The 288,358-nt window shown below is 33.4% G+C and overlaps 5 protein-coding genes across 14 annotated transcripts in view; 4 read left to right on the top strand and 1 right to left on the bottom strand.

Moving 5' to 3' along the window:
• LOC127702080 (uncharacterized) overlaps positions 1-13,499 on the top strand; it is an 18,139-nt gene extending 4,640 nt beyond the window's left edge. Inside the window, exons 2-6 of one of the 2 annotated variants that reach the window (XM_052206096.1) lie at positions 6,495-6,696; positions 7,812-8,255; positions 8,685-9,128; positions 10,045-10,488; positions 13,361-13,499. In XM_052206096.1, the coding sequence (XP_052062056.1) occupies positions 6,501-6,696; positions 7,812-8,255; positions 8,685-9,128; positions 10,045-10,488; positions 13,361-13,374 (1,542 nt within the window). In that variant the 5' untranslated portion in view covers positions 6,495-6,500 and the 3' untranslated portion in view covers positions 13,375-13,499. The remainder of the gene's footprint in view (positions 1-6,494; positions 6,697-7,811; positions 8,256-8,684; positions 9,129-10,044; positions 10,489-13,360) is intronic. The other variant, XM_052206097.1, reaches the window with a different exon arrangement.
• Positions 13,500-33,488: 19,989 nt separating this feature from the next.
• Positions 33,489-34,780, top strand: LOC127702086 (beta-1,3-galactosyltransferase 1-like). The gene has a single exon (XM_052206104.1). The coding sequence runs from the start codon at positions 33,501-33,503 to the stop codon at positions 34,530-34,532; it is 1,032 nt and encodes a 343-aa protein (XP_052062064.1). The 5' UTR covers positions 33,489-33,500; the 3' UTR covers positions 34,533-34,780.
• Positions 34,781-38,207: 3,427 nt separating this feature from the next.
• LOC127701972 (beta-1,3-galactosyltransferase 1-like) lies at positions 38,208-45,508 on the bottom strand. The gene is made up of 3 exons (XM_052205945.1): positions 45,502-45,508; positions 41,590-42,165; positions 38,208-38,224 (listed from the first exon to the last, which is right to left on the bottom strand). The coding sequence occupies exons 1-3, from the start codon at positions 45,506-45,508 to the stop codon at positions 38,208-38,210; spliced, it is 600 nt and encodes a 199-aa protein (XP_052061905.1).
• A 22,988-nt stretch (positions 45,509-68,496) lies between these two features.
• On the top strand, positions 68,497-245,596 carry LOC127702076 (transient receptor potential cation channel subfamily M member-like 2). Of its 8 annotated transcripts, XM_052206083.1 has the most exons (28): positions 68,497-68,642; positions 75,260-75,537; positions 79,031-79,332; positions 81,259-81,631; positions 83,250-83,415; positions 85,924-86,041; positions 101,213-101,315; positions 103,122-103,172; positions 104,514-104,561; positions 105,531-105,563; positions 108,065-108,139; positions 110,037-110,149; positions 113,274-113,390; positions 113,620-113,679; positions 116,330-116,612; positions 120,244-120,306; positions 120,669-120,725; positions 125,003-125,092; positions 127,055-127,154; positions 131,737-131,891; positions 224,903-225,009; positions 225,730-225,807; positions 227,814-227,960; positions 231,634-231,912; positions 234,641-234,836; positions 237,606-237,774; positions 239,561-239,730; positions 242,977-245,596. In XM_052206083.1, exons 1-28 carry the CDS (start codon positions 68,608-68,610, stop codon positions 243,054-243,056), a joined length of 3,846 nt encoding a protein of 1,281 aa, XP_052062043.1. In that variant the 5' UTR covers positions 68,497-68,607; the 3' UTR covers positions 243,057-245,596. The 8 variants fall into 8 exon arrangements, with proteins under 8 accessions (XP_052062043.1, XP_052062042.1, XP_052062045.1 ...); XM_052206082.1 differs by lacking the exons at positions 224,903-225,009; positions 225,730-225,807; positions 227,814-227,960; positions 231,634-231,912 and adding exons at positions 132,235-132,318; positions 135,271-135,417; positions 140,876-141,148 and having other exon boundaries at positions 131,737-131,998; XM_052206085.1 differs by lacking the exons at positions 224,903-225,009; positions 225,730-225,807; positions 227,814-227,960; ... (3 more) ...; positions 239,561-239,730; positions 242,977-245,596 and adding exons at positions 132,235-132,318; positions 135,271-135,417; positions 140,876-141,148; ... (2 more) ...; positions 161,813-161,976; positions 165,271-168,014 and having other exon boundaries at positions 131,737-131,998.
• Positions 181,269-224,896, top strand: LOC127702078 (transient receptor potential cation channel subfamily M member 1-like). 2 transcript variants are annotated; one of them, XM_052206092.1, is made up of 18 exons: positions 181,269-181,354; positions 183,721-184,085; positions 186,132-186,304; positions 189,597-189,795; positions 190,782-190,947; positions 191,690-191,807; positions 192,528-192,630; positions 195,652-195,702; positions 201,011-201,046; positions 205,616-205,723; positions 207,356-207,471; positions 210,441-210,557; positions 211,689-211,748; positions 212,563-212,728; positions 215,897-215,950; positions 217,451-217,540; positions 220,698-220,796; positions 224,748-224,896. In XM_052206092.1, exons 1-17 carry the CDS (start codon positions 181,338-181,340, stop codon positions 220,784-220,786), a joined length of 2,028 nt encoding a protein of 675 aa, XP_052062052.1. In that variant the 5' UTR covers positions 181,269-181,337; the 3' UTR covers positions 220,787-220,796; positions 224,748-224,896. The 2 variants fall into 2 exon arrangements, with proteins under 2 accessions (XP_052062052.1, XP_052062053.1); XM_052206093.1 differs by lacking the exon at positions 201,011-201,046 and adding an exon at positions 196,964-196,999.
• Positions 245,597-288,358: the final 42,762 nt, after the last annotated feature.

The following is a 288,358-nucleotide window of genomic DNA, read 5'->3' as shown; positions in this document are numbered from 1 at the left end:
GACAACAGTAGAGTAATTAAAACAGAGGCTGCGTATTTAAACTTCCCAAATAGATAGCAGTTTGATAATGATTAAAAAAATAATAATAAATTTTGACTTAGGTTAAATAATTGAACGTGACTGCGTACTTATACATCCCTACCAAATGAATAGAACCCTGTAACTTGAACTAGTATAATTAAAAAATTCCTTAAAACAGTAAAAGTCCAGTACGGAAGCCTGAGTTACTAGAAACAAGTGATGGTAGGAAAATGAGTGATAGTAGGGAAAATGAGTGACTCATTCTATGTTTTTTTCATTTATGCCCTCTGGGGAAACTGTCCTTAGCTTACTTATCCAAAACCTTTCCCGAGCGAGTCTGTCGGCCCTTGACCAACCCTCGTTGTGGTCTATGATTGTGATGGTAAGGTTTTTGAGATCAGATTGGGCGTGCCCAGGTGATCTCAAATGACGACTTACGGGGAGGTCGGGCTTGCAGGTGTAGTCACTTCGATGGCCATTCATGCGTTTGTTGAATGGCTGTTCTGTCTCACCAACGTACTACATTGACACATTGAAACATTCTGGGTTTTGCAAGTTACATTGCAAAATATAGTGTACACAGACCAGTGGAGTGGCAATTAAATGTTTGAGTACAGTATTTGTTGGCAAGTCAGACATCGTCTGTTACTACACGCAATATACACACTCTCAGCAGAATTGGTAAGTTCTGATTAATTTGTTACCATTCGGCTGAGATAAAATCACAGTGTATACTTTTTTCTTAAAGTAAATCAACCTTATATATATAGTTGATAGTGTGTGGGTTTTTCAGATGACCATTAAACCACCGATTTATTTTCGGGTTAATGAATGTTAGCAAAGCACACAATGTATCAGTTGCTCAGAATATTTTCTGGTCTCTCTGGTACGTCCCTGAAACATTTTGGGAAGGTAGTCTTCGAATAATAAAGACTTTTGATTCATTGAACACTTCCCCCGTAGTTTATTGACTGTTCGAAAACTAAATATCACATTTTCTGAATTCTCCATCTACAAAACTAATACAAGTACTAAAATCCATTATAATATAATCATGTTAATAGTCGACATTGAAACTGAACAGCAACATAATTCTCGTCAACTTAACTGGAAATGATATTTTACTGAATTGGTGTTGCTTGTATGTCACCAGGTAACAAATATTTTCGGCATACTCAGGACGATACTGAAGTGTACAAAGGGAGCGTTTTAAATCCAGTGGCGTCCTTGACATCATGTTACATGTCAAACCTACTTGTTAGTTTCTATTAAATACTAGTGCACATCCTATACACACTTTTATACATGTAGTATAACAGGTGCAAAATTCGTCACATCCGAAATAATAGCAACCAAACTGATCTCAACCTGCATCTTCTGACTTTAAAGAACAAACTTATACATGTTATAGATGAAGTTTATGATAAGTTACAAACTGCAAAAAAAACATAAAAGATGTAAAACACAAGGTTGAAAGATGCAGTATCCTGTCAGATAATTTCAGAAAAAGGGAAATTCCACTTTCACTGGTAACTAAATATTACTGTATAATGTAAGAATTTTTGTAATTGTATAGGGTCGTAAAAGCGTTGAATGATCGTATGCACATTCTTAAAGGACAAAATGTGCTTCGGTCAAAGCTTTTACACTCCAATAACATTATAAAAGAATCAAGAAATTCTTGAATAATATAGTAAGTTCTAAAATCAAGATGGATAAAATAAAAATGCACTGGTCTTATATAATCCATACACTGATCGGGTGTGGTACAGGTGAAAAGTAATAAGTATGGTTAAGATGGGGTTGAAGTAATTTCCAGTACATTTTTGTCTTATTCAGAATGGTCGAGTAAAAGGTGTCTTCCCAAATGTCCCACTTTTAAAATTAACAGATAAAAAAGAAAAGAAATTATGTGAGACAATCGGAAAGATGTACAAAATGTATGTGGGACAATTGGGAAGTATAAATGTTGGACAATTGGGAATTGTTTTGATAGTAAAATATTTGTGTAAGTGTATGCCTTAAACAATTTAAAAATAAACATAAACAAGTTGGTATTTACATATTTTATTTTGTTTGGGACATTTTGTTAAACTACTTTTAAAATTAGAAACAATATGATACAAAAAAAAAAAAATAGATGAGAAAAATTTCACATGTTACAGCATTTTGGTCACTCGTTCTCGGTCTAACCAATATGCGCTGATAATGAATGTATTCATAAAATGAAAAAGAAATAAACATTACACTCTTCCTACTAAAGTTAATCTAAAGAAATGAAATTATAATATTTTCTCCACTGAATGCTTTTTTGTCATTCCAAAAAACCGTTTACTGTTACTTTCTCAACAACGATTCTTTAGAGAATATATGCATGCATTCATTATAACAATAATGAAATATCAAAACTCATTTGTAAGAGAAATAATATGTCGGTTTTTTAAAACACCTTGTGACTTTTTCCCTGCCATCTATTCATATGCATATTTAGTTTGGCAGCTAAGTAAAATATTAATTCCATTCGTTTGAGGCCTCGCCCTTTTATTATTTAGATTATGTAAATTCTAATGAATCTTCTTTCTTTTTTTTTTTTTAAAGTAAACAAAATAGCTTATGCTTATGTTTATTTTCAATCTGTTTTACAACAGTATGTAGCTCTTAATATCGCGCAAATTACTAACAGAGAAAGACCACATACTATAAATGACAATAAAACACTAGAGAACTGTGTATAAAATGGAAGAAAAAACCATGTTACTGATATCCGTGTATTGGCATACTTTTTTGTAATAGCGTCATTTAGTAGGCTCAAAGATTAAAGTATTAAAAATCAAAATGTGTAAACGTTGGCTATCATCATCAAATCCTAAAATAATTGAGATAAACGTTTTTCCTTGGGGAATTGTAAGTTTAGTTTGAACATGATAAAGTTATTTAAGATTTGCATGCTTCTTTTTATAATTTTATTGGGGTTAAAAGCGTTGACCGAAACATATTTTAAAAGCATTAGCACGATGAACGCTTTTAAAACCCTATTAAATTATAAAAAGAAGCATTCAATTATAATAATTGCATTTGTATGCTACAACCATGAAATTAAGTCTTAGATTTATATCAACCTTTTCGCTTGTTTTTCAATGCATTATTTGAACTTTGTCACGGATAGCACGTGAAGTAAGAGCTGTTGTATTTTATACAGAAATGAAATTTGATATTAGTGTGCCCAAATTGTTGTCAGCAAATCAAAATTACGGATTTCAATGAAACATATACATGTACATGTCATATAATTTTACGGAAATGAAATATGATATTGGAGTGTTTTGTCGTTGTTGTCAGGTAATCAAAATAACGGATTCTAATGAAACATACATGTAATGGAATTATTCATTTGTTTTGTGTTTAATTTTATTTGAGAATGTAACTTTTAGTTTGATACAGTAGAAGTCTGGATATTCGCACATATTAAATATGTTTTCACACGTGTTAATTTTAATAATTTCTTTTTATTGATGCGTAAAGTAGTTTCTCATGACTGAAATGACTTCATCGGCCGTTCTGTATGTACCACAGCTGTTTAATTCTGTAGCAAGGACATATACAGTTATCATTGCTAGTAAATTTAAAACTAGAAAGAGCTAGAGGTCATTGCTTGTTCAATTCTTATTAATATAAAATCGACACATAAAATATCAATTATAATTATTGGTGAAGACCGTATTTTTACCGTTCCTATAAATGAGTATTCTAGTTTTATTAACCACGTGTTGTTTTTGTAACAGTGTTCTTGTACACAAAAAGCAAAACATAAATACATAGACAATACGGTGTACAAAGGGATATAACTTTAATTAGTTAAACGGAAAGTACATGTATAAAATACGATAAACTGGCTCTGTTCTATTAGAATACAACCAATACTACTAAAGTGTATACATTTGAAATGTATAAATCCAATTCAACTCAAAAATATACCAAGTCAGGATTCATTCTGCCCAACAATATTACGTTAATCATTCATAGATTTATGAATGAACTATTTGTTACTTTAATGTTTACGTTATAGATAATGCATATTTTAAGGTTTTTCTTGTCGTAGAACACACCGAGGGGGTGTCAGGATTGATCAAATGAAAGACCGACCGTATGTGTGAATCAATAAGATTTTCAAAATCTTACACACGAATATGTTAAATCTGGCTTTATTTTAAAGTGTTATGAAAGTTTTACAATAAAATTCATCTCGCATATATGATAATGTCTCTGTATTGTAGCGATAAATTAACAAAACTTCACATTATTTGTTTCTAAAATTAAAATTCGGGCAATGACGATTTTGTTTACACCTATCATAGATTGAACTTTAAAAAATAAATGCCCAAATCGGCAACAGAAACTATCAGACGAATATAATTTTGAAGTAAATTATAGTTTGCATTTTTATCAAGGAAAATAATGACCTCACACAGGTCATTATTTTATGCCTTGGAGCATATTTCATTGAAACATGGTATCGTCCGGGTTGATTCTTCGAAAGAATGACCTATCGTTCTGAAAGAAAATAACTCCATATAGGTATATAAGTGTAATTATTGACGTACAGGTAACTACTATTCACAAGAGACAAGCAGTACATAAACTGAACTAAAATTAAATAGACAAACACACACAATACAGTAAACTAAAAATACATTGAATACACCGATCTTACTATGTATGAAACATAGGTCCATCTCCTGTTTGTAACATCACCAGACTATTAAAACATCAAGATATTCTGATCCTGTACAAAATATAAATATAACCAACATAAGTCTTATGAACTAAGTTATATCTGCATAGCATTTATAAACAATAAGTATAATGTTCACAGGTAGGTTACTTTGGAACTTTTATAATAATAATACAACTGTGCCAATACATGTATCATCTATATATCTATGATGCATTATTTTTCTGAGTTCATGAAAATACTTCCTTAAATGAAAATATCTATCATTCATGTACAATCATTCTGACTTATTCAAAAATACATTTTCTCTCAGATTAAAAGTTAAAGGAAAATGTGCAAATATTAAAAAAATATAAGTAACAAACCTGATTAATTTGGAATAATTATACAGAATATGTAAGATATATGACTGCTGTATATGCATTCTTCCTGCATAGCACTTGTCACTGTCTCCTGAAGTGTCTTTGACTTAGTGCATCTTATTGCCAAATCTTCTGATTCTCCACAAGCATCAAGAAATTGTCGGATGCTGTTTTCCTGCACAATTTAGGGGCTAGAAGGATATGCACGTCTATACAAATCTTGCATTGCTTGCCCCAAATATCTGAACGATTCTCCTGCTTTTCTTAACCTTGATTCAGCGAGGTGACTTTCTTTAATGTCCAAATCGTTATTCCATACAATTAATTGAACGATCTCAATTTCTTTTTAACTCTTTTGAGAGACCATACATAAATGTCTCTGCGTGACCTCTTAGTGTTGTCATGAACACCAGTCGTTTCCTGTTAACATTCCAATCATTTAATTTTGCAATGTTTTCAAACTGCCAAAATGTCTTTTCTTGTTGGCGTCTTTGTCAACTTTACTATCAGCCACAACAATTTTTGTCGGGGTCTTTGTCAGATTTATTTGTATGTCTGTTTGAATTGTCTGGTCAGTTGTGTAGTATGTCTGTGATGTGGGGTTCTGACTATACGTTGGTTCTCTCTTCTGACGGACTACTGTCAGGAATCTTCTGTTGAGGATGAAGATTTCCTGCATAATCTTCGGTATAACTCTTGGAATAATAATTATGATGTTTTGAATCATTTGTTCCAACGTTAGTTTAATTTATTGAATATGTTTAATAATTGGTTGTATTTGAATCCATGTCTTCAACTATTTGAAATCAATGTGTAAGTACCTATTAGCACACTCGTTTCCAAATTTCATTTTTAATGTAGCTATCCCTTCGCTGCTACCATTTGTAACGTGTCCATTTTTATAGGGTTTGCTAGTGGCTATGCCATTATGGTTAATTGGGAGCGTGTCTATGGAAAGTCAATAAAAACCATAAACAACTAAGACAATTTTAAATTCTAATGATATAATTATTTTATAACTTCTACTTGTTTAACAATATGTGAATATATTCATATAATTTCGTTCACATTTGCAAATAAAAGACATAAATAGTCCTTTCTACACTCTTATGCACCTATTTACTAACGACAAACTAAGCTAAAGCTAAACTAACTCTCCAACACTCTCACTCTCTTATATACTAACTCTTGATGGTTCCGTGGCGGTTCTCGAAAGTACCGTTCTCTCAAATAGACACCTGGCGGTACATGTATCTAAACCCATATTATTATTTTTTCGAAAACAACATAGTAATGAAAGTACTTCAGTTTTTATACATGTTTCATGTGCTTTTCTCTTCTACACTCTTTTATAAAATAACTGATTTATAATATTCTAGGAAATAATGAGTACAATATTGATGATTGCCCTGCTCGGTTTGTTCGGTGTTGTGCTTGGTTTACCTGGTCCTACCAACGTTTCTAAGAAAGATTTTGATAAAACAAGGACTGTCAGCACACTTAAAGGTCAAATCAACACCATACACGGCAATTTGAAACAACTTGATGAAGATATACTTACAATGAAAGATGATTCTAAAGGTGAGAGTTTTCGTTGATACTAGAGATATGCAAATAAATATTGCGTCAAAGATGACTGTTAAAAGTCCCATAATTCTGGAAAAACAAAACATATTTTTTTATAATCAACAGCGAGTCTAGTTTCACCAATACCAAAAACAGTGTACAGTTTGTAGTAAATTAAACTATGCATACTAAATTAAGTGCATGACATGTAGAATATTACCTTTTATAAATCTGACCGTTTAAGACCCATAACTGTGAAATGACAAATCTTCATGAATTTTCAAAATCAAACGATATCTCTGGAATGACGCCACCAAAGAATTTTAAAAGCAAAAGAAGGCTTTCTTCTATCAATCCTAGTGTTCTGGTCACGTTTTGAGGGAATTGGTTAATTAGATTTGAGTTTTATAGGAAGTATTCATGGGCAAACCACGTCTAAGACGGGTTTATAATGCCACACTTATGAGTATATGCTCAAAGAAGATAAATAACACATTTCCCATACTTAAAAAAACCACGTAAAAAGTAAAATAACAAAAATATCGAACTCCGTGGAAAACTAAATCGAAAAGTCCCTAATCAAATGGCAAAATCAAAAGTTCAAACACATCAAACGAATGGATAACAACTCTCATATTCCTGACTTGGTACAGGCATTTCTTGTGTAGAAAATGGTGGATTAAACCTAGTTTTATAAACCACCTCTTACTTAAAAGTATGATACAACAAAGCACTCCAAAGCTTGTAAGAAAGCTAAAACTTGTTACAGTTAAACACCTATTGAGGAGACGAGACACCCGGGCACCATGACCAAAAGAAAAATGACAAAAAGGAAAAACAAGTCCATAAAACCAGAAGATAACAGCAATAGTGGCATTGTAGACGTTTAAATGGATTGTCATTATTCATTGTTTAAAAACAAATTATGATATTGTCATCATTAGAAAGCCCATTGATGGGTTATTTTAAATCATTTATTTAAAGAAGGTTACTAATATTGATAAAATTTATTTTTAATTTCGCAGGTGCTATAGGTACGTGCAAAATAATTTTGAGTCCAGTAAACTCAAAACTGCTCATGCGATCCACAACTATTTTAAAAACTTTCTTTTGTCTTTTTATATTTACAGATTGTCAGGAGCTAAGAATCAAAACCCCGAACCTTTATAAATATAAACTTTTGTCAAACAATGGAATTGTTATTGGAAATCCAGTTCGTGATAGTATTACGTTCAAAGTGAAAGCCGACAACGATGCACACATTGCTTTGATGTCTTCAAATAATGAAAACGATCCTCTTTATGAGATAGTATTGGGTGGTTGGGGTAACACACAGTCGGTCATCCGTGACAGGAAACAGGGCGGTCATTTGGCATTGCATCGTGGACGAGTGCTCAATTCAAATGAATATAGGACATTTACCATTAAATGGAACAATGGACGTATTAGAGTAGAAAACGAATTGAAAAAGAAACTCATGGAATGGACTGATACCACAAACCCATATAAAATCAGAAATGTTGGAGTTTCTACAGGATGGGGTTCGACTGGTTATTGGTCATTTCCATGTCCAGGTACATACTGTCTTTTTATTTTTCCCATGGAAAAAGTTGTGGTCATATTCTTTGTGTCTGTATTCCATGTCGTATGTCTGTACGTCAGTCAGTTTTATTTTTTTCATAAAAAGGAAATCAAAGCACTACAATGAAGTAAAATCATTTAAAAATATTGTACAATTGAATTGGCGATAAAATAAAATTTCGTTTTGATATTTCTAAAAATTGAGTTATACCGTAGTTTGCCATGCAGATGAAATTCCGTTTATTACTTTTTTAAAGTAAACAATTATCATGATTATTAAGACTGTTTATTGTAAATATTTACAATGTATACATTGAATTATGCAAATGTGCTTAATAATTTCCAGTTCTGTTAATTCACAACTAATCATGCGATCCACAACCCATACTTTAATTATTTATATTGCCATTTTATATTTACAGATTGTCAGGGACCAATAATAAAAACCCCGAACCTTTATAAATACATACTTCTGTCAGACAATGGCATTGATATGGGAAATCCAGTTCGCGAAAGTATTAGGTTCAAAGTTAAAGCCCACAACGATGCACACGTTGCTTTGATGTCTTCAGATAATGAAAACGATCCTCTTTATGAGATAGTATTGGGTGGTTGGGGTAACTCACAGTCGGTCATCCGTGACAGGAAACAGGGTGATCATTTGGCATTGCATCGTGGACGAGTGCTCAATTCAAATGAATATAGGACATTTACCATTACATGGAACAATGGACGTATTAGAGTAGAAGACGAATTGGAAAAGAAACTCATGGAATGCACTGATACCACAAACCCATATACAATCAGGAATGTTGGAGTTTCTACAGGATGGGGTTCGATTGGATTGTGGTCATTCCCATGTCCAGGTACATACTGTCTTTTTATATTTCCCGTGGAGAAAGTTGTGGTAATATTCATTGTTTCTGTATTCATTGTCGTATGTCTGTATGTCAGTCACTTTTTTTCATAAAAAAGAAACCAAAGCACTTTAATGAAGTAAAATCATTTAAAAGTATTGTACAATTGAATTGGCGGTAAAGTAAAATTTCGTTTTAATATTTCAAAAAATTGAGTTATACCGTTGTGCCATGCGGATGAAATTCCGTTTGGTACGTTCTTACAGTAAACAATTATTAATTAGATATAAGAAGATGTGGTATGAGTACCAAGGAGACAACTCTCCATCCAAGTCACAATTTGTAAAAGAAAACCATTATAGGTCAAAGTATGGCCTTCAACAAGGAGCCTTGGCTCACACCGAACAACAAGCTATAAAGGGCCCCAAAAATGACTAGTGTAAAACCTTTTCAAACAGGAAAACCAACGGTCTAATCTATAACAAGTGAGAAACGAGAAACACTTTTGAACCACATCAACAACCGACAACCACTGAACATCAGGTTCCTGACTTATGACTGGTGCAAACAAATGCAGCGGGTTTAAACGTTTTAATAGGCGCCAACCTTCACTAAACCTGAAACAATAGTGTTACATCACAACATAGAAAGACACACTATAAAATATCAATTGAAATGGCTTAAGTCAATCTAAAGACATATTAACAAAAACAAGTGAACAGACACTGAACTGATATATTTGATTATGACACAATGTAATTAAAAAATTAATAAAACATAAAAACTGTTTATTCTGAATATTTACAATGTAAACATTGAATTATGCAAACGTGCTTAATAATTTCCAGTTCTGTTAATTCACAACTAATCATGCGATCCACAACTCCTACTTTAATAAATTTTTATTGCCATTTTATATTTACAGATTGTCAGGGACCAATAATAAAAACCCCGAACCTTTATAAATACATACTTCTGGCAGACAATGGCATTGATATGGGAAATCCAGTTCGCGAAAGTATTAGGTTCAAAGTTAAAGCCCACAACGATGCACACGTTGCTTTGATGTCTTCAAATAATGAAAACGATCCTCTTTATGAGATAGTATTGGGTGGTTGGGGTAACTCACAGTCGGTTATCCGTGACAGGAAACAGGGTGGTCATTTGGCATTGCATCGTGGACGAGTGCTCAATTCAAATGAATATAGGACATTTACGATTAAATGGAGCAATGGACGTATTAGAGTAGAAGACGAATTGGAAAAGAAACTCATGGAATGGACTGATACAACAAACCCATATAAAATCATGAATGTTGGAGTTTCTACAGGATGGGGTTCGATTGGATTATGGTCATTCCCATGTCCAGGTACATAATTTTTATATATACTGTCTTTTTATATTCCCGTATTGAAAGTTGTGGTCATATTCATTATGTTTGTATTCTTTGTCATTCGACCTTAGGTCAGTCAGTTATTTCATCAAAGGGATATTAAAGCACTATAACGAAGTAAAATCATTTGTTATTATCGTTTATTGCATTGACGGTAAAGTTGAATTTCTTTTTCTGATATTTCTCAAAATTGAGTTATACCGTAGTTTTCCACGAGAAGGGAAATCAGTTTGATACGATTTTAAACTGGTATTAAAACTGTTTATTTTAAATATAATACTTTGAATTGTACAAATTTCTTTGATAATCAGGTAATTTCAGAAGTATATTTTGTGTCATTTTTCTCAAGTCCCATCCACATAAACACAGAGTGGAATTGCGTTTACAAGAACGATATAAGACAAGTAAATATATCTGACTCTTTTCATTCATTGTAATAAAAACTATGAGGGTGGTATTTTTCCATCGAGCGCTAATACACAATAACACACTTTACAAAAGGCATTGTGTTTATAATGTAACACATAGCCTATAACAAAAAAAGACGTTTCCTGTGACGTTAACTTTAAAAAAAAAAACAATAGCTTGACTTGCAAAAAGAGGGACGATAGATACCAGTGGGACAGTCAAACTCATAGATCGAAAACAAATTGACAACGCCATGGCCAAAAATAAAAAAACAAATAGACAAATAATAGTACAGATGACACAACATAGAAAAATAAAGACTAAGAAACACGAACCCCACCAAAACTGGGGGTGATCTCAGGTGCTCCGGAAGGGTAAGCAGATCCTGCTCCACATGTGGCACCCGTCGCGTTGCTTATGTTATTACAAACCCAGTAAATAGTCTAATTCGGTAGGTCACATTCGTAAAAAGGGAAGGGTATTGTAGTTACGACATAAGGAACATATCCGATATCATCTGTGAAACGGTTATTCCATAACGGTCAACCAACTCGTGATGGCGTCCGTAAAATTTACGAAGGGATGATTTCAACTTCACCATTTGGAACTCTTGGTTTAATAGCTTCCTTGTGAGCAGTAATCATCTATCAAGGAAATCATGATAGAAAATACAAGCCAGGGAATATCGTATCAATTGGGAGGTATATACTCCGTATGCAGGCGCTGCTGGAATGTTGCTACATAGAAATGGAAAGTTAACAATTGGGAAGCTGAAATCATCTCTTTTGTCAGAAAAGTTTTGTTTTCAACCGACCCTCATTGTCAATTTCTAGATGTAAGTCAAGATATGAGGCAGACTTAACTGTATCTGTAGTATCCTTTATCTCTAGTACGATGGGATAGATTCGTTCAACATAGTCACCAAATTTTGTATTATTTAGAGAGAGAACATCATCTATATAGCGAAACGTAAAGTTAAAGGATATTGCTTACTTCTTATCTTTCTTCCTAAGAAGTTCCTGTATGAAGTCAGCCTCATAATAATAAAGAAACAAGTCGGCAAGAAGAGGGCACAATTGGTTCCCATTGGAATTCCGACAGTCTGTTGAAAAACACGTCCTCCAAACGTAACAAATATGTTGTCAATCAAGAAATCAAGCATCTTGATAATGTCAGTTTCAGAGAATTTTTTGTTTGAATCAGAGTGATTCTTTACAAAGTAGGATTTATCCCTCCCCAAGACAAGATACTTGTTTCTACGTTCGCCATTCTTTTTAATGAAACAAAGTAATACCAACTCTTTCAATTTGTCTTTTAGTTTGGAATGGGGAATACTTGTGTAAAGTGTAGAAAAGTCAAATGCGAGTTTGTCAAATAAAATTGAGAACGGAAATGGGGAATGTGTCAAAGAGACAACAACCCGACCATAGAGCAGACAACAGCTGAAGGCCACCAATGGGTCTTCAATGCAGCGAGAAACTCCCGCACCCTGAGGCGTCCTTCAGCTGGACCCTAAATAAATATGTATACTAGTTCAGTGATAATGGACGTCATACTAAACTCCAAATTATACACAAGAAACTAAAATTAAAAATGATACAAGACTAACAAAGGCCAGAGGCTCCTGACTTGGGACAGGCGCAAAAATGCGGCGGGGTTAAACATATTTTTTGAGATCTCAACCCTCCCCCTATACCTCTAGCCAATGTAGAAAAAACAAACGTACAACAGTACGCATAGTAAAAATCAGTTTAAGAGAAGTCCGAGTCCGATGTCAGAATAGGAAACAAAAGAAAATAAACAAAATAACAATAATACATAAATAACAACAGACTACTAGTAGTTACTGACATGCCAGCTCCAGACATCAATTAAACTGATTGAAAGATAATGTCTTCATCATATGAATATCAGGCACAATCCCTCCTGTTAGGGGTTTAGTATTATACCGTCCTATTAGGCTATTAGACAATACTAAAGGGCAATATTATTAGTTAAGTCTCAGTGTACTAGTGACCTAATACGATATATATGGGGTCAGTAAATTCCATATAGGGTTCGAGCGATGTGTTTTTCATTAGTGCGTGCCGATTTGTACTTAATAATACTAAACCACACATTTATCATTACATAAGATTGAACAATGTCATGAAAACTCGAGTGTAAAAGCACTCCCCGAGATAATGACATGGTCCTTTAGAACTGTTCTACCCTAGATCTGATTCTGACAGTTATATCCTAGAACAGATTTGAACAGTTGTATTCTTGAACTAATTTTGACAGCACTATCATCATGATCATAGAACAGGTCTATGGTAAAACTTTTCTAGAACTGTTAAGACTAAAAAGAGGTTAAAACTAATCCAAACTGCACGACATCTATATGGTGCACTAACACAGGTTCAACATGAGTATTTTTATTTTTATATTTATTTTGTAGCTACTGAAACATAGTAAGAAGAACCGGTATGACACGACCACGAAAACTACTGTAGAAGAACTTTGATATCAGGATCATTTTTCACCGAACATAATCAGATGTACAAATTTGTTGAAGAATAATTTCTTTTGCAACAGTATATATTCTTGTTTGTTCTACGTCCGCTATATTGCATTCACCTTGTTCGTCCTTCCGTCGGTTCGTTCGTTCGTTCGTCCAACAAATATTTCCGTCACAATTTTCTTGTCTGCTACAACACAAATTTACTTTAATTAATTTGAGCAGCTTGACAGTGATTATTTGTAAAGTGAGAGACCTTTTTTGATCCGTCGGACGCCTGCTTCCTATTTGCCGATACTTTCCATTCTGTGTTGAGTCATCAGCTTCACAGTGAGAAAGTACAATGTACAAAATGTATAAGTGTGAGCTCTACTATTTGACGCCTGCTTCCTGTTTGTCGTTACTTTGAACTTTCATCATGCTTTATTAACTTTAAATTGTTCGTCAGTCACACATTTCTCTACTACTACCAAGTACAATGACTTCATGTTCGGTCCGCAGCTTGAAAGTGATGAGTCATAATTTTATTGGCAAATATCGGGTCCGTCAGAGCCGTTCTTCCTGTTTGCCATTAGACTAAAGTTTGATTATTTTAACATGTTTAATAAACTTGAAATTTCTCCACTATTACCGAAAATAATGTGTTCATGTTATTTTATAGGTCCGCAGGTTGTCAATGATTTGCTGTAATGTTTTTCACTTTTCGGATTTGTCAGACACCCACTTCAAGATATTGATATTTTGAATTACGAATGGGTGTATAGTGCATAGCATGACAACCCATGCTTTTTTGTTTTCTTTTCAACTGCATGTCCCATATAAGAAGGTTTATAATTTACTATAACTCTTTATGACGATTAATGAAATTCTAACACAAAATTGCGTGCCATAATGTAAAAATATCTCTTAACCATAAGGTGGTGCGTTCAAAGCGTTATTCTAGAGCTGAAATGAAATCCAAGAAAATATAAATACTTATACACATGAGGGGCTTAATTGCCAAAAGTAATCTAACAAGAATAAGCAAATCCACCTAAGGCGAACATTGTCTGGGGGAATTGGAACCTTATTTCTGAATATTTTCTGAATTTATCAATGGCAAGTTTAAAAAGCTATGTGATAAATCTGAACCGACTACTTAGCTGATAAATCCCTTGGGAACTAGTCTGGTGTATTATTTCATTTTGAAATAAAAAATACATTTCTTTTTCTGATTACTGATATACGGATGTAACATATGTATGGTGATTTGTTTTCTTAAAAACTCTTCAAGAGTTTGTGTTGATTTCCATTGACAAACACTAAAGAGGGTGAGTGTCTAATATGCCAGTATACATATACCGAAAATTATTGACTATGGATACGGTGTTTTTCCACTAGTACTGTTTGCGAATGAATATACTTCATGACACTTGTCTAGTTAATTTATGTATCTACCTACTTATCTATTTATCTATATATTCGTATCCGAAACTTCGTATTCAGGACAATATTTACATAAACAATAAATTACTTCTTATATACCAATACAGCTATAGGTATCTTCTTCTTTTGTCAGAATAATACATGTTTTATTTTCCTTCTGACATGGTTACTTCAATATAAAAATAAGGAGATGAGGTATGACTTCCTATGAGACAACTATCCACCAAAGTACAAATGAAGTGGATGTAAGCAAATATAGGCAACCGTACGGCCTTCAAGAATGAGAAAACCCATACCGTATAGTCGGCTATAAAAGGCCCCGATATAAAAAATATGAAAAAATTCAATTGAGGAAACTAACGGCCTAATTTATAACAAAACAATTTACGAAAAAAAATGTGACAGACATGAACGAACGACAACCACTGAACTATATGCTCCTGACTAGCTATAGTGACAGGCACATACAGAATGTGGCGGAGTTAAACATGTTTATGAGCGCTCAAACCTCTCCTAATCTGGTACAGTGGTGTAACAGCACAACATAAGAACAAACTATAAAAATCAGTTGAAAAAAGCTTTACTCATCAGATCGATACAAAGCAGAAAAAACATCAAATAAAAACACAGACCGGACGTGGCAGGGTATTTATCTATCCCTCGTCCCTAACAACAAAAGAGACACCAAGTACAGATCTGAGAGTATTCGCAGTTATTGACAGCTAGATCAAAGCCAATAACAACTAATAAAAAAAATCATGTATCTAAGACTAAAATGTCAATCAGGACACATCAAACATCCAACGGATTTAGTGTAAAGACGTCTTTAACAGTCAGAGTAAAACATGACCTTGTGCAATGCCACAATATAGGTATCGACATATTGTAGTACCGTGAAAGTACATATGTGTATATCAATAATATTTAGTATGGTTTTAATCTACTGATAACAAAATCAATATTTATACCAATAAAACAATATTCAAAGATTTAATTGCAGTGTTGAATTGGTAACCTTTTAGAATAAATTTATTTAAAGGATTGATAAGTTTACCCGAATCATATCTAAGTTTCTGAGCTCCGTTAACAACATCACCGTAAAATTTGGGATATGCTATTCCGTTTGAAATATGTTTTATAGCCAAACTTGCAAACCAAATCTTTGTACCTATGGAAGAATTTGGTAAAGGTTTTTAGTAATTTGTAGTAACGACTTAATAATTTACTAGTAATACATCGAGATTACGCTCATTGAAATCCAAAACGTCACAACAGACACGGGCATAGGGAACGAGTTGGGATATATTTCATGTATAAACAACGTAATACGTAACCAAAAGAACATCACCTTCCAGAAAAGAAAAATTAACAATAGGGAAAGAACATCACTGTAATCGTAATTTTTTGTTTAGAGTTTCTAGTATAACACTGAAATATCCAAATCTAGGAAAGAACAGTTATTGCTGTTAATATTTGATTTATTTAAAGTAAGTTCATTTTGGTAAATTTCAGCTGTATATTCAGAGAATTCTTGATTATTTAACGATAAGATATCATCAAGATAACGGTAAGTGTTGTTGCATTTAGCAATTCAATGGAATTTATACGGTTCTTAACTGAGTTTGGCCATAAACTGTGATTCATAACAGAATATGAACAATTCTACTATTAAAGGGGCACATTTGGTGCCCATAGGAATACCTACAACCTGTCGATAAACTGTATTGCCGAAACGTACATAAATGTTATAAAGGAGAAAAATTACAGCTTAAGTCATTTCATCACACCTTCAGAAAATACATCTAGCATATGTACCTTTCTAATTTGAGAAAAAGGCTTTATATTAATTGCAGCAAATTAATTTGCCGTCAGATTAATCAAACGATTATTTAATTAAATAGAAAAACTTTTGTTTGATAATATTGTGTGGAAGTGTAATATAAAGAGTGGAAAAGTAAAAACCTGTCAACCGAATCAAAAAGACCACCATAAGCACGTAATTTATCTAAAACATCCAAAGAATATTTGACTCCAAAAGTAGTTAATTCCACTATTTTCATGTTTCATTACAAAAAATAATGATAAGTTCTTTGATGGTAGTTGTTAATGAACTTGTTAAAAGCACCGAAAGATTAGTAGTAGAACACTTACTAGAGGCCGAGATGAAACGATATTTTACGGGTTTTTTGTGTAGTTAAGGTAACCAATACATAGTGGGGACCTTCAAATGTTCAGAGGAGGCCTTAATCTGAGCTGTGGTTGTGACATGATTATTTAATATATGACTATCTGTGGCGCGTACGGCCTTGAATTTGGATGAATGTATAATTTCATTCTTAAGGACTTTCGTGGAGTATTAACGTCACACCACCACCACATTGTTTGCTGCTTTGGCGGCCGATACAAACACAAAATGCTTTGCGAGTACTTGAATTTTGTTTATAATCCTAGAAATGGGCGTCTTACTTACTGTTTTATTTTTCTCTAAATTGTTTTCGAAATGTGATATGCGAATATCAACAATATTCACACATTTATTTAAGATGATTAATTTTACTCAAGTACACAAATGTGACCACCCTGACCTATATAGAAGAACAGTTAGACCAGAGCTATACGAGGGCGTTCGTTTAGCAGCGGGATAGTTTTAAATATTTAGATTTTTTTGGCCTAAACGTGGACCAGAAATACAATCTGATTGAAATTCAGACCTATATTAACTCGCCTGCTCGTACTCTTATGAGGATAAAGAAATCAGAGGTCTATATTCTAATTAGATTGCCAGAAATATGGATAGGAGAGTAATCTACCTTCTGAACACTCATGACAATTTTGCCATTGGCCGTTAAACAAAAAACAATCAATCAAACTTATCTTTTATCAATAAACACTTGATACATACAACGTAACCTAATTCACCGTGTAGAACGCCACATGCGGGGTGTTGACTATGTTTGACACGGGGTGGCGGTTTTGAAGCGGAGAAAAAGCGATCAAGGTATGTAAAAGTTTAAAAATTTCTTTTTTGAGAATTGTTAGCACCAAATAATATATTGCACGGAAGGAACCGAACCATATTCTATTACCACCAAGCAAAATCAGACGTTTCCAGTGCCTCGTTTTCTCAAACACCTCTCCCTAGTTTTCCATGTTGCAGATTTTGAGACTGCATATGCAAGTTTTAGAATAAAAAACTTTTGTTTTAAACACGATTTGATGAAATGAAATATGCTGATTATAGAACTTGACTTTTTAAAAATATTTTGAATATAAAATATTTACACAAGTTGATTGGTTTTGTCTTATTCCTTTACATGTTTATAATTCATTTAGGGTTGCTTTTTGTTCAAAACAATACACAATTGATTTCGCCCAAACACAAAATATGTCAGTTTTTTTATAGAACATCACTTCATTATCATTTATCTTGGTTTAAGAGTTGTTAAATGACATTGATCGTTTATTTAGCCTGACCATGGAAGTATAGCCAGACGGTCTGGATTTATTAGTTGCATCAAATTTAACTGGTGTCGAACAAGTCACAAACTATAATTGGATTGTACAAATATATAGAATAAAGAATGGAAACGGGAATGTGTCACAGAGACAACAACCAGACAAAAAAGTACAAAAGATACCAGAGGGACAGTCAAACTCACAGATCGAAAACAAACTGACAACGCCATGGCCAAAAATAAAAAGACAAACAGACAAATAATAGTACAGATGACAAAACATAGAAAACTAAAGACTAAGCAACACCAACCCCATCAAAAACTGGGGGTGATCTCAGGTGCTCCGGAAGGGTAAGCAGATCCTGCTCCACATGTGGCACCCGTCGTGTTGCTTATGTTATTACAAATCCGGGAAATAGTCTAATTCGGTAAGTCACATTCGTGAAAAGGGAAGGGTATTGTAGTTACGACATAAGGAACATATCCGATATCATCTGTGAAACGGTTATTCCATAACGGTCAACCAACTCGTGATGGCGTCCGTAAAATTTACGAAGGGATGATTTCAACTTCACCATTTGGAACTCTTGGTTTGATAGCTTCCTTGTGAGCAGCAATCCTCTATCAAGGAAATCATGATAAGAAACACAAGCCCGGGAATATCGTATCAATTGGGAGATATATAATCCGTATGCAGGCGCTGCTGGAATTTTGCTACATAGAAATGGAAAGTTCACAATTGGGAAGCTGAAATCATCTCTTTTGTCGTAAAGTTTTGTTTTCAACCGACCCTCATTGTCAATTTCTAGTTACAAAATAACCCATCGGGCAAGGTCACAAATGGGCCTTCAACACATATTTACAAGTTAAAGTAGACCGTAAATACACTTTTCATAATAAAACAAAGAAATGATTCGAATAAATTACAACAACAGAAAAAAAAAAGAAAAAAAAAGGATGTCACAGAGAAACCACAACGAGAATTGGTTCGCCAGGGTGTGCATCTCCTGGTAAACATTATGCCGTCACGGAATCATACATAAATACCAAAACTAGATGAGACAGTCAAATTTTACCCATCTTTCATATTACGTGCATTGTTTTATGCCCGAATAAAGTAAGAAACATATCACTTTCCTGCGTAAGATATATGCACTTCATGTTTTCGGCTCAAAGTCAGTTCCTGTCGTATGGTGTACATCTTGGATTCAGATTTGCGTTTTCCCTTTCCAGTTTAGTTTGTGTGGAGTGTACTTCATTTTAAGGGTTCTTTATAACATATTCAAATAATAAATCAAAATCCATTGCAGGCTCAGAATATTGATTTTGAAATCTAGTATCCATTCTGTTCTTTTTCTTTAATTTTCTTAAATTTTGGACGGACCGAAAATGTTTAGCCTGGAGTCCTGAGATTGTGCCGGGGCCATGGCTAGGAGATGACCAGGTCAGTCATTTTAAATCAAAACAATCATAGTGTGTTGTTTGTGAAAAGGAAATATTGATTTTAAGAGACTTGTTAATTACACGAAAATAATTAAATCCGAGATAAGAGTGGTCAGTCCACAGCATGATACAGTAACAAAGTAGACATGGAGATTTAAGTAATCAAATTACACTAAGATTGATAACGTTTTCTGTCAAAACATGGAAGTATTATATATGGAAGTATTTTTATATATATAATACTTCCATGGTCAAAAGAAAGTGAAACTTAATCTTAAAATACAAATAGATTGTACAGTTATTTTTTAATTCTTTCTCTAGTATTTGATGAAAATAATGCGAATAAAATGTACTCAAGCACATATTAGTAGGTTTCTACAATTTTATTAGAAGTGTTTTGAACAATATGTATTGTGAAATAATAGCGTAATTTTACCTAAATTACGAAAAGAAAACTAAAGTTTACTCAATTACAATGTAAATATATTGTGCTTCTGTTGTATTTTATTTGTTTTCATTTCGCTTTTACGAGAGAAAAAAAAACATTATTTTGAAAATCAAAGATCATACAAACACGGTCCTGTCTATTTTTTTTCTAAAAAAAAATAAAAAAAAGATACTTTTTCGAAAGTAGAATAAAAAAAAAAACACCATATAGTTATAAATCACTTTGTGATTATAACATTTATTCTCACAAATTAATAACAGGGTCGTAACGTAATTAACCCCAAAATCTGTCAGTTGACAATACACTTCCATGTTTTAAAAACTCTAAAAATACACAAGATAACTTTTGTTTAAAATTATTATTTTTACATCAATGGAATCGTAAATTAATTGAGAACTCGACACAAACCGGGCGAATTATGTGTTTAGAGAAATAAGAAGTGTATGATTTTTTGGCGAAGTTATGTAGAATAAATATATAGCGGTTTCCTATACAAACCAACGGGAAAAAAAGAGTTATCACTGTTGTCCATTTTCACAACGAAATACACACAAGAAATATCTGACATATAGTGTTTTATTTTTAAACAAATGGACTTGGAAAATATTTAAGATATATAACGTCAGGGGAAATATTTTTGCAATTTTGTTATAAGTTTTTAAATTAAATATATCTAACAGTGGCTGAATTTTCTCCATATAAATCAAGATAATCGATTCGTAAGGGAAAATTCTGACCCAGCATTTGGGCTGATAAAGTTATGAATGAAAGTGTCCGCTATTCTGGCGTATGGTCAATAAGCACCAATGTGTTTTAATTACATGTTATATCATATCCAGGATGTAAAAGTACAGATCCCTTATATCAACAAGAATAAACGGGGAAATTTGTAATACTGCCTAAGTGACAAGTATGATAAAATGTATGTAGAAACGCTGAAATGGTCTCAAATGATTATATATTAAACATAATGATTCTAACTTGATATGTCAACAATAAAATATAACAACAACCAATTGTGCACTTTTTTTCTCTCTCCCGAATTCCGTCCTACTATGGATACTTCGCCTTTAAAGGTTAATGTTTATTTTGCACATACATTTTTCAGTCCCGTACAGTAAAAAGCTATTATTTTTTTTTACGATAAGGAGCTTTTATATTCAATACTATCAGAATTCCATTACTAGAGCCCTAGGACTGCTGATACTATGTAAAATATTGACTTGATTATGTTTGACCATATCTGTTTTTAGGCAAATCAAATTTTCAAAATCTACCTGCCAGACAGAAGAAAATCGCACACAAAAAGTTAAAAACAAACACATAAACTCAAGCATGCCATACAGTTTGATGCAATGTTTTATCATAAAGAGTATACTTGTTTAATAATTAATATTGTTTTATCTAGCCAAATACAGATCAGTGTAGACTTTGGTTTTAGTATTTTGAACTTAATCATGAATAAGGACATGCATTATACATTGTATGACAACAGTTATAATGTCTCCTTCAAATATTTTCATCTCTTTAAAAAAAAACAAATTCGTGAATTGTTTTAATTTTTAATTTTTTTTTAATCTAAGACCATCTGAAACCTAAACAGGCAAGACGAAGCAATTGGAAAATACAGAAGAAAAAAAGGTTTTGGCTTAATAGCCTGGTGACCAGAGTAAACATTTTCAAAATTCAAACGTCAAATTTACTACACAGCTGTACCATATATCATCCGATTCGAAAATGTGTGTACTTTAAGATTAAACTGGTCGTAAAAAACAAAAATATGATGCCGTTTTAACAAAAAATAAGATCAAAGGTCAACAATAATTTTCAATTCAAAATGTCAAGAATATTTATATTTCAACAACTACAATACCTTTATCTCTACAAAAGATTGTAAATTTGATAATAAAGTTTTCTTTTCTTCTTCAATTTTTCATCCAAAATTTGAAAATCATCAGAAAATAATTTGTACCGAAGAAGGCTGCGATATTATAAAAAAGGGTGTTTTTCATTAGAAAATTAGAAAAAAGATATAACCGTAACAAATGTATCCTTATTCCAGTGTTGAAAGCAGGGTGATTTTAGTAGACAGGAATAAAATTGAGAAAGGAAACAGCCCAAGGCACTAATGGGTCTTCAACACAGCGAGAAAATCCCCCACCCGGAGTCGGGCTTCAGCTGGCCCCTAAACAATAGTAGTATACTAGTTTAGCGAAAATGGACGTCACACTAAACTGCAAAACATATAAATGAACCAAAATTAAAAAAAAACATAAAAGACTAACAAAGGCCAGAGGTTCCTCACTTTCGCAAATATGACCGGACTTGCATTCCTTCTAGTAGCAAGTTTTACGCGAAGTTCGTCAAGTATTCAGATTCAGATCAACCGGAGACCGGACACGACTTTCTGGAAATTGTTTAAGGATTCTTATATGAAGAAAGTTGTTTATCTGAAAAGAATAAAGACTTAGTGTTGTATTATCACGTTGTAGAAGTTACTTTGCAGCGTATTAAATGGTGCTTTCTTATATAGTATTAAAATCCGGTAAAACAACAACATGTCTCAAGTTATATAGATTCTACCACTGCATCGAGTGTGATACGATATTTATCCACTCGAGACAGTTAAATTTTCAAATTTAAAACGCGAGGCTCGCCGAGCGTTTTAAATGTTTAAAATTTAACTGTCGAGAGTGGATAAATATCGTATTACACGAGATTTGGTGGTGGAATCTGTTTCTCTAATGATTTTCAAACAATATGCAGGCAAACTTGTTCCTTCTTTTTGCATGATCTGCAAAAAGATGTGTTCTTTCTATGTGACGTCATCAGGCATGGTCGCCTTTTTTCATGCCGTCACAATAGGAAATTCAGAGGAAAGCAAGAAAATTCGACGTCATAATCGGATTTTAACCAATGAAGAACTGAGATCAAACGTACCACACGTTGATTAATTTTTTTTTATACAATGGGTGCAGAAAGGGATAAATTGACGAAGAATTAGAGAAATAATGTTATCTGTCTTCAAATTTTTTAACAATAGTTTAAGATATAACTAGCTCTATTGGCCTTCATTATTATCAATTCGAACATTTGAACAGTATTTACAAGTACACAACAACTATGAAATCATCCACACAATACTCAAACCTTACATTTTACATTTTAGGTATTGACATCAACTGAATGTAAACGCTGTCTAGTAACTTGCTGTGTCTTTCAAAATGTTTTGTTACAGTAACCATGGTAACTATGTTTAAAACCTAGCACATGCATATTTATGTAAGTTAATAAGCGAAACACGTGTTGAACCAACTAAATTCTGGATTTTGTTAACACAATTAAAATCAAAATGTACTGTCAAACAAAATCTATATTCCAATTTTTTTTTTTGCATTTCCAGTTAATTGTATCCGGTATCATGAACTATCACCGTTATAAGCACATGTATATATTTCATAGAAGAGTATATATAAAAGTATGGACCTAGAAGGATTTTGTATAGGTTATTAATAACCTAGGTTGTCGGAATCTTCCTCGGGTTGTGGACTTACTATGCAATCTTGGATAGGCCCTAGCTATAGTCTATTTACTGACATAACAAAGTTATTTATTTGCAGTTTTAATGTTAATATAACTGGAACATAATTTCCCAACACAAATACCACTAAGCCTAAGATTTGTACAGGAAATAACTTGCACATTCTATACTGAGATAGTGGTTTTGTTGATCGATCAGCACTGTTCCTTTTCTTCAACTTAAGATATATAAATAAAAGGGGATAAGGTGTATATATACATCAATTATTCAGTAACAAAACAACACGTGATTAATAAACAAGAATAGTCATTTAGAGAATATGTAAACATACGGTCTTCATCAATAATTATAAATTGATATTTTATGTGTCGTGTTTATATAAACAAAGAATTAAACGAGCAATGACCTCTCTTTCTAGTAATATTAAGTTAAATATCAATGATAACGGTATTCCCTTGATACAGAATTAAACAGCTGCGGTACATACAGAACGGCAGGTGAAGTTTTTTCAATTTTGAGAAACTACTTGACGTCTAAATAAAGATAAATTAATAAAATTAACCTGTGTGACAACTTATTTATTATGTGCAAACATCCGGACTTCTACTGTATCAAACAATCCTGTAGTGTAAAAGTTACATCTTCAAATAAAATAAAACACATTACAAATAAATAATTCCATTACATGTATGTTTCATTAGACATCAATCGGGAGGCACTCCAGTTTCATATTTCATTTCCGTATTATTACATTACATGTATGTTTCATTGGAATCCGTAACTTTGATTGGCTAACAACAACTGTGAGGCACTCCAATATCAAAGTTTATTTCCGTATAATTACCATTGCTATGACTGCACATACTATCTGTGACAATGTTCAAACAATGTATAGAAAAATAAACTAAAAGCTTAACAATAGTATAGTAAATTTATAGTAAATGTTTTAGCATTAAAATGTAATTATAAGAATTGAATGCTTAGAACTTATTACATATCTATAGGGTCGTAGAAGCGTTGATCGTGCGCACTTTTTTTTAATTTTTAGAATTCCGTCAACGTTTTTAAATCCCACATTGTGAAAGGAGCATTTAATTCTTAAATAAAACACAACAGGTATGACTGCACGTGCTATTTATGACAATGTTAAAACAAAACATTGAAAAACAAACGAACAGCGCTAGCTTGATATAACTCTTAATTTCATGGTTTTAGCATAGAATCAATGTAATTATAAGAATTGAACGATTCTTTTCATACTTTTATAGTGTTGTAAAAACATTCATCGTGCGCACATATTTAATATGAACAAAATGTATTTCTGTACACAGAAACATAACGCCTTGAGTATAAAATGAAACCTCAAACAATGCGAATTTAATGGCAAAGAAAGCATTTTGAAAGAGAGCATAATATATTTATTCAAGATAAAAGGCCTGAATTTGACAGACACAATAAATTAAAATGACACACAGATATAGCACTAGACATAAAATAGTTACAGACACTTAAATGGTTTACATGTGTTCTAAATATTATAATTAAAAAAAATAAAATTATGAAAATTGTCATGATATCTTGATAATACTAATAGACTAAATTATAATGAGTGAAATTTATATAGACTAGATTATCACTGTCGCCTAATACCTTAGGATGACCCACAAAAGTTGTTGAAACTTATTTCCAGTGGGGTCCTTTTTTGAAGAGACTTCCAGTTCACATCAAAGGTTGACACATAAAAATAACAAAAATCATTAAAATTTATCACAGATAAATGGTCAAAGCTTCAGTAAAATTAATAAAAAAATAAATTAACTATTAAAGATGGATTTAAATTTATCCACCAAAGACTTTTTCACTTATACTTTAAAATTATATTTCTTAGAGCAACTTTTAACTATCTGTTAACCATTATAAAAGAAAGCGGTAGATTCACACTCTTTAATTCCTGGTATATAAAAGTTTTTACTACTAGATCTTGTATTGAATGATGTTTCATTTTTAATTAAATTAGTATGCAAATAATTTGGGCATATATTGTTAAAAATGTTGAAAACATGATTGAGTCTTAGTTGTTTGACTCTATTACTAATATTAAAAAAAAACCAATTTCTCAAATTCAATATATGTCACACTCTTTCTAGGATGTAATTGCAGATTAAATCTCGCAATTTTATTTTGAGCCACTTGAAGTTTATTCTTCATTTGTTTTAATATACCTTCATACCAGCATGCATATGCATAATTAAAATGACATTGAATCAGAGAAAAGCACAATGTTTTCCTAGTTTGAAAATTTAGACACTCTTTGTTTCTATATATAAACTTAAGCCTTTGATTGACTTTTTCACTATAGAGTTGACAATAAAATCACCAGTCAAAAACTGATCAATTATTATTCCCAAATATTTTACAAAAGTTTTGGATTCAATATTAATACCATGACAGGAGATAGCAAAATCACCCGGTATTAAAGACCGAAGTTTTCGACCAGGACCAAAAATTATACTCTCCGTCTTTCTCAAATGTAGGAGTAAACCAATCACAAGAGTTCGAAGCATGATTTGAAGAACAATGTATGAAATACCTCTCTTTATGTGAGATGTGAAGCACTGGTCCAGCTCATGCTTACAGTGTGCTCACTTCGCAATCTGAGTCGGCTAACCTCGAGCGAAAAAAACATTTTCACACTAAACGTGTATCCAACAAGAACTTTCAACTAGATAAACAAATGAATCGTTCACCAGACAAGAGGGTTACCTAGTTACCCGTTTTATTCAGTGCCTATTTATAGTTTGAAGGAATCCTAAGTATTTTATTTTGTATCTTTTGATTCTTTACTTTTGTTTTGGTCATTGCACAATATATTGTATTTCTGTATTGTTTAAGTATTTTTTAACGGATATGTTAAAGCGGAATTCTGTGTTACATGTCGATCACTAGATGCATATGTATAGGACGGATGGATGCATACGGAGGGACGGAGGGTGATTAGACGGATGGATGGAGAAATTGATGTTTAATGTTTAGTGGAAATTAAGTGCATATTATATGTTAGACCGTCACGCTGAGCAGAATTTTAAACGTGCTAGTTCACAAGGCCACATTCCGCTAGAAGACATGTCACCCTACCCGTACACAATATTCTGACTCCAAGCTAACCAGTCTCTGCTCTTACTCCTTGGTCTTTGGTTTGACCCGGCAGGGGTTCGAACCCACGACCTCCCGCACTCGAGGGGAGCACGCTACCACGACATCACCGAGGTAGTCTATCTTTGTATAAAAGAACACACCTGGTTTGAAAAAAACCTTACCTTTATTGCTCCAGTAATCAAGATTTTTTTAAAATAGTAAAGTGTTCCACAGAGTTAGCCTAGGTCCAATGTTCTAGCTCAACTGGTAATAATCTAGGTCCACTGTAGACCTAGACTCACTTTTTTTGGTCTACAACTTAATTAACTTACTAGACATGTGGTTGAGCCAGGTCAAACCGAAGACTGTATTGGTATTTTCTGCTTCTCCGCTAAGCAAGCGACATCAAAGTAGTTCGATTTCGAGTCAGAATAATTTGTCCGGGTAGGATGACCTGTCTTCATGTGGGCTGATGTCGTGTTAACTAGTATGTACAAAATTCGGCTCAGCGTGTCAGTTTAGTATCAATCAGTGTTCTTTTTATATAGCATTTAATGTTCCTTATACATGTAAGATGTGTTGCCGAGCGTAAAGAATTCATCCTACAATGAATTTACACAAACTAACAAAGTCAAATTATAGAGTAATCATGAGCTATAATTTATGACTGTGCAGTGAAAATTTATTATATATGGTACCTATGCTAACAAAAATCCAAAATATAACCAGTAATATGAAAATATACACATTACCAATGTTATAATAGTACATTATTTATCTGTTAAGATAAAATTAACTTTTACTAATCAATGAAATTTAAAAGCGGATGGTTTTTTTTTTCAAACTATAATGCAGTTTTACTATTTTTAGACAACATTTTGATTAATTGAACCTTAATCTTCAATTAGATAATGGATTTGAACAAAATGGTAAAAATCGTACTTGCCGAACCTAGTTTTATTTTCAATGCATACAGATTGGGAACGTTTTATTTGCCCGAATAAGAATACAAATAATGATAAGCTTATCAAAAATGTTCTAAATCAGGATACAAAGGGTTATAATATATAAGAGGTAACAAACCTGACCACTCACACACATCGAAGGAGTACAATTTTTCTTGATAACACATACAACAAAAATTCTATATTTAGTAGCTTCTCCGACTATTTTCTTTACAATAATAAGTAAGTGCAAAGATTTGTTAATGGCCTATATATAAAAGGAAATTTTTGCACCTGAATATAAAATACGAATATCCGAATATCGTGGAAAAAGGTTCATATGTATAGATTTGAAATTTTAAAAAGGTGAGTGATCGATAATATAAGCTAAACCATAAAAGAAAATAGTGTATAATTATCAAATATTTATATACATATTTGTATATCTATTAATTACAATAACTAAATATCTAATTTTTGGACAAACGATTATTTAATTTTGTCATAGAAAACACAAAAAGAGACGATTTCTTACATTTCCGATCCCCAAAAACTTTTAATTTTGAAACGAACCTAAAATATGAAAAATGTGCAAGTGTGTGTATGGTGCACAACCAAACTCTTGTAATTGTAAAAATATGGTGTATTAAAAAAAAATCTTCGTGCAGAAATTATACTAACAACGCAAAACGCTAATGAATATAGCATATATACTGCATTCGTTATGAGATTCCGAATAAGTGTACTTTTGAGAAGATATATTTTGAAAGTACTGAAAAGTTTACGTGTTGGAACAAGAACTTATCTTAGTTTGGTCTGCAACTTTTTCAATATTGCTGAATAAATATGTTCAAGTATAATATTTGCATCCAAGGTCATCTTTAAACAATATCTCGAATACAATATCATTATTTCCCGTCAATAATTTTATTGTATTCATTTTTTTGTCTGCAAATGGTTTGCTATCGATTTGTTTAAAACAGCAGTAGATTTGAAACACGTTAAAATACTTATCTTTCTCTTGTCCTTTAGAGCCAAGGTTCGGCTGGGAGTCAGAATAATTATGCTAAGTAGGATAACTTCCCATGCGGACTGTTACCTTTAAACTATCTCCAACTTGTTCTCTAGGTTCTAGGTTCGGCACGGAATCAGACTAATTTGTCCGAGACGCTGAATTTTCTTTTTTGCGAACTTGTGAACTATCTCAAACTTGTCCCCTAGATCAACTTAATGCGGCAGGGTTTGGCGATTATTTTGATTTGTTGTTGTTTTTGGTGATAATATGACACATATTTGTTTCCTTGGAAATAACATTCTGGACTTAGACAGAGAGAAAATTAAAGACTAACAAAATGGTCCACTTTCTTGCAATTTTATATTTGTATAACTCAACATCCTGTAGCTATAAAGTAATCACAGTATTTATAATGATCTTAATATATTTCACTCTAAATATTTAGCTACATCCCGCCGTACTTCATAAGTCATAAATAGTGTCTGAAGTAGTGTAACCATAACTCTGAAGTAATGTAACATGTGTAATCCCTATACCAGGTTATCAGGTTTGTATGAACGATGCGTTCTAAACAGCTTGTTTTTATTTATTCATTGTTGTGGGGATAGTTGGGGTATACTGGTGGAGTTGAAAACTGATGGTAAATATATATCAACATCGCTACTTTTTCTATGATTTAGTAAGTATAAACTTTCTTTCATAAAACCGACAAAAGATTCAGGTTTTGTTTATCAAACTGTTCAGAAATGATTTAATAAGCAACAAATAAAAAGTTCCTTTTAAAAGATAAGAGTAGATTTCAATTAAGACAACCTTAAAATATACATGTTCTCTCTGAATAATTGGTAAAAATACTTTTGAAGACAGTTTTCTCTTGAAGAAACTTGTTTACAAATGACCTGATTTAATCATTATGCCAGACAACAAAATGTTTGAAATTCTAACAAGTTCAAACTTTGTCATTGCAAATAAAATTAAATTGTGGTAACTTGAAAGATTTCAACAAATAATTTAGATGACGTTTGGTTATTTGGTGTCGACGAGTTGCTGTTTCATTGACATATATATCTCATATCTATTCTAACAATGTAATTTTAACACACTATTGAGTAATTTAAATATTAGAATGTTTAGAATATTTACAACGCGATAAAAAATAAACGCAATATTTAGCTAGACAAACTAGCTTCATCAAGCGTGCATCTATCCAGGTGAAATCGGATGTAGATAAGAAACTTTTGCAGTACACTGTACATAAAAGTAGCTGTCTTGTAAAGAATTCAAAATTTGGATGAAGTTCAAGATTATTTATAAAATTGGTGGTTGAAGTTTGCAACGTCCATTGGCCAATATCACAGGATAAAAAGGACGATGCTGTGTACTAAATTATTCTTTATCTTTCCTGTATCTTTTCGTGTCTTTTTCATTAAGACCATCAGGTTCTAAAGTGTGGAGCTGGTGGATCCAAAAGTTTTCTCTTCTCCTTCTTGCCGTGGTGTCTCACTCGGTGTTTACTTCTATGATTTGGAAAGTAACATTATCAAAAGGATGTTTCTTTGAGCGAAGATGTCTTGTGAGAGGACAGTTTTTGTTAGTTTTGTACCATGAACGATGGTTATTAAGCCGAATATTAAATTTATCCATTGTTTCTCCCACATACTGAATGCCACAAGTGTTACATGTTAGTACATAAATTTAGTTCTCCGTTTTACAGTTGGAATTTGAGTAGATGGTATAACTTTGTTTTGTAATGGAGCTGATGAAAGAACTGCTTGTATTGGCATAAGCAATTCCTTCTGCCACATTGTTTGTAGCAACCGGGAGGTGGAGTAGGTTGCTTTGTTAATACAGCTGTCACTAATTTGTCACGGATTTTTTTACATTCCATTAATTAATCCATAAATTTATTACATGTCAAAAAGATATGTAGACATGATGACCACCGATTTACCCAATATTATCCTTATAATTCAAAAGACAATTACTAACATAAAACCAATATCCGTGACAAATGGACGTTGCAAACTTCAACCACCAATTTTATAAATAATCTTGAACTTCATCCAAATTTTGATTTCTTTACAAGACAGCTAAATTTATGTACAGTGAGCTGCAAAAATTTCTTATCTACATCAGATTTCACCTGGATAGATGCACGCTTGATGAAGCTAGTTTGTCTAGCGAAATATTGCGTTTATTTTTTATCGCGTTGTAAATATTTTAAACATTCTAATATTTACATACTCAATAGTGTGTTAAAATTACATTGCTAGGCAATTGATAATTTTATTTGTGTAATTGAAGTAATCTTTGTACTGATTAATCTACACTCAAATAGATTCGTATGTTATGTGTTGCTATTTATAGGCACTTATATATATATATATATATATATAAACAAGTCTAAGTTCAAACCTATGATTGCGTTGGATAAAAACCGCAATTTTTATACGTGTGCATGCAAAACAAATTTCTTGGTAGAGGGGTCTAAATACAGCACAAACAACATTTTCCAAAAGATATATATCAATAAATTTCCAACAAATAATTGCAGCGACTTCAGGAAAAAAGTGGTTCCGTTCTTTTACGAATATTTCAATTTAATTTGGTACTACACATTCAACGCTATGTCATGTACGTTAAGGTTTTTGTGGTTTGGTCATTCAACAGTTACTTTGAATGTTAGGGCAATACTTTTTTGAATATATTGGTGGTTCTGCAGAAAAAAAATGTCTGTCTTAATATTAGGTGTTACCTGGTCATGTTCTGTGGCTATGTTATTGGTTTTATGTAGGTTATTGTCTTTTGAATTATAAGGATAAAATTGGGTAAATCGGTGGTCATCATGTCTAAATATCTGTTTGACATGTAATACATTTTTGGATTAATTAATGGAATTAAGTGCCAATCTGCCAAAGAATCAGGCAGTGGTGAAAACATGACAAACAACAACCCACTCAAGTTTACATTGATTTAAGTTTAAAATGTATATTGTTTTTTTTTTTGTATGAATAAAACATTCGTTTCCTTTTCCTGTTTTGTTATTTTAAGATATAATTTGGTTGAAATGCACTAGAAATTATCAATTAAGGGGAGCTGACTCCGTAATTTGCTATCATTCTAACCAAAAGTTCTCTAGAGATTTCTCGAATTACCAGACGCGCAGAAACAAAATACCTACCATTTCTAACTCAGGACAAGGGTTACTTCAAAATAGAATGCTTAGCTCAGTATTGTTTTTTTTTTTTTTACCATGTTTGAAATTCTTCTAAATTGTCTGATTCTAACAAAGACTGGCATTTAATTACTTAATCACAATTTGTATTCAGGTGTAGATAAACTCATCATTGAAACCAGGAATAACATTTTGTTCGCCAGACGCGCATTTCGTCTACGTAAGACCCATCAGTGACGCTCTTATCAAATAAAATATAAATGCAAAATAAAGTATGAAGTTCAAGAGCATTGATGACCGAAAATTCCGAAAGGTTTACCAAATACAGCTAAAAAAAATTGAAAACAACACGTTTAATAATTTCATGCGTCCGAAGCGCTTTTCTGGATTTACCTTCATCAGGAACGCTCAAAGCCAAACATTTGAAATCCGAGTATGTATAAGTACCGACACAGTTGAAGAGCTATATGACAAAAATACCTAAAAAAAATAGCCAAATTCATCTAAGGTCAACTTACCCTGAGGGAGTTGAAACCTTAGTTTCTTATAATTTTGCAATTTTTAAACGGACAATTTTAGAAAGGTTTGTTATAAATCATGCTAAGGTACATGTAATCTATTCCTGGGGTATCTAGCTTGAGAGAAGGTTTATGGCCTCGACATCATTTCCTGGGTCCATATTCTAAACCAAAGACACGTGTGCCAGACACAAGATTACAACCTGTAAGGTGACTCTTTCCTAATTTAAATAGCTACATTTTGAATTTGCGCCTAAATTTTATTTTTTATTTCAAGTCCCATCCGGCAGTAAAATTCTTTCTGTAAAGGGCTTCGCTTGGGTGTATATGATGTATAAATGCACAGCCATGTCCGGTCGAACTAGAATTAGAATTCGTTTTGAGTTGCACAGAAAAAGCAAGGTATTTATTGTGAAAGAATTATTTAAACGAGGAGGAGGTATTGATAAGCGTTACATTTGGCCATTGAAATTGCAAAATAGTAAACTTGTACAAATCTTTTAAGATTATGTTGTTTAATTGATATATTAGTAGACTAATATATTCTGGACACTATAATGCAGAAAGGTCACTTGTGATGTCACTTTACAATAAACGGTTAACTTTGCTTACAATAATAAATGCAGACGATTGAATGTGTACCTATGCACGACATAGTGCCTTCTGTTTTCCACATGTCTCCTATTTTAATGTAACATTTTTAAAATTACGACGAAAACTATTTAATTCCTTACATGTAGTTTGAAACAGATTATCCAGAAAGGGTTTATGATGATTCTGGTTTCATTGGATATTAAGATAAGGTCATTCGATATGCAAAATATGAACTTTGCACTTCAGTGGTACATGTGTTTCGACAAATTACATTAAAATATCAATATAACTTTACTATAACTTGTTTTTCAGATCTAGATATGTAAATAGATCTTGATTACTGGGTTGTGGAAACTACGTATAACTATAATAGATAATTAGGCTAGGATGTTAAAAAACTTAAAGCATAAAACATTGATGCTTGGTGTTAATATGGTGTGTATAACTGGTTTTCTACTGACATTGATGAATACCCAAGCAAACCAAAGCTACAGTGAAACTAGAAAAGACAGAACACTTTTGTCATTGACAAAACGAACCATCAACAAATCCAAATCCACACAACTGGCTTACACACGTAATATTCTTATGGAAACGTCATACCCGATAGTACTAACACAACCGTACAAAATAAACAATGAAGCTATCTGCCGACGTGTACCAAAGATTACATGTATTGTGATGGTTCATACATCTCTCAACCATTTTGAAAGAAGGCGCAATATACGAAAAACGTTTAACTCAACTTATTACAGTCCTAATATTATCCGTGTCGTTTTCTTATTGGGACTGACAAATAACTCAACTCTTCAGACTATCATTGAATACGAAAGCTTAGTACATCAAGATATTGTTCAGGGATATTTCATGGACACCTACCATAATTTAACTAATAAAGGAGTCATGGGTCTTAAATGGATTACAGAACATTGCAGAAACGCCAAATTTGTCGCAAAAATAGACGATGACGTATTTATTAATTTTTACAAAATTTTTGAAAGTTTAGAATTTATAAAAGAGGTGAAAAAGTATTTGGCTTGTAATAGATTGGAAGCAGATACAAATCCCATAGAACGTGGTATCAACGATAAATGGTACGTACACAGTGATGTATTCAAAGGATTTAATTTTTATCCATACACCTCATGTAGTGGGTTGGCCGTGTTTATTTCAATTGACTTAGTTCCTTTGTTATACAAAGCTGCATTAATATCGCCATTTTTCTGGGTGGATGATTTTTATTTATTTGGTATTTTACCTGCAAAGATTCACGGTGTTGTGCATTATGAAATTAATGCACATATTTCCTTCAATCATCGAAGAACATTCAACTGCTTCTCAAAGTATGGAGATAAATGTAAGTTACTTGCGGGTATTACAGATACAGATATCAATCCTACTAAAATTAGGATTTGGTGATGAAATTGGAAAATAAATAAAAAGAACAATTTTAATACAATCTTATTTTAGCATTTATTTACGACATATGGTCTAGATAGGTCAATCGTGAAATTGGTACTCATGTTGAAATTACTTAACCCCACTGAACATCTGCATGATCCAAGTCAGTCTATCCGGACCGTGTGTTGTTTGTTGGTGTTTGATTTTGTTTGTCTGTTACTTTATTTGGTAAGTTGGGTACTGTTGTTGTTCTTGGTCTTATAGACTTGCCGATATTTTGTTTCCCTGATTATCATTTTCATGTATTACATACTGTAGAGAAGTAATGTATTGTTATATATTGTTGATATCAATAAATGATTTTAGCGCATGACTGTATCAAATTTGCATTTAGTGGAAATGTTGATTAACAATATGTTAGAAAATGATAATTCCTTTCTTCGTGATTAAGAACGAGCGTTAGCGAGTACTAATCGCGAAGAAAAGGATTATTTTTCTTTTGCAATCTTAGAATATTTTAAAGGTTTCAAGGCTCAATGTCCTATTCTTTAGTTTTGATTAATGATTCGAACGAACACAAGAACATCTATACCGCTTCCGTAGACCTAAGAAATTCAAATTTAATTTACCAACATTTAGAAAAACACAAAGTAACACAATATTAAATTTATAAAATTCCAACTATTTCAAACCGTCCATAAGCAAGCAGGACAATCACATAAATAGTTTGAAGATTCCCGTAAAATTTGCAACTGTCTTGGATTAAACAACTACATACAACGTATCTCTTAAATCTAAATGACAATATCATGGGCTAAAGGAACACATCTAAAATTTCCTCTTTTGATATCACGACTATTATTAATAAAAGACAACGCAATCACAGGTCACCTGGCAATCGCATTAACCGCAATCAACATCGTTCTAGTTTTACACTGATTTTACATGATTTTTTTATCGACTCTCCTTTTCTCAAAGTCAGCCGGACAAGAGAAATATTTCGAGATACCCGTATTTCGACTCAAACGAAAACCGGACGTTTGACAGACCAAGGGACACAACTCTTGCTTAGATTGTCAAGGCTAAAATCAATCCAGATAATTGTTAACTTTTTATACATTGTGACTTGGATGGAGAGTTGTCTCATTGGCACTCATACAACTTCTTCTTATTTATAAGGGATCGATATGCTGGTCTAAGATCGATGTACTGTACTTAACGGTCTTTTATTATTAGTTATTTTATCCTTTAGTTATTTCTTTGTACTGTGTGTTTTAGTCAAATAAAAAAATTCCAGTCGATCTAAGCGTGAATAAGTTGATAAGTCGTTCATTCTCGTATACAAGAGATTTGAGAAAATTATGATTTTTTTCATTTTAGTTTATTTCAATCTTTTCCGGCATGAGAAAATACAAAACGACAATTGAGTTGTTTTGATCACTTAATCCTCACTTTATGCACAACCAAGCTCGCGTTTATTGTATATAAAAAATAGGAAATATCTAATTTCAGGTAACAATTGCATTTTCAGCTTTTCTGAAGGTAGAAATATTACCTTCATCCTTTGATAGGAGTGTTTCTTAACGTCGAGTTGCAAGTTGCGAGTTGAAAAGGCCGAGTTGCGAGTTACAAAAGTCGAGTTGCGTGTTAAGAAAGTCGAGTTGCGAGTTACGAAGGTCGAGTTGCGAGTTACGAAAATATCTACCAGAAAATATACTGAAGATGATATTATAAAAATGCTTGACTTTTTGATCGACAATATATTTGTTGAGTTTGGAGGATTGCTATTTCAACAGACAGTCGGTATTCCAATGGGTACTAATTGTGCACCCCTACTGGCCGATTTGTTTTAGTACTCGTATGTAGCAGAATTCATTCAGAACCTTCTAAAAGACAAAAAGAAACATCACCTTGCGAAATTCTTTAATTTTACTTTCAGATATATTGATGATGTCCTATCATTGAATAACCCATATTTCAGCCAATACTTACATCTCATATATCCCAGTGAACTTGAAATTAAGGATACTACTGATACTAAAAGGACTGCTTCATACCTTGATCTTTTCCTCAATATTGACACAGATGGACGACTTCACACGAAAATTTATGATAAACGGGACGATTTCAACTTCCCAATTATCAATTTCCTATTTCTCAGCAGTAGCATACCCGCTGCCCCTTCGTATGGTGTTTACATATCTCAGTTGATACGTTATGATCGTGCATGTTCACACTATACGGACTTCATATACAGGAGTGTGTTCCTAACGCAGAAACTGCTCCAACAAAGTTATGAGGAGGACAGATTAAAAATGACACTCCGTAAATTTTATGGACAATATCAAGAATTGGTTGATTGATACGATGTGTCTTTGTCCAAACTAACAAAGGACATTTTTACCACGTATTAGATTTTGTTATGCCATTACGTCGTCTGATCTTTTATACCCCCCTTTTAAGTACCGAACGTGACTTATTCCCGATTGTGACTGTTTTGCTGAGTGTGAATTCGCATTGCTATAAGACGTGTCACGGTATATTTCTATCCAAAATCCATGTATTTAGTTTTGATGTTATATTTGTTATTTTCATCGGATTTTGTCAAATGTCTTATCGTTTGTAGTTGTAAATCTTATTTTTTTCTGTTCTATTTGTATGTTACGGTAAAGATAATTAATCACCCAGTTCATTTATAAGATTTTAGTTTGGGCCAACTAAATTTATATGATGTATTTGGTTTACAGTTTGATTAAGAAGAAATACCGACATAGCTTGATAATACAATTAATTATCTAATTACTACCACAATTGTATATTAATAAGTATTGTAATTTTCATTGTTATTAATACATGTTATATCAGTTTTACAAACCTAATCTTGAACTATATCCTATTTTTTGGAAATTTATAGAAATTTATATGTGACGTCACATTGTGCGTCGATCTCTTCGGCTAACATATAATACGTTATTCGGCTGTGCCTTTTTTATGTGCTGATTTAGGTTGTTTTACGTATTCGTTGTTATTCTGTAGTTAGTCACCACTTCGGTGTTAACATGTATATCTATTATATAGTCATTTTTGTAAATTTACTGCTTGCAAAAGTATGCATTATTCTAAATACTAAGGATTTTCTTATCCCAGGCATATAACCTTAGCCGTATTTGGCACAACTTTTTGAAATTTTTGGTCCTCAATGCTCCTCAACTTTGTACTTGTTTTGGCTTTCGAACTTTTTTGATCTGAGCGTCACTGATGGGTCTTATGTAGACGAAACGAGCGTCTGGCGTATTAAATTATAAACCTGGTACCTTTTGATAGCTATTATTTGTGTGTGTCTCGGTCCTGTATGTTCTCCCATTTATTTTTATTGTAGTCCTGTCATGTTATCTTGTCATTTTAATGTTATATTTAACATTACCATAAAAGCGGGAGGTTTGGCTAGCCACAAAACCAGGTTCAACCCACCATTTTTTTCTTAAAATGTCCTGTACCAAGTCAGGAAAATGGTTATTGTTATATTATAGTTCGCTTCTGTGTGTGTTGCATTTTTGTGTTGTGTTTCTGTTGTGTCGTTGTTCTCCTCTTATATTTGATGTGTTTCCCTCAGTTTTAGTTTATAACCCGGATTTGTTTTTTTCTTAATCGATTTATGAATTTCGAATAGCGGTATACTACTGTTGCCTTTATTTATGTTTCTCTAATTTCTGAAGAATTATAGATATATAAACTGTCGTGTCGTCTAAGTTTTGAAACAGAAATTTAAGGTTTACTTCGCATTTAATCAACTAAGCATACATCTATCCGAACTTAGTTATACACTGCATGAGGAAGGGTCCCGGTATTTTGATTGCAGGATTTGAAAGAGTTATATGATACTGCTTTATAGAAAATAAAAAGTAAAATCACAAAAATACTGAACTCCGTGGAAATACAAAAAGGAAAGTCCCTAATCAAATGGCAAAATCAAAAGTTCAAACACATCAAACGAATGGATAACAACTGTCATATTCCTGACTTGGTACAGGCATTTTCTTATGTAGAAAATGGTGGATTGAACCTATAAGTGTCTATATGTTGCAAAGTCACGCACGCTTAAATTTCTTTCATGAGAGCGACATTGTTCATTTTCTAAAATAAAACAGGATATACTGTAGATATAAGACAAAATGTAAACCGTACTCAACAAACAAGCATAAGAAATAAATCATGTAGACAAATGACATGTACTTGCAAATTATCGACATCTCACAGAATATGGCACTGTGTTAGGCCTAAAATAAATACTTATCAAATGTACCAGGCTTATAATATTTTCTACGCCAGACGCGCATTTCGTCTATACAAGACAAATCAGTGACGCTTGGATAACGGATATTCATTAGCATACTAAAAGAGGGACGAAAGATACCAGAGGGACAGTCAAACTCGTAGATCGAAAACAAATTGACAACGCCATGGCCAAAAATAAAAAGACAAACAGACAAATAATAGTACAGATGACACAACATAGAAAACTAAAGACTAAGCAACACGAACCCCACCAAAAACTGGGGGTGATCTCAGGTGCTCCGGAAAGGTAAGCAGATCCTGCTCCACATGTGGCACCCGTCGTGTTGCTAAGTACTAACTCTTCTTCTTTCGCAAAGGTTTAGAGTGATATAGGCACAATTTCACATTTAACTTAGGAAAATATCTCATGAATTAGTCAGAAATGTGATATGCTATGTGTTTTATGTGATACATTAAATAATTTTGAACTTTGTTAACTTTGTGATTCAACCCCAAGCGGAGAGTGTATATATATACCAAATAGTTAATAATCGAGTTGTTCAATGTATGTATATCTGAACACTACAACGCAAAAATAAGCATGCTATAGATGTCTTTTTATGGCATTATGGTAACTTCCTGGCATAGGAGATCATAATATGGATTTTTTTATTATTTGGAAAGACGTTATTCTACAATAAGCTATACCGCTGTTACAAAAAATAAAGGAACAGTTTTAAGGAATGTTATGGCGTGTGTTTTTACGGTATGAGCACGGAAGCCTTGTCTGTCACAAGTTAACTTTTTTACCTGCATGCAGCCTTGATACAAATTGTGTAGTTTCAGATATCAGCTGGGTATTGTACATTTTTGTATGATTAACCCGTTTTTTAGAAAGAAGTTATATATTCAAAAACTGCGTCTTTTGTCTCTTTTACAAAAGTATCTTTGACAGCTACATGTATAGAATAAAGAATGGAAACGGGGAATTGTAAAGAGACAACAACCAAACCAAAATATACAAGTCAACCCAAGCCCACCAATGGGTCTTCAACACAGTGAGAAATCCCACACCCAGAGGCAGCCCCGAGCAGGCCCCGAAACACAATGTACACTAGATCAAGAACATGGACGCCATTCTATGCTCCAAAACATATAGATGAACCAAAATTAAAAAATATACAAGAACAACAAAGGCTAGAGGTTCCTGACTTAGGACAGACGCAAAAATGCGGCAGGGTTAATCAGGTTTTATAAGCGCTCAACCATCCCCCTTCACCTCTAGCCAATGTAAACATATATAACTTACACGTCTACAATTTTGAGTGTCACTGCCAAAGAATTAATTTTAGGGTCCCTAACAAATATTACCTCTGCAGCTACCCCAAAGAGCCCACTCTAAACAAAATCTGCAGAAGGGGTCTTTTACATATATGTTCTATACTTTAGTTGCTATCTCCCTTTACGTTTAATATGACGGTGCTAGCTATGCAATTCAATGATAATTAAACTAAAAGGCTTCCGCTGTATTTCAAAAGGCTATCTGTTTCTTCAGAAAATAACCATACTTTGCGTAGTGTTTATGTAAGCAATCCATTCATATTTTTTTTACACGCGACTCAGATGAAGTCCAAACAACAAAAAGAATCAACAATACTGTATACAATTCTATAAGCAATCATCATTCAAAAATGTTAAAGAGGTACACCAAAAAATTTAAATAGTTTTCCCCATTTTCACGCAAATCTAATTTCGTAACTCGCAAATCGACTTTCGTAACTAGCAAATCGACCTTCGTAACTCGCTACTCGACCTTCGTAACTCGCAATTCGACTTTCGTAACTAGCAACTCGATACTCGACATCAGGTGAATCTCCTTTGATAGAGGCAGACATGTTTTCACTTACATATATACACACCGCGTCCTCGATTTCTTATGGAAAGTTGTATCATTTACAAGCGTACCATATCTCTTTATACAAACATAGATATCATCTTTAAATGATGCTCCTATATATACCTTAGGTTATTGTTCTCCGTCTGAGGGTACGACTCTACCAAAGGGAGAATGGGTGCCTGAAATCTGAAACTCCGTGTCGATAATCTTCCACGTGAATAGCCCTTCCAACATTTATGTAATATGGTTCCGTAGGTCGCCTGTTGCAAGTTAAAATGTCTGCCTCTCTGAACATCTTTTTGTTTCTCCAACAGTAGTCAAAAGTTCCTTTTTAACCTAGTCAAACTACCTTTCAGAACATAACTATTATATTAACGCAATGCATTTACATGAAATAATTCGTTTAACAACAAAGAAGAGTCAATCCTTCTTATTAAAACGTCTACAACAAGAGACATCTCGGTGACATTTAATGTGACCTATCATTGGTATACAAGTGACTAGTCTTTAAGTATTTTAGAAAGTAATTGACAGAGAATCATAAGGAACACGGGATTGATCAGATGGAGAGCAGGCTCTGGTAGATATAAACATATCGATATGTTTTAAATCATTCAAAACTGCATTATGATAGAAAATCAGACATAAAACATATCAAATCCCATCTTGAAAATTGTCATTCTAAAACTCAAAATAAAACTAAAAAAGGAAAGAAAAAAGCACAATGGTTACTCTCATTCTATCTAAGTAAAGGAATGATAAAATTTCTTAATTGATTCAGATTGATTGAATCACAACTAATACAAGATATAATGTATTACTTTTTAATGTATAATATGTACAAATGTAGCAAAGAGTTCCAGATTTTGACCGTTGCAATATTGTCTCGAGGGTCCGGCATACCCACTATCAAATCACATTCTTTTTTTTGCTTTCCAAAACAGTCTGCTGTGTATTGGTAAGTATATGAAACATTCTGATTGATCCTGTGGTAAACTAAACCTGGAATCTTTGAGGGAAGTATTCCGAACAGATAAATATCTACTATCCAGAAAAATTGCGACATTGATGCAGTCGTATATACAATCGGAATCAGATCTTTAGATATAAATACTGCCGGACCTAAACAAGAAGTATATGGATAACGTATCATCCTTTTAAACTCATCGCTGAACACATTCCATTTATCACTTGCATTACGCTGTATCGGAAATACGTTTGATTTCACCTTATTACACATCAAATATCTCCTTAATTTAATGAACGAAAAATATCGCAAAAGTTTAAAGAAGTTGACAATCACATCATCATCTATTTTGGCAACAAATTCAGCATTTCGACAATTTTCGGAAATCCTTTTGAATCCCAACACTCCTTTAAGAGTCAAATTACGATAGGAATCTATAAATTTCCCCTCTATGATATCGTGAAAAACTAGATTTTCCTGTTCAATTGCGTGCTGTAGTGAAGAATTATAAACTTCCCAATGTAGAAAGATCACTCTTATAGTTTTTTGCATGTAAAACGTCGTGTTCGAAAACGTTTTCCTCAATACTTCCCTCCTTTCATACTGCTTGGGAGACGAGTAAACCATTACAATACACGAAAGTTTGGAAATATATTTACAAATGTCCTTATTATTTATTTTATAAGATTGTGTCAAAGCTGTCGGGTATTTTGGTTGTATGATAATATACCGTTTATACTGCATCGTTTGTATCTTAACTGTTATCTGCATCGTTAAATATGCGCAATTATCTTTATAGGAGTTCGTATGTAGAATGTTTTTACCGTATATACAATTATAAAAAGTAAAAAAAACTGATTGCCATTACTTTGAATTGTCGACACTTGTTCGTATTGGTTGCAATTTTGAATATTTCCTTTGGTTATATCTCATACAGCATCTGAAAATGATTATTTAAACAATAAGCATCATGATTACAAGAGTTATGAGAAAGAATGTTATCCCTTTATGTAAAATAAGGACTTATAACTTTTAGTAATTATTTTGAAATATAGAACGGAACCCAGGAATTGATTATTTAATTGTTGCTTGCTGAACGTCCAATGGCAACTATTTCATACATATTCAGAAATGGCCACTAACGGAACAATAAAAATCGTTTAAACAAATTAAAGATTTGGGGTCACCGTTTTTTTTTTAATTAATTTGTTTACCAATATAGCAATACGGAGTACGGAATGCTTACCAACAAATAAGACAACTACAACTACATGTATCTACAAGAGACCAAAAGATGTGCATTTTGGTTACTATAGGTCACCATACGGCCTTCAACAATGAGCAACCCATACAGTATTAAAGTTATAACAATAATACCGATCTCTAGCGTAAATTCAAAAAGGGGGCGTCCATAAACTGACCAACTCAAACGTTTTCAACCAATGGACGAGCAAAAAGCAACTGTCATATTCTTGACTTGGTACTGGCATTTGTTGGCGAAAATGGTGGTTTAAACCTGGTTTTATAGCAAGCTAAACCTCCCACTTGCAAGACAGTTGTTTACAGTAAGTTACGAAAAGTCCGGCATGACAAAATGTGCATTTCAAACGAGAAAAACAACGGGGCAATTTGTTTATGCTAAAACAATAAAGAAAAACAAATATCGCAATTGGCAACAAAAGGCAACCTTCAAATTACAATCTCATGATTCGGGACAGGCGTATAAGCCATTTGATGGAGTATTAACACAGCATTAAATCATATCCTTACCTGGGACAGTATTTTGACATAACAACATACGTCTATAAGAACACACTGTAAACAATCGATTGAAAACGGCTTGACTCATCAGATTGGCACAAAGCACAAATAACAACTAACAAAGGACACAAATTACCAATCTTAGAGTACTTCGAAGTTACATTATTTCCTTTCCGCTGTACCTGAGATCACCCTTGATTTTCGGTGGGGTTCGTGTTGCTCAGTCGTTATTTTTTTATGTTGCGTTTTGTATATGTTCACAAATGTTTACAAAATGCCTTAATTAAGAAAATGCCTGTACCATACACATCTCATTCTAGTGATTTCCCATTTCTATTACTTTAACACTTTGATAACAATAGATAATGATGAAATATTTACAAATAAAAACTTTGAACGCTATTCGTTTACTCAAATGTTTAAGAAATAAACCTCAATGCACAGAAATGAAAACTTGTAAAACCAAAACCAAACTTACGTAATTATTTAGATATTGTTTGACTGTAATCAAAATTTGAAATATTACAGCATGTCAGATCCAATCAATTCCATTTGCATGTATCACTTATGATTTCTACGGAAGAATATTTGGAAGTTCTAGTATTGGACATTTTTTCAAAGCCAACTTTTTTGAATGAAAAAAACAATGTTGAATCATTAAGTCTTAAAATTTCAATGATTTTTAAAGTCAAAATTTCAAGTCATAAATTGTTATTTTGAACTTTAACATTTGCATGTCGAAAGTTAGACTTTGAGAAATTTTCTAAAGACAAATTTATTTTGACTTTGTCACTTCAAGTATTTCCGTAGATTTCACATATATTGTAAGGACAAAAAGTTGAATGGAAAATTTTGATTATTTGTATCCTGTGTTTCCATATTTATATTGACTGATAAGCTTTCAAAACATGACATCAGCTTTAATTATTACACCCGTTTTTCGTGGTTCATTTCCATTAAAGCCTAATTTATTTAACCCTGTCGGATTAGCTTTGACAGTTAACATGAACTGACAACAAATTGTAACAATATATTACAAGTTGTATAATTTAATAATCTATTATCAATGGAATTTAATAGTTTCGGTATTGTTCAGTACAGTAATATAATGTATAGATTAGATAGTTTATCCATATGAATCATTTAGAATACTTTATATAGTACCATAAAATCCAAACATCAGACTTATGTATCTGAATCATACGACATGTCTTAAGCAAACTGTCACGGCGCGGGACAACACGTTAAAAATCCGGCTCGGCAAATTGTTTTTGTAATATCAAAACTGCGTATCGTAAAAACTGTTCTCGTCCTGAAAATGCAACTCTATATCACATGACGCATATATATAGAATTTAATGTAATAGCCATTTGCTTATTGCACAGTGCTTACCTTATTAAGAACGATAACTATAAAACTTTATTATGAAACAAAATTGTCATTGATAGGAAGAGTACTGTTTGCTGTTCGTGTATATTCGTAACAGAAAAGAAAGGACATGGGGTATCCATTCATGACACAAAATCAGAACATACACAGCAAAAACACAAGAAGCAAAAGAACCTCGCTTTTATTGCCGTTTTTCATCTCAAAGTCACAGTGAGGCCTTCAACTTTGCCGTAACATCCAATGATTTTTTTATGAGTGTTTCTTACGATCATCATCATAGTTATATAGAAATATTAAACATTGTTACGTTTGACTTTGGTTCGACAAGACAAAGATGGACTGTTTATAATGCACGAAGGATCGTTTTGGCTATATAGGTAGAAAAGTATTTTGCTTGAACAACTTTTGTCTGACTCGTGTTCATCACGTTTGTTAATTCAGAAATATGAAATGAATTATGAACGTTCTTTAATGTATAACTTATCCTGGGTATGAGTTAAATTTGCATCTCCATTTGAAATAGATGTTTTTAGTTGTTATGAGTAAAGGATCAAAATATGTTCTTCATTTATGAAGTAGAAGTACTGGTTTTGTTGTTGTTTTCGTTGTTTTATAATTGGAATTTCCAATTTCCCTTTATTCCACGTTTCTGTACGATCGAGCAGAAACAGTCTGTTTATATTCGAATTACATGTACCTCTCATGACGAGTTGGCAGTTAATGCCTTAGTTTTGTGATTGGATATTAGCAATATATACAGTAAAGACCAAACTGACGTAACAGGAATAATTTATTCGAAACCAAAAAAAAAAAAAAAAAATCACACATACTCCAGAAAACAATTTCCCACAAACAATAGAAAAAAATATGCAAATTTAAGCGGTGATGCTGCTTCATATCTTATTTGAAATGCAGGTAATTCCATTGAATTCTAAACGAATATATATTTATATGACCTAAATTTTTGTGACAATAAGTATTTTTAAAATCTTCCATCGATACCAGTTCCCAATTGATAATTGGGAACTGGTATTCATGGAAGATTTTAGATACACAATAAAACAACAATGGCAAGGAACAGCGTTACTATATAATTTTCACAGATCTCAATTGTAACTGATATCAATCGATTGAAAAACAGTAAGAACATGCAATACAAATCCGGAAAGGAAAATGTATTGACTCCGAAATACAGGCATTACTTGAAAAAAAAACCCCATAAACCTTAAGCTTAATACAATAAAAAAAAAAACCTTTAGTAATAGTACCGTATTACACAGATTGTTTGCAATATTAAAAGCACGCTAGCATTACTAAACTTGTACTACACTAATATGGAATTTTACGAAGAATTGACCAAAAAAAATATAGGCGCAAAATAAGACCAATAAACTATATGTTGATGTTTTTTTATGTTATTTTCATGTCGTATGGATATTATCGAAATGGTGTATACCCCGCGTCTCCTTTTATTTATAACTTACTAGAACAAGCGGGTCCGTGACTGAATTAAAGTACCAATGCTTTATTTGTAGCCTAGATTTTTAGTATTCGTATTGTCATCTGATAAAATCATGACGATGCTGATTGTGGGGTGCACAGTTTTCTCTGCTTTCAAAATCTTTCTGTTTGAACCCGTCCTGGTTTTCATACTACAATTAACTTACAATAAACTAAATTTATTTTTTTAACCCGTTTACCAAAATTAAAAAGGGTATTGAGGTGAAAGAAAATAGACTTGTTAAACAGTGTACTTCAGTGTAACATAGATAAAAAAAACAGCTACTGAAAGAATTCCAGGCTTTCCTAATGATTAGAATAAGGATTTGGTGATGAAATTGGAAAATAAATAAAACCACAATTTTAATACAATCTTATTTTAGCATTAATTTTCAACATATGGTCTAGATAGGTCAATGGTGAAATTGGTACACATGTTAAATTGACTTAGCCCCACTGCATATCTGCATGATCAAAGTCAGTCTATCCGGAGAGTGTGTTGTTCGTTGGTGTTTGATTTTGTGTGTCTGTTACTTTAGTTGGTGAGTTTGGTGTTGTTGTTGTTCTTGGTCTAATGGACTGGCCGGTATTTTGTTTCCCTGATTATCATTTTCGTGTATTACATACTGTAAAGAAGTAATGTATTGTTATATATTGTTGAAGTCAATAAATTACTTTATCGTATGACTGTATCAAATTTGCATTTAATGCAAATGTTAATTAGCAATATGTAAGAAAATGATAATTTTTTTCTTCATGATTAAGAACGAGCGTTAGCGCTCTAAACCTCCCACTTGCAAGACAGTTGTTTACAGTAAGTTACGAAAAGTCCGGCATGACAAAATGTTTATGTTTATGCTAAAACAATAAAGAAAAAACAAATATCGCAATTGGCAACAAAAGACAACCTTCAAATTACAATCTCATGATTCGGGACAGGCGTATAAGCCATGTGATGGAGTATTAACACAGCATTAAACCTTATCCTTACCTGGGACAGTATTTTGACATAACAACATACGTCTATAAGAACACACAAACTTAGAATATTTTAAAGGTATCAATGCTCAATGTCCTTTTCTTTAGTTTTGAATAGTGATTCAAACGAACACAAGAACTTCTATACCTCTTCCATAGACCTAAGAAATTCAAAAGTTTAATTTACCAACATTTAGAAAAACACAAACACAAAATTAAATTTATAGAATTCCAACTATTTCATTGTATCAATAAAAAAGGAAATAACTTAATTCAGCTTTTCTAGTAGAGGTAGAAATATTACCTGTATTCTTTGATAGAGGCAGACATTTTATCTCTTACATATATGCATCCGCGTCCTTGATCTCTTATGGAGATTTGTATCATTTACAAACGTACCATATCTCCTTATACAATCATATATGTAATCGTTAAATCACGCTCCTATATATACCTTAGGTTATTGTTCTCAGTCTGAGGGGTACGACTCTACCAAAAGGAGAATTGGTGCCTGAAATCTGAAACACCGTGTCGAGAAGCTTCCACGTGAATAGACCTTCCAACATTTATGTAATATGGTTCCGTAGGTCGTCTGTTGCAAGGTAAAATGTCTGCCTCTTTCGCATATCTTTTTTTCTCCAACTGTAGTCAAAATTTCATTTTTAACCTAGTCAAACTACTTTTCAGAACTTAACTATTATATTTACGTAATAAATTTAAATGAAATAGTTTGTTTAAGAACACAGAAAAGTCAACCCTTATTTGTCTACAAAAGATTGATTGATTGATAGTTGGTTCCTTAACGTCCGATGGCAAATATTTCATGCATGTTCAGGACGAGAACAAATTAATAATAAATACAATAGGTATGTCCTTTATAGAGGCCGGCGGGATAAAGGTCGGGAAAATTTAGACTACCACTGAAAAATGAGGGTAAATTGGATAGGAATAGAAATTTAACCTTGTAACAGGCCACCTACGGACCCCTCAAAGAGTTGTTTCAATGGTTCCTAACGTGCAGAGAGCGAGGCAACGGATTTAACGTTCCCATTCTGACCGGACGTGACTGCGTACTTGATACATCTCGCACAGCCAAACGGACGCCCCACTTTGCAAGGGTTTTACTGCCGGTCGGAAGAAGACCTGTAGTGACCATACTTCTATTCCCCGGTCACCCTTGGGGGTTCTACAAAAAGAGACATCTGAGTAACATTTAATGTGACCTATCATTGCTATACTAGTGACTAGTCTCAAGTATTTTAGAAAGTAATTGACAGAGAACATAAAGAACACGGGAGCAGATTGAGACCAGGCTATGGCAGATATAAACATATCGATATGTTTTATATCATTCAAAACTGCATTATAGAAAATCAAACATTTGAAATCTAAATGTGCATATATATCATATCCTATCCTGAAAATTGTCATTCGAAAATTTGAACTCAAAATGAATTAAAAGGGAAAGAAAAAAGCACAATGGTTACTCTCATTCTATCTAAGTAAAGGACATAAACGTTGTAATAAATTTCATAATTGATTCAGATTGATTGAATCGCAACTTATACAAGATATAATGTATTACTTTTTAATGTATATTATTTACAAATGTATCAAAGAGTTCCAGATTTTGACCGTTGCAGTAGTATCTCGAGGGTCTGGCATACCCACTATCAAACCACATTCTTTTCGCTGCTTTCCAAAACAGTCTGCTGTGTATTGGTAATTATATGAAACATTCTGATTGATCCCGTGGTGAACTAAACCTGGAATCTTTGAGGGAAGTATTCCGAACAGATAAACATCATCTATCCAGAAAAATGGCGACATTGATGCAGTCGTATATAAAATCGGAATCAGATCTCTAGATATAAATACTGCCGGACCTAAACAAGAAGTATAAGGATAACGCATCATCCTTTTAAACTCATCGCTGTGCACATTCCATTTATCACTTGCTTTACGTTGTATCGGATATACGTTTGGTTTCACCTTGTCACACATCAAATATCTCCTTTTTAATCTAATGAATGAAAAATATCGAAAGATTTTAAAGAAGTTGACTATCACATCATCATCTATTTTGGCAGCAAATTCAGCATTTCGACAATTTTCGGAAATCCATTTGAATCCCAACACTCCTTTAAGAGTCAAATTACGATAGGAATCTATAAATTTCCCCTGTATGATGTCGTTGAAAACAAGATTTTCCTGTTCAATTGCGTGCTGTAGTGAAGAATTATAAACTTCCCCAAGTAGAAAGATCACTCTTATAGTTTCTTGCATGTAAAATGTCGAGTTCAAAAAAGTTTTTCTCAATACTTCCCTCCTTTCATAATGATTCGGAGACGAGTATACCATTACAATACACGAAAGCTTGGAAATATTTTTACAAATGTCCTTATTATTTATTTTATAAGATTGTGTAAAAACCGTTGGATATTTTGATTGTATGATAATATTCCTTTTATATTGCAGCATTTGTGTCGTAACTGTTCTCTGCGGCGTCAAGTATGCGCAGTTTTCTTTACAAAAGTTCTTATGTAAAATAGTTTTTACCATACATACAATTATAACACATAAAGTAAATATAATGATTGCCATTATTTTGAATTGTCGAGAGTTGTTCATATTGGTTGTAGTTTTGACTATTTCTTTTTGTTATATCTCATTACAGCATCTGAAAATGATTATAAAAATAATTGGTATCATGATTACAAAACTTATGAGAAAGTAGGTTATCCAATTATTCAATATAAGATCTAATAACTTCCGGTAATTATTTCGACATCTAGAGAGGAACCAAGGAATGGATTATTTAAATGTTGCTTGTTGAAAGTCCAATGGCAGTTATTTCATGCATATTCAGAACGAACCACTAACGGAACAATAAAAAATGTTTAAACAAATTAAAGACTAGGACACCGTTTTTTTTAATCAATTTGTTTACCAATATAGCAATACGGAGTATGGTATGCTTGCCAAATAAGACAACTACAACAACATGTATCTACAAAAGACCAAAAGACGTGGATGTTAGTAACTAGGGGTCACCATACGGCCTTCAACAATGAGCAAACCCCAGACCGTACAGTATTAAAGGTATAACAGAAATACCGAACTCTAGTGTAAATTCAAAAAGAGGGGCGTCCATAAAAACTGACAAAATCAAACGTTTTTAACCAATGGAACGAGCGAAAAGCAACTGTTATATTCCTGACTTGGTACTGGCATTTTTTGACGAAAACGGTGGTTTAAACTTTGGTTTGTAGCAAGCTAAACATCCCACTTGTAAGACAGTTGTTTACAGTATGTTATGCATATTACAAATTGTGCAATATAACGACAAAAACAACGGCATTATTTATGCTAAAACAATAAACAAACACAAATATCGCAATTGGCAACCAACGGCAACTATCAAATTACAATCTCCTGATTTGGAACAGGCGCATACGCCATGTAGAGGAGTTTTAACACGTTTGTGAGCACAAAATCCTTATCCTTACCTGAGACAGTATTTTGACATAACAACATACGTCAATGAGAACAAACTGTAAACAATCAATTAGAAACGGCTTGACTCATCAGATTGGCATGAAGCACAAATAACAAATAACAAAGGACACAATGTACCAATCTAAAAGTACTTCGCTGTTACTTCCTTACATTTCCGCTGCACCTGAGATCACCCTGGGATTTTGGTGGGGTTCGTGTTGCTCAGTCGTTCGTTTTTCATATTGTATATGTTTACAAAATGCCTAAATTAAGAAAATGCCTGTACCATAATTATACATAATTATCATTCTAGTAATATCCCATATCCCCAAGCATAATAGTATCCATTAATGCAACTATTACGTTTAACTCTTTGATAACAACAAATAATGACGAAATATTTACAAATAAAAACTTCGTTTTGAACGCTCAGCATTAATTCTGAGTTGATAAAAAAATAAACCTTAATACAAAAAGTTAAAAAGTATATAAAACCGAAACAAAACTTACGTAATTATTTGGATATTGTTTGTCATATATTACAGCATGTCAGATCCAATCAATTCCATTTGCATGTATCACTTATGATTCTTCGGAAGCGTATTTAGAAGTTCTAGTATTAGACATGTTTTCAAAGTTAACATTTCTAAATAAAAAATGGAAAGAGTTGAGTCTTTAAGTAATAAAATTTCAATTGTTTTAAAAGTCAAAATTTCAGGTCATAAGTTGCCATTTTGAGCTTTAACAGTTGGCATGTCAAAAGTATCCTGTGTTTGCATATTTTAATTGACTGATAAGCTTTAAATACATGACATCAGATATAATTATTACACCCGATTTTCGTGGTTCATTTCAGTTAAAACCCAATTTATTTATTAACCCTGTTGTATTAGCTTTGACAGTTAACAGAACTAGTTGTATGATCAAATAATCTATTATCAATGGAATTTGATAGATTCGGTATTTTTAAAGTAATAAAATGTATAGATTAGATAATTTGTCCATATTAATCATTCAGAATACTATATATAGTTCCATAAAATCCAAACATCATGCCATACGATATGTCTTTAAGCAAACCGTCTCGGCGTGGGACATCACGTTAAAAATCCGGCTTGGCAATTTGTTCTTGTAATACCGAAACTGCGGTTAGTCAAAATTTTCTCGTCCTGAAAATGCAACTCATATCACATGACACATATATATATATATAGAATTGAATGTAACAGTCACTTGCTGATTGCACAGTACTTACCTTTTTAATAACAATAACATTAATACTTTATTATGAAACAAAATTATCAATGATAGGAAGAGATCTTTTTGCTGTTCGTGTATATTCATAATAGAAAGAATATGGGGTATCCATTCATGACACAAAATCAGTACATACATTTTGTACACAGCAAACACAAAAGAAACAAAAGAACAGCGCTTTTATTGCTGCTTTTCATCTCAAAGCAAGTGAGGCCTTCAACTTTGCCGTTACATCCAATGATTTTTTATGAACGTTTAAGATGATCAACATACATGTCGTTATATTGAAAATATTAAACATTGTTACGTTTGACTTTGGTTCGACAAGACGAAGGTGAACTGATAAACTGAGCTCTCGTGTTTATAAACCACGTAGGACCGTTTTGGCTACATAGTTAAAAAGTATTTTGCTTGAACAACTTTTGTCTGACTCGTGTTCATTACGTTTGTTAATTCAGAAATATGAAATGAATTATGAACGTTCTTTAATGTATAACTTATCCTGGGTATGAGTTAAATTTGCATCTCCATTTGAAATAGATGTTTTTAGTTGTTATGAGTAAAGGATCAAAATATGTTCTTCATTTATGAAGTAGAAGTACTGGCTTTATTGTTGTTTTCGTTGTTTTATAATTGGAATTTCCATTGCCCCTTAATTCCACGTTTCTGTACGAACAGAAACAGTCTTTTTTAATTCGAATTACATGTACCTCTCATGACAAGTTGGCACTTAATGCCTGAGTGTTATGATTAGATATTAGCAATATATACAATAAAGACCAAACTGACGTAAAAGGAAGAAGTTATTGATGAAATATAAAAACAACAACAAAATAAAACACACATACTCCAGAAAACAATTTCCCACAGACAATAGCAAAAATATGTAAATTAAAGCGGTTTTGTCGTTCCGTTTAAAAGAGCATGGGGATGCTGCTTCATATCTTATTTGAAATGCAGATAATTCCATTGGATTCTAAACGATTATATATTTATGTGGCCTAAATTTTTGTGACAATAAGTATTTTTATTAGTATAAAAGTATAAAATTAAAAGTGTTTTTATCTATTGGGAACGAGTATTGATAGAAGATTTAAGTTACACACAAAAAAACAACAGTGGCAAGGAACAGCGTTACTAAATAATTTTCACAGATCTCAATTGTAACTAATATCAATCGATTGAAAAACTGTAAGAACATGCAATACAAATCCGGAAAGGAAAATGTATTAACTCCGAAATACAGTCATTACTTGATTAAGAAAAACCACAAGCCTTGATACAATAAGAAAAAAACCTATTATTAACAGTACCGTATTACACAGATTGTTTGCAATATTGAAAGCACGCTAGCATTACTAAACTTGTACTACACTAATATTGAATTTTACGAAGAATTGACCAAAAAAATATACGCGCATGTACAAAGTAAGACCAATAAACTATATGTTGATCTCCAAATTTTAGATGTTTTTTATGTTATTTTCATGTCGTATGGATATTATCGAAATGGTGTATACCCTGCGTCTCCTGTTATCTATAACTTACTAGAACACGCGGGTCCGTGACTGAATTAAAGTACCTATGCTTTATTTTAGCCTAGATTTTTAGTATTCGTATTGTCATCTGATAAAGTCATGATGATGCTGATGGAAGGTGCACAGTTTTCTCTGCTTTCAAAATCTTTCTGTTTGAACCCGTTCTGGTTTTCATACTACAAAAAAACTTACAATAAACTAAATTTTTTTTTTTTTTACGAATCAACCAAAATTAATAGTGGTATTGAGGTGGAAGAAAACACATTTGTTAAACAGTGTACTACAGTGTAACATAGATGTAAAACAACTACTGGAAGAATTCCAGGTTTTCCTGATAAAGGAGGGATTATGTGGAAAATAAAAGGGCCTGGAATGGTGTTCTTTTTAAACAACACCATTGTCATATATTAGTTATATATCAATTATATTCTTTGAATCGTCGTTTTTACGTCATGCCGGCTAAAAAAGTTGACTTTGTTTTTTTAGTACTGTAGTATAGATATCGATGACTGTATTTCTGGGTAGACTTCATGAAGCAATGGCATACATAGAACAAGAGAAAATAACTTTAAAGAAGTGATTATTAATTTCCTGTGGGGGACATAATATGTGTTTTTTCGAACAAACATTTTGTTTCACGTTAATAAAAAAAATAAAAGTATGTTTTAAACATAATGGAAGAAGAATATTTTTTAAAACATCAATGCTGTTTCCATTTTTATACTAACTTTTCCAAAGAAAACAATACTAGACCTTTCTTCTGAAAAAATTGTTTTTACATTGATCATTTACCGTATGAAAGCTAAACAGAGAAAATATTATTAGAAATACTTTCAGGCTTTATTTTCGATGTTTTTTTTAGAAATCTCTTTTTCATTTTTGCATTTCAAGTATTTGCCTGTTTAAATTTTTTATATCAACTTTAAATGCAATTTGCAGACATCATTAGCAAAATCATTATATATACAGATTAAATGTATTTATCAAAATTGTACAAAATTCGAACATGTAAAATGTTGTTTATTTATAGTTAACACGTGTTTGGTTATTTTTAGTAAGGTTGGTCCGATTGGGTTATTGTGTTTCATGCATGAGTGCACTTAGGCGATTAAAATCATTTGAGCCATTGCAGTCAAAGTGTATTATTCCACTGCATGTTAATATTGATAGCGAAATCCGCATTTGATTGGTTGGGACTATCACACGTGACGTCGAACAAAACTTCATATTCCATCTGAACGTCGGGACTTCCATTTGCGACGTTACGCGCGGTTAATGTTTATAACTATTTGAACGGGGTTTTTTTTTTTAGAGATCTACGTATTTCGTTTTCAAAAAAAATAAGATCTAAAAAGGAAACAAAATTAAATTTTGATCGGTACTGATTATCATTGTTAATATCGTGTTTGGTTATAAAAACAAGCGGATAAGAAAAAGAAATATGTAATTAAATATTTATGCTCAGGAAATAAAAAAGTATATGTAGTGGAATAAAACATTAATTTCCCTTGGCTTAGGGAGATATGAAGATTTGTTCACCCTCGAAAAGTTATATTTCCCTCGGGCGATGCCCTCGTGAAATATAAATTTTCTTTGGTGAACAAATCTTCATATATCCCTCAGACACGGGAAATAAATGTATACAGTATCATTTTACCAAATGAATAGATAATATACTAATTTCCATTATATAATTATAAAAGTTCTCTTTTCTCATTGGCTAAAAACGAATGGAATCTTCTTTGATAAAACGAGAAAAATCACAAGAGGTTTATAAAGATTTGGTACAGCTAAGGTGTACCTATAAATAGTTAAACCTCCCTCACACTAAACCAAGACCATGAAGATCCCACTATGATCTATAAAAAAAATAAGATCGCTGTGAGATCGTGGTATGATCGGCTTGAATATTGAATATTTTATAGTTTTCACGTTCATACCACGACCTTGCAATTATCCTGATAAGATCATGCTACGATTCTGCTACGATGGTAAAATGTTCTTCTTACGATCTTGTCACGCTTTTGCTACGTCTAATAAGACCTCACTACGACTTACACGATCTCTATACGCTTCTACCAAGACCTTCCCGATCGCATTACGATCTCGATACCAGTCAACTACGACCGATCGAACCACGACTCCACTACGTTGTCACTGCGCTCTTCGTCACTATAAATATCTTGACTTTCCCATTGTTCACACCAGTTTTCTTGAGAAAACATGCCTCTTAAGGTATCAAAAACATATTGGAACAGGAACCTGTTGTTCAGTGGTTGTCGTTTTGTGGTGTGGTTCATAGATTTGTTATAATATAGATTAGACCGTTGGTTTTCCTGTTTGAATGGTTTTACTCTAGTCATTTTTGGGACCCTTTATAGCTTGCTGTTCGGTGTGAGCCAAGGCTCCGTGTTGAATGCCATGCTTTGACCAATAATGGTTTACTTTTGCAAATTGTGACTTGGATGGAGAGTTGTCTCATTAGCACTCATACCACATCTTCTTATATCTATGCATCCGTTTTTTTTTTTATATCAACAGAATGAGTTCGTGCAATTATCGTGGCTAGGACGTAGTAGTATCGTAGTATGGTCGTACTAAAGCCGGCAAGCGTGTAGTAGCAGCGTACTATTGTTTTTCTCATCGATGCATAATCGTATCAATATCATAGTAGAAGCGTAATAAAGACGTAGTGAAATCGGGAAAGTCGCAGTGAAATCGTAGTAAGGTCACAGCGAAATCTTTTCCATTTGGCTTCCCGATTGCACTACGTTTCCAATACGATGCTTCCACGCTAATCCCGATCTTACTACGTCCTTACTACTACATTCCTCCGCTTCTACTACGACTAGTTTTGGCCACGACTACACTACGAATGTTTTGAGCATGTTCAAAGTTGGTCGTAGACCCCCACGATCATGAAGACCTTGGCACGTCCTTACTACGACCACCACGATCTTACAACGACTTCCACAATTTTTCATAATTTCTGAGATCGTAGCGGGATCGTGGTCCTAGTGTGATGGGGGTATTACCTAGGCAACGTCAATAACGTAGACTAATACCGTCATGCTTTCTCATTCTTCTTCTTTTCTTCAAAGCAGATAATATATTTTGTATGAAAGGGGAAGTTATCTTGAGCAATTACTATAAATTGGTGATGGATACAGAATTAAAATAATATAACAATTTTTGACTTTGACAATGATTTATCAACCCCATAGATAAGACATTCACCTACGGGGTTGATAAATCATTGTAACAACCTCATCAAAAGTCAATAATTAAGGTCTTTCCTTTTCCGAAAAGGACTTACTGTATTTCTTCTGATTATTATTCTTTTTCCGCCAAACTTTGACGAAGTTAGCAGCCTTAACCGTAAGACATGTCGCTTTAAGGTTCGCACTTTGTATCGATTTCACAAATACCTATCCGGAACTCATCCTGTGAGTCGTAAAATTTTGTCGGTCCGGAGTTATCTGCCTTAAACCTAAAAGCCTTGTTATCATTCAAACACCGTAACCGTAATAGGTAGAAAAAAAAACCAAAGGGTGGATTTGTTCAGGAACAGACCATGGTTCTTCGCTGCATTTAGATCGAAAAGATTCCAAGACTCATTGATAGGATTATGCCCCTTTGAAAATTAACCGAAGTCGGTCGGCCATTTCAACTCAGAAACCGTAAGTCGTAGCCACCTAGGATCTTCACCAATCATCATTAATTCATAATGCCTCAAGCTCAAATTTGTACACTGACCTTGACCTTTGACCATGGACCTTGTCATGGGATAATCTCAGAAACCATTATACTTACAGACGTCTTGAATAGTGGAAAATGTTTGGGTTATTAAGGCGCAACTTTGTTACAGTTTGACCGAAAAGATTTGACCTTGCCGTAAGGGGCATAACCCCCGTTAACGCTATCTGAATAACAAAGTACAAATGTAAGCTTTAACTATTAAACGAAACGTCCTAGACCCATTGGGTCTTCAGCAATGACATTAGGGACTAATGCCCTTGACAAAGGTCACAAAGTCAAAGGTCAAGGTCATGTTCCGGATAGCAAATTATGTGGTGTTGACCTTATTTAAAGGGTTTTAAAGCTTTTTTACATTGACCTTGACCTTTGACCTTACTACTTGTTTTGGGATATCTAAGAAAACCTTGTACGTATAGAAATCGTCAACAGTGAAAAATGTTTGGGTCATCAAGGCGCAACTTTGGTACATTTTGACCGCAGAGATTTGACCTTTCCGTAAGGGAATAACCCCATTAACGGTTTCTGAAAAGTCAAAATTAGCTTTAACTCCTAAACCAAAGTTCCAAGACCCATGGTATCTTTAATAAGGACACCGGGGACCAATGAACTTGCCAAAGGTCATAAGGTCAAAGGTCCAAGTCATGACCTAGATCACCAATTTTATGTTTTGGCCATATATTAAGGGTTTTATGTGTGTTTAATGCTTTTCAATGCATTTGACATCTATCTAAACTTATATTTTGCATTACGAAAAGGAAACACCTCTCAATTTTTAATTAAGGTCTTTCCTTTTCCAAAAGGGAAAGACCTTACTGTATTTCTTCTGATTATTATTATTATTATTAAGGTCTTTCCTTTTTCAAAAGGGAAAGACCTTACTGTATTTCTTCTGTTTATTATTTTTATTCTTTTTCCGCCAAACTTTGACGAAGTTAGCAGCCTTAACCGTAAGACGTGTCGCTTTCATGTTCATACTTTGTATCGGTGTCATGAATACCTATCCGGAACTCACCCTGTGAGTCAAAATATTTTGTCGGTTCGGAGTAATCCCTCCGAAACCGAAAAACCTTGTTATCATTTAAACACCGTAACCGTAATAGGTAGAAAAAAACCGAAGGGTGAAATTTGTTCAGGACCAGACCCCGGTTCTTCGTTACATTTGGATTGAAAAGATTCAACGACTCATTGGTAGGGTTATGCCCCTATGAAAATTAACCGCAGTCGGTTGGCCCCCAAAACTCAGAAACCGTAAGTCGTAGACACCTAGGATCTTCAACAATCATCATCCATTGATGTGACTCTGAAAAATATATCAAGGTCAAATTTGTATGTTGACCTTGACCTTTGACCTAACACCTTGTTATGGGATAATCTCAGAAACCATTATACTTACAGAAGTTTTGAATAGTGGGAAATGTTTGAGTCATTAAGGCGCAACTTCGTTACATTTTGACCGAAAAGATTTGACCTTTCTATAAGGGGCATAACCCCTAGTCTAGGTTTTTAAAAAGACAAAATCAGGTTTTACTGTTAAACCAAAGGTCCTAGACCCATGGGGTCTTCAGCAATGACATTGGGGACTAATGACCTTGACAAAGGTCAAAAGGTCAAAGGTCAAGGTCATGTCCCAGATAGCGAAATATGTGTTTTCGACCTTATTTAAAGGATTTATTAGTGTGTTTTAAAGCTTTTTGTGGTTGACCTTGACCTTTGACCCTAAAACTTATTTATTCGATATCTCCAAAACGATAATACTTACAGAAATAGTAAATAGTGAAAAATAATTGGGACATAAAGGCGCAACTTTTTTATATTTTGACCGAAGAGATTTGACCTATCCGTAAGGAGTATAACCCCTGTTAACTATTTTAGAAAAGACAAAATAAGCTTTTACTCATGAACCAAAGGTCCTAGACTTATGGGGTCTTTTGTTATGACATTGTGGACAAATGACCTTGACAAAGGTCATAAGGTCAAAAGTCAAGGTCATGTCCCAAATTCCGAATTATGTGTTTTTGACCATATTTTAAGGGTTTTGTGTGTGTTTTAGAGCTTTTCAATACATTATACGCTTATTTAAACATATATTTTACATAATGAAAAGGAAAGACCTCTCAATTGTTCAAGAACAATTGACATTTTAATTATTATTATTATTATTCTTTTTCCGCCAAACTTTGACAAAGTTAGCAGCCTTAACCGTAAGACGTGTCGCTTTCATGTTCACACTTTGTATCGGTGTCATGAATACCTATCCGGAACTCACCCTGTGAGTCGAAAAATTTTGTCGGTTCGGAGTAATCCCTCCGAAACCAAAAAACCTTGTCATCATTCAAACACCGTAACCGTAATAGGAAGAAAAAAACCGAAGGGTGAAATTTGTTCAGGATCAGACCCCGGTTCTTTGTTACATTTGAATTGAAAAGATTCAACGACTCATTGGTAGGGTTATGCCCCTATGAAAATTAACCGGTGTCGGTTGGCCACCAAAACTCAAAAACCTTAAGTCGTAAACACCTAGGATCTTCACCAATGATCATCAATTCATGTAACTTTAAAAAATGCCTCAAGGTCAAATTTGTATGTTGACCTTGACCTTTGACCTTACACCTTGTTATGGGATAATCTCAGAAAGCATTATACTTACAGAAGTTTTGGATAGTGGAAAATGTTTGGGTCATTACGGCGCAACTTTGTTACATTTTTACCGAAAGAGTTGACCTTTCTGTAAGGGGCATAACCCCTGTTTTAGGTTTCTGAAAAGACAAAATCAGCTTTTACTATATAACCAAAGGTCCTAGATCCATGGGGTCTTCAACAATGACATTTGAGACCAATGACCTTGAGAAAGGTCACAAGGTCAAAGGTCAAGGTCATGTCCCAGAAAGCGAATTAAGTGTTTTTAACCTTATATAAAGAATTTTTAGTGTGTTTTCAAACTTTTTAATGTTGACCTTGACCTTTGACCTTACAACGTTTTATTTGATATCTCAAAAACGATTATACTTACAAAAATAGTAAATAGTGCAAAATGGTTTGGTGACTAAGGCGCAACTTTTTTTATATTTGGACCGAAGAGATTTGACATATCATTAAGTGGCATAACCCCCGTTAACAGTCTCTGAAAAGATAAAATTAGCTTTAACTCTTGAAACAAAGGTCCTAGACCCATGGGGTCTTTCATAATGATATCGTGGACCAGTGACCTTGACAAAGGTCACCAGGTCAATAGTCAAGGTCATGTCCAAAATAGCGAATTTGTTGTTTTTTGTCATATTTTAACGGTTTTATGTGTGTTTAAGAGCTTTTCAGTGCATTCTACGCCTATTGGAACATGTATTTTACAGTTCGAAAAGGTAAGACCTCTCAATTGTTCAAGAACAATTGACATTTTAATTGTATACCATATTTCTTTTCAGATTTGTTGACCATCATCATGTGGCGACTAGTTACAGCTGCTAGTTTTCGGTATATTTACACAAAAACTTTCCATGCATATTATCATACAAATGTGAATAATAAAATATGCACTTTTCTCTGCAAGTTGCGTCTCCCATGTAAGAGTTTGTGGTTATTTGATAAATATTTTATTTTGGTTTGAGTTTACGAATTAGAATTTAATATATGACTTTTTCCTATATAGGCGGGGGTATCATCCCGAGATACATATCAACCTGAGGGCATGATATGGATCGATAGTAATTATAAAGACCATGTATTTATCAGTTTGCCATGTACCTCATATTCTAGATTCCACGTTAGTAGAACAGCAAAACACTGATATCTAATCTGTTTCATGTAATAACCAGACGAATAATGGAAATTTCAGTGTGCAAGTTAACATATTATATATTTGAAATTAGGACTTTTCAGTATATATTTGACAGAAAAAGCAGGTATAAATTAGACCGTAAGTTTTCTCAATTGAATTGTTTCATATTTTTCATGTCGGGGCCTTTTATAGCCGACAATACGGTAAGGAGTTTTCTCATTGTTTAAGGCCGTACGGTTGCCTATGATTGTTTACATCCACTTTATTTGAACTTTGGTGAATAGTTGTCTCATTGGCAATCATACCTCATCTCCTTATTTTTATATTGCTAATTTTTGTGACCATACATACTATGTTTTTATGACTTGGATATATAAATACGCAGCTACAATGTAGCTCACGTCTGGTCGGGATGGGGACAATCAAGCGGATGATCGGCGTTAAGAAAGTGTCACGCTCTTGCCCTTTTCCCAAAATCCCACCCGCCCGCCCGCTCGTCAACACCAACATCAGCATACCATACGCCTGTTTTGGACTTCATCCAAACCTGCAAAAATTGAACTTGCGATTATCGCAGTGTCCGGTGTGTGTGGAACACGCCATTAATTAGGCGCTTAGAAACTTTCAAAGTCATTGGAAGCCTAAATATCAATGGAGACATCCAAGAGAAACATTTTCCGACTTTCATTCCGGACTGCCTCTTCTACAGGACCTACCTATTGTATTTTGTTCATTTGTTCTCGTTCTGAATATGCATGAAATATTTACCACTGGACGTTAAGCAACCAACAATAAATCAATCATATAATTAAAATCATTGATATTAGAAAATGATTTACATAATCAATGTTAATCTAAGACGTTCCAAATTAAAAAAAAATAATGAACCAAGACGCGCGTTTCATAGCTAACTGGTCAACATCACGCATAGGATTTAAATTTTGAATCGATAATCAATGTTTTGAAACAGTCCCTGCATTTTAAGTCAAATGTGTCAACCTCAGCGTAGACTATATATTTTTTCGTAACATGTCTAATGAAACATATCCAGAGTATCACACCTTCTGTACATATATTATGAATAGAAATATAATAAAAACAGTGTTCCTGATGATGGTTAATCCAGAAAATGGCTTGTCTTAATTAATCTTCATCAGGTATGCTGAAATGGATTAATGATGTATAATAATTATGTTCTTGAAAACATGAGGAGCTTTGTGTCAGTAGACGTGTTAGGAAAGTCAATACGATACGGTGACCTATATTTGCAAACATTTACGTCATTTGGTCTCTGGTAGATAGTTGTCCTCTTTGGCAATCATACCACATCTCCTTATTTTATATCATTTTCTATAATAGAGAAATGTGTAGCTTAAAATTCTAATGAAAAAAAAAATAGAAATTTGTGTACTTGACAATTAAAAAAAATAAAAGAATGAAACAAAAGCTTTTTCAATTTGATTATCTTTTATCTTTTTATTTTATCTAGAAAGGTCACTCTGGCATTTCAATGTAATGCTGAAAAGGGACAATACCTAAAAAATTATTCTAATTCACATTTTAACTGACAGTTTCTGTCTATCAACTTTAGTGAGTTAGTTTTTCGGACAAAAAAGGTTATCGAAATAAGTTTTTAAAGATTACCACATTTGGGCATTATTCAAGCATGTTAAATTTACGTTTCGGTGAAGGGTCGGAATTTTTTGTGTTTTGGTATCACGGCTTCCTCCACCAACAAAACAGAACACCACGATTTAATTGAGATACTGTTGAAAGTGGCGTTTGACTTTCATATGGAGAAGTTGATTTTATTATCTTTGGGTCAGAAGGATATTTTGAAAATGGAATGTTCATTTTCACCTCTTGCAAAGCCTGCTTAATTATATGTCGGGCAATTTTTTTTCGATTTCCTTCATTTTGTTTTGCCTAATATTCACTATACTCTCCGCTTTCTAAATTGGACGGTATATAGTGATGGGTGGATGGATCCATCTGTCCGTTCTTTCGTCCTTCTGTCCATTCATTGCATTGATACCCAGATAGTAGTAGACAATACGAATCACATACGGCACGTGGAAAGTGTTTTTCTTGAACATTATAACGATGCGCAGCAAGACAACCTTCTTCCAAGAATTGGCACCAACTTTGAATTGAATTTTCCTCCAAACTGAGTTAATTTTTGTGATAAGATTTATGCGAACCTTCCAACAATTGTTACGCCACATAGGAGATACCAAATAAGACAAAACCGCAAAGGGAAAACAGACAATGCAAAAAACTAAATAAATTTCAGAATGTCAAGTCTATGTCGAACACGCCATCAGATGTCTAAAAACATTAAGGGTTGTCGGAACTTTGTGGAGTCATCCAAGACACGAATCAAATCAAATTGTTGAATTGTGTACTGGACTTGTGGAGAGGCAAACTGGGTTATTTGACTATTAAACATATTATACTCATATCATTTAATGTATATATTTGAACTTCTGGCCGTAAAATCCGCCATTCCCATTCTTGACCCTTACATATATTTTTTTTAAGTTTTGTTTTGCACTCCTAAATCAAACAAATACAAATGGATGTATGGATCTATTAAAAAGGGTATTATATGCCAACAAATTTATTGTAGTAAAAATGTAGAGCTGATTGCAGCACAAATAGATATAACAGATTCAAAGTCCTTGATAATTGTTTCAGTTTATAGACCACCAAGTAAATCTGACATAAACTATTTTAAACAGATGTTATTAGAATTAAATGATTTAAAATTAAAGTTTAAAAATTCAACCTTCTGGATAAGTGGAGACCTTAATCTTCCTGATATAGATTGGCCATCAATGACAATAGAGGGCAAAATGTACCCGAAGGAAATGAATGAAATCTTTTTAGATTTATTAAACAATCTAGGTATGGATCAGTTAGTAAATTTTCCTACCAGGAAAGATAATATTTTAGACATCTTTTGTACCAACCAACCAAATCTTATAACCAAAATTAAATCAATACCCGGTATATCGGATCACAACATAGTTTTGGTTAATGCCATTTGTAAGCTTAAAAGAGCTACGCAATGCCCCCCATAACATTTTCTTATGGAAGAAGGTAGATTTAGAAAAAATTAAAAACATTACCAAATCATTTATATATGATCTGCTAAGCCAGACCACATTAGAACTTACTATAGATCAGTGGTGGATTAAGTTTAGAGATGGTATAATAAAAATCATCAATGAAAATATACCAAGTAAAATGACAAAATCTAAATATACAAATCCCTGGGCAAATAAAGAAATTAATAGTTTATGTAAAAAACAAAGACGAGCATTTAATAAAGCTAAAAAAAACTGGGAAACAAATCCACAAAGATAAATACAAAAAGCTTAAAGCAATAGCTCAAAGATAAATTAGGAAAGCCCAAAGTAAATAAATGGAAGAAATCATAAGTCCACAACTTAAGGAAAAACCAAAATCATTTTGGCAATACATAAAAGGGAAAAAGACTGAAACATCAGGAGTCTCACCTTTGAGAGGTAAAGATGGATTACTTTATAGTGATTCACAAACACAATCAAATATTTTAAATGAACAATTTAAAAGTGCATTTACTACAGAAGATAAAACTTCAATGCCACATAAACCTCAAAGTCCCTACCCCACCATGCCAGATATAACCATTAATATCAATGGCATAATTAAACTCCTTAAAAATATAAACCTCCATAAAGCTAGTGGGCCTGATAATATCCCTGCAATTTTCCTTAATAAACTCTCGGAAGAGATATCCCCCGTCCTTGTATTCTTTTTTCAAAAATCCATAAATGATGGAAAAATCCCAGAAGAGTGGAAACAGGCAAATTTTGTGCCAATTTTTAAAAAGGGAGATAAGCATAATGCAATTATCTATAGACCGGTTTCTTTAACGGCTATAATATGTTGTAAGGTTTTAGAACACGTCTTAACAAGTAATATTAGAAAACATTTAGATTTAAATAATATTTTAAATGATTGCCAACATGGCTTTAGGAGTAAACGTTCCTGTGAAGCACAACTTGTTATCAGCATCCAGGACATAGCCAAATACTTGGCAGAAGGTAATCAAGTTGATGCAATACTTTTAGATTTTTCTAAAGCTTTTGATAAGGTCCCCCATGAAAGATTAATAACAAAACTTAATTATTATGGTATACGTGAAAATAACTTACTTTGGATAAAAGATTTTTTGTCAAACAGGCAACAGCAAGTCCTGCTTAACGGTGTTCAATCTTCCAAATTAGCTGTTGACTCTGGTGTTCCTCAGGGCACAGTATTAGGCCCAACTTTATTTTTGTTATTCATAAACGACCTACCTGAGCATGTCTCCTGTAAGGTTCGTCTTTTTGCTGACGACTGTTTACTTTATGAAACATCAAATAATATAAATGAGTGTCAAGCACTCCAAAAAAATATATCAAGCCTTGAAAATTGGGAATCTGAATGGCAAATGAAATTTAATCCTGAAAAATGGTATGTCATAAATATTTCTAAAAAGTCGATAACTAATTTATGTCAATATAAATTACATAACCATGTACTTGAATCTGTCAAAGACAGCAAGTATCTAGGAGTTACAATAAGCAATGATCTTGATTGGGGGCCCCATATTAATAATATAATTTCAAAGGCAAATAAAACACTAGGTTTTTTACGTAGAAACATGAAAAACTGTACACGTAAGGTTAAAAACCTTACGTACACATCACTTGTGCGTCCGACCGTCGAGTACTCCTCACCAGTTTGGGATCCGTACAAACAAAGCCAAATAAACCAAATTGAGCAGATACAGCGTAAGGCAGCAAGATATGTTTTTAATGACTATAACGATAGATCACCAGGCGCTGTCACTGGTATGTTAAACAAACTAAAATGGGAAAACTTGCAATCCCGTAGAACAAAAGCTAAGCTTGTCTTGATTTATAAGATTAATTGGGGGTTGGTCGAAGTCACTAATGACGTCCTGACACAATCTGACAGGCGAACTAGAGGCCTACATAAATTTCGACATATATATACAAATAAAGACAAAGTACTATTGCTGTCTGGAACGATCTCCCAAAAACAATTTGCATGTCACCCTCCCTAGAATCCTTCAAAGGTGGTATCTCCACCTTAACATTTGGAGGTTCTAGTCTGACTAAATAATCAGTGTATTTAAGCCACTGTACATAATGTGAATATGTTTAACATTAAGCTACAACTAATGTTATTTTAAATTGTAATTGAAATGTGGCAAATATTTTATTTTATTATAACAAAATTTTCGACATCCATTTGCATGTACATAGCGCCACAATTCCGGGATATTCCACACTCCGGCACCGGAGTCTTTCCCGTACCAGGAAGAAGAAGAAGATCTACATAAGGCCAATGCGCGTCTTAAAAAAATTGGAGTCGACGTTTAACCGTTCGCTTCATATTGTATCAAACACCACAGAGCTAAACTATACTACGCCGGGATACTTTTCAATGCAATTGCATTTTGAGAAAGTCCACATTTAAATCTTGTATCGGTATTGGTATTTAACATCAGCACAGTATTTAAATCCCTTTCCTAACACGTCTATTAGGATATAAAATGAATAGTAAAATTATTATAATGGCAACTTTGGTTAAGGTAGTTTATGTGTTTGAGCTTTTGATTTTGCCATTTTATAAAGGACTTTCCGTTTTGAATTTCCCTTGGAGTTCGGAATTTTTGTTTTACATTTTACATCGCGATGACCATGAGGTCATTTCGATGTATTGCTATCGCCTAAATTTCCATTATGCAAATTAGTTTTGGGTTTTCAACCGATCTATAAAAATTATAGATCCGCGGTCATTATCTAGTGCAAAATAACATTACTTATCGCTTGTTTCAAATTCATTTTTTCTATGGATACTCCTATACATATTTTTATTAAAACACAAACTAATAATATGAAAATGTGTTGTCGTTAGTTATATATATAAAAGTAAATAATCATTGATGATATCTATGCACACGTACCGAAAAATTGTGTTAAAGCTTACGGAAAAATATCTCAAGAACGTTTTGCGACACTCCCTGCAAGGACCGATAACTCTGTTATTGTTTTGCGGGAAAATATGAATGGCTTCTCATATCCAATCTTTTAGAAAAATAGATTTTTTTACAGAAGAGTGTCCACCATGCACTTGCACTGCACTATAATTAGAATAGTAGAATAGAATGATATACAAATAGATGAAAATTATATATACATGCAACCGTAATATTAAATATAATATATAACAACAAACCAGTGTATACTCTGGGACTATTATTATATTAGTATTATAGTCCCAGGTATACTGATTTGTATCACTACAATATAATAGTTATTACGGTGCGGTTGAATTTCCTGTCATTTATTCATCATCCATGTACGAACTTGTATCAGAAAAAAATATTTCTCTGTAAAGTAACCTCAGTTTCAGGTATAGAGATGTGATCTATTTCTGTGACATGTGCTTTTGACCATCCACAAGAAGCTGCGGTCATCCGATGTTCAGTACTTCAGTACTTTGATTATTTTCTTTATAGTATAAATTATACCAAGCATGCTAATAATGTGATGTAAAAATTACAAGGTAGTGTTGTGAAGTACAATACTCTAATTTTTATTCTCTTAAACAATTTATCAAAGGAATTCAAATGACAAAGTTTATTCTATCTCATTGGTGTTCATTGGTATATCTAGGTTTTTATATGATTGATTACTACTACTTTTGTGCCACTTAATTTTTCTGTCCAATTTAAACAAATGTTGAAATAGTATGTAATGTATGCATGCTCTTATATATTGTATTGTTAAATATGTTAAATGGAGAAGACTTCATAAGTCTGATTGACTTGTGTCTCATCCAATTTGTGTTTATGCAAATAAAATATGTTTAAACTAAACTATATGATCATTGATTGATTGTTGTTTATTCAGCGTCATGTGGAAATCGGTGTTCATTATGGTTTGCTGTATTTTGTCTCAAAAAGAAGATCTGTAAAGAAGTACACACAAATCTGTAAAACAATATAGACTGGGTAATTGGTTCAATAGTATTGAATAATAAAATACGGATTCTGTTTCGGTCGTTTGTCGCGATACGCTTGTTCGGCTATAATCTGCATATCTCTAGTTATTCTCTTAAAATATTGTATCATCTTTATCAATTACCTACTATTGAATATGAAGTCAACACATGCATCAAAATAATTAAAACACTTTATCAAATGACAAAAATCTGAATTTTAAATGGCCACATATCAATTATAGTTCACAAAAACCTCAGTATACATGACATACATTATACGTAAACGTAATTTTCTGTAAATCTTAATAACTGCGCATTAAATAATTTGTACAAGTTCGGTATTGGTAATAACTGCGCATTAAATAATCTGTACAAGCTAGGTATTAGTCATACTTTGAGTTTTGGACAATGCTACAAATATTTAGACGGTAAAAATATGGGAGATATTTCAAGAGTCCAACATCATGAAATGTAAGTTAAATTTTAAAACAAGTATAAAGTATCGATTTCAGTTCGCATAATACACTTGATATTATTACATTATAATCTTACATTTGAATTGGTTTTTTTAATGTTTTGTTTTGTAGCGGCCTTCTATAGCTTGCAGTGAGTCAAACTATTTTTTTGTCTGATTGCTTATATTCACGTCACTTGGTCTCTAATGGATAGTTGTCTGAAAATCATACCACATCTCCTTATTTATATTAATTCGAAGTTTTTAAGTTTAAGTCATAAACGTCTATGTCACAGATTTTGGTAAAACTTTGCGTAAAACTCTGGCTCATTGAACTATAACTGAAAATGCGAAAAATAATACATTATAAGTGCGTGATAAGTAAACATTGTGTGAGGGAATTCGATGTTTTCTACACAACGGTTTATTTCAACGCACTTTATCACAATACCACTATACCAATCAGAATGAAATTTTTTGCAGTATTTTACGAAATGAGTTTACTTTGTATTCATGTATAATTATTTGTGAAAAAATAAATGATTAAAAAGGGCGAATTTTCTGTATAAAGTTAATAATTATGTTTATTTTTTCTTAAAACTGAATTATAATTGCTTTTTTTTGCATATTTTGGCGTTAATATTGATTCACTTATAGGGTCTTTGCATCGGCACTAAACACATTTATTTAAAAACCAGTTGTTGGCATGACACGGGTTATGTTCTTCTCATATATGTTATGATGGTATGATACTAAACCCCTAACGGGAAGGATTGTGCCTGATATTCATATGATGAAGACATAATCTTTCAATCAGTTTAATTGAAGTCTGGAGCTGGCATGTCAGTTAACTGCTAGTAGTCTGTTGTTATTTATGTATTATTGTCATTTTATTTATTTTCTTTGGTTACATCTTCTGACATCAGACTCGGACTTCTCTTGAACTGAATTTTAATGTGCGTATTGTTATGCGTTTACTTTTCTACATTGGCTAGAGGTATAGGGGGAGGGTTGAGATCTCATAAACATGTTTAACCCCGCCGCATTTTTGCGCCTGTCCCAAGTCAGGAGCCTCTAGCCTTTGTTAGTCTTGTATTATTTTTAATTTTAGTTTCTTGTGTACAATTTGGAGTTTAGTATGGCGTTCATTATCACTGAACTAGTATATATATTTGTTTAGGGGCCAGCTGAAGGACGCCTCCGGGTGCGGGAATTTCTCGCTGCATTGAAGACCTGTTGGTGACCTTCTGCTGTTGTCTGTTCTATGGTCGGGTTGTTGTCTCTTTGACACATTCCCCATTTCCATTCTCAATTTTATTCCTTTTTACATGTACACACAAGTGTACATTATCTTAAATGAGACGAGTCTATATTATATTTTATCAATGAAACTAAAGGTATGAATTGCGACTTATTATATTTTTACAAAATTTTCCACATATACATGTAGATTAGATAAATTATTTTTAATAGCCTATTCCCGAGAAAAAAAGAGTAAATTAACAAATCATATGTTTTATTCCATCAAACAAGTCATTTTTCGAAGAGAAATACCGAAATATGTGCTACGTCAGATAAAATTATTATTTATCTTAACAAAAAGACATTTTTCAGTGTCATTAAAATTTAATAATTACAATTAAACCCAAATAAAAGTAGTCAGTATATAAAGTCATAATATGTCCGATCTGCCTAACTTTTGGACATCAAAGTTAAATACGATCGTTTTAGGGTCAATTTCGTGTACCTTACAAAATCTTGTTAGGCACTATGATCTCTTTTATCATCTGAAATATTACTTATTGAATTCTGTCAAAATATGTGAAAAATTGTATAGAAAGCACATGAAATGCATTATTTTTTCCATTTGCAGTTATTATAATTCAACAAGCAGAGGTTGTTGCCAAATTTTAGCAAAATCTGTGACATAGCCCATTAACTGTTCCTTGACCTGAACACAAAATTGTCTTTTTTTTACTTTACTATATTCCATTAAAAAAGGGTTTGATTTATTCTGGTGCTAAATTTACACCCTGTTTTTTAAATTTTATTAATAAGGTTAAAAATGCAATAACCATAAAACCTTTGAATGAAGGCAAAAGTCGACTTGACCTTGGTCCTCCTTCTAGTACTTTCAACTTTATATGACTAAAATAACATTAACATACCAACTGTAATCCTAAATCTCAGTCTTATAATCAAAATGTGTAATTTCATTAACTGTAACGTAGTCAAATATGATTGCTCAGTACTATCCAAATATTGACAAACATGCATGTTAGGGAGAGGGTTGATCGCTCATGAATATGATAAACCCCGCCACATTCTTTATATGCCTGTCCCAAGTCAGGAGCCTGTTGTTCAGTTGTTGTCGTTGGTTCATGTCTGTCATATTTGTTTTTCGTTAATTTTTTTGTCATAGGCGGGGTTATCATCCCGAGATACATATCAACCCGAGGGCATGATATGGGTCGAGAGTAATTACAAAGACCATGTATTAATCAGTTTGCCATGTACTTCCGATTCAAGGTTCCACGTTAGTAGAACAGCAAAACACTGATATCTAATCTGTTATTTTTCATGTAATAACCAGACGAATAATGGAAAGGAATACCAGTGTGCAAGTTAACGTATATATTTGAAATTAGGACTTTCCAGATTCATATTTGACAGAAAAACCAGGTATAAATTAGGCCGTTAGTTTTCTCAATTGAATTATTTCATATTTTTCATGTCGGGGCCTTTTATAGCCGACGATACGGTATGGGTTTTCCTCATTGTTGACGGCCGTACGGTTGCTTATAATTGCTTACATCCACTTTATTTGAACTTTGGTGGATAGTTGTCTCATTGGCAATCATAACTCATCATCTTATTTCATAAAGATACCATGTCCCGATTGTTCTGTCACATTTTGAATGTTCATAAGAATAAGAAATATCCGTAAAAATTCTAATTTTGGCACATATTTTAAAGTTCATATCAAAATAAACAGGACAAAGTTCAAAAAGAGGGACGAAAGATACCAGAGGGACATTCAAACTGATAAATCGAAAATAAGCTGACAACGCCATGGCTAAAAAAGAAAAAAACAAACAGACAAACAATTGCACACAAAACACAACATAGAAAACTAAAGACTAAGCAACACGAACCCAACCGAAAACTGAGGGTGATCTCAGGTGTTCCGGAAGGGTAAGCAGATCCTGCTCCACATGTGGCAACCGTCGTGTTGCTCATATTAGTACAAACCCGGTAAATAGTCTAATTCGGTGAAAAGGGAACGGGATTGTAGTTACGACATTAGGAACATATCCGCTATCATCTATGAAACGGATATTCCATAACGGTCAACCAACTCGTGATGGCGTCCGTAAAATTTACGAAGGGATGATTTCAACCTCACCATTTGGAACTCTTGGTTTAATAGCTTCCTTGTGAGCAGCAACCCTCTATCAAGGACATCATGATAGGAAATACAAGCCCGGGAATATCGTATCAATTGGGAGATATATACTCCGTATGCAGGCGCTGCTGGAATGTTGCTACACAGAAATGGAAAGTTCACAATTGGAAAGCTGAAATCATCTCTTTTGTCGTAAAGTTTTGTTTTCAACCGACCCTCATTGTCAATTTCTAGATGTAGGTTAAGATATGAGGCAGACTTAACTGTATCTGTTGTATCCTTTATCTTTAGTTCGATTGGATAGATGCGTTCAACATAGTCACCAATATTATTTAGTGAGAGAACATCATTTATATAGCGGAAAGAAAAGTAAAAGGATACTGCTTACTTTTTTTCTTTCTTCCTAAGAAGCTCCTGTATGAAGTCAGCCTCATAAGAATAAAGGAACAAGTCGGCAAGAAGAGGGGCACAGTTGGTTCCCATGGGTATGCTTATAGGTTGTTGAAAAACACGTCCTCCAATTAAACGTAACAAATATGTAGTCAATAAAGAAATCAAGCATCTTGATAATGTCAGTTTCAGAGAATTTTTTGTTTGAATCAGTGTGATTTTTTACGAAGTAGGATTTATCCCTCCCTAGGACAAGATACTTGTATCTACGTTGGCCTTTCATTTTTATGAAACAAAGTAATACCAACTCTTTCAATTTGTCTTTTAGTTTGGAATGGAGAATACTTGTGTAAAGTGTAGAAAAGTCAAATGTTTTAATACTATTGCAAGATGAAAGAGTCTTAGATTGTATATACTCTAAAAGATCTTTGGATTTTTTTTGTATCCACATCTAATTCACGCCACATCTGGAATAGGCAGTCTCACAATAAATTTGAAGCCCGGCTTTGATTGCTGATAAAATTAATGTTGATAATTTAGAAAGAGGTTTCGTGGAGCAATTGGAAGACCTAGCAATTTACCGTTGTTTGTAAGGACACTTAAGTAGTTTAGGTATCCAATACAGTGATGGAAGATCCAGTTCGTCATCTTTGGTAAAAACTCCAAAGGAACATAGAACAGACCTATGATTATCCAGGATTTCCTCTTTAGTAAGTGTCGTGGGGGTATATGTTGAGTTTCCAAGTGAATTGTCAATACCTAATTCATTTATCAAGCAGTTTATGTAATGTGATTTACACACAAAACGATGTTGTTGGGGCTTTATCTGCGGGGACAACAAAATATTTGTCATAGAGGTAGGACAAGTGTTTTACAACAATTGGTTCTTGAAAGATTGACGTAGCATGGGTATTGATAGACCCATTCAGTTCTTAGTTCTGATTTGTATCAACGACCTAACAGGCTTAATCCATTCGGACAGAGTATCTACGTATTCTTTTGCGCGTTTAACCCATTGCCTGGCATAATTCTCTACTGAATCCATCAGTATTTTGAAGTTGTGTTTCCAATTGATGGATTTAGGCTCACGATATTTCGGACCTTTGTATAACACATTTCGCAGAGAAGTGTTATTGAAAATGTTGAGGTCACCGGTAATAACGTGGCCAACCGGATTATAAATGAATAGGGAACTAGCACAGGTGCAATCAGGAGGTTTAGACTTGAAGTAGTCAATGTTGAGATCCTACAACACGTGTTTGTAATTGAAAATTTTAGTTGCAATTGGCTTGGTATAGGTATAAGAAATGATTGGTACAGACTGATCTTTAAAATAGGGAGGTATTTTCGATTGAACTAATTTATGATGAAGGATATTGCCCAAAGTTGATGTGACCACAACTTCATTGATAACTTTCGTATACAAAACTTTAACCTAAAACTTATATGTGCATGTCCCGCAAAATGTAGGTCAAAACGTCATTGCAAACTATCTAGTAAAAGACAAATTTCTAATCTGATATGGGACTTACAAACGGACGGACAGACGTACAGACAAATAACAAAGCTCCTACTATTGTAGGCGTAGTATCATATAATTTTGCTAGATTTATGATCTTTTGATGCAGTGTAATCTTCTTTCCATATTTAATTAACCTAAAGGCCACGAGGAGCAAAATCGATCAACTGATATATTTGCATATTGTTTTTCATAATTCATTCAGGCAAAAAAGGAAAAGATATAAGTTTCATGTATATAATGAATATTTTTTAAATAAACCTTCTGTTCGTGATATTAAGTGAAATATAAAAATACAAAACATTTCAAATGATAAGATACATAATATACTTGTAATGTAAAAATTGTTTTTATTGGGTTTTTAATCAATTGTATTTTGAAATTATTATTTAGGCCCTATCATTTGTGTATTATATACCACAGTTTATTAACGATGATTCCTAAACAGAACAATTTTAGATTTTTTTATTTGACTCTTTGTTTATCACGAGTGCATAATTGTTTAAGCAAGGAACAATTCTCAAGGCAGATCACAAAATCAAACAATAACACTAAGTGTGATACCAATTGTTACGGTACCTTTACAAATCTTTCTTAATACGTTTCAATTAAATTTGCAAGTTGTGTAATCATGACTGACCTGTAGAAAGTCTGTTGATTGTGGTAGAAAATTTTTCAATTTGAGGAATCGTAGAAGCCATGTGCTTGAAAAAGGTTAGAGTAATGAACCATAACCTCTTATTTTTATTTTAAATGTACCATTTTCCTAAAGCAAAATTTCAATTGTAACAAAACAATTACAATGTATGTTTAATGTTTTATATACAAATAATGAGATGTGGTATGATTGCCATAGCGATAACTATACGCTAGAGTTCAAATGACGTTTTCTATACGTTTTCATTTTAATTAACAATGGTTTGTATATTTGAAGACAGTTTGGGTCATGGAACGTAATTCAAAATAACAAATTGAAGATGTGAGATAAGCGTCCACGGGACAGCAACAAAATGACGCACACACACACAAAAAATAAAAACATCTAAAGGTCAACATACGGTCTTTATGAAAAGACTATCGTGTCAAGTGAACTGTGCCAAGATATCGAACTCCTGGTTTTTACAATTAAAAAAAAAACTGCAATTGTACCGTGTCTCATTTAAAAATAGCAGTTAACAATCATGAGGGTGCTAGTTATATGAGATACTGTATGAACTAGGATACACAGTATTTGTGCAAATATAAAAGCTGTGGGGTGCATGTGTGTTTTTTATCAGTGATATTTGGCCATTTTTAAAGCTATTCTTTTTTAAATTTAGAATAGACATAACAGTAACTGTGGAGACGGGATTTAAACTTGAGAACACTGGAATTGACGGAGAAAGTGCTGTAAATTACAACACAGGACCGCTGAAAGTATATGATAAGGGAAGACCACAAAAGACAGAAATAATATGGGAAGAGTTGACCAAAAATAAATATGAAACCCCCGGGCTTGTTCTAGCAGTAGTTGGAGACTGTGATAGCTATGTTCCTAAGCCATGGAATACTACTGCATTCACAACTGGTTTAGTCAATACTGTAAATGGAGTTGAAAGTAAGATTTTATCATCATTATGATAATATAACATTATGATACAATACCATTATGACATTTATTTTACACTCGTCGCAATGTAGCCTCTTTGAGCTGTAGTCATTTCGCAACTTTTCTACGTCTGCTCCTGAACCGCTTGGCAGAATTTTGTTAAACTTCGCAGAATCTTACTCAAATGATATACTTTTGCTCCACTGATTTGAGTTTTTCATCTTAACAAGTTTTACGGTTTATTTGTGAATGACATGGAAACGGACTTCACACTATTATAGTACACGTGTGTATCCTCCTTTCCCTCTAAACCCATAATTATTATTTTTATAAACTTTCTCCAAATCTTTACATTATAGGACCATAGACATTGTGCACCTCTTATTTAATTTATTTTGGTCCGAACTATTTTAGATTGCCCCTTGCAATTCATGACTTTGCAGGACAGGGGCATCATTTTGTGAGCTATCCTCCTAGTACCTTTAGTTCAAACTTACATGTTTTTGTAATTAAAATTGAATCGTCTCCCTTTCACTGAAACTGATATAATTTTTAGACACAACTATTATGGCACAATCAGGAAATTTGTAAATATTTGAATATGCTTTTTTAATGTATATAGCTGGCTGTTTAGGTCAACATTGATATCTTATAGACCTGTTTTTGTTTGTAGTTTCTCCGACTTCCAGATCAAAGCACTCAATATGATTGTCTACCCTAAATTGTAGTTTGTTATACTTCCTAATAATTATTCATGTTTGGCTTGGTTGGCGAATAAATCGAAAACAAAATGAATTCCGGAAGTACTTTCTGTCTTAACCATCAGTTTCGGACTTTGTGCTAACTTCTAGATACATGTTGTCAGTGTTGTCTTCCTTCTTATCTAACCAGTTTTACCTTAGAGGAGTGAGCAAATCTAATTTTTTTTTCAACTCCCAATCACAGGCGTGATAACCCCGCCACAATTTTTCTTTGTCTTTCTCAGGTCATGAACATGCCATTCAGTGATTTTCGTTGGTTGTTCTCTCGTTGTATTGTATGGTGTACCTGATTACATCATCGTCCTTTTTATTCATTTAATAAAATTAACATGTTTTAGTTGAAGCCTTGACACGCAGCAAAATAAAGTTTTCCTTTAAAAGAATATCAGATATAGCTTTTTTTTTATTATAAATTTCTACTTCCTGACAATCGTTTTTGGTTATCTATCGAATTTTGCTAACAATATAAAAATAAGGAGATGTGTTATGATAAAAGGTGAGACAACTATCCACCAGAGTTTAAATGAAGTGAATGTACGCAATTTTAGGCAACCATACGGTATTCAACGATGAGAAAAAACCCATACCGTATAGTCGGCTATACAAGGTCCCGACATGAAAAATGTGAAACAATTCAAACGAGAAACTAATTTATAACAACACAATTTACAAAAACAAATACAACAGACACGAACCAAAGTTAACCACTGAACTACAGGCTCCTGATTAGGGACAAACACATAAAGAATGTGCGCTCATCCCTCCCCTAACCTTGCACAGTGGTGTAACAGCACAACATAAAAAAAACTGCAAAAATCAGTAGCAATATCTTATGGCATAACTAAAAAAATTGGTACTAGGCACAAAACAATTAACATAAAAACAGTAGACACAAAGCACCGAAATAAGAGTACTCGCAGTAACTGAAAGCTAGTTTAAAGCCGATTACAGCTAATCAAAAAATCATGTTCTCCCAGACTTAAGTATCAGTCAGTACACATCTGACGGATTTAGCGTAAAGACGCCATTAATAATCTGAGGAACGCGTGACCTTGTGAAATGCCAAAATATAAGTAAACAGTATCGACAGGATACAGGATAATGAGTTCCCATATCTGTACATATATTGCAATTTATATCTAGTTAATTGTTTTGATTTTTCAAAAACAAAACTAATGTTAGTACCAATAAAAACAATATCTAAAGATGTTACTACTGTGTTAAATCGATAACCTATAAGAATAAGTCTATTCAGAGGATCAATTGATTTTCATGGTTCGTTTCTAAATTTACGGGCTTTATATATAACATCACCGTAACAATTAGGATGTGAAATCACATTTTTCATTAGAACTCTACTGGTACAGCCAAATTTCGCAACCCAATCATTATATCTATGAAAGAATATGGTAAATGTTTTAAAATATAATTAATTTGCGGTAACGAAATCATAATTTATCAGTTATACATAAATCACTTGCATAGAAATATAAAATGAGTAATTTACCGATGTTTATATATCATTAATCGATAATTGAAGATCCGAAAAAAAAAACTAAAATAACAAAAATACCGAACGCAAAGGAAAATTCAAAACGGAAAGTCCCTCAACAAATGGCAAAATCAAAAGCTCAAACAGATAAAACAAATCGAAAACATGTTCCTGGCTTGGTACAGGCATTATTTCCTTATGTAGAAAATGTTGGAATAAACCTGGTTTTATAGCTAGCTAAACCTTTCACTTGTACGACATTCGCATAAAATTCCATTATATCGACAACAATGTGTAAGCAAAACAAAAAGACATAATAGGTAAAAATGTCAAAAATTGGGGTACAGCAGTCAAAATTGTGTTATAATCTTAATCATTATAAAACAAACAACTACGTCAACAAAGAAAAACAAAATGGCATGAAGACACTCTATAGACAAAGCACATAAGCAAAAATGAAAGGCAGGAATACAAAAAAAATTACCATAGCACAATAACACAATGTTACAAATCATGGTAACAGACCAAAACTGAGATAATCAAATGAACCCCAAATGGAGCGTGGGGGTGCCATAATGGTTAACGTTTTAAGTTAATCACTTAGTTCTTTGATTTCAAAGCAAAACCATCAGAATCTTTTTTTGAAAATATCAACATATCAAACCTTTATATCTCATTCGAATAATCATTGGCTTAAATATATTTTGCTTAGTATTCAATGTAACATAAATCCATAATGTGTAATAAGTCGCATGTAAAATGATGTTTTCTCTTCAATCGACATGCGTTGGTAGGAAACCATTAAATGAATGCATGACAATCTTCCACTAATTTCTTATGAACTGGAACGTTCCATTGAAGTTTCAATTGCTGTGATGCTTAAAAAATGATAATGACAATTTCATATTTGCATGACATTGTTGCAGCAAATGTTCATAACTAATGCATGGCACGCCTTATTCAAAGTAAGATTGATTTTGACAAGTTGCTTTGTAACTAATTATATTTACACAAAAATGATAACCCTAAAACTGCACAAGTACCTGCAATGATAAAACTGTCGAAGTAAACTATTTTCAAACAACATCTCACGGTAGCTTTACGTGTTTAGAATCTGAACCAAACTTAATGTCTGCACAAAATGATCAACTTGATTGGATCTATAACCTTATATGACCTGAGATTCTTATTTGGTCAGCTGATCATTACTTGTTGCTCTTTGTTTGTTGTTATTGTTTTTATTTTTTAGAAAGTTGGATAATCTATAGAGGTAAAACTAGCGGAGTTAGTGCGTACATAGACAAAACATTTAAAAAGGAAACCAGAAAAAATGGGAACATTTTAATTGCTGTACAGCCAATAAAAAATCATAATGATAAAGGAAACAAACAGACAACGGAAAATTTGGAGACGGACCAGCAAAAGGAAAATATTGACAAAGGGGAACAATCAAAAGATAATGATAAGGGAAGAGAACATCAAATTCAAAATGATAAAGAAGAGAAACAGCCAAAGAAAAAAGAAATACAAAACACAAACACAAATGATCCGGTAAGAGAATAAAACAGTTTATGGAGCATTATCATGTTCCGTTAATGAATGTTTACGCATTTTATACTTTCCAATTGGCTGATTTGTTTTATTTGTTCGTTTGATCTTAGTTCTTCATTGGTCAAAATTCAATTATGTGACATGTTGCATTTTTCTAAACAGCATTTTTGCAAATTACATGGACTTGTTTGCTTTATACTCTAACTACCGTCAGTGTATAATTGAATTCTTCTTATATAATTTCATTGAGGTGTAAAAGCGTTGACCGAATCACATACCAAAAATGTGTGCATTATCAAAGTTTTTACAACCCTAGAAAATTAGAAAAAGAAGCATTCAATTCTCAGAATTATATTTTTTGCTACAACCATGAAATAAGACTTATATAAAGATGTCCGTTTGTTTTTCAACTCATTGTTTTAACATTGTCACTGATAGCGCATGCCATCATAGCTGTTGTATTTTATACGAAAACATATCTATTGGAATGCATCTCAATTGTGGCCAGCCACTCCAAGAAACATAAAAGTAATGTAATTATTCTTTAATATGAAATACACGGTGCTTCTCGCAAAGTAGAAGATGTATTTAATATATTAGGAAGGAGTTCCTGTATTTAAGGAAAAATCTTATCTGTTCAATGAAACGACATTATCCTAAACAAGTAATCATCATTGTCAGATTTTAATAAAGTTTTATTTTACTTCTTTCGTAGGTCAATAGAACATACACATGCACATTTAATTGAAGATTCAAATGTGTGTAACGATTTTGGAAAACATTATATTTTGATACAACGCAAAGTATAGTTTTCATGAATTTTGTAAAAAAATAAATAAAAAAGATACTATTTAACCCACCGTTTTCCTCGGAAAATGTCCTACCATGTCAGGAATATGACAGTTGTTTTCCGTTCGTTAATATAGTTGTGCATTTGGATTTGTCAGTTTTAATAGAATTCCTCTTTTTGTAATTACTTTGATATTTTTGGTATTGCATTGTTTAAAGGTTACTTTTAACGATATAGTGTTAAAATTAAGAGATGTGTTATGTTTGACAAAGAGACAAATACCAACCAGAAACTGGGACTGGGATGTAAACAACTATAGGTCACAGTTGAATACTGTCTTCAGTAAACAAACAACCCCATACCGTAAGCTAGAAAAGGCTCCGGTATGACAAAATGTAAAACAATTCATCGGAGAAAACCAACAGCTCAATTAATGCTAAAATTAACTAACAAAAATCTTATATGGTACAAGCAACCAATGACAACCACCGAATTACAGGTTCTGCTTTTTGCTGAAATATTGGCCTAAAATTTTGCATATCCTTGTGTTTTGACCTTTTTGTGTGTACATGTCATTGACAATAACAAGTCCTATCATAATTTTTCTTATTAGCCGGATTAAACAATTGCAACATGACATATTATTGAAGTGAACTAATCTAAAGTATTTATTTACCTCGGATACTTTATCTTTGTTAATGTTAAAGTATCTGAATTACATTCGTTAGAGTTAGAAGACATGTATATAAAAGGTAAAAAAAAAAAAAAAATATCAAACTGTAAGGAAAATTCAAATCAGAAAGTCCCTTATCGAATGGCAAAATCAAAAGCTCAAACACATCAAACGAATGAAAAACAATTGTCATATTCCTGACTTGGTACAGGCATTTCCTTACGTAGAAAATGGTGGATTAAACCTCTTTTTATAGCTAGCTTAACCTCGCACTTGCATGACAGTCGCATACAATTCCATTATATTGACAACAATGTGTCAGCAAACCAAACAGACATAATAGGTAAAAATGTCAAAAATAGGGGTACAGCAGTCACCATTGCGTTATAATCTTAATCACTATAAAAACAAACAAATATATATGTTCAACACCGGAACAATTGGATCATCATTTCGTTTCTAGATAACAGCTTCATTGGAGGAAAAACTAAAGATATTTCAAATTCACCCGGAAAACGAAAAATTAGATGAAGAATACCTGTGGTTTAATACGTATATGAGTAATCTTTTGGCACAAATTTCAAAAAGATGGACTCCTCTACTGTCATTCGAAGACAAAGACAAAAAGAAGGACATAGACAAGGACAAAACGACGGACACAGACAAGAACAAAAAGGACAAAGAGAAAGAAGAGGCCAAAGACAAAGGGAATGACAAGGACAAGGACAAAGAAAAAGACGAGGGCAAAGACAGAGGGAAGGACAAAGAGAAAGACGAGGACAAAGACAAAGGGAAGGACAAAGACAAGAACAAAGACAGTACAGCATCAAAACAAGGTAATATTTTTTTATCTTTTTTTTCAAAAATGTCTGTATAAGTTAATTTATCTTCCCAAATAATGTCAATGGATCTTCTATGTAATAAAACTTATCTGGTGATATTTTTGCCTCATATAGATTTGATTAATTTACTATGCTGAATTACCAAGGTAAGATAATGTCTTGCTATTGATTTTCACACATAAATTAGAACATGAAAATAGAAAGATATGATATAATTGCCGTTGGGACACCTATTCCTCAAAGATCAATGGACAAAAATGTGAACAATTGCAGGTCACCAGATGACATTTGACCATGATTATTATTTACAATACTACCTTTTCAATTGATTTTTATAATACGATTTATTAATTCTTGTTTGGTTTTACGTCCAGTGGCAAATATTTCATAAAATATTCCTACAATTTCACTTGGAGAAAATCCTATGTCTGAGTAGAAAGTTGATGAACCAGGGGTATGTCAAAGAACGTCTCGTCCTTTTTCTAAAAAAGGTTCATCGGAAGGTACTTATACCTTGTTGATAAATATTCCGTATCAACTTCACAAATAATACATGATGGTCTTGATGTATAGATTTTGCGTACTGATGTTGTTTATCATCTTAATAACGTGTTATATTGTTCTTTTATTTGTCTTTGTTCTATTATTAATATTACTTTTACTGTTTGGTCTGTTTTCTGTGATATCCATTTGACGTGGCTCGGTACTTATACATCCCGTCAATGTGTTTGTATTATCTTTCATTTTTACTGGTGGGTGACTTTGTGTGTTTCTTTGGTACATATGACGTGGCTCTGTACTTTTAAAGATCCCACCAATTTGTTATTGTTCTATTATAATACCATTATGTTATTGTTCTATTACATTTTTGAAAATACTTTGAACGACAAAATTATTTTACTCGCGTAGTGGTATTAACCATACGTGGATTCTTAAAAATTCTAAAGAACTTCTGGATAATTTTAAATCTCGGTCTTTTTCTGAAATTAGTTCTAACAATAACTTTTGATTTTTCAACCCTGTATACCACCTTTCCCCATGTGAAATCATAATTATGAAAATACTTTGGACGACAAAATTATTTTATATTTCTTCCAGTGTGACATTTACATTTTCTGGCGTCAAACACGACTCTACACTAAGAGTAGATGTGAATGCAGTCACAGGACTTTAAATATTTCAATCCTTTATAGGTTGATTTATAATACATATATAAGTAAGCAATGAATGTGGTTGTTATATTTGATAGATGCTTTTTGTGCTTCTTTGTTAAATGTTTGTTTGTTTTGAGATTGTGACACAGTGATGACTGCTGTACCCATATTTTGACAATGTTACCTATTATGTCTGTTTTGTTCACGCATCGTTGTAAATATAATGGAATTTGATGCGACTGTCATACAAGTGAGAGGTCTAGCGCTATAAAACCAGGTTTATTCACCATTTTCTACATTTGAAAATGCCTGTACCAAGTCAGGAATATGACAGTTGTTGTCCATTCGTTTGATGTGTATTATTATTTGATTTTGCCATTTGATTAGGGACTTTCCGTTTTGAATTTTCCTCGGAGTTCAGTATTTTTGTGATTTTACTTTTTCCTGTATATTTTCAGATTTGGAAATGAAAGTTCCTGTTTTGTTAGTTGTAGTGGAAGGTGATACGCGTACTATCCATCAGGTTAAAGCTGCAGTAAAGAAAAACATACCAGTCCTTTTGATCAAAGGTTCTGGAAATGCTGCAGATTTGATTTCGGATTACTTAAATGAACCAATTCATAGGTAAACAATCTTTCAGCAAAGTCGACACGTAAATGTACGTTATAGTTCTAAAGGTAATCAACAGCCTTTTAAGACCGATTTGAATGCTTTCTATATTCAAAAATAAATATATTATATCATACTTTCCTAATCCAGATTGCCTAGGTTTAATCATCAGTATTGATTTGATAAGTTTGTCAATGGGTCCTATATAAAGAAATGACAAATCATCATTACGAAATAACAAAACTACACCATGTAATGAAACAACTACATTACGTTAAGTCACATACACATCAAGTAATGTTAAAACCACATTGCCTAATGACACAACCACATTAAATAATGGTGAAACCACATCGAGTAATGACAAAACCATATTAAGTAATTAAGTAATGACAAAACTATATCAAGTCAATACGAAACCATATCATGTAATATCGGAATATCATTAATATCTATGAACAACAACTAGAAACTTTAATTTGAACTTTAACTTAATGGATAGCGGTACTCATCCAAAGCGCATTACACAAACGACATATGGAAATCGGTCTAAAAATAGAACATATTTTTTTCGAAAATGGTCACGTGGTTTTACCTCGTAGTAGTAATGGGATAACCACATCAAAGAATGACATGACCACATCAAAAACTGAAACAAACACATCATGTAGTGTAAAATCGTCAAATTTTGAAACATCATTACGTAATGTTAAAGCCATATAAAGAATTGACAAATCATCATTACGAAATAACAAAACCACATCATGTAATGAAACAACTACATTACGTTAAGTCACATACATATCAAGTTATGTTAAAACCACATTGCCTAATGACACAACCACATTAAATAATGGTGAAACCACATCGAGTAATGACAAACCCATCTTAAGTAATGACAAAACTATATCAAGTCAATACGAAACCATATCATGTAAAATCGGAATATCATTAAGTAATGACTATTCCATATTGAGTTATATCAAAACATCATTACGTAATGTCAAAACCATATTATGTAAAGACAAACTATCATCAAGTAATAATAGAACAACATAACGTAATATCAGAGTTCCACATAAGACAGCTGTGGCGTTCCATACATAGCCGTGACTTCTTCGTGACCGTGATAGTAACTGAAAAAGAAAACAAATGATGTTCAGGTATAAAACAAAATACTTTGATGCTTTTTCTCTATTTCTTACATTAAAAATGAACATTACTTAAAAAACTAAGATATGGGCCAATTAAATACCTTAAGTTTGTAATGAGTCATCATAACAAAGTAAGCTTGTTTGAATAACAAACGATCAGACAAAGACCAAATTATAGGCAAATCTATCCTTGTTTAAAAAAATGCTTCACCCCCTTGAGACGTAAAATCTGACACCCCGAGCGACACATTACATTTCGATGAAGAATTAACTAGAAAACCAATAAATTTTGAACTAGGAGCTGTTATTTGGTTCAAATCTATGTTAGGATTTCATTTTTATATCAATCATACGGCAAAAAACCGACAAAAGTAGTTTTTTATCCTGAAACTTACATATGAAGTCTCAAAATCTGCAACACGAAAATTTGGGGAGAGTGTTTGAGAAAATGGAACACTGGACACGTTTGCTTCTACCTCCTGGAAATAAATTATGATTTGGTTCTTTCCTTGCAATACATTATTTGGTGCTAACAATTCTCAAAAAAGAAATTGTGATACTTTTACTTCCCTTGGTCTCTTTTTCTCCACTTCAAAACCGCCATCCCGTTTCATACATAGCCAACACCCCGCATGTGGTTTTCTACACAGTGAACTATTGGGATTTTGTATTCATATAATAGCTTCTCAAGGCCAAAAACATCTTGTTAAATTCTTTAAATTTTCGTTCAAATACACTAATGATGTTCGTTTGCCTACTGATATTTTAGCGAGTATTTGCATTTCATATATCACAGTGGACTATACATTTAGGATGCTACTAAAACGAAAAAGATTATTTCGTAAATAGATCATTGTCTTCAGATTGACACAGATGAACGACTTCGAAATATGATTTTTGACATTTCAGACGATTCCAGTTTCAGCAACGTTTACTCCCCTTTTCGGTAGGTAGATACGCTCTGCCACATCATATATGGCATTTGACGTTCATATTGTAAAAACGGGTTTGCTTATAACACAAAACGGATTCAGCCTCGATATTCAGAAGAAAAACTGATTTGGACATGTTTTTCTAAGTGCCGATTCATAGCTGGTTTTCAAACGTTAAAGTTTGAGCGTTACCGTTCCCGATTGAGAAAAGCGCCTTGTACGCACGAAATTAATGAAGATTTTTTTTTCATTTTTAAAATCACCATATCTTTGTTGTCTTATAACATATATCAGAATTGTCGTCTAATCTGTATTTGTACCATGTCCTACTCATTAAGCAATTGCGTGAATGATCTAATGCTATTTGGCACTGTAGCTCTCCAATGTGAAAATGGTACACTTGAGTTGTACAATTAGTCTCTTGTTTTTCTTTTCAGTGAAAGAGATCGTCTACTAAAAAAACAGGCCCCTCTACTATTTGGAACATGCTTCCTGGGCGATAGCTTCTCGGAACTTATGAAGATGATGGAAAAAATAGCCAAATTTGATCATCTGGTTAGTTTGTGATTGCCTCTATATATTTATTTATATACTGTTGCCCAAAGACAAAAAATACAAATAGAAAAAAATCATCACTATTGTAAGGTATAATTCATGATAATTAGGTGAATGTTTCATATTATTTCTGAAATGAAAACACGGTTTGTGCACTATTACATTTATTATCTACATAAAGACATGATTCCATGTCACGACGTGTTTGCACGTTTGTTCACGTTATATCTTAACTTCAATTTACAATATAAAATAAGGAGATGTAGTATGATTGACAATGAGGCAACTATACCATAAGAGTCCGATAGACGTCTATTTTAGAAACTATGTCACCGTACGACTTTCATTAATGAGTAGAACCCATAAAGTTGGTAGCATGTACTTAGCGGCTACTGGTACATCCGTGTGCATTCATTATATGGTTTATTTCCCCGGGAATGTGGTACCCAATGGATGTGACATAATTTTACCAGCATTATGAGTTTGATTAATATGCAATTCACAAATCAACTTTAGACCAAGTCATTTCAAAATCAACAGGGATTTTATAGTTGCATTATAGTAACACACTGTCGTGATTTTGCATAAAAACATCTATATAGAGAGGATCGCGTATGCTTATGTCTGTAGTTAACAAACATTAAAGATAAGTATATATTAATTGATATAATTCAAAAAAAAATCTGAAAACATTTATCTTCAAATAATTTATTTTCGATTAATTTTAATGTTCATTTATCCGGAGTCTATATGATAGTAAAGAAGATGGGCTGGGTTGATGTAAACATGTGTTGAATTCCTTATCACGAAAACAACGTCCATCACGGTACAGTGAATTTCTGATGACAAAACGGTCTACTTCTAAGGGTAACTTCCAAAGGGAGAAATATTAAGACTTAATACGATTAATACAGATGTTGTGATCCCGAGTAAATATATGAACTTACCCAAGACGCTGAGCAACTTCTTGGCGTTGATCGCTTAGATGGCTTTCTGGTATAATATTTGGTGACCGTCGTCTTGATTAGGTCTACCGGAAAGAGAGCGAAGGCATCATGGGATCGCTGCAACTTCCGGCAGGGTCTGGCTTAGTACCAACGAATACCACACTCCCCCCCCCCCCCGGCTTTATATTTTTGTTGTACGTTTAGAATTTCTTCAACATGGTTGCCAAATTGTCCAAAATTGAGATAATAATAAGGGTGAATTTTTCGACTGGGCCCCCTCAGATGAGAGGGGCCCAGATTAAACAAAAGTACTATTTCTATTTGTTTGGGGCCACTAAATTAAGTAGACCCTATTTGTATGTACAGCCAGCCCCTTACCCCTTCTAGCAACGATCCCAGCCTCCTCAACCCCTCTGTGATGCCCCCTTGATTATGTGGGGTTAGTGGGTTATTTGTTTCGACATGAAAATAATAATGAAAATAAACTTAATAATAACCTTCCTCTCTGGACAGATTTTTTGAAAAATTATGTACACATATTTACACCTCTTTTTTTTTTCTCCCTACCAAGACCCTATACAGGGCCCGTGCATTGCTGGTGGTGGTCTCCAGCAATGCCCAAAGGGTGTCCCTTGACCTAAATGCCAACAGCCCCATTGCCACCTCAGCAATATACTGGGGATGCCCATGGCTGTTATTGGGCACCCATGACGGCCTGAAATAGGGGGCATCACTCTCAAGTATGATCCTTTCCAGAGGGAGGGACGACACCGCTTGCCCTTGTTCCTGGTCGAACCTATTGACCTCCCCCGTATACCCAAAATAGACATTTGGGAACGCATCCCTCCACTGCCTTGCCTCCTGCATCCCCCCATCGAAACAATGGAGGTGGATCCTCTGCTGAGGGGCAACCCTCAGGAGATCCTCAGGAGCCCCTCTAACGTGAAGAATGAGGGGAACCTCTGGCCTTCCTTGGCATAGGTTCTGGAACCACCTTAATGTGCTTACTTGCCTCTGAAGAGGTGGGTCCCGCTGGCGTTGGTCCAGCCCAACTTCTATTGCCCTCACCCCAGGCAACCCCACCAGCTGTTCCATCTTGCCGAATGTACTGTCGTCCAGCTGATGGGCCTTTTTAGGGTGAACTATGGCCGTTACCCAGGGTGATCCCCTAGGGATTTCCCGCAAAGTCACTGCAGATGGCCACGCCCCTGGGTCACAATGGACCATCACACCTCTCACTAGGTCAACTGGGTTTCTGGGGGGGTGGGGGTGGGAAGGCGCATCTCTATGAACCGTCGCCGGTCCATCCTTCCTGTCATCCTCCACTGCCTCCACCCCCGGTCCAAATGAAAGTGGGAATCAAATGCAGGTGGTGTGGGGTCCCCAGCTGCACACTGTGTTTCCACCAGAATTTTCTTCCCTGGAGGGGAGTCGGAGGGAGACCTCAGAGGATATATTCCTCCGCCTGTCCTAGCTGGCCTGCTGGGGACCCTGTGGCTGCCCTGGGTCCCTGCAACCTGAACATCCCCCTGAAGGCCTCTGCCCTATCTCCTAGCTCTCCCATTATGGCCGCCTGGACCCTCCAATCAATGAGGGCTCCAGGGGAGTTAACTGGTGCTGTGGAGAAGTAAGGGGGAACTGGTCGCCCCCTTCAAGACATACTCCCTCCATTTGACCCTGGACAGCCTGCCCAATGATGTGGGGCCGGGTAATCGCCAGTCGGTTAATGTGGGCCACCAAATCCTCCAAATCCCCGCCCACTAACATCCATGCCTGAGCCTGTAAAGCAGCAACCCTGATTGGCACAAGAGAAGCCCTTGATGACCCTAGGGGTTCACCAAATACTTCAGCAACATGCTCCAGCATCACATGTGGCTGAATATTAAAGCCCTTATGGGGCAACCCTGGATGGGGCACTTTTGCAGGGTGGGGAGGTCGCTCTCCCTCGGTGTGTTGTCGTATTGGGGTGCCCTCTGGCCTGACACCCCAGTCTCCCTAAGCGTATAGTCGTGTTGGAGTGTCCTTTGGCTTGACACCCCTGTCTCCCTTGCCGTTAAGTTTCCTTGGGGTGTTCTCTGGCCTGACACCCCAGTCTCCCTCTGAGTAAAGTTGTCCTGGGGTGTCCTCTGTCCAGACACCCCAGTCTCCCTTGCCGTATAGTTTCCTAGGGGTGTCCTCTGGCCCGACACCCCAGTCTCCCTGTGTGTATAACTGTTCTGGGGTGTCCTCTGTCCTGACATCCCTGTCCCCTTTGCTGTGTAGCTGCGTTGGGGTGTCCTTTGCCACGACATCCCAGTCTCCCTTCTTTCTCCTCCCTGTTGGAATGTGTTCTGTGCGGACACCCCCGCTCTACCCCTCGATCCAGTCTGGGGTGTCCGCCTCTCTTGGGCGTCTCTTAAGGCCCTTTGTCTCCTAGCGTTTTCCTCTGCAAGGCGTTCTTTTTGCCTATTCCTCCTCCTCTTCCTTTCCTGGGTTGTCTCCTTTTTCACTTGAAAACCCCTACCCAGTGGAGGCGCGCTGTGAGCATCCCGCTCGGCTGGAATGCCCACAGGGGTGCCCCTAGCCATCGGGACAGCGGCCCCTAGAGTACTCCTGGAAACGGAGCATCGGCTCCTTCCTCCACTTGGGTCCCTAACTGCTCCCTTCCTACTACCTGACCGAGCCCTTTCCCTGGAATTAGGGCTCCCATCCCTGATGCTCCTGCTAACTGCCCCGGAACCCCACTCCAAACTCGTATCCCAAGCCTTTGGGGATGGGTCCCTGTGGTCCCCAGAGATGGCTTCCCCCGGGACCACAGCTTCCACCTCCTGGCCCTTGGTATCTCTCAGGCTTGGGGTATCCCTTTCAACTGAGGGGACCCTATCTCGGTGTCGTCCCCCGGGGCTTACCTCCTCTCTCTTCTTTTCCCTCTTCTCCTCGGCAGCCCAACTCCTCTTCGGGCTGCCTCCAGCACTCTCGTCACTGGACATCTCTAATGCTCCCTGCAAATACAAAAATAAAACATTTTGAGGGCCAAACATACTGACATCTGGCCTCGTCATTAAATATAACAGTTATCTAACTAGATAAACATGAACAGTGTAACTAGTTGCCTTCATATGTACAGTCTCTTAAACTATATACACTGACTTAAAAACTCCTTACAACAACCTCCTTATGGCACTCTATTCTGAACCCTTCCTACGGGCTGACCTCCGCAGTCCAGTAGGGTTCAGACTAGCTTGCGGTGGGTCTGGTTTACTTTTTTGGATCTTACAACGTTAACCAGAGCATATATAGTCCTGGTTCTCCCACTCTTCAGCTTCCTGTGGGGAAATTCCCACGCACCTGCCATGGTACCACTCACTGCACTTGTCACAGGAGATCATAAACTCCCCTGTATAAGGTCCTCGGCAAGTGCAGTACAGTGCCCCAGTACTTCCAGTTGAGACATTCGTTTTCCCGCCCTCAGTTGATTGCAGGGTGGGGAGCATAGGGTCCACCCCGATAGGACCTTGGACACTAGCTTGAGAAGGGGTTACAGGGTTATTAAGGTGCATTGCTTGGGCCACCCCTCCCTTTTGGAGCTCTACTATTGCCCGGTTGACCCATGCCGGTAGCTCCCTATCCCTACACAGCTTTAAACGGTCGTGATTCACCGTGGTGAGAGCTTTCTTCATTTTTACCTTATACAGGTAAGGGGAGATCCTTTCTAGGATGATCCCCGGTTCCCTCCACATAGGGCTTAGCTTCTTACACTTTCCTGGCAGTGAAGCTGTGTCCAACTTATAAACAACGTCCCCTACCTTGTACTGACGGGCAACTACCCTGAGATCGTAGGCTTGCTTAGCTCTGAGCTGGGAGGTTTTGAGGTTTGCCCTCGCAATTTCATGGGCAGACCTTATGGCCTCTTCCAAGTCACCCACATACCCTGCAAGGTCTGGAGGTTGCCCCGTTTTTGGCGGCCTGAACATTAACTCAGCAGGGAGGTTTACCTCTCTGCCCAACATGAGGCGATTGGGGGTAAACCCGGTAGATCTATTCACTGATGCCCTGATTGCCCCCGCTAATTGGGGAATGTGCAAGTCCCAAGTCTTCTGATTGCTACCCACAAAACACCGGATCGAAGCCAGGAGGGTGCGATTAAACCTCTTCACTTGGCAATTAGCATAAGGGTGATATGGGGTGGTACGGGGCTTGTGGATGTGGAGCAATTCACAAACTGGTTGGAAGAGTAAACTCTCGAAATTACGGCCCTGGTCTGTAAATATTTCATATGGATACCCAAATCTACAGAAAAAATCGTTAACAGCCGCCCTTGCCGTAACTTCAGCCGTCTGAGAGGGAAGAGGGATACATTCTACTCACTTACTGAATTGATCTACAATCATGAGCAGATGTTCATTTGCTCTGTCGGACTTTGGTAGGGGCCCTACAAAATCGAGGTGCACTCTCTCCATAGGAGCCCCAGCATGAAACATTGTCATAGGGCACCTTGCGGTCTTATTCGGTTTCTTGCTCTGGTTGCATGCCGAACAACTTGCCACATAGCCCTCCATGTCCCTTTTAAGCCCATGCCAGTAATAAAACTGTTTTACTCTTTCTTGGGTTCTAGTCATGCCCTGGTGCCCAGCTGATGGGATGTCATGGCATAATTCCATAATGTCCCTCCTCCATTCTCGGGGCACCAGTAACCTATTTCCCTCTCCATTCTTTGCATGATACATTATCATTCCCCGTTCATTCCTGCTGAACCGCTCCTTGATAGTCCAATAAAATTTTGCAGGTGGGCTACTTCGAAACAGGTCCCCCTGAGCAGGCTGACAACTGTTGTCGTCCAGCCAATCAGTGAGCCACTTAAATTCAGGGTCCTTGCTCTGCGCGTCGCAAATCTGTTCAACGGAGTATTTCCCTAAGACCACCCCAAGGCCCTCCTGCACAACCCGGATTGAACAGTCTGGGTTGTCAGGGACTATTACCACATCTCTACCTACAGTGGCCACTGTCACTCGTGATATACAAATGCCCCCGTCGGCGGAATTTTGGCCAGCAACGGGTATTTCATCTAAAAACACACCCTCTGCAGAATCTTGGCCAGCGACCAGTATTTCGTTTACAGACCCGCCCCTCATACCTGTTCCTTTGGATGCCAACGGGACCACGTCATCCACATCGGTCATAAATTAAGACCACTGTGCTTGGGCCCTTGCACAGTATGGACAACCCCTGCATGGCAGGGTTGCCAAGTTCACATCTGTTTTAAAGTCCTGACATGGATAGTCGACAGGCTTTCTGGACAACACATCCGCATTTATATGCTTGGAGCCCGCCCTATGTCGCACCTCCATGTGGTATTGGCTCAACTCCTCGAGCCACCTGGCTAGCTGCCCCTTGGGCTGCTTAAAGCGAAGCAGCCAGGTGAGGCTACTGTGGTCCGTGCGGACTACAAAATTCATTCCCAGCAAGTAGTGCCGGAACTGTCTGGTGAAGCGTACCACTGCCAGGAGCTCCTTCCGAGTGGTGCAATACCGCCTTTGCTCTGGAGTCAGAGTGAAACTGGCGTAGCAAACAACCCTTTCCACCCCATTCTGTATCTGGGACAAGACTGCCCCTATTGCATAGTCAGAGGCATCAGTATCTAGGACAAATGGGTCAGAGACATTTGGGATGGCCAGTAGTGGTGCCGAGGTCAGAGCCTCTCGTAGCTTGTCGAATGCCTCCTGCTGCGTTTTTCCCCACGTGAAAAACCTTTTGCCTGAGACGTCTTGGAGGGGAGTTGCAATCTTAGTGTACCCCTCTATGAAAAACCTGTGATAATTTGCAAACCCCAGAAAACGCTCTACAGTTTTCGTGTTGTTAGGGGTCGGCCATTTCTTTACATCCTCTATGTAGCCTGGGCCAATACTCATACCCTTCTACTTACAACTCTGCCCAGGAATTCTACCTGCTCTTGGAACAGTTCACATTTCTTGGGTTTGAGCTTTAGGCCGTACTCCCGGAAGCGCTGTAAGACAGCCCTCAAGTTGGCCAAATGAGAGGCTTCATCTTTCCCCAGGACTAAAATGTCATCTAGGAAGGCCAACACTATTTCCCAAGTTAACCCCCTCAGAACTAAGTTGATGACCCTAACATAGGTAGCTGGGGCATTGCAGAGCCCGAATGCCATCCTGGCGAACTCAAAAAGGCCGTATTTCGAAATAAAGGCGGTTTTGGGCCTATCCTCCTTCCTGATCTTCACTTGCCAATACGCTGAGTTAGCATCCAGCTTGGAGTACCACCGATTCCCTGCCAGGGTATCCAGGCACTCCTCTACTAAAGCTAACGGGAACACATCTTTTACACAGGCCGAGTTCAGGGATCTATAGTCAATGCACCACCTGACCCCCATCCCTCTTTCTTACCAGTACCGGGGCAGAGCACCATTCAGAAACTGAGGGCTGAATGACCCCTGCCTCCATCTTTTTCTTTAAGTGGGCCTCTTCCTCCTGAGCAAACCCGATAGGGGTTCTTCTCATTCGTTGCTTTATCGGAGGGTGTCCCGCGGTGTCAATTTGATGCTCAATGACTGAAAAGATCCCTAAATCAAACCCACTGGCTGCGAACACATCCCTATACTCCCTTAGCAAGGACGCCAAGCCTTCTTGCTCTTTGCTTCCAAGTAGTACCTTGGAGCGATCAAAGAGGTCCCTGAGGTGCTCTGGGACTCCCTGGTCAGACTCCGGTGGGCCTATACCAACCCCCTTACTACCCACTACTCGTACCCTAGACGGAACTTCTATTGTGTCAACTTCTACTGCCTGGGCAATTAATTCCCCTTGTCGCACATGTACATGCTTATCTGAGGTATTTATCAAACACACTACGGGTTGACTCCCCCCTGCATGTAAAGTGCGAGTAACCAGTAGACCAGAGTGGGTACCTGCCTAAACAATGTAACTTGGCAGTACACAATTAACCTGACAGCTGAGCTTCATCACTGAATTAGGCGGCACCGTAATTTTATCACGTATTGTCACATTAGCTACCCTTGGTGCTTGCCCGACCTTACCCATAGTCATGGGTATGACCTCGTCCCCTACCCGCAGCTGTCCCTCAGACATTTGCAAGTCGATGCAATGTGCCCTTAATAAATCAAATCCAGAAGCATGTCGTCCTCTATAGGGGCCACGTACAGATTTGTCTGTATGAGCTTGGAACCCAGTTCCAAATTCACTGGCCCAACAACATACCCATTCATTTGCATCCCCTTTCCTGCTGTACTCATTATGACCTCCCTGAGGATGGGTGGAACCAATTTTAGGGACCTGTACACCTCTTCTGATATTAGGGTCACTTCTGCTGCAGTGTCCACTACAGCAAACAAACTCTGCCCCTGAACTTTTATGGGTACCCTAAATACAGTTCCAGACCGGAGCTGACATACAGTGACTATTTCGCAATCACTTTCCTCATCAACCAATGTGGTCTCTGCTTCCCCCTCTGACGAGGAGTCCCCACTGTTATGGGCTTCCTCATTACTTTCCAGGGCAGTATCAATGGTGCTTACCGCCCTGGGAGGGCTATGGTCTTCAGTGGAGTCCCAGCTTTCCTGGGGCTCTCCATAACTGGCCATAGTTACTTATGCTGGGCTGGTTTCTTCAGTGAGGCTAAGACCTTCACGTTCCAACCATAAGCTCCCTGGTATTTCACCCCAGGGTCCCCCTGGTCATGGGTAAGCACTGACTGAACAATAGGGGTTCCCAATTTGATATGTTCCCCAGAGTCTAGATGAACAACCCCCATGAAGAACTTGACGGGCAGGACTCCTGCCTAGTTACCCGGGCATAAAATAGCCCTACTGGGTGCCCAAAAGAACTCGTAACCCTCTGCCTGAGCCCTTGGTACATCTATCATTATCTGTACTTCCCAATGAGGCTTGAAGGTAGGGGGTACCTCACTCAATAGATGAATGTTCTGCCTATTCATCCGTCTCAATCCTTCCTCTTCTATATTCCCCCAAGCAAGCATGGTTGTGTAGTGGTAGGCATGGGCAACAGTATTTTCCTCTACTGAGGGCATACCAAAAGATCCCACATCAATGGAATGCCCCTGGTTTGCCTTTATTTTCCACCAACCATGCTCTGGGTCCCTCTCTAAACGTTTGTCCACATCTACCTCAACCAGACGGGTGAGCTCCTTAAGGGTGTACCCCGACAACCCTGGGTGCCTAGACAGGAGCTCATCAACATACACAAATCCCCCGGGGAGAACTTTGAGTCCCCATTTACTGGCACCATGCCGCAGTACATATATATCAGTGTTTTTGACAACCGACGGTCAACTCCCTGGTCTTGTATGACTTCCTCCTCTGAATCGGAGGAAGCAGTCCCCTTATCCTCTAATGGGCACTCAGCGGCTAGGTTATTTACAGACTCTGTGTCCTAGGTGCCCTCCCCTTCAGACTCTGATGATACCGCCCCCTCAGCCTCTTGTAATTTTTGGGCTTTACCTCCTCCCCCGGACATACTGATTCTGGACAATGATATCCCAAGGTCACTTCCCCCACATTTTGCTCCCTAAACTGCACATCTGTCGACAGGCCAAACTCTATTTTCGGGGGCTCCCTCTGCCTCTGGAGCTGCCCCGTTGGAGTTTAACGGATTTGGTGTTGTACGAGTTTGGTCAGCAAAAGTGACAGTTCTCTCTTTAGACCGCAGATCTGGGCATTCATTTCGGAGATGTCCGGGCTTGTATCAGTGATAACATACACTTTCCCGCCCAGACCCTCGATAGGGGGATGGGCTTCTTGATTGGGACCTTCCCCTAAATTTTGGGCAGTCCCGTTTGAAATGACCCCTCACCCTACAGTGGAAGCATTCTCCTGTTGCTGGCCGTCCGCCCGGTGAGGGGCTTCTTGCCGTAGGGCGATTGAGGAGTTTCCTAAATTGGTCCATCATGTCGTCCAATTTTTCATGGACTTGACCAAGTTTATTTTCAAACTTCTTATTGGTCTTTTCTAATTCACTTTTCCATGTACTCGCTGGAGCCCTCTCAGAGGCCATAGTAGCCCTTACCTGTGGTACCTGAAACTCATGGAAAACCTCTGGGTGGTCTTCATACCGCCCACCCATTACCTGCCTAACCTCACGCCTATTTGGCTTACCATATATTGCCTGGGTGTTATGTTGGAATAGCCGTATTTTATCTACAGCCTCCTCTATGCTTTGGGGCTGAAGGTTAGAGACTTGCACCCCCAACACCTTGTTTTCGATGCCCTGGCACAGCCGCATTACGGCTTGCTCGTACATGTAATCGTCAGGGAGGTTTCTAAATGCCCTGGTGGCCAAGGACAACACCCGATCAGCCCAGTCCTCAAGAGACTCCTCAGGGGCTTGCCGGGCATTGTTAAACTGGACCCTGGCAGTCTCAGGGAGCGCCTTGAAACTAAAACGCTTGTGAAGCTTCTCCACAAGCTCCCTATAACTGACCTTCCTGTCTCTTTTTGTTATGAGGGCATAATATTCACTGGCTTTTCCCTCAAGACACCGGCAAAGTTGATCCTTGCATTCCTGAGGACCCCATTCACAAACCTCTGCATACCTTGCAAATTTTGTTAAAAAAGCCTGCCAGTTGCCCTTGCCGTCATACTTTATATTCTTTGGGGCATTAACCTTAGAGATGCCACCTAAAGTTCCTCGTGCCCCACTTCTGCTGTCAGGTCCCCTAGTGTTTTCCCTGGGCCTATCCTCATTGGTTGACATTGGATAGGCCTGTTGCCCATAGCTCCCCCCTGCGGTGACCCCTTGTGGGGGCACCGGTGTATACCCTTGGTTGTACGGATTCTGGCGTTGCCTATCCCCATAGGCACGGGCAGGGGTCTGCCTTGTGTCATCACTCCTATTGTCTTGTCTTTCTCCATACATTTGGGCTGGGGCCTGCCTTGAGTCTTCGCCCCTATTGTCTTGCCACTTGCCATATCTACTGCGGGGTGTCTCATACTGTCCCCCACCAGTGTGAGCTGGTTGGGTACAGGGTGCTGACCCCTGACCTGCATAGTTGCTTGTGTGACCCATGGGGTATGAAGGTGCGCCCCTTTTGGTCGAGACATTCTTGTCCCATGCACTGGCTTCACCCGGCCAGTGCGGCTTGGTCTTTATACTACTCCCTTGGTGTTGGGGATTACCTTGGTTTGGGTCACCCATAATGACTCCACTCGTTTTTTTTATTTGTTCCCTGTATCCCCCATCCCAATTTTCCGGGGTTTTGCGTCTAGCTCCAGCATCCCCAGGATATGGACTACACTCAAGAAAAGCGGAGTCCATCTGGCTGGGCCCTCCCCAGGGCCCTGGACTTTGCCCCTGATGCCATGCTTCTTGCTTAAATGCTGATTGGACATTGACCCGTGATGGTGTGCTTTGTGAGGCCATCTATCAGTGTGTTGACCCTGTTCAACATTTCATCATGCCTGCCTTGGGCCTCAGGTGGTGGCCCAATATTTTGGCCACCCCCGTTTTGGTTGAAGTCAAGCCTGGACAAGAGGGCCATTGTCACTCGTAGATGGGAAATTGTGGCTAGGTCTGACTGAGTCACAAAGCCCTTGCCCTCCCTTATGTCCATTATTTGCTACCCAGTTTTAATTCCTATTCCTTGGAGCTGGAGTTACTCTTGAAAGCTACAAGTTTTTATGTTTATAATGGACATTGTAACTGTAAATAACTAACACTGATATTCAACAAAGTTTATTTATGTGAACAATAAACAACAACAGCCAACACTTTTAATGCTACAGATGTTTTTTTTTTTTTTTTTTTTTTTTATTTAATAACAAATACTTCTGCTTCGGGTAACCCGTCCTTCTGGTCTGCGGTTAGTAGCGGAAGCGAACAGAACAATAATACGACTGGTAACCCGTCCTTCTGGTCTGCAGTTATCAGAAGTAAACAAGACAATTACAACACGACTGGTACCCTGTCCCTTCTGGGTCACGTGGTCCAAGTTGTCTTGAAAATACGAAAAACAACAAATACGTAAATACTACGCAAAAAACAGGGGTTCTACCGCGCTGCAAAACCCCTGTGATGTTATGTAATATGCTCTCCCAGAGTATTACACAACAAAAAACGATCGGCAAAGGTTTCCTCCGAATCCTTTACCGCGGGAAACTCTGTTGAAGCGAACGTCGCCTCAACTCACAAAATGAGCCCTAAATTGCAAATCACCACGCAAATTAGTGCTCGCAGCGCCAATGTTGTGATCTCGAGTAAATATATGAACTTACCCAAGACGCTGAGCAACTTCTTGGCGTTGATCGCTTAGATGGCTTTCTGGTATAATATTTGGTGACTGTCGTCTTGATTAGGTTTACCGGAAAGGGTCTGGCTTAGTACCAACGAATACCACACAAATATAATTTGTTTTTCGGGAAGGGATATTTTACATACATAGGCGTCGGTACAGGTCCAGTGGCTTGGTTTTTTTCTGTCCCGTAAGGTGTTTTAAAAGCTGGTGTACATGTATGTAAAACATTTAAAGCACTGACCGATTTATTTGTATAAATAAAAGGAAATGAAGGGTAACATTATTAAGACAGCAACCAACAAGGCCAAAGCTAAACAAGGTCAACACTCAGATTTCTGCAATGGATACATATAGATTCTACCACTGCATCGAGTGTGATACGATATTTATCTACTCGAGACAGTTAAATTTTCAAATTTAAAACGTGAGGCTCGCCGAGCGTTTTAAATATTTAAAATTTAACTGTCGAGAGTGGATAAATATCGTATTACACGAGATTTGGTGGTGGAATCTGTTCCTCTAATGATTTTCTAACTATATGCAGGCAAACTTATTCCTTCTTTTCGAATGATCTGCAAAAAGATGTGTTCTTTCTTTGTGACGTCATCAGGCATGGTCGCCTTTTTTCATGCCGTCACAATAGGAAATTCAGAGGAAAGCAAGAAAATTCGACGTCATAATCGGATTTTAACCAATGAAGAACTGAGATCAAACGAACCACACGTTGATTAAATTTTTTTATACAATGGGTGCAGAAAGGGATAAATTGACGAAGAATTAGAGAAATGTCTATACAATATTTCAAGCTCTAAATTTTCCAAAAGAAATAGATAATTGTGAATAATTTTACAAAAATATGTAATTCACATAAAATCCCTCAAATAGCAAAATTAAATACTCAAATTCAGGAGACATTAAGGTAATGAACAAGAACGAACTCCGTTTCCTAACATCTGAAAAACAATAATCACAGCTTCATGTACATGTTTGTTTTATAATGTTTTGACAACAAATGGTATATAGTTGACTTTGATCGATGCATGCGAAAAGTGCTTGCAAATGTTCAAAATCATAGTTTTAATAAATATGTTTTAGAACGGTCCAGAAAATTAGCCTGTCAGATAAATAAAAATAAGAAGTATGATACCCATTGAGGTAACTTCCACCAGAGACAAAATGACGCAGATGTTAGCAAATATTAGGCACTCTATGGAATTTAACAATGAGAAAAACTCATACCGCATGCTTTAAAGGATTCGACATGACAAATGTAAAAAGAAAAAAAGAAAAGGACAAAACCAACGGCATGCCATTGATTTATGTACAAAATAATTATTCACGAAAAGCAAGTATCATACACAACAACAAACAACAACCAATGAAATCCAGGCACACAACGAACTTGGAGGGTTGACCATGTTTGCGGGCTTCAAACCCATCCCTAACCTGGGACTGTGGTGTTACAGCGCAACATACATCAATAAAAGCGCTGTTCCTTTGCTTTTTGTGCTTTTGCTGTGCATGTAATGATTTTGTGTCATGGGTGGATACCCCATATTCTTTCTTTTTATACCATGTAAGAACTAACTGTAAAAAACAGTTAAAAAGGGGTTGACTCATCAGATTGATATAAAGTTCATAGAAAGCTGACAAGAGACCACTATAAAGACAGAAAGTAAGGATCAGATAGTCACAAATGTATATATTTTACTTCATAACATGCCAATTTGTCGATTTTTTCTAAAAACAACTTTAAACCGATTTACTCTTTAAATACATTACTGGAACCTGTTCAAATAGGATATAGGGACAATTAATTCCAGTATAATAAAGATGTATTGGAACCCAAAACGTTTGTGCGTTGGATTATCGGGACAGATGATGGATAGATATAATTGATCACACTTTTCTCAAACACAAACACACAGAGAGTAAATAAACATGTCTGCTGAAAAATTGATTCATGAAAAAAGTTTTCCGAAATAAGAACAGTCAAAAACACAAATGATTCAGAAATTAAGCTTTTTCCAGCAGTTAAAAATTATCAAGCATAAAAAGAAAATCGTAGCCCTTAACTAACTTTATTGGCCTTTCCTCTATTCCACTGTTTTACCCCAATGCAATTTATATGCAGAGCAGTTTTCTGAATGGATGAAACTACGATGCAAAAACAAATTCAACATAATAAGTTTTTAAAACGGCAAGCATTTTAGAAAAGCTTTTACTTGTATATGACAATACATCTGAGTATGTTTTAAATCTATCTCGTATGGCGTATTGGTTTTAAATTTTAAATCTGTCTAATATCTTACACCTGGAAATAGACAATGAGGTTCAGTAACAAAAATTTAGCAACCTTCCAGCAGCGCCTGCATAAGGAATATATATCTCACAGCTAATACGATATTCCAGAGCTTGCATTTTTTATCATGATTTTCTTGATAGAGGGTTGCTGTTATCAAGGGAACTTTTAAACCAAGCATTCTAAGTAGTAAAGTTGAAATCATCCTTTCGACATATTTACGGACGCCATCACGAATTAATTAACCGTTAAGGAATATCTGTTTTCAATTTTTTTTCCAATTGCCGTAACCAAAATGCCGTCCTCAAATGGGACCTACCGGTTAAGACATATTACCGGTTTTGTACTTACATGAGCTATATAACGGGTGCCACTAATGGAGCAGAATCTTCTTACCCTTCTGTAGCACCTGAGATCATTCCCGGTTTTTGGTTTAGTTTGAGTTGATCAATCTTTATTTTTATGTTGTATTTTGTTTCCTGTTGTTTGTCGTTTGGTCGTTTTTAGTTCTTTAGATTGTCAGTTTTTGTTTTCGAGTTTGAATATCCCTTGGTATCTTTCGCCTCTCTTTAGCAAACAAAATTGAAGAAGCTAAGTTATTTTGATTTGAAAGTCGGATACATTTGGTTACATGATTGTTTATAAATGTGTGTTTTTTTTCTGCAGATAACAGTGTACGATATTGACAACGCTGCAGGTTTAAAGATGGAGGATGCAGTAGTGGAAGCTATCATCAAGGGATGGTCATTACGTGACTTAAATGAAAGAAGTATTTAATTTGATATCTATTGCAAAAAATCTCCTTACTTTTTCTGTTCTATTCTTAAGTTGAAAATTGTCTATATACGGTTGAATCATAATATTGATAATGATAGTAATGTAATAAGAAGGGGCCGAAGAAAAAGAAGAAGAAAGCTACATCTATGACGGCAGATTTATTGACGGGTAAGGACGGGTGAACACATTGTTCTCTAACACCTGAAATGGAAATGTATAATTATAACAAATACCTGAAACTCGAACATTAATTGTGTCTTGAAGATTTATATGCATTTCTTTTTTCGCCATCTCACAATGTAGGTAACCGATAATATAACAAAAAGAGCAATATTTATGAAATTGTGACATTGACATTACTGGGTTCACAAAAAACCTCATGGATACCTGTTTTTCATGTAATACACAAGACGTGCGTTGCTTCTGCATAAGACTTCTAAATAGCGTTCAAATTTAAAAAGGCAAAATCAATGACGAGTTCACAATCGTTGAAAACTATAGAAATAAAGAAATATTGTACAACATATGGATAGTGCAACAAGTGCCTGATGGTATAAACACGTTATTTTGAATAATTTTAACATTTCCAACCCCGTTCATGCAAGGACTGACTCTTGACTGCAAGCTGCTTTTTCATTTTAATTTTGAGAAGGTTCTGTATGAATTCTCTTGATATGTGCGGTTCTTTATAAGCGAAGATTTTTCATGACACTAAACAAGGAATTTTGGATTTTTATTTTTCATATTTGTAAACAAAGCTGTTCGATGAGAAAATGCAGTTGATTTCTCGATTGATCACGGAGAATAATAGTTTGAAGAGTAGAAAATTCAAAGGTTCTGATATTACTACAGTAAAGATTGTTATTGAAGATTTTGGAGTAGATCTTACGAATTTTAAGAATCCACATCCAATCGTCATCGCTAGTTGAATAATCTCATAATAATCCTTCTGAAAGCCATCTTTTACTAAAGAAAGGAGGTGAACACTTTAGAAAGATGTTCAGTCGAACCCAATTATAAATCGTTCTTAATCGTGATTTTTGTGAAATTGAGTTATCCAGTATGGAGATTGGAGATTTTCATCGTTCTTTTCTGGGGTTAATACCAACATTACTAAAGGAGAGAAGGGCGTGATTTTCTAAATCTCCTCTTTCGTAAACGATGTAAGGTTGTATGTTGAATTCTCCGTTTTGATTTCCAACATGTGAATAAACCTATTAATGTTACAGTAACATAAAATATAAACATATTTTGTTTATTAATGGAACTGTTAATACATTAAAAGAACAATTGGATTTTTAAAGACTGTTTTTGTCGGATAGACCAAGTAAACTCCATCAATTATGCAAACGCACGGATACTGAACAGCAATAACGATATAGTGCAACACGAAATGTGGTGGGATTTGTCGAGTTTTACGAACCTTCATTTTGCCTTCTTATACCAAATCTTATTTCAGTGAAGGACATAATAAAACACACACACATACAAGGTGCAAGTCAGATTACCTGTCACTTGAACAAGTTAAATAAGTATGTATTACTTGGAAAGCAGGTCCAACACGTGCTCCCTACAGAGGCAGCAACAACTGTTGGCTGAATTCTGCCGCTCAAGAAAACAAACAGTCTTTGATCTTGGATGGAAAGTTGTCTCATCGGTAACCATATCGCATCTCCTAATTTTTATAAACATATCAAACACAACACGTTCAAAATTTCGAGAAGTCTCCTCGCACATTTTGATTGAAAAAGGCCTGTTCGTGAGTAACGGTATTTCTATCAAAAGCATTTCATTTCAGATGGTATAGCAGATAGTGACTCTGAGGAAAACGATCCAACCACAAAACTATGTATACTAAATCTATATTTAGATATGCACGTTTCGTACACGTAAGACGCAACAGTGCATAATCTTATTATTTGGTTTATTGCAAATATCTTCAAATAACAAATTCAACTGCATAGGCATGATGAAGGTAAATCAAGAAAAAAACGCTCCAGACACACGACATTTATAAAGTGTTAAGTCTATTTCGTTTTCAATTTCATCCCTAACATTGCATTCGAATATGAAAATTCGAATGTAATAAGCTATTTGTAAATTTAGCAACCTGGTCTGATAGAGAAATATCAAGGTTGTTAATTTCAACCTGTTTGATAGTAAGTCGTTTACTAATTGTTGTAAGAGGCTTTCTGTCAGCCAATGAAAATAATTTGAGAGCAATACCATAATCGTTTAGTTTCGACTAGAAAAGTTAGCGAGAGCATTTATAAGTAATAGAAGTAACAAGATGCTATAAATTCATCTTTTTTCAATATAACTAACAAGATTTAAAAAATCAGACAATCGCACGAACTCTGTATCGACACCCTTCCGGAGAAGAAAATATATCAATCATTAAAATAATATTCCGATTCACATAGGCAAATTGACTTTAAAAGGGTTGAGCATTTCTTTTAAAATTCCTTTCGGCTCATCTATTATTTGTTTACCCTCGGCTTTCACTTTTTTGTATTTGAGTGTCCTAATAAAAGTTAATGCAGAAATGAGTTTTGGACGCACCAAATTTATACAATGTTATTTTCGTCCTTATTCAAACACGAATAAATTTCTCACAATGTTTAGTAAAATTAGAAAAAAAAAAGAAATACTTTCATTAAATACAAGCTAGCAGAAAAACGATAAAAAAATTTGTTATATCATAAGTTTTAAAATTCTATTATAATTCAGACAATCGTAGTTCATGTAGCCCAGAATTGATATATATAAGAAACATATATGATATTAATTGAAGAACTTTTATATATTTTATCTGATCATATAGGCGGTTAATCACTGTATACATTACACACGTTGTCTGTATTATTTTAAACATTTGTACCGCCTTGAAAATATTAAAGGACAATGGGTTAAGACTGACACGATGAGATTATGCTAGTGCAATATTTTCTGATCAGGACAAAATATTATGAGGAATTACATTGATGCCACAAATTTATATTTAAAAAAAAAACGTTTGCCAACATCTTGATCATCGATTTAAGAGGAACATTCATTTTTATAAGCTTCCCGTTTTCATATCTTATATTTAATGACATCAAATTGTTGCTTTAATGTTATGAAAAAGGGAACTTTGATGACCTTTAAAATAATAGTAAAGATTTTGATTTGTTATAACTTTTAATTGTAGATAAGCAAAACAATCAGTTTAATGATAAACCTCCTCATGTAGTAACTGGTAAGTATACAATCGTACCTTTGCATGAATAAAAAAAAAAGAGATGTGGGTATACGTCAATGTGACTATAATCCAATGACAAAAAATATCGAAAGATATGTAGATGGCAACATAGAAGTCATCAACAGAAAAGATGTCTTTACAAAACCAGGTTCAACCCACCATTGTTTCTTAAAATGTCATGTAGTAAGTCAGGAAAATGGCTATTGTTATCTTATAGTTCGTTTCTGTGTGTATTGCATTTTAGTGTTTCTGTTGTGTCTTTGTTCTCCTCTTATATTTGATGTGTTTCCCTCAGTTTTAGTTTGTAACCCGGATTTGTGTTTTCTCAATCGATTTATGAATTTCGAACAGCGGTATACTTCTGTTGCCTTTATTTACCATCTGCCAAACTCTAAAGCATACCAAGTATTATATACAATATGTGTGTTGATAAAACAGAAACTATATAGCAACAACAAATAAGAAAAATACTTTTGAATATGAAATAAATCTACTAATGACTTCTCAATCCTCATCACGGTAATTTCGAAGACTACACTAACAAAAAACATAAAGACATACAATAAAAATCATTACAGGAAAACGACTAAACTCTAAACTATAGTTAAATATATAAGTATAAACAAAAATACATTCAAGTAATTTTACGAATAAGAATTATTTCATTTACGGAAAGAAACATAATATAATTAATAGTATTTTGATATGAAATTATGACGTCTTTCACTCTAATATTGTTTGCTGTACTACCTCAATGAATATTTCATCCAGCTTCCAGGCTAAAATAACAAGAATTCACGATTCTGTGCAATTCTGTGCAATACATAGATCAAACTGTAAAAATGCAAAAAAAACAAAGGAAAAATTTAGCAAATGGAAATCCTTTTTAAAAAAGAATAGAAAGTCATCTCATTTATCAAATTCTTCGATCATCATTACCATGATAAATTCTGCTTTTTATTTTAGCAAACCAGACCAAATTAGACTCTGGTAACTCTAGTAAGTATTGTTGCCCGTTATCCATTTCTCCATCCGTTTGCAACAAAAAACTACGAATTTTCTACCCTAGGAATAGATAACATTAGGTGTATTTGGCAAAACCTTTCGGAATTTTGGGTCATCAGTTATCCTCAACTTCGTGCTTTATAGGGCCTTTTTAACTTTTTTTAATCGGCCGTCAATGATGAGACTTTTGTAGACAAAACGCGTACAACATTTAAGCCTGGTATCTATAGGGAGTTTATTTACATCAACTCACAGTCTATATCTTTTGATTTGACAATACTAGCAATTTGCAATAATTATAGTTATAGTTAGACTTCCTAGATAGTTAAATTATTACATGTAGAAAAATAGCTATAAAGAAAGATATTACTGTGTAGATGTCACACCAACATCTCAGCCAATCATCACCAAGAACGTTTTTAAAACGTTGACAACCTCTGACAAAACATAACAGTTTTTATATTGCTGTGTTAGGCCTGTATTGTTGATCTGGCAGTGATTTGTTCGCGATTTTCACACTACAGGAGAAGGAGATTTATTCTATTTGCGTATTTTTTCTAATCACAAAAGTCGCGTTAATAAATAATTTGCCAACATTAGTTGGTTTGAAGTATTATCATTTCAAAAACATTTAATGAAAACCCCTAACACTTCATCCAAACAATAACATGAATAAAGAAAAAAATCTTGTTTTAACATTCCTATTATTTGCATGTCTAATCTGTTCGTTTGATGTTCTAATGGTGCGAAGATCTCATAACTGGTATAAGTTTCTGATACTAGTTGACATGAAAAAAACATACAAAATGGTATTTTTAAATTTGAAAAAAAGCGTACAAAATGAGATATCTTTAAAAGCAGGACTATAATGGTGAATTTGAATTTGCATGCTTTTTAACTCTATTCGAATGTGTTTTTCACGAATAAAATCCCTTCATGTACAATAACCAATTCAAAACATTATATTTCACTAAATTTTACCAAGCGATGTACTGTGGATTCATTTATTTTCGTGGGTATCAATTTTCGTGGATAGAGAAAAAAAGACGTTTCGTGGTATACGTAAATTCGTGGATCGCTGATTACAAAAAAAAAATCAGATACGTAATTCGTGGATTTCTTTTTGATTTTGGAGATCATATAACCTCCTTGGTTTAATCAATAATAAAACAAACAAAAAAGAAGGAATTCATTGAAAAAGTTTTGAATTGTCAAAATCCTCGCTTGGTCATTCTAGGTTAAAGTGTTCATTGAAAACTTCTATTACAATAATGGACAGAGACAACTAATTATTTGTTTGTTTTACAATTTATAAATTCTTGTCGGAATTTTATAAGGCATTCAAAACTCTATGATTGAAAGCTCATTTCCCTAATCACGATATAATTAACAGTCATATAAGTAAAAGGTGTGAAAATAAATGTTCCTGTCATAAACAATATTACCTACGGGCAATATCCCCGTACTTAATCCTATTGATTTTTTATCACCAGTAAACCAAACTATGACACGGTAATTAACAACTTGCAGTTATTTTCCATGAACATTTTTAATCAATTTCAAAAAGTAAATTATTACCTATATTCGATATATTTATTATTGATTTAATCAAAATACTTGTATCTTCTTTCAATAAAAACACGTGTTATGTTACAATGTTTATCGCTAGTCAACACTATACTAGAACAGCATAACATAACCGGAAATAAATATCCGACTCCATACACATTTCTCGGGACTATTCTTCGTTGAATTCTTAAATTCGTGGTTCGCTGTGACCCACGAAACCCACGAAAATTGGTATACCATGAATAAAAATGAATCCACAGTATTGCTCATTACAAAGTTTGTTAGACTGATGGGTAGACATATGAATGCAAAAAACAAAAACAAATGGGCGTAGGGACAAAATGCATTTCCCATAAACACACATATAACCCCATCAACAAAGCGATAACAGTAGGACAGACACACAACAGTTCTCAAACACTACAACGAAAAGTATGAACACTGCCTTAACCCGGAGGTGATTTAATTCGCTCAGGAAGGGTAATAGATATTCCATAATATCAATTTTCCATCATTTTTGATATTGACATAATCAATGTGTTATCTCAACAATGAAAACCAAAATGATCCCTATTTGCAGATTGAAGTATTTTGGAAAACTGCAAACACTTCATTAGAAGGCTGATTCCAGGTCAATATTATATATAAATTGCAGTTTTGAATGACTTAAAGAAAAGTCCCTTCACCTTTAAACGACGAATACATTTTAATTTGACATATAAATATTGATACTTAAAGAAATATTTTGCTTTAAAAGCAAATATATCATTTTTGAAGGATTTATTAAGAATTGTAATTTTCTGTAAATATTGCTTAATAAATATTTAGATGTACATTTGATATCGGATAATGGTATTCTGTTCTATTCTTAATGTATATATTTTAATTTCCGCAACTTTTCTTAAAGTTTAATTGTATGATTGTAGAAAAAACGAACAGTTGTAATAAACGTCAAGCTCAAAATACAGTAACGTTAAACATAGTAAAAGACAACAACTTTGGTAAGTACATTTACAAATATTATTAGTTACATAGTGTGCTAGTTACCTAATACGATATATATTGGGTCAGTAAATTCCATATGCACCAGCACACTGTCTAACGAATTTATCTTACCGACTATCTTGACATGTGGTATTCAGACTTGTGTCCTATCAAAGTGATCAAGTCTTCAATATTAAGAACCTACTTTCATTGGTCTATACAAAAACTAATGCCAACAATAACAATGTGTTAGCTTTTAATGTGTTTTCTGCATTTATTTCAATCGTTCATCATCAATTTCTTCGTCTGTTGAAACTTTTCAGATTTTTCCTCAACACCGTGTTGTTTTTACAAAGGGACGCAACCACACTACTAATCATGTATTGAAATAGACCACGCCTACTAACCCCATATGAAATATTCACGGTCTCCACGCGGTTGTTTTTAACCAATCATATTCCTAGAAATGTATAGGAGGTAAGATAAAATGGAATTTCCACAAAGCTTTACTGTATGGGTTCTATTGATGTAATGTTGATACCCTTTTTCGATATTTTAGATATTCGTCGAAAGTACCTTACAATTAGTAAATTTAACGTTTATAACAAATAGAATAATAACGTTTAGTTTTCTCGTCCATAATAAGAATTAAGCATTTGCAAAATATAATGCTTTAGTTTAGGCTTGATTTCAAATGAAGGAGCACTCTGCATGAATGAATCCCTGATCATTGTTATAGAAATTCTCACTGTCAAATTTTTGCCGTTAAAAAAAGATAACAAAAATTATACCGAACCCCAAGGTACATTCAAAAAGAGTGGAAGTCCACAAAACGTTGTTGCTATTAAAGGGGTACTTTATTATTTTGATGACCTTTTATCAATTTGTTTATTCATATAGATATAACGTTTAATAAAAGATAAGCTAAATAATTGGACCTTTATATGAACAAAAGAAGATTTTGGGTATTCGTCGATGAGACAGTAGTCCAACAACAAAAACATCGAAATACATTTAAAGGAAAACATACGGTCTTTCGCAGAAAACAAAACGTCTTTACAGTGTGTCAGCCCCGACTCATCCCAAGTATATAAAAGTTCAAATGGGACAAGAGTAGTTGCGCCGACAGGATATGTGTCTCATGGCCCAGTTATGGTGAAAAATGTAAGTATCAGTCGTTTTGTTGTCAAAGTCTGCTGGATTATACTACAATTTTAACTAATATCTCATGAACGTGATGCCACAATCAAGGTTAGTATGATTTAAGCATAGTAAGGTTACTTTAGGAAACATGTTAGTTATTTTCATACAGGACACAAGCGTTACACACAGATTTTTTTTCAAATGATTTTGAGCTTAACAGATTGGAATGTTTTGTAATTTTGCCATTCAAGTTATTTTACTAATGTTTCATAGTATAAGTAATAAGCAACAGTAGTTTTTTAGTGTTAGTAATATATATTCTGCCACTGCATCGAGTGTGATACGATATTTATCCCCTCGAGACAATTAAATTTTCAAATTTAAAACGCGAGGCTCGCCGAGCATTTTAAATATTTAAAATTTATCTGTCGAGAGTGGATAAATATCGTATTGCACGATATTTAGTGGTGGAATCTGATTCTCTAAGGATTTTTAGACGATATGCAGACAATCTCAAACCTTCTTTTCGAACTACCTGCAAAAAATGTGTTCTTTTTATGTGACGTCTCAGTCATGGTCGCCTTTTTTCCTGACGTCACAATAGGAATGTCAGAGGAAAGCAAGAAAAAAAATAATCAACAGGTCAGGAAAAGGACAGATTGATTAAAAATTATAGAAACTCATTTATACTATGAATACACCAATCAAAAGTGAAGTCTGCAGAAATCACATAAACTTTAAATGGGACCTGAATGTTGTTATTCCTTTCAGATACAAGTTTGATGAAAAACTATCAACTGACACTTACACCTGGCTCACTGTCCTTGTTCTTTTACATAGCATATCAATTCATACAGGAAAAAGAATACGAACGGAAGAATGAGGTAAGAAATTCAGAATCAGAATTATTAGCTAACAAATAACGAGAGATATGGACGATTTAACAAGTATTAATGCATACTTTATCGAAGCTTGTGAATTAACTTATTGTCATGCTTTCGTTGTCGTGGTAATCTATCATTAAGAGGATTTTTTTTTAATTTTTTATACCGTCCGGTGGTCTCGTGGTAGCGTGTTCGCCTCGATTGCAGTAGTTCGTGGGTTCGAACCCCGGTCGGGTCAAACCAAAGACTTTAAAATTGGTATTTGCTACTTCTCCGCTAAGCACGCAGTATTAAGGAGTAAGAGCAAAGACTGGCTTATGCCGAACTAAAACAATCATAAAGACAAGAAAGGTTGCTCCACACCTGGAGTCGGGCTTCAGCTGGCCTCTAGAAATGTGTACTAGTTCAATGAAAATGGACGTCACATTAAACTCCAAAACATATAAATGAACTGAAATTAAACTTGAATTAAAAAACATACAAGACTAACAAAGGCCAGAGGCGCCTGACTTGGAACAGGCGCAAAATGCTGCGGGGTAAAACATGTTTTCTGAGATCTCAACCCTCCCCCTATACCTCTAGCCAATGTAGAATAAAAACAACACAGCAATACGCACAGTAAAACTCAATTTAAAAGAAGTCCGAGTCCGATGTCAGAATAGGTAACAAAAGAAACTAAGCAAAATGACAATGATACATAAATTAACAAAGGACTACTAGCAGTATCTGACATGCCAGCTCCAGACCTCAATTAAACTGATTGAAAGATTATGTCTTCATCATATGAAAATCAAGCACAATCCCTCCCAATGCCTATTTGTGACTTGCTTTCAGTTTTAAGTTTAATACTATATGCCATATAATGATATAAATAATTTTCTTTAGAAAAGCTTTACAAACTTATACCTTCACATTATAAAACAAAAAGTAAATATAAAGTACTTACTGAATATATCTATCTATGATGTCGACAAGTAAACTCATAAGAATGATAGCAGGTAATATACTTTAACACTTGAGCTTATGGAAAATACGTCAAGATCAGACAATAATTTTTTTTCAAAATGTGAGCATATTTCCACATAATGTCTTCTGAATAATCAAACAATGTATGAAAACGTTAAAGAATAGTGATAACAGGAATCAGCAGTCACTAATCATATGCTCGTCAAACGAGTGGCGAATATTTCAACTCGAAAACAAACTGATAATATCAGGACAAAAAAAAACGAAAAGACATACAGTACACAAAACACAATAAAGAAAACTAAATACTGATTAATACGTACCCAACTTAAATCCGGGATTGGTTTCTGGTGCTCCTGGAGGGTAAGCAGATCATACTTCACATGTTACTCCTATAAAATATGTTGATAAGTTACCGTATATCAACCGATTAGACAACACGCAATAGTGGATTATTATTTAACTCTTATCTAACCCTAAGTCATCACCAAATTTTAGACCATTGACAGTATAATTCTTTCTTATTTCATAGGTATTATGAAAAAGAAGATCAAGTACATACAATCGCATGTAACCTATTTTAATTTCCCATCGATCTAGGGACAAGGTCATGTTTGCATTTTAAAATTACTGAAAAAACATTAATAAGTTAGACTTCGAAGAGCATATCTAACTATAATACAACTAGCCGTTTTCTTTGCGTTCTTTGAAGTTGATATTCACTACAAAAAAAATCGATGTGTTTTACTAAACACACAAAAGCATAATGATGCCAATTTGCAGATTGTTGTTTTTTTGAGGGGCAATTTTAAAAGCTTCAATCGAAGCCTGTTTCCAGAACAATATAACATTAATTGCAATTAAAATTGACTAAAATGTCCTTCAGTTATAAATAAAGGCAACAGTAGTATACTGCTGTTCAATAGTCATAAATCGATTAAGCAAAAATAAATCCAGGTCACAAACCAAAACCGAGGGAAACACATCAACTATAAGAGGAAAACAACGGAATAACAGAAACACTGAACTGCAACAAAAACAAACGCCAACATACATAGAAACGGACTTTTTTTATATCAACTGCCATATTCCTGACTTGGTACAGGACATTTTAAGAATAAATGGTGGGTTGAAATTGGTTTTATGGCTAGCCAAACCACCCGCTTATATGGCAATGTTTAAAATACCGCTAAAATGAGAACATTACGTGACAGGAATACGGTACAAATAAACGCAAGAACACTAAGGACAGAGAAACACATACATAACAAATATGAAATAGTACATTACAACATGTAAACCACAGAATAACAACGGACACCTCCTATGAATCCACGACAGCACACCAGGACACCACACACCAATAATAAACTGTGCATCACACGAATGTATCAACGCCACAATAAACGGCTCATAATGTTAACCCCCCCGAGAAACATTTGGATTGCATTGCAATTTTTATCAGTTTTGAAGGATAATTAGGACTTGCAAATTTCTGTAAATATTGCGCAATCAACCTGTTAATTTGCTTTTGATTTAGAACTACTGTATTGTGTTCTATAAGATTCGTCATTGAAAAACAAATCATCGAACAAGGACCATGAAAGGTCATTTTTCCCTTGATTCCCCAAAATTTATGAATCTTCATTTGTAACCTTTGACTTTGATTTAAAGGAAAGTGCACCATACGAATCATTGACGACTGGATTAAACAGAAAGAACATATATTAAGCTGATATATAATATAGCCGTATGTTTGGTGGGTGGATTAAAGTCATTAACTTCAGAGGCTTTATGAAAAAATGTCACTCGTCTATATCCGGCCAGCACATTTGACACAAAGCATTGATTTAAATTGCAAGTTGTTAGTTCATAGTCTGTATGAAGGAATAGCATACTTAATGAAACACAACCTGATTAACAGAGGAAGGAAACAAATTTAGGGGGAATATTTAGTTAAGAATATATTGTATGAATCGGGACAATTTGGAGCTTTGTATGTTCTATACAAATTTATTTAGCACCGTAGGTTAACTATATGCTATTCTAAATGACGTTCAGTCCACTTCTCCATTTATTCTATTCTTACTCTAAAATCTCCCAATAAACTCAATTTCGCAAGAAATATCTTAATGTACCAAACTGTCTCGTTGTTCAGGATTTACAGCTACTGTTGTTAGAAGCTATTATAGCAGATCGTGTTGACTACGTGTCAGTGATGCTTCAGAATGGAGTCGAATTTGATCCTACACACTTTGATAAATTGTATAACGAGGTTAGTTATAAAGTGTTTAAGCTGCTGAATACATATCGAATAATGGCATTTTTAATTTTGATACTGATTTTATCAGCAAGAATATCAAGCATCTTTTTATAGGCAATTTGTCTTAATTTTTTTTTTATTGTTGAGAATATGAAGTAAAATGAAATAATAAGTAAAATGAAATAATAAGTAAAATGATTTAAAGTGCTTCGATTCATTTCTCCCAGCTTTTTTCTTGTAGACATTAAAGTGTGAAAATTGTAAAGCAACAGACTGTCGCAAAATTCACTCCATACACCACGTAAGTATGACGATTATTTACTTTCACAATTTATAAATCAGATTAAAAAAATTGCGCGGACATTGAATGTTTGTATATTTCTTATTTTGTAAATGGGATTTACATTCATGTACACTTTTTATTTTCACTAATTATATTGATTTAAATTCATTAAAATGCATTTTGTTTGTTTCTTTATTTCACTCGTTTGGTGTGTTTGAACTTTTGATTTTGCCATTTGATAAGGAACTTTCCGTTTTGAAGTTTCATTGGAGTTCGGTATTTTGTTACTTTTATTTTTCACATTTTATCTTTTAGAAGCTTCCTATATCCGATAATTTAAATCCTTTTGTTTACCCATAAAGTCTCCTGGTGTGATACATAAACATCTTTGAATACATATAACGCATTTATTTTGGTCGAAGGGTGTGGTCTAGATTTTTCAGAAGGAAAAAATAAAATAACAGAAATACCGAACTCCAAGGAAAATTCAAATCGGAAAGTCCCTTATCAAATGGCAAAATCAAAAGCTCAAACACATCAAACGAATGGAAAACAACTGTCATATTCCTGACTTGGTACAGGCATTTCCTTATGTAGGAAATGGTGGATGGAACATTGGAGTTAGGGATTTTTGTTATTTTACTTTTTTCTCCTTCATACATAACTCCTTTGCCGGGTCTGGTTATTTTTTGGTTTTATCAGCTCTTCAACGTTTGTATACGGGTTTGGACTTTCACATAGTTCTGGCTTCGAGTATTAACGAAGAGACATTAATTGTCGAAATGCGAAATTGGTGCAAAAAAATTTGTGGCGATAATGTTATTACTGTGTACTAGAAAAACACTAGGAAATCTTCAAGTTTAATCTGTTATAGACTATTTGACTTATCTCGTCAACAAAGTAAATTCTTTGAAACTGTAACAGAAAAGAAAACGATCACTCGGTGTAACAAAACACTACAAGGAAAAAAAAGAGGCAACCATTATCAAACGACAAACGACGACGAGCAGTGCATAAATTAGCAACAAAAAAGAAAAACCAATTGAGCTAGACGAACTCAACTTAAAACTTTGATAAAATCAGTTGCTTCGAAGTTGTAAGCAGTTCTAAATCCACCCACTTTGATTTCGAGGAAATTTTAACGGGTTACTACAAATGTTTCATTTCCGAGGTCATCTGAGACACAAATACATGTTTTCCATACCGCCTAACCGCACCATAATGGTGTCCATTAAACTTTCGAAGAGGTTACCTTATCGTTGCCAAAGAAACCCTTACTTCAAATGGTTTCTTGGAAGCAGGTAGTTATTATCAAGGAAATCATGATTAGAAATGCAAGCCTTTGATAAACAAACAACTTTTATAGGTGCCGCTGGAATTCTGCTACACATAGAAGTGGAAAGTGTCTAATTCGTTATTTGTATAAATCCTGTCTTTTGTTTTTTTCTTCTTCTGTGAATAAGAAACATTGATTAATTTAATATGTATAATTTATAAATACATGAACCGTTGATTCATTACTAATCGCAGGCTACCAATGTTCGTGGATTTCGTATTTAAAGGTAAACCACGATTTTAAATTTTCAACGAGTTTCAAATTTTCTATAGGCTCAGTCAAATATCCACAAAAAATACTTTTTGGACTTAAACCACGAAAACTGATACCTACGAAAATAAATTAATCAACAGTAGGTGAGTGGTTATATAAAGAACGAAGTAAGCTTCACAGAAGGCCGTAATCAGTCTACTTTTATATATATATAACCAGCGAGCACTAAAATCCTTTGAGATATTCTTATATTCGGTAAGCATACTGGAAAAATGTACGCATAAAATTGAAAATGGTGATAAATAATAAACTTTACATTATAATAAAAACTATTTAGCAGTTTCTTTTTAGAGGAAACATAAGACAGGTTTTCGAAAATTGGCATTGAAACTAGTATTTAACTGTGAAGGGAATTTTTGCAGATCTCCTATTCATTAATACTTTTTTTTTTTATTTTATAATTCAAGCATTAAGTACATAAAAGAAAAATGAAATGTAGCTATTAAGATATTCTTCGACATTTTCTACCTGCAAGTCTTTGAACCTGAGATCACCCCCAGTTTTTGGTGGGGTTCGTGTTGCTCAGTCTTTAGTTTTCTATGTTGTGTTTTGTGTACTGTTGTTTTGTTTGTCTGTTGGTCTTTTTTTTAGCAACGGCGTTGTCAGTTTATTTTCGACTAATGAGTTTGAATGTCCCTCTGGTATCTTTCGCCTCTCTTTTAAAACAATTTCGAAATCTTCCATCTACATATACGTAGATATACCCAAAAGCGAGTATTTTACAGTACATTATAAATCGTATGGAGTCGCAAAATTTGAATTGTTGAAAAACACAAATGAGAATATATCATTTTATATCAGCATCTAAATCCGCAAAAGACAAAAAAACAGGTGTTAGACATGTGTCGGGAGGTACGCATATCAAAGGAGTTATTCCCGGTCAATGTGCGACATAATATCATAATCAGATAACTGGAAATCCCCTGTTTGTAGCTCGTGCTCTCTGTATTAAAAGAGAAATATGCGTACATGTCTCTCCTGGTGCGATACAATTTTCTTGTTTTTTAAGTAAATAAATTATCTATGGATATATAATGCTTATTTTCCATTTTTATATAGAGAGTCACTGCTGACGTTTGTGAACAAATCTGGTGTACCTGTGGTGATAATAAATGCATACGTCACGCAGAAGGTGAAAAAAGCAGCAAAAGTCAAAAAGAAAAAAATATAAGTAGCAAACGTCCAGAAAAAAAACAAATCTGTTCTACCTCCAGTGAAGATAAATGCAAACGTCCTACAAAAGGAAATACAACTAGTAAAAGATCAGCAGACGCATGTAAATCAGCACGAATCCGCCACAATGGACGTTTAATGTGTCAACAATTGCTTAATTATGCCACAAGTAAGAATTAATTTATGACCAAAGGTATCAGTAGACAGTATAAATGAGTTTCAAAAATATTCTGCCTAAGTGTTGTTTATTAAGCGATAGGTACTTGTATTACTTTATCTGAAAAATGTTGAAAATTTTGATTTTGGTAATAAGTTTTGTTATATTTTTTTGGGAAAAGTATGTACTTATCAAGATTTTAGTAGAGAATAAACTAATTATATATTTGATTTTATTTTGGTATCATAAATACATTTTCTTTTGACCAACGTATGAATGAATAGAAGAAGTAGCACTGGAATAATTGCACTACTAAGTCAATTTAAAATATTGCGGGGGAAATAAGTAATCAAAGCAGAAATGGCAACATTAAAACGGCACATTCGTCACTGCAGATAGTGGACGAAAATACATAAGATTGTCTTTGTAACTATGGTATCGTTCAAAATGAAAATACAATATAAATTTCAACAAATTTTGACCAGCAGCAATATTCCAAACCAAAATGATTTGATCCGTACACGCCGATGAGGTAACGATTAAGAACATAGCAAAAATTTAATGATTTGTATAACTGTAATATCCAGCTTGGTCTGCTTTTGAAACATTGATTAAACATTTTGATGAAGGACCAGTGTAAGAATTTTTTTCAAAAAGTAAAATATTTAATGCAATTCAGTTAACCTTCTGGACACTGTGAATATGCTATGTCTGCTTACTGCTTATCAACTGATGGTTGCGATTGACTGCCGCATCTCGTTTCCAAAAACAATGAAAACAACACGTTTTAAAATTCATGGGTTCGAAGAGCTTTTTTTCTGAACTTACCTTCATCAGTTTCGCTCAAAGCCAAATATTTGATAGTCAAGGATGTATAAGAACCGAAATATTTGAAGACCTATGCAACCAAAAACGACCTAAAAATATAGATAAATTTATCTAAGGTCAACTTTGACTGAGGGAGTTGAAACCTTGGTATCTTTATAGTTTCAAAATTTATAAAAATAAAATGTAAAAAAGATTTTGATTAAATAAAGAATCCAGAAGTTTTATAATTTAATATCTTGAAAATTATGCTTTTACTTTTACAATTGGACAGTACATTTGTTTTGCCTCGTATAAACCTCATTTGTTCTTTATAAATCTTCATACTAAATATAAGTGACAATGACACTTTGATTCATCATTGTTAAATGGAATCTTGCTTTCCCCTTGTAATGGTAATATTCAAAATACAAATCTATATTTAAAAATAATAAATGACTTCCACAATATCGTGGGCATTTGAAGTTAACTTTACTTTCTGGTTTTTAGCTCACCTGGTCCAAAGGGCCAAGTGAGCTTTTTTCATCACTTGGCGTCCGTCGTCCGTCTTCGTCGTCCGTTAACATTTACAAAAATCTTCTCCTCTGAAACTACGGGGCAAAATTTAACCAAACTTGGCAACAATCATCACTATGGTATTTAATTTTAAAAATGTGTTCGATGACCCCGCTTGCCAACCAAGATGGCCCACATGGCTAAAAATAGAACATAGGGGTAAAATGCAGTTTGTGGCTTATATTTCTGAAACTAAAGAATTTAGAGCAAATCTGACATACAAAAAATCTTCATCAGGTTAAGATCTATCTGCCCTGAAATTTTCAGATGAATCAGACAACCCGTTGTTGGGTTGCTGCCCCTGAATTAGTAATTTTAAGGAAATTTTGCAGTTTTTGGTTATTATCTTGAATATTATTATAGATAGAGATAAACTGTAAACAGCAAAAATGTTCAGCAAAGTAAGATCTACAAATAAATCAGCATGATCAAAATGGTCAAGTGACCCCTTAAGGAGTTATCGCCCTTTATATTCATTTATTAACAATTTATCGTAAATTTTGTAACCTTTTAAAAAAATCTTCTCTTCTGAAACTACTCGGCCAAATTTAGCTAAACTTGGCAACACTCATAACTAGGGTATCTAGTTTAAAAACTGTGTCCGATGACCCCGCCCACCAATCAAGATGGCCGACATGGCTAAACTAGTACATAGGGGTAAAATGCAGTTGTTGCCTTATGTCTCTGAAACTTAAGCATTTAGTGCAAATTTGACAATAGGTAAAAATGTTCATCAGGTTCAGATCTAGATACCATAGTGATGATTGTGGCCAAGTTTGGTTAAATTTGGCCCAGTAGTTTCAGATGAGAAGATTTTTGTAAAAGTTAACGGACGACGAAGACGGTCGGCGGACGACAGACGACGGACGCCAAGTGATGTAAGGAAATTTTGCAATTTTTTGTTATTATCTTGAATATTATTATAGAAAGAGATAAACTGTAAACAGCAATTATGTTCAGCAAAGTAAGATCTACAAATAAGTCAACATGACCAATATGGTCAATTGACCCCATTGTACTCTTTTACAAAAATCTTCTCTCCTGAAAAAACTGAGACAAATTTAACCAAACTTGGCCACAATCATCACTGGGTATCTAGTTTAAAAAATGTGTCCGATGACCCTGCCTGCCAACCAACATGTCAGACATGGTTTAAATTAGAACTTAGGGGGGAAATGCAGTTTTTGACTTAAATCTCTGAAACTAAAGCAAATGTATAACGGTTGCATTATTTTATGCATCAATAGTAAATAAAAATATCAGGTGAGCGACACAGGCTCCTTGTAGTCTCTATTTTTTTTGTTTTTTTTTTTTAATATGTCTTGTTCAGTGCTAAAATTCATATAAAGACTATTAATGTGATACCATTGTTGTTTGATCCAATGTTGTTTCATTTCCGCGCACAACATTATAAGCCTGGTATCTTTAATGAGTTTTAAGGTACAGATACATGTACGTTCTGGTTTAGATCTGGTTATAAGTCGGTCAAATAATATTGATTTCCGAAGCTAGTTTTACAAGAGACACTATGCAAAGAGTAAATTTTTTTACTTTTCTTCAATTTGTGCAACAATTATAAAACAAGTCGAAATATGTGATTGACTCTAAATAGAAAACGAGGTTACTGTTGTAATAGACATTTTGCTTCCCACATTAATTCATGCCATTTTGTAGTGTAAGAGTAAATCTTGCTCCATACAAACATTCTTCCGAGATCACCCCCAGTTTTTGGTGTGGTTCGTGTTGCTCAGTCTTTAGTTTTCTATGTTGTGTTTTGTGTACTGATGTTTGTTTGTCTTTTTCTTTTTAGCCATGCCGTTGTCAGTTTTTTTTCAACTTGTGAGTTTGAATGTCCCTTTTTATCCTTCGCCTCTCTTTTTCTATAAATTAGTTAATACTAGACATGGTTATAATATTTACTCAGAACAATCTCTTACGTTTGAGTAATAAGAGCTTTTGGCTCTGTTTTCTTATTGATTTGCAACTATATATGAACTGAATCTTGGATTTGGTATATACATAAACTCTTCATAAATACATGGTGTTATGACATAAGTATCTACAGACATCAAAGGTTCCGTCTTGTTTGCTTTTAATCGAATAAATAAGTGCCACTGTACTTCAAACATTGTTTCGCTGTTGATATTCCACAAAAATGTTTTACGAAATTTTAACATGTCTGATAATTAAATAAAAAAGTTGCAAATGGTTACTCTCAGAACTGTGCCAAACATATTTTGATGATTACTTTGTTTACTAACAGTTACAAGGGAGGACAGATCTTGCCAACAATGTAAAGTACATCCAACAAACGATGGAGATGCAGGTATGCTCATACACTTTCCTTGTGGTTCAAGTTAAAATTAGCAATAAATATATAAACATTCAAGAGTAATCGTTTGCAGAAAGATCCAGAAGGAGCTAAGAAACGCTTTCATTATAATTGCTTAAATATGAAGTATGATCAAAATTATAATAAAATTGAGAATGGAAGACTTCTTTAAGTTTATTTGAAAAAGAGTATTGGCGGTAAACATCTACCATGTACATTTTCATTTCCATACGAATTAAAAAAGGTTTAACGTACCATGTTTTACACTGGATAAATTTGGAAGTATAAGCATAACATTTGCTAAAAATTTAAGTATTTGTAAATAAACTTAAAACTCGTAAACTTGTTATACACAGGTGAAGATATATGTTGCGAACAGTGTAAAGAACATCCGAAAGAAGATGGAAATGAAGGTACAAAATGTATAATTGAAAACATAATTTAGTGATTCAAGGCAACATTAGCCATTACAAACGCATACATTCAAATGTATTTTCTTCACAAAAGTCAAGTAAATAAGACACCTTAAACATCAGTTCAAACAGAACCTAAGGTTCCAACTCCTTTAAACAAATATAACCTTGAGTAATTTGGCTTTCTAGTTTCTTTTTGGTAATAAAGCACCTAATTTGGTTTGAGTGTTAATGCTGAAGGTAAATCAAGAAAAGTGCTTTGGAGGCATGACATTTTTTTATTATTATTTTCATTAAACACAATTGTTTATAGTTTAGATATTGAGTATAGTCAACTCATAAACCTCAGATAGCCTTGGTCTTGATAAAAAAATTATGGAGGAAGTCGAGGTTCAGAATATTTTTGAAATCCAGAAAAACGTTTCAGACGCATTAAAGTTATAAAAGAGGGACGAAAGATACCAGAGGGACAGTCAAACTCATACATCGAAAACAAACTGACAACGCCATGGCCCAAAATAAAAAGACAAACAGACAAATAATAGTACAGATGACACAACATAGAAAACTAAAGACTAAGCAACACGAACCCCACCAAAAAATGGGGGGTGATCTCAGGTGCTCCGGAAGGGTAAGCAGATCCTGCTCCACATGTGGCACCCGTCGTGTTGCTTATGTTATTACAAATCCGGTAAATAGTCCAATTCGGTAAGTCACATTCGTGAAAAGGGAAGGGTATTGTAGTTACGACATAAGGAACATATCCGATATCATATGTGAAACGATAATTCCATAACGGTCAACCAACTCGTGATGGCGTCCGTAAAATTTACGAAGGGATGATTTCAACTTCACCATTTGGAACTCTTGGCTTAATAGCTTCCTTGTGAGCAGCAATCCTCTATCAAGAAAATCATGATAGGAAACACAAGCCCGGGAATATCGTATCAATTGGGAGATATATACTCCGTATGCAGGCGCTGCTGGAATGTTGCTACATAGAAATGGAAAGTTCACAATTGGAAGGCTGAAATCATCTCTTTTGTCGTAAAGTTTTGTTTTCAACCGACCCTCATTGTCAATTTCTAGATGTAAGTCAAGATATGAGGCAGACTTAACTGTGTAAAGTGTTAGTTTAACCATTTAAGACATCAGCAAATAAAATATACAACTCATGTCTTCATGTTTAGTAAAATGGGCTACACATAGTATAGAGGGATAGTAATATTATATTTAGCTTTTTGTCGTTTCATTAAATATTAAATCATGTTGTTTGCTTGACGTATAACGAACTTTATATAAAATGTTTAGGGCAATTGGTAGTTTAAGGACTAGATTGTAGGTTACATTGTGTCTATGTTTTCCAGGATTCGATATGTCCCTGCGTTTTGTTGAAAAGAATTCCCACAATTAGTCTCAATACACGATAATTCTTCAGATGATAAAAGGAACAAGAGTTTCTGAAGTGACAACAACTACGATTAATAACACTTTTAATAAATAATGTTCATAATATGTCATCTGTCATTGGCCTGGACATTGTTACATTTACCTACATTTTGACAAAACACAAAATCGTGCAAGAAAGAATGATTGATTGATTGTTGGTTGCTAAACGTCCAGTGGCAAATATTTCATGCATGTTCAGGACGAGAACACATTAACAATAAATACAATAGGCAGGTCCTGTAACAGAGGACGTCCAGGATAAAGATCGGGAAAATTTTGAATTCCACTGGAATGTGAGGGTGAAGAGATAGAGATAGAGACAAAATTTTTGCTTTGCAACAGGCCACGACTCTTTTTCCAAGAAATCTTATAACTAAAATTTATGGTAGGTTACACTGAAATGTTCTTGCGAGAATTTTTCAATAAGGTCTAGTATAGGGTCTGATGTCATTTTGCTTAAATTTCCAACCAAACTCACATGGCGTGCCATTATTTGGGTTGGCAAAATTTGCTTATACCCAAACTTAGCTTTGCCATAGTGCACGTACAAATGTAGTACGTGTTGCTTAAAAACTAATTCACATAGCGGAAGCTTTATTACATTTTTTTCTTTATCTATACCCAACTGCTATCTTAGCAACTTTAAAATTGTTTTTCGATTTTTTGAACATGTATTTTAAGTCACATAACGTAGTAACAAACACCCTAGCATGATCTATAGCACTACTAACATAACCTTGTGGTAATGCTACAAGATTATTGAATTGACTTGCTTTTGTCCAATGGAGGTTAGATATCGACTTTTTACCGATTCCACAAAAACTAAAAGTGGAATAAAATCCACTCAAGACATGAAAGAAGGGCATAATTTCGGTGACAAGTGAGTCAAAAGACGAAATACTGGAGTGAACTTGGATAAATCGTCTGTTATCCTTCAAGCTGTCAATTGAACCAGTCTGAACACACACTTCTTAATTTGTGTAATTTTAAGCATCAGGTAGAAATGGATAGTCAGAACAAGAACATCAGTATCATCTGATTTGATAATAAGTCTATCTTTACCGTCTTTTCCACCAAACATAGCATCAGCATGAAAAGCATGCAAAATCATTGTGGTATCTGCCTCTTCATTGTTACAACGTGAAGCCGGAAAGCTTATGACTTTACCGTCTGTCAGCTTTTAAACAATTTCGATTTTGCTTTGATGTTATTCGCGGCTTTAAAGGCATCGCCAATAGAAATGACGCTTGCAAATTAAATATTCGATTAACCATGTCTTTGTCTATAAAAGAACACTATGGCATCTGTAGTGCTTCTCAAGTTTAGCCTTCAGTTTAGAGTAATAGCAGTAGTTCTTACTAATGTTATTTTGTAAGAACGACTGATCATTATTAACATTAATTACAAAGCAAGAGTCTATTTGTCACGAATAAGGTCTTTGTCTATGATTTTAACTACTCTTTGAGTAATTTGGTCAGTATGCCCAGCATGTGGTCATACATGCAGCACAATATTATTGAGCAAATTCTCAATGCTGAATTTGGTATTTCATAGAAGCGTCGCCTGCTCTAACAGCACCATTATTTAGATTTGCATATCTACCAGCATGGCTTGTAATGTTTTCACATTCTATGTGACATTTTCTTGCATATTTTACACTTTAATGTATCGCGAGGCCGGATCAACATTACTTTCAACCAACAAAGAATTAGATAAAACTGGCTCCACGTCTGGTTCTTCCTTCTCTGGTGCTACTGATTTCAAATTCTGTTTACGTTTTAGCTTTTAAAACAAGACCTGTGATACCACAGTATTGTTGAATCAGTTTACGTAGCATTTCATTGTTCATTGATATGAATAAATAAATCATCATGTCTCATCATGCTCACTGCTGTGGCATTTAGCAGACTTTTTTTTCTAGATTATGTTGCTATTCTTAAAATTCAGTAAATACAAAATTGCAGGCAAAGTATTTGTCAAAACCAATTTAACGAACTAGTCATGCTAGTGTAATTGTCATTTTTACTTGAATATCCAAAATGTCCTTATAATGTATGAAGTTCAAGAGTAACTATATTAACCAATTTAGTTCACTAATCATGTTTAGAAAAGGTTTAATTATGAGATTAATCTATCTTCGATGACAGTTAGGTAACGTGGGTGAAGGTAGTTCTTAACGTCATTGACACCACATTTGACATTTACGAGAAATAATTTTTTGAAGTTGAATAATCGATAGACATTTTAAGACATTAATAATCAAAAATGAAAGACAAGAATATAAAAATGACCATAGCATAATAACACAATGGCGGGATGTATAAATACCTAGCCACAATAAAAGTATATTAACTGAAATGAACTTAACAGTAAAGGTTAAAAATATACAAAGAGAAGTGTACCTTACATTACATGTAATTTTATAATAATTATATATTATATATATAAACAAAAACAAAAAATGATTAAAAATTAATTTTGAACAAGGAGAAATAAAAAAACTAAAGCACACATTCAAAATTGTAATTATTATTTTACTATCTAATACATTTTATCTCAAATATGACTTACATGCGAATTCCAGCTAACTGCACCTGATCGAACCCACGATCAGAAAACCGCTCAAATATAATCATTAAATATTTAATATGGTTAAAATAATGTAACATTTATTTTGGGGACATTTAAAGGAATGTTACATTGAAAGAATTTGAAACATTTTTCATTATAGGCAAGATAGAATTTCAAATAAATGGATTTTGATAATCATATAGTATTATATTTGTTTTATTGTTTTATTGTTCAAAGAATATGAAATAATTTTGCAGGTTATTTCAGTGACCTGTTAGCATGGGCATTGTTTACTAACAGAGTAGAGTTGGCTGGAGTATTCTGGTCAAAATGTAAAAATCAATTACGTACGTATGTTTATATAAAAATATGAAAGGAAATCGATAGACCTAGACACTAACCTGATCAAGGTAAAACAAATTATGTACCGTATTATCATGTTGAAATATATTTTATTGAAATATTTAAAAAATTTTCACATTTACAAATGCGAAATTCTGCATTATTGTGATGTTATTGAAATTTTGTTTGACCAAAGTATTTAACACTGCAAAACTCTAGATGTGTCAGACGCTACGAATGTCCCGGTATGCTGTCCAAGTCAAAGCTGGTAGTTCCGTTTTCCAACGGACCAATCCGATTCAGCTAATTGTAGTATAAGAACTATTGACCATTATACACATGTTAACTTAGAAGAAACTCAATCACTAAACATTACAAAAAAGGTTTGTAGATTTAAGAATCACATACAAGAAATGACTGCTGAATAATGGAGACATACAAAAAGTAAGTGCTGCACAGAAGGATAGGAAATACTTATCGTTTAAAAGTTGCATAAGGTTTTGAAATTTCAAACATTTTGTCCTCGAGCATCACTGAAGAGACAGTAATTTCCAAAGTGTGCATCTGGTGCAATAAAATTGGTAATGGTAATATTGTTTTACATATATATATTCCTACAAATACGATTAACCTTAAAGGAATAACTCACAATGATATATGCAATTATGCCAGGTTTTGGTTGGTGAATACGAGGGATATATTCTACTGTATCTGATAGATTATATTCTTTGTCCCTTCATGATGATGCTTGATCAAAGGTGCGTTTTATTAAATACAGATGATCACAGATGTTTACTATTCACATGACGTCATACTTCATTACTTTCAATCTAAAATTAAAAAAAAAACAATAATGGTTGGTATAATAAATTAAATAACACATAGCTAAAATGTAAAATACCAAAAATACCGAACTCCATTGAAATTCAAAACGGACAGTCCCTTATCAAATTCGAAAATCAAAAGCTCACACACATCAAACGAATGGAAAACAATAGTCGTATTCCTGACTTGGTAGAGGTACTTCCATATGTAGAAAATGGTGGATTAAACCTGGTTTTATACAATGTAGCTATCTAAACCTGTATGACAGTCGCATTAAATTCCATTATATTGAAAACAATGTGTGAACAAAACAAACGGACATAATAGGTAAAAATGTCAAAAATAGGGGTAAAGCAGTCAACATTGTATTATAATCTTAATCACTATAAAACAAACAAATATGTCAACAAAGAAAAATATAATGGCATATATAGACAAAGCAAAAATGAAAGAGAAGAATACTAAAAATGACCATTGCACAATAACACAGTGGAGGGATGTATAAGTACCGAGCCACGCCAAAAAGGATTTTACCAAAATTCGACTAAACAGTAAAGGTTAATAATTTACAAGACAAATAAAAGAACACAATAATACGTAATTAAGATGATAAACAACGTCAGTACCTAGAATCTATACTTCAAAACCCTCATGTATTATTTGTGAAGTTATTTATCAACAAGGTAGTAAGAGAGTAATAGAGCAGATTGTATCCCCTCGAAAAGACATTGTCAATTTTGCCTTTGCCTCAATTAACTATGTTTTTTTTTTCTGATAAAAAATTGCTCTGTCACCATCTCTCAGCTATGTGTTAGTTATAAATTAATTAATTTTAGGTTTAATCAATTATCTTTAACATACAAAACTATATTATATATATAAAAAGATATGTTGGATAGACACAAATAATACCTAACAAAAAGTAAAAAAAAACAAAAAGCATCTATGGTTAACAAACGGTATCTTTGTTTTCCGAAAAGTGGTGTTGTGACAATTTCTTTTTTGTCATATCCATGGTGTGTGAAATCGAAATATCACATTATACCGATATAAAAAATTTTGAACTTTGCTTTAATATTATGCTATTTTCAATAACAGATTATTCAATACATGACAAGATAGATCATTTTCTCACATTGCAGTTACAGCGGTAATGGCTAGCAATTTGCTGAAAAATATGGCGGAAAATGCATCATCAACGAAAGACAGACAGCTTCATGAGGAACTCATGAATCATTCAAGGTTTTTTTTCAATTTTTCAATTATATGACTATAACATATACCTTATATATCTCTTTGTCTTACAAGTTGGCTTAAAGGAGGATTAAAAGAAAAGTTTTGGTATTAGTCATCGACACAAATAACCAAAATACATCTGATGGTCAACTTAAAATTTTAACAATTTACAATGTGTCAACACAATATATCTTGCGTTCGTATTTACGAATTGGTCAAACTTGCGAATGACAGAACCCAAATTCAATCTCCGTTATCATGATCACTGGACACATACAAGACAAAAAAAAAGGAAATAGAAACCAAGAAAAGCGTTTAAAAATAAAATTATGGTAAAATGTAACAAAACACAAGTAAAAATATCATTAATAAACATTTGTACACCGTACAATATAACGCTCACAGCTACTACAGCTATGCAATCCAAAATTACAAAAACACACCTAAATAATGTAGTCAGTCAAATATCGATGCATATACTTATAGAAGGTTCTATAATGCATCGTCAAACTTAGAATAGGAAACCATAATCATGTGCAACTGTACAGAAATAGATAAATGCAATGCAGAAAAGTACAAGAAATCTGCCTCAAACTATAAAGTAGCGAATACACGTTCACCGATAAAAAAAACATACAAGGTGATTGAACCAACACCAGCATGACCAGTATAAGTGAAACCTTTACCAGTGTCTGGATCAAGTTAATTTCAAAATTGAAGAACAATTAAAACACTTAAAAGTTTTACAAAAGTTAAAAACGTACCATAAAAACTGGTTATATATTTTTTTTTTATTAAGTACTGCGGTTGATGTGATGCCTCCAGTTCACAATATTTCTACTGTCGAATCTGTCAATTTTTACGAATGATTAGCAAAGGGAAACTAGGAGTCCAGACCCCTGAAATTGTAAAAATAGTTATAAGTTATTAATTAATTTCAAAATTATTTTGACTTAATTGATAAATAAACAAGTTAGAATAATATGGACACTTAAGTGCAGAAAGGCGGCTAGTTATGTAACTATCGAGTCATAAATATGCCAATATATACATAATTTAATCTAATAATTTATTTCAACAGAATGGGAACCAATTGTGCCCCTCTTCTTGCCGACTTGTTTCTTTATTATTATGAGGCTGACTTCATACAGGAACTTCTTAGGAAGGAAAGATAAGAAGTTAGCAATATCCTTTAACTCTACGTTCCGCTATATAGATGATGTTCTCTTACTAAATAATACAAAATTTGGTGACTATGTTGAACGAATCTATCCCATCGAACTAGAGATAAAGGATACTGCAGATACAGTTAAGTCTGCCTCATATCTTAACTTATATCTAGAAATTGACAATGAGGGCCGGTTGAAAACAAAACTTTACGACAAAAGAGATGATTTCAGCTTCCCAATTGTGAACTTTCCATTTCTATGTAGCAACATTCCAGCAGCGCCTGCATACGGAGTATATATTTTCCAATTGATACGATATTCCCGGGCTTGTGTTTCCTATCATGATTTCCTTGATAGAGGAATGCTGCTCACAAGGAAGCTATTAAACCAAAAGTTCCAAATGGTGAAGTTGAAGTCATCCCTTCGTTAATTTTAAAACGAGTTGGTTGACCGTTATGGAATAACCGTTTCACAGATGATATCGGATATGCTCCTTATGTCGTAATTACAATACCCTCCCTTTTCACGAATGTGACTTACCGAATTAGACTATTTACCGGATTTGTAATAACATAAGCAACACAACGGGTGCCACATGTGGAGTAGGATCTGCTTACCCTTCCGGAGCACCTGAGATCACCCCCCATTTTTTGGTGGGGTTCGTGTTGCTTAGTCTTTAGTTTTCTATGTTGTGTCATCTGTACTATTATTTATCTGTTTGTCTTTTTATTTTTGGCCATGGCGTTGTCAGTTTGTTTTCGATCTATGAGTTTGACTGTCCCTCTGGTATCTTTAGTCCCTCTTTTAATCTAAAATGGACATTTCATGAATAGTTTTTGGACATAATATATATCAGCAAGAGGTTTATCCATAAAATAAATTTCCTTATTATACCTCCTCATTTAGATTCATCATTGAACCAAATATTTGCTTGATTTAAAAAATCCTCATTTAAATAGTATAACATAGTCTTACTCACTTGGCATTCTTCATACAGTTTGTACGATATGATGATAAGAATATATGGACCATGAGCAGTATGATGGTTACCAGATTGTCCACTGTCATTAGAGGGTCCTGTGAAAATACATTTTAGCAATTGTAAATCCTTAAAGTAACTGATTTCGATATGCAATGTCTAGGAAAAGCGATATGTAATATTCATTTATGAATTTTATCATGTGTACAACTTTGAGAAACCGTTCTCGTCAAAACTATTTTAAGCATTTTTGAGAAAAATTTCCACATTGAGTTTAAAACGGCACACTGAGATTACAAAAACATTAAGACACACACTTACAATTTACGTACTGAGATTTTATCAAAACACTCCAACATGAAGAAAAGTAAATTTGTTCACTGAGAATAAAAAAAAAATATATCACTGAGAATTTAAAAATAAACACTGAGATTAAATATTTGTCATAGGTACCTTAGGTTACTTATTTTTATAATGTGTGTGAAATATTGACCTTTTGTGCCGAGATTTAACACACACTGCTAGTTCATTTACTGTCCCTAAGTTATCAATCCTACCCACACTTAAGAGTACGGATAGTATAGATGAAATTATTTCATTACAAACATGGAATAAAATAAATGCAACAAAAAGCGGTTAGAGGCACCAATCGGATTAGAAAAGAGATTCCAATTATAAAACACACTGTATAGTTATTGAATAATTGTAATGTCTTCTTTAAATGTTAAAATAAACTAATATCCATGTTTGGGCACACAACACGACATGGTGACGTTTTTACACTAATGACTAAGCAAATTTCAGTAAATCATGGAGGCTTTCAATAGGCTTGTAAGGAAATATTTCATACTTTTGCACTCTTCAAGAATTACATTTGTCTCCGTCTACCCAAAAGAAATCGGTTTTAGAAGAATATACTTAACTATGTGCTGATGGATAAAAAATGTTTGGGAAAAAAAAGAAAAAAAATAGACTGGAGAAAAGATATTGCGGAAAATTAATAAAATGCAGAAGCCTTAAAAATATATGGCTGTACCGTATTATCACCTGAAAATTACAGAACAAAAATTTTTTTTCTATAATTCTACTTTAATCGACAACTGCACAGTTGACACCAATTTTTATTTTGAAACTTTGTCTTGCCTAAGGATTCTTAAAAATACGATGATATCACATTTATTGAAAAATATATGTAAACCCATTTAAACTTTTATTTTATTGAAAAAACTTATAAAAACAAATGGCAAACGTAAATATAAGTCACTGTATATTGTCTTAGGGAGGGATAAAGCGTACTTTCTAAATCTCTGAAACTGACGTTGTCAAGATGCTTGATTTCTTGATTGACAACTTATTTGTTACCATTTAATGACGTGTTTTTCAACAAACAATCAGCATTCCTATGGGAACCAGCTGTTTTCGACTTATGAGTTTGAATAACTCTTTGACATCTTTCGCCTCTATTTTATATATTAAGGTTGCCTATATTAAGGTTGTTATCGATCTTTTAAAGCTAAACTCATGATTAAACACAAATACTGCCCTTTAATTTATGGTCAAACCTGCAGCAGATACTTAACATAATGACATCTCTTTATAAAGTTACACTTTTCTTCGACGTTAACAATTCTTTTCACTTGTCTGTTATATGGCTAACAAATAAAGAACAGGTTAAAAACAAACTTTTTATCAACTGAACTATGGATTTTAACTGGCTTTTTCAGTATTTGGGATTTACTTGAATCGGTATGTTTAGTCTTTGTAGAACGCGTGAGATAACTTTGGACACAAAAGGTCACCTATGGTCAGATTTATTTCTCATTATTTTCAACCATGAAATACATATAGAACCTATCCGTCCTAAGCATACATACTAATAAAATACTTGCGCACACAGCTCAGAGTGCGATTATTATTTCTCATTGTGTGCTTTTCATTTCCTAACCTGGGTCCTAAGTTTTTAATTCTTAGGTGAAATTTCAATTCATATTGTGTTTTTCATTTCCTAACCTTGGTGTGAAGTTTTTAATTCTTAGGCGAAGTTTCAATAATTAATGTGTGTGTTTTTTGGTTTTTTTTATATAAAGGCGGACTTTTCCAATATCAGTGTGCTTTTACTTCTATACGCATCTCAGTATTGCTAGGCTACAATTGCGGTGGCCAATGGTCTACCCATGTTTGTCTGCCAGAAATCTGTGTTTTAAACTTAACAGGTGTACTAATACTTGGTTAAAAGAAGATGATGGATTCCGGGTCGAATGCAATGGGATTGCAACCACACTGAACAAAAACAAAAAACAGCTGTTAAGGTTTGATGTTTAACGTTTAATGTATTATATATTGAGCATTCGTTATTTTATGGCTAATTTGGCTTTACAGTTGATAGTAAATTAGTGTATCGTTTTGGTATAAAAGTAATGCAACGCCTATGTATCGTTAGGTTATTTGAGGAGAGAGTTATTCATATGCAGACCGCATTGTATGAAGAAAGTGAATACGAGGCGATGTTGCTTATGGAGGTAATGGAAAAAGCCTGGGGAATACAAGTTTCCCCAATGATTTGTGCATATGAACACAATATGATAGATGTTATTGGTCATCCCTGCATTCAACGGCATCTTAACAGGATATGGTACAATGAACAAACATGTTTGTCTATCGACACATCTGCTGCAGCAGCAAAATGGATGGACTGGTTGGGGGTAAGAGCATTTTAAACAGTGTTTAGCTTAAAATGATTGTAATGGCTTGAACAATGTTTGAATTCTGGCAAAAAGTTCTTTAAATGTAATATTGTTTCTGACTTTTGAATTCCTTTTTTGTATTGTTGATAGTATAATTTGTTGTATAATTAACAACTAAAAATACACTTAGGAAAACATATTTAAGATGCTTTCAAATAAATGAGATGTTTAATGTGAAAACATTTGTTTTTCAGAATGCCTGCTGCTGTTGTGTCAATGGACGTGATCCCTTCTTCAGAGCATGGTTTTCACCTCTGATGACATTTTTCATTCATTATGTAAATGAATTTATAATTATTTTTTGTTTCTCTTATTTTATTTTGAAATGTTTCTCTTTCGTGCATGAAATATTTTTCCGGATTGTTTATATATTTGGTCCTTTTTGGTTATATCAGCTTTTTAAGCTTTCGATTTTATAATATTTTGACCTCGAGCATCACTGGTGTTAAACTGATCGTGGTAACTGCAGTAACCACGATCCTAATATGGTGGAGGTAAACATATGTAAAATCGTTTTCGCTAATTTCTCCGTTTAAACATATTGTTTTCAAGAACTTCTAAGCCTCCTGGTTGATCTGTACGGTTTTCTTATGTGTGAGTGTTATAAAAATTATTTATTGACTCGTTACCAAAATAATAGCCATCGAAAATTTTTGGAAGATAATCGTAACTCCAAAAAAAGATAATGGTAACTTGTGAACAAATAATTTGAAAAATAATCGTAACTGCAGAATATTTCAATGTTAATAGTAACTGATTTTTATCAGTAACCTCCACTAACGGAATATTTGATAAAAAGATTGCGCCATAACAACGAACGCTATAGTGCTTTATCATTTTTTTGTTCACCACCATGCCACAATGGACGACTAAGATATGGTATGAAACTATGATGCACACAACATTTCTAATCTTTCCAACACAGATTTGATCACTTTATTAGCACGAATTTAGCTTGTTTAAAAATGTATGTATAGACATGATAGAATTGAATCAGAAACTTATAGTTGTTTAACTTTCAAAATAAAAAGATGTGGTATGATTGCCAATGAGACAACTATCCACCAGAAACCAAAAGAAGTAGATGTAAGGAACTACGGGTCATTGTACGGCCTTCAACAATGTGCAAAACTCATAGAGAAATCTAACAACAAGCACTAAATTACATTCTCCTGACTTTGGACAGGAGCATACAGAATGGATCAGGGTTAAACATTCTTGTGGACGATCTCCTCCCCTAACCTGGGACACTGGTGTAAGAGCACAACATAAGAACAGACTATGAAAATCTATTGAAAACGCTAAACGACTCACCAGATTGACACAAAGCAACAACAACAGAAACACTAAAGACACAAAGTGCAGATCTACAAGTATCTGCTGAATATAGGATCATAAGTGTTCAAACTGTTTAGGGATAAATATTTAGTTATGTTTTAATTTATTTATAACAAAATCAATGTAGGAACTGATAAAAACAATATTCAAAACTCTAATTACAATGTTGAATTTATAACCTTTTAGAAAAATTTTTAAAAAAAAGATTGATATACTGACATGGAGCGTACCTAAAATTGGTGTAAAGGTTACTCATAATTAATTTGACGAGAACTATATATGTTCTGATGATTGTGAACACTGCAAAAATAGTATTAGACATATATTGACAGGATGTTGCTATTTGGACAAAAGTAGAAAAACTTGTCAAATGACTTACTTTATTTTTCTTATACAAAGTAATCAGTTTAATAAAAACCGTACTACGGGAAACCTAAAAAAAACTATTGATCCAGTTGTTTGTATTTCCTGTCGTTCCATAGTGATGTAGCTTATGGATAAGTAGACTATGTCAAATGTCTTGAAAAAAAAATGACGAGGCAGTCCGGCGGCAGTTACTGTTTTATGCTGACCAGACATGTTGCATCTAAATTGTGTTTCATTTAATTCTTTTTTACCCGAGATTGCTTTTTTAAACTGTACATTTTTTATATAAGTTTTGTCTGATGAATCGTCATGTATAGTAATTCTGTTATTCTTATAATTGTGATATATTACTCCCATTTGAACGTTTATGCTTTATATAGGTCCAAACCCAAAACCAATCACTCGCCCAGTAACCAATACATGGGTACTGGCATTTAAATGTTTTTCATTGCTTATATAGAATTTGAGAAATCATTTAAATAAAGGAATATATCTCCCTCATGCAAAGCTCCGATTCCTTGTCCTGATTCGGGTATACTTTAGGTCCTTTATGGTTTTATCAGCTTTGTAGCGTTTGCATTAGGTTTTGGCCTCGAGCATCACTGAAGAGACATAATATGAGTTGTCGAAAGACACATCTGGTACCGTTAATCTTATAACTACCACCAGGTCGATATCTCTGTTAGTGAAATGTTAGTCCCAGAGAGTATCACCATCTCAGTTGCCAGTACTTTGGTATTATGGTACTGGCATACAAAAACGGATATTGATTGATTGAACTTTGTTGTTATAAAACTTTAAAAATCATTTAAATTAAGGAATATATCTTCTTCTTCTTTAGTATAAAATACACCATCAATATTTACCGTAAATTTTAACTTGTGAAATATATATAGACTATATCTACAAAGCAAAAAGTTTATTAGTTTGAGATAACCAATTATTCACCAATTCTTGTCACACTATCAAACTTTTAAGCAAGATTTAGATATAGTCACCGTCCCTATCAACAGATAAAGTTACGATTATCACTGATAAGTCACTATTGTCATGTCCAAATTACGACTATCTGATAGTTCAGTTACGATTATCATATCAAAAAATATTCATGGAGTTACGATTATCTTCCTTAAATTTTCGATAGCTATTATTTTTGTAACGAGGCCATTTATTACGGAAATGAGCATTATATAACCTGTAGTTAACCAATCAAGGAATAATAATATTAACATATCACTAAACAGAAAGAACAATTGACAATATGTAAAGAAAGGTCGTAACATTTGCCAATGTTTTTTCATTGAACTCTTCTAAATCATAACGTGGAGGGGGATAAACATGTGAGTTCCTTTTTCAATTCCACTTCACCAGGTTTGTTTTTTTATCGTATGAATTATTTTTTATGCACAGTTTAGGTATTTGTAAACACGTATTAAAGGTCTTTAATACTAAAGACATTACTTTTAAAAATATTGATTGTAAAAAATTTGTATCGCCTTTTCGATATTGCTTTTTTTATTTTGTAGATGTTTGTCATGGGAGTCATTGTGGGGTTTAGTGCTTTTCTGATGACGAACTTGAGAATCATATCTAGTATCTATGACATTGGAATTTATGAATGGCTGCTTTACTTGTGGCTAATTGCAGATATTCTAGAGGAGTTTTTTTTTCCAGTGAGTACAAAATTTGAGAATTACTTTGAATAAATTAAACTCTTCTATAATACATCATTCATTGTAATTACGTCTATGATTTTATGTACCGCTATTATAATTTAATTTAACATACATAAAATGATTATTGTATGTGCAGATTTACAACCTCAACAAGTAGGATCATACCGAGGGGACAGTCAAACACCATATCAATACAATAATACAATTTAAAAAAAAAATACCATAGACAATTGAAAAAAGACGAAAGGACAAACAACAGTCAACACCAACACAGGGAATAGTAAAATGAGGGTGGTAAAGGGTTATTTTCGTGCAACGTGTTTTGCCATTTTTATTTCACGTGCAACCGTGAAAAAGGTTCCTTATTCACCGTGTTTCGTGAAATCGGTAAAAAGATCAACGTGCAAGAAATTTTTAATTGTTCGTTCATCGTGAAATGGCAATTTGATTTTGCGTTCTTCCGTGCAGATACCCCCCCCCCCCCACCTTTACGCCCCTCTATAATGGAGAAACACAAATTCAACAAAAAATGTGATTGACCGAACGAGTCAGTTATTTCTGCTTGAGTGGTAGCAGTTGCTATGTTACTACTGTGAATATTTGTCGAAAATAGAATTTGAACATAACATATGCTCTTATAATATACAAGATAATAGACTGTGTGTCCGAGCGAGAACTTCTCTGTATTCATTACTTTTGGAATATTTATCTAAAACTCATATTTCACTATTCAGCCCCATTCTACTATTTATTCAGACGCCAAGCGCTACCCTGATATACCCTTTTTGTTTTTGTCCTCTGGTTTTGTAGTTTACGTATATTGTCGGGTACTTGATGACGGATAGCGTTTGACGTCTTTTTTTTCCCTTAAATTTTAAAACTGATAGAAATTGAAAAACTAAAAGTATTATCTATTTACTCACATGAAACAAACTGGGATGCGGTATTCAGTACGTAGGTGAAACTGGGCGCTATTTATCTAAACGCACACAAGAACACCTTTATCGTTTTAAAAGACCCCATAAATTCAAAAGTATCATTTATCATCACATTAAGAAGCACAATCATCCTATTAAATATTTAACAGTTCAACCTTTAGAAGTAGTAATTTATAAGCAGCCTGGGGAATCTCATTCAAAGTTTGTACGATCACGGAAAATAATTAAATTCAAAGTACTTTTTTTTTATGTGGTTGCCAAGACCTGCTTTAATATTTTAAGAAGAAGAAATAGATTTTTATATGCTTGATTGATAGTTATGTTTTTACAGAACTGAAATATTGTATAGACATGATAAATATATAGTTATATCTATTTGAATTTCTATAGTCTCTCGTGATTCTTTAAAGAATGGCACTTGTATTTTAACTTATAAAACTACTGTTTTATACAATGTATATATTATGATGATTGTATTATATGTATTACAAGTGGTGAGACTTTAATAAAATATTGAATCTGAATCTGAATCTGCACAGCTTTGTTGCAATGTAGATTCAGGAAGAGAATAACATCCCGCATAATTCTAACGTGGAATATTTTACCCATTCGGATAGAAAAAACTATGTCACCTTTATATATCCCTACGTACTTTTTATGTGTTCTGAAATTTTTAATGTTCAATACGAACTTTGATTCAAATGAGTTTTGTCAACAGAAACACTTGTATTTACAAAATAAGGATAATACATAAAAGCTCTCAAAATGATTTCCTACTGGTTAAAAAAACGTCAAACGTAATAAGCTTAAGAATATTGTAAATCAAGTACAATTTAAAGCTCTTTTAACATTACAAAAAAATAGCTGTCTTGCAAGGATTCTTGTTTACGAATTATATTTTTAAATTGCATATTTTGAAACGAAGAGAAACAAAAGACTTTAAATACTCGTGAATTAGACATCTTTCAAGAAAATATTATAGGTTTGCTTTTTTTCTTGTTATTTATTTCTTTTTTTCTTGTTATTTATTTCTTTTTTTCTTGTTATTTATTTCGAAGTATGCAGTGATTTTCAGAACTGTTGCAGTACAATGTATTTTGTAATTCAATTGTACACAACTGTGATCGAAGACAATGACCGCTTTTCCCTAAAGCTGATGACCAAAATTTAAAAGATATCCATGTTGTTTGCAGAAGTAGGAGATAAAGGAATATCTGCTATTCAAGACAACTCCGTTTCCTTCACGTCAGGGTTAGTTATTCCTAGCCTAGACGACGTCCGAGCCAGTATTCGTTACGCTTTTGTAATTTCATGCATGTATATAACACTGAGTGGATGATGTCCTTGCCGAAAAAAATGCTCACTAGCAACATTTATGACATCGACTAAGTGATGGTAAACAGGGAAACAATATACACAAGGGCAATATAAAACCAACAAGATACGGTTCATTACATAAAACATGTATTATAAACAATCAATAAATGCAAAAAAGTGGACACCACTGTACCATCTGAATGTTGATGCTTAATAGACGTGTTAGGAAAGTCAATACGATTTTGACGCTGATGTTAAATACCAATACCACTACAGGTTATAGTGGGGACCATCTCAAAAAGCACAGACAATAATTCATTATAGTTACCTGTATGGGTTTGTTTGATAATGCCGAGATGAATTTTAAACAATAAAATAGTAACTATTTATTCCGCAATACATGGACGAGGATCCAGCAAAACAACACAAACATTATTCTTGCATTTTGCATAGTAGGGATCGATTAAGTTTAAGATCGTTGTTCCCCCATTTCTTACTATTTTGTTGAACGACTACAACGAAAATCTACAAAGTGATCAAAACAAATGAATAAAAACACAGGAATAAAATCACATTCAAATTCGATTTTTCACTCTACATTAATCTTTGTTCAAAACGTTCGTTTATTTGAAATATTTTTAAAAAATAATTGTCATGTCGGGGCCTTTCTTAGCTTTTATATGCGGGAATGGTTTTGCTCCATGTTGGGGGTCTGTCATATACGGTGATCTATAGTTGCAAACATTTACGTCATTTGGTCTCTAGTAGATAGTTGTCTATTTTGGCAATCATACCGCATCTCCTTATTTTATATCATTTTCTAAAATAGAGAAATGTGTTACACAGTAGCGTAAAATCCTAAAAATAAACCAAACTAGAAATGTGTGTACTTGACAATTAAAAAAAGACTGAAACAAAAGCGTTTTCAATTTGATTATCTTTATATTTGTATTTTATCTAGAAAGGTCACTGACAATATTATATAATGTTAAATGAATTAATTCTTATTCACATTAAAAATTTAGTCCTGACATTCTCCTTCTATCAACTTTAATCAGTTAGTTTTTCGGAAAAGAGAGATTATCGAATTAAGTTTTAAAAGATTACAACGTTTGGACATTATCAAGCATGTTAAATTTACGTTTCGGTGAAGGGTCGGAAGTTGCTGTTTGTTTTGGTTTTTTTTGCTTGTTACCACGGCTTCCTCCACCAACAAAACAGAACACCACGATTAAATTGGGATATTGTTGAAAGTGGCGTTAAACTTTCACATGGAGATGTTAATGTTAGTATCTTTGGGTGAAGAGGTTATTTTGAAAATGGAATATTCATTTTCACCTCTTTCAAAACAAAGTCTGCTTAATTATATGTCGGGCATTTTTTTCTTTCGATTTGCTTCATTAGATTCACTATACACTACGCTTTCTAAATTGGACGGTATATAGTGATGGGTGAATTGGTCCATCCGTCCGTTTTTTCGTCCCTCTGTCCATTCATTGAATTCATACCCAGATAGTAGTAGACAATACGAATCGCATATAGCTCATGAAAAGTGGTTTTCTTGAACATTAAAACGATGCGCATCAAGACAACCTTCTTCTGTAGCCCCCCTAATTCTTAAAGTTTTAATATAGAAATAGCACTGTATCCACTTGTGTCCACTTTTTATTTACTTTTTTATATAAAGATATAACGATGTGTTCAGATTAGTACTGATTTGTTTAAGCCACACGTGTATACGCGTCACTGTATCCCTGGACACAAAATGCATGCTAACTATATTTTGCAACGGAAATAGGAATATCTATTGTGGAGAGACAAACTGAGTTATTTAATTATTAAACATATTCTAATCATATCGCTTAATATATATATTTATAGACTTGTGGCCGTAAAATCCGTCATTCCCATTCTTGACTCTTACATATATTTTTGTTTAGTTTTGTTTCAAACAAATTCAAATTAATGTGTGAATGTATGAAGATCTACGTAAGGCCAATGCAAGTCTTTAAATTTTGAGTCAACATTAACTGTTCGCTTTATATTGGATCAAACACACCACAAAGGTAAACTATTATACTACACCGGGATACTTTTCAGTGCAATTGCATTTTGAGAAAGTCCACACTTATATCGGTATTTAACATCAGCGCAGTATTTAAACCCCTTTCCTAACACGTCTAATATACACTAATTATGATTCAGTAATATATAACGTTAACAAATGTACTTTTGAGCTTTCGGTTATGCCATTTAATAAAGGACTTTCCATATGAATTTTCCTGTGATTTCGGTATTTTTGTTATTCTGCTATGTTCTGTGGATGATTATTGAATTGTCCCTATTGAACATTTTGTAACAAATGAGACCTCCGTCGGAATAATGGGACTTGGGGATCTATGTTGGCTCAACACCACTCATGAAGTTACTCTAACAAGGCTGGCTAAAATGGTCGATAGATCCATTTTTTCTTGAGATTCAATGATTGATCTTATTATTTTTATTTCATTTTTCTTATTTTCCTTTTTTCGTTTTATTCCTTTTTATAACTGATTTGCAATTTTTACATGCATATATGATAGAACCCTTAATGTTTGATTGACAAAGCATTATCCTCAATTTAAATTTATATTTCGATAGTTAGGTCTATTCCACTGCTTATGTGCAGGGACGATATTATTTGTTTGTGTATACATTTTCAGTGTATGGACTTTTAATTATGCTTTAGCTAATATAAGGTTGCAACTTCCTTAGGCAAAAAATCTTTTATATCATTTGATGCATTATGCATGTTTTAGTTCTTCGGTTTGTGAAAAGTTTTATATCATAACTTTTGGTCTAGACGGTACTAGACGAAGATTATTCAGGAAACACGAGTTGTACATACACATGGTAATCCAGATCATTACCCTGATGCAGAACTATCAGATCTCACTTGTACCATTCGCACAGTGGCAAATGCTTTGATTTTAACATGATACAGATTATTAATGTTGTGGTTAAAATTATTATTCATAAATTATTAATTTTGTTCTTTTTGTATATACAATGTATCATCTCCGTTTTATTTCTTTTACTCTCCAACACGTTTTCTCGAGCGTACCGGCTCACTGTTACGAATATAGTTATTAAAATGAAAATTAAGAACTATTTACTGTCCGTACTTAATTGTTTTGTTTTTTGTTTTTTTGTTTTTGTAGATCTTGATAAGACGAAATTACTTTAGAAGTCGTAAGCATACATGCATGTTTAAATTTAAAAGATTTTTTTTCAATGTCTGGAATCTTCTTACATATGCGTCGTATGCCGTTATACTGATGGCAGTATGTATGAGAATTGTGAACTCCTCCGACTTCCATAGAATGACGCTCAGGTTATACAGCCTTGGTCTGTTTTTAATGTACATGAGATTTCTTCAATGTATGATTGTTCAGAGTTACTTTGGTCCTAAAATCATCATGATTGGTGAAATGGTAAGTTTTGGTTATAACTTAAATGAAAACGAGTTGCAATATACATAAAATAACAAGCATTGTATACGACCGTTTACGGGACGTATTATGGTATACCGTTGTCTTTCCGTCCGTCCGTCCGTCCGTCTGTCTGACCATCCGTCGTCAACATGTAGAACAATAACTCAAAAAACGCTTTAACCAATTTTTATGAAACTGGTGAATTGTAAATACCTGTTGACGTAAGCTCCTTTTCGATTGTTATAAATAGTGTAGTCCACCGTAATACTTTTGTTGGTAATACACGTGTTAGGAAAGTCAATACGATTTTGACGCTGATGTTAAATACTAATACCACTACAGGCTATAGTGGGGACCATCTCAAAAAGCACAGATAATCATTCATTATAGTTACCTGTATGGGTTTGTTTGATAACGCTGAGATTTTTAAACAATAAAATAGTAAAAATTTATTCCGCAAAACACGGACGAGGATCCAGCAAATCAACACGAACATTATTCTTGCATTGTGTCATAGTAGGGATCGATTAAGTTTAAGATCGTTGTTCCCCCATTTCTTACTATTTTGTTGAATAACTACAAGGAAAATCTACAAAGTGATCAAAATAAATGAATAGAAAAAACACAGGAATCAAATCACATTCGAATCCGATTTTTTACTCTACATCAATCTTTGTTCAAAACGTTCGTTTATTTGAAATTTATTTAAAAAATAATTGTCATGTCGGGGCCTTTCTTAGCTTTTATATGCGGGAATGGTTTTGCTCCGTGTTGGGGGTCTGTCATATACGGTGATCTATAGTTGCAAACATTTACGTCATTTGGTCTCTGGTAGATTGAGATGATAGGTGTCTATTTTGGCAATCATACCGCATCTCCTCATTTTATATCATTTTCTAGAATAGAGAAATGTGTTACACAGTAGCGTAAAATTCTAAAAATAAACCAAACTAGAAATTTGTGTACTTGACAATTAAAAAGAAAGACTGAAACAAAAGCGTTTTCAATTTGATTATCTTTATATTTTTATTTTATCTAGAAAGGTCGCTGACAATTTTATATAATGTTAAATGAATTAATTCTTATTCACATAACAAGTTTTGCCCAGACATTTTCCGTCTATCAACTTTTATCAGTTATTTTTCGGAAAAGAGAGGTTACCGAATTAAGTTTTAAAAGATTACAACGTTTGGACATTATCAAGCACGTTAAATTTACGTTTCGGTGAAGGTTCGGAAGTTGTTTTTTTTTGTTTGTTACCACGGTTTCCTCCACCAACAAAACAGAACACCACGATTAAATTGAGATATTGTTGAAAGTGGCGTTAAACTTTCATATGGAGAAGTTAATGTTAGTATCTTTGGGTCAGGAGGTTATTTTGAAAATGGAATATTTATTTTCAGCTCTTTCAAAACAAAGTCTGCTAAATTATATGTCGGGCATTTTTTTTTTCGATTTGCTTCATTCTGTTTTGTACACTCCGCTTTCTAAATTGGACGGTATATAGTGATTGGTGAATTGGTCCATCCGTCCGTTCTTTCGTCCCTCTGTCCATTCATTGCATTAATACCCAGAAAGAAGTAGACAATACAAATCACATATAGCTCATGGAAAGTGGTTTTCTTGAACATTAAAACGATGCGCAGCAAGACAACCTTCTACTATAGCCCCCTGCTTCTTAAAGTATTATATAAAAATAGCACTGTGTCCACTTGTGTCAACCTTTTTCTTTTCTTTTTTATATATAGATATAACAATGAGTTCAGATTAGTACTGATTTGTTTAAGCCACACATATATTCGCGTCCCTGTATCCCTTGACACAAAATGCATGCTAACTATATTTTGCAACGGAAATAGGACATATCTATTGTGGATAGACAAACTGAGTTATTTAACTATTAAACATATTCTAATCATATCGCTTAATATATATATTTAGACTTGTGGCCGTAAAATCCGTCATTCCCATTCTTGACTCTTACAAAATGTACATATATTTTGTTAAGTTTTGTTTTGCACTCTTAAATCAAACAAATACAAATTAATGTATGAATGTATGAAGATCTACGTAAGGCCAATGCACGTCTTAAAATTTGGAGTCGACGTTAATTAACTGTTCGCTTTATATTGTATCAAACACACCACAAACGTAAACTATTATACTACGCCGGGATACTTTTCAGTGCAATTGCATTTTGAGAAAGTCCACACTTAAATCTTGTATCGGTATTGGTATGTATTAGATACAATACAAAGGTAACAAAGAAACAGGCCGTAACAACCGTTGCCGGATAGTTTTTCTGCACGAGTAGTCAGGTCAAGGTCCGAGGCGATAGCCGAGGACCTTGACCTGACTACAAGTGCAGAAAAACTATACGGCAGGTTGTTTCCGGCCTGTTTTTTTTTTGTTACTTTTGTTTTGTATCTGACTTGTACGACGTTTCAAGAAAGTAATAATACATTTTGCAAGACTAAACATTTGAGAAACTTAGATAGCCATAAAGCAGTAAATGTAAGTTATAGTATAAACACACTTTTTTTTTCATTTCCCTTCAACCGAGAGTTTTTTACAAGAAAAAAATCAGGAATCTAATAATTTGATAAAAAAGAACCATATCAAGTAAAAGATGAATGTTGTACACATTTAAGACTTTTTAAAATGCAACTTCGTAAAAAAGTAATATATTAAAGAAATATTTTAGTGGTAAGTAAGCTAACGTTTGATTTTTATGGATGAAACGGAAAGCGGGGAGGGGGGCCTAATTTAATTTAAAATAAACAGGCTGTGATCTTTATTTTGATGAAAAAATGCAGAATGTGCCATTCCATCCCCCCATTCCCCCTTTAAAAAAATCGTAAAAATCGCACGTTTGTTGCCAAATACATGAATTCAATATTCAGTGGTGGGGGTCCCGGGGGTTGTAACACCCCTTTTTTGAACGATCAATACATTTAAATGACATATAGTTGGACCCCCCCCCCCCCCCCCCTCCTGTTTTGTCCTGGATTGGGAACCCTCTTTTTTAAAATGGCTGGATCCGCAACTGATATATATGTATATATAAATTCAATAACAATAGAAATGTATCAAAAGAATGAATTTCCTACTTCATTAGTGAATGAAATGTTATGAAAAAATGGATTTTGTCTTATTTATAATATTATATATATTCAGGCATATGCTTTGATTTTTTTTTAAATTCATGCTCGTCTCTAGATCTGCAAGTGTTGATCGGGATTAAACACGTGTTACTATATGGTCCAATCGCAGCTTACCGTCCAAAATTGATGACATAAGTTGAATGATTTTCTTCTAGATTTGCTGCTTATTTGGACGTGTATTACACGAACACTTTTTTTTTATAGGATCAATCGTGCATTGGTGAGTTGATAGGGATTTTATCTTTTCATAAGATTTGATTTTTACTTACTTATTTCCTGTCTTTTTTTATTGAAATATGAACGTCGCTATCATCATTTCTTTACTTTCAGCACTGTCCAAAATACTATTCATGTCCATATATCGAAGAAAACATTTATTGACCGATTATTTTGCTTCATAAATGGGGCGGTATGTTCTTTTCTGAGTATATTAACTATTTACTTTTCAACGCCATCACCCAAATATTTTTGTTTAAATTAGCACTATACGGTATTCGGAAAATCAGGAATCATGCAGAACATTAATTTGTCATCTGCTTGACCATAGTAAATTTTTTCTCATAAAATTTGGGATCAAAATATCTTTTTTTAGGAGAAACCCATACCCCCCCCCCCCCTCTTTTTGAAGTTAAATGTCTAATCCCTTAGTGTACTGATATGAATAGTATTTTACTGAAAATGTTTGAAAAAAGATATTGATGCTAACGTAAATATTTTGTTTCATAAAAAGACAGGAAATATGTCGGTGAACCAAAAAGTTCAAATCTAATTGAAATTTAAAGTGCCCATGAACTCACTGATCATGCACGAGTGAATCTATTCATAAAAAGTGTCCGTGTAACAACTAAAAAGAGTCCGTGTATCATCTAAAAAGAGTCCGTGTAACACCCGTTAATGTACTGTTTTTCTATAGCTCTGCGGGGGGCAAAGTCGTACAAGTATTAGATACAATACAAAGGTAACAAAGAAACAGGCCGGTAACAACCGTTGCCGGATAGTTTTTCTGCACGAGTAGTCAGGTCAAGGTCCGAGGCGATAGCCGAGGACCTTGACCTGACTACAAGTGCAGAAAAACTATACGGCAGGTTGTTTCCGGCCTGTTTTTTGTTACCTTTGTTTTGTATCTGACTTGTACGACGTTTCAAGAAAGAAGTAGTACATTTTGCATTTGGAAGAGGTAGCAAAAATAAACATATTAGAAACTTAAATGGTCATATACCAGTTAATGTAAGTTACAGTTTAAACACATTTTTTTTCACTTCCCTTCAGCCGAGAGTTTTTTTTCACAAAAAAATCAAGAATCTAATATCTTTATGAAAAGAACCAGTTCAAGTAAAAGGTGAATGTTGTACACATTTGAGACTTTTTAAAATGCAACTTCGCAAGTAAGTAATGTATAAAAAAGATTTCAGAGGGGTAAGCAAGATACCATTTGATTTTTATTGGGGAAAAACGGAAAAAGTGTGTGTGGGGGGGGGGGGGGATAAATTTAAAATAAGCATGCTTGATCCTTTTTTGGTTGAACAAATGCAGGATGTACCATTCCATACCCCCATCCCCCTTTTAAAAAATCTTAAAAATCGTACGTTTATAAACGAATTCAATATATATATGAATTCGAAAAAAACATAAAATTATCAAAATAATGAAATTTACTCTCTCATTAGTGAATGAAATGATATGGAAAAAATGGATTTTTTCTTTTTATTAGATATATATAGGCATATATTTTGGATTTTTTTTAAAGTTCAGGTTTTTATATGTCTCTGATAGTGTTGATCAGGATTAAACACGTGTCACTATATGATCCAATCGCAGCTTACCGTCCAAAATTGATGACATAAGTTGAATGATTTTCTTCAAGAATTTGCTGCATATTTGAACATGTATTATGTTACACGGACACTTTTTATCTAGAGGATCAATGGTGCATTGGTGAGTTGATAGGGATTTTACCTTTTGATTAGATTTGATTTTTTTATATATATATTTCCAGTCTTTTTTATTGATATATAAACGTACCAGCTTTTCTTTACTTTCAGCATTGTTCAGAATACTATTCATGTCCATATATTGAAAAAAAAAAACATTTACGGACCGACCATTTAGCTTCAAAGGGGTTATGTTCTTTTCTGAGTAAGAAAATTATTAAGTTTTTTCAACGCTATCACACAATTTGTTTTCGAAATTAGCACTATTATATACGGTATTCGAAAAATCAGGAATCAGAACATTATTTTGTCATCTGCTTGACCACATTATATTTTTTCTCATATAATTGGGGATCAAAATATTTTTTAGGAAAAAACCATAACCCCTCTTTTGAAGTTTAATGGTCAATCCCTTAGTGTACTTATATGAATAGTCATTTACTGGAATTGTTTGGGGAAAAAAATTTATTGATGCTTAAGTAAATATTTTAATAAAAAAGACAGGAAATATTTCGGTTAAACAAAAAGTTCAAATCTAATTGAAATTTAAAGTACCCATGAACTCACTGATCATGCACGGATGATTCTATTCATAAAAAGAGTCCGGTAACAACTAAAAAGTGTCCGTGTATCATCTAAAAAGAGTCCGTGTAACACCCGTTAAAGTACTGTTTTTCTATAGCTCTGCTGGGGGCAGAGTCGTACAATTAACATCAGCGCAGTATTTAAACCCCTTTCCTAACACGTCTAATAATACTGAACCATTTACATTTAACTTGTTTGTCATCGGCTATCGATAACAATGATTTTACGCTCACTCAGTTTGTCAGAGGCCTTCCAGTAGGGATTTAGATAATCACTTGTTACACATTTCGTTACATAAAATGAAACTCTTTTCTCAAAACTTTAAAGGAATTTTTTTAAATATTCTTTATATCAGCACACACAACAATTTCATTTAGAGAATAATAAATGTTCAGAGCTAATATCATTAAATAATTGAAAAATACATTTACACCTTTGGATTCTCATTGTAAAAAAAATAAGTAGATCGGGTTGATTCACAAAATATATTAACAGAAAAAATGCTCACAAGGAAGCTATTAAACCAAGAGATCATATCGGATACGTTCCTTATGTCGTAACTCAATCCGTTCCCTTTTCACGAATGTGACCTACCGAATTAGACTATTTACCGGGTTTGTAATAAAATGAACAACACGAAGGGTGCCACATGTGAAGCAGGATCTGCTTACCCTTCCGGAGCACCTGAGATCATCCCAAGTTTCTGGCGGGGTTCGTGTTGCTTAGTCTTTAGTTTTCTATGTTGTGCCTTGTGTACTATCATTCATCTGTTTATCTTTTTTTTTTATAGCCATGGCGTTGTCAGTTTATTTTCTATCTATGATGTTGAATGTCCCTCTGGTATTTCTTGCCCTTCTTTTGTGATCATTTAAGAGTAGCCTACCATTTATTCAATGCGTGGAATTTGTTTGTGAAAAGAGTTCCGGACGATAATTTTTTTTAACTGAATATGTTTCACATGGATCATCGTTCGACATATTCAGTCATACAGAGAACTCATATGATTAGTTTGCATGGATATTCCAGTACTAAAGAACTCAATTGCTTCTATTTATGTATACATCTGTATGTATATCTAACTAATTAAAAGACTTTTCTGTTTGTATAATGCTTTTATGTAAAGGGGAAAACTTACGCGTGTGTGTGATCCTTTTTTGTCTCTTTGGCCAAAGATAGTGTGTCATAAACTAAATTGCAGTACCGTCGATAAATCTTGCATCTCATGAATTTATGTACTTACAACACTTGTTTTCTTGTAACGTATTTTACTGTTGAAGAATGAATACTGCCCGTTTTTTAATGTTATTGTCGTTTTTTGTGTCTCGTTAACATACAACTGGTTCTCTTTTTCTTTATATTTTAAAACATACAAGACGAAATCAATACCAATTCATGACACAAAATAAGAAAGGAAAGGAAAAGCTCTTTCATGATTGTACTCAATGTCGAAGTCACAATTTAGTCTTTTAAATAATGTAAATAAATAAATAAAAAAAAATATTGGAAAAAGGTTACGTTGTGTAAACTATAACAATTATTTCAACTTCAACTGAATTTATTATATGAATATTTTTACTGCAATCTTAAAAAGAAAGTTGATATATAAACTGCCGTCAATTATTGTGTGGGTGTAAGTTGGGCCGTTTAAAATAAAAATAAATGATTGATTCTAAAAAAGAAGAGATTTAAAAGGTAATGTAAAAATGTACATGTATGTGCATGAGAACCCCCCCCCCAAAAAAAAAACCCAACATCACACACATACACACTCAGAAAAGAAAGAATAGTCGGTGTATAATCATTCTGCTACTAATGGTTTTTCACAAGTATAATAGTTAGCAAAAAAGTTCCAATTTCCAAAATACATCAAACTATACATTTTACCTACATGTATTCATTTTCCTGAAGTAATGCAAATTTCATAAGGGTTGGCCCAAATAGCTTTTTATTGTCCAATATCTTGCAAGTACGAAAAAGACCGTACGAAAGTATGTTTTGTCTATATTTTGTAATCATTGCACAACTATTCAAAGTTGGTCATGCATTCGTTCTAAAAAATAATTACACAAGATAAATTTTAAAAGATACTAAGTGAAAAAATTAGACAACCGCAACGAGATAAGTGGGCGTTACAGACCATCGTTCACATAATTTAAACCAGTCAATGGGAAATTTTAGCCCGCCAAAATATGTTCAGGACTACGCTGTTATGAAAATGATTCTATATGTATAAGCGATTTCAGAACTGTCATGTTGTTTTCTCGGCTTTTAAAAGGATTGAGAAAATATATATGACCTTGATTATTGACCTCGCCGACATGGCTAAAAAAAAGAACATCGGGTAAATTGCAAGTTTTTTTTTCAAATATCTTGAAACCTGCTATTGATAAAGAAAATCTGATAGGGCAGTAATGATCTGAATTATCACATTTCTATTTAATACTAGTTGTGTACATCAAAAACTGGCAGACAACTATTAACAAGAATTATTGTCGTTAAATGACTATCTTTTCATTTTGTTTCAATTTTGCTTATTACATAGATATAAGAAAATGTGGTATGAGTGCCAATGAGAAAACTCTCCATCCAAGTCACAATTTATAAAAGTAAACCATTATAGGTCAAAGTACGGTCTTCAACACAGAGCATTGGCTCACACCGCACAGCAAGCTATAAAGGGCCCCAAAAATTACTAGTGTAAAACGATTCAAACGAGAAAATCAACGGTCTAATCTATACAGTCCGCCAAAAGTTAAGCACCACCTAAATATAAATGGCAATATTTTTTTAACTATTGCGAAAACATTATTAATGTTTGGTGCTATGAATTACCTTTAACATACACCAAGAAAATTCATTTCGATTAAAAAGATTGAACTCCGATAAACCCGTCAAGCAACTTTTTATTAAAGGTCATCTGTACTTTTACAAATACATTGTTTCGAAACCTTTAAATCATTTTCCTACCGTCCCGCGTACACCGTCATTGTCATACTTTTACAACGTCATGTTGACACAGGAACTGTAAATGATAAACTAAGGTCCGGAAGACCCCGTTTAACTACCCGTCGTGATGACAGACTGCTTATTCGTCGTGCTAAAGCTAGCCCATTTACTCCTGTCCCGCAGCTTAGACACCACTGGCCTCCATGTGGTCGTGTTAGTGTTCGAACATTGGTCCGTCGACTTCATAGAGGCAACTTAAGAGCACGTCGTATTGTCAAGAGACCTGCCCTAACAGCCAGGCACGGTATAATATGGTTTCAATGGGCTAATGACCATTAACGCTGGAACATGTGAAGCTAGCACAAAATTTCATTGGTCAGATGAGAGTCGGTTTCTGTTACAACCAGTAGACGGCAGAATACGAGTTTGGCGGGAAAAGAAAACTGCCTATGACCAACACAACATTTGCCCAACGACTGCATTTGGTGCTGGTGGTGTTACAGTATAGGGTTGCTTCTCATATCGTTGTATGCTTGGTATGCATATTCTGCAGGGTAACATGAACGGACAGACATACAGGGATTTGGTGCTTAGAAACATTGTAGTCCCTCATTTTGATAATCACCCACTTGCGTCAAGACCCGTGAACATGGACGACAACTCTAGACTACACAGGACAAGGATTGTAACCGAGTACAATGAGCAAGAAGCTATTGACACTATCTTTTGGCCTTCCATGTCTCCACCCATGAAGCCTATCGAACATGTCTGGAATGCCATTGGCAGAAATCTCAATTGCAGAGATCCACTTTTGCAAAATCGTAGTGATTTAACAGTAGTAATTGTTGATGAATGGAATGTATTTCCTCAACTAACGTTCAGAAGTCTTGTACAGAGTATGAGACTCCGTGTTATAGAACTGTACCGGAAGAGAGGTGGTTACACATCCTATTGACTCAAATATTGACATTAAATTTGCCGAACATACCAAAGATTATTTGTAGAGACTTTTAACATGTTTAATGATATTCTGTGATTAATTGTTGTAAAAACATAAAGTCACAGTGAAACTTAAATTCCGTTTCTTATTTGTGTAATTAACACTATTTCTATGAACGCAAAATTTAAATGCATAGAACCTGCATCAGTGACTAAACTTAAGTTTATGGTTTGTTTATGGTATATGTTAGAAAAATTGCTACATTAATGTTTTCTCTTTTCGAGGAATAACTGATTATTTTTAAATTAAAAAATTTCGATGCAATAAAATTAGGTGGTGCTTAACTTTTGGCGGACTGTATATATAAAAAACGAGAAACGAGAAACACTTATGAACCACATCAACAAACGACAACTACTGAACATCAGATTCCTGACTTAGGACAGGTGCAAACAATTGCAGCGGGTTTAAACGTTTTAATGGTACCAAACCTTCACCCTTATCTGAAACAATAATAGTTTGAAAATTATAATACATAGCTAGAAACCACAAATAGCAAACATAATCAAAAAGACAAAATGTTCAAACATGTTAACACGACTGGAATCGTCAGTTGACTCCTACTACCATTTTACTACTACTTTTGCTTTAAATCTGATGGATTGTTGTCTCATGGAATCTTCTTGACCGTAATGCAAACCCATTTCTTGAATTAAAGGTGTACCTTGTTTACCTGTAGAGATCATAAGTATTTAAATATCATTCATTAAGGACAAATTAAACTCCATCTTTTGCAATAACCAATGCATAGGGCCATGCGGCATTTGTTGGCCATTGACATGGCCTTGTTTACAAACACTGTAGATTAGCACTAAATTCTTACACTGACCCCATTACTTTCAACCCATTGTGTTCTGATCTTAATCACTATTTAAAACTATAAAGTTGCATACTTTAAACAGAAAGATGTCTCTAAAACAAAACGACCATAAACGAGACGAGATCAGTTGTGTTGACAAGGTAAAGGGTTACACCAAGAAGTTTTCTAATTCTTATCAAGTAGCAAGTAAAAAAATGACTAACATGTTAATAATGCAAGACATTATTTTTTTCCTGATAACTCTCAATTCTCAGATATTACTCTGGATGAAATGAATGTCGAAATCTGTAAGCCTAAACATGACAATAATGTTTCTTTCGCATTGTGCGTTTCAAATATCTATCTTTAATGCATTGTAATTTTGTAACATTATTTAAACATATTTGTTTTTTAAATGTGAATATTTTCATGTACAAAGGCATATTTTAATGCCCTGTGTCGATCTGATCAGCCAATATAAAAATAAGAAGATGTGGTATGGTTGCCAATGAGACAACTCTCCACAAGAGACCACATGGCACAGAAATTTACAACTATAGGTCATCGTATGGCCTTCAACAATGAGCAAAGCCCATACTACATAGTCAGCTGTAAAAGGCCCCGAAATGACAAATGTAAAACTATTCAAACGAGAAAACTAACAGAACGAAAAACAAATGTGATATACAGCAACAAATGACAAACAATGAATTACAGGCTCCTGACTTGGGACAGGCACTTATAGAATGTGGCGGGGTTAAACATGTTAGCCAAGCCCTTTCTAACTGATCTTTACAGTTAGTTCTTATGTTGTATTTAATAAAATTGAGAATGGAAATGGGGAATGTGTCAAAGAGGCAACAACCCGACCATAGAACAGACAACAGCAGAAGGTCACCAACAGGTCGTCAATGCAGCGAGAAACTCCCGCACCCGGAGGCGTCCTTCAGCTGGCCCCTAAACAAATATATATACTAGTTCAGTGATAATGAACGCCATACTAAACTCCAAATTGTACACAAGAAACTAAAATTAAAAATAATACAAGACTAACAAAGGCTAGAGGCTCTTGGGACAGGCGCAAAAATGCGGCGGGGTTAAACATGTTTATGAGATCTCAACCCTCCCCCTATACCTCTAGCCAATGTAGAAAAGTAAACGCATAACAATACGCACATTAAAATTCAGTTCAAGAGAAGTCCGAGTCTGATGTCAGAAGATGTAAACAAAGAAAATAAACAAAATGACAATAATACATAAATAACAACAGACTACTAGCAGTTGACTGACATGCCAGCTCCAGACTTCAATTAAACTGATTGAAAGATTATGTCTTCATCATATGAATATCAGGCACAATCCTTCCCGTTAGGGGTTTAGTATCATACCATCATGACATATATGAGAAGAACATAACCCGTGTCATGCCAACAACTGGTTTTTAAATAAATGTGTTTAGTGCCGATGCAAAGACCCTATAAGTGAATCAATATTAACGCCAAAATATGCAATCTTTAATGACCTGACAACAGTATCGTAACTATATCCTTTCTTAATAAGTCTATTTAAAGGTTTTGTTAGCTTCAGAGGTGAATACTGACATTTTTGTGCTTTATAAAGAATATTTCCATAAAAAATTGGATGTGAAATACCTGAACGTATAAGAAGTCTGCATGTTGAGCTATATTTACGAATGATGTCCTTATACCGATGATAAAATTTAGTAAATGTTTTGACTAGTTTGTGATATCGAAAACCCTGGTGTAATAATTTTTCAGTAATTATACATAAATTTCTCTCGTTAAAATCTAAAACATTGTTACATACACGAGCGAATCGTACAAGTTGAGATATATAAACACCGTAAGAAGCTTTCCGTTAATGATATAGATATCAAGATCGAGGAAAGGGCAGTGGTCATTGTTAGTATTAGCTTTATTTAAAGTAAGTTCAACAGGATAAATTTCTTATTTTTGTCATAAACTGTAACTCATAGCAATACAAAAAAAGGTCCGCAATAAGTGGTGCACAGTTAGTCCCCATTGGAATTCCGATAACCTGACGATATACGGAATCTCCAAAGCGAACAAAAATGTTATCTAGTAAAAATTCAAGGGCATATATGGTATCAAAGCATGTCCAATTGACATAGTTTTTTTGTTTATTGCTACTAAAAAATGACCTAAAAGAGTTTGAACATATATATTCACATTCTGACTTTTTAAATGCCCATCTAATTAGGTGTGTGAATTTTTTCTTAATGAGAATGTGAGGCAATGTGGTATATAGGGTAGAAAAATCAAAACTTTGAACAGATTCAAAATAACCAATATATGCATGCAATATTTTGTACACCACTGTCCCAGATAAGGGTATGCTTAAGTGTTCACACGCATGTTTAACACTGCAACATTTGTATTGTCCCTGTTCTAAGTCGGAGTCATGTAATGCAGTAGTTTGCTTTGACTACTCTTTGTTTTATTTTTCTTTGTTTATTGTTTTAGGTATAAGTTAGGCCATTGGCTTTCTCATTTGCATTCTTTGGGTTTACTTTCTTTACATTTTGTCATGTCGGGGCCTTTTATAGGTAACTATCCTATACGATCTTGGTTTTGCTCATTGTTGGATGTTTTAGTTCTCGTCTATCTGTCCGTGATGAATAGTTGTCTCATTGGTAATCATAACACATCTCCTTCTTTTTATTTAATCTTTATATAGACGGTGTATTCAACTTTTCATATAGCTTGGCTTTTCAATGTTTGAGTTTCAGCGTTCCTAATGCAAGTAAATTCAGAAAGGCAAATTAGAAATTGTTATTTCATTTACTAGAACTGAGTTGATACCTCTGCTGGTGAATTGTTTGTCCCCGAAGGTTTTATTAACTCAGTATTCATGGCTTTGTTATTGACATAATTTTTAGGAAACTTTACTTAAATTCTCCGTTTATTGATTCAGAAATTATTAAAGGGGCACTAGCTACGAGATATATGAAAATCAAAAATATGATTTTTTTGTGTTCAATCATTAATGAAAGTGAAATAGTGAAATAGTAATTCGCTTTTAGCGGCCAATATGGTTCAATTTTGTCAAAATAAGCTAAGAAACATTGATGATGAATTATTCACTTGCAAGTGAATAATTTGACCTCATTCAATCCGTATTCATGTGAACTTCAATTTAACCTCTTAGCTAGAGATTGATAACGCATGCATTGAGTTATTTAAAGGAAAAGAATGTCAACATTGAAAGTGAAACAAAGGTAAATCATTTGATTGACTGATTCGATCCACAAAACATCATTCTTATACTGGTAAAAACGATGATTAACATATATTTTTAATCTATAATATGAAATTAAACAGACCTAGAAAAATCCAATTGCACGAGTCCACTTTCTATTTATATCTATATTTATGTTTATATCGCTTATATGACCATCGGAGGTTTTCGGAGGTCAACTCGATAGTTAATTAGATGGCGTCTAGACTAAAATACACACGAAAGGAAGTTATATATTCTCGAGCCCATGCCCTGTAAATTGTTTATTTTAGACTTTTTATACTTTGGATAAATGTTTTACATTGTTATAAATCAAAAATAAGAATTTGAGTCAAATCGGTTAACATGAATTTGACAGCTAGTGCCCCTTTAAGAAACTAAGTTTAAAAATTCATCAGGCAAAATTGACCTTCGATGAATTTGGCTATATTTAGGTCCCTTTTGGTCATACACATGTGTAGTTCTTCGTGTGAGTAGGTCTTATACATCCTTGACTTTTAAATCTTTGGATTAGAGCGTCCTGGTGAAGGTTTTATCCAGAAAAGCGCCTTGAATATTCGGGATTAACGAAATGTAATTCTGCATAATAATGGAAAACTCAAGTGTGAGCTTTAACAGTTTCCTCCTTCATCTCTTTTTGCCAATACATTTACATTCCATTGCATTATATCTATCTTATATTTGGTTTACAATTTTGTAGCTTCTCGAGTTAATCAAATTTGCATGGATTTTGATAGTGTTCATGATGTGCACAGGAGTTTTGTATCATGCGAACATGTATCCTAGTCATTATGACATGTGGTCAACAAAAGGTGTACAGTACTGGCGAATTTGGAAGATAATATCATTGCCGTACTGGCAAATATATGGGGAGCTGTTTTTGGAAGAAATTCAAGGTAAAAACAATCTTTATTTACTTAAATATGTAAGAATGATAAATATATTTTTTTTATTTTCGAACCTCTCTACCTGAAAACACACAGTATTATGTCAATATGCATATGTTTCAGTGTGGCCATGTACATGATATGAATAAAAGTAGATGCTACATATATGTCAATTAGACACATATAACAAAAAAAAACATCTGGGGTCCTCAACAATAGCCATTTTTGTATACTCATATAAAAATAAAAAGATGTGGTATGATTGCCGATGAGACAACTCTCCACAAGAGACCAAATGACACAGAAATTAACAACTATAGGTCACCACACGGCCTTCAACAATGAGCACAGCCCATACCGCAGAGTCAGCTATAAAAGGCCCCGAAATGACAAATGTAAAACGATTCAAACGAGAAAACCAACGGCCTGATTTATGTACAAAATAATGAACGAAAAAAAAATATGATACACAGTAACAAACGATAATCACTGAATTACAGGCTCCTGACTTGGGACAGGCACAAACAGAATGTGGCGGGGTTAAACATGTTAGCGGGCGCTCAACCCTCCCCTTAACCTGGAACAGTGGTGTAACAGTACAACATATGAACAATATTAAAAAATCAGTTGAAAAGGGCTTAACTCATTAGATAGATACAAAGCAAAAACAAGTAACAAAAACATGGACATGGCAGGGTACTTATACATTCCCACAAAAAAAAGACTCTAAGTACAGGTCTGAGAGTACTCGCAGTTACTGACAACTAGTTCAAAGCCAATAACAACTAATAAAAAAAATCATGCATCTAAGACTAATATCAATCAGTGCACATCCAACATCCAATGGATTTAGTGCAAAGACGTCATAATCAGTCAGCGAAAAACATGGCATATTAAGCTCTAAATGTTCTATAGTCTAAACAAAAATTGTAGTTAATACATACACCAGGGTTTTCGATATCACAAACTAGTCAAAACATTTATTAAATTTTATCATCCCCCCAAGGACATCATTCGTAAATATAAATCAACATGCAGACAACTTATACGTTCATGTATTTCACATTCAATCTTTAATGGTAATATTCTATACAAAGCACAAAAAACTGGCATTCACCTCAAAAGCTAACAAACCTTTAAACAGACTTATTCAGAAAGGATATAGTTACGATACTGTTGTCATGTCATTATAGATGGCATATTTTGGTATTAATATTGATTCGCCCATATGGTCTTTGCATCGGAAATAAACACATTTATTCTAAAACCAGTTGCTGGTATGATACGGGTTATGTTCTTCTCATATATTTTATGATGGTATGATACTTAATCCCGAACGGGAGGGATTATGCTTGATTTTCATATGATGAAAACATAATCTTACAATCAGTTTAATTGAGGTCTGGAGCTGGCACGTCAGTAACTGCTAGTAGTCCTTTGTTAATTTATGTATCATTGTCATTTTGCTTAGTTTTTTTTGTTACCTATTCTCACATCGGACTCGGACGTCTTTTAAATTGAGTTTTACTGTGCGTATTGCTGTGTGTTTGTTTATTCTACATTGGCTAGAGGTATAGGGGGAGGGTTGAGATCTCACAAAACATGTTTAACCCCGCCGCATTTTTGCGCCTGTCCCAAGTAAGGAGCTTCTGTCCTTTGTTAGTCTTGTATGTTTTTTAATTTTAGTTCATTTATATGTTTTGGAGTTTAGTATGACGTCCATTTTCACTGAACTATTACACATTTTTGTTTAGGGGCCAGCTGAAGCCCGCCTCCGGGTGAGGGATTTTCTCGCTGTGTTGAAGACCCATTGGTGGCCTTCGGTTGTTTTCTGCTCTTCGGTCGGGTTGTTGTCTCTTTGACAAATCCCCATTTCCATTCTTAATTTTATTATTATAAATGAACTGGTTAATATCTGGTCGCAGCAATTCGAACATAGAATAAACTCATCATAGATACCAGGGTAAGAATTGTGTACGCCAGACGAATGTTTCGTTTACAAAAGACTTATCAATAACGCTCGAATCAAATAAGTTAAAAAGGCCAAATAAAGTACGAATTTGAAGAGAATTGAGGACCCCAAAATCCGAAAGATTTTGCTTAATACAGCTGACGTAACCGTAATGTATTCCTAAGGTTGAAATTAATTAGTTTTTTCGAAAAATTCAAATGTTTGTACGCAGTTAATTTATAGATATGACCATATCAATTTTATACATGTCAACACCGAAGTACTGACTACTGGTCTGGTGATACCCTTGGGGAGGAAACCTCCACTAGTAGTGACATCGATCCAGTTGTTGTAAATAGACTCATCATAGATACCATGCTTAAAACTTTGTACGCCAGACGCGAATTACACAATTCAAATTAATAGGAAATTAACTTTATTCACCCTATCTATAAGAACCCTAAATGTCAATTCCGACTGAAAGGCTTATGGAGCGTACAACTATAGAAGTTAAAATTTAGAGTTAGACCAGTTGTTGGCATATCATACATTATCTTACCTCCTATACGTTTCTAGGAATATGATTGGTTAAAAGCGTCCGCGTGGAGACCGTGTATATTCCATATTAGGTTAGTAGGGAAGCGGGGCTTATTTCAATACACGGTTAGTAGTGGAGTTACGACTTTTGCACTATTTGATTATTTAAATGTATTGAAAGTTCTGTTTAATATTGTTATACCAAGGTTGTTCATATTAAATTGTTATTGTTGACATTATTTTTTTTTTGTGCAGACCAATGGAAGAAGTTCTTTAAATTGAACACTTGAACACTTTAATATAAAAATAAGAAGATGTGGTATGATTGCAAATGAGACAACTCTACTCTAAATTCAACAAATAAAGATAGTCGGTAAGATAAATTCGTTACATAGTCACTAACATCACTATGTAACTAATAATATGTATGATTTTATGTAATCAACCTGGGTCAATAATAATCAAATGGGTAACTGGAATCTGCATGGAGAACTTTCACTCCACAACCGCAGAAGACCCAGAGGAAGTAATCAAGATATAATGTACAAATTGTACTGCTGTCGATGCACATTTCTAGATTAACATTTCATATTGCGAATTATCAAGTTGATAGCTTTGTTAAATTGTATGAATAGGTGTTTTTTGTCGTAGAACACAGATTTGAATTTTTTTATTTTTCTTCAGCCATACATGTAACATTAAAATATACCATCTAACAATCATTTATTCTGCTGATTTATAGGCCAAAATAATGCAAATGGAACTTGCACATTTGTGCGTACTGAATGGGAAAATAATCCAGAGATAGAACGTTGTGTTGAGTACGACTGGGCGGTACTAATCATCGCTGCAATTTACATGTTAATCACGAACCTATTGTTGGTTAACTTGATTATTGCTTTGTTCACGTAAATATTACATTATATAGTTGTCTTTGCATTTTTTGAATGTTGATATTGTTGTCTTTTGGTACTATGTATATGTAAGAGAATGATAATCCCTTCCTTCATGATTAAGTAAGAGCGTTAGCGAGTACGTATCATGATGAAAGGGATAATCAATCTCTTACAAACTTAGAATATTGTAAAGTGTTCAAGGCTCAAATGATCTCTTGATTGTTTTATTCAAGAGTTTGTTTCATTGTCAGTGCAATGTTTATAATTAATGGATGACTTCCCTTTTAGACATTCATTCATGTATTGGTCTTAGTGATGTAAGGACTTACTTTTAGTTTGGGAAATTTTAATAAATTGTGTTGAAGACATGAGATGACACAACGTTACAAAAAAATGGAAGAAATGGTATAAGTTTCCTAATTGTAGGATAATAGATAGTAAGAGAACATGATTTACAGTCATTCTCCACAATTAAGGAACATAAAATTCTACATTTTTATTGGTCGAGAACACTTTGCTATATTCTAACAATGCCTAATGGTTGACATAAGTTCATACTTTGCACATTTCATCATACGTACAAAACAATTATTAAAATTACAGATTTACGCTCAGAACTGTAGATGCGTAAACACTATTCAATCTCCGATAAAATTTATTGCACTAATTTTAATTATGTACCAATTCCTAGCGCGTTTCATATTTTTGTTCATTTCGGGAGCACAAAACTATTTTAGTTTTTTTTTAACTAAATAGCTATCTTTTTTTTACTTTAAAATAAAATTGTTTCCTTGTATTTTGAAATGATAGGAATTTACAATTTACATGCTGTCTATATTAGTTCCCACTGCGTTATGACGTGTTTACACTGAATCCGTTGGAGGTGTGTTGACATATGTTTTAGCCCTAAGAAGCGGGATATATTTTTTAGTTGAAATAATGTTTAGGAGTAGTTTTCAGTAACTGGAAGTACTCTTACGATCGGTACTTCTTCTTTTTCGTCTTTTTGAATTTTGTGTTAACTCGTTGATATTAAAACAAAATCCAGCTTAATAATCTTTATTTTCCTAACACCATCTTGTTTAAACTGTTCAATAACGTATCGTAGATCTTTGAATGTTTAAGTTTTTTTCTCATTTAAATGGGTAAAATTATGAATTTTCACAGCGTCCTTTGAAATTCAAATTCTCAAAACGACACGATGTCAAAAAAAAATACTTATATAATACTTATTAGAGATTTCTGAATAAAGGCATTTATTGATACATAAAAGTTTCAAATTATAGAAGAAACAAAAAAGCATTGATTAAACTATTTTTTCTTATCTTATGTTTGCTATCGTTGATACTAGTAAATTGATTCTTCGACATCACGCGCAATTGATTGCATTGTTATCAAATCAAGATAGCTGAGGTTTTTTTTCGAAACTTTGAACTTTCATTCTAACGTTTGTAAGATCAACTACAAATAATAGATAAATAATGTAAGCAACGGGGGAAGATGGCAGAATCTGCTTTTCAAACGATTTGATGGGTAATGCCGGGTTCAAAACAGACAATAAAAACTCATTAGTAAAATATATATCATGACAAATAACGAAAAACGACGAAAAGACAAACAACAGTCTACAAATCACTACAGTTGAAAACTAAAGACGGAACAATAGGAACCCCACTAAAAACCGGGGAATATCTCAGGTGTTCCGGAAAAGGTAAGCAGATCCTGCTCTCTATGTAGCACTCGGCTTGTGTCTCATGTTAAGTACAAATTCGATGAAAAGTTTCATTCGGGAATGACTTTTTTTGTCACAGTCGCAAATTAATGGGTAAGATTGTAATTGTTTTAAACATATTCGTCGTCATCCGAGCAAATTCTCTGGAATATCGTATCAACTGCCAATATATACTCCATATACAGGCGCTGTTTAATTGTTGCTACACAGAATTGGAAAGTTCACAATAGAAAAATTGAAATCATCTCTTTTGTCGTAGATTTAATACTCAATCGATCCTCATTATCAATTTTTTAATTGTAATTCAAGAAAGATCCCTATTGAAATTGAGGTCATTTCTTAAAATTAACAAACGATGGATTGGCATTTGTGTTGGAAAATATTTTTGGATGCGTATGAAGGTATGATGCATGGGATTGCAACCTTACTAAGATATATGGTCATATATAAAGGAGGAGGGTTTCTATTGATTTTTAATTCATTACCTTAAAGGTCATGTCATAGCTAATTATATGGCAATTTGTGCAGAAAAGATGTGTCTTTATTCTTAGTAATATTGTACATGGTATTGCTACTTTACTTGAAAATACAGCAAATATAACAGTGGGTGGGAGACCCGTTTTGATTTAAAGTCAAATTTAAAGGTCATAAAATCTAAAATGCATCAATATCTGTGAAGGAAAGTGGTTTTCATGTTCTTAGTCAAATATTTATATTTGTTCTCAACTTTACTTGGATATATAGTCTTTGTAAGAACGAGATTAGTTTCCTTTTCCTTGGCTTTACTGGCAAGTAGACAATTCACAGTCATCGCTTCTAATGCTTTGTTTCATCTAATTGGAAAATACCAAAGGGACAAAACTCATAAGTTGAAGAGAGACCTACAAAACCAGGATAAAAACGAAGTTATTCAACATAAGTTGATTTTTGGTATTTATATAAGCACATATATTTCAGTTCTCGTTTTGAAGAAGTACAGAAGGACTCGGATAGGCTGTGGAAATTCTGGAGATGTTCTATCATCATGAAATATAGAAATCGTGATCCTGTTCCATTGAACCTGTTATTTCTGCCATGGAAATTAATCCGAACTAATTGTATGTGTAAAGGACAAGTCAAAGGTTTGTTTCAAAATAATGTGAATAATATGGAAACTGATGCAATGAAACACTATTTTGGTATTAAAAAATCTCGTACAAAACTATATATAAGATATGAACATCCGAAATATTGATAACATAAAAAAAGAATACTAGAATGCAACGGTACACACCTAACATTACAACTGATAATGATGAAACAAAATAGACTGTGATTTTCATGTTTTATATAATACAGATTTTTCCTATTGAAATCATTTGATAAAACCATGTTTCACTGCGCTCACATTCCTTGCTGTATGACGTGTGAAATATAAACAAATCTAATATTATTAGTTATACATAGTATGCTAGTGACCTACTTCTCTCTCACCCCATATGGAATTTACTGACCCCATATATATCGTATTAGGTTACAAGCACACTGTGTAACGAATTTATCTTATCGACTATCTTAACATGTGGCATTTAGACTAATGGCCTATCAAAGTGATCAAGTCTTCAATATTAAGAACCTACTTCCATTGTTTTATACAAAAACAATTGCCAACAATATACAACTTGTTAGCTTTAATGTGTTTTTTTGCATTTATTTTCAGTCGCTCATCATCAATTTCTTCATCTGTTGTTTCATTGATATTTGTCTTCAACGTCTTTTTGTTTTTATAAAGGGACGTAACACCACTGCTAACCGTGAATTAAAAAAAACCACGCCTACTAACCCCATATGAAATATACACGTGTCTCCGCGCGGTCGCTTTTAACCAATGATATTCCTAGAAATGTATAGGAGGTGAGAAAATAAAAAGATAAATACAAAAGTTAAATTTATTTGGTGTTCCATATTCGTAATAACATTTGTTATGTCAAACTACCACTGATGCAATTATCCTGCGTTTTATTTCTTATTGTACCCTTTCCCTTTCGATACCTTCAAATGTAAAGTAGTTGCATTAGAGTTAACTACACGTAGAAAGTTATCTATTGTTTATCAATTTTATCTGTTTATCATGGTATTGTTGTGTCTTCCATCTATAGCATTTGGTTGCCCCCTTGGTACCTCCTCTTATTTCTTGACAATCAAAGAAATGTTTGGAAATATTTCTCATCTGAAACAGTTGTGATCATTTTAATCAAAGAAATGTTTCTCATCTGAAATAGTTGTGATTATTTTTTAGGCGTTTTAATCTTTAAACTTCGAAATGTGTGAAAATAAAACTGCTAATTTATTTTAGCATGAAAAATCAACTTTGGTTCCAATAAAACGTTTTTCTACAACCACATTATTTGTTGTTGTTTTTTTTTATTGACAAAATTTTTAGTTCGTCTAAGGGATGTAATTTGCAACAGATCGTCTATTTCTGTGGAAACAAACTGTCCTCCTCTTCTCGTCGTCTTTTTTCGTACGGAGAAGATTACACACAGGAGTTTTTTTTAAGAAGATTGAAAAGAAGCTAGTATCTATAAATTTTCCGTTCTGTTACATAGATAATTTTCTCTCACTAAATAATTCCAAATTTTATGACTTTATTGATCTCTCCTTACTAAGTGAATCTTAGCTGCGGAACCGTAGATCTTATGGTCCTTGTGTTATTGTTTTGGACAATTTGCGGACTATGGTTCCGTGGATAATTGATCTGACATAAAAGGAACCACAGATACAGTAATTCTTTTTTGAATATTGAATTATTTTAAATAGTGAATTATATCAAGCGATTGACAGTGAGGGTTGATTGAGAGCTTAACTTTTTTGATCAATTGAAACATTTTGTAAACTTTTTATATTATCCATAATATTCGGGCAGCACTTCCCATGAGCAACCCCACTAGTGGAACAGGAACTGCTCTCTCTTCCGGCGCTCATGTTTTTTTTGTTTTTAGTTTAGTCGTCCTTGTTGTATTTGAGCTATTTCATGCTTCGTTTTATCTGTATCTTGTCGATCCTATTTCCGGCAGAAATGTTTGTTCATTTCAAACTTTTATATTCGGTCATTTATGACTGTTACAGAAATACATGAGAGAAATTAACCAAACCGCTATTGTGTGGTGTCTTTTTGTCGGATATTGTTTTCAACGGAATTTAACAGTAATAAAAAAGGGGTGTAGTTAATTGATTAGGAATTTTGGACTGCAGGACCACAAGGATTATTTTAACCGAGAGTGTGGTGGGGTTCTTTTTGCACTAACCTGTTTTGTTTTTTGTTTTTGTTTTTTTTTATTTTGTGTACTTTTGTTTGTCTATTCGTCTTCTTGTGGACAGGGAATTGTCTGTCTTTCTCTGTTGTGTGTTTTTTTGTCTTCTCTTCTTTGTGTCTCCTATACGACCAAAGATACAAAGGCGAGACATAGAGACCAAATATATCTCGTGGCGTCGTCATGTCGGCAACATTTAAGTTACGTTTACTTAAATATATTTTTCAAACAACAATAATTTTGCCAAAGAGTCAAGGAATTTTACGAAACTAAAAAGATTGGTTGATTCTTGATTGTTAAAACGTACAATGGCAAATAAGTCATGTATTTTCAAGACAAGGACGAATTAATAATGACAAAACCATATGTAGGTTCTGCAGAGTAGGCTGTCCTGGGTGCAGGGTGTTAAATCAATTCGACTGCCACCGGAAAATGTGGGTATGGTGGATAGGGGAAGAAATTTTGCATTGCAACAGGTCATTTAACCTCCAAATTCCGACCGGGCATGACTGTGTATTCATACATCCCACACACACAGCCAAATTGACGCTCCACTTAAGCAAGGGTTTTACTGTCGGAACGGGGGAAAAGTCCAGCAGTAACCTTACTTCTATACCTTAACTAATTATTGGGGTTTCGAAACTTGGATAGCAGTTCCCTAATGATAACGAAGTAGCCTCTTGCATTGTATTGCTGCATTGGTATAAATTCTAGACATTCTAAGCAACCATGTTTGCTCTAGTAAATACAAGCATGTATGAAGCTCACAAATATACACCTTATACCCAATTATACGTTTGAAAATACCAAAGTCCTTTGGTCAGACTTTTTCAGAACCTTTCATTGGATCATACAATTTACAACAATCATGACCCATAAGAATCAACAGAATCAAAAGTCAGTGTCATTTAACTAGATTAATTTAGTTATTAAGGATTTATTTACAAGTCATCAAAATCAAGACTAAATATAATATTTTGTTATTTGATTAGGTTGAAAATGAGTTGTATTTATGTAAAAACAAATGAATATCAAAATTTAATTGAATCTCATAAAATATCCTGGTTCCAGATTTCAAATTATTTAAAACTGCTTTGAATTTTAGTTTTTTAATCATTTCAGGTGATAATGTGATCCAAGAAGCACAGAATCTGCATGCTGTGAAGTGTCTATACATACAGTCAACAAAGACAAAATAAAAACTTATGTTTTACGAAGCAAAAGTGTTTTAGAATAAATATATTCTGCAAAGTACACTCATACATTAATTTAGACGTAATGTATTAATTGGTTATAATTTCATATCATCAATAGGATTTTGTCTTTGATTGCATTTATACCAATATTCAAAGTCAGAATTAGGGTCTGGATGGTGTTTACAGAATAGATAATAATGGCAAAAAAAATAATGAATAAAGAAAAATGAGCAACACAAATAATGGGGTGCAAAATAATAAAGAATAACTGTGAAAAATAAAAGAAGTCAGTAATAAAATACTGATTACAGAAATGAACCTTGAAAGAATAAAGAAATCATGTACTAACAAATAAATCTAATGATAAAATAATTTTCATAATAATTTTACAGAATAAGCCGGAAAATTACCATCTGACAAATTTGACAAAATTGAAGACCTAGAGAATAGGTACAAAACTACAAGTGGGAGGTTTAGCTAGCTATAAACCAGATTTAACCACCATTTTCTTTAAAAGATGCCTATACCAAGTCAGGAATATAGCAGTTGTTTCACTTGTTCCGTTGATTGACAGCGTTTGATTTTTTCAGTTTTGATGGGCTTCCCCTTTTTTAATTTGCATTTGAGTTTAGTATTGTTGTTATACTTTTTTTGCTTGATTCATTGATTCGTTGTCACTATTAACTAAATCTCGTGTATTATATTAACTGATAAAGCATCTGTAACCATAAATCGGCCATATAAAGCATTTTCCTGATTATTGTACTTATAATGAACATAGTCGTCAAGATCTTGCAGATTATTATTAAGACCCTAGCTTTTTCTTGAGGATCAGGATGTAGGTCCATAATTTCTGTACTTCCTTCTTTTGGTCGTGCTTAGTGTTAAGTATCAAATATTTCATATAACATATTGCATATTCTTCAAGTGTATACTACTGAATCAAATTACAATAAAACGTAGATCTGTAAACAGGATGATATTGATAAAGGGCGAAAAATGTGGACTACTGGTCGAAGATGCGGCATACTGTTATTATCGTTATAGAAAAATTTTATTTTAATTAGCTCAAAATATTTGCTTTTGTTTCATCCAATCAAGACACAGAAATCCGGATTCAACACGTCGGTCGTCGGGGGGAAATACATGTGGGGAACTTGACTTTATGGCGTCTTCGATTTTAGAAAACTGACCAATTTCAGGTTGAGTAATTATAGCAAAGCTTACTTTGGGAAAACATGTCTTTTTTAAAACAAATAAAAAAGTTTTTTTTTTCAATTTTTGAATCAATTATATGATCGTCTTTAATGGCTTGGTTGTAATTTGTTGATTTCAGGTGATATAAATCCTGAATCAGTACAGATTGATCGCTAGTTCGAGAAATTTGGTATTTATTGACGGGACGACGATTTTGTTGGTTCATTTGACAAACTTCCTTCTATTTTTGCCACAAAATAGCAAAATATAAAAATAATTTGAACTTAATAGGAAATTTTTATAATTAGGGGCTGGATTCATAAGTGACGATAACTGGTCCTCATATCTATATACTGTTACTCAAACATAGATAGATATAAGAAGATGTTGTATGAGTGCCAATGAGACAACTCTCCATCCAAGTCACAATTTATAAAAGTAAACCATTATAGGTCAAAGTACGGTCTTCAACACGGAGCCTTGGCTCACACCGCACAGCAAGCTATAAAGGGCCCCAAAAACTACTAGTTTAAAACCATTCAAACGGGAAAAGGCACACTTAGTCTTGTAATCCGCTTTTTGTTGTTTATAAGTTGAATTAAAGTCCAAGTCATACATCTAACTTTTGGTAACTCTTTTTATGGAAAATGAATATTTCCGAAAGCAGTCCCTGTTTAAAAAAAATATTTGAGAAAAAATGCAAATTTCTGACCGTAACTGGTCCTTGACCAGTGCAGTTTGAAAAGATGGTTACTATGTTTTGGTAGGTTTCTCATTTCTAATCAAATCGTGTGAGGTAGTTTGTGGTTAGTTCATTTTGTATCCTTAGCATTCTCCCTATTCATTTTACACCTTAAGTTTGATAAATGAAATAAATCAACTCTACATCAAGTTTTTAGAAATATATCTGTAAAATTCAACATCTATAGTGCATGCAGAGATTGTTTCAGTAGCTAGTAGTTGTTATTCCTTAGATGAAACGTATGTTTTGTTGTCATCAACAGTTAGAGATAATGATAATTCAATATTAGGAACGAGCGACGAATAGTAACCACCTACCTGGAATAAGATAAAGAACTTGGAACGCTTTTTCTAACTTGAACTCGAAGAAATTTATAATTTAAAAAAACCCAAAACTCAATTCAACAAAATACTTCATCTTTCTGTTCGAGATATTCTATCAAACAAACAGCTGGATTTTCAAGCATAATGGTATGAAAACAAAATCTGTATTAATGTTCAAAGCAACTGTTTGTACAATTTTTACTCCATAACTTTGAATAATTGGGTGATATTTTTCTATTTTTACGTTTTAAAGACATACATGTTTTAATACAATTTTTATACATTTTTGATCGGGAGGTGGGTTCTTCTTTTGTTTGGTTTTATTTATGTCATACTTGTTATTAATAATGTATTTTATATATTTGCGTAGCGTTTTATTCATCATAATAAAACTAGTTCAGAATTCTATTATTTATTGTGCTATAACAAAAAAGAACCAAAAGTAACGCCAATCCCAGAAAACGAATAAGAGCTACAAATGTAAGCATGATGCGAACAAGATGAAGGATAATGAATATACACAGAAGGGGGGTTGGAAGCACAAAAAGACAGATGACAAATGTATTCCCGTTTTGTCATGTCGGGGACTTCCGTAGCTGACTATACGGTATAGGTATTGCTCATTGTTGTAGGCTGTATCGTTACTTTTGTTTCCTAAATCCGCTACATTTGTTCTCTGTTGGATAGTAGTCTCATTGGCAATCATACCATATCTCTCTTTTTTATATATAAATAAACAACTAAGAACACTAGACACTTTTTATCTCTAGACCAAACACCACTTGGCTGATGGAATCCTTTGTCACGGTTTGAATTTACTGAATATGAGATTTCGCACCGTTGGGCCGTTGTTAGTTATCCAATACGAATGCTCATTAAAGGTATATTCGACAGGTTTATATTGGCTTTTTTATGCTTTACCCTTTCATAGTGTATCACCACAATTATTTTAAACACTTTTTACTAATCAACTTGGTTCATTAAAATATCCGAGTCTCCAGGAGCTTCTTTTCAGCTGAAGAATACTGACATTAAATTTAGAAAGAGATATATTCAATTCGTTATTAAAATTGCATAGTGCAAAGTCATACTATCCAAGTTTGGTATCTGGCATTTTAGTAATGTCTTCAAAGCTTGGTGTAGCGATAACAACTTTTGTGGTGTCAAATTAATTTTGGTAGTCTTGGATAAGCTAAAATATAAGAATAAAGAGAAGTGGCATGATTGCCAATGAGACAACTATCCACCAGATGAATAATATTATTTCAACATAAGTTTGCTACCGCTGAAAGATTTGATTTATCTATTTCGTAAGTTTGCACAACACAATACAAATAGAATTTTTTTTTATATTTATTGATATAGTATTTTATTATATGTGTATTCCAATACATATTTGTTACAATTCCTTTATCTGTTATTTTATTTTTGGTTAATAACAATTTCTACAGGTTACACATAGACAGATTTACTACAAATAATAACTATGTGTCTCTGAGTTAGGGCGCTTAGTCTGACAAACATCACTTTGTCAGTTATATATATATATATATATATAATTGAGGTAAGATGGGAAATCACACACTTTTAAACTTTTACAATACTTAAAACACGAAGCTTCACATTTTTTTCAATATCTATATTTTATTTGTGTACAGTTATCCTTTTTTTCCGACTTGTCACCGAATTACATATTTCATAAATTGACACATGCAGCTAACGTCCAGTCAAAATTAGGACGATAATGGACGACAGCTGCTCGTTAAAGTTGCAATTACGGGTTGAGTGCTTGGTGAGTAACTTAATTTACTGCCGCTCAAAAATAATCCTCTTTTAGCGGCACTCAATTTCTCGGCCTTAGTCATAATCTGCAGAGCCTACCTTTTGGCTTCATTGTTTATTGCGTTTTCTTCCTGAACATGTCTGACATATTTGGCATTGGACTTATATGAAGAAATCAATCAATAGTACTGGGTTGCTGCAAGGGTCCTTTAACATGTATACAGTGTGGATCTCTCGCTATACAAGAGGCATCTGATTTAACGTCCCCGTTCCGACCGTACTCAGCGGTGTGTCTTTTTATCACAAAAAATAAAAAGGACAACCCTAGTAGGGAACTAAATGCTGAACGGATTAAGATATCCAGATGACTATACTCCAATCAACCCTAAGGACGTTAAAATGTCCATATGTTTAATGCATGCAAGCATCTGTTCATTATTGTCTCTCTTTTGAATAAAACATCAAAGATTATACAGTGTAATAGTTTTCTTCATCGTAGTTGGGTATGTGACGTCATAGACGTCAAGCAACCGTATTTTCTGGCACACGAAATGCAATCATTTTGAATTAACGACAGCAAAATGGTTGATGAAAGTAAAGTATTATATAGCTGTTTGCCTTTCATAGGCACATTTAGAATTGATAGATATTTCGATGTCAATCTTTTTTCTTTTTATTTGTACACCAATAATGACTTGTGTCATCTTACGTGAATAACCCCAGATTTCTGAAATAATCTCAATTGATGCTTAGTTAATATCGTGTTCGATAAGAAAAAATAAATCAGTCTGCCTCCTTTTACAATTTTAATTTACTGTCAATAACAAACAAAGTCATTTAAATGTCATATATATCATTTGACGTCGTATTGAGTTGACAGGAAGATAGCGCTACAAAATTTTTGGATGAATATTAAAAATCCTATCTTTCACGAGATATAAGCGAATAGCACAGAAAAAATGAAAAATTGAACATAATAGAATTTATGATTCAGCATGAATTTGGTTATCAGTGTAAGAATTCTTGTCATACTGGCAGTTCCAAGTTATCTGATTGTCAATGCGTAATATAACTGGGTCAAGATGCGCAATTCATTTCCCAAAGGCAACAATGGTAGCCTTTTCTTCAATTCCTCTCGTTTCGAAGCTGAGAAATTTTCACACATGTGGTTAAATTTTCGGGTTACGAAGTGAGCTTAAATTTTTCCCAAATTGAGCAACCCCGAATTGCCCCACGTGATGCCGCAAACATGCCACAAATATTTAATAACTCCAAAGTTTATACATCTTTATTGTACAGTCATCTGCTCTTGTAAAAAACACAAATAGTGAAGCTCAGTCAATTACTAAAACTACCATCATGTCTAATTCAATACTAAGGCTTTTCTACCTCAGACTACCTTAGCTGTATTTGGCAAAACTTTTAGGAATTTTTGGTCCTCAATGCTATTCAACTTCGTACTTTATTTGGCCTTTTTAATTTTTTTTATTCGAGCGTCAATGATGAGTCTTTTGTAGACGAAACGCGCGTCTGGCGCATATACAAATTTCAATCCTGGTATTTATGATGAGTTTATTCACAACCACTGGGTCGATGCCACTGGTGGTAGAGTTTTTATTCCCCGAGGATATCACCAACCCAGTAGTCAGCACTTCTGTGTTGACATGAATTATCATTGATATGGTCATAATTATAAATTAACTGTTTAAAAAACTTTACATTTTTAAAAAACTAAGGCTTTTCTACCTCAGGAATAGATTACCTTAGCTTTATTTGGCAAACCTTTTAGGAATTTTTAGTCCTCAATGCTCTTCAACTTCGTACTTTATTTGGCTTTTTTAAGTCTTTTTTTTTATTCGAGCGTCACTGATGAGTCTTTTGTAGACGATACGCGCGTCTGGCGCTAATGCAAAATTTGGTATCCTGGTATCTATGATGAGTATATTCATTGCATACAGGTTTTATATTTCTATGTGTAGTTTGAGTACCTCACTCTGATGAATATTGACCCAACTAAACACGCGATCTTTCTCATTCCTACATTCGAAAGAAACGGATGGAAAATTATTAAGTGATTGACAAACCCATAATTCCGCCACTATTTCATAGAGAAAGAGAAAAACGCAAATAAACTTGCATTTCATACGGTTAAATCAAATATGTACTTGGCTCGGTACTTATGCATCCCGCCATTATGTTATTGTGCTATGGTCAATTTTATAATCTTGTCTTTCATTTTTGCCAATGTACTTTGTCTATAGAGTGTCTTTATGTCTTTTTGTTTTTCTTTGTTGAAATAGATATTTGTTTTCATAATGATTAAGATTATATTACAATGTTGACTGCTGTACCCCAATTTTTGACATTTTTCCCTATTATGTCTGTTTGTTTTGCTCGCACATTGTTGTCAATATAATGGAATTCTATGCAACTGCCATACAAGTGAGAGGTTTAGGTAGCTATAAAACCGGGTTTAATCCATCATTTTCTACATAAGGAAATTCCTGTACCTAGTCAGGAATATGAAAAGATTTTTTTTCATTCGTTTGATGTGTTTTAGCTTTAGATTTTGCAATTTTATAAAGGACTTTCCGTTCCGAATTTCCCTTTGATTTCAGTATTTTTGTCATTTTACTTTTTATGTAATGTTATTATGAATGATCTTTTATCTTCGATATGATCCCTCAATTTTACCTGCAAACTGTTAGTGTTATTGTGGGAAATGTTACATTCCCTGTGAACACTGAAAATTTAATCTTTCCACATTTTTTTTTTGTTTTTTTGTTTTTGTTTTGTTTGGTTTTTTTATTTTTTTTTTTAGCAAGGACGTTATGGATTATAAATTCACAAATAGTAATAATAAAGCTAATTAGAAATAAAAAAACAAAATTTCCATATAAATGTTATCATTTCCCTCCTAAAATAGAGAACGAAGACGAAGCAAGCTATAGAAGTTTTGCGATTAATTGGTTCGAATGTTAATATGCAAAAAACATCCTGGCGTGCCAACTTCAATTTATGTTTCTACTGGCTGAATGCCTCTGGAACATGCAAATATCCGTTTAGGTATGTATATCAGAAACATTCAGGAAAAATATACATGGAGAAGCGATTGATAAGCAGCAAAAATCTACACTTTTGAAACTATGTTACTAAGACCCCGTTCACACTTGGACATTTATATCGATTAAAACTGGATCGGTTCCTTTAAGACCGATTTAAGCCCAATGTGAACGCTTTCAATCGATCTTGAATCTTGAATCGGTGTAAACTAAAACATGTAAAGAGGTAGTTTAGTTTGAATCGACCTAAATTGAACTGATCCAACTTTAAATGTGAACGCAGAGATAGATCTAAACTAGGACGATTGAATCGATAATAATTTGTGCGCATGTACTGTATTACACGTGCAATTTATTACAAAATGGATGACCAACATATAAGGGCTGAAAATTAACGAAAACCATACGAACAGTAGTATTTACATTTGAACTTGTAATTCAAGTGACACAATTACTTCATCCATTATTTTGTTGCAAGCGTGTGTATCAACACATTAATTTGATTAAATATCAAATTTTTTGAATTAAAATTTAGTTCTGTAAATAAAATACTCACCTTCATAGATTTAGATATTAGTCCACTTTTCAACCGGACACCAGTCAGAAAAAAAGAACTATACCCCTTTGACAACCTCTCCCATCTGACGCATGCGCGCCATAAACCTTCATCATTTATTCCTTGAATTGCCAAGCACCAATGGGGATGAAGGGGATGGGACGGGACCTTTAATTTATGAAGGCGAGTATTTAATTTACAAAACTAAATTTTAATTCTAAAAGTTGATTTTTATTACATTAAATACCTCACCTTCATAAATTTAGATAAACAGAATTTAACGAAGCGCTGAACCCCCCTTGCTAGGAGGAGGAAAAACAACCTGTTGAGCACCAACTGAAGATCCTAAAGAATAGAGGTTGTCACAATGATGTGGCATAGAGCGTAAATAGTGGCTCTAAAAGACACTATTAGACCTCCAAAAACCAGCTGATATGATTTCCGACATAGGGGAGATATTAAAAATAATCCCAAGAAGAGGCCAAGGCTCTTACTTTAAGAGCTTTAACTTGATTTCTAGATAAAACTACAGATGAAGTAGACTTATAGGCCAACATGACAGTATTGCAAATCCAGGTAGAAATGTTTTTATCAGAAATGTCCTTTTTCTTTAATAGGAATGCACAACCTAGAAGAACCAGCAGGTCTTAGTTTTGCTGGCGAAGCTAGGTAAAAGGCAAAGAAGTTCTCACAGGACACAACACATGATTACCTGCAGAAGCAGGTATAGCAGGAAAGTTAATTAAACCAGAACCTTTATCAGGTAATTGATTCTTAGCTAGAAAAGAAGGATCAGTGAGAAGTGTAACTGAGGCCTTAGCAGCCGCAAAGACTAGGCAAGACTCAGAAATAGACACAACATGAATCTCGCTCCGTCTCCGACCAGTCGCCAAAGCTATGATAAAACAACATTTATAAGATAATTGTTTGGAGGAGGCGGAATGCAAAGGTTCGAAAGGCGGAATCTGCAGAAACTTCAAGACTAAACCCAAGTCTCAAGAAGGAACCAAACGCCTTTGAGAAGGTATATTGAGGCAACAGTTTTATCAACATAGACAAAAACTCATTATCACGCAAGTCTGAGCCTCCTAAAAGACATATGGTTCTGGTTATGGCAGATCTATATTCCTTTATAGTAGACGGAGTGTAACCTTTTTCTTCAAAAAAGATAAAGGAAAAAATCCGCCAACTTTTGCACAGTAACTGAAAGAGGATCAATTTGTTTCGACACCGAGAACCAATAAAACCACGTTAAATCCACAATTGTCTACATAAGGAAATGCCTGTACAAAGTCAGTAATATGACAGTTGTTTTCCTTTCGTTTGATGTGTTCGAGCTTTTTCCCAACAAAGAGCGATCTCCTGAAACACTGATGGATGAAGTTCGCATTCTGTTTTCGCTGGAACACGTGAACGGGATAGAGCATCCGCCAGAAGATTTTGACTGCCTGAAACATGTCTCACTGACAGAATTATATCGTGACTGTAACACAGAAGAAGAATTGCCTTGCTCAGAAGATACAGAGAAAAGGAATGAGTTCCCCATTGATTCTGAAGATAAGTCACTACTGTGGAGAAGTGACTGACCCTGAATCATAGCCTGTAAATGAAGTAGAGAAAGTAACACAGCTCTAATCTCTAGGAGATTGATCTGTTCCTCCAACTGAGCACCTGACCAAAGACCGGAAGCTGCATGTTCTCCCCAATAGATAAGCTCCCCATCCCACCAAGCTCGCATCTATGAACAGAGATAGAATGGCGTCTGGAGGATCCAACAATACTCCCTTCAGTAGATGTATCTCCTGAAGCAACCACTGCAGATATGGTAACCGAGGAAGAATTGGAGCAGGTGCCTCCCACAGTTGAGATATTGGGTGCCAAAACTCCGACAGATACACCTGGATTTGACGTCCTAGTGGAATGGCGTTCATAATTGAAATCAAGAAACCCACCAGCTGAAGACATTGTCGAGCTGGGACAGTTGAAAACTGACTAACTGATGTACCTTGATCAACTTCTCTTCTGGAAGAAGAACTAGACCCAATTATCTGTATTTTCCCATGAAATCAAAAAACCCAGTCTCAGGAGTAATTGTATAGCCAAATCGGTGTGTTCTTCCAGAAGAGATCGGCAATGATTCTTGCTGAGAGAATCGTCTAGGTAGGAGTGAAATCAAGAAACCAACCAGCTGAAGACATTGGCGAGCTGGGACAATTGAAAACTGCATCAGAGCACTGACTAACTGATGAAATTCTGACTGGGAATTATCTGTGATTTTTCACATGAAATTAAAAACCCAGTCTCAGGAGTAATTGTATAGCCAAATCGGTGTGTTCTTCCAGGAGACATCAGCAATGATTCTTGATAAGAGAATCGTCTAGGTAGAAGTGAAATCAAGAAACCCACCAGCTGAAGGCATTGGCGAGAAGGGACAGATGAAAACTGCATCAGAACACTGACTAACTGATGTGCCTTGAGCAACTTCTCTTCTGGAAGAAGAACTAGGCCCATATCTGTCCGAAAATATTCTCCAAGGAAAAAGAAATTCTGACTGGGAATTATCTGTAATTTTTTCAATGAAATAAAAAAAACGGTCTGAGGAGTAATTGTATAGCCAAATCGGTGTGTTCTTCCAGACGAGATCGGCAATGATTCTTGATAAGGGAATCGTCTAGGTTGGAGTGAAATCAAGAGACCATTGATCTAGAAAGTGGGAAAGCGTGTCCCCCACTGGAAGTTGAGGAAGAGGAGTTGTATAACCTGAGATTTTTTCCAGACTTTACATATGAAGTCTGAGGCCCTCCACAGGTTTCGAACCCAGTAAAACAGAAAAAGCCTTATCACAGACTGGCGCAGACATACCCAAGGAAGATTCATGAATCTCAAAGTCCCTGGATCTAGATTTCCCTGGGTAAGAGAACTTACTACCAGTTGGTTTGCTAGTGTTAGCATGGTTCCCAGCCAAAGACGAGTTAACAAAAGCAAAAGCTGTTGCTAAATGACCCGACTCTGGAAAAGAATTATACCTCTTCAAATCTAGCTTGACCAAACCAGAGCATGCCATAAAATCTGAAGGGGCAGAAGAAATACTTGGCGGAGAGGACATGGGCATATCCGACAAATTCCTACGAATAGAAAAAACTAGACTCCTAAGAGATTCAGAGGTGTTGCCTGAAGAAGGTTCATAGCATCTCCCTTTGTGTTATCAATACTATCATTTTCAGACGAAGCACCTTGGTCTTCAAGAAAGTTACCTTCTTAGTTTCTGGGAGCCAAGGAAACAGTATCATCTTCCACCAGGAAGTCTAGGAGTCTAGGAGGTCTGGGAAGATCCTGTGAAGGATCCTGATACAGACCCCTAGACTCCATTAGGGCAAGCCTGTTACCAAACTCAATAAATTTGGCATTAACAGCTCCCAAAAAGAGAATGATTCTGAAGACGGCTTTCCATTGAACCCCTGACCAGACTGACTGAGCCGAATACGGAACGGATCAAAGGGCTAACGATAAGGAGGCAAGTTTGGCATACCCATAGGCATGGAAGGTAGGCAAAATTCATAGGGCACCTAGTCCTGGAAAAGGGGTCACTCCTGATACCAGCGGGAAGAGTCTCCTGCATACTTGTTGTGCAAGAACCAGGAGACATTGTTATCTCAACAGGCCTAGTTATGGTATGAGATACCCTGCTAGGCCTAGATAACCTCAACTGACTAGCACCAGAAGTGAAGGGCTAAGTCCTTGCATGGTCTGGGTCCTGTTCCAGAATCACACTAGAAACACCAGGGATATACTGAGAGTCCATACCTGTATCCTTAAACTCATCAGAATGAGTGGCCGAACGCCAAGGGGACATCAAACCACCAGCTGTGTGTGTGTCACTTACCTCTTGCGTTGACGATATTGGTGTTCTATCAACCATTATTCAGATAAATTAAATTAAATTATATTACCTTTATTAAACAAATTAATATTACAAAATAATTAATAACTATAATTTTTCTATTAAGGAAACGTGGTTTTGAAAAAACGTTTTCCTTCTCAGAGAAAGCGTGCAGCAAACACCATGGAACCGGAAAAATGACGAAGGTTTAGGACGCGCATGCGTCAGGTGCGAGAGGTTGTCAAATAGGTATGGTTCTTTTTTCTGACTGTATTCCGGTTGAATAATGCAGCGAGTGGACTAATATCTAAATTTATGAAGGTGAAGTATTTAATGTGATAAAAGTTTATATTTATACTAGGGATGTCAACTCGGTGAACAATTACTAATCGAGTACTCGTTGGTTTTATCGAGCGATACTCGAGAACTCGCTCGGGAATATATCTACAACACAGAAACACGTATTTTACATTCTGTGGTTCGTTATTCAACGGACGAAAAACCATCTACATAAGAAAATGGGACAAGGAGTTACACACCATAATTAATAGCTCATTAGCTACAAGTACCAATTAAGTAAACCAACAATAATCTAATCAAATAATTAAATGAGCACCTATTTAGAAATCACGAGGAAAACCCATATCAAACAATAGTATTTGGTAATCGTTAAGAAAACACATTTACTGCTTACAAAGGCGTAAGGATTAGAAGTTTAACTATTCACTGAGGGTCACCAGAGGATGCAACGAATTTATTCTATTTGGAAATATTATCTTGTCAACTATTATTAGGGACAGTCGGTTTTGCAACTTTGTAAATTACAGTCTTTCAGACGAAAATGTTTTCTCTGACGATACCGATGTGACGGAATGGCTAAGACATGTTTAGCCCAGGTATAGCCAACGTATTTTCGGAGGCATTTTAAATGATAATTTAGCGCAAGCATTTGAAACAAAATGTATTTATTTACTAGTATGATTATTGAATGATGCCTATTTAATTTTCCGAAAGAAGTTCTCAAGAATATCAATTTTATATCAAGAAGACAGCAACATTCTAACAGGAAACCGATTAGTCGAGTATCGTTTTCGTATTCGATACTCGGTACTACCGAGCGATACTCGAATACTCGAGTACTCGTTGACATCTCTAATTTATACAGAGTGTTTATAATTTAGGTCAGATCGATTGCATTTTTACTTGTAGTGTGAACGCAGTGGTTCAGGTTAGATCGATACAGATCGTTAGGAGTAAAAATAATTTGAACGCTAACTGGTTTTATTTAGATCGATTCAAATCTAGGTCGATTAAAAAAATGCTAGAGTGAACGGGGTCTTTGGAAATTCAAACGGACCTTATCCCGACGTCAACACTGAATGGGAGTACACCGAGTAGACTGCAAATATACATGTTCAAAAATCGAGATGACATATTCTTAAAATTGTAAAAAACAACCAATAGTAAAAATCATTTATCGAATAAGCTAATTTGTAAATATTTTTATCTTTAATTATCCAACCTGCACAGACACAACGTTTTAAATCGTTATATCCACGTAAAGTATTATTTCTATATTGAAAGTTTACGTGACAAGAGCAGACCGGCGTACGCGAAAGCTACGATGTGGAAAATAGTTGTATATTTGGAAATTGAAACATTCTTAGGACTATGTGGAACACTCCGAAAATTGGTGACGTGAAAGAGATTCACATTTTGCATGTACATGTATTTTTTTCTATTTTTTTTATATCAATGTGCCGAATTAGAATAAAACATTGAAACTTTTGAGAATATATTTTTTTTTATTTCAGTTTCACAAACTTCTCATGTAAATATCTCAATAAATAACGAACATAAAACATATATGTATTTGCATGAAATTTTCTAATAACACAATTTAACAAATACTTTCTTTAATAAAATATACGATTGTTCTATAGGAATAACTTTTAATCAGTATCGTCACCGGCATTGTTTTACTGTTGATTTTGTCGACTTTTTATACGAATAGTAACTTTTCTATTGTTCTTGAGTCACCGGATTTGTCACTGATTAATTGTTGTGGAGAGTTATTGAAAAGGTCTAATTGTAATTAAATTTAAACCTTCTTCGCACTCAAAAAAAAAGACATGAATTCAAAATTACCACACATCAGTAATCTTTAAAAAACCTTAACACAATTACACAGTAGGTATATAGTTCTGCTGGGTATTTCGAGCTTAACCAGATGTTTTTGTTATAACAAATATGTTTACAAACATTTTTTTTTCGGGGGGGGGGGGGGGGGGGAGGGGTCGTAAGAAGTGAAACCGACGCTTGTATATTAAATAATAATATTAAATATGTTTTTTGTTATGCACGTTTCAACAATACAATACATTACTATGAGCTATCAAGTAAAATATGCAATTACAATGTTTCTATGTGCTGTTTGTATTCGTAAATATAAAACTAAGTCCTTTTTATACACAGTCCGATGCAAAACGATCAGTGGAAATGCATTTTTGAATCCATAGATACATTCTTATCACAAGAATTCCTACATTTTATCATTGCTATAAAAGTATATTTTACGAATAAATAACATTTATGTATGTCCGGAGTTTAGGTTTTCTGGAGTGGAGTTTGAATAATCAAAATTCATTTGTGTTTTTATGCATTTACGTTTAAAAAATAACATAAATACAAAGCAATAACAAATTAGTTACTAGTATTTTTAACGATTATGATACATGTCAGTACACATTTCATAAAAAATAGTCGTTCATTCCTATAGGTCGTTTTGTGTCACATCTATATATAGAATGGTGCAACATACCCGCTTTCGCTATCCTTATACGGATGTTGTCTGTGAAAGGCGATGATGTCATTGACATGTTTCTTGTGTTGATATTACATAACAGTTACCTGCACGTTCTACTTGAGAAATATTAGATGTATTTTATCCTATCACAGGTCAAATAGATGTCCTCTTTCTGAACATAAATTAAACGATGTTTATCTGCGGAACTCATCGCCTAAATTAACACGTGTGGTGCTTATATTTATGCATTTTACTTTTGCGCACCGTGCAGCATTTTATTTGCATCAGTTTACAGGTAAACATATTCGAAACATAAGTTTTATGTGATTCAATGTGCATGATTACTGCTTATATCCCTTCCGATTGTCATCTGTTACCTGTTCATGACATGGCGTTGGGAGTAATAGATTATTTTCATATTACCGACTTTTGACTCCGGATTATATATATTTTTCGACAGGTTACCTACTTTGTGGTAGTTTAGTCTGGTACTCAGTCAGGTAAGAGCAATCAAAAGAAGTAAAATTAAACATATAATCGGTGCAATTTAGGGGGAAAGTTTGCTGTTTTCCGATGATTTTGTCGTCTAATGAAAACATGAAACAGTATGTTTTTCCAAAAAAATATACCGATTGTTAACTTTAATTTACTTCTTTAAGTTGCTCTTACTTGGCCAAGTACCAGAATGTCCTACCACTGATTAGGTAACCTGTCGAAAAAAGATTAATTCCGGGGCCGAAAGTCGGTAATATGAAAAAAAGTCTATTACGTGCAGGGTGTGTTTTTATAAGTCATCAAACTATTTACACCAAAGCGCACAATAGAACTTTAACTTTTTGATGCAATAAAGTTTAACATCATTGACGACATATGTACATTATTTTCTAGATTTTGGATATTTCAGTTTTACACGGAAAAATCTACACACTGTTTACCACAAAAGAGACGATTGTTCGTTCCCTATTGTTAATTTTTCTTTTTTGGACAATTCTTTTGACTTCTTCTAATATGCTGTGTGTATTTCCAAACTCCTCCGTTATGTCCATATCTATAGTGACGTTTAAGATTCCATAAACACATAAATCTATGCATAACCAGTGAATCATCAAGTCAGGCATTTTGCTACAAGCAATTACTTAAAACCATTCCTAAATCTTTTCATAGATACACACAATTAGTTAGGAAGTATTAACCTTATTACAAACCAAATATCACATCGTAATTTTTTATAAATAAAATGGTTTATTTGTCATTTCAGGGCCTTTTATAGCTGACTAGGCGGTATGGGTTTTGCTCATTGTTGAAGGCTGTACGGTGACCTGTAGTTGTTAACTACAATGTCACTTATTAGTCTCTGGTGGAGAGTTGTCTCTTTGGCAATTATACTACATCTTTTTATTTTTTATAATATAATTTTGACAATCATAGATAAATAGTCTCGAAAAATAGACCGATTTACGCGAAGAAAACACGACCCAACATAACACTGTGCCTACAGTGAATAATAAGTAAACATAATTTTCTGAAAGTCGTAACTTCTGCGCAATTAATGATTTAAAACAATTATATACAAGTAAGGTAAACCTTCAGAAAATATCCATAGTGTGAAAGAATTTAAATATGACATAAATTTATACCGTACAAAATGCAAGGAACGGAAATGTAAGTGGAATATCATAATTGTATTATATTATAATTATCAATGAACTTACTTTTAATTAAAAAAAAAATAATTTTAAGGTTTCAGCCGAGTTTGACAATAACATTTTATTTAAATCAGTATTCAATTGTATCCAAGTTTGTTTGTTAAAATTTGATATTGGTATTATATCAGTATACGTTAATACTAGTTTTATCATTAATCTTGTTAAACTTTAGTATTAGATTATGGACTTGGGGTATCACTGAAGAGACATTAATTGTCGAAATGCGCGTCTGGTGCAGTAAAATTGGTACCGTTAATGTTATAAAAGGGGATTTTGCAGAAAATGTTCTGTCGTGTGGTGCAAATCTACATGTATCATCGACTATTAAAAAATATCCTTCCAAAAGAAATAAACTACGTATTATACTTAGATTTGCAAAATATTTGAATCATGTTGGTAATACGATCCGTGTAAACTCATTGGTCCTTTGAATGAACGTATTCTTAAATGTTTTCAATTTAACACCGTTCTAAGTTATTTTAATATTGTATTAATCGGCACTCATATTTAATTTGTTTTCTTATGGTGTGAATCTTTCCCAACTCGTTCGCTATGCCGTGTTTGTAGTGAGGTTTTGGGTTTCAATGAACTAAATTATATAACTTGTATGACTGATAAATTATTAAGTCAGAGAATTAGTTAAAATACTTAAAAGCCTTTAACAAATTCTTTCATAGATACAAATATTTGGTTTCGAGCTCTGCTGTTCCTGTAGATTACTTATTACAAATAGGATATAACATATTTATTTTAATGGTGATGTTGTTTACAAAGCACGTAAATTCAGATACAATCAATATTAAATCATTAATTCTTTAAATATTATTATTCTTAAAGGATATCAGTTTAACATCCTAGTAATATCTTTGAATATTGTTCTTATCGATTCTATCACTGATACTATTTTTGATAAATGCAAACATAACTATCTTATGGTCCTACATTCTGTCGATTCAATGTACAGTGACTTATCATTTGGCATCGTACAAGGTCGTGCTTTTCTCATATTGTGTATGGCGTTTTTGCACTAACTCAGTTGAATACGTACTGATCGATAATGTAGTCCATGGAAACATGGTTTATTTATTATTAGTTGCACAAGTGGCTTTGAACTAGCTTTCAGTACCTGCGAATACTCTTAAGCTAAGATCGATACTTTGCGGCTTTAGCCTTTATTATAAGAAGCTTTTGTTCTGGCATTGTACCAATCTGATGAGTCAAGCCGATATATTTTTGATCTACACTACATAAAATAATTCTGTTAATAATATATTATTAAGATGAACGATAAATTATTAATTAAGTCGATTTTTTTTAATATATGAAAGACAAAAGAATAAAATATGTATTTGAAAATTCAAGCAGGGCCTATTTTACAGGTAAATTCGTGTCATATTCATCTGCAATTACGTGTATTAATCAATAACCATAAGTAAAATTTAGTTACAATTATCAGTAATATCAGTAATTTGCTTGAGTATTAAAACAAGAAGATGTGGCATGATTGCCAATGAGACAACTCCCCAACAGAGAGAAAAGCAATAAACAAAATTGCATAACTCTTACTTGAGCTTGTTGTCTTGACATGTTTAACAGGAGTCTGTATAAGGAAAAAAATATTGAAAATGAGACCAGAAAAAAATATTTGACTAGCTAAAGAAATTGGTCACAGCATCAACGTACTTTGATTTACAATTTGTTCTTATGGTGTGCAGTAACACTATTGTTCCAGTTTAGAGGGTAGGCTTTGCACTCATAAACATGTTTAACACCGCAACATTCTTTATGTGACCGTCTCAAGTCAGAACCTGTTATTCATTTGTTGTTCTTGGCTGCTGTCTGAATATTTTCTTTTGTTTCATTGTTTATCATTTACCAGGCAGTTGTTTATCTCGTTTGAATTAATTCAAAGTGTATCATTTTGAGCCTTTTATAGTTGACTATGCAATATGGGATTTTCTGTTCAATATCGAAGTCTGTAGGGTGACTTATAGTCAATAAAATCAACACCATTACAACTCCCGTTGGTAGGAACATTAGCTGTCTCATTGGCAACCATACAACATAATTCTCCTTTTTTATAACAACCATATGACACAGCTATTGACAAAATGTCGCATTAGCTCTGATAGCCCAATATAAAAAGCGGTAGACCTTTATGACAGGAATGGCGTATTCAATGTCTTCCATAAACTATGTTTATTTATATCATATTGGATGAAACCTACGACAGCCAGATGCAAACTTTTATTCTGATCTAATAATTTTCAAAACAAATCTTTTATCTGTAATATCTGCTAATAGAATAAAAAATGTTTTCAGCAACCAAATAGAAGTAAAGGTTACTGCTGAAGACAATGAAGAACCACTTAAACTGTACAGATTAGCGGACAAGAAAGCTAAATATGCCAATTATACACTAAAAGTCTATGATACTGGTGATACTGATGATGAGAAACAGAAGAAGGACGAGGAGGCTCAAAAGACAAAAAATACGAAGGTAATATGGAGTGAGTTGACTGCGACAAAAGGAGACAAAACCATAGAATGTAAAAGCACAGAAGACAAGGAAAAATTCCCCGGTCTTGTCCTAGCAGTAGTTGGAGATTGTGATAGTTATGTACCTAGGCCATGGAATACTACAGCTTTCACAACTGGGCTGTTGAACACTGTACATGGAGTGAACAGTAAGATTTTAGTTTTATCATAGATGTTCGCAATCAGTTTGAAATGCAGATCCTGTCTCCAGTTTTTAGTTCCGTTATACATATTCTATCAATTTATAACAGTCTTTTAAAAAAAACTTGTTATATTCAAATAGAGCGGCCAGCATCCTTTAATGTTTATTTTACATGTTAAACATTAAACATGAGGGTTAGATGATGATTAAAATGAGGCTTAATAGGTGGTTAAAGCCCATTGCCAAATATTACATTCATAACAGGACGAGAACATGTTACTGTTATACGAAGGTTAACACTGCTTTGTACTAGACCGACACACTGAGCCGCGGATTTTTAACGTGCCAGTTTAGAAGGACATGGAGAAGAAATTTTGACATGAATTCAGGTGTTCCAGAGGAGAAAGCAATAGCTTGGCTTTCAGTAACAATGTACTCAGAGCAAACTGAAAACCTGGTGCAGTATTGTTTATTATATAAATATTTTAAATATTTGGTGACTAAGGCGCAAAGGGGTAAGAAAAAACGCGTATTGATTTCAAGGAAACTGATTTTACATGAGAAATTAATAGTCTGACATTTTTGGCTATTTTTTGCTTGATGGTGCTTCCTATGTCTGACTATCAGCATATATATAGCTATAGATTTAGAAAGTCATATTGAAAGAACAAGTTCTTATCGAATTTTGAGTCAATGTATCAAAGGTCAAGATTACAATTTCCTATGAATAGACTGAATTTTATTGAAAGATTCGTTTCTAGACAAAGTCTTTTAAATCGTAATTCATATCTCTGCCGGATTTTGCAATCTAAGTATTTGCAAAGGAAAACGAAGATACTGTATATTTCTGTACTCTAAATTTACTGCGCGGGCATAAAATTCGAGGAAAATCAAGACGGGTTACTTTTCTATCATCAATAAATTCGTATATGACAGTAATTCGTATAGCGTTTGATAAACTGGGGGAATTACTGCACGACGATGTTGTATTACCAATAGATTGCGACGTAATTTAGCACCAAAAAAAGGGAAATGGGATCCCCATCATAAAAAAAAATAATTTTCTACTTCTAGCTAAAAAAAAAAATTAGCACATGGACCCCCTTTTTTTATTTTGCAATCGACTATGTACTGCTTCATGAATGTAATATCGAAATTGCAAGAAAAAAATCAACAGTGAATTTTTGTTCTATGAGTATTTGTATTGGCGAGACATTTGTCTGTGGCTTTTATTATCATTAATTGAATAATTGTATGATTTCACAAATATTTAATTGCATTCAGTCTTCATTTAAGGGATATTTGCCACTGGACGTTAAGCAACCAACAATCAATCAATCATTTAAGGGAATTTCTTAAAGGTATATAAATTAAAGAATAATTTTATACTTTGCCAAAAAATGGGTGAAAATAACTCATTTCGTTTAAGTCTTTTTATTTTTTTCGGAAAAGTGTTGAAAAATAAAATTTTGTGTTTTTACATGAAACATGAATATTTCAAGCTGAAATATCTCGAAAAGTAAGTAGATCATGGAGGTACATTTTCCTTGCATATTTCGATAGTGCATATCAAAATCTTAAGAAAACATTAACGAGCTATCTTTTCTGTAACGTATGCCCTTAAGTATACCTTAAGTAGTAGTCCTTTGTTAATTTATGTATCATTGTCATTTTGCTTAGTTTCTTTTGTTACCTATTCTGACATCGGACTCGGACTTCTTTTGAACTGAATTTACTGTGCGTTTTGCTGTGTGTATGTTATTTCTACATTGGCTAGTGGTATAGGGGGAGAGTTGAGATCTCACCTCTGGTCTTTGTTAGTCTTGTATGTTTTTTTAATTTTAGTTCATTTATATGTTTTGGAGTATAGTGCGACGTCCATTTTCATTGAATTAGTATATATTTTTGTTTCCCGGGTGCGGGATTTTCTCGCTGTGTTGAAGACCCATTGGTGGCCTTCGGCTGTTTTCTGCTCTTTGGTCGGGTTGTTGTCTCTTTGATACATTCCTCATTTCCATTCTCAATTTTATCTTGTTCTTTTATTTAATCATAGAAAGCTGGATAATTTATCGAGGAAAGAATAGTGGAGTTAGTTCTTACATAAATAAAGCTTTTAAGAAAGAACCTAGTTACAAGAGGAACGAGCAGAATGACACCACTGCGTTTAATGAAACTGATTCAACAATTCTCATAGCAGTGCAACCAAAGAAAAATGATGAAGTTAAGGTAAGCGTATCATATGTTTAAGATTTTAGGTTTTTTTTAATACTAGTAGTTAAATTTTGGCGAAAAAAATGAATTAAGAAAAACGATGTGTCTAATGGGTTCTTTAGAGTGCATTTCTTTCTAACACAAACGATACCAACGATTAAGCGAGTACATGTTTTGATCATTTGTTTCTAACATACGTTTGCAAAGGTTACATAAACTTTGACAAACTATGCACTCGCTAAAAATGCGTCTGCAGTTTGTCGTTCATCGTTTATTAGTACAAACGCTACATTTGTTTCTAACTTCATCCTCGAATTTTAGTAAAATTATAAGAAAACATTGGAACAATCTGCAAAACGACAAACATTGCAGTGAAATCTTCACCCTAGTGCCTATTATATCGTATAAACGTAACAAAAATATAAAAGAATAACTTGCTAAATCAAGACAATAGTTGGGAGACTTTTGACAAAGGACCCATGCCATGCTTTAACAGTATAAGCAAAAAATCCCGAAACACTGTTAGAAATAATCTTAATTATAGGCAACAAACTTTCATACATATGAAATAGAGAAAACGGTGTAAAGTCTTGAGATTTATAACTATTTTGGTTGAATGAACCGCATTTAATTATTACCGCGTAATAAGTCTGTTTACCAACAACATGTGCATGCATTATTGAAAGTTCATACAGGGTCAGTAAACACTGATTATAAACGATGTATTTTTTTCTACTATTGTAGCGTTTAGCAAACGATAACAAACGCCACACAACGTTTACAAAAATTAGGTTAGAAAGAAATGCACTCTTAGTCTACAAACCACTAAAAAAAACTAATAACGCAAGAACAATAGAAAAGTAACTCTTCTTATCAAAAAGTCGACAAAATCAATAGTAAAATAATGTCGTTGACGACACTTATCAAAAGTTATTTCTAAACAACAATCGTTTATCTGAAGTATTTGTTAAACTGCGTTATTAGAAATATACATGCAAATACATGATATTTTATTTTAATCATTGATAGATATAATTACATTATATTAGCTTGTGGGATTGAAATTAAAAAAAGTTAATGTGATAACGTGATACTTTCAGAAGTTTAGATCCGTATTTAATGAAGTTGTAATTTTCTTTTCTAATATTCTACGCCGAACAGCAATTATATTTGTCTTTTATGTGGTTTTTTTTTATCACAATCCAAATTCAGTGCTGTATCAAGCTTGAATGTTGTGTCCATACTTGCCCCAACTGTTCAGTGTTCGACCTCTGCTCAACTAAAACACTAATTTGTTTTAAACAACAACAGATGAAAAAGATAAAAATGAGCACTCTTTCAATTCTTTCCGTCACCTCAATTGTAATACATACGTGCAGGATAAAAAAAATGGCATAGCTTTTATTTTGGATAAATTAGGTTAAATGATATACGTTAATCAATACTTAAGCTCGAAACAAAACAACACATTGATTATTACAAGGTTTGCACCAAAACCTTTTCTTATATAATTTGTGACCAAGATTTGTATCCCTTCTCTGGAAATTTACTCTTACTTGTTAAAAGAGTTCCTAAAATATTTTATACTTTATAACTTTCCTACACACCACTAGCATACAGTTCAAGCCCTGTGCACATTAAATTTTTCTACAGATACTTATTTAAAACTATAACCAGTTAGTCCATAAACCAAACATTTTGTTCGTAGTTATATTATTAGATACCCTCTGACCAAACATCTATACAACATTAATATTAGAATAAGGAGATGTGAAATGATTGCTAATGAGACAACTATCCACCAGAGTTCAAAAGAAGTGAATGTAAGCAATTTAACGCGACCATACGGCCTTCAACAATGAGAAAAATCTATTCCGTAAAGTCGGCTATAAAAGGCCCCGACATGGAAAATGTGAAACAATTCAAACGAGAAAACTAACGGTGTAATTCATAATAAACCAATTTACGAAAAACAAATATGACAAACATGAACCAACGACAACCACTGAACTACAGGCTCCTGACTTGGGACAGACACCTAAAGAAAGTGACGGGGTAAACATGTTTGTGAGCGCTCAACCCTCATAACCTGGGACAGCGGTGTAACAACAAAATAAAAGAACAAACTGTAAAATTAGTTGCAATTGACTCAAAAGATCAACACGAGTAACCAAAACAACTCACATAAAACATTAGACAATTAGTACCGAAATAAGAGTACTCGCAGTTACTGACAGCTTGTTCAAAGCCATTTAAATCTAATAAATAAGTCATGTTCTCCCAGACTATAGTATCAGTACACATCCAACGGATTTAATGTAAAGACACCATAAACAGTCTAAGAAATGCACGACCCTGTGCAATGCCAGAATATAAGTAACCAGTACTGACAGGGCATAGGATAGTGATTTCTCATATCTCAACATATATAGCAATATATATTAAGTTTTTTTTTAATTTTTCAAAAACAAAATCAATGTTAGTACCATGTTCGGCAATACAATGTTTATTATCTACAGTTTGTAAGTATTCCTATGGACACCAAATGCGCCCTTTTATAGCAGAATTGTTCCATTATTCGTATGAATCACAGTGTATGACCAAACTCAGTAAAAATCATTTTAAAGCTTTATTTTAATTTTCTAGCACAGGTTCGTTACCGCTACGGGTGAACTGTTAGTCCCCTATAGTATCGTCAGCTCAGAAGAAAGTGCTTCGGCATTGACATGATATATCTTGACGTACATTTCCCTCTTGGAAATATTTTACATTTGTCATACCGGAGCAGTTTATAGCCTACTTAACGGTATTGTTGAATGCCGTCTTATGGCATATAATTGTTCACATATTTGTTTTATGTTCTATCATGATTGTATAGTTGTCTCTTCGGTAATCAATTTAAATTGCATTATTTTTATATTCATATGTTGGTGATTTATGGACGATATGTGGGTGTGATGTTTTCATTGTGAAGATGCTGTACTATCATATCACGATGCAACTCCTTCAAAATCTCATCAATCTCTCAAATGACAACTACAAATTTAATATCCAGATATCGTCCGTAATTCATAAGAAACCCAATTACAATATCTTAGTCAATAATAACATTAACTTAAATATATACATGTACATATACAATAATATATATCCTTTATCCGATTTTAATGTACATTAAATACATTTTGTATTTATTACCAGACGAGTGGACATTTCTTTTGTAAGTATGTTTTCTTTTTTTTTCTTTTTTTTTATTTGATTGTTTGTTTGTTTTGTGCTTTTTTTTCATAATATCGTTTTATTGCAGAAACTGTTGGATGCAAAAAAACTTAATCCACATAAGGTATTTCAACTTAACATGAAACCTGAGATAGAGTTAATTAAAGAGAAAGAAGAGTACAAGTGGTTTAACACGTACATTGCTACACTTTTAGCAGACATTTCAGAAAGATGGACTCCTCTGCTAGATGTGATATTTGTAGATGAGGAAAAAAATAATAGTCAAGGTTGCTATTTATCAATACTAGTAACTAATGAAGTAACTTCTCTTGTCTCAATCAGTCGTTGGTTCTTATATCTACTATCTGTCGCTATTTCCTTTTTTTTTTAGATAACGTAAAAGAAAAGAATAAAGTAACATAGTTCTATTCGTAAAGTATATTTTAAGGATCATGTTTAAGACTCTTTTCAGGAAATTCGACAGGAAATTCACGAGAAACCTCGCAATAAGTTTTGAATTTAAAGCAGTCTATTATGAATTTGAAACAATTCAAATAAGAAAAACAAATGTGACAAGCATGAACCAACGCATCCACTAAATTACAAGCTACTGACTTGTGTTAGGTACATAAGGATTTGTCGTGGTTTAGCATGTTTGTGAGCGCTCAATCTTTCCCTAACCCGGAACATTGGGAAAGCACAGCATAAGAACTAATTGTAAAAATCAATTGCCAATGATTGACTAAAAAATCGGAACAAAGCACACAAAACAATAACTTACTAAAAAGCAATAGACTCAATGCACCGGTATAAGAGTTCTCGTAATCGCAGTTACTGAACGCTAGTTCAAAGCCTATTAAAACTTATGAGTAAATCATGTTCCCCCAGACTCAAGTATCAATAAGTACACATCCAAACTTTTGTAAAGACGTCATAAAACGTCTGAGAAACGTTTGACCTTGTACAATGCCAAAATATAAGTGAACAGTATCGACAGGACGTAGGATTATGAGTATTATAACTATACATATATATTTAGTTATATTTTGATTTTGATATTGATTTTTCCACATGTCAGTTAATTTTTGTCAACTTATTAATTTGTCAATTATTTTCATGTTTATAAATACAATGAATAAAGCATATGAATAATCGGTATTGATCTAATATCAACTGCTATTACGACTTCATTATACATATAACTCTTTTTCATATATTTTTTTTTAAGTCTTTAGTTTACTTTTGTACATAATCATGTATGGTTGTATTTCAGCTTTAGAAATGAAAGTTCCAGTATTGCTAGTGGTAGTGGAAGGTGATATGCGTACTGTCCATCAAGTTAAGGCCACCGTTAAGAAGAATATACCAGTCCTGTTGATCAAAGGTTCTGGTAATGCAGCAGATTTAATATCGAATTATTTAGATGAACCACTTCAGAGGTATTGATTGTAATAGCGTGTTTAATAAGATAATGAATACCATAGTTTATTGGACATTTGGAACAACTTAAACGAAATTTATGAAAAAGTGACACCCAATTTAAAGATAACATTTAAATAAATTTGATATTAAGGTTTAAAGACATGTCGGCAATACCTTTCAATTTTTAAACCAGGCTCCTGGCATAACATAGAGTTAATTATTTTTCTTGATACACAAACATTAGTGTCGAGGTCGTCAAAAATGTCCAATCGTTTGTATATTTAAATGTTAAAAGTAGGAGAACATATATTTATTTAAATACAAAAAAGTCACTATTGTTGACTCTTCAATTGTATCAGATCTATTTTAAAGTTTTGCTTCACATATTTCTTCGCTTTGCAACAAGTATTGTGTATCGTACTACAATATATATTTTGATTATCTAGTCCGTGAAGTCTAGATATTTCTTTTAAATAGTGGCGATTTGAAATATAATACGTTGACAGCTTTGCATTACGGATATCAATTTCAGCATAAATATATATATATATATATATATATATTTTAATGAACTCAATAGCCCATCTAGAATGTATCCTTCTGCAGATGCAAGGAATGATAAAACAGATGAAAACAACCATTATGGAGCTCAGGTTGTCAGAATCTTCTCAGAAGAGCTTAGACATTTGTCCATAATCATTACTGCTTAATCTACCCATAACACCCCAAAATCATACATAGAGCACTTTCTTTTTTCAGTGAACGATATCGTCTGATAAAAAAGAAGGCGCCTTTGCTATTTGGAACTTATTTTTTGAATAACCGCTTCTTGAAATTGATAAAGACGATGGAAACCATTGCAAAATTTGATCATCTGGTGAGTTTTGTATCATTACATGAGGATATTTGCAACTGTCGTACAGGATTTATAAAACACCGATGGAAATAGTATACGTGTATACATAAGCTGAGTTAATCTTATTTTTGGTCGGAACTTCAATAAACATATGGATATTGTTTTATTGAAATTTGCTTTTATAGAAATTAAGAAATCTGTTTAGGACAACCTCACGCATAGCTCTGATTACTTGTCAGGCTTTTGTTATATTTTTGGTTCTCAATGTATGTTGATTTTAAAAATTTGGCATCCATTATAACAGAAGAAACAGTAACTGTCAAGATGCACATTTGGTGCAGTAACATGTTTACCGTTAAATGTTATTGTAAAGGAAAGCTGTCATGGTGTTATCATTTTTTAAGTTATGCAATTATTTATCAATTGATATTTCTTTTCGTTTTTCAATTATACCTTTGAACATACACCAAAATTCCTATATTTTATTTCATCTTTATTACTCAATAATCCTATTAATTTATTATCTAAGGAGTTCTAAAATTTTAAAAATCTCTACCTTCTTTTTCTCTAAGTTTGAACTGTGTGTATTTTATCAACATTTATTTTGACCTCTCCATTGGATTTCACTGCCAAACTGAAAGTAAAATTAATCATGATTGATAAAGTGACGTAATTTTAAAATTAATTCGTTTAACATGAACGATTGTGGTAGTAGCTGTGAAGAAATTTGTAATTTTTCAGATCACGGTATATGATGTAAACAACGACAAGGGCTTAAAGATGGAAGAAGCGGTAGTCGAAGCCATAATCAAGGGATGGTCATTACGGGACTTAAACAAGAAAAGTGAATTATTTTTGTATTCATTTCATAATAAGGATAACATTTATAATGCAGTACTTGTTAAATTATCCTGAATGATATTAAACGTAATGTTGTTCAGCGTTGCAAATACTGCATTGATATTCAAAATTAGAACGAATTTACGAAAACATAATAAAAATAAATATGTAAATCGTCATGATTCTTTGGAATTTGTGGAACAAATTATACAGATACTTTGCAAATCTTCCATTGACACTTCAAACAGTAAACTATCACTGAAGAGATTCCTAATGTTTGAAGGTTCATGCATAAAAAGTATGTGGTTGGGTAAAACTTGCTTTCGGATCCCAACCTTTTAAATTTTATCAGTTCGTACAAAATTACATACAATGAAAATCAGTACAGGAAACCACTTTACTCTTAAATGACGATATATAGTAGACAGCAGAAACACAAGTTGAAACAAACAAACGTAATAAACAATACTGTTCGGAATTTAAAAAAATGCTAGCAGTTATTGACTGCATACTCGAAATACTTAACTTGCTGTTGAGAAATCATGCTGTTTTATATTATGTTGAAAGGATTGAAGTTTGCCTTACAAACCTATACAAAGGTTGTTGCAAGCTTGTTAATCTTCAGCGGCGATCTTGCCAAACTCCCTAAATGAAGCAAAGAATACCATTCCAGCCGGATGTGAAAGCATTTATAACCAAATGGACGACGATCAATATCAATATCTAGATGTGAAAGTATCATAAATCAGCTATTTATTAGAATGCGTCTGTTATTACCTTGCAAGAAAGTTTCAAGGGTATATTACACGCTGTCATGTGGTTTTAAACAACGCTAGGTGTATTTTGCATCTAAAAAGTGAGTTTATGGGTTATCAGAATGATGCCCATTCAATTCACCTTGATGCAGCACGCTGTTAGAGATGGTCAGGTATTTCATCCGAAGACCGTACGACAACTCAGATCAACCGTAAGTCGCGATTGATTGTTTGATTGATGTTTGACGCCACTTTAAGCACAGTAGGCTATTTCGTGGGGGTCAGTTTTTATTGATGGAGGAAGCCGGAGTACCCAGAGAGAACCACCAATATTCATATATTATACATAATACATAATAAGTATATCGACAGGAAAACTGACAATCCTTATCAATTAAGATAAGACTAGAGTGCACGCACCTGCCACGTGCGGGGTTCAAACTCCTAACCTCAGTATTGAAAGGCTAGTAATACAGTAGTTGAACTGACGTACTTTAAAAACGCAACACACATTTTGGTGATTTTTTTTACCAAATCATGATTGATCTTAAAATAACTACTATTCATGCATACCATCTTCTTTCTGTATAGAAAAAAAATCGATACCAGACTTACCTGGTGATTTTGAACATACCAGATTATTGAAGTCTTACGAATTTCATAAAGCGAAATTTTGACCCATAAATGTTTTTTTTAAGTTTTTTTTCATCGTGAAACAATTCTTTCAATCCATACCTACATGTACACTTAACGCAGTAAAAATGTTGCATGTCCATATTGCCGAGACTGAGCAAAGAAAAAAATCTTAATTGGGCCATTAGAATATTGAAGGTAGGAGTACGTGAACGTGCTGGTTCTAGTGCTAAACAATTTCACGTCAGAAACTCAACATGTTGTCCTTACAACAACAGTACAGGCAGACGGGATTTGTTGATGACCATCCATGACCAGATCAGTATGTAGTGACAACGCCACGTCAATAAAATTTGATTACACAACGTCATTTGCGAGACATGTTTACGGCCGCAACGTCAACTGCTAATATAGTCGTCGAATGTCATGGCAGACAGATTCAGGCATAAATGTTTCCCATATACGTAAATGCCTAAGAATCGACTGCAGAAAAACATTCAGTGCATATCACATGATTTGAACATTAAACATGGCGTAATCAATTCAACTTTCAAACAGCAAACTTTATTTAGACAATAAAGTAATGAATGAAATTGATGTTTATACATTTATTGAACAAAAATTGCATATTAGAAAATTAGAATTAAAAAGATAAAATGTAATGTTGCGTTTTTAAGGTCCGTCAGTATACATAGATCACTCGGCCACCGAGGACACACCGTTAGTCGGGAAGTGTCGAAAAGTAAACTGTATGAAGGAAGACAGAGTTCAGTTGAACATCTTTTTAGTGATTCAAAAAGTTAAACGTAATTGGTTACAGTACATTATGGAGATATCTGGCCCCAAAATTCACAGACGATGTAGAGACATTTGCCAACATTTTCAATACACTCAAATCCTTATTTGGTTAAGTATAAGCTTCTTAAACCCAGATTGTTTCATAATCCAAATTTCAACAAAGAGAACGATCATCTTAAGATGGAAAACAAAGTATTGATTTCCTTCGTTTCTGAAGACACAATTCAAAGATAAAAATGAATGAAATCAATTCAAAGATAAAAATAAATGAAAAAAATTCAAAGATAAAAATGAATGAAATAAATTCAAAGATAAAAATGAATGGAATAAGTTCAAAGGTACAAATGAATGGAATAAATTCAAAGATAAAAATGAATGGAATAAACAATTGTTTTACTAGCAACACAACAAACCGGGTATCATGATCCTAAATCAGCGGAGTGATCTGAATCCCTATGAGCAATTACACGAGACCGCAACACGTTGGGTAAGTTAAATTTGGATCCGATTCCCACAGAGCATACATGTACTCCTCTGTGGAAATCAGATAAAACATTTACTTACGAATTGTATTAAACTAAGTGTGACTGCTCCTCGGGAGTCCGATCCCTCCTAGGATTTCGGTTCGAGAGACCCACTGTGAACATAAACCGTTGTTGAAGAGCAGAGATATCAGTCTTGGTCGGTAAAAGTAAAGAAATATCATTGTGGATTATTACAAATCAATTTCTATGCAAACGTAAGTACAATTAATTTATATAGATTACAAGAAGAGATAGATATAGTGTGCGCAATCTGTTTTTCTTTAAATTCATGATAGTATACGACTTTCCTTTCAGATGGTAAAGTACCGATTCACGTTGGAGAATACGAGAAAGAACCCAAATTCGGTATGTTAATTTATCATCAGATTTATAAGTAGCATTCGAGAAAATACACCTGTGTATATTTAACAAATACAAACATGTGGAATCATAAGTCTACTTGCTCATATATTATAGTACATTTTTTTTTTCAAAATCAGAATTGATGATATTTATTATTGTGACATTGATTTTAAATCATCAAAGTACAGTGCCTTATGACATTTGTTCAATATAAATACAAAATATACTTTCCCGTGTACTTGCAATGTTGTACCCGCATCTATCCAGTATTTTCACCAAATATGCACTCAGATAATTTAAACTATTGCGGGAGTCAGAGATACACATTAATGCCTTTAAAATATCAATATTTTATTATTCTGATTATTTTTTGGTCGAATTTGTGCTTATGCATCTTAAAGATCCAAATGTATTTGATTATACTATAATCCACTGTTTTGTGAAATATTTTCTTTATAAACGTTTATAAGGTGCATACTTTGTATCTTCATAATTTAGGATTTTTTGCACCTTATATACGTTTATAAAGAAAAAATTTCACAAAACAGTGGATTATAGCTTTCAAAGGTCATAGAAACAGGTTTAACAATACGAATATACGTACTTGGCCATTTTTTCCTTCTCTTATAAAGTGTCCCATTTTTTTAATGTTTAATTTTTACTGGATATCAGCCTGCGTGATATTTGAATTTGAAAACAATAAATAATATCAAATTGTTATGTATGTTGGTTAACGATTACATAGATTTGCCGTCAGTGTATGCTCTGACAACAGCACAATAGTAAAACTGAGACATGCTGACTGACCAAATTCGATTATACATATTTAATTAGATAAAAGAACTAGACAGTAGTGCGTCTTTGGTAAGAAGGTATAACATGGGCTGCATATATTTAATTAAACCTTAAAAGTTACGATCAAATTGTATTTTTTAGTAAATTTGCTATTATTTGCGATATTTGCGCGAAATTGAGTAACGCATATCTTGATTCATTGATATTGTTTTTAATATGCGAAGTCTTAGCCTCTTATTTGAAAGAAAACATGGCCTATTGTATAAGCTATAAAGCAATACAAGAAACATGAAAATATTACCCTAAAGGTTTAGTAAACAGGAAAATGTCAATACATTTATCTATCCGTCATTCTCAATTAACAATTGCATCTGCCGTGACGATAGCCGGTAATAGGGTGTAAAAAGTAGTGAAATGTTACACGATCTTTAATGTTGTATTATATATAGTAATTTTTTTTTTATTTTAGATGAGCTGTCCTGTGATTTTCCAGTAGCGAAACCTGGTAAGCGCATTTCGGAATAGCTATACCCTCTGTGGTGTTAGAACACTTTTCCAAAACAAATTAGAAGATACCGAATGAAATAAGATACAATATATGAATATTTTGAAAAACATGTATTGTCTGAATTGTTTGTAACTATAAATGAAGATAAAGACAAAGGTGTAAAGGCCACAAAAGCGGAAAAACTATACAATAACACAACGTTATTTGCCAATCGGCAGGATAGTTGAAAAAATGTCAGCTTACTATTTACAAAATGTTTTGGCGACTGCCCCGTTTTTTTTTTTTTCTTTTTCTTATATAATCTTCTCGACTAAAGGTATATCTTCCATTAGTTACAAGGTTCTTTTTGAAAAATTGCTACCACTATGCAGTAAATTTCAAAAAGGCTGCATTTGTTTGCACCTGTCCTAAGTCAGGAATCTGATGTTCAGTAGTTGTTGTTTGTTGATGTGGTTCATAAGTGTTTCTCGTTTCTCGTTTTTTTATATAGACGTTGGTTTTCCCGTTTGAATGGTTTTACACTAGTAATTTTTGGGGCCCTTTATAGCTTACTGTTCGGTGTGAGTTAAGGCTCCGTGTTGAAGAGCGTACTTTGACCTATAATGGTTTACTTTATAAATTTTGACTTGGATGGAGAGTTGTCTCATTGGCACTCATACCACATCTTCTTATATCTTTTTTGCAGAGGAAATTTTCTTTTTCTTGACGGTCCGCAAATTATTATATATCAATAAATCATAAGATATATTTTACCAAACACATGGATCAATCAACTTTTGTTTTTACAATAACTGGAGCAATTATGTTTGACCAACAACGATGATATTTTCAGTCATCTAACCGTTGTGTACAAAAAACTAAAAAGATCAAGTTGTAATGTATTTATTAAATAAGTTCCATTATCCTCACAGCAAACAAAAAAGAAAAAAAGATTTGCAAGTAGGGCTGTAACCTGTTCGTGTCTGGTAGGACAACGGTTTGTCGAGATAAACCAATAGCTGTCCGTGGCAGTCAATCATAAAATTAACAGTTGGAAACAAAAATTGAAAATAATATTAATATTTTAAACACCATTTGAATTGAACGACAAAAAACTAGTAAATACATTCTAAATCACGCATGCCGGATTATTCACTTACACAGAGTATCCTTTTGGGAGAACCCTTAATCCATTCCCTTTGTATAAGTACTGCCTGGAAAGGACAAAAAACGTGTTGCTACCTAAACTGTAAAATGTGATGGTATATTATCAAACATACAAGTGGTCAACTGCCTTTTTTATTATTGTTTTTGTCTGTAAATTTTTGTTTTGTTTTTATTTTTTATGTTTTTTTTTTTTTTAATAATAACACAAATGAATAGAATAATAATAATTAAAAACCAATTGTTGTCTGAACAAATGAAGGTCTTTCCACATCAATTTTCTAAATAACTGATAAGAATCTACTTCCGGTTTACTCAAAGTTACTTTTGGCATCCAATCAAAGGTTTCTTCATACTGATTTAATAAATATATGGTTTCTATATTCTTTTGCCTGAAATAAGGACAACTTCCGGTTTGGAAAATGTTACTTCCGGTCTCATATGACAGCTGTATATTACACTGATTCCAAGTATATGTGGTTAATATATACTTTTGCCTGTAAAAAGGGTGAAATTTGGCTACTTCCGATTAAGAAAATGTCACACTGATTCCAAAAATATATAGTTTAATATACTTATGTCTGTAATAAGGGAGATAATCAGCTACTTCCGGTTATAGAATGTCACTTCCGGTCTCAAATTATAGGATTATGTGTGCCGATTTAAAAAAAATATATGGTTTCTCGGTACTTTTCCATGAAATAAGTGCAAAAATGACTACTTCTGGTTCATTCAAGGTAATTTCCAGTTGACATTTTTCAAGGTTATATGTCACCCAACATTCTGTAAAAGACCTTATGGCTTTACCATGTACCAATCTGAAGTAAACATCAATTTATCTTAAAATAAACTACTTCAGGGGCAAAAACTGCTATAAGACGTCAATGGATTGTTTCAGACAGAAAAGTGGAAAGACTTAATAAATTCTTTCTTTTTAAAGAGGGTAAACCCAGTTAGTTACAACAAACTAATCTTCCCTGAGACCCTCACATACAAATTACAATACTATCAAAACAGATATTTACACATAGTTAATTTACAGTCAAGTAGTTCAATGTATTATTATTAACATTATAAGATATAAAACTGTTCAAGAGGTACATGTAGTAAAAAATAAAAAAATAAAATAAAAATGAAATAAAATATATACAAATCAAAATATTACAGTGTAGAAAACAGAATCTTATCAGGACTGTGTCAAGTACTTCTTGATACTTTGTTTAAAAGTTAAAGTTTTTTGGGCTTTACGCATTTTGTGTGGTAGTCGATTCCATAACACTGATCCAGAATTAACAAAAGATTTCTTAAACAGCTCAGCTTTTGGTTTAGGAACTATCAGTTTACCTTGAGTAACACCTCGCAAGGAGTAAGGATTATTTTCTGATTTCAGTTTAAACTTTTGAACTAGGTACATTGGTGCTTCCATACGCACACATTTATATAGAAGTAAATATTTGTGGTATTTAATTCTATTTTCAACTGTCATCCACCCAAGTTCTTTAAATAAGGGGGCTAGCGGGATAAAGGATCTGTATCTAAAATTAATATTGCTGCCCTTTTTGGAGTTTTAATATTCTTATTATCCCTTCATTTTTACAATCACCCTAAATAATACAGCAGTAGTCAATTAGGGGCAGAACATACCCATTGTAATATGTTTTCCTAGCACTTATGTCTAAAAATTTCTTTATGTTAGAAAGAAGGTATATTCTGGATGATATATTCGCACAAACATTTTTTTTTTCAAAATCAGAATTGATGGTATTTATTATTGTGACATTGATTTTAAATCATCAAAGTACAGTGCCTTATGACATTTGTTCAATATAAATACAAAATATACTTTCCCGTGTACTTGCAATGTTGTACCCGCATCTATCCAGTATTTTCACCAAATATGCACTCAGATAATTTAAACTATTGCGGGAGTCAGAGATACACATTAATGCCTTTAAAATATCAATATTTTATTATTCTGATTATTTTTTGGTCGAATTTGTGCTTATGCATCTTAAAGATCCAAATGTATTTGATTATACTATAATCCACTGTTTTGTGAAATATTTTCTTTATAAACGTTTATAAGGTGCATACTTTGTATCTTCATAATTTAGGATTTTTTGCACCTTATATACGTTTATAAAGAAAAAATTTCACAAAACAGTGGATTATAGCTTTCAAAGGTCATAGAAACAGGTTTAACAATACGAATATACGTACTTGGCCATTTTTTCCTTCTCTTATAAAGTGTCCCATTTTTTTAATGTTTAATTTTTACTGGATATCAGCCTGCGTGATATTTGAATTTGAAAACAATAAATAATATCAAATTGTTATGTATGTTGGTTAACGATTACATAGATTTGCCGTCAGTGTATGCTCTGACAACAGCACAATAGTAAAACTGAGACATGCTGACTGACCAAATTCGATTATACATATTTAATTAGATAAAAGAACTAGACAGTAGTGCGTCTTTGGTAAGAAGGTATAACATGGGCTGCATATATTTAATTAAACCTTAAAAGTTACGATCAAATTGTATTTTTTAGTAAATTTGCTATTATTTGCGATATTTGCGCGAAATTGAGTAACGCATATCTTGATTCATTGATATTGTTTTTAATATGCGAAGTCTTAGCCTCTTCTTTGAAAGAAAACATGGCCTATTGTATAAGCTATAAAGCAATACAAGAAACATGAAAATATTGCCCTAAAGGTTTAGTAAACAGGAAAATGTCAATACATTTATCTATCCGTCATTCTCAATTAACAATTGCATCTGCCGTGACGATAGCCGGTAATAGGGTGTAAAAAGTAGTGAAATGTTACACGATCTTTAAGTAATTTTTTTTTTTATTTTAGATGAGCTGTCCTGTGATTTTCCAGTAGCGAAACCTGGTAAGCGCATTTCGGAATAGCTATACCCTCTGTGGTGTTAGAACACTTTTCCAAAACAAATTAGAAGATACCGAATGAAATAAGATACAATATATGAATATTTTGAAAAACATGTATTGTCTGAATTGTTTGTAACTATAAATGAAGATAAAGACAAAGGTGTAAAGGCCACAAAAGCGGAAAAACTATACAATAACACAACGTTATTTGCCAATCGGCAGGATAGTTGAAAAAATGTCAGCTTACTATTTACAAAATGTTTTGGCGACTGCCCCGTTTTTTTTTTTTCTTTTTCTTATATAATCTTCTCGACTAAAGGTATATCTTCCATTAGTTACAAGGTTCTTTTTGAAAAATTGCTACCACTATGCAGTAAATTTCAAAAAGGCTGCATTTGTTTGCACCTGTCCTAAGTCAGGAATCTGATGTTCAGTAGTTGTTGTTTGTTGATGTGGTTCATAAGTGTTTCTCGTTTCTCGTTTTTTTATATAGACGTTGGTTTTCCCGTTTGAATGGTTTTACACTAGTAATTTTTGGGGCCCTTTATAGCTTACTGTTCGGTGTGAGTTAAGGCTCCGTGTTGAAGAGCGTACTTTGACCTATAATGGTTTACTTTATAAATTTTGACTTGGATGGAGAGTTGTCTCATTGGCACTCATACCACATCTTCTTATATCTTTTTTGCAGAGGAAATTTTCTTTTTCTTGGCGGTCCGCAAATTATTATATATCAATAAATCATAAGATATATTTTACCAAACACATGGATCAATCAACTTTTGTTTTTACAATAACTGGAGCAATTATGTTTGACCAACAACGATGATATTTTCAGTCATCTAACCGTTGTGTACAAAAAACTAAAAAGATCAAGTTGTAATGTATTTATTAAATAAGTTCCATTATCCTCACAGCAAACAAAAAAGAAAAAAAGATTTGCAAGTAGGGCTGTAACCTGTTCGTGTCTGGTAGGACAACGGTTTGTCGAGATAAACCAATAGCTGTCCGTGGCAGTCAATCATAAAATTAACAGTTGGAAACAAAAATTGAAAATAATATTAATATTTTAAACACCATTTGAATTGAACGACAAAAAACTAGTAAATACATTCTAAATCACGCATGCCGGATTATTCACTTACACAGAGTATCCTTTTGGGAGAACCCTTAATCCATTCCCTTTGTATAAGTACTGCCTGGAAAGGACAAAAAACGTGTTGCTACCTAAACTGTAAAATGTGATGGTATATTATCAAACATACAAGTGGTCAACTGCCTTTTTTATTAATGTTTTTGTCTGTAAATTTTTGTTTTGTTTTTATTTTTTATGTTTTTTTTTTTTAATAATAACACAAATGAATAGAATAATAATAATTAAAAACCAATTGTTGTCTGAACAAATGAAGGTCTTTCCACATCAATTTTCTAAATAACTGATAAGAATCTACTTCCGGTTTACTCAAAGTTACTTTTGGCATCCAATCAAAGGTTTCTTCATACTGATTCAATAAATATATGGTTTCTATATTCTTTTGCCTGAAATAAGGACAACTTCCGGTTTGGAAAATGTTACTTCCGGTCTCATATGACAGCTGTAAATTACACTGATTCCAAGTATATGTGGTTAATATATACTTTTGCCTGTAAAAAGGGTGAAATTTGGCTACTTCCGATTAAGAAAATGTCACACTGATTCCAAAAATATATAGTTTAATATACTTATGTCTGTAATAAGGGAGATAATCAGCTACTTCCGGTTATAGAATGTCACTTCCGGTCTCAAATTATAGGATTATGTGTGCCGATTTAAAAAAAATATATGGTTTCTCGGTACTTTTCCATGAAATAAGTGCAAAAATGACTACTTCTGGTTCATTCAAGGTAATTTCCAGTTGACATTTTTCAAGGTTATATGTCACCCAACATTTTGTAAAAGACCTTATGGCTTTACCATGTACCAATCTGAAGTAAACATCAATTTATCTTAAAATAAACTACTTCAGGGGCAAAAACTGCTATAAGACGTCAATGGATTGTTTCAGACAGAAAAGTGGAAAGACTTAATAAATTCTTTCTTTTTAAAGAGGGTAAACCCAGTTAGTTACAACAAACTAATCTTCCCTGAGACCCTCACATACAAATTACAATACTATCAAAACAGATATTTACACATAGTTAATTTACAGTCAAGTAGTTCAATGTATTATTATTAACATTATAAGATATAAAACTGTTCAAGAGGTACATGTAGTAAAAAATAAAAAAATAAAATAAAAATGAAATAAAATATATACAAATCAAAATATTACAGTGTAGAAAACAGAATCTTATCAGGACTGTGTCAAGTACTTCTTGATACTTTGTTTAAAAGTTAAAGTTTTTTGGGCTTTACGCATTTTGTGTGGTAGTCGATTCCATAACACTGATCCAGAATTAACAAAAGATTTCTTAAACAGCTCAGCTTTTGGTTTAGGAACTATCAGTTTACCTTGAGTAACACCTCGCAAGGAGTAAGGATTATTTTCTGATTTCAGTTTAAACTTTTGAACTAGGTACATTGGTGCTTCCATACGCACACATTTATATAGAAGTAAATATTTGTGGTATTTAATTCTATTTTCAACTGTCATCCACCCAAGTTCTTTAAATAAGGGGGCTAGCGGGATAAAGGATCTGTATCTAAAATTAATATTGCTGCCCTTTTTTGGAGTTTTAATATTCTTATTATCCCTTCATTTTTACAATCACCCTAAATAATACAGCAGTAGTCAATTAGGGGCAGAATATACCCATTGTAATATGTTTTCCTAGCACTTATGTCTAAAAATTTCTTTATGTTAGAAAGAAGGTATATTCTGGATGATATATTCGCACAAACTTGGTCAATTTGATTTCTCCAGCTAAGTGTGCTTTCAATTTTAACACCTAATAATTTTTCTCATGAAGAATTTTTTAATATTTTTGAATTTGTTATTTAGTTTGGTTGATAAGTCTGAATTGATAGTTTCTGTTTTGTTCCAGTAACCAAACATTTTGTTTTATTTGTATTGATGAACATGTTTTGTCGTTTTGCACCACTCTTCAACCCTGTATAAATCTTCTTGAACATCATCATGTATACTTTCTATGTTTTTCCCTGATTTATGAAGAGTGGTGTCATCAGCATATAGATCTGTTTCACAATTTTCAATGCATAAGGGAAGGCCATTTATAAAAACACAAGCAATAGAGGACCAAGTATAGAACCTTGGGGAACACCAAATTTTACATGTTGTTGTTCAGAATAAATACTACAAATGTGTACCTGCTGTGTTCTGTTATTTAGGTATGACTTGAAAAAAACTAACATTAACCTCACTAAATCCATAAATTTCAAGCTTTAAACAAAGAATGTCATGATCTACCAAATCAAAAGCTTTTTTAAAGTCTAATAAAATTGCCAGGTTTAAATTACCATCATTCATTTTTGCAACCATTTGTCAATGATATTGATAAGTGCAGTTTGACAAGAATGCTGCGGCCTGAAACCATATTGTGTAGGATGTAAAATTTTTAGTTTAGATAAGTATTTGTACATGTTATTAGAAACATGCCTTTCTATTAATTTTGATAAAGTTGAAAGAACAGATATAGGTCTGTAATTTGTTGCTAAAAGATTGTCACCATCCTTGTGGACTGTTGTTACCTTAGCATTCTTCAGTCAAGATGGTTATCATTAGTTACATAGTGTGCTAGTGACCTAATACGATATATATGGGATCAGTAAATGACATATGGGGTGAGAGCGAAGAAGCTTTCACCCCATATGTCATTTACTGAACCCATATATATCGTATTAGGTCACTAGCACACTATGTAACGAATTTATCTTACCGACTATCTTAACATATGGTATTTAGACTAGTGGCCTATCAAAGTGATCAAGTCTTCAATACCGTTAGTATTAAGAACCTACTTTCATTGGTCTATACAAAAACAAATGCCAAATGTGTTTTATGAATTCATTTCAATCGTTCATCATCAATTTCTTCGTCTGTTGAAACCTTTAAGATTATTCCTCTACACAGTGTTGTTTTTATAAAGGGACGTAACACCACCACTAACCATGTATTGAAGTAAGCCCCGCCTACTAACCCAATATGGAATATACACGGTCTCCACGCGGTTGCTTTTAACCAATCATATTTTTCGAAATGTATAGGAGGTAAGATAAATACCAGAATCTATTATTTTGTTAAATATATATGTGAGAGGTGATACAATAAAGGGGGCACTTAATCTTAGGATTTTGGTCCAATGTTATCCATACCAGATGATTTGTTTATATCAAGTTTTGTTAGCTCATTAAAAAGCTAATTCATGATGACTGGTGGTATAGAAAATGTTTCATTTTTATGCAATTTATTTTTAACAAATTTACCAAGATTACTGAAATCTGCTTTGTCTACAGTTGTATAACTTCCTTGCTCTCTTAGTTTTTCAGCACAGGAAGTGAAAATGTTATTATTGAACAATTATCAATAAATAAATCCCTATATTCATTCAAGAATATTATATATTTTTCTTGCAGACATGTACCAACTGCCAGAGGAACAACAACCAGATAATAAGCAGCAGCATGAAGAACATCGTACACCGAATACTGTCACATTAAACATAGTCAATGACGAGAAATTAAGTAAGTACAACAGTACCTTAATTATCAATAAGTATTAATTATCTTGACAGCCATGTATTAACAAACATCACGTTTACGCATGTTGAACGGAAGTCAATTTTATGTTTAGCATGTTTTTACCATTAATTTTTTAATGTTATTGCGTAAAACATTGCATTTTTTTCTTAAAAAGAAATCTGCACTGCTCCTTTGAATAATAATTTCATTAGTTTCACGTAACATGTGTACATGTATTATAGGAAGTAATTCGCCCTGAACATGCATGAAATATTTTCCGCAAAACTGTTAAAGCAACGAACGATCAATATAGGGAATAAACCTTTCCAAATCATCATTTTATGTAAGAGTTGAACCAGGAATTATTAAGAATTTTGAAACTTTTTCATATGAAATTGCCATTATTCTACCTGTTTTATATTGACTAGATTCGGTACCTTTTGAAATAGATATTAATCGTAACAAATTGACTGATCATTTGCTAAACTATTGAAAAGCAGATCATGCAAATTTAGGATAGTCAAAGATGTAATAAAGGTATCCCCCACTCTACTCCAGAGACATTTTTTATGTGTACCAGACACGGACAATAATGCCAGAGCTTTGCAAGACGGAAATAGTTTCCTTAATTTTCAGTTCTTTTCTTAATTTGTTCATTGCATTTGATTTTATGAAAACAATAACCGTATTTGTACTTACTGACCTTCTTGACTGTTAACTTGATTACCTATATCTTACTTTTTAAGCCTTCATGTAATTTGATGTTACCCTTGGACACTATCAGTCCACCAACAGAGGTATCGACATAGCAGTAAAAGCATTAATTGGTACCAGTTTTTCAGCACCAAACTACTTTTCAGATTTGTTCTTTGCGTAAATTCATTTGATTTCAGACATATAACATATGGTAATTCTAGGACTGTTCCACACATTCCAGGCAGTTCAGTGTGTATAGCTTTGCAGGGAAACATAACATCGATTTTAAATGACAAAGTTATATTATTAACGGTAACAATTTAAATGCACCAGATGCGCAATGCGACAATTAATGGCTCTTCAGTGATGCTCGAGGTCAAAATATTTGAATATCCTAAAATCTAATTCAAATGGTGAAGAGCGGATCAAACCAAAAAGGACATGAAGTATAACCAAATCCGGACAAGGAATCAGAGTTTTGCATGAAGGAGATATCTTCCTTAATTTAAATAATTTCAAAATTTTTATAACGCACATTTTAATCAAACAATATCCGTATTTTCATGCCAGTACCGATGAAATGGCTACTTGGCTGGTGATACTCTCGGGAAGAAAACGTCCACAGCAGAGGCATTGACCCAGTGATAGTAATAACATGAACGGTACCAATTTTAATGCACCAGATGCGCAATTCGACAGTTAATGTCTCTTCAGCGATGCTAGAGGCCAACATTTTTGAATATCCAAACATATATACAAATGTTGAAGAGCTGATCAAACCACAAAGGATATAAAGTATAGTCAAATCTGGACAAGGAATCAGGAGATATACTTCTTGATTTAAAATTATTTTGCAATTTTTATAATGTTCAGCAAATTTTAATCAAAACTATATCCGTATTTTCATTCCATTTAATCTATTTATCACATGTATTGTAGATATTCAAAGTTTGATGAAAAGCTATCAATTGTCACTTTCGCCTGGATCCCTGTCTTTGTACTTTTACATCGCATATCAGTTCATACAGGAAAAGAACTACGAGAACAAGGAGAAGGTAAGAAAAATAAAAAAGTTAATAAATTTCTAATATTTACTTCCATATTTTGTTTAACTACTGCTTTTAGAAGGTTGGCAGTTAGAAACCGTAGATCACAATGGATACCACAATGATATAAATTATTCAGATATTTATATAAAAAGTAAAATAACATGAATACCGAACTCAAAGGAAAATTTAAAACGGAAAGTCCGTTATCAAATGGCAAAATCAAAAGCTCAAACACTTCAAACGAATGGAAAACAACTGTCATAATTTTGACTTCGTACTTAACCTCTCACTTGTATGATAGTTAGATAGAATCCCATTACATTGACAACAATTTGTGAACAAATCAAATAGACATAGGTAAAAATTTCAAAAATTGGGGTATAGCAGTCAACATTGTGTTATAATCTAAATCAGTATAAAAACAAATAACTATTCCAACAAAGAAAAACAAAATGGAATATAGACATTCTATAGGCAAAGTACATATTCAAAAATGAACGACAAGAATACAAAAATGACCATAGCACAATAACACAATGGCGGGATGTATAAATACCTAGCCACGACAAAAGTATGTAACAAAAATGGACTAAACAGTAAAGGTTAAAAATATATAAAGACAAATGAAAAGAACATTATAACACGTAATAAAATTGATAAACAAGGTCAGTACCCAGAATCTATACTTCAATACTATCATTTATTATTTGTGAAGTTGATACGGAATGTTTATCAACAAGTTCTTGGTATCTTCCGATGATTTTTTTAGAAAAAGGACTAGACGTTCTTTGACATAACCCTGGTTCATTAACTTTCTGCTCAGACCCTGGTGGCGTGCGTTTTATAAAGTCTGAGTAGCAGCTGCAAGCTCTTGAATACCGAATGAGTTGGAAAATGTATATCCTATATGCAGGTGAAGTTGGTATATTGCTACTAAGGTGGGGAAAATTTATAATTTCAAAATTAAAATCCTCTCGTTTGTCATAGATTCTGATACTGAGGTAAATTCGAGGTATAAGTCGAAATATGAGGCGGAGGAAGTCGTGTCTGTTGTTTCTTTAATTTCTAGTTCTGGAGGATGTTAAGGGAACCCAATCAGACAAGTTTTGATTGTTATTGAAAAGAACATCATCAATATATCTAAATGTGAAATTAAATGATCTGGCTTCTTTAAACTTTTTTTTTTAAGTGCCTGAAGGAGCTCCGACTCAGATGAAAATAAGAAGAGGTCGACTAGGAGAGGCGCATAGTTCGTTCCCATAGGAACCTCGACAATTTGTTGAAAAAAGTCTACCTCCAAATTCAACAAATATATTGTTAACAAGAAACTTCAGCATACTCTGTGTATCATGTTTTACATTTTTGCTTTCTATTTACAAAATATGCCGTAGTGTATCCCAAAGCAATAGTGTATGCTGCCATATTTTTATATTGAAAAGCATTGTTTATTATTTGTTTTAGATTATTTTTCAATTTCACATGGGGAATGGTGGTTAACGGGGTTGAAAAATCTAAAGTTTTGATAGAAGAGAAAGATCGAGATTTAAAGTTATCCAGAAGTTCTATAGAGTTTTTTAGAATCCACATATGGTTAATACCACTACGCGAGTAAATTGTTTCAGAGTATTTCTGAAGACCCTCTTTCACTGCGGACAGAATTTGGTCAATCTAATGGACAATTCCTTTGTAGAACATGTAGATCAGCCGGCAAAATACCGTTTTTGTACGTAAAATTCGTGTGTAGAAACCTCATCAAAAGCTATGCAAAAGGTAAAAATCACAAAACCAAAGGCGTACAGATAACATCAGTTCATATGAACAATATCAAAGTGCCATATATCTGCTAACTCTTTCGTCATAAAGAAATACTTGTTTGTTTTATGATGAAAACAAAATAATCGTCCCATTTCATCGGTAACAGTCGTGTCTATCCTTCATCCTGAAAAACGTTTTTCAATTTCAAAATTTCACATTCGATAAAGTTTTAGGTTTATAAAATTTACATGACAAATGGATGATGAATTTAATCATCTTTTTGGGATAGACAAGAGTCAACTGGCAATCCCATATTGTGTGATGTCGTATCACTTGGTATAACTTATTAACGTATATTATAGGAGCAAATCGACAGGTGTCACGTGTGAAACAGGATTAACTGACCCTTCAAAGCACCTAACATCCACACCAGTTTCTTTGGTGGGGTTCTTGTTGTCTATGTTGGTTTTTTTTTTTGAAGACTTGTTTTTCTTTTGGTGTTTTTTTTTTTTTTTTTTCGTTTTCCTGTTTTCTCTCCATAGCGTTGTCAGTTTGTCTTCGACAAGTGAGTTCGAGTACCCCTTTGTTCTCTTCCGCCGCTCTTTTTAATCACATGACAAACAAGGAATGAAAGATTTTTTTATGCTCTAATAACATATCTTTTTTAGATAACTACCTACATGTTAATGCCGTCGGTATCTTTAAACAATATATTTTCTTTTTACTACATATGGGTCAAGATGCGCAATTCATTCCAGGTAGGTGGTAATGGTAGCCTTTTCGTCAATTCCTTCGATCATATCGTATACGCGGATATGTATGATGGCTCGTTTCAAAGCTGATACATTTACACATATGTGGTGAAATTTTTGGGGTACGAAGCATGATTCTTTTTCCGTAATTTAGCACATCCCGAAAAGCCTTTTATGATGCGGCTCTTCGAGGTAAAAAGAAAATCCCCTTTTTCACACAATAAGTTCTTTAAAAATTTAGTTCTTTGCATACACCATAGGTTTCACATCTTTATTCTATGGTCCTCTGTTCTCCAAATCAGTCATTTTTTTAAAATTCAAACATGTCCAATATCACTGCACAGATTTTTGTTTAGGCACTACTTTTGAGTTCCTCTATTTGAGGTGCTTTATGGATATTAACCCATATAGTGTCATACCACTAAAATTTACATCTCTTAATAAAACCAACTATCCTTCTCTATTAAGGATTTGCAGTTACTCTTATTGGAAGCTATTATAGCAGATCGTGTGGATTACGTGTCAGCAATGCTACAGAATGGAGTCGAATTCAATTATAATCACTTTGAAACATTATATAATGAGGTAAGTATAGTTACCGTCAGCTATCATTACAAACTATGGAAAGTGAACCGAGACGGTTAAACAATAACTTGTACTGTCATCTACAGAGCCTAAACAATGTGATTACATGTCATGGGATTTTACTCAATTTTCGAATCACAATCAAAATGCTACAAGAAAAAAGTCAACGACAACAACATTCATGATGAAATTTCGTGAAATGATTAAACGGGTTTTTCGAGTACTCCCTTCTCAAATGATATGATGAAGCAATGCATTTACTGAACGATCTTTTAAAAAAAAACCACTCTGTTCGCAATTAATGGGAATATACATTTTCCTGTTCAATTTTTTTAATTGTCTATAAATTATAGTACATAAATAGTCACACGTCTAGAGTTTATCTTCCTTTTCTGAAACATGTAATCAGTTTAACACTTTATTTAGATATTTGTCACGTCAAGAAACAGTATGCTTTTTATTTTGACCGAGGGAAAATTCTGTTTGGAAGAAGCCATTTGAACTGATTAAACATAAATATATTATACGATACATGTTTGATCTATATAACTTTACAAATATAAAATAAGGAGATGTAATATAATTGCAAATGACACAATTATCAATATTATTTGATCAACCAGAATCCAAATGACTTTATCAACTAGAGTCCAATTGACTTTATCAATCAAAGTCCAATTGACTTGATCAATCAGAGTCCAAATGACGTGGATATAAGAAACTAACTATTGGAAAGGATGTAATAATACTAAGGAGTTACGGTATGCTTGCCAATGCGACAACTATCAAGCAATCGTCCTACGGAACAACTAAATGTTTAGGTCACAAAACTGCCATCACCAATGAACACAACTTTTACCCTATAGTAACCTATTAAAGGTATAATAAAGTAACAGGCACACATCTGCGATAAGGGATAACAGATCATGATTTTATATTGCAGTTTTGTTCAGAATATCTTTGTGTATTTCGAGTTCTTTTAACCTTTTAGCAACCTCCAACCCTTTTTCATCAAACAATTACAATTTTAAAGTCTTAAAAATTAAATGGATATATATCTTCTTGTGCAAAAATAAATGATAAATGTATAAAGGTTAAAGTGACTTCCTTCATAATGCTATTTCATTGTAGACATTAAAATGTGAAAACTGCCGAGCAAAGGACTGTCGCAAAATTCACTCCATACACCACGTAAGTAATTTTTCATGTACACGTCACTTCCAAAATATCAGGGTTGGAAACGTGACCAAACATAACCCATTCTACTTGATAATTATTTTCAAACTCACAATAGTGTTTGCTTCCTCAGAGTATATTTAATTTGTAAGTACTTTATGTAATTTATAAAGACTTATTTCATTTACATTTAATCCTGTCAAAGCATCTTATTGCCACTAAATCCCGTATATTAATATTAAGAATCCAAATAACAGTTCAGTAGGTCATGTTATTTGTCCCAATGTTATAAATATTTTTTTGAAACAATAATAACGTACCTCAAGTCTATAAAACATGGAATATTTAATCGTTTTTATTTGAATGTCAAACTTTTATATTCATTTTTGGAATTTATAGACAAGCGGAATATTGTACGAATATTGACGAAAACTAAATGATATATGGTTTTATTTATATATGATTGTGGTTTTTTTCTATATTTCCTAAGAAATTGAATTTCCTCCAACTTGAGATTTTTCTCTTCCAACTTGACTTTCCTCGATTGTAACTCGATATTTCGTACTTGCAATATCACTTCCAAGTTGACATTCTCACTTCCATTCGATGAGAGACCATAATAAACCTTTTGTAATAAAATGCATAATTCCTACCAATGTTTTTAGAGTAAATACACATTTACATATTTCACAAAATGAGCATCCCTCCCTCTGTATGTTTAAAACAAACAAAGACGTACTTTCTGGTGTGAAACCAAGTATCATATTTGTAATTGTAAGTAATTATTCTTGGGGGAATAATTAAAATTATTGATTGTGTTTTTATACAGAGAATAAGTGCTGGCGTTTGTGAACAAATCTGGTGTACATGCAAAGAAAAAAAGAAAGGTAATACAGGCAACGGATCTACAAATTGCAAAAGACATGGCACGAGAGAACGAACAATCTGCGACAGCGGACGGCTTATGTGTCAACAGTTACTCAATTATGCCACAAGTAAGAATATATGTATAACAATATATTAAAAGACAGTACGATTGTTCAAATGAGTTTCAAAAATGTTCTGATTAAGAGGCGTCGAAACATTTTCAAGGGAGATAACTGTTAACGCGATAATAAATGATTTATAGTCCGTTACGAGATTTGTTTATGATTACTTGGAAATAAAAAAATTTATTACACAATCAAATTTTAAAAACATTTTTGTACATACATTGTACTTGTAGAATGAATAATTTTCGTTGTTTACAAATTAATGAAACCGTCAACAGACATTGTCTTATTTGCTGTTCTCTGTTTGATTCAGTACATTTTTATTTTTATAGGAGACGTCGTTAAACTATTCCTAAAGTTGGAAAGTGAAGTTCCCTTAACATATAAGACGATCATTTACATATACATTGACATTTTTATGAATAAATTTAAGAACGTTCTCTAAAATAAGCACAGTAACACGCATTTATTTATTTGATTGTAAGTTTTTAAACTGCACAATGAGCAAAAATTTGATAATATTATATAAGAGAAATGACAAAACCGTTGAATGAAACGAATGGCAAACTATAATGTTATATTCATTTTTACAAAAAAAATTATATTGTTATGCTATCGTTCCGGAGAAATATCTGTTTGAACTTCATTAAACGTCTAAAATATGATTCAAAAAACCATTTCAGGCAAAACATAAAAATATTAAATAAAACATTTCAGCAATCAAACTTGTTGGATACAAAGCAACAAAAATCGCACTAAAGTTCAGTCTTCACAACTTTATAGATTTAACAAAATGTAAACCGCGTCTTTTGTAATAAAGGTTCTAATTATCGATTTTTTTATTTGCTTTATGTTATATTCGAAAGAGCAATAACTTAAATATCAAAAGTTTCGTCAAACGATTTTTAAGCAAGGAAACAATCAGAGATGGCCGGGGTCATAGATTTACAATACTATTCATGTTTCACTTATTTTTCAAAATTTATTCCGTAGCTTTTGAAATATTTCAATATTAAATGCAACTGACGGACATGAAGTAAAATATACTTTCGTGTTTCAAATATTTTTTAGGTAGTTTGAATCTTTGTTCTTTTAAAGTTGTCAATTTTGATTTTTTTAAATGTAGATAAAAAATAAATTTCATGCGGCATTTTGCATTTGCTCCGATCTGCATTTCACTTGCACCGATTGTGTACAGGTAAATTACAGGTGAATGGTATTTTTTATTTATCATTATAAACCTCTATCGTTAGCCAGTTGTACATATAGTATGAATTGTCAATTCTAATATGACGTCCTATTATCGTCAACCAGTATAATCACAATATATTTACCTTGCGCGCAAACGCAGTAATACACAAAAACGGCTGTACCGCGTTACGACCAACTTATTTATACTACCAGATATTCTCAATTTTCTACATCAAAACCCCAAGTTTACGTAGGCCAAGATTCAGATACAATATATTTATCTCCATTCTACAGCAAAATAAACAAATCAGTCCATTTCAATTTATTTTTCATGGTATAATTTTATAAAACGAAAATTCCGCGAAATGATGTTATTGTCTTGGCATGGCAACGAAACAAGATGACGTCACAAGTATGTTTTCGTAAAAAAAAATTAAATGTAAATACCATGCGTTTTAAAGCTTCTTGTACGCCTCAGAACGAATAAAATTACATTGGAAGAAAATATATAAGTGAAAAATGCGATTAAAAAAATTAATCATTGAAATATATGATATTACTAATATTATCAAAATTGGGTAAAGCGGAACAACCAAAACAATATCGTAAGTATAGGGCTTTCACGGTTAACAAAATTACCTAAATTTTCTCCTATTAGAATCGAAATAATTCATGGCAGCCGTAGATTTGTTTTCATTTAACCATGGGTTGGGCATATATATTTCTATTTTACCCCTCGCTAGCGCTCAGGGTAAAATAATCGAATATATTCGTCCTTACGACGCTCTCTGTAAACAGCCAAATCCTTAGGCTCGACATGGCTTTCCTTCATTCCCTTTAAAAGACGAAAACCAAAAAAATATTTCAATAAATCAAAACTCAGTAAGAATTTTAACATGTTTAAAGTTTTATGACCAAACTATTTACTGTGGGACAATTTAACGATATGTAGCTGCATGCATAGCTAATGGCTTGTATTGAAAGAACATAAATGTAGCAAAGCAAGTAAGTAAGTTAGTAATTAAAACTTTATTTCAATTCGGCATGTAATGAAACAGTCAAACATAAGCTCTCAAAAGCTTTTTACCGAATATAAAAACATAATACATTAGAAAACATAATACATTAGAAGCAAATGTCGCATAGGCTCAAAATACAAAAATGCTTACCTGTAACTCAGTTCTAACTATCTCTGATGGCCTGCTAGATACATCTCCAGACTTTTTCCTTGTTCGTACCAGGAGTTCTTTTGCCTCTGTCTTATGGTCATATGCCACATGGTTATGATCGTTCTGTGTTTTGACAATAGTCAGACCATCAGAATCCGTGGTGACTCTGGCTTTACACGACTTGATGGTACATCGGTAAGCTCTCTTATTATGTTCCAGGACACTGACCTGTCGATATGTATGGTAATTGATGATCAAAGAATTGACTCTTCGGCTTGTTTCAGTGTGCAATATGCCCATTGTGTCACAACGAAGTTTCCGAACAATATGAACCAAAATTAACTTAAACCTAAATGAACACCGTTTGTATCCAGAGTTTACCAATATACCTTCTAGGTATAGTACATGTACATGTATTTACTCACTCGTGTTAAAATGCAAATGCAAATAGGAGCAAATATAGAATCGGCGCTAGTGATAAAAAAATCAAATAGGCGCTAATGAAAGAATCAAATCGGCGCAAATGAAAGATCGAAAATATTTAAAATCGGCGCAAATGTCATACGCCCATTTTATGATCCCAAAATTTATACTTCATATTCAATTAATTACAGTCTGATAACATAAGATTGCCATTTCCAAGTTTTCTTCGGTTCAAAACATTTTATTGTCTGGCTTCAAGCAAAATTTAAACACAAACAACAAGATTAAGATTGAAATATGATTACCGACTTACTTCTCTAAACGGTTTAAAAAAGCTAAATCTCAAAATACATAAGTGATGATCTTTGACAATTACATTTATCAACAGTAACAAGTGAAAGCAGGCCTTACAAAGTACATCCAACGACAGGTGACGATGAAGGTATCAATATAAATAGTTTAGTGATTTACCGCACTCTTCAACTGTTTCGTGCCGAATACAAAAAAGTTGATATATTTTTTACATTGACCTAATAGTGTTTTTATACTATGTATAGTTATGAAAATGTTAACATAAAAAAACGTATTTTGCATCCTTAAACGAACCCCAAAAAGTGACTCGACAGAAATTTACATTGCACAAAATATCACTTTGTTGCTGTTTTGGCAGATAAAGACAGCATAACTTGTTTTAGCTGCATGATTAAGTAATTTGAAAATACAAAAAAAACTCTAATCCTTTGAACACGTATACATTAAAAAGAAGTTTACTCACATAGTTCATGAAGTGAGAAAAAAAACCTTAATAAAGATACCATGCTTATAATTTTGGTACACCAGACGCGCGTTTCGTCTACACAATATTAATTAGTGGCACTCGAATCAAAACAGTTTAAATATGCAGTTGAAGGTCATTGTAAACCAAAATATTCTGAGAAATTGTACCAAATACGAGTAAGGCTGTCTTTTCCTTCGGCATTTTATAAATCATAAAATTAACTCATGTAAACATTTAAAGTCGTTATAATAGACATATAGACTTTTCGAAATTCCAACACGAGTATACTTATTGCTGGAATCTTTGTCCGGACCTTATAAAGTGTTATTTTCCTGACGATATTGAATATAAACAATCATTGATTTTTTTTATAACTGCTGCTTGAGCCCATTGGTCAGCACTCCTGCAACCTGAAAGCATGGTAGTAACAAAGGATTTCTGTAATATTGCATATCAGTTCGTGGAAGGACAAAATTGGCAATGCTCGTCGTATAAAACGTTGAGTAGCATTTTATTTAACACGATCATGATATGTTTGATCGTTTACAAGACATATAGATTCTACCACCGCATCAAATGTAATTCGATATTTCTCTACTCGAGACAGTTAAATTTACTACTTTAAATCGCGAGGCTCGCGTAGCGTTTTAAATATTTAGAATTCGACTGTTGAGAGAGGGGAAATATTGTTTTGCACGAGATTTGGTGGTAGAAACTATTTCTCTAATGATTTCTAGACGCTATACGGGTAAAATTCATCCTCCTTTTGCAATGATCTGCAAAAACATGTGTTCTTCCGATGTGACGCTTTAGGCATGGTCGCCTTCTTTTTCTCGTCGTCACAATGGGAAATTCAGAAGGACGGACGACATTTGACGTCATTTTTGAATTTGACCAATGGAGAACTGTGATCGAACGAACCAAACATTGATTAAACAAAAATAATTAGCAGGTCACGAAAATATAGATTGGCTAAGAATTAGGGAACATTAGCATAACATTTGATTGTAAATCTAATGTTTTGTGATTGGATGATATCTGTATTATAGTATTAAACACAAATAAATATTTTTAAATGTTTGCGATTTCGAACAGCGGTATACTACTGTTGCCTTTATGTACTTATATATTTACGATAAAAGAGTTAACATAATCATTTTGCAGGTTACTTTCATGATCTGTTAGCATGGGCTTTGTTCACTAACAGAGTAGAGATAGCAGGAGTATTTTGGTCAAAATGCAAAAATCAATTACGTAAGTGATATATGCTTATGAATGAAAGAAAATATTGGATACGGTACCAAATCAAGTCATAATAAAAAAAATATAGCTTTGAGATCAATATACAGGGTCTTCAGAAATACAATATACAAAAAAAAACAATACGTAACACTCTATACCGTCCCCGAGTATAAAAAATGTATCGATGAATTTACAGACTTTATTGAAATACTATCAATATATAAAAATAGTAAAGGAAAACACTGAAATTTAACTGAAGACGACCAGTGATGTTGGATAGGCAGTTTGGTCTTCGCTAAACTTACCTGACTATCGATATATGAAGTAACAAAAAATACATAAACGAACAGTAATTAAAATCAGTGTAGAAAAAAACCTAGTAAATCTATAAGATCACATGTGGAATATAATTCAATTATATGGCTTCACAGTAATACAAATAACTAAAATAAATCAAGAGGTCAATATGCAGTCTTCAATATTAGATAGGTGCTTAAACAACGTCTTAAGCATGTTAAGGGCATACGATACAGTTTTGATCCCATAATGAAATTTTGATGAAAATTTGCAAATAGGCTATTTTTACGTGCTTAAATCAAATATGTAATAAAAAATATACCTTCATGTGCTACTTTTTGAGTAAAATGAGGTCGAAATTTTAGATATTTACTCAAAATTCGGATTTGTGGACGTATTTTTCCTTCCGACAGAAATGCATAACTTTTTTGTTTTAAAAGATAAACACGAGCTGTTTTTTGTTAAATTATTTTGTAATTTCTCTTATATAAGTATCCTATAAGTTTATGAATTTTTTTGTTTGGAAATAACTAAAATTTATCAAATGTTCATGAATGTAGAAAAAAACGTAATTTTTTGCTGTATATTTATCAAATTTTAAAAAATTGCATTATTGACTTTTTCATGAAAATTGGTACAAATAATCTTCATACGTAATCAAACCGAATGTCATTTTAAAAAAGAGGAGTCCATGAACTCGTTTAAAAGTTAAATCAGTCGAAAAATGCATCTTTTCCCGATATGTCACAGTTTGACGTCGCGAAAATAACATTTTACGTTAGCAACGTCATTACCTCCCCTGTAACTGTATCTTATGCCCTTAACCAAAAATGTTATCTATGATATATCAGTATTACGTCGTAAGCTTTGACAAAAAATAATTGCTTTTACTTGTTTTTTTTTTTTTGTACTTTAAGGATATAGACTTAGTTGACATGTAGTTGTTTAAATTTGCTTCATTTATGTTTTGTATTGTTGTCTCATTGGAAGTCATATTAAACGTAAATCTCCTTACTGATAAGGTTTACAAACAAAATTGACTTATCAAAGCACGAACTATCGACTTAATGTGGATTTTTCATTTAAATGAGATTTTCCTTATCTCAAATTTGTAATGATAGCAAAAGCTTTCGAAAAGGGGTAAAGATACCAAGGGTGTAATCAAAACCCATAAGTCGAACAAAAACTAATATCATCACGACCATAGAAAAAAAGACGAAAAGATTCACGAAAAGACAGTCCACACTACACTTCATAGAACATTAGAGATCGACCAATAAGAACTCTACAAAAACTAGTTTGAAGTGCTGAAAAAGGGTAAGCAAATCCATAATCACTAGTCTGGTGCTCATAGGAAACAAATATTTGGTGATAAGTTACATTCGAATATTCCGCGACCGTGACAAAAAAGAGGACTATGACAGGTGGATATTGACATGGATGACTGAAACACTTATATTCTATAACGGTATACCAAATTATGATTGCATCTCTAAAGAATGAAAAGTATACCAGTAACATTTTACATATATATTTATATGAAATTAAACTAGAATTGTAACTAGATGTTCTCTATCGACAAGAAGTTGAAAAAATGAAACGATCATAGACTATCATTACTGGTAAAAGGAAATACATTTTAATTTTAAACGTACAAAAATAAGGTATACAAAAAAAGAGCTGGTCAAAGGTGCAACCACCATTTAATAAGGGAAAATACCAAAATGGTGAAAAACACATACTAAAATGATAAAGAAATTAAGGCCCAATATTTCAACATTTAAGACCATTTTCAGTGGTTGATGAACAAAAAATAAACACACCACTATTTGAAATGCACTGGTCACACTTTCCTTGCAGATCATTTTGTGTACAAAAGATATATCTTATGTATTATTGTCATTTTGTTTATTTTCTTTGGTTACATCTTCTGACATCAGACTCGGACTTCTCTTGAACTGAATTTTAATGTGCGTATTGTTATGCGTTTACTTTTCTACATTGGCTAGATGTATAGGGGGAGGGTTGAGATCTCATAAACATGTTTAACCCCGCCGCATTTTTGCGCCTGTCCCAAGTCAGGAGCCTCTAGCCTTTGTTAGTCTTGTATTATTTTTAATTTTAGTTTCTTGTGTACAATTTGGAGTTTAGTATGGCGTTCATTATCACTGAACTAGTATATATATTTGTTTAGGGGCCAGCTGAAGGACGCCTCCGGGTGCGGGAATTTCTCGCTGCATTGAAGACCTGTTGGTGACCTTCTGCTGTTGTCTGTTCTATGGCTGGGTTGTTGTCTCTTTGACACATTCCCCATTTCCATTCTCAATTTTATCGTTGTTCAAATAAATTGTCGCGTAAATTAATACATCTGACCGTTTAACACAGAATGGCATAAGGGAACTCTGGAAACCACTACATATTGGTTTTTAAAATTGAGGTTTAAGGTTTTAAATGAATGTATTTTGAAGCTTAAATGGTTCCGAAAGATACGTGGTTTTTTCATTTGTTGTTATTGACTTTGAACAAGCTTTCAGATAACAGCAGATACTCTAACTACTTTGTGTCAATCTGACGAGTCAAGCATTTTTTCAACTGATTTTTATTTTAGTTTCCTACTTGTTTGTGCTATTATATCACTCTCCTATGTTAGCGAGAGGGTTAGGCGCAACCAAACATGTTGAACCCCACCACATTCTGTATCCTGCCTTTACCTCAGTTGTTATCGTATGTTGGTTTTGTTCTTTACATAAGTCAGACTGTTAGTTTTATCGTTTGCATTGTTTATATTTTCATGTCGGGGCCTTTAATAGCTTATCATGCGGTATGGTATGGATCATTACAGGATATAATATATTATTTAATGGCATTACAGTTACAGCAGTTATGGCTAGTAGTATGCTGAAAATATGGCAAATAATGCAACATCAGCGAAGGACAGACAGCTTTACCAAGAACTTCTAAGCCATTCAAGGTTGTTGTAATGTTTTTTTTAATGTATGACGACAAAATTAACCTTAATTTATATTTTCCTCTATGTCTGGAAATGCTATTCAAAGATTCATATAAATAATCATGTTATAGTCATTTTGTTTGAATTTGAAACACTGTAAAAAATTATGAACTTAAACACTGTCTTGTTCACTCCTTCTGTCTTTAATTTTTAGTGTGTTGCATGTTATCTAAATACGGATTGCCAGCACCTTAAGGACTACTTTTCGTAAAACAACAAATATAGACAAGCAAAAAAGAATACACAATTTTAAGAATAAAACAGTGATACAACGCACTATCAAGAGTTAATTCATTTAAGCAAACTTCTAAACAGCCAATCAGTGCTTCCACTTTTGAAATAAAAATCCATACAGTGTTTAATGATCTCATTTTGCGTATCAATTGTCAATTTATCAATGCTACATATACATGTGTATATTCAAATTTGACTGAGGAAATATAGGCCTGCGTAATTTTTGGCACGTGATAATTCTAATATCATTAAAGTATTGATAATAGTTGACGAGAAAAGAAGATAATAAGAGCAAAGTTGCTCTCGATTGTAATCATGTTTGCTCTTCTAAAAAGTAGATGGTCTCATTATGATAAATAAGCGTATATTTTGTTATTTTGCAAGTCGAGAATTTCTTATTTCTTTAAATTGAAAAAAAGAATGCAACAATGTATTTGCTTTCGCTTTTTATAGTAGATATCATAAGCTTTTCTATTGCTGTGTTTTATTTTATTTTTTATCTTGTTTGCACTATAAACTAAATATGATGCACGTCTTTAAAGATTTTCAAGAAATCAGACGAAAACAATTTGTCCTATTGTCATCAATATATAAACACAATTACAAAAGAGGTCTTATCATAATTTTATACAATGCTTCAAAACGAGAATCTCTTCAAATGTATCATACTATCTAAATACCTATATCGAATTTTTTTTGTAATCTAAAACATTCGATGACAAGTATTTGAAATTGGTTCGAAACAGAATAGAAAAGGTGGACAAGGCCTCCCATTCTTCCTGATTCTAAGCCTTGTTTATATATCTATGTTTTTATTATTATTTTAATACAATATAGTCACCCTGTATAATCGCCTAATCGCCTGACAGTTCTTGACGTTTAGCGTTCTGAAGCAATTAACAACAAGCTGAGATGAGTCAATATATTATATTGTACACGCTGCATACATGTTAAATAATAAATATAAGTCTTCAATTTAGACTTTGAAATTACCATTAAACTCGTGTTGTAGTTACGGTTTTAAAATGTAGGTATATTTACAAATCAAAATCACGAATTTCTAATCAAATGCTTTAAATATGCAATCAGATAACTCTAAATAAAAACTCGTATACGTACTGCAATCCCACATGTTCATTGTATTGTTTTTGCTATGAATTCTTTTCTCTGAAGTAACCACCTTTATAGAATTAAATACTGTGCCGTACGTCGATATTTTTTTTCTTTTCATCTGTTGCGAGTTTTTTGTATGACATTTTACCAATTGTTGTCAAAATTATCATTAATGGTCTATCTATATCACGACAATGCAAAGAGGTTTGGTGTGTTTCCTTTTATTGTGGTGAGGATTCGGAAAGACGCGGGAGTAGTTACCCCTTTAACGTTCGGTTAACATTTGTTAACGTTTTTTCCGTAAACATCTTAAGTGCTTTGCTAATTTTTGATTAAAGAATTTGTAAAATACATATTTGACCAGGAAAATCATTTTCAAAGATCTATAAAAATCAAACAAAACTATAAAGACAACAAACCTAACTGTAATGAAATTCAGATGCCAGTTTTTAAACACAAATGAGATGCTACTACGAGCTTGTGCTTCGTTGTTACTATTTGAAAGAAACAATGTATGTCAACATCGAGAAATAACGACTCTGTGTAAAACATACATGATCAACATTAAAAAAACATCTCACAAAACATGTTTAACCCCGCCGCATTTTTGCGCCTGTCCCAAGTAAGGAGCCTCTGGCCTTTGTTAGTCTTGTATGTTTTTTAATTTGAGTTCATTTATATGTTTTTGGAGTTTAGTGTGACGTCCATTTTTAGTGAGGACCACCTCCGGGTGCGGGATTTTCTCGCTGCGTTGATGACCCATTGGTGGCCTTCGGCTGTTGTCTGCTCTTTGGTCGGGTTGTTGTCTCTTTGACATATTCCCCATTTCCATTCTCAATTTTATATATTATACACTTATCTTTTTGATTAAAAGTAATTTGAACCTGTATATATCAACCATGCTGCGATACGCAACAACGTCTAGAGTCAACTATTCGATGGTAGTTTTATTCTAAAGTTCACTCAAATCTTTTAAATATATACCTGTTACGATAAAATAAAAAAGGATATTTTTATAAGAAGGGAGTCGTTATCCAATAATGTCAAATGGATATCCCTGTTTTAATTCAAATGACAATATCATGAATACTGGAGGAGCTTATAACTAAATACAACCTAAAAGCATAGACAAATCCCCATACGGCCATCTTTGCGGGAGGATGTTGTACCGTAGTTTCTTGTCAATCTTTGAATTTTCAAACGGAGAATTGATAAAAAAAAAGTATGTAATAAATCATGTCGGTATCAAGTCACTGACTACTGAGCTCATGATACCGTAGTGGACAAGCATGCAGTCAATCAGCAACGGTGTCGACCAAGTGCTAGAAAATGAAAATAACACTTCATAAATTTGATGCGTCCAAAGCGCTTAGCTTCGTTATGGCTTTTGAAATATCATATAAAAATACCGATTTCGATAATTTGCTTTGAAATCACCGAGATGCGGCTACTTACATCATTTGTTTTGTCTATCTTCAAATTCTATCACTTAGAGAATGCATTGCCTATACGGTTGATTTTTTATTTGTTAACATTACTGAATGGAATCAAATGAAACGTAAATCTTCAAGACAGAATTTAAAAGGATACAATTATTAGAAGTCAATTTGAAAATATAAAACGCAAAATTGTAAAATTAATGATTGTTATCTTTAATTGTCTAGTAGCACGGTTTATATCTTGAGATGTGTATATTTTCTAAACTCTAGTAAAGTTGAAATAAAAACAAACTGAGTATCAGTCAAGTTGTATAGCAAAGCAGGTTAGGTGTTATAATCTAAAATCTTATGTGGAATGCATACTAATACTTACATCACGCTTTTCAAATAAATATGAGGAGTAGTTTAAAAAAAATGTATATCGTTTATTTCATGACAATCGCTCCATATGCAAACAATTGAACAGTATACTGATAAATTTGTATTTGCTTACAAAGATATAAAAAAAAAGTTTGTAATTTTTCTTCAATCGTCTTGGACCCGGGAAAACTTCAATTCATACTTAATCTAATATTAACCTTCTTTATGAAAATCGGTTTAGTGTGGCGAAATGTTTACTCTTGTGGGTGTGTCAATAATAACATAGACGGTACAATCTGTTTTGCACCAGATGTGTGTTTTGAAGTTAATGTTGCTTCAGTAATGCACGGACAAAAATATTTTAAATTCAAAAACCGAAAACAAACGCTAATAAACCCACGAGACCGGAAATAGAACCAAATCCGGACAAGGAATCAGAGCTTTCCATGAGGTGGATATAACCTTGATCTAACTTACTTCCAAAATTTTATAACAGCAAATATAAGTCAAACAAAAACCTTTTGTTCTTGTCAGTATCAAAGTCTTGGCTTCTGGGATAGTGATGCCCTCGAGGATTAATTGGCCACCAGCAAAGGTATCGACATCTGATGTACGAAATATAACAATGCTTGAAATTATAATTGTGGCTTAAAGAAAAAGTGATTTTGTATTTAAGGAAAAATAGTTTAATGATATTTCCGTCCTTACAGTTTAAGCAATGAAATAAATGACACGTCATGTGTCTTATTCTTATTCTCTTCTTTAGGTTGTTTGAAGAGAGAGTGGTTCATATGCAGAGCTCATTGTATGAGGAAAGTGAATATGATGCTATGTCGCTTATGGAAAAACAAGATGAAGTTTGGGGAATCCCTGTTTCTCCAATGATATGTGCACATGAACACAATATGATAGATGTTATAGGCCATCCATGCATTCAACGACATCTAAACAGAATATGGTACAATGAACAAATATTTTTCCCTATCGGTACCTCTGAAGCAGCAGCAAAGTTTAGGGACTGCTGTAGGGTAAGACAATTTGGTTGATAATCGCACATTGATTCTAGTATTTTGTAAGTGGTATGGTTGTCTTCTCCCTTATTGGATTGTAAAATAGCAGATTACTAGTACAACAGGTCTAGAATGTTAACAAGGTCAGCAAATTTCGATGAAGGAATACAACATTAAAATTATATTTTAAAAGAACAAATTAATGTGATCTTTGATAATTATTACTCATATTTTTACAAAAGTAGAAAATGTTGCTTGATTTTGATTATTTTTAATGTGCATAGGGGAGGTAATTCGGAAAAAGCATAATTTATAAATGAATCTTCCGGAAATTGTTCTATTTTTTATGTTAAAGCAAGAAAACACGTAGGGTGACCCCATTTTTTCTTTTTATATTCTGAAAGCATTAAATAAGAGCTATCTTCTCATACTTTATTTCAAAATTCTATCATTTAGTTTACCTACTATTTACATTATGATGATTTTTTTTCTGTATAATCCGTACAAAATATGTCACTTTTGTAGCTTGAAAACAATCTCGGTGGCCTATCATTTGACTTATTTAATAAGAAAAGTCAAAATTTTAAACTATACTTGAATTGATACGCAAAGAAGAAAAACATGTTTTAGAGTATTATTTTCATCATGTTTGCCTTCATATCGTCATTATAGATATACATATCATTATTATATTGATGGAGAATTTCAAATTTACTAATTGAATCTTTCTTTTTTCAGAATGCATGTTGCTGTAATGGGTGTACCCGAAGGATCCAGGCATGGTTTTCCCCATTGATGAAGTTTGTATTTCATTATGTAAGATAACGTATCAAATATCCTTACTCATAATTTTGATTTGAGTTCTTAAACAATTGTTTTCTATCCTTTAGTTAGATGTAAGCTTTGAATTGAACTTCTGAACGTTCGTATTGCAAGTCCACATAAAAGACCTGTCTCACAACTCGGACATATTAGTCTTGCTGCGAGTTAATCAGTCTATGCTATTACTCTTAATTGTAAATTCCATAGCACAGAAGCAACGAGTACCATTTTTAAGTCATTCCTTAGACCCGGCCGGGATGTAACTTATGACATTTTGCAATCAAAAATGAAACATATCCATGGCATAAATATATAATCAAACAAACAAGTTAATTGTAACTAAAGGTCACATCTCCAACCTGTTCACCTTTTGCAAATTTATGCATCGTATAAATGTATTCGTCAATTTCGATGTAACAAACATTGTACCTTGGATCTTAGTTATATTAGAATAGTGGCCAACAAATACCTTAGAAATTATCTAACTCTTTTTTGAATGTTTTTGAAGTTCTAAATAGAAATGTTCTGAATGTGCACTTACTATAACACTTTAGATATTGATTGACAGGCGTTTTGAATTTTAAGGAAATGACCAGTTTGCATGATTGATTTGTCTATTATTGTAAGTTTCCTTTTTTGTCATATAACTACTCCCGTATTTAAGTACATTATTGCCTCTACTTTAAGATGCAGCGTTCCTTATGACATTAAATCCAGAAAAGTGTTACATATGCACCAAATTTTTATTTTCATTTTCTAACACCTGGTTGTTACCGCTGCTAGAAATCTGCTAGTCCCAGAGGATATCATCGGCCCTGTAGTCCGTTTTGCGGTATTGACATAATTTATAACATACTTTTCTTTGATTGTTATTAAATTTAGATTTTTGTTTCAAGAAATAAAGTTTCCATCTCCATCAGCAAAGTTGACCGAAAATGGATTGGGTGTTAAATCTAAGTCCCTTTTGTTATATAGCTTTTTGCGTTTTAAAGCACTTGATTTTTATGGTGTTACGTGTTTGAGCGTTTTTTGTGAAGATAAATCCGAACGCACAAACTTTATAATTTATAATTTACATTTTCCAATGCACTAGATAATACATAATATCACTTAAAGAATTCTCATTGTTTATTTTATGCTAATTTTCTTTTTGATTTACTTACCGTTGTAAAATTTCCTGAATTCAGAGAAAACATTTACAGTTCTATTCTTACTGTTACCAGTACTAGACCCTTTATTATTTTTTTTATATTTTCGACCTTAAACTAGTATTCGGTTGTGATTATTGCTTTAATTTTCCATGTTATGTAAATAACCTTTATTGCTATTGCGGGCATTTCGTTTCCATTTTCTAATATTCCTATGCTATTATCCAATTTTTCTTATAATTTCAAAATATGTTACAATGTGAAAAACTCCTTGCCCATGAATGCGTTGACAAATTTGAATGGACATTTGTTTTTTTGGGTTTTTTTTAGGTTTTTTTTCTCTATTACTTTGTTAGACGTATATGACAAATCTGTTTGGAACAAAACACTCCTTTTAAATATTCTATAGAATTAATATTCCCCCTAAAATGAAATTTATTTAGAAGTTTTAAGACGTTTTTCTATATGACACAAAATAAAACAAAACTGTAAGACGTTTACTCAAATTCCAATTAATTTACGCCTGTACCTAGCCAATGAAACGTAAATAGAAAGACATAAATTCGAACTATGGAGGAACGGAAAATAAATTCGCTTGCATTGAAATTCTCTATGAAAAAAAACGATAGATTATTTAGGAGGAAGAAAGAGAATAAAGGAGAAATAGTGGTTTTGATTTTCGCAGTCGGCTTTTAATTTCTGTTCTTTTCCCGATGTTCGCTGTCGATATTAAATGAACTCTTACATTTCTACACACACGTATAAATAAATGACGGCGAACAGAAAATGATTACATTGAATGTGAATAAAGTGAATTGCTTATTAAAAACACGTTTTTTTTATATTTTGTAGATTTTTCTGATGGCATTAATTATAGGGTTCAGTGCTTTTCTTCTGACTGACCTAAACATAATATCAGATATCAGTGACATTGGAATTTATGAATGGCTACTTTATTTGTGGCTATTTGCAGACGCTCTCGAGGAGTTTTGGTTTCCGGTGAGTATAAAGAGTATGAAGTCTTCCAATGACATTTCAACTCTTCTGTTATCTAGCTAAACACCACCACTGTGTTCAGTGATTTGAATTACCATAACCCTGCAAACTCCATTTTGAGGTTGATAAATAAGGGACGAAAGTTACCAGAGGGACAGTCAAACTGTAATAAGAAGCAGACTGTCTGTCTGACTAACTTTGTAGTATAAATTATCATGATATGTTAACATCTCCACGCGAAGGATTGCTTTTGTTTTTTGTAAGTTTTTCCTGAATTGTGCTTCTTTCGCCTTTAATATGTGTCCCCTTTTCAGAACTGTCACTTTGAGCGTTAAAAATGTTGACTATCCCGTCACAGTTTATCATACCTACATGGAAGTTGATACATTGTTACATTCTTATATGCAGATATGAAAGCGGATATGATATTCCAGTCCATCGATCGTTTCTAGAGTAATGTCTATTGAACCGTTCAGCATCAGGTTTTCATCGCAACTCCACAAAGATGTTTCATTATATCTATGTGAAACTTAGTATATAGTTTGATCTTAATATGCAAATATGCATGTATGTAAGATATACATGCATCTGAGACAACATCAAACAAAACACTTGATAAAAGTCCAAATTGAAGTGATAAACTTCCTTGATTCACTGTATTTCAGTCACTGGTACACTCAAACTTTTATCTAGGACAGGAGAGGGGTTGCACACATTATTCCAGTAAAGCTGAAAGTTCTAGTGATATCTGATGTTTATTATTCGAGTTGCAATCTGCATACAATGCATTTGTATCAAAACATTCGGATGACTTGTTAAAGGAGTTATTACCCTTTAACGACAATTTTGTTCATTTTTCTTTATGTTGGCCTATTCATTAAAATAATAATAAATAGAGTGGTCACTTTCGATAGCAAAAATGATTAGCAAGACATGATACATAAATAAGTCAATTGCCGAAATTGTCAGTGGACTCTTTATAGAATTTATTGCCCTTAAATGACGATTTTTTTGAAAGCTATCATAGATCTATGGTTTTTACAAAAGCATATATGGTCAGCAGGGCAAGACCTGTAATTATTTTATATGACCAAAATTATCAGTCAAATCCTTATAGGAGTTAATGTCTTTAATCATTACCTATGTTTGCATTTTTAGAGACATCTTTGGTAGATAAAAAATGACTGAAAACAGCAACAGTGATTAGCAAGACCTACAAATACCTTTACGTAGACAAATTAACATATATTTTTTTTAATCTTTATTAATCATATTTGTTTGCTATTAGATCAAAACGATGTTGTTATTTCTCGAATAACATCGGACAATTTTTTTTGCGGTTATATTTCCTTAGTGCATAAGGTTGAATTCAAAAATCACAAACTTTATTTAATACAAATTATAAATCTATTCATTGCCATCCTTTAGAGATGATCATAAATAATTGTCTATAAGATATCAATATTTATATTTTTGAATTCAGTCCTACTTGTTTGCTGTTGATCTCAACTTCAAAAACTGCCAGTATAGGCTCATTTTTAATTCAAATGTGATAACGTTTTAAATATGAACAACATACTCTTACAACAGAATAGTCAACGACTCATCATCTGACACAAATAGGACGATATAGATAGTATCGATAAAATATTTCTACGGTAAAGGCAATTGCTCATATTTTAATTGCAAAACATTATGTGAAAGTTTGCATGCTAGATCAGATATGTCAATTTCATCAGCATAAGTTACATTTCTGCACCAAAATGCCCGGAATATACAATACAATTCAGCAATCAATACCTTGTGAAGTATTAATATCGGTAGGTGCTTCCCTAGTCTTCGCAAGCGTCTGGTATCATTATTTCATGGGATCCAATTTGGCTTTTCTCTTGGTTGGTAAACATTTATTTCAAATGAATATACGAACTTATTGCATCAGTACGCTAACTGTTTCCTCTAATTTGTTAACTTGTTAACACCCTTCTTTATAATCATTTCTTAAAGTTGAACATATTTTATTCATAAGAATATGAATGAAATTGAACAATTGTCACATCCTATAAAGGTTCTTTCTACATGTACAAGATAGGCAAAAGATATCAAATGGACATTCATACTCATACGTCGAAGATAAACTGACAACGTCATTGTAAAATAAGAAAAAAAGACAAACAACTGTACACAAAACACAACATAAAAACTAAATACTGGGCAATTTGAACCCCACCAAAAACTAGGATTGATCTCAGGTACTCCGAAAGGGTAAGTAGTTCTTGATTTACATCTGACACCAGTTGTGTTGTTCATGTAAGTACAAACCCAGTGGTAGGGTTACATCAATTGGAACATATCCGTCATCATTCATTACGGTCAGCCAACTCGAAATGCTACACGGAAATAGAAAGCTGAATTCATCTTTTTGTCGTAAAGTTTTGTGTCAACCGACATTCATTGTCAATTTCTAGATGCAAGTCAAGATATGAGGCAGACTTAGCTGTATCTGTTGCATCCTTTATCTCAAGTTCGATTAAATAGATGCGTTCATTATAGTCACCAAACTTTGAATTACTTAGTAAGAGGACATCATCCATATAGCGAAAAGTGAAGTAAAGGATAATGCTTACTTCTTTTCTTTTACCATAAGAAGCTCCTGTATGAAGTCAACCTCATATAACATAGGAAAAAGTCGGCAAAAAGAGGAGCACAGTTGGTTCCCGTGGGAATGCCGATTGTTTGTTAAAAACCACCTCATCCAAACGTAACAACATACTTGTTACGTTTGGAGGATCAAGAATCTTGAAAATGTCAGTTTCAGAGAATTGTTTGTTTGAATCAAGGTGATTTTTCACAAAGTACGATGTATCCCTCCCTAAAACATGATACTTTTATATATGTGGACCTTTTTTATAAAACAAAGCAGATTCAACTCTTTCAATTTGTCTTATGCTTTTAGTTTGGAATAGGGAATACTTGTGTAAAGTATAAAAAAAGTCAAATGTTTTACACTATTGCAAGATGTAAGAGTATAAGATTGTATGTATTGTAAAAGATCTTTGGATTTTTTAAGTCCATATCTGATTCACGCCACCTCTAGAATAGGTAGTTTCACAATAACTTTGAAGCCCGGCTTTTGATTACTGGTAAAATTGATGTTAATAAAAAGAAAAATAACAAATATACCGAACTCCCAAGGAAAATTCAAAGCAGAAAGTCCCTTATCAAATAGCAAAATCAAAAGCTCAAACACAACAAACGAATGGAAAACAACTGTCATATTCCTGACTTAGTACAGGCATTTCCTATGATTAAACCTGGTTTTATAGCTAGCTAATACTTTCACTTATATGACAGTCGCATACAATTCCATTATATTGACAACAATTTATAATTAAGAAAGAGGTTTTGTGGAGCACTTGGAAGACCCGGCAGTATAACGTGTACGGGCATTTTTGCAATTGAGGTATCCAATACAGGGCTGGACGATCTAGTTCTACATCTTTGGTTTAACTTCCATATAGGTCACTACGAAAAGGTATACAGTATATGTTAACTACTGTTTGAACAGTAACATAACCTTAAAGAAAAAGCAACATTCGATTGATAAGATGGCTTGTAGCTGAATGTTTTACTAAATGAAAAGAAAGTCTTTGTTTGTACTTTCCCAATTACTTTTCAGATTTTAATAAGACCATGTACATGTATGTGTCGACGTCGGAAGCATACATATTTGTTTAAAATCAAAAGGTTTCTTTTCAATATTTGGAATATTCTAACGTTTCTGTCGCATGGAGTTTTATATCAAGCAATTTGGATGAGATTTAGAACCTCATCCGACTACCATAGAGCAACACTCAGATTATACAGCCTTGGTTTGTTTTTGATGTATATGAGATTTCTACAGTGCATGATCGTACACAGTTACTTTGGTCCTAAAATCATCATGATTGGTGAAATGGTAAGTTGGGTAAAACTAATACCGTGAATTCATTTATTTTTGTGAATTAAAGAAAGAATGTAATTTCGTGGATGTTTTGCAAATGTCTGCATACAAGCCTTTAAAGTTGTCTGCCTTGTCGAACATTTTAAATTCGTTGTTCATCATCACCATGAAATCTACGATAAATTTGTATCCCACGAATAATAAAAACCGCAGTACCTGCTAACGAGCTTCATTCTTCATATTGACAGAATCTTTTTTTAAATATATTTCAAACACTTTCTTGATAATTTTTTAAACATACGAAGAGTTGTTTTGTTTACTAGGTTTTGCTTATCGTGACAGCAAGACAACAATATAAGTTAGCAAAAATTAACATATAAAATATTAATATTGCTCATATAAGATAACCTTCAACTGACAAACTACAACAATTACAAATGATTTATCTAACGAGATATTATTTCGAGAGCTTTGTGAGTAAACGCCCATTATTTTTAAAAGCAGTTAATATCAATCAATTGATAAGATAAAAGATAATGCACAACTTCGCAATAAGCATCAGACATGCACAATTATTTAGAGCAGGAATGGGGTAATTGAAAAAATAATAGTAATTGACTGTAATTAATTATAATTTTTCGTGTTATTGACTTAAATGTGATATTGAACTATATTTTGATTACCTGTAATTGTGATTTTATCAATTACATTCAGAAAGAGGACTTTTGTTGCTATTACATTTCATTTACATTCAAAGGATCCTCCTCATTACTGTACGTGTTTTAAAGCCCTGAGGGATATCAGGCTAATCAGTTGTACCTCGACTTGTTCAGATAGATCGACACACCTGACAGGAGAAAACATTGATCAAGATAGACGATTAATTGCATTTTTCAATTACTTTACAGCAAATACTAATGAAAATGTAGCTTAGAAATTAGGTTTAAATTCAGTTTTGAAAAAAACTTTTAAAAAGTCGAACACGTGCTTTTTATTGACCTGCACAATCTGCATCCCACTTTTTAAACGAATACATGTTTAGACTGTTTATCGTAAAAGGGAATACAATGCCATTCTAAATAACACGAGTGCATCAATTATCAATCAAATGGAACAAGTGTAAAAGTAAATACATGAATATTAACTGCATTTTGATAACTCTGTATCATAATTCCAGATTCATTTCGTAGTTTACAATCAAATTAATACATCTGGATTACAATCAGAATATATAGAAAGATGCATGTTGCATGGCATTTGCAATTTTAGTTTATTAAAACCGTTTCAGTTTTAAATCATTGCCGAAATATTTATTTAACGTTCTACGAAAATGGGTACGAAACTTCATGTTGATACTGCAAATCGTCCATCCTGGTTCGTGACTTCTGAATTGAGTTTGACAGTGAGAAAAACGACCCCGAAATTTCTGCCTGAACAACGTTATCAAAATAGCGAGAAAACGACACAGGAACCTTCTGACTGAAATAGACTTTCATAAGATGAAGACATAATCTTTCGATCAGTTTAATTGAGGTCTGCAGCTGACATGTCAGTAACTTCTAGTAGTCCTTTGTTGATTTATGTTTATCATTGTCATTTTGCTTCGTTTCTCCTGTTACATATTCTAAAGTCGGACGCGGAATTCTTTTAAACTGATTTTACTGTGCGTATTGCAGTGTTTGTTTACTCCTCATTGGATAAAGGTATAAAGGGGTTTAGGTCTCACAAAACATTTTTAACCCTGCCGCATTTATGCGTCTGTCCCAAGTCAGGAACCTATAGCCTTTGCTAGTCCTGTGGGTTTTTTTTATATATTTTAGTTCATATATGTGTTTCGGAGTTAAGTCTGGCGTCCAATTCCCCGAACTAGTACATATTATTGTTTAGTCAACTTTAGTGGTCAGCTGAAGCCCGCCTCTGTGTGTGGGATGTTTTTTTTTTTGCCTCGCTGAAGACCCATTAGCCTTGGCCTGGTTTCTGCTCTTTGGTCGGGTTGTTGTCTCTTTTAAACATTCCCTGTTTCCATTCTAAATTCTATTTGACTTTAACAGGACAGCTGAATTATGGTAATCCTTGACTAAGAGGGACAAGACTTGACATTTGAATTGCTACTAATTACAATTAATGAAAATAATGTTTATTCTATAATGAGATTAATAGATGTATTTACACTTTTGGTATTTAGTTAAATTTGTTCTCAGAATAACCTTCTGACGTCATGCAACAATCATTTTTAATCATGTCGTTTTTTTTGTTTTTTTTATTTTTATTAAATTGAGATGCAATATGTTGTGGGAACTTGTGTGATTTTAAGTAATGGCGGACAAATTTGCATACCAGTGTAAATACATCTATATAATAAACACCATTTCAGTCTATTCATTTTTTGTACACTGAAAATATTAGAGAAGAAGATCTTTGTTATTATGAGTTATACTGACGAGGTAAACGTTTTCACTAAGCTCTTCCGATTTATATATGTTCTCACAAATTACTTATAAACTTATAATATGTTAAGTTTATTTTGCAATCTAGGCGATTGATTATTATTTTGATTTAACGAATTATCTTTATGAAAAAAATATATACTCGTCTTTTTATATAAGTTAAGTTGTGGAAAGAAATATCATTATGATTTCTCTTCTTGTACTGTTGTGATCATACAAAGAAACGTTTGATGAGAACCGCCTAACTATCATGTAAAGATTTTTTTTTTTTTAAACTTCTTCTTCTATTTTCATAGCTTCTCGAGTTGTTTAAATTTGTATGGATTTTGATAGTGTTCATGATGTGCACAGGTGTATTGTATCATGCCAACATGTATCCTAGCCATTTTGACATGTGGTCACCGAAAGGTGTGCAGTATTGGCGAATCTGGAAAATAATAGCATTGCCTTACTGGCAAATTTACGGGGAGCTGTTTTTAGAAGAACTTCAAGGTATGATAATAAATATCAAACGTCATTGTGTTCTGAAATATAAAAGTCAATGTTGATTTTCCGATGTTCAAAACTTATTAATCCATTTCGGAATATACCAAGCAAGACAAAAAAAAATTGGAGGTATCTCATGAGACAACAAGATAACTATCTACCAATATTGATGCATTTATAACCCTCTATGCGAACAGTCACGGAAGGGGAATAGGACATTGTCGGGGGAGATATAGATCGTTACTTTGCACATATCTGTGGGTAAATAAATTCATTAAAGATACCACGGTTAAAATGTGCATGTCAGACGCGCGTAAACTAGACAAAGACACTGTGTATCAGTTGACAAATTCATTATAGTAATATCATAAAAATGGTATCTTATTAAACTTATCTTCATGAAAACACACAGAATAAATGAATTAGTACGATACGCTAAATAGAAAATTACAATTATTCCGTTATCCCTTTAATACATTATAAGTTGTTTTCCCTTTTCATCCTATTAAAATACTCTGTTTTTTTCAACTGAAACATGTTTACCATATACACTATATTTATGTGTGTTTCCTTTTACAAGTTTGGTAACTATATTAACTAAATATTGGTTAGTAATATGAAAATTGACACATAATTTTATTTTTTTTTTATATTTTTAGGGGTTTTATCCTTTTTGTAAAGGTTGAACTTGCGTTTTGGATTTCAATGAACGTAATTTATGTATAACAGATAAATTATTAAGTCAGGGATTTCGTTACCACAAATTCATTAAAACCTTTTCTAAATTCTTTCATAGATACAAAGATTTGGTAAGGAAATTTGGCTGTACATGAAGAATTCTTATTTAAAGCGGGATATCACATTTACGGAAATGTTTTTTCATAAAGCCCGGAAATTTAGATACGATCCATTAAATCTTTAAACATTGTTTAATTGGTATTAACATTGATTTTGTTTTTGAAAAATTAAAACATAACTAAATATATATCGCTATCTATGTAATGTTATTAGAACTAAGGATCCTACATCCTGTCGATACAGTTAACTTATATTTACACTTTGCACAAGATTAGGCGTTCTATTGGATGTGAAATGATTGATACTTTAGTCTGGGAGAACATGATTTATTTATTAGTTGTAATTGGCTTTGAACTAGCTTTCAGTAACTGCGAGTACTCTTAATTCTGTGCTTAGTATCTATTGTTTTAATGTTAGTTGGTCGTTACCGATCTTTTGAGTTAATCCCATTGCAACTGGTTTTTACAGTTGTTCTCATGTTCTGCTAAAACACCATTGTCCCGAGTTAGGGGAAGGTTGAGCGCTTACAAACATGTTTAACCACATCACATTCTTTATGTGCCTGTCCAAAGTCAAGAGCCTGTAGTTCAGTGGTTATCTGTTATATTTGTTTTTCGTAAATTGTTTTGTTATAAATAAGGCCGTTAATTTTCTCAATTGAATTGTTTCACATTTTTCATGTCGGGACCTTTTATAGCCAACTATACGGTAGGAGTTTTCTCTCATTGTTGAAGGCCGTACCGTTACCTCTGCTTTCCTCCACTTCATTTGGAATTTGGTGGATAGTTGCCTTATTGGTAATCATACCACATCTCCTAATTTGTAAAATTGAGAATGGAAATGGGGAATGTGTCAAAGAGACAACAACCCGACCACAGAACAGACAACAGCAGAAGGCCACCAACAGGTCTTAAATGCAGCGAGAAATTCCCGCACCCGGAGGCGTCCTTCAGCTGGCCCCTAAACAAATATATATACTAGTTCAGTGATAATGAACGCCATACTAAACTCCAAATTGTACACATGAAACTAAAATTAAAAATAATACAAGACTAACAAAGGCTAGAGGCTCCTGACTTTGGACAGGCGCAAAAATGCGGCGGGGTTAAACATGTTTATGAGATCTCAACCCTCCCCCTATACCTCTAGCCAATGTAGAAAAGTAAACGCATAACAATACGCACATTAAAATTCAGTTCAAGAGAAGTCCGAGTCTGATGTCAGAAGATGTAACCAAAGAAAATAAACAAAATGACAATAATACATAAATAACAACAGACTACTAGCAGTTAACTGACATGCCAGCTCCAGACTTCAATTAAACTGATTGAAAGATTATGTCTTCATCATATGAATATCAGGCACAATCCTTCCCGTTAGGGGTTTAGTATCATACCATCATAACATATATGAGAAGAACATAACCCGTGTCATGCCAACAACTGGTTTTTAAATAAATGTGTTTAGTGCCGATGTAAAGACCCTATAAGTGAATCAATATTAACGCCAAAATATGCAATCTTTAATGACCTGACAACAGTATCGTAACTATATCCCTTCTTAATAAGTCTATTTAAAGGTTTTGTTAGTTTCAGAGGTGAATACTGACATTTTTGTGCTTTATAAAGAATATTTCCATAAAAAATTGGATGTGAAATACCTGAACGTATAAGAAGTCTGCATGTTGAGCTATATTTACGAATGATGTCCTTATACCGATGATAAAATTTAGTAAATGTTTTGACTAGTTTGTGATATCGAAAACCCTGGTGTAATAATTTTTCAGTAATACATAAATTTCTCTCGTTAAAATCTAAAACATTGTTACATACACGAGCGAATCGTACAAGTTGAGATATATAAACACCGTAAGATGGTGACAAGGGAACGTCACCATCTAAAAATGGATAATTAATTGTATTAAAGGTTATTAAAGAAACAAACGTTTTGCTTATGGAAATCAATGTTGTTTTACAGGCGACAATAATGATAATGGAAACTGTACATTTGTGAGTTCTGAATGGGAAGATTATCCAGATCACTATGAACGTTGTGTTGATTACGACTGGGCAGTAATCATCATCGCTGCCTTTTATATGCTGATCACGAACTTACTGTTGGTTAACCTGATTATTGCTTTGTTCACGTAATTATTTCGCTATTCTGTTTCACTTTCAATTAATTTTATATGGTATGCTGTTTGTGTAATAATCTTGCTGGTGCATTATTAAAGGGGATTGAGATACAATATCGACAAAACAGTTAAATATGATTGTTTTTGTTTCAAACATTCATAAAAGAGGAATATAGAAATAATATGTAGTTATAAGCAGTCATTTTGATTTAATTTTTTTCAAAATAAACACGGATGAATTATTTGCTTGCAAGTCAACATTTCAACCTCATTTGGATACGTTTTCATGCGACCTTTGATTAGACTAGTGTTGGAAATGAGTTTGTGCATGTGCAGTGATTAAATCATATGTCAGCTGCAAATTTGAAACCAGGAAAATTAGCAGTAAGAATCCTGATTTCGTTAGTTGATTCGACCCGCAACAAATCAGTATTTTACAGAATAATGGAAAATGACTTACATGTAATCTATATGTTTTGATCAAAACACAAATAAGAAATCGACCTTTTACTGTTGCACGTGCTGACCTGTTTATTATTATTTTATATTTACCTTTCTGTTAACGGGGGTCACATGTCATCAACAGTTTTCGTGGGTCTTAACGATAGTTAATTAGAGTAAGTCCATTCAGTGGTAAAAACGAAATGTTGACTCTGACATGCTTCCAGACATTGTGTATTATTTTCTCTCTGCATATTAACGAATCAATACGATAAATCTTTTAGGATGTGTATGTGACCTGTTGCAATACAATATGTCTGGCCTTATTCAACATATTAGCATTGTTTTCAGTAGCAGTCAAAATGCCCGTCCTCTATCTAGGTCAATCAACTTTACGACGTACACCTATGAGATCGAAAAAATTCTTGTCCCGAAAATGTATGAAATATTTTGCCACTGGACGTTGAGCAAACAACAATTAATAATCAATCGTAATTATTAAATGTGCATGAATTCCTCACACAACTCCTAAGTGGTTTAATGAAAAAGTATGTGTTCTCATTTTTTCTTCAAAACTCAGTGACCTGAAATATTCCTGAGGTACTTGAAAATTACAATTATCATAATATCAATAATTTGAATTAATTCTAAAATTCTTGCTGTTGTGTATTTATTTGTTTGTTTATTGTTATTAAAAATCAACTGCATTCGTCTAACGATGTTCAACATTCGAAGACCAATTTTGATAATACAAGCATTGAGTTTAAAAAAAAAGAGGAGATGAAATGCGTCGACAGGATAAATGTCTCCGTCAAAGCATGTGATTTAGTACTCTGTCATGTAATAAGACACTATCGGTTTCTCTATGGATCAGATAACTATTTTGATGTCTTAAAATTAAACACAGCACAAAGATGTAGATAGCCGTTCTTTATTTGAACTTTGGTGGATAGTTGTCTCATTGGCAGTCATACCTCATCTCCTTATTTTCATATCACTAAAGTTGAGACATAGATACTTGGCTTCGGTCAACTAATTCTGGTGTAAATCGACATAAAATAAGAAGTTCAGATATAATTTGCAAATTTAACTATCGAGAGACCAAATTACAATATATGTAAAACTACAGGTCATTGTAAGGCTTTCATCAATGAGATGAAACCAACGGCCTGATTCATGTTATCACAATCTTAGATATTTAGATACCGTTTAAGGATATTACCATTCGAAAATCAAAATAAGGTTTTTTTCCATAAATATCTTTATAAAATATTATATCGCAACCGAGAAGTCTTTATGATAAAACATTTGAGAGATTGAAAAATCATTGTTTAAATCGACATGTTACATATTTCAGTTCTCGTTTTGAAGAAGTTCAAAAGGACTCGGACAAGCTTTCGAAATTCTGGAGATACTCAGTAATTACGGAATATAGAAAACGCCATCCTGTTCCATTGAACCTATTATTTCTACCATGGAGAATATGGAGAACTTATTGTAAACCGCAGTGTGATTGCAACAACGAAGGTATGTTTGACGAAATGTAATGTGATTCATATTGCCATTTTTGCACACTAAAAACACTATCCTGTATAAATAGCATGTTTCCTTAAAGCAGAAAATTTTAGAGACAAAATCAAAAATCCGGCAAACAAAGGGAATTTTAAACAGACATTACTAAGACTAAATAAATATAAATTTTGGATCCGCTAGTGCTTTGTATTGTGTTTGTTGACAGTGGTTATATGGGTGTCCTTTAGTCGCACTGTATTGCCTTCTTAGTAGCTTTTCGTCATAATTTTATATAAGGATATATCAAAGCACAGGATAGTTTATAGTGTACGTTTATGCTACCCAACTTATCATACATCAAAATAGATATAAGAAGATGTGGTATGAGTGCCAATGAGACAACTCTCCATCCAAGTCAAAATTTATAAAAGTAAACCATTATAGGTCAAAGTACGGTCTTCAACACGGAGCCTTGGCTCACACCGAACAGTAAGCTATAAAGGGCCCCAAAAATTACTAGTGTAAAACCATTCAAACGGGAAAACCAACGGTCTAATCTATATAAAAAACGAGAAACGAGAAACACTTATGAACCACATCAACAAACGACAACTACTGAACATCAGATTCCTGACTTAGGACAGGTGCAAACAAATGCAGCGGATTTAAACGTTTTAATAGTACCAAACCTTCACCCTTTTTCTGAAACAATAGTGTAACATCACAACATAGAAAGACACACGTTACTATAAAATATCAACTGAAATAGCTTAACTCAATCAAAGGACATATTAACACCAGTGAACATACACTGAACATTTAAGAAAAACAATATGCATCCATTTATTGGCTAAATAAAGTATGAAGTTTAAGAGCATTAAGGACCCCATTCCGAAAGGTTTTGTCAAATTGGGCTAAGGTGATCTATTTGTGGGGTAGAAATTCTTAGTATGTCAAAAAATTCAAAGTTTGGTAAATTTATAACTATGACCATATCAACGAATTGACCAATAGATGAACTTTTTGATATAGAGTACACAATTTGTTCATTACACTCCTTTTTCAGATTACAGGGTAGAACCTTCTTATGTTGTAGAACAATTGTACAATTGTAAATATATCTGAAATGTTCAAACTTTTATTTTTTTATGTAGCGCCTACGTAACCAAAGGTGGTCATTATGCTTGGGATCTGTGCGTTCGTTCTCCTGTTTTATTCGTCTCGTATCGGGTTTAAAGTTTTTTAGTTAAAGTTATTTATCTTGAAATTCGACCATATTTACTTGAAACTTAGTCAAGGCTGTGTCTAAATTTTTATACAACGTAACTAGTAATTCCTGTATCAACCGTAACACATTTCTACGAAAGCCTATTAGGGTCACACAAAAAAAATATATCTCGTAATTACGATATAAATATCTCGTAATTACGATATAAATATCTCGTAATTACGAGAAAACTATCGCGTAACTACGAGAAAACTATCGCGTAACTACGAGAAAACTATCGCGTAATTCCGAGATAAGAAGGTTTTTGTCTCGTAATTACGAGATAATTATTGCGTAATTACGAGAAAACTATCGCGTAATTGCGAGATAAGATTTTTATCTCGTAATTACGAGATAATCATCGCGATATTACGAGAAAACTTTCGCGTAATTACGAGATAAGAAGATTTTTATCTCGTAATTACGAGATAATCATCGCGATATTACGAGAAAACTTTCGCGTAATTACGAGATAAGAAGTTTTTTATCTCGTAATTACGCGATAAAAAATGATTATCTCGATATTACGCGATTATTATCTCGTAATTATGCGATAATTATTTCGTAATTACGAGATAAAAAAAACTTCTTATCTCGTAATTACGCGATAGTTTTCTCGTAATATCGCGATGATTATCTCGTAATTACGAGATAAAAATCTTATCTCGTAATTTCGTGATAGTTTTCTAGTCATTACGCGATAATTATCTCGTAATTACAAGATAAAAAATTCATCTCGTAATTACGCGATAGTTATCTCGTAATTAAGCGATAGTTATCTCGTAATTACACGTAGTTTTCTCGTAATTACTAGATCAATATTTTTTTTGTGACCCTAATAGGCTTTCGTACATTTCGCTGGATTACACTTGGTAGTAAAATTATATGACGCACACAATACAATAAATAGCTCAAGGTAGGACTGCAAGACTCTCAGACACATAAAACACGTTCGTTTTTCGGTCCTTTTTACAATTAGAGGAAGGCTAGTTTTGTGTGCTTCTGAAAGGTACCAAGCGGCTATCTACTTCGTTTTGAATAACGTAGTCAACAAAAGTAGCGATACACACGTCGGAACTTTACGTTATCATAAAATGATATAAATAGTACAACACTTTAAATTATCCAATGAAAGACATTTATTTACAAAGCAAATGAGTATAAAGTTAAAAAATCTTATCTAGTCAGAAGGTGAAGTTCTTGAACAAAGTGGGCAAATTTAGTTTTCAAATATCTGCAAAGGAATTCAATCTATTTTAACAAGACCATGTTAATGTTTCAAGCATTAGTTTTAAATATCGGTTTTTGAAATTCTGGTGAAAAAAACGTGATATTTTAGATCCCTTTTTGCAAATAAAATATTTTAAAAAGGTAGTGGATAACGATCTTTGCCTTGTACATCAATTGCTTTGATACATTTTGGTAATATGGGTCAAATTTCATTATATATTCATTGCTGTATATCACTAGTACTTGTGCATATTGTTTCCGGCTTTTGTATGAAACAGTTGAATTTTGAATGAAGCGATTACTATATTGTTTAACCACATATATTGGATAATTTACCGCAAATTTGAAAATAGAACAATATTTCGATACCTAAACAATGTGATATCCGCTTCCGATTCCAATTAGGATATATTTTCTAAAAGACTTTCAGAACTATATTATTTTAAGAAAGGTAATATAAGGTGCCTAGTAAACATATATTCATGGAAAAGAACCATTTTAATTTCAGTTTAGATAATTGATAATCCCCACATTATAATAATATCTTGTTTACCTCACCGTGGTGTTTATCGTTTACGAAAATATGTTAAAAAACATATATGTAGCTAAGGAAAAAATATTTTAAAAAAGCCATTTTGAATGTCAAATGAATGACTATGGTATAGAATATGCAGCATTCGATATACATGTATTTAACTTATATTTCACTTCACACCACTTTGTTTAAAATTGCTATTTTTAATGTGTGGTTGGAATAATTTCAGAGGTAAATACAGTGAGTCAAGAAACACAGAATCTGCATGCTGTAAAATGTCTGTACATCGAGTCAATGAAGACAAAATAAAAACTAAGGTTTTATGAAAAAGAATTAGGTGTTAACAGAAAAGTATTGATATGAAAATCGTTGCACACTGGGCTATTAGAATATGATTTAAATACCTGAACAAAGCTTTGAATAGGATATTGTTCCCTGTACATATAAATAAGATATCTACTGCTATCAATTGATAGAGAAAAATTTTCATATGTTTTTCACTTTTTCTTTCTTTTTTTTTTGTTAGTTTCTCGTTCATTTTTTTCATATTCTATGACATTACTTATCTTCGAACATATAAACAGTAGCACATTTGGTGCTTTAGAACTCCTTTGCGTTTTACAGCAATGCCTCAGCCTCTTCTTTCGAACATTTTTTATTGCAAAAATTATCAGTCAAACAGATGTTCTTTTTCATACTGTCCTTGTGTAATTCATGTATCATCAAGAATGCATAATATACACAATAGGATATAATAACTTAATGTATTTATAATGTAGATTTCTATAGTGTAGTTGTATTTATGGTATTAATTTAATTATCCAAAATAAGAGGATCTATTTTAGTGGACTAAAACAAAATTATCATCTTTTTTAGCCAAATATTTCGTTCCCGGGGTAGTCATAATATCAAACAAAATAATCAAACTATTGAATATTGTATGTATATAATGTTTTATATCAGTTTGAAGCCATTATGTTTGTTGCTTTGAAAATTTGGTTTGATGTTCACATGTGAATTTGCTACACGAACAAACTTATCACGTTTCTGTTGTTATTAACTTGATTTATTAATTTTTCATATCTCATACACCAGTAATTTAATCTTTAACTTAAATGGTCGTTTTTAAAGTTAATCGATCCGAAAATATTGAAACAGAAAATGTATATTCATTGCGAAATATCCAGCAGTGTTCATATACTTAGTTTATGGTCGATTGAAATTCGTTTAGTCTATAAGAAAGTTGTGCTTACTTATATATGCTAAACAATAACTACTTAATTTCTTTAAGATTGACTGTTGGTACAAATTCTGAACTTGGAAGGTATTAAACAAAATATCTGTAACAATGTTTTTTTTTTTTTATTTTAATCTTTTTTTGTTTGTACTATGTCATAATTTTTTTATTCGGTAACAAGAAAGTATATATATATATATATATATATATATATGTCTGATGATTTATTGACTTGTTCATGCCAAATGTTTCATGTGTATTCAATATTAAAAAGACAATACGAAGCTAGGTTGGTACTTTACATTGGGTCAAGTCTGGTCAAGGGCGAGAATTGTGTACCTTAAATATAAAAATATGAATATGTATATAGGGAGAAAAAAATGCGCTTGTATTATGTCACTGCGGATCCCTTAAATAATTATTACAAGGGAAGATAATTGTATTTAATTTTTTTTTCTCTACATGTCCTATGATTATTGTCTCCTTTAGGTATACCCACTATCTTCTGTGTTATCATATCTTTTAAATGCAGAGCGCGTTGAGCTTCTGATCAGCGTTCCAATTCAGTTTGAACGTGACCACTTTTTTTCTGAGTACAGTCAAGGTGGTCATATTTTTATACCACACGTTTGAGCTTCTATTTATATGTAAATGCAACTCTATGTAGCTACCATTAATAAAGCACCAAGTTATCACGAAATTTATTTTTTATAATGTTGATGATTTGATTTTGATTTTTGATTTTGATTTTTTGTGTTTTAACGCCACTTTTAAGCAACACTTTTGGGCTATTTCGTGGCGGCCAGTTTTTATTAGTGGAGGAAGCCGGAGAAAGCCACCGACCTTCGATAGGAAAACTGACAATCCTAGTCAAATTAAGATTGGAGTCGAGTGCACCCGCAAAAGCGGGGTTCGAACTCACAACCTCAGTGTTGACCGGCTAGTGATTACAGTAGTAACTACTTAGACCACTCGGCCACCGAGACCCCTCATATATAATGTTGATGAAAAATAATTCATTCCATAAGGGAATAATGAATTTGCTTAATTATATATGTTGTATCTTAAAACAGATTTGCATATTTATCCATTTTAAATTATATCTAATCGTGTTTTATATATATATATTATATGCAGTTTTAAATTGCTTTAGGTCATTTACGTAGAATTTGAAGTGCATTAACTCCATCTGTATATTATTTGCGCATAAAATGTGAGCACAAATCTCAAAGTGTAATTCTGATTCTCAGGATGTGATTTCTCTAAGGTTTTTTTTTTTATTTCTCAATGTGTAATTTTGAATCATGTGTTTTGTTTTTAAATCTCATTGAGTGATTTTTAATTCTCAGTGTGTGATTTTAAGTTTTTGAATCTCAGTATGTTTTTTTTTTTAATCTCAGTGTGTATTTTTTACGAAATAGAGCTCAAACATAGTTTTCACAAGAAGTGATTGCCCTTAAATTTCGTACATGTTTTGATATTATTGTCACATATTTGTGATCGGGAGATGGTTTGATCTTTTCTTCAGTGTTGATCGTGTCGTATTGTTAATGGCGTTTTTACCTTATACTTACGTTTTTTAAATTTTTTATCAATAAAGTAAGTTGAAATATTTCTGTGTTATTTAATGTCATTTTTAGGCTATAGAGTTGACTATGATGAAATAGAATGAGTATTCAGTCACGTGATTGAAAACAAATAAAGACAGATGTCCCAGCAAGAAAGAACATGAGAAACTATACGTTTTTCCTTACAAACGAAGATTATTCTTCTTTCAATTTGGCTGATCATATTTTTGACAAAAGCAATAGTAATAATGGTGTGGTTTAATCCTTACATTTCAATTTTTGAATAAGATCAAATCGGAGGTATACGCAATGAGACAGCAACGCAACGACACAAAGTAGTTTTATTCTAAACCTGCTGATTTTTTATTATATATTTTCGCCATTTTATGTTAATTGCTTCAGTCTTGCCCTTTTATACTTCAGGGTAAATATCAGCAGCAAATTAATCACACTGGAGACATTTTAATTCTGACATTGAATCCATATATCAAAATCTGTCTAACATTATTAACAATTTTTTTTGTCATGTAACAAGCTTTGTCATTAAATTTGCTTAAGGATTTGACTTTGAATTATGCTTGCTTATCAGGACATTATATATAACATTGGCAATGCACTTTGAAATATCTATCTAGAATTGATGCTGTTTTCGCTCCCATATTTGTTCCAGTTTGTTCTTAATACAGGCATCGGTATTCAGAATTTTGTATAATATGAATCTATACTTAAACTCTCTTGCTTTGTCAGGACTGTCGTTTTTTTTTTTTTTTTTTTGTTATTTGTTTTTGTTTTTGGTTTGTTGTTTTTTTTGGTTTTTTCTTTTTTTTTTTTTTGGGGGGGGGGGGGGGGGGGGGGGGGGGTAGGGGGCGGGTTTGTATTGTTTGTTTTAGAGGGTGGTGTGGTCAGCAATTAAAGATGTATTCGAAGCGTTCTTTTGATTTGCCTTAAACTGTGACAAGCGGTCCTCCGACGTATGATTTTTTAATTGCTCCCTTCATACAGTATATGTTTTATACACTTGATAGATATATAAATAATATTTAACATTTTCTCGTAAATCAATTGACATAAGTTATACGTTTATTAATGGGAGCAGAGTACTAGTACTAGAACTTATAAAAACAATTTGACGGTAGAATTAATGTTATCATATACAACGACGATAGAGAAGGGGTGCAAATGAGTAACCTTTAAAAATATAAGAAACATGAAACGACAAACAGAAAATCTGAAAAATTCTTACCTAACTGCAAATTCAAAACGGTCCCCGGCACCAGAACGAGTGGAATGCTTTGTTCGATAATGCTACATCTGTACATTCAAAAGCACAGATGCGGGATAATATCACAAATTATTACGGCAATCTAATATATGCTAATATGATTTGCCCGTCAATCAAACTGTAAAATGCAGAAACGAAACAAACATTTTGATAACCACTGGGCACATCAGAATATCTTTTAACGAGGGAAAAGTTGTGTGAATAAGGCAAATGAAATTGGTGGATTATACAACAGTTTCGAACAAAATATAGACAAGAAAGAAAAGTAAAGAAGGACACATTTATCATCCCAAGAATAAATAAACCATAACTGCAAATATATGAGAGCACACATGTACACATCGAGCACGGGGTAACTTTTGAAGGTCTCAGCACAGTACTAGAATAACTCTGTTAATGCAATGGAAGTGGATTCATTACCTTTTATTTAACCACATATATTTTACTTTACTCGTGTATTTTTCAAAACATACTGCAGTTAAAATTTTAACCAAGCTAGAAAATGATATTTTGTAGTTTGGTTGTCCGTAATTAGTAGAGAAATGTATCATCCTTCTAGCAATATCTAAATTCACACTTTCTACTATGGTTGTATTTTATTCATTTTAATTTCTGACTGTTTTCCTTCGAATCATTATTCTTATAAATCCTGTTTTCCTTATTTGTTCAGAGTTATCCCTCTTTATCCGTTGTGCTTTCGAAACAAATAATAGGCACAGTCGGCTGTACTCGATATTTATTTTGTAGATCACACCTTAAGTTTTACTCATCCTGAATATGCAGGAAGTGTTTGCACTGCGTAATGGTTTGCAACCTGCAAATCCAACAGAAGTCACTTCCGAAGGTGTCTTACTGTTGGAAGGCATATTCCATAAAAGCATATATGTAAACCACAAATACCTTAGGGTTGCGACGATGATCTGTATAGCTTGCTATGCGGTATCGGTTTTACTCATTGTTAAAAACGTACGGTGACTTATAGTTGCTAACATCTACGTCATTTGGTCTTTGATGGGTAATTGTCGCATTGGCAATAATTCCACATCTTCTTATTTGTGTATAATTTAGTTCCATTATGAATGCAACTATTTGTGTGAGATAGACTTAATGTTTTACGTAATGTTCATAAAGTATTCCAATTCTACCTTATAAGATCATTTTGATGTTGACAAAACATTTTTATGTAATATATGAATATTCGTGTTTTTAATGGTGTCTCAGTTATTTAAGTTGGGCCTTAAAACTGCATGCATCTAAGGACAAATTGAAATAAATGGCAATGGGATCTTGTCATTATATTTATTTATGAGCAAAGAAACCGCTTTCTCTGCTACAATATGCCTCATGCAAAAGATGTTGATTTGAATGAGCATGCACGAATTTTCTTTTAAATCAAGTAGTTTTCTGGGCAGTGTTGTTTGTAATATGCAACTAACAGAGTGTTTGTTCATAGTTAATATTATCTGCTACAAGATTAGATAAAAAAATAAACTAAATCAATCTTTGGTGAAAATAGTGCACTGGGTAAATATCAAATAAGGAGATGTGGTATAATTACCAATGAGACAACTATCCACCAAAATTCAAATGAAGTGGATGTAAGCTATTAAAGGCAACCGTACGGCCTTCAACAATGAGAAAAACCCATACCGTATAGCCGACAAGTTTGTTTTAAAAGTATTTTCTTTTCTTTTGCTTTAGTTATAGTTATCAGCTTTGTTTTATTCTTTTTCATTTGTTTGTGTCCGTATTGTTTCTAACGGCAAATTTTGTGTCTGTCCTTTAAAAGAAAAGGCATGTTCAACTTTTTCATTCTGCCAAGTTTTCAGGCTAGAGGATTTAAACATACTGATGACTTATGAATTTGGTGATGTCCAAGAGTAAGACAAAAGCATTTACCAATCCGTTATTGTGCAATGCATTATTACATGTCAATTGTATCGGAAAAATTTAACAGAAGTAATACGACGAGTGTCACTAGTGGAATTAGAACTGCTGACCCTTTTTGAGTACATTCAGCTCAGACCATAATATAAATAAGAAGATGTGGTATTAGTGCCAATGAGACAACTCTCCATCCAAGTCACAATGTGTAAAAAGTAAACAATTATAGGTCAAAGATTTTGGTCAAGGTAGTTTTTGATGAAGTTGAAGTCCAGTCAAATTGAAACTTAGTACACATGTTCCCTATGATATGATCTTTCTAATTTTAATGCCAAATTAGAGTTTTGACCCCAATTTCACGGTCCACTGAACATAGAAAATGATAATGCGAGTTGGACATCCGTGTACTATGGACACATTCTTATTTGTATTGTGTTGTCGTCATCTTTCTTCATGCCATGGTATTGTATATTTTCCTTCTGTTTTTATTAAGTTTTCTCTTGGAATCTTCTCTTCTGTTTTTTTTTTTTTTTTTTTTTTTGCTAGACACAGCACAATAAAGAGCTAGCCATATTATGTAAACACTTTTCTGTTGTTGTTGAAGATGGTATGCTGACCGATAGATTACTCTGTGTGTATGTGTGTGTTGTTTTGGTTGCTCTCTCATTGGCTTAAAATAATACTCAATGGGTTAACTAGAGTGTAGAAATATGTTTACCTTAACTTCATCAATCCAAAAATTTAACCTATGTATTTTTAAAGCTCTCTAGTAAATATGTAAACTTCTAAAGATATGATAATATACAAGCGTGGCTGATATCAGTTTATAACTATATGTTAAAGAATGATATATAATTAGACAAAATGTATGTAAAGTTGTCTATCCCAGAATGTTCAGGATGTTTACAATCATTCCCGTGTCAGCAGCAAGTAAGATAGCAGTGTGGCATCTCAAATACAGTTGACACTAACCCTGGCGATGATACATTAAAGACTTCCTGGCATGCTAAATATATATCGGGAGATGTTTCTGTTCTACTTAATCAAAAGCATAAAAGGTAGCAGCGTAGGTAACATGAATGCACAAGATACATTTGATTTAATGTTGGCAGCGTATTTATACATCCGACACAACCAAATAGACACCCCTCTATAGCATGGGTTAAAATTGCGGAAACTTAATGACTTAATGAACTAAACTTAATAAAAATTAATCAAAAACCTTGATATCAAACTTCCTAAATGGAAAATGATCAAATAATTGCCAATAAGACAACACTCCACCAGAGACCAAATGACACAAAAGTTAACAACTATAGGTCACCGTACAGCCTTCAACAATGAGCAAAAACCATACCGCATAGTAAGATATAACAGACACCGAAATGACAGATGTAAAATAATTCAAAAAAGAAAACTAGCGACCTGAACAAAGCTTTGAATAGGATATTGTTCCCTGTACATATAAATAAGATATCTACTGCTATCAATTGATAGAGAAAAATTTTCATATGTTTTTCACTTTTTCTTTCTTTTTTTTTTGTTAGTTTCTCGTTCATTTTTTTCATATTCTATGACATTACTTATCTTCGAACATATAAACAGTAGCACATTTGGTGCTTTAGAACTCCTTTGCGTTTTACAGCAATGCCTCAGCCTCTTCTTTCGAACATTTTTTATTGCAAAAATTATCAGTCAAACAGATGTTCTTTTTCATACTGTCCTTGTGTAATTCATGTATCATCAAGAATGCATAATATACACAATAGGATATAATAACTTAATGTATTTATAATGTAGATTTCTATAGTGTAGTTGTATTTATGGTATTAATTTAATTATCCAAAATAAGAGGATCTATTTTAGTGGACTAAAACAAAATTATCATCTTTTTTAGCCAAATATTTCGTTCCCGGGGTAGTCATAATATCAAACAAAATAATCAAACTATTGAATATTGTATGTATATAATGTTTTATATCAGTTTGAAGCCATTATGTTTGTTGCTTTGAAAATTTGGTTTGATGTTCACATGTGAATTTGCTACACGAACAAACTTATCACGTTTCTGTTGTTATTAACTTGATTTATTAATTTTTCATATCTCATACACCAGTAATTTAATCTTTAACTTAAATGGTCGTTTTTAAAGTTAATCGATCCGAAAATATTGAAACAGAAAATGTATATTCATTGCGAAATATCCAGCAGTGTTCATATACTTAGTTTATGGTCGATTGAAATTCGTTTAGTCTATAAGAAAGTTGTGCTTACTTATATATGCTAAACAATAACTACTTAATTTCTTTAAGATTGACTGTTGGTACAAATTCTGAACTTGGAAGGTATTAAACAAAATATCTGTAACAATGTTTTTTTTTTTTTATTTTAATCTTTTTTTGTTTGTACTATGTCATAATTTTTTTATTCGGTAACAAGAAAGTATATATATATATATATATATATATATATGTCTGATGATTTATTGACTTGTTCATGCCAAATGTTTCATGTGTATTCAATATTAAAAAGACAATACGAAGCTAGGTTGGTACTTTACATTGGGTCAAGTCTGGTCAAGGGCGAGAATTGTGTACCTTAAATATAAAAATATGAATATGTATATAGGGAGAAAAAAATGCGCTTGTATTATGTCACTGCGGATCCCTTAAATAATTATTACAAGGGAAGATAATTGTATTTAATTTTTTTTTCTCTACATGTCCTATGATTATTGTCTCCTTTAGGTATACCCACTATCTTCTGTGTTATCATATCTTTTAAATGCAGAGCGCGTTGAGCTTCTGATCAGCGTTCCAATTCAGTTTGAACGTGACCACTTTTTTTCTGAGTACAGTCAAGGTGGTCATATTTTTATACCACACGTTTGAGCTTCTATTTATATGTAAATGCAACTCTATGTAGCTACCATTAATAAAGCACCAAGTTATCACGAAATTTATTTTTTATAATGTTGATGATTTGATTTTGATTTTTGATTTTGATTTTTTGTGTTTTAACGCCACTTTTAAGCAACACTTTTGGGCTATTTCGTGGCGGCCAGTTTTTATTAGTGGAGGAAGCCGGAGAAAGCCACCGACCTTCGATAGGAAAACTGACAATCCTAGTCAAATTAAGATTGGAGTCGAGTGCACCCGCAAAAGCGGGGTTCGAACTCACAACCTCAGTGTTGACCGGCTAGTGATTACAGTAGTAACTACTTAGACCACTCGGCCACCGAGACCCCTCATATATAATGTTGATGAAAAATAATTCATTCCATAAGGGAATAATGAATTTGCTTAATTATATATGTTGTATCTTAAAACAGATTTGCATATTTATCCATTTTAAATTATATCTAATCGTGTTTTATATATATATATTATATGCAGTTTTAAATTGCTTTAGGTCATTTACGTAGAATTTGAAGTGCATTAACTCCATCTGTATATTATTTGCGCATAAAATGTGAGCACAAATCTCAAAGTGTAATTCTGATTCTCAGGATGTGATTTCTCTAAGGTTTTTTTTTTTATTTCTCAATGTGTAATTTTGAATCATGTGTTTTGTTTTTAAATCTCATTGAGTGATTTTTAATTCTCAGTGTGTGATTTTAAGTTTTTGAATCTCAGTATGTTTTTTTTTTTAATCTCAGTGTGTATTTTTTACGAAATAGAGCTCAAACATAGTTTTCACAAGAAGTGATTGCCCTTAAATTTCGTACATGTTTTGATATTATTGTCACATATTTGTGATCGGGAGATGGTTTGATCTTTTCTTCAGTGTTGATCGTGTCGTATTGTTAATGGCGTTTTTACCTTATACTTACGTTTTTTAAATTTTTTATCAATAAAGTAAGTTGAAATATTTCTGTGTTATTTAATGTCATTTTTAGGCTATAGAGTTGACTATGATGAAATAGAATGAGTATTCAGTCACGTGATTGAAAACAAATAAAGACAGATGTCCCAGCAAGAAAGAACATGAGAAACTATACGTTTTTCCTTACAAACGAAGATTATTCTTCTTTCAATTTGGCTGATCATATTTTTGACAAAAGCAATAGTAATAATGGTGTGGTTTAATCCTTACATTTCAATTTTTGAATAAGATCAAATCGGAGGTATACGCAATGAGACAGCAACGCAACGACACAAAGTAGTTTTATTCTAAACCTGCTGATTTTTTATTATATATTTTCGCCATTTTATGTTAATTGCTTCAGTCTTGCCCTTTTATACTTCAGGGTAAATATCAGCAGCAAATTAATCACACTGGAGACATTTTAATTCTGACATTGAATCCATATATCAAAATCTGTCTAACATTATTAACAATTTTTTTTGTCATGTAACAAGCTTTGTCATTAAATTTGCTTAAGGATTTGACTTTGAATTATGCTTGCTTATCAGGACATTATATATAACATTGGCAATGCACTTTGAAATATCTATCTAGAATTGATGCTGTTTTCGCTCCCATATTTGTTCCAGTTTGTTCTTAATACAGGCATCGGTATTCAGAATTTTGTATAATATGAATCTATACTTAAACTCTCTTGCTTTGTCAGGACTGTCGTTTTTTTTTTTTTTTTTTTGTTATTTGTTTTTGTTTTTGGTTTGTTGTTTTTTTTGGTTTTTTCTTTTTTTTTTTTTTGGGGGGGGGGGGGGGGGGGGGGGGTAGGGGGCGGGTTTGTATTGTTTGTTTTAGAGGGTGGTGTGGTCAGCAATTAAAGATGTATTCGAAGCGTTCTTTTGATTTGCCTTAAACTGTGACAAGCGGTCCTCCGACGTATGATTTTTTAATTGCTCCCTTCATACAGTATATGTTTTATACACTTGATAGATATATAAATAATATTTAACATTTTCTCGTAAATCAATTGACATAAGTTATACGTTTATTAATGGGAGCAGAGTACTAGTACTAGAACTTATAAAAACAATTTGACGGTAGAATTAATGTTATCATATACAACGACGATAGAGAAGGGGTGCAAATGAGTAACCTTTAAAAATATAAGAAACATGAAACGACAAACAGAAAATCTGAAAAATTCTTACCTAACTGCAAATTCAAAACGGTCCCCGGCACCAGAACGAGTGGAATGCTTTGTTCGATAATGCTACATCTGTACATTCAAAAGCACAGATGCGGGATAATATCACAAATTATTACGGCAATCTAATATATGCTAATATGATTTGCCCGTCAATCAAACTGTAAAATGCAGAAACGAAACAAACATTTTGATAACCACTGGGCACATCAGAATATCTTTTAACGAGGGAAAAGTTGTGTGAATAAGGCAAATGAAATTGGTGGATTATACAACAGTTTCGAACAAAATATAGACAAGAAAGAAAAGTAAAGAAGGACACATTTATCATCCCAAGAATAAATAAACCATAACTGCAAATATATGAGAGCACACATGTACACATCGAGCACGGGGTAACTTTTGAAGGTCTCAGCACAGTACTAGAATAACTCTGTTAATGCAATGGAAGTGGATTCATTACCTTTTATTTAACCACATATATTTTACTTTACTCGTGTATTTTTCAAAACATACTGCAGTTAAAATTTTAACCAAGCTAGAAAATGATATTTTGTAGTTTGGTTGTCCGTAATTAGTAGAGAAATGTATCATCCTTCTAGCAATATCTAAATTCACACTTTCTACTATGGTTGTATTTTATTCATTTTAATTTCTGACTGTTTTCCTTCGAATCATTATTCTTATAAATCCTGTTTTCCTTATTTGTTCAGAGTTATCCCTCTTTATCCGTTGTGCTTTCGAAACAAATAATAGGCACAGTCGGCTGTACTCGATATTTATTTTGTAGATCACACCTTAAGTTTTACTCATCCTGAATATGCAGGAAGTGTTTGCACTGCGTAATGGTTTGCAACCTGCAAATCCAACAGAAGTCACTTCCGAAGGTGTCTTACTGTTGGAAGGCATATTCCATAAAAGCATATATGTAAACCACAAATACCTTAGGGTTGCGACGATGATCTGTATAGCTTGCTATGCGGTATCGGTTTTACTCATTGTTAAAAACGTACGGTGACTTATAGTTGCTAACATCTACGTCATTTGGTCTTTGATGGGTAATTGTCGCATTGGCAATAATTCCACATCTTCTTATTTGTGTATAATTTAGTTCCATTATGAATGCAACTATTTGTGTGAGATAGACTTAATGTTTTACGTAATGTTCATAAAGTATTCCAATTCTACCTTATAAGATCATTTTGATGTTGACAAAACATTTTTATGTAATATATGAATATTCGTGTTTTTAATGGTGTCTCAGTTATTTAAGTTGGGCCTTAAAACTGCATGCATCTAAGGACAAATTGAAATAAATGGCAATGGGATCTTGTCATTATATTTATTTATGAGCAAAGAAACCGCTTTCTCTGCTACAATATGCCTCATGCAAAAGATGTTGATTTGAATGAGCATGCACGAATTTTCTTTTAAATCAAGTAGTTTTCTGGGCAGTGTTGTTTGTAATATGCAACTAACAGAGTGTTTGTTCATAGTTAATATTATCTGCTACAAGATTAGATAAAAAAATAAACTAAATCAATCTTTGGTGAAAATAGTGCACTGGGTAAATATCAAATAAGGAGATGTGGTATAATTACCAATGAGACAACTATCCACCAAAATTCAAATGAAGTGGATGTAAGCTATTAAAGGCAACCGTACGGCCTTCAACAATGAGAAAAACCCATACCGTATAGCCGACAAGTTTGTTTTAAAAGTATTTTCTTTTCTTTTGCTTTAGTTATAGTTATCAGCTTTGTTTTATTCTTTTTCATTTGTTTGTGTCCGTATTGTTTCTAACGGCAAATTTTGTGTCTGTCCTTTAAAAGAAAAGGCATGTTCAACTTTTTCATTCTGCCAAGTTTTCAGGCTAGAGGATTTAAACATACTGATGACTTATGAATTTGGTGATGTCCAAGAGTAAGACAAAAGCATTTACCAATCCGTTATTGTGCAATGCATTATTACATGTCAATTGTATCGGAAAAATTTAACAGAAGTAATACGACGAGTGTCACTAGTGGAATTAGAACTGCTGACCCTTTTTGAGTACATTCAGCTCAGACCATAATATAAATAAGAAGATGTGGTATTAGTGCCAATGAGACAACTCTCCATCCAAGTCACAATGTGTAAAAAGTAAACAATTATAGGTCAAAGATTTTGGTCAAGGTAGTTTTTGATGAAGTTGAAGTCCAGTCAAATTGAAACTTAGTACACATGTTCCCTATGATATGATCTTTCTAATTTTAATGCCAAATTAGAGTTTTGACCCCAATTTCACGGTCCACTGAACATAGAAAATGATAATGCGAGTTGGACATCCGTGTACTATGGACACATTCTTATTTGTATTGTGTTGTCGTCATCTTTCTTCATGCCATGGTATTGTATATTTTCCTTCTGTTTTTATTAAGTTTTCTCTTGGAATCTTCTCTTCTGTTTTTTTTTTTTTTTTTTTTTTTGCTAGACACAGCACAATAAAGAGCTAGCCATATTATGTAAACACTTTTCTGTTGTTGTTGAAGATGGTATGCTGACCGATAGATTACTCTGTGTGTATGTGTGTGTTGTTTTGGTTGCTCTCTCATTGGCTTAAAATAATACTCAATGGGTTAACTAGAGTGTAGAAATATGTTTACCTTAACTTCATCAATCCAAAAATTTAACCTATGTATTTTTAAAGCTCTCTAGTAAATATGTAAACTTCTAAAGATATGATAATATACAAGCGTGGCTGATATCAGTTTATAACTATATGTTAAAGAATGATATATAATTAGACAAAATGTATGTAAAGTTGTCTATCCCAGAATGTTCAGGATGTTTACAATCATTCCCGTGTCAGCAGCAAGTAAGATAGCAGTGTGGCATCTCAAATACAGTTGACACTAACCCTGGCGATGATACATTAAAGACTTCCTGGCATGCTAAATATATATCGGGAGATGTTTCTGTTCTACTTAATCAAAAGCATAAAAGGTAGCAGCGTAGGTAACATGAATGCACAAGATACATTTGATTTAATGTTGGCAGCGTATTTATACATCCGACACAACCAAATAGACACCCCTCTATAGCATGGGTTAAAATTGCGGAAACTTAATGACTTAATGAACTAAACTTAATAAAAATTAATCAAAAACCTTGATATCAAACTTCCTAAATGGAAAATGATCAAATTGATATATTTTGATTGTTTACATATGTTTCTATGCTAATTAATAGTTTAATGCTGCCTTATCATTTAATTGTTTTTTCTAGTTGATTAATGGACGGATGCTTAACCACCAGCGACAAACATAACGTGCATTTTTGAAATAATAACACGTTACAGTAATATGATATACCCTGCTTTATACTACATTGAAAAGCTAAATCGGATTGTTAATGTGCTAGCTTATAAGGTGACAGTCAACAGGGGGACATGTCACATTACTCGGGCATATTGACTCTAATCTGGCCCAGGTTAGGGGGAAGGTTGTGCGGCCGCAAACATGTGTAACCCCGTATTATTCTGTATGTGCCTATCGCAAGTCAGGAGCCTGTAATTCAGTGGTTGTCGTTTGTTGCTGTATATCATATTTGTTTTTCTTTCATTGTTTTTGTAGAAAAATCAGGCCGCTAGTTTTCTTTTTTGAATTATTTTACATCTGTCATTTCGGTGTCTGTTATATCTTACTATGCGGTATGGTTTTTGCTCATTGTTGAAGGCTGTACGGTGACCTATAGTTGTTAACTTTTGTGTCATTTGGTCTCTGGTGGAGTGTTGTCTTATTGGCAATTATACCACATCTTCTTATTTTTATATTGACTATTACTCCTAAACGTTTTATTTTTTGGGAGAATCAGCAAATACCGATTGTAAAGGTTTTTTTTATTTCACCTACGCGGATTTTTCTACGTAATACACTTATTTCCACACAAGTTAAATCTTGTGAGATTACAAGATGTCTTGTATCCTTCCACTTAAGAATAAATAGTCTCGTAGAAACTGATTTTGGTTACGCTTAATTTTGGGTATCGACTGATTGGTTGTTATTTGCTTATGTGCAGTGGGAATTATTTCATAGTTATTCAGGACGAGAACGATTCAACAATTATATTTTTTCGTAGCTATAGATTTGAAATAGATTTGTATACGGTGAGTCGACTAGGATTAATGGCTTGATTTTCAAACTATCTCCACAAGAGATTCATGCACCTTCACCAAACTATGCATTAAATTACCGTTCCATTTCCGACCTTTTTGGCTGCGTATTTAAATATTTCACGTTAAATCAAATGAAAGCAGCCATATTTAGCATTAGTTTAACAGTGAGAAAGGCTTACTTAGTGACACTATTTCTGTACATCAGTCATCCCTATAGGTTTGAATCTCAACGATGCAAATTACACTGGAAAAAAAATTTCGAAAATCATTTAATCTCTGTCTCAAACAACAGTTTTTTTTTTAAAGAAAACAATCGATCTGCATAGTTGGCAAAATTGTAATGATGAAGAAGTAAGCCGGGTTCACCGTTTAATTCAAGCGAGAGTTAGTCTACCTTTTTGTTCAGATTCCTTTTTTATAAATTTAAGGATGTACTTAGGTGAAATTAAAAAAAAAATCAAGAATTTTAAATTGATATATACTATAAGTCAGAAGAGCATTAGTTATGGAACAAAATAAGCTAAAAATAAAAATAGGTTGTGGAGCTCCTTTTCGAGATATTTGATTTTTGATAAATGGCGGGAAAAGGCTGACTTTGACTTTTACCTTATATTTGCATTGGTATTATTTGGGTCTCAAATCGAAAGAACAGTAATCTAGAATCTGCTTAAATTTTGGTAATTACCTTTTATGAGCCATTGAAGTCTTATATGATAAGAAAAATGGGTGATATGGGGTAAAATATTTTACCTTCTATCGTAGGAAAAAAACAAGGAGTCCGGACATCTGACAAAAGTTCCTAAACCTTACCCCAGTACATCCTTAAGGTGAATTTACCAAATTAAAAAAAATGGGTCAAATGAAATATCTGAAATATAAAACATCGTTACAGATTATGTATGTTTAAAAGTAATAAAATTACAATACACACCTTCCTTTTAAAATCTGACATTTTAGAAAAGTAAAATTTAAGTTTATGTTTTATTATTCCGAACGATGAGGATACTGTTCACAGATATTTTAAATCTAAACTTTTTTGGTATTGCACAAGTCATATTTTCTTTGACTGTTCATGACGTTAAAATACTAAATCCCTGGGATGTGTTTTAGTTGATTTCAGTCTCTGATGCATGATGTTTTATTATTAATTGTTTTGGCTTTTAACTAGCTGTCAGTAACTGCGAGTACTCTCAAATCGTACTTTCTTTTTAATTTGACCTGTTGATACTATTTGTAATGCTTTTTTGTTATTTAATGTTAACATGGATCTTGTCTATATACAAGCTTGGATTATTTGGTATTACTACAAATTTTCACTTCGATCTTCGTACTATCAAAATTATTTCATTTCTCCTTAAATACTGTTCTTGCACCTGTACAGGAAGTTTTATCTAGCACTTATTGTATAGTTTTATTGTTGATATTCACCCCATATGTACCAAGTGTTAAATTAGTTTTATTGATATCAAAGAAATTTCTTGGTATTCCTAAACGGAAGATTTTATACACACAGAAGAAGAAGTATACTTAACAACAAAATTATTTTCATTTACCTGTGTATAATATGACGCAGGTTTTTTTCAAAAGTGATGATTTTCTAAATATTGTTTAACATTTCACAGTGGTATCATACTTTAACTTTGTTTAAACCTATTTATTTACTTTTGACCTGAATAATTTATCCCTTATAATTTTTATTAACTATGTATTTGCATTCAGGTATCACAGATCAAATTTATTCGTTCATTGTGTGTTAATTTACGTTTTTTGATTGAGTTAAGCCTTCCATTTGATATTCTATAGTGTGTCTTTCTATGTTGTGATGTTATACTGTTGTTTCAGAAAAGGGAGAAGGTTTGGTACCATTAAAACGTTTAATCCCGCTGCAAATGTTTGCACCTGTCCTAAGTCAGGAATCTGATGTACAGTAGTTGTCGTCTGTTCTCGTTTCTCGTTTTTATATAGATTAGACCGTTGGTTTTCCCGTTTGAATGGTTTTACACTAGTAATTTTTGGGGCCCTTTATAGCTTGCTGTTCGGTGTGAGCCAATGCTCCGTTTTGAAGGCCGTACCTTGACCTATAATGGTTTATTTTTATAAATTGTTACTTGGATGGAGAGTTGTCTCATTGGCACTCATACCACATCTTCCTATATCTATCTACTAAACATCGTTGATGACAACTAATAATTTTGGATAATAATTTTTTTCTCCGTTTTTTTTTTTCTTTGTTTTTTTCCCTTGTGTTTACCTGCTTAGTGTGATTATTTATCTTCATTGTCTGATTATAATTATGATAATCCATTTCTAAAACTTGATAATGTGCTCTTAAAAGAAATATTTAACATGATTTTCAAATATTCAAAAAGCTAAAATGATTTTTTCATTATAAGAAATATTTTTTTAAAAATGGGGGAAAACTATTTGGGTGCATCTCACCCATATTCTTACAAAATGAAAAAGATCAATTAAGCAAAATGTTGCATGAGCTATTGCCATAAAACTGAAAATGGCAGAAAAAAAGCGACGAAAAGACAAAACAATCCACATGATTCTCGCAGAAAACCAAACACTGGGTATCAAGATTCCCACCAAAATCCTGGTGTGTACTGAGGTGTCAGCTATTACTTCTCCACGGCGTGTGACACCCACTATTTTCGTTAAACAGGAATAGAACATCGAGGAAACTGAAACCATTTCACAGGGTAACAAATAACCAGATGAAATCTTTTTGACATACCGGTATATCAAGAAGCTCTGGCTTATAGTTTCTGCGAAGAAGATAGTATAAGGCAAACAGAAAATAAAAATTAGCAGGGTCGGAGAAAGCGTTAACAGTATGGCATAACCAGATAAAGATATTAATTGTAGCTGGTGAGAAAAATGCGACAATAATTTGAATCACTATTTTTATTTGAGCGGCACTGGTGAGTTTTTTGAAGACGAAACGCGAGTCTGTCGTACAAAATTATAATCCTTATATCTATGTTGAGTTTATTTGTTACAGATGTATGAATGGACGGACACATTTTTATCAGTATACCCTTTTACTTTCGAATAGGGTTATAATTACATATAAAATATCACCATTTGACGCCGGGAAATAAAAATGCGTTTACTCACATCGAAATTGGAGACGAAATGCGCTCATTTATGTACTTTCTAACTTGTTTGCACTGACAGTCGAGTTACTTCTTCTTTTTCCATTAAAACCATTAAATAAACATAAAATGTTATCCAGAAAAACAACAACATATCAAAAGCAATTGCGCTGCAACCATGACAAATTACTATTTAACGAAAAGTACCATAAACAACTTCCTGTAACTTCTCGTAACTTCTCGTCTGCTAAATTAAGTGTTTTAGGAGGAAAAAAGATTAAACATTATCTTTAAGAATTCTCAAGAGTTTCTTCCTTATAACTTTTCTCCATACAAGATTTTTGTCTAAACTTAGGTTTGTCGTCTGCATCAAAGTGAATAGGAAATCAAAGCCAACTGCTGGTCTTTGGTCGCCATGCATTATACGAGATGAAAGAATCACTTCAAACGAATAATACGTTGTCGAGTAATTAAAGCTTCATTTACTCTCTTCTTTTAATGTTTTATTCTTTTTTATCTAATACCACAAAAGTATTTGTGACAAAGAAAAGTGGTTTTCATATCAACATGGCATTAGTTTCCAATAATGATTTTTTTTTTAAGTCTGGAAGAATATTGCAAAAATATATTTTGCAATTAAAATGATACGTGTACTCTTTTCTGATGTCACGTTGTGTCTACCATGATCGTTCGCATGCAATATTAATATCTGAATTCTAGAATCAAACCGTACTTCTTTATGAAAAAAAATAGAATCAAAACAAATTTAGTTTTTATGAATAAATGATTTGAAAATAGCAATGTATATGTTGAACTCTAAGAATAGAATTCATGATTTGAAAAGGTAGCCAACATACCACGATTCTTATATTTCATCCAGGATTTTAAGTTCAGATCAAATTCAAGACATATTGTGACAATAATTTATTTGAAATTTATAATTTTCTTTTGTTACTCTTTCTCTCATATAGCATATGTACATGTATATAGTATAAATGGTCAATAAACCTCAAAACAACTATTCAATTCTTTATTAACCAAATGTTTTACAACATATAGGTACATGTATAATTAATATATATACTAAATATAGATTACAAAAATATACGATCATGACAAAACAGACATAAGTATTAAATACACATAAAAATAAATACCTATAAAGACTACTAGAAGTTTGTTCTTGACCCTCCTCATTGTTTTAAGTAATATTCATTAAGATATTTTTTTTTACATGTATTCACAACTATTCTATATATCATAGCTAGACTTGGGAGGATTAAAAACTTAAAATATTGTAATGACATGTCCATTGTAGAAGACCTTAGGTTGAATTTTAGAAGTAAATTGTTTTGTTTGTTGTTTAATTGGGTTGCTGTCTAAACTAATTACGTATACTTCATATCTCCTTTAAAATCATTCATAGAAATTAAGCATTGCTGCAATATGATAGCATACATGTATAATTGCTTTCATCGTCTGAGAGTAGTTTTATATTCTTCTTTTATATATATTTCCCTTTCGATTTTTTAGTCTTCTGTTCTTCGTCGTCTGCTACTTTGAGGGAGAGCTAGAAAACGTTCAACCCAGCCCAAACCCTACCCTAAAGATCGGGGGGGGGGGGGGGGGGCACTTATCATGCTTATCATTTGTAGTGAGAGGTAGGGATGTGCAACTAGAATAGGCCTATTTTAAGCTTCATGATATTTGATGAGGTCGAGAAATTTAGGTGATATTTAAGCTAAGTCAAGGTTGAAGATTGTATCTGAAACTAATCAGATGTCGATACTTTTTTTCAAATGCAATTAAAATCACTGTCGTAAATGCTTTATATATTTGTCAAGCAATGCATTCCCTATGATGAAATAGCGAAACCATGCATCATAGCTTTGTGTAGACATACTAATTGTAAAAAAATAATTGATCGCTAGGGTATTTTCCTTTTACCAGCCTGAGACATATAAGTGTTTTTACCATTAAAAGGTCGCCCCCCCCCCCCCTTAATCGAGATAAAAATTCCCGTTTAAATTAATATTTAATCGAACATATCTCCCTTTTAGTCATTTTTTAATTATTGCTTTTGGATTATCTTACTAAGTATAACTATTTATAATCTAGGCTAAGAAAAAAGCACGATGTTTTCATAAGTATGCTTTCGTGTACAAGATGTACGTAACAGTGAGCGACTGGATAGAACGTTGTGTTTACAATATTTCAGGAGTTTCGGCTATTTGCTTCGCATCACGGTGCGGAGCTATTAGTTTCAGTCGATATACACGCCATCTTGAAATAATTACTTATCACATCACATATAAATATGATTGGTTGCTTTATGATGCGGCTGAGATACAGCAACAGCTATTGGCTTAAATGAGATACAGAATATCAGACTTTTCTCATCTGAGGATAAGACATCAAATGCCGAAAAATGGTATTTTTTTTGTATTGTAGAGGGAAGCGTTGGAAGTGGGTTACGAGAGTTCACATCTCCATGAGGTCATAAACGAAAATTATTTTCTTAAAGACCTTGTTAAAAATGCTCATAGATATTATCTTAAACCATTGGCGTATATGCTCAATCACGAGTTTTACTATTAATTATGTAAGGAAACACCTATTAGTATTCTTATAATATGGAAGGGGTATAATCAGAAAAGCTTCGAGAAGACCTTCCACAACTTAAAAATTTAAATTTTCAGTCACTGATGTTGTCGTTCTTTGTGTTTAACAAACAAACATAAGATGGTCATGACTCATATGAAACAACCATTGAAATTAAGTTTGAAGCCGAAGGTTATGACATCAGAGATATATTTATGACATCTGAATCAAGTGCTAGACACTTTTGCATAATACTCAGAAACTGATTTAGTATATTTCAAATGAGCTATATTTTTGCATACTTGAAATACAGAATTGCTCAAGCCTTGTAACTTTTTTCGATGTCACCCATTTAAAGCATTGAAACAATTGGATACCCCTTTCATTCCCCAAAATTTCCAAGCCCCACCCCATTTTCCCACTTAATCCCCCCTTTTTCAGGTTACACATGACCGGTCCCTAACCAATTATAAACATTTGTTCTGCATGAAAATAATATGTCCGTTTTATCATTAGCTCTCTTTGAAGGATTCCGTATAATTAATACTTAATGTGACAAGACTTAACGCCTTAATAAAAACCATGGTTAACAGATTCCCTTTCCTTTTGTTCTATCAATACTTTTGTTGCAATAAAGGCACTACAAATTAATTATTTTAACAAGCATGAAAATAAAAAAAAATAATAAAAGTTGGCTTTAACCGCGAACCGATGAAAACCTTTGTACATAAGTCACATTAACACGCCAGTATGTCACAAAGCAGAGAGCTCAAAAGCAAAGCTTTGTATAACTTTTGATCGGCTGTAAATCGCACGCAAAGTGAACATCAACGATTCAGGACTTTCCTTTTTGTCTTCCTTTGAAGATCACGTATTAACGAATTCGATACATTTTTTTCAGGAAAAGTCGTTTTTGACCAACGATCGAAATATAATTTCAAAGAAGCGTATTAGTAGAATACAAGCTTACTTCTTTTGAAGTAGTTGTTTAATCTCTTTGTTACAAGTTGTCTCTTTGATTCATGTTCCTTTGAAAACGATTATGAAATGAATAGGAAAGAAGTTCAAAAACAATACGCGTTTAATCATCAAATTATAATTATAAAACCGTCTATTTATGGATAAACAAGCCCATTAGCTCTATTATCTTTTCTAAGATTTCATGTTTTCAAAAATACTCAAACAAAATAGTTTTGGAGCCTTTAGACAAGCTGTTTGATCTTCTGAAACTTCTAATGGATGTATATCTGAAGCATCACTTTTTAGTGAAAATGTTAGCTTTCTGATCTTTTTTGCAAAAAAGATAAAATGTCATTTGAAATCAAAGACCGACGTCTAAAGAGATGAGCAAACGAACAAATTAGTCATTAAACTATATCTGACATGTCACATAAAGCTGTATAGTAAGTACAATGTCTACATAAAATTGAAATTTTTAAAGTAATTTTATTTACACTGCATGGGACAAGGCATATATTGTTTGCTTACGTATGCTAACAAAAGTATTCCGAATATTTCGCCTCGTTACAAATTAATATAGTATTTGATAAATTTATGCCAACAGCTTTCTAAAGGACATTAAGGTGGTACCCAACACCTTGACTAATATTAATTTGGCTCGTTTAATTTTCATAAAATTTTGACAAAATGTTTACTTTGACCCTTTGACAAAAATATAAAAATTTCAAAAAATTTGAACCAACCACTTTATCAGAAAAATTTCATTGGTTATATAGCAGTTTAACAAACACTAATTTTGATCATTGAGAAGCTTAATATTTCCTTAACAATACAACGTAATTAAAACGTTTAGCTGATTTTTACAGAGTTATCTCCCTGTAGTGTTAGGTACCACCTTAATCAGGATATTGTACAGAAGTAACAGAATATATATTGGAGAAGTTAAAAAGAGGAGTACTATAAATCATTTAAATATTATTTCATTTTATACAAACTTAAGGCAGCTTCATTAAAAATTGATATATACTAAACTAGAATAAAAAAAAGTACTATTTCAAAAAAAACCATATCCGACGCATTTAAATTGGAGTACATGTTTAAAGTAATTTTTGGTCATATAAAAATTTAATTGTCCTGTAGAAGTCGGAAAAAATGAAGGTTGATATAAAATAAAATATAACAGTAACATTGTCTTGAAATAAACCATTTAATACTGATTAAAAAAAGATTACCATACATATTTCAAATACAGAAACGTCACTGATAAGTATACACGGCAAAACGACACAATTAGAGACACAGGACGGTTGCCCAAAGGAAATGACCAATTACACATCGTATAACATGTAATGAAACTTGCGATATATTTAATATATTTTGTACCCAGAAATATTCATCTATCAGTTTTCCCATTTATGCCTGTAAAGTTTTGGAATCCCATTGCAAGTACACAAATGTATTAATATAGGAACTGAAATTTTCTTACAAAAATGTGAAACCGTGGAAGATATTTTAATAGCTTTCCAGCTAATTTCATAGACTAATTGGGCTATATAAGCTCGAATTTTAGATTTACTAAAACTGATATAACACCTAAAATTAACTGAACAGACGGCTAAATAATAAATGACAGAAAGAGTGATGGTAGTGCACTGAAAACCTACACAGTTCAAACAATTCGGCATTGGTGATAATTTCATTACCTTAATTATGTTTATGTTTATGTTTATATCTTAAAATTAGAGATTTATTTTTAGTTGGTCTGAATACTTACGGTCTTTAAAACCCCGCGAAAATAGAACATGGATGGGTAAGGATCTGGATGGGTTTACCGAATAGAGAATAAAGAGGAAAGACTACAGAAAATTGATGGGCCAAAAAAAAGTAAAACATAGATCAAAATAGGTCCAAAATAAATCATGCATAATAATGGGGTGCAAGAATATAAAGAATAGAGAATAATGGGCAAAATAAATAAGGGATCGAGAAAAATAACCCAAAAGATTAAAGAGTAAAGTAATTAGACCCCTCTTCCAGACCCTCATGGGTGAGTTCTAAATTCATATCAAAAATTTGCCTATTGTAAATCATTTCTATTTTAGGAAAAAGCTATTTATCAAAAATTCTTTTTTTAAAAGCACCATATATCTTCAAATATATATATATATTTAAAACTTTCATTTCCTTTACATCACGATAAACAAGACGTAGTTCTAAGATATGGTGTTTCCATAGTTTGGCATCATTTAAGGTCAAATATTACCAATTGGAAACTACAATAACTGCATCGGAAGAAATATATGAAGGAAAAATCGAATTTGTTTTATATAACAGTCTTATACAAACTTAAGGATAAAATTAGATTATTATTCAAATACTACCAATTCTATCGGTAGAGAAGTTACCACTAAACTAAAAATAAGTTGATTCCAACTAAAAAGTAGAAAAAGAGATTTGAAATTTTAATATTCCCAAATCACACAGACAAGGCAACAGTTGGAATTTTTGAATTAAACAGTAACACTAATTTTCAACATTTCCAAATAAACACAAACACGTCAACAGTTGTAATTCATTAGACGATGAAGGATACTTTTTTTTATCGTATTGTAAATTTAATTTTGATATTAATATAGCAAACAGACTAGGCAACATTTGTAATTCATTAGAGAATGAAAATAACTTTAATTGGATTGTAAAATTAATGAAGAATGATAAAATATACTTATATAGATGAGAAACAAAGGAGTAGGTCCAGTAAGACCCCTTTTTGGCCCCAAAATATAGTAGTTTTACAAAATTGTTAAAATGTAAATTTTGAGCTATTTATTGGAAAGAAGAATACTTCTGTTACATAAATATGGGCTGTTTTTGACAATACAATGCACATGTATCGGGTACTAGCATCATTAAGTCATGCTAAATTACTGAAATCTTCAAAATTTTGGCATTTTGGTTAATTTTTAGACGGTTTCCGTCTTAAATGGAAGTGGCCGCATTTGTGTTCATTCTTAATATTTAAATGTCAGCTGTATTTGATGATAATACATAACATATATAAAGGTTGAAAATGAACACGGATGTGGCCACTTTCATTTTTGACAAAAACCATCTAAAAAGTGACATATTATGGCATATTTGATAGATTTTTCATATTTAAGCTTGAATTTGAGCGTCTTTAATGACTAAATCAGTTCAAATCTTTCACATAAACTAATTGAATCGACTGAAGAAGACACTTAAGTGTTTAAAAAGTGTCCAAAATCTTTCATCAGATGAACCTGAATTTTGAGGCCAAAATCGGCCCTTACCGGACCTACTCCTTTATAACTTCAATGTTCTTCGTCTGTCAAAAAATCAAATAGATATATTCATATCCCAAACACATCAACACCATTTTAATTAAATAACCTACGTTCCTATATGAAAGGGACAGTTTATCCTATTGTCAAAGCGTTTCACTACGGAAAGAAAAGGTTTCCTAGAACAGACTGCGTAAGACAGGGAGGTTTATGTAAAGTCTTGACAGCAGGAATTTGAGCGTACGCCGGATAAGGTTTGGGTTCTGAATCGAATTGCAGCGTGGTGGAATGTTTATTGGTTACTTACTCAAATTTTCGCATTATATATTAATTTTTTTAAACTTTCTTTGTCAAAAATAGCTTGTTGTCGTCAACATGATGGTATTTAGAATAATTATTATTATAGAAAAGGAAAAAAGAGAAATATACAGAGGTAATAAGCATTAAGTTTTAATTAAGACAAAGCTTTTTTTGCTTTTGAAGTGATCGGCCACAACAGAAAAGATTACTTCACAATCTTTGAAGTTTTTCGTGTCAAATAGCATAAAAGGATATTCCTAGTTTTTCATTATATTTCATGCCATAAATTCTTTTGTAGTATGTTTATATCTGTTTCAAAGAAAAACAGCTGATGACGGTCAAAGGTATTGGAAGACAATAGGGATCTTTATTTGAAATTATTGATGAAGATCAAAACCGATACAGTCATTTGATGTCTTTTTATAATGATTGAACATAAGGAGATTTAAGGAAACATATGTCTGTTCTTCTGATATTATATATAATAAAACATTGCTTAGTAATTCTGCTACTTTTTTTATTTATTTTGACATCAACCATCCATTTGATCGCAGGGCGGTATTTTTTTAAATTCCGCTCTGCGTTGTCTTTTTTTTATCTTTGATTTGCAGGCAAAACAAAGACACGTCGACAAAGCGGCAAACAGAATATGACGAGAGAAGCACGGCCAGTTATGTCAATGTTCAGACAACAGCGGTCTGTCAAATTATGTACACTTTTGTGCACTCCTGCTCGTTGTATATATATAGAGTAATTTTTAACATTTTGAAATTTAGGTTTGTTTCATATATATGTATTCTTCTTTTCCGTCAGTTCTGCAAGAAAGTTTCATTTCAAATTATAGTATTTGAACAAAACGAGAGGAATTACAATTGTGCACACTTCTGAACGAAATTGTAATTGCTCAATTCCAATTATTTCTTTAATACAAATTTTTAAAGTTACATTTGATAGCATTTTTATATTGTGGCTTACATATGCTGTTGGGTTGCTACCCACAGAAATAACCCATTCCTCCTTTAATTCAAAATAACAGATACGAGTTTAGATATACGCCATTGTGACATTTAATAATATGACGCCATAGTATGAAATACGTGTAAATGTTCTTGGAACTGGTTATGCCTTCGCGCATATGTGTGGGAAACTATCTACGACTAATTGTTTCCATCGATTGTCACGGTAGCAAGGACGCTTATATTCCAAAATAGTGAGCACAGCGAGTAGTTGCGAAGCCAAATTGAGAACAAAAAATTGGCAGATACATTGACTGTAAGTTCAAAAAATATATAAAAACTATATTCAATTCATGATGGTATTCATTTTTCCTTGTTTGTTCCTCTAAATCTCGAAATCTAGACTGCATAGGCCGCAGTTTGCCTTATGGCAATGCCTGGTGGTATAAGTATTGCAACAGTATGTCAGGCAATAACGATGTTTATCCTTTAACATATTTCCCATTCCATATGTTATATGCACATGTATGTTTTCGTACAGAAATAATGTTTTACAAGGTCAGGTAGAGTAATCTTTTCTTTTGTGTCAGTTACAAGCATTCATCAATTAATCTTGATGTCTAAAGGTAAGGAGACAAACATCAGCAGCATGGCAATCAACTATCGAGATGTAACCTTTAACCTATGGTCTTTTACTATCAGAGACAAGTCATGTTATTTGGTTTCCTTGTAACATATTTTTCCAATCGTACAAAGGTTGTCCCAATTAGGCCTTGAATTTCAGCTTTATCATAAAATATCAAAAAGGCCACACTTTGGTTCTTAAATGAGTATTATATTTCAAAATCATTAATTCTAGGTAAAACATATGTCTTCATCAAAGTACATTATATACTCAAAAGGCAGCACATTTTGATATTTTGTCAAAACATGATGTTTGTGTGCTAGTTTTTGGACATAAAAGCTTCCGAAAACCCGTGGCCACCACCTACGATCCAAAACGTTCTTCGACCAAAAGTTGCAAATGTTTGCATTGAATAAGCCAATGCTATCGATGAAAAATTATACCATAACTGACGTTTCAACATAAATAATGCACATTTCGTATAGTTTATAATGTGATATGACAAAAAGTTTTTCATAACTATTTCTTTGCAAAATTTGTATTTTGTAGTATTTTCGCCAAAAAACGCGAAATTGTAGCCCTTCGTGAACCTTCTCCTTTCACAACATACCATTTTTACTTATTAAAAAATGAAAACATCAAAGGGTTAGGGTTAAATAAATTTAATGCGTCCGAAGCGCTTTTCTGGATTTACCTTCATCAGGAACGCTCAAAGCCGAATATTTGAAAGCCAAGGATGTATGTATAAAACCGAAACAGTTGAAGACCTATATAATCAAAAATGACCTAAAATAATAGTCAAATCCTTCTAAGGCCAACTTTGCCTGAGGGAGTTGAAACCTTAGTTTCTTTAAAATTTAAAAATTTATAAACGGGCAAATTTAGAAAGGTTTGTTATTAATCATGTCAGTACCGAAGTACTGACTACTGAGCTTATGATACCCTCGGGGATTGGTAGTCTACGAGCAGAGGTATCGACCAGTCAGCTTTAGGTTAGGGTAATAGTCAGCATTATGATAAGGGTTCAAGTGAGCATTAGTGTTAAGGTTAAAGTCAGCATTTGGGTTAGGGTTATAGTTCAGCTTTAGGTTAGGGTTATAGTCAGCATTAGGGTTAGGGTTACAGTCAGCATTAGGTTAAGGTTACAGACAGCATTAGGGTTAGGGTAACAGTCAGCATTAGGGTTTAGGTTACAGTCAGCATTAGTGTTAGGGTTAGGGTTAGGGTTAGGGTAACAGTCAGCATTAGGGTTTAGGTTACAGTCAGCATTAGGGTTTAGGTTACAGTCAGCATTAGGGTTCGGGTTAGGGTTAGGATTAGGGTTAGGGTTAGGGTTAGGGTTAGGGTTAGGGTTAGGGTTAGGTTAGGGTTAGGGTTAGGGTTAGGGTTAGGGTTAGGGTTAGGGTTAAGTTAGGATTAGGTTAGGGTTAGGGTTACAGTCAGCATAAGGGTAAGGGTTAGGGTGAGGGTTAGGGTAAGGGTTAGGTTAGTTAGGGTTAGGCTTATAGTCAGCATTAGGGTTAGGGTGATAGTCAGCATGATCGTCCACCATCTTAAATGAATTGGAAAGAGTGTCGTCATGTCATTAACGATACTCGCTCATCCTATTGAAAAACTTGAAAGTGAACGGGAGAAATCTGACGTAACGTCCCTTTACTTTTTTTCAATAAATGTCTGAATATGGCGGATATTCAGACTCGCATATCACAAAATAATTTAGTAATTAATAAAAGGGTTTGTACGCCTATTTCTAGGATAAAATAGTTCAAGTACTCGCAAAGCGTTTTATGTTCGTACCAGCCGACAAAGCATTCAACAATGTGGAAGTCGTGTGACGTAAATACTACACGGACGTTCTACAGATTGAAATTATCATTTCTTCTATATTCAAGGCTGTGTGTTGCACAGAGAGTCAAATAGAAAACAGTCATGTCACAATCACCTCGCAGCCTTATGCACCATCTGAACATTTGAAGTCCCTTCTATGTGTATTGGTTACCGAAACGACAGAAAAAAGAAGAAATTATCGTTTCATCTCGGCTTCTAGTAAGTTGTTTCTGTGCTTTTAACTAGTTCCCTTACAAAAATTAAATACTTGTTGTTAACTTTTGTAATAAAGCATATGAAAATAATGGAATTGATTATTTTTATTGGTAAAAAATCTTTGGATGTTTTAGATAAACTACCTCCTTTAATAGTCCTTTCAATTCGGTTCGGCTCTCTGCACTACACTTCTACAGAATCTTATCAAACAAAACTTTTCTTGTTAAATTGAATGGTCCTTTGAAAAATCTCATATAGATTTATTTCTGCAACTCATTAAAGCCTTTTTCTGCAATGATAAAGGTAAATATGCTATGAATGCTTACTGGAACTGTGATGAGGTGATTTAAGATGTACATTTTTTCTTGTCAAAATCTATGCACGTTTTGGCAATAATGTTTATCAACTGGTTGTATGTATTCATATGGGCCCCTTTAATAGCAGACTTGTTCTTGTATTTTTATGAATCACTGTTTATGGCAAAACTCAGTAAGTTTATGACAAAGGAGACGGTTTTTCGTACCTACTATTACTATTCCCTTTTGAACGGCGATGTTCCTTTGGTCCCTTCTTACGGTGTGCACATTACCTTAATCGTTCGCTATGTCCGTTTCTGTAGTGACGTTTTATATTTCAATGATCTTATGTGTATGACTTGCATTTTTTTTTTAAATCAGGGGTTTCCTTACCATAATTATTTAAACTTTTACTAAATTCTTTTATAGATACAAAAAAATGATTTTGAAGTTTGGCTATACCTAAATTCTTATTACAAACGGGATATTACATCCTAATTTTATGGTAATGTTGTTTATAAAGCCCATACATTAAGATACGTTCTATGCAAACTAATTGATCCTTTGAATAAACTTATTCTTAATGGGTATCAATTTAACACCGTAGTAAGATACTTACATTGATTTATTTTTTTATAAATTTAAACTAACAATGTATTACTATACAGTTATGAAAACTTATGGTCTTTATTCCTATCGATATTATGTACTCATATTTTGGCAATGCACAAGGTCATGCCTTTCTCCGACTATTTATGACGTATTTACACTAAATCTATTAGATATAAACTGATTGATACTTCAGTCAGGGAAATTATGATTTATTGTTAAGTTGATATTTGCTTTGAACTGGCCTTTCTTTACTGCGAGTACTCTTAGATCGGTACTTTGTGTTTGTTGTTTTATTATGTTAGTTATACTTGCGCTTCGTGCAATTTGATGAGTCAAGAATTTCCAAATGTTTATTTTACAGTTTATAGCGGACTATATACGTTAATGGATGGTTGCTTAAATCTACGTATTGGATTCTATTGGATGTCTGTTTCATTAGCAAGTATACCATATATCCTTATTTTGTATGTCATGTTATTAACAATTCATGATTGAGATACCAGTACTATTTATTCAATGTGATTATAAAATCAAGGGGATTGAAAATTCAATGTCCCTGAATATTCTTTTTTCTGGAAGTCAAAAACAGTATTGGAATTAAATATTCATTTCCCTTGTCTTATTAATATAAAGATTTATGCACCCTTGAAAAGTCATATTTCCTTTTGGGGATGCCCTCGGGAAATATAACTTTTCTTGGGTCAACAAATCTTTTTTATATACCTACGGCAAGGGAAATAAATGTATGTTAGATGTTGGTGTTTCACTTGGTTATTGATACTATTTAGGTTTGGCATTTTGGTGATTAACTCTGATTTTTATAGGGTTTAGTACTTGATATCTGAGGCAAATTTCAGTGAGATGGCATCCAAACAGGACATCTTTTGTTTAGTACTGTGTGACAATTTTGTGTTCACTATATAACCAATCTTAGACTTTTAAGATTATGTACTGACTTAGCTGTAACCTTTTTATTTATTTCACACGGATTACAGACTGACGTGAAATATAATTGATACTGTCATTTCTGGAAAATTACTGTTCTTTAAACGATATAATTGTTCGAATAACGAAAGTTGTTTTATCCCTAATACAGAAGGTCTTACTAGACAAATTTGGCACAACTTTTTATCTTATTTGTTCATAATTTAAAATTTTGGATGTAACACGTCTTTTGATTGGCTGAAAGTTTTTTGTCTATCAGCTCATAGACATATAATTTTGTCATGCGACCGTGACATCATCAACGTTTTTGTCATGATTTACTCTGTAAAATGGAATTTATAATTACATTATAAGAAATGACTGTAATATTTTTGCTGTCTACTAGTATTCGAAATAACCTTAAAATGTGGTGCACACTTTTAAATAACCCTCTACGCGGGTTATTCAGAGTGCGCCCATCTTTAATGTTATTTCTTCATAGACAGAAAAAAATATAACAGTCATTCCTTAGACAATGCTCTTCCATTAATATTGGATCTGGCGTTCTATATAACTGGTTTGAGCGGCGCTGACGAGTCTTATGTAGACGAAACGTGCGTTTGGCACACCAATTTATAAGCCTTGTATATGTGATGGGTTTTTGAACACGACTTTAAAAGTAAACCTTTCTTGCAAATAGACGAAGACGGAAGTAAAGAGCTATGTCACATTCCCACGTATTTGTTTCCCTCCAGTCAGTTTTGGGAAATTAATTAAATCTTCATGTAGGGAACTTTAAAGGAGTCAAGATGGTACATGTAGAAGATTCCAACTTTTTGAATGTCATACGTTTTTATCCGCTTCATGATTGATTGATTGTTGATTGCTTAACGTCCAGTGACTGTCCGCTTCATGTTGGACTCTGTTAAATAATTGTGTAATTGGCATTCATACCACGTCTTTTTATTTTGTATTACTAGTAATCACATTTATTAGAGAAAAAAATGTATTTGTTGTAAACGGAATTCTTATTTATTCTAGTTTTATGTAATTTAAGGATCCACATTTAGCTATGCGCTGTAATAAAATATCTTTAGATATGACCAGTATAAAAAGTGAAAACTATAATGAGATCTTTACGTTTTTTGTATCCGATTTCCGTGAATTAAACACAAATAAATGATTTTTATATAATTTCATTCTTTAATGAGGGAATCTTAAGCAAAAAATGTCGTTAAAAAGAAGCTTGAAACTCATTAATCAGCAGTAAAAAAAACTCGTAAACTCTCGGCGAACAAAGATTACTTCCTCATTAGTACTGCGGCGGCACCTGAGGCTGTGTTAATCACTAAAAATTGCTTAATTACTCTTCCTTTTTTGCAATTCTTCAATGTGATAAATTTGCAACAGTCTTTGGTTGAAAATCAATACATCTCCCAAAAAACAAACTAAATACGTTTTTGTTCTTTATAGTTCTACGATCGTAGAGAAAAGAAAAATGCTCTCAGAAAATAAAAACAAAAATTGGGGTCACCTTCTTTCTTTTTACCCACTTACTTATAAAATTAGAAGCGTAACCACCGTTTTACATATTCTTCTTACAATAACAAATACTTTCAAATTGTGTTGATAAAAATGAAAATTCATGCATATCAATTTAATGTTTACAGTTAAGTTTTCAATTTTCAGTACGAAATAAACCGACCTTTTAAAAAAAGAAGAAAAAAAATAATAGATCAACATTAAGTGATGGCTCAAAAATGACATTTTCTGATTTCATTCAATATAACGCTGCATAGTAAGTTTTGCAATCATGGAAGATAATAAAAATTGAAACTATATATGTACCTTTAATACTTACGTTATCCTCTACTTTTTTATGCAGAAAGGAACGTAACTTATATTGATGTTGTAAAATCATCAAGTAGATTAGTATGACATAGGTGTAGCACACATTAAAAAACTCGCTGTCGTTGAAAGAATAAACTTCTTCATACAAAATTTCCCTTAGATAATATTGGCTAATACGCTTATACCCTTTTAACGCCCATAACTTTAAAGTACTTGGCTTCGTGCACGTAGTACGTGAATGTATATTTTGTTTTATTACATATTTGAATTGACTGGGTGAAAAATAGCTTATATGCAAATTTTCGTTAAAAAAACCCGTGGGATTAAAATTCATACTGTATCGTCCAGGGGCGGATCCAGAACCTTGATGTCTGGGGATACGATTTATATGACCTTAAAGGACCCTTGCAAACACCCCTTTGAGTGGTCCGTTAGGAACCTGTTAAAAGTCCAAAGGAGAATGTCCGGTAAGGGTTAGTTTTGGCCTAAAATTCGAAGTACATCTGATGAAAGAGCGTTTACATTTTTTAAACACTTAAGTTTTTACTAAAGTCGATTCAAATAGTTTATGTAAAATATTTGAACTGATTTGGTCATGAAAGACGCTCAAATTCAAGCTTGAGTATAAAAAATCAATCAAATATGCCATAAAACGTCACTTTTCAGATGTTTTTTGTCTAAAATGGAAGTGGCTGTATTCGTGTTCAGTCTCAACCTATCTATTTGCTATGTATTATCATCAAATACAACATATATTTAAATATTAAGACTGAACACAAATGCGGCCACTTCCATTTTAGACAAAACCCGTCTTAAAATTAGCACACTGAATGCTAAAATTGTGAAGATTTCAGTAATATTGCATGAATTTATGATGCTAGTATCTGATGCATGTGCATTGTATTGTCAAAAACAGCCAATATTTATTGAACAGAAGTATTTTTCTTTCCAATAAATAGCTAAAAGCTTACATTTCAAAAAAAATTTTAAAATGCTATATTTTGGGGTCAAAAAGGGGTCTTACCGGACCTACTCCTTTAAGCCCCTATCGAGTATTCCATCTTTTGAGTGGCAATCTAACTTCCTTGTTCTTTATTTCGATCGCCAAGCTGTGCAGAACATATCTGTTGCGGTCTTGGTCTATTTGCATGAGGTATTTTTTCAACTGGAGAGTAAGCAAATATCACCCAGACAATGCAGCTCAAATATTGATATCAAATCATATTATGTGCAAAAAAGCTTGGCATTTACACAAGACATTAGGTAGTACGAGTCCGAAGTAGACTACGTTATCTGTGGTTGTCCTAAGTTACCGAATGTGCTATAGGTTGTGTCCGTATCACAGCACATTTTGAAACCGTTTGCATAAGAGGTAAAATGGCTGATTAATGTCAACTATGTGATTGTGAAAATCGTACGGCTTCACAGGAATGATAAGGTTTGATTACAATTACGAAAAAAAACAGATTTAACTGGTAAATAACATGGCTTCTGTTTGACGGGAAATCTTTCTACTTAACGGATGCGAAGACAATGAACATGGAAAATTGTACATATCCGTGTGTGAAAATTACAGTCGTGTGATTTTCTGTTGTCAATGATCTGTTAAACGCGTGTCGTTCAATCGAAGACATATTATATTCACATCGATGTAATAAATGCTTAGATGGGTTGAAAAATGGAATTGTACCTCTTTGTTCTGATGTAAAATTACGATAGCAAATCTGGAATTCGAACAAGTACTATCATAAAGATATGTGACGTCGTTCATCCAGTTTAGTATTTTTATTAGTCTTTAATTTCTAAATACAAGACATAACCATCAAACTAATTGGGCATGCAAACTGTGAATTAAGCCATCAGTGTTCATTTAATTTGAAAGGAAACATGACGTCAAGTACTTATTCGTTCGTTTGCATAAAATTGGATTTCTCAAATGTTTTTGGCATAGAGAAGGTATATTATGAAACGGATGTTCATCAATAACCTCTTCAAGTTATTATTCGTCAATATTTGGAAGAAATGCGGGAGTAAATAGCTTTAATAGTTTTGTCATGGCCGTAAATAAGCCATAGTTATGGAGGAGTAAAATATTCAGGTGGGACCAAGGCCCCCAGAAGCTACACATTTCATGAGACAAAATCCATAATTTTTGCAAAATCCCAAGAAATATTTTGCTTCTTGACTGAAGATGAGTTTTAGGACAAAATTCAGACAAAATAACGATAGATTTTAAGTTATTCATTTATAAAAATAGATAATATGATAAAATAAATTATACTTTAAGTTTATTAACTTGTCGTGGTTGAAAGCGAGATTAAACTAACGATGGCAAGATCCATCCCATCTTTATAAACTGAAATGGTGTCTATATATTTCTCCCCACTGTGTCACTTCTATGTATGTGTAACATCGAAATGTCGCACAGCCTAGACTCGATTATGGGCGATCTTATCCTTGTTTTAGCCTTCTAAGAGCTGCATGAAAGGGAACGTTCACCGCAGGATGAACCAACTGGTAAACATATATATGTAACAATAATTGCATAATAGACTAATGTTCGGATAGAAGTCAGCCATATAGCTCAGCATAGTTTCAAGGGTGCAATGATAGAAGACCTTTTCGAAAAAACGATGATTCGACAGTTTTTACGCATGTCACCCATTGCATCCTCAAAAATGCTCTAGCTTGAATGTGAACTTAATTTCCAAAAATCACAAGCAACAGCATGGAGCGCAATCGAAAAAAAACCTGTATGTATTCGAATAAAAATTGAGTAACACAGCAACTATTAAAAATTTCGAAACTCTCAAGCGTTGATTTGTACGAGATACCGACGGTGCGAGGGCTTACCACCCAACCAAGGTCGTTAAACCCCTCCTGCTAGTTGTACGAGATGGCATCAGAATGTGCGCTTGTTTTGTTCTCGATTTCTTGCAATATGCCAAGAACCTGTTCATAGAGCTTAAGAAGTCATGTCATAGTATTAACTTGCGAGGTCCGTCTGGTTTCACAAAATGTCGGCAGGCATCGTTTTCCTGATCGGAGAACACGCTCCTTCTCACAACATATCACATTCTAGTTTATTTTCACTATTTTCAACTGACGGGTTCAGATTTGAGTTCCTAATAGATATAAGAAGATGTGGTATGAGTGCCAATGAGACAACTCTCCATCCAAGTCAAAATTTATAAAAGTAAACCATTATAGGTCAAAGTACGGTCTTCAACTAGGAGCCTTGGCTCACACCGAACAGCAAGCTATAAAGGGCCCCCAAAAATACTAGTGTATAAACATTCAAACGGGAAAACCAACGGTCTAATCTATATAAAAAAACGAGAAACACTTATGAACCACATCAACAAACGACAATTACGGAACATCAGATTCCTGACTTTGGACAGGTGCAAACAATTGCAGCGGGTTTAAACGTTTTAATGGTACCAAACCTTCACCCTTATCTTGAACAATAGTGTAACATCACAAAATAGAAAGACAAACTATAAAATATCAATTGAAATGGCTTAACTCAATCAAAAGATATTAACACCAGTGAACATACACTGAACAAATAAATTTAATCTATGATACAATGTAAATACAAAATAAATAAACTAAGGGAAGAATAATTAAAGTAACATGTTATACCGCTGTGAAATATTAAACAATTTAAGAAAAACAATATGCTTGAACAAAACTATCAGCCATTTGCAATTTCTTTAAACACAGGTAAATAAAAATAATTTTGTTGTTAGGTATACGTGTACAGTTCAAATGGAGAAAGGAAATATTTTTACAAAATAAATAATTTTGATGTTCATAGTACGAAGAAGTGAAAATTTATAGTAATACCAAACACTTATCAAAGCTGGAATATAGACCAGATATAACCCTGAATAAAATTAAATAACAAAAAAGCATTACAATTAGTATCAACAGGTCAAATAAACGATAAAGTACGATTTGAGAGTACTCGCAATTACTGACAGCTAGTTAAAAGCGAAAAACAATTAATAATAAAAAATCATTCATCAGAGACTTAAATCAACTAAAACACATCCCAGGGATTTAGTATTTTAACGTCATGGACAGTCAAAGAAGACATGACTTGTGCAATGCCAAAAATATGGAAACTTATTAACAACGTATTGTAATTTCACATATATTTTACTGAATGTAAGATGTTTTAATTCAAATGACGTTTAACTCTTATGAATATAGAAGACTTTTCGAAAGAAAAATTGTATGAAAGCTTGATTTTTGACATTTTTATAGCAATTCAAAATGACAATCCATCACCTTTAGCATGACAATAAAAATAAAAGTTCTATACAAACTATTAGACTGATTTTTAATAATAACATTGAAGTGGAATTAAAGTCTTATAGGATTGTAAGTATGCTTTATTTTATCACCTTGCACTTTCACGACTTGACTGTGGTTTTCTACAGGCAGTTTGTTCAAATTTCTGACCAGTTGAACAGTTTGGTTTTATAAAACAAATTGCAATTTGGTCAGAATTTTGAATAAATTGCAATAGGTGGAGAGCAACACTAACAGTCAAGTCACAGTAATTAAATTTGAAAACTTTTTCTTGATAAGATTGTGTGGAAGTGTAGTATAGAAAGTAGAAAAATCATAATGTTCTTTTGTTTAGCGGAACCATTGTCAATCCAGGTAATTTTCCCAGGATTTACCATGAAATTTCGATAAAACCAGGACAGTTTGGAAACGATAGACAATCATCAAAATAAATTTTTGAACATTATCTTTCTAAAATACGCCAAACGCAAATCTAGAGCCGATCTTGATTATATGAGGCGCGCGGATTAAGTCAAAATAGTTTTATATTTCAGGACATCCATAATTCGAAATCAGGCTACTAGTATATCCATAAATTATTGAGGACCTCCTGGAATACCAAGGACCTCAAATGAAACTTTGTTATTTCTTTACTGTATGCGCTACTTCTTGTAAACGTTTGAGTTGGTCCAGCTACAGCATGGTGACTATGTTGATAGAATTCAAGAAGTAAGTGTTGTCTCACCATTGGATATGTACGTCCCTATCTGTCACAGATTTTCAATATCTTGTTTGGTGTCGAAAAACGCTTCTTATTTGTTGCTTATCATGATCTGTCTTCTGACGTTTCGACCTAAGAAATGAAAAAATCGCGAAACTAACACTTCATCGAAATGGTATTTTCATCTATGCAAATTGTTGGGTTACCAAAAACATCTTAAATTTTCAATAAAGGTTGGCAAGCATTACATTCATGTATTTTTTCTATCAAAAGCTTTGTATTTTGAAGTAAACGGTTTAAACGTTTAATATTTCAAGTATTTTTGAACCGGGTGTCCTTGACGTGCTGCTCAATAGCTTTAAGAGCTCTTAAGTGCTCCTCTATTGATAACTTTTGGATTTGAACAGATTTCAACTTTATCGTCGGTGATCATTTTAAGTATCTTTTCTTACTTTTTTATAATCTGAGAAACTGATAGAGTAGACAATTAAAATAACAACTTTATACTTTTGTGCGAAGTTTAGGAAAAAAATAAGTGATTCCTTATATTTTCGATTTGGAGTGACTTTAAATTGTTTCCTTTACAAATTCAATTGGTAACATACATTACTTGTAGATTCAATCATTCAAAAGCAATCTCATCAGCTCTGCTGCTATTGTTAATATGACCAATTATAATGTCATCAAATGCAAACAAAACAAAGATTCGTGTGAATTTTATTGTCCAAAACAAAGCGCAAACATTGGTTTATTGAACAATTAGTTTTTTTTTTTTTTTATGTGACAGCATATAAAGTTCAAACAATGGCTGACTGTTTTATCTTCATGAAACTTCTTTTTGATGCTGTATTTTGGTGTTGTTGCGGACAAAATATATTATTTATAAGACTTTAAAAATTCACCTTTATCAATACTTTTATCAAAAAGTTTGAGGAGGACACTGTCTCCTACTTCTCTATCTAATTCACTGGCATACTTGTAACACAGGTGAAGCCTCATACTGGTTTTCGACACTATATACTTTTTTTTATTATAACCACTGCAGGCAGGCTTGGCACTATATATGCATAGTCAAGTCAACACTCAAAGTACCGTTCCAAGTTTTCTGGAAAGTTATGTAAGATCAAGTAAGTCATGTTAGTTAACCGAAAGAAAAAAACAGGGACTCAGTTACTGGAAATCCTTTAAGGGATTCGGAATCTAGAACGGTTTTGCTATTTTTCTATTTAGCTGTAATTGGATCAAAATCATACAGACAATATGGCATTGGGTAAATCGATACAAACAATATATACAGATAGTATATTAGATGATAGATTGCAAATTAAATTATTTTTTTAGGACGAGATCAAGCTAATGCGATATGAATATAAACCGTACTTTTAATGACGTCATTACACTAAATCCATTGGATGTTGGATGTGTACTGATTGAGATTCTAGTCTTAGATACATGCTTTTTTATTAGTTGTTGTTTCCTTTGCACTACCTTTCAATAACTGCGATTATTCTCAGATCTTTATTTTATGACTTAAGAATGTTTGTTAGTTGTTTTTGTGCTTTGTATCGATCTGATGAGTTTAGCCCTTTTCAACTGAGTTTTATAGTTTGATCTTGGTATATTACATCCCAGGGTAGCGGGAGGGTTGGTTGCTCTCAAACATGTTTAACACGCCACATTCTGTCCCAAGTCAGGAGGCTGTAATTCAGTGATTGTCGTTTGTTGCTCTATTTTATTTTGTACGTACATATATTAGGCTATTAGTTTTCTCGTTTGATGTGTTTTATATTATTTCATCATTACGGAGCCCCTTAAGTGCCAAAGAGGAAATTTAAAAATTTGTGCGCGTGACTTTTAATCTTGTGCGCACAACTTTTAAACTTGTGCGCACAACTTTTAATCTTGTGCGCACAACTTTTTTAAACTTGTGCGCAAAACTTTTTTTAAACTTGTGCCCACAACTTTTGTAATCTTGTGCACACAACTTTTAATCTTGTGCGCACAACTTTTAAACTCGTGCGCATAACTTTTAATCTTGTGCACACAACTTTAAATCTTTAATGTTTTAATCGCACCAGACTGAGTTATGTTTTGAGAAGCAATGTTTGGTGAGCTAAAATCGGATATTATGGATATCTTTTAAGTACCTGTCTCCATGTGAGAATGAAGCTGTGGTATGTGCTTTGGAAAACTTTGCAGAGGTCAACAACAACAAAACAAACCTTTCAGATTTTCTAGATAGCCACTCTTGTAGAAAGTGGAAAACCTGACAATTTCGGCAACCAAAGTACATTGTCCGGACCTTGATTGATCCAACGAAATAACAACAGATTTACAATACTTTACAACCTACTGTTAAAAACGTTTTGGGAAGCCTTATCTTTCTTGAAAACCTTTCTTCTGCTGATAGAGATGCCATGCAGTACTTGTGAAACTACATTAAAGAAAAAGATCAGGCCAAATTGAATTTGTTTTATGCTTTTGTACAGCGTCTGAGTTAATGTTGAAAGAGCAGGCAGATATTTCCATTCAGTTTGTTTCACAAGATGGTCTGGCTCTACGATTTATTGCCCACACAATGAGTGGGAGACTTTTGGAAGTACCAAAGAGTTACGAAAATTATCCTTCATTTAGAACAGAACAGAACAGTTTCTTATTGATGATGTTTGGGCAATGGACATAATTTAATTACCAAATTAAAGTTTAAAAATTTGATTGATACATGTTTGTCTGCAGATCAAAAAGTATTTTTTTATTTTTTGGAATTTTACTGTAAAAACTGTTGTCAAGAGCTACAAAAGTGCACTTATGACTAAATTGTACACACAGTAGAAGATTTGATCTTTCACAACTGGTGGAAACTAGATTGTTTTTGTAAATGGCATTGGCAATGCCATTAAATTAAATTTTATTTAACATGATACAAGTGAACTGTATTGCAGTAATGGAACATACAGTAGAAGATTTTATCGCTCACAATTGGTGAAACCTTCATTTTTTTGTACATGGGATTGGCATTACCCCGTGTTTTTTCCCATTTAATTCAATAAAGGTGAACTGTATTGAAGTGATCGAAGCTTTATAAAGTCATGAAAGTGTGTAAGAAAAATTTATGTTGATCATAATTGACTCTTTTTTTATTCATAGCCTAGTTAACGTGTACCAGAAACACGGAGAACAATTAAATTCACTAATATGTAGAGCATCATTAAAAACAAAACTACCCTCAACTTTTAATATCTTGCACACAAATTTCCCTAATGTCTATACTGATGCAAATATTGATTTATTATAATGTATAGGTCTGTCGTCGTCTGTTAACAATAATTGTTTGATTAATAAGAAACAATGAATATGGTGTATAAATTCATGACACAAAATTTCTGCATACACTTGATTAGTTATGATTCCCCAAATACACATTTCTTTTAAATATGAAGTTGTATTTCTTGTGCGCTCGATGTTTACCAGATCAAAATATGTACAACAATGAAGTTTAAGCAGGCAAAAATTGAATTTGTATCTGATTCCTCCATTTAATTGTTTATTTATAGTCATCATTCTTCAAGACATCTACACAAATATGTCCTTTTCATGATAACTGCTGTTTAAGCCCTGTCAATATATCTCTAGCACCTTGGTAAGATGAGCTTCAAATGTTTGTAAAATGCTGGGACCAAAAAGGCCCTGTAATGCCCTTATCTTTTGAAGTTTCAGTGGATTGATTTATTTGATGTTTAGGAAAGTGTTACCAGTACCAAATGCAGATCAGATTTTGCTATGGGTTGGTTCCCTTCCATACTGGAAATAGGGGAACCAAAAAGGGTCGAAAGTCAACATTGTTAAAAGCAGGTTCTTACTTTTCGGTTCGAAGTTGTTGAACGTACATGTCAATCTTATTTAAGACATCCCCTATCTGCCACCTGATGACGTGCTGGTTAGCTTTGTGAGCTGAGAAGGGTGCGTAGCTATATTCCGACAGACCACAAGTCCGACTTTCCCACTTGTCAGACAGTCTACTTTTCCGACACCCCGTTTAGTCGACAGTCCATAAGTTGACCAAAAAGACTGTTCTTGGCTCTTTAACCCCTTTTTCCAGAAATTTGTTGTCGACAGGTAAAATAATATGTCTTTTTCATTTTTATCTTTAAATGAAAATGAATAAGAAGGAGTATGTAGTAATGTCAAGGAGACAACATGCATCCCGTAAGAAACTAGACATCTGGAGTTCACACTTGATCTCCAATAAAGTTGGAAACCAATTACCATGTGACGTGCCTTAGAATATCTCCAGCAAAATAACCAAGTGGATGAATCGGCGGACACAAAACTTTATCTTCAAATATGTCGAGGAACTACAACATTTTTATAAAGAGACAATCACATGTCAATGACCACAAATTTCTGACTTGGGACAGACGAAAATTATTTGCGGTAGAGTAAAAATAGTTTTGTTCGAGGATTTCATGTAAAAACAATACACACACAAACATAAACAGTAGAAATTAACCGGAATGTACCGGTATTCAATTCGTCCAAAAGTACTTAAACATCAACTGACAGTACCGAAGGACAAGCAAACCAAATATTAACGATGAATGCTAGAAGTTCAGGACGCAAATACTGATGAAGTACTGCAAATTCAGAAATTGTTGCAATGATTTTATTAATGCGAATAATGCAACAGGATGTTCGTCGCATAAATAAAAACTCTCATTTTGATTTTATCAGTAAATAAATTATATAACATTTACTGAAATCGCAATTAAAATATTAAACTCAAATTTTGGACAGTTATCAAGGAATCGCAAAAATAAATGCACGCATTGATTTCTGAATTTCAGTACTTATCAAGCCGACATGATAATTGTATCAGTCGCAAAACTTTCTTATTTATTTCGTATTTCAGCATCGTAGAGTATAATGTTCACTTACTGGCCTTCTTTATACAATACTCCGTATATGCCAGTAAGAGAACGTCACAGATATCTTATGCTTATTATTTATTCGTCCATATGTAATATAAAAATAAAAGACTTTTATCTCGACCAAAACGTTGTTATATGGACCTGCTGGACCAAAATATCAACCTCGGACTACGTTCTTTGTCGATATAGCTTCAACAGGTTTGTATAGAAACGAATTGACCTCGTCGAAAGTCCATAATTGATGGCATTAATATTTCAGGTCGAGGTCGAAGGCTTTTGATCATTATAAAATATTTTGATTAAATCAGTTTCGATGAATTAATATTTTACAACTTCAAAGGAAAAAGTTAAAGAAATGGCACTGGCTGTGATACTTAATGCAAAATATAACTGCCATGTCATTGCTGGTTCTAGAGAGGAATTTAATATCTTTTTTTCCAATTAGAGCTTATTTCAATCTTCGGACTTCCACTGCTTGGATCCCAGACCTTCATATCCTACTTGTGCTTCATTCAAGATATATGACTGCATTATCATTGTTGGTTCGAAAGAATATTTTTAAAGCTTTTGTACATTGAAGATTATTCTAAGATTTGTCCTCATAAATGCTGGTACCCAAAGATCACTGGGCATTGATTTATATAAATTTGAATCTTTATGTACTATTCATGCTTCGTGCAAAACATGACTGCCTCATCAATGCTGGTTCGTGTGAAAATATTTAAAAATCTTTTCCCATTTAAGCCTATAGATATTCAACTTTGGACTCCTGGAGAGCTAGCATACAAAGGACACTCTCACCTTCAATTGTACGAACTTGAATATTCATATCTCTCCTATGCTTCATGCAGAATATGACTGCCTTGTCGTCTCTTATTCTAAAGATTTATATATACATGTATATCTTGTGTTTTGGGAAAGGATTTATAAAGGCTGAGCCTTTATCCAATCCCTTTGTTTTATTTAAACAATACAATCTTTGAATTGGTATATCTGTGTTAAACTTAGAACATTAAGTACTCGGACCGCATGGACCCCTGCACATTCATTTGTTCAAAATTGAATCTTCATATACTTCTGATGTTTCATGCAAAATATGACTGCATTACTACTGCTGATTCATAAGAACAAGATTTTTAAAGTATTTTCAAATTAAAGCTTACTATGGACCCCAATTGTTCGGATCCCATGGACCCCAATTGTTCGGATCCCATGGACCCCCGGACCTTCATTTATACAAACTTGAAACATCATGTACTTCTGATGAGTCAGACAATATGATTGCCTTGCTACTATTGGTTCTTAAGAAGATTTTAAAGCTTTCCCTATTTGAAGCCTATATTAAAACTTTCGACCTCAAGTTCTTAGTCCCCATGGACCTATTGACCACGGCACCACTTGAGAAAAAAAACCATAAATCCCCTCCTACCAAGGATCCGATCCCTCCCAAGTTTAGTCCGAATTGGTCCAATGGTTTCAGAGGAGAAAATTAAAATGTGAATTGTGGATGGGCGGACGACGGACGCTTATTGATGACAATAGCTCACATGGTCCTTCGGTCAACATCTAGCTTCAATGCCAGAAAATGCAGTATATCATTATGGTTTATTCCCAAATGTTTGATTAACTGGTAAAATGCAACCAAGTTTATAGATATATATGACTGGCAGTTCTGTGGACAGTTCAAAAAGTCGTACGTTCAAGTTTCAAAGCTGTGCGTATAATTTTAAAAGATGTGCGCACAAATTTGCAAAAGTTGTGCGCATAAGTTTACAAAAGTTGTGCGCACAAGTTTACAAAAGTTGTGCGCACAAGTTTGAAAAAGTTGTGCGCACAAGATTAAGAGTTGTGTGCATAAGTTTAAAAGTTGTGCGCACATGTTTAAAAGTTGTGCGCACAAGTTTAAAAGTTGTGCGCGCAAGATTTAAAGTCGCGCGCACAAATATTTTAAATTTCAGCTTTGGGCACTTAAGGGGCTCCGTATTTTATGGCTTGCTTCTAGTATGCAGTATGGGTTTTGTCCATTGTTGAAGGCCGTACGGTGACCTATAGTTGTTTACGTCTACGTCATTTTGTCTCTGATGGAGAGTTGTCTAAATGGCAATCATACCACATCTTGTGTTTATAAATTGTGTACTAGACTGACACACTGAGCCGGATTTTAACGTGCATGTTCAAAAAGTAACCGTTCGCTGGAAGACTATAGTCACCCTACCCAGACACCCAGACACACTATAATGACTCTGATACGACCAGTCTTTGCTCTTACTCGTTTATGTCGTTTGTCTCAGGGTATAAGTAGAAAACTCCAATTTAAAAGTTTGACGAGGACGGGGATCAGACCCACGATCTCTTGCACTCGAGGCGGGCACGCAACCACGAGACCACAGAGGCGAGCACGATACCACGAGACCACAGAGAGGAGCACCCAGACACGAGACCACCGAGGCGGTCAGACATTCCTGAATAAACAAGGAAAACCGCTCTGGATAACAAATTCCTGTCGGAATATGGTCACTGGTTACATCATCGTACATTATATAGCGGCCGTATCTTAAGATTTTTCGGCATACGGGTGCATTGGCGGATCCAGGCTCCGATGAAAGCTAAGAGTCGTAATAGTCCGATCATAGGCAGTTTGCGAATGGACCCCCCCCCCCCCCCTTTTTCTGTATATTATGTCTGTGTGTTTTATTTTTCGGGGGTAAATATTCCTTTATATTTAAACTTATTTAATGTATTCTTGTTATCATTCATACGATTTAACAATAACAGCAGTTTATATATGATAACTCTCTATTCTTATTTGAAAATAAAAATAGAGGGTCATCATTTTTTATTCTATTGTAAGAATAGAGGGCATCATATATATAATAATTGTTATGCTAATTTGAGGAGAG

Source organism: Mytilus californianus, unplaced genomic scaffold, assembly GCF_021869535.1.
Source record: "Mytilus californianus isolate M0D057914Y unplaced genomic scaffold, xbMytCali1.0.p SCAF_5, whole genome shotgun sequence".
Taxonomy (NCBI): Eukaryota; Metazoa; Mollusca; class Bivalvia; order Mytilida; family Mytilidae; genus Mytilus; species Mytilus californianus.
Note: the sequence above shows the minus strand (reverse complement) of the source record. Positions and strands in the feature narration are given on the sequence as shown.

What these genes read in the sequence shown, in the direction of transcription:
- LOC127702086 (XM_052206104.1), top strand. Translation starts at nt 33,501, where the DNA reads ATGTTAAAAAACTTAAAGCATAAAACATTGATGCTTGGTGTTAATATG.
- LOC127702076 (XM_052206083.1), top strand. Translation starts at nt 68,608, where the DNA reads ATGGGAGATATTTCAAGAGTCCAACATCATGAAAT. An exon ending in AGAGTCCAACATCATGAAAT is followed by an intron (nt 68,643 to 75,259) that starts GTAAGTTAAATT and finishes TTTTAAATTTAG; the next exon opens with AATAGACATAACAGTAACTG. An exon ending in AGTTTAGGGACTGCTGTAGG is followed by an intron (nt 225,010 to 225,729) that starts GTAAGACAATTT and finishes TTCTTTTTTCAG; the next exon opens with AATGCATGTTGCTGTAATGG.
- LOC127702078 (XM_052206092.1), top strand. An exon ending in CGAGAAAGAACCCAAATTCG is followed by an intron (nt 195,703 to 201,010) that starts GTATGTTAATTT and finishes TTTTTATTTTAG; the next exon opens with ATGAGCTGTCCTGTGATTTT. An exon ending in AAATTCACTCCATACACCAC is followed by an intron (nt 211,749 to 212,562) that starts GTAAGTAATTTT and finishes GTTTTTATACAG; the next exon opens with AGAATAAGTGCTGGCGTTTG.